The 288358-nt window shown below is 38.5% G+C and overlaps 4 protein-coding genes and 1 long non-coding RNA gene across 24 annotated transcripts; 3 read left to right on the top strand and 2 right to left on the bottom strand.

Moving 5' to 3' along the window:
- Positions 1-30602: 30602 nt before the first annotated feature.
- Positions 30603-71503, bottom strand: CUL2 (cullin 2). Of its 4 annotated transcripts, none has more exons than XM_033520517.1 (22): positions 71386-71503; positions 67950-68088; positions 61976-62078; positions 60100-60194; positions 57156-57261; positions 54133-54215; positions 51333-51419; positions 49180-49276; positions 48978-49088; positions 47567-47729; positions 46260-46384; positions 44617-44724; positions 42575-42634; positions 42067-42195; positions 41850-41936; positions 41188-41340; positions 40723-40800; positions 38915-38981; positions 37598-37800; positions 35147-35248; positions 34319-34435; positions 30603-31221 (listed from the first exon to the last, which is right to left on the bottom strand). In XM_033520517.1, exons 2-22 carry the CDS (start codon positions 68066-68068, stop codon positions 31090-31092), a joined length of 2325 nt encoding a protein of 774 aa, XP_033376408.1. In that variant the 5' UTR covers positions 68069-68088; positions 71386-71503; the 3' UTR covers positions 30603-31089. The 4 variants fall into 4 exon arrangements, with proteins under 4 accessions (XP_033376408.1, XP_033376404.1, XP_033376400.1 ...); XM_033520513.1 differs by lacking the exon at positions 71386-71503 and adding an exon at positions 71328-71351; XM_033520509.1 differs by lacking the exon at positions 71386-71503 and adding an exon at positions 70760-70864.
- A 5357-nt stretch (positions 71504-76860) lies between these two features.
- On the bottom strand, positions 76861-82206 carry LOC117245619. 2 transcript variants are annotated; one of them, XR_004500491.1, is made up of 3 exons: positions 81910-82205; positions 79079-79494; positions 76861-78445 (listed from the first exon to the last, which is right to left on the bottom strand). It is a non-coding gene; the product is annotated as an uncharacterized LOC117245619 (long non-coding RNA). The 2 variants fall into 2 exon arrangements; XR_004500490.1 differs by lacking the exon at positions 76861-78445 and having other exon boundaries at positions 78490-79494; positions 81910-82206.
- A 173-nt stretch (positions 82207-82379) lies between these two features.
- On the top strand, positions 82380-118221 carry CREM (cAMP responsive element modulator). Of its 12 annotated transcripts, none has more exons than XM_015617926.3 (9): positions 82413-82563; positions 87319-87428; positions 87995-88112; positions 95382-95528; positions 100396-100487; positions 100635-100780; positions 106966-107109; positions 114833-114989; positions 116265-116399. In XM_015617926.3, exons 2-9 carry the CDS (start codon positions 87391-87393, stop codon positions 116269-116271), a joined length of 849 nt encoding a protein of 282 aa, XP_015473412.1. In that variant the 5' UTR covers positions 82413-82563; positions 87319-87390; the 3' UTR covers positions 116272-116399. The 12 variants fall into 12 exon arrangements, with proteins under 12 accessions (XP_015473415.1, XP_015473412.1, XP_015473409.1 ...); XM_015617923.3 differs by lacking the exon at positions 116265-116399 and adding an exon at positions 117054-118221 and having other exon boundaries at positions 82417-82563; XM_015617925.3 differs by lacking the exon at positions 116265-116399 and adding an exon at positions 116653-118221 and having other exon boundaries at positions 82420-82563; positions 100635-100723.
- Positions 118222-142415: 24194 nt separating this feature from the next.
- On the top strand, positions 142416-261506 carry CCNY (cyclin Y). Of its 5 annotated transcripts, none has more exons than XM_015618278.2 (11): positions 142416-142662; positions 214341-214415; positions 218885-218893; positions 220052-220086; positions 230615-230715; positions 233784-233819; positions 237507-237564; positions 237666-237785; positions 248757-248923; positions 252226-252388; positions 258524-261506. In XM_015618278.2, exons 1-11 carry the CDS (start codon positions 142509-142511, stop codon positions 258638-258640), a joined length of 1035 nt encoding a protein of 344 aa, XP_015473764.1. In that variant the 5' UTR covers positions 142416-142508; the 3' UTR covers positions 258641-261506. The 5 variants fall into 5 exon arrangements, with proteins under 5 accessions (XP_015473764.1, XP_015473763.1, XP_015473765.1 ...); XM_015618277.2 differs by having other exon boundaries at positions 218882-218893; XM_015618279.2 differs by lacking the exon at positions 218885-218893.
- A 13034-nt stretch (positions 261507-274540) lies between these two features.
- Positions 274541-282842, top strand: GJD4 (gap junction protein delta 4). The gene is made up of 2 exons (XM_015651129.3): positions 274541-275427; positions 278166-282842. The coding sequence occupies exons 1-2, from the start codon at positions 275364-275366 to the stop codon at positions 279350-279352; spliced, it is 1251 nt and encodes a 416-aa protein (XP_015506615.1). The 5' UTR covers positions 274541-275363; the 3' UTR covers positions 279353-282842.
- The last annotated feature ends 5516 nt before the right edge of the window (positions 282843-288358 follow it).

Here is a 288358-nt window from a genome sequence, read left to right as displayed (position 1 = left end):
GATCACTGGCATGGAAGTTTTTCTCCTTTGATGATGTTTCTCTGTGATTTGTTATTCTAAATTCAAGGCAGCTCTCTGCTGGTACAGCTGTTGCCAGAGTCCTGCCAGAGGAGCCATAATTTCTTAATAGCCTCCACCAGTGAGCTGTCGTGTTAACAAAACAGAAGAGAAAACGTAGCTGTAGAGCAGGCAGATGTAACCTCAGGCTAAGGAGGCAGCCACTCATAGCACCTCCTCTAACGTGGCCTCAGAGGAAACCTGGAACTGGTGCATCCAGGAGCAGGTGGGATGTGACCCTCCTTCCTGAAACCACCAAGTTTCTGTCCACCTACTTAGACATGTAAAGCCAAGCTTCAGCTGTGCACCGAGGCAGGCAAACAAACCCAAGAGATTTCACGTGTCCCATTCACTTCTGAAGAGGAGCCTGACAGTAACACATTGACAAGCCAGGCTATCAGCTACTCAAGACAATCAAGAGCAGTGACATTTCCACATTTTCAGAGCTCTCAACAAACATAGCTAATTAAGTCTTGCATCATCTCTGCAGTTAAACACAAGTAAGTATTCATCTCCCCTATTGACAGAGGAAGAAGCTGAAGTCTGGGGGGCATTTAGGGCCATGGAGTGAGTCACTGGCAGAGACAGATATTTTAAGAGCTGTAAGCTCCATGATCACTGCCTTTTCTTATAAGTTATTAGACTCAGAAATGCCTCCTTCTCCATATGAATTATAAGGAAGATATTCTCCGATTATCAGTAAGAACTGGATGAACTCTTCCTCGCCGTGACACTAATCCTGTAAGTATTATGACTTATTTGTGGTACACAGAATATTTCTCATTGCGTGTACTATTCAGGTAGGAAAAACAAGAAGAGGTGATAGGAAGGCCCTGGTTCTCCTAGGCATGGCTGGCATACAAGACAGGGAGGGTTCATAAAGTGCCCTGCTTTCCTGCCAGCCCTTTCTTAGGCTGCCTCCTGCCCTGCAGACAGTAATGTCTGTGGCTCAAGATGAGCAGCTGCACTGGGTGCATTTTAAATTCTGTATAAATAATTCTTGCCACGTAAGTGTTACAAGAAGACAGAACAGGTGGATGAAAGAGGACTATAGAAGTTATCAGTGAAATCAGCCTCTCTCAGGCCTTTTTTCAACTTTAAAAAAAAAACAAACCCATTTCCAAATATAACATGGACACACAATTTCATTCAAATTTACTAAATGTATGTCATAATTAGTATTCAGAGTAATCTAATGTACATATAATTATTTACGGACAAAGCAGTAGGTGTGTGCATGGGCGTCTGAAGGCAGTGACTTCTCAAAGCAAGTGTTGCCTAAACTAACCTGCCCCAACTTGTAACCACGCTTTTTCCAAAGCAGAGCAATGGGCCAGCTTGCTGGGTGTAGCACAACGGGAGAGTACAAGTCAGAGATTGGATAGGTGACACGAGGATCACTTTTCTATCACTCTAATCTTGAGGTTATTTTCTCAATCTCCTTTTTCCCCTGGCTCTGGGAATGTCTCGATGCTATAAACTCAAAAGGTGCTCAGGAGCAGCATTCTGGGAAGGCGTCTCCCTGAGCAGTTCTGAGTATCTCTGCTCCATCTCCCTGACTTGGTCAAAAGCAGCAGGTAATGAAGAATCAACAGTTCTCAGGAACAAAATTCCTACAGGACATTCTTCCCAAAGAAGAGCTTTTCCAGGAACAAATAAATCAACTTTGTGGAGAAATAGAACAGCTGTTTTGCTCACTCCTCCTTGTTAACCCATAAGCACTTTGGAAACACACCACTGCCACAAGCCAGAGTAAGCCAACACATATGTATAAGGACATATGTATAAGGACATAAAATCTGCCATACTGTGTCAAGAACCATGATCCATCTAGCTCACCATCATAACCTCAGAACTAGGAGCAGATGTTTTTGGGAAGACTACAGAAGAGAGAGTATTTCTAGTGTGAATCTCCACATGGCATTTCTTCACAGCTTCCAGCACCACATTAAATATTTATATGACTGATGTAATATTACATCTTTCCATGTTTCCAGATCCCCCAGTGCTAGAGGATAAAAAGAAATTTCTAGTGCAGACTTAAAACCTCCAGGCTAATCAGAATTAGCTTATCTACTGTCATTCTCATCACCAAACTCTGCACTGTCACACTCATTTTCTTTAGTCTGTTAAAGCAATTTGATTAAGAGACTGGATAAGTGTCCATAAAACACTGGGGAAAACCCTAGTAAAGAAGGCATAGTCACAGTTACTGCATTATTTATACATACAAACCTTCCAGCTAACACTGCACATAGACATCTCTTTCCAAGTGTCAGCCCAGTGACCTTCTGCTCAAGGGCCCCAGAGGTGGAATCCTTGGCTGTTTTCTTATTCAGCCCTTTGTCAAAGTTTGTGTTTCTGTCTCAGGGCGCTGAAGTTTAGCCTGTGGGCATAAGGCTGTCTTGCATTCAAGAAAATACTGTCAACCCCATAGAGGAAAACAAAGGAATTGGGACAGTGTATAACAATGTATTTGTTTGCAATGCATTTGCTGGCTTACTGCAGCGCATTCCAAATCCCAGTAATAAAAAGTGCTACAGTGAAGGGGAATTGCAAATCACATTTTCCAAGCCCCCTGGTTTTCTTTGTGGGAGCAACACTTCCAGCTCCACCCAGCAGCAAAGTACAAGCACATGACACAGTGACAACCTCACTGCCACCAGATGCTGGGACAAAAGCTTGGTGCTACCAGAACAGCTCAGCTCCTCAGGATGAGGGGGACATCCCATGCCTCCCTATTCCATAAAAACAGATACTGAAATTATCTCTTAGACAAATGAAAGCATGAAAATAAGCAGCTCCTGTCTTCTGTCTAAAATTTTCTAACTCCACCCATTACTTTATAAAACCTCTGACAGATCCTGGTTAAGCATCAATGATTTGTTGTATATAAAAGTTTTAAAAGTTTTACAGGTTTTAAAATCAGACTGAAACAAATACTTTTCTGAAACTAATGGCAAGCCCTACCTTTCTGTGGGGATTAGTCTCTCAAAGAGGATGCCATGTGCACACTTCTCTTGGTACAGATGGTCAGATGGTTTCTTTACCCAACTGAGTTTTCTTTCTTAGTGTTTCTCATGTATCACCACTCTCTCTACTGCCTGTCTTCCATTTCAGAAAATGGGCTTTCTTAAAAAGCCCCATGGGCTTTCTCCTTTGCAGGTTTTGTTACCAGGAAAGATTTCCATCATGCTGCTAATATCCTATCTCACCCTGAGATCTTCTAAAAGAAAGTTTCCCCACTCTGTATCATACAGAAGGACCTAACGTCTCCTCTGTCACTATTACTTGTCACACCTTGCTGCACACTCTGCTGTGAATCATACTCTGATGGTTTTAAAGAAAAAAAAATATTGCTTCATCTCTAGATTTTCTATGCTCCTACTTTTTCTAACTAATTTTCTTATTTTTCCCATAAAGTTACATGTTTTCCCTTGTTTTGCTATGCAGACCTGCACTCCCAAGGCAGACCAGGACACATCAATTTCCCAGCTACAGAGCAAGGAGCTTCTGCTGGCACACAAACACATGGCAAGGGCCTTAGGGGTGATGAATGGCAACCTTTGACTGTTTTTCCACCAAAACCCCCTTTAAACTGGGCAGGATTGTGTCTCTATAATACTCTCATGTAGTCAGAAGCAGTAGGAGCAGCGAACACTCAGAGGAATCTGGAGTGGACTAACAAGCCCCAGCAGTACCAGTTCAAAAGCAGCAAGAACAGCTTGGATGGACACCGTGGCAGCCCAAGGGCAGGACAATACCCAGGAGCTGCCACAGCTGCTCCCCAGCCCCACTCTGCCCAGGGCTGACTTGGAACACTGGGAGCAGAGAAGATGAAGGGACCCAGCCCAGGAAGTTTGGGAATACACAGGTTCCTTGTATTCTCAGCTGTGTCTGTCCTGCCAAGCACAGAGTGTCTGATGATCATTGATAAAAAAATTATTAGGAACTTCTTAAAAAAAATTACAGCTTTTTGTTAATACTGTGGAGGTTTAAAAAAACCAGACAGAAGCAGAGCATGGCCATTACAGTAGTCTTCTTTCAGAATAAAAACAAGAAATTGCTAAGTGCCTTTTAGGAACAAACTAGCCAAAATGAGAAAAACTACTGCATCAGGCAATTGTTACACTTTCTAGAAATTTAACAATGTAGGTGGTGGTGAGGAACACTGTAGAAAGGAGATGAAGTCTATGGCTTTGTGGAAATGCTCTAGGAAAAGCAAAAAAGGCAGCAGAAAGGCCAAAATGAAACAAGATTGAAACCCGACTTAGAACATAAAAAAGGCAACAAAAGTCCATATTGACCAGAGGGCTGGGAGAACAAATGGTGAGGCTGTGAAAAGGAACCTCCTGTTGTTTCATCCCTTGTGTCTTCCAAATAACACAATTTAGGTATTATTTCCATAAACATAAAATAGTATCACAAATTTATGTAGTGTGTTTTACTGTAGTAAAAGTAATTAGACTAAGTAAATACAGTACATAGCATATAGATAAAATAAATTAAAATATAATGTATATACATAAATATATAAAAATATATATATAAAATACATAGATATAAAAAATAAAACAAAAGTAATAAAACTAAGGACCTGGGTATTGACTATGCACTTCATGGGCTGCTGAATAAATTAAGCTGATCTCCCCCTTGTACACTGGAAATAAACCCCAAATTCCATATAATATTAAAAAAATCACCAGTCAATACAATTTGAAATAAAATTCTTATTAGTTCATGTAATTTCAGACAGGTTTGCAGCCACACTGTGAGCATGACAACATTAGTGTATATATCTGGAGAGCCCCATTGGAGCTGACAGTTTTTTCAGTTTCACATCTCTAACACCCTGGTGGTTATTGTTTGTTGGATTTGGGGTTTTTTTCCCATAAAGCAGCAGCAGAGATAAATGAGTCCCCTAGGCCCTTTTTTTGGGGGGTAAAAGCTACCCTTCAAAGAACTTGCATTATTCTGAGAATGCTGCACTGTCCTTCTCCCATGCCCAGCCCCTGCAGCAGCCTGACCCTGCCCATCCTTGGCTGCTGGTGAAACCCTCTCCCCATCCACCCCCTCCGTACATCACCACCAGATGACACATTTATATATATCATAGAAACAAAAAAACAGTCACACAGACAAACATTTCTGCTTCTGAGATTTGATGCTTTCACTTAGCTCAGTTGAGCAATAATTTGTAGTCTTATGGTTTAATCTTTTATTTGTTTCCATTACCTTGAACTCTTTTCAACTCTAAACCAAATGTCTATATTTCCTTCTCTAATATCTCTTTTCTGATGAAGAAGCATTAAGTCATTTCACAGAGTCTTGGGACAGCCCATTGAGTGTATATGCTACATTAGGTATAAAATGGTAGCTACAGAGTGATAAATTTGTAAACAGCAAGTCCAGGAACTTCAAAGTAGGAAATTTATTTTGCCTTGCCCAATTAATAAATCTTCTTGAAAAGTCCTAAAATATATATTTACAAATTATGTGGTTTATATTCACAGCTTTAGGTTTTTCCTCAAAGTTACTTCAGCAGCTTGCAGATTTGGATGGAAGTGCTCACTGAGACAACATGAACTACCCACTCTAAGAATCACAGGAGCCTGCTCTCATGGCAACCCGTTGTGATTTGATACTGGAATCAAATCAATCACAGATACAGCAAGCACATATTTTGTCTGTTGGTTTGGGGTTTTGTGGGGTTTTCTGTGCATCTGTGTAGCCTCACAATTTTGCACTGAGCTGCCCAGCTCTTAGCAAATGCTTGCTTTGAAAACCTTCCTCTGAAGGATGGACCTAGCAATGTTCTTGGTAGCTCATTATGGCTTACAAAAGAGCCTGCATAGATGTGTCCAGAACCCACTCTTTTAAAAATAAAATAATTCAGTGCCAGGTAATTATTGTGCTGCATAATTACTTCCATGCTACGTCCTCACTACAGAGAACTTGCATCACTCCTGTTATAAGACACTAATGCTGACCAAATATGACCCATCCCAGTGACCAGGTGCCCCAGCTACACTGAGCATCTCTTGTAGCTTATACCCCAAGTCTGACATTGCAGTATGAAGACACACCTGGTCTGAAAGACACAGCTGAAGGAAGGACAGGGGCTGATCTGGTGCTGCTGCTAAGTGAACTCCACGTCACCCTTTCATGGCAGGATACTCAGTACTGATCCTCGTGTATCTCAGATATAATCCTTTTAATTAATCTCAGAGAACAATGCATTATATGGTTAAAATAAACCTATAGTAATTTGACATTATGAAAATTTTCTATATGGACACAAATATTTTCCTAAATATTTCTTTCTAAAGGAAATCTCACAGTCACCTATGGAGTCTCTGAAACAGTATTTCTGCATGAAACTTGCTTTTCACTGCTACTCCCTTGCCAATAAATTTTACAGGGATCACAGCAAGCACCAGCTGCTCCCTTCAACTATATTACAAATATCCTTTCCAGTGGTGAATAAGCACTGCTGTCATCCTGCATTCCAGAAACAGACCCCATGGAATGACCCTGGTGAACACAGCAACAGCAGGAAAACTGCTTGCAACGCCTCACCAGGCTGTTTTGCTGCTGCCTGCTGCTCTGACAGGCCAGCTGCTGCTTGGAGAGCAGCACAAGACCCCCATCAGAGTTTTAAAAAAACAAGAAGTAACTTCTAAATGCCTGAGTAGACATCGGTGAGATGCTAAAGCAAATTGCAGGTTAGTTTGTTACATGAGCCTCATGTCTTGATTAAACGAGGTGTTTTGGTTTGCCATGAAAATAAAAAAAGTAGATGTAGATCAAAAGAGCTTTCCTGCCTCTGTGATCCCAGGAGCTGTGCCCAAGGAGCTGGTGGAGCAAGGACAGCTGTACCACCTGTCCATGTTGAGACAGGTGCTGCTGCTGTCTCCTCTGGGCTCTGCTGGCTGGCTCCAGCCATCATTTCACAGTGAATTCAGCCAGGCACAGACTGGTGAAGTGGAGCATGACGGTTCACTGAGACAGACAAGCAGATCAATTATTTAGTGATTTTCTCCTGAAAGGCTTCACTCAGCCTAAAATACCATGTTGCGTTGGCAGGAAGACTGCCTCAGTCTCTGTAAGGTTTGACTATGTGAGCACTACATGTCCACATCTTTAGTAACCAACAAGTCAGAGAGAAGAAAATGTCAATAGTGTGGCACAATATGGAAATACTGATTTTAAATACATATATTAGTAAATACAAACTAGGGACACTGCCCAAAATATGGGACAACTATTAGAATGTAAAATTAAACTTAAATTTAAACTTAATAAATATTTTAATTATTATTAGTAACATCTTGTGCTAGTATTAATGAGACTACTAACTATAATTGTTATTAATGCTACCATCTTGTAACTACAATATTAAAAGACAATTTTTAATCTTGAGTTACTTATAGTATATGTCTAAATTCTTTAGGTTTTGCATTTTATTTTACTTAGCAATTAAAACTGACTCACTTTTGAATTTGGTCCACTCTTATCAAGCCAGTTTCACTCTGAATTCAGCAGCAGAAACAGCAGCAGTGTCTGAGATGAAAGTTTAAATTTAAAATGTTTTTGCCAAAGCTTCACCAAAAAATGTCAAGGAAACATTCTTACTGTGCAGTCAGTGAAATTCTTCCCCAACATAAATCCACCAACATTATCAGCAAAACATATGGAAGGAAATACAGAAAGCTAGCTGTCAATGCTTACAAGAAGCAAACGAAGAAAACATCATCACACACAACCATGTGGAATCAGACCTTCTCCCTCTCAAGCCTATATTTCCCCATCTCGTATGTACTTGATATTCCCTTCTTCTAACTTGCTATTTCCTAAAGTTTGAAAACTAGAGAGAGAGAATCATATTTATTTTTGCTACATGCTTTAAGAAGACATAAGGATTGAATCTAGTTAGGTAGTTTGCTTTAATATGTTTTCACAACAAGATGTGTTTCTTACTGCTCTACAGTGTTTTAACCACTTGCTTGAGCTGCTAGGGCTTTCTTTCCTGCTGCAAGACATACTTTTACCTGCAATATGCATCCCATATAAATAGATTTGACTTAATCAAGTTTAAAAATCCTTTTGAAAGGATACACATACCACATTTAATACAATGACCTTCTGTGCACCATGATTATTGTTTCAAATTGTTTCTCTTTGCCTTGGTTTTGCTCAGGTAGAGATAAGGGAGTTCTTTTCCCAAAGCAGACCCAGCACAGAGATGTGGCTATGGGGGGCAGGGATAGGCAGCCAGAGCTGGGCTGGAATTTTTAATGAAGCTCTCAATGCAGACAGGGTTGGAGCTCTGGAAATAAGTGTTGGGAGACAGCATTTTAGAAAAACAAAATTAAGGAAACCATGAAGGCAGAAAATTTTATAGACAAGGTGAGAGCTGGGGATGACATAAAGCTCAAGGGGGTGAAGAGGAATTAGGAAGTGTTCCCTCCACAAGGCACAATGGCTTAAAACTACTGCAAGAACTTTTCTTCCTGCAGTGGACAAAGGTTTTTCCTTCTAATCCTTCAGGCTCCCAGTCAGATGTGGTGACAGCTGCTCATGCTATGAGGCAGGGTCAGAAGAATTTTAAATATGTCTTTTTTTTAACTCTGAAAAAAAGCCCCTGCTCTTGAAGGAGCTTTACTTTCTAGACACCTGAAATGACTGGTTGTTGCACAATTTGCATAGCTGTGAAGGTCTCAATTTTAGATATGTTTTAGACAACTACCTGCTCTGAGGGGGCAGAAATAGAGGAAACAAAGAATTTTGAAGAAAACGTATTATGATAAACTTCAGCTTCTACTTTTCATGTTTTCTTACACCGGTACTTTGGCTTAAATACCACTAAATCTAATAGGCATAAATGCTACCTTCACATCAGATCATGAGAAATACAAGAAGCAATCGGGCTCATTCTCTAGCAATCACCACATACAATAAGAAAACTCCCGTTAACAAGACACTTCTGTTTGTCACATATTGCCTCAAGCTGGCAGTCACATGGGAGAGAAATACAGCCTATAGGGAAGAAAGTCATCCCTGACAGATCTTTCTCCAGAATCCAATCTCAGAGCTTTCAAGCAAACACTCAATCTTTCAGACTTTAAAGAAAAAAAAAAAAAAAAAAAAAAGGGAAGGATCAGAGGACTGAATACAACCACATCATGCAAAAGCTACCAGCCTCCCCCAGAAGCTCTATAAGAAGTACCCTTAATTCCTCAGCCATCAGACTTTACAGCCAGCATGTGATGTACATTGTGCAGCATACCTGAGGTCCCTGGAGAGCATACAGGGTCAACCAGTCAACCTCCACATACTAAAACAAACTCATGAGAATTATAAATAAAAAGCAGAGTTATCATTTACCCCTCCCCAAGACATATTATAAAACAGTAACTCCTTCTCACATCTGACTCTGAATTCTGAAGGGAGACTTACAAAACATTTAGGTTAAATTATGACTAAAGTATGACATAGTATTGAATAGTACAGAATAAATAGGGACACCAAGTTTATGTTGATTGCATTTTTCTCAGCATCTCATCTCCTACTGCCTTATTTCTGTGCTGCAAATGCTTTTCCTTCATTTCAATCTGTCAACTCTCCTGGTACTGAAACTCTGGTAACATCACTTCTACAAGGGATGAACTAATTCATTAACATAATTACAGATTACTTTTTGTTTGTTTACCTCAAAATGACTTGCAGAACTTCACTGGCTTTACAGTATAGTCCCATTCTGAGGGAGCAGTCAGTGCAGGGATGGAGTGATGAGTGAGACACTCTAGAAGGGTGAAGGACTCCTAGATCTGTTTTGCTGCTCCAACAGATATATCAGGAGCCTGGGAACAATGGTTTTCCAGTGTTATCTGCATCAGACTTGCTGAAATGCACACAAACTGGAAAGCTTGACCACATTTTATATTGCCTGATCTAATCACACATATATTCTTGCTGTTTCAAACCTTCCTTCTTTTACAAGCCTATCAGAGTTACAACACAAGGGGTATAAAATGGTGAAAAATAAAAGTACATTGCAGCAGTAAATCAATAGTGGGCTCCATCGGTGGGGTGTCAGGAAGAAGGGAACAGAGTGTCCCAGCTGGGCAGCTGCCTGCTGGTACTCTATTCCTACCTTGTTCAGGGAAGGAAGCTGATGGATATTCTCAAATATTTGACCCCACACACATTCAATTATCCAGTGAAAGTCATACAAAAGTCCCCCACTGCCAGATAGTGCAGGCTACAGTATACTGGGATATACAAAAGACAGCCATGGAATTTAGCCAGCCTATTAAGGTGACCCTGCTCAGAAGCTCTGACAGCCTCAGAGATGAGCACTATGAATGGAATCTTCCATATTTCAACTGCTGCCCCTATTTCTGCTGCTCTGCCCCTCATGAAGGCCAGGTCAAATCTGAATTTACCTGAATGCTCTCCATCTTTTCTTTTGCACCTGTACTGCTTCTTTTCAAAATTCTTTACAAAATTATTTTCGACAACCACCCATGCTTTGATCTGATACACACTGAAAAATATATTTTATATAACAAGTAATGGAACAAGGCATCAGTGAGGGGTTTCTCTGACAACCACCACCTCTCCTAAATGAGAAGCTGAAGATACTCTCCAGAGCATCGCCAACAAAGGCCACATGGCGAGTAGGGTGACAGCTGGAATTCCTGTGGCAGTTCTATTTTGAAAACTTGTCTGATGGGAACGCCTCCACTGCTGCCAGCCCAGGCTGCTGCTTAGATTAGGCAAAAAAAACCCCAGCCCAATGAAATGCAAAATAATTTTTCAGAAAAGTCAAACTTCAAAAAACACTTTCAATGATTCTCTGTTTTCAAGCACTGAAGACAGATGTAATTTTATTTGACTTCCTTCACTTATGTTGTTGTGGAGTATCTCTGCTTGGGTACAAGCATCAGAGTCAGGTCCCTACTGTGTAATGGGCCCCAAAATACATGCAATACATAATCTCTGTGGCACAAAATTGACTCTTTAAGATAAAAGAGATTTGAGGAGAGTACTTAAACTAAATAATCATTACTCTCCTTACCCATCTAAACCATAAAAAGTAGCTTCTTTCATTTGTTCTACATGATGGTTATTAATTATTTTCATTCCAAGATGCATGTTTTGGGGAGAGGGCTTTCATCTTGCTGATGAACTGGGGAAGGGATCTAAAAAAAAGTAAAGGCAAGTGGGTGGAAAATGGAAGTATCATTGGTAAAATGAAAGTTATGGGTTAGGACAGGAAAGGATAACAGAGAGAAGCAGAACTCTGATGGCATTCAAGGCGAAGACAAGAAGCTTAAACTTCATATACTGAAATGAGAAAGGAACATTAAGAAGGAATGTGCCCAAAGTGACAGGCAAGGAGACAAGCTTAGAAGCTATGCACCATGAGGACTGTGCAAGGCCTCATCAGTCAGTGGAGGTTGAAGTTCAACAGTGGAGTTTGATCTGGGTTCATAATCCTCAGCATGAAAACATTCTTCCAGTTTGCCACATTCTCATTCCTTGATATTGCTCCTTGCTTTGCCTTGGCTCAAGTGCTTGTTGGACCCCATGGTCAGAATATTCAACTCACTAAACAGGCAGAAAACAAATCCAGCCACAAGCAGTAGAGAACTTTCTGTCAGGCTGAACTCAGGGTCTGGCAGGTGGCAGAATGTGTCAAGGAAGGGGAGGAATCAGGTTGGGAGCAGGCAAGAAAAAACTTTCCCTTTTGGTGCTGAAGAGATACAAGATTAACTTAGCAGTCAGACATAACACCATCTTGAGGGCAGGAAGGTTACAGGACTTAAGAAAAGATGCTCAGATAAAGATTTTGGTAGTTTGGGCACAAAGAAAAGAAGGGAATTTGTACATGCTAACCAAATTAATTGATACATGATTGGTGTATACCTTCAAAAGGAACAAGGAGACAAAGATCACACCTAGTTTTAGACTCCTGAAACAAAGTTGACAGCAGAGATGCCAACATCAGCAGCTTAGTTTTGACTCTCAAATTTCAGTAAGAGATTACAAATAGAAACCAGAGGGAGAACTTGGGGTAACTGATAAAAAGATGGTTAGTGAAAGCAGTGATGACCACAGAGAAAAGAAAGATGATCATGAGACAACTGGAAACTGGTTCTTCTGACTGCTTTTACATTGTCTGTCATTTCAATACATCAGCTGGAAATCAGAGGAGGGCTGGGTCACGAAACCACAATAGACACGATTCCGACTTCCATGGGTTGCAGCACTACACAGAAGTGGGTAGGTTTTAAAATTACGAACCTTCAATTGAAGGTATTCCTATAACTGCAGATAACCTGGAGCAAAGGAGGTGTGCACCTGGATATTTGTTTACTGCTTGTTCTGAAGTGTGAGTGCACCAGTGTAGACCAGAATTATTAACTATGTTACCCTCGATCAATCAGAGCAGGTTGTGATGAACTCAAGCCCACAGCCAGCTGCCACCTGCAACACCACTTTGCACTGTAACACTGGTACTTTGTCTCTTAACTGCCAGGCAGCACCAAGTACCCAACACTGGGTGGCCCTTGGATTTAAACAGAAAACTTCAGCTATTTAGTGCAGCTTCAAGAGCCTCCCCTAGAGAAGTCCAGTTCCAAAAATGAGCTTCCCTTGATTTATACCCTGCACACAGCAACTGGTGAACCACAGCTCCCAGTTACCTACACATAGCATGTGGCAGACATCGAAAAAATTACATTAAAATAAATGATCTGGCTGGCAACATGCTTACCCCCTAACTAATCACAAATCTGTATTTGAATATTTTGAATAAATATTTTCAGCATATCAGGATCATCAGTTGAGCTAAATGGCAGCTTCAGGCTCTCTGCTGAGGAGTTCCAGACTATCTCAGGGAGTATGACTGCAGGGGCAGCAGGGGAATTACAGCACCCTCTGCTTTCCATTTGTATTTGATATAAGATCTTTTTATGGCTTCTGAGACTTCAGTGTTGCATAAGCAGAATGACACCCGCAGAGAGAATTCAAAAACCAAATATTTTTGAGTAATCACTGAACCTGTACTGCCTAACTGCAGACAGGTTTTATGGTTTGTTTATTTGTTTGTGTGACTATATCCAAAAGGTCTCATCTCCCACAATAGGGTTGCCCTACTATACCTTATCTGCTGTAAGTTTTTCTTGTTTGCTTGCTGTAGTGCTTTCAGGGCTTGTTTTTGTGTTCTTTTGTTTTTCAAACACAGAGAACATCTTGGTTTGCCTTTGAATACAGCTGACTTTCCTTTGCACAAAAACAGGCAACATTCACCTTTCTCAAAGAACGGAATATCAGATGCTGCTAATCTGAGTTTCCTCTGAAGGATCAGTCCCAGGTGCTCGTGGTGCCCAAATCGTGCTGGTGAGGAGTCTGTGCTTCCCTGTCAGTAAGCAAGATGCACACTAGACAGAAATACTCCTGGCAGCAAGATATGGACTGGAAAGGCTGATGTCCCTCCACCAGATTGCATCACTTCAGCCTAGAGTAAAACCCGATAGCTCAGTGATAATCCTACTGAGATTTTAGGCGCCTGCTTAAGCAGGTTTGTGAGGCTTTTTTAGGAATGTCCAACTCATGTTTTTTGGGGTTTCTTTTGAGTTATTTGGACTAAGCATGAACTTCAGCCTGTTGCTGTGCAGAAAAACAAGAAAATAAAGCAAAGAGTAGCAGGTGATTGGTGAGGAGGAATTAAAGCAATGGTTCAGTGGACCGAGCAGTCTCATTCCTTGGCCTTAAATCTGTTTTTGTTATGTCAAGTTGTCTGATATAATTGCATGAAGAATAACAAAGTCTGTAAGAAAGTAAGAGCTCTGCAGGATACACAAAGGTCTCACAAGGTGATTGATCATGGCATCTGTTAAATCTCTGGGTAGAAAGTCCATGTGCTTTCCATGAGCCTCAGAGGAAAAGAGTATGGAGTCTATACTACACATCACATCTACAACAGTCTCAGTGATTGCTGCTTCAAAACCAGGAAAAACAGCAGTCCAGAAACTATGAAGATGAATAGAAACTTTTAACCATATTGATTCAAACTGCTGCTGCTAGAGAATCAATTTGAAGGAAAGGGTAATTTTCTAACTCATCTTCAAAAATTTGGAATCATTCTAATCCTTTCAGTAATACATTCAGCTGACTTTAAAACTATGCATCATGTCTATTTTTGACAGCCAAAAAAGGCAGGGCAGATCTTTTCAAAAGTTATTTTCAGGAACTTATAGTTAATTGGCCTAATACTGGCAAACTAAATAATGTGCAAGAGCAAATAACACAAATGGGAGCCTTAAACATAGAGATTTGAAATTCAATTTGCATAAATATCTCCTGCATCACCCGGGGATTTGCATTCCTGCAGGGAGGACACTGGAGGAGCAGCAGTACTGGGAGCAGGCTCCTGCAACACACACCAGCATAGCACTGCAGGGACTAACATCAGTTTTCATCCTGGCTCTCTGCTGTCACACCAAAGGCATTTTACTCTGGAGATTAGTCAGCTCACCCTACACATTCCCTGCTAATTTTGGCATCTACTGACCAGGCAGAAAGCGTTCTCCACCAGGAAAGGAGAAATAAACATTTGCTTTCCAGGACAGCAGGTTGGTCTTTACTTCTTGCCTGATTTCCAGACTGAGTAATGCAACATTGCCTGTGGGAGTGAGGAGTGACAGCAGGTTGTGACAATAGGTCATTGCACACACTCTGCTGAAACCTTCCTTACACAGGGTAATTTTTCCAGGTATCAGTCACCACTGGTATGTTATTACCTGCTGCCACCAAGGACAAAAGCTCATTGCATTCTTTGAGGATAGCTTTTAACTCATGACAAGTATAGGTTTGGTTTGGCTTCTTGTGGTTTATTTCTTTCTGACTTGGGTATACTTACACTGCCTATGCATTTATACAGCTGCCCTTACTGCTAAAATAAATACCTTTCCATTGCAACAGTATGAGCACCATCACACCCATAAAAGAGGAATTTTAAATCCCTAAAGGCTTCACTGAGAAAAGCCCTCTGTGTACCCATGCACTTTTCTCAAGGTGCCATTTTCAAATGACTGTACAATCTTAATTTCTGAAAGGTAGCAGAATGAATAAAATGTAACTGTACTGTCACAAAAAAAGGACAAATGCAAATAGAACTGACTGAGATCGCACAACCACATGGTGATCTTGTCACAGAATTCCTGAGGCACCAAATGCTTATTACCTCACTCAAGAGACATTCACTGCAGTGTCCCAAGCCTTACTTACACTGCACTAGGTATCTTTGCATTAGGCTCAGTATTAGCCAATTATTTATAAAAACTTTGTGAATACTGGCTTTTCTTCTCAATAACCCTGAGCTGAGCAGATAACCTTACCCATTTCTCAGTGAGTCTGTGAAGCAGAGGATGATAAAGGCCAAAACTGTTGAGAATATGCTGATTTTAACATTTCCAACCAGAAATTCAAGCGTCTCACTGCCAGTGAATTTTGCGCTTCATAGAGGATTTTCCCATCCAAAACAGACATCCCAGGGACTGCAGTGCTTTGTGTGAGTACCCAGCATCTCTGCTACAAGAGTTCAAATATGGATATTCAGAAACAATTTCATTTTGAGACAATTGCCTGGGATTTTACAATTGTAGTTGCATAACAGCAAATACACACCATATTCAAAATATTAAAAACAGATCTTCTAACTCAACTCTTCCCCTTGTGAAAACAGATTAACGATACAGATTTGAAAGGTTTTCCTTCATACTGGGCAGTGTGCTCTAGCCATGCTATCAACCCTCACTTTCCATGAATTTATGTCCATCTCTACACTCTACCACCCTGTTTTCCCCATGGAGATAGCAACAGGAGTCCCAGTAGGCAGGACAGAAAGCTGAAGGCTGTCGATGCACACATTGTTTTATAACAATAATGTAAATAGCTCTTTGTAGCTTATTTTGGAAAACAAGATGAAAGTCTGACCTCAGCAAGTTAAATTTACTTTTGCATCTTCTAAAGTACAAAAACAGATCTCCCAGAAGTGCTTTGGCATGAATGAGGTTGTTTTTAATGAGTTTTGCTCCCCTGAGATGAATATCTCATTTTAAAAATAAATATAAGTAAAGCCAGAAAAACAAATCATTATTATAACATGACAGGAAAAGAAAACATGGCTCTATGGTATGAAGAACATGCGAAGTTGCACTGGAAAAAAAAAGTTACCAGCTCAAGGAAGATTAAATAGTTTTCTGGAGGTGAGAGAACACTTAAGAGTGGTTACATAAGTCAGCACTAAGGTCCCTCTATAACCCAGTACCTTCACTCCTTAGCACTAGCCCAGATCAGAGTGTGAGAACATATACTTCTGCCAATATTCTCCCTGTGTCCAGGCCTTTTCAGGGATTTCTTGGCCAGATGTGGCTTCTTCAGTATTAGTAGCCCTTCACAGAGTTCCATAAACTTGTCTGGTCTCCTCCTGAGCCACAAGAACTTCCAGCAGTCACTACATCCTTTAGGCGAAGTGTCTAACCACTCAATTACCCATCCTACAAAAATCCACTTTACTATTTATTGCTTTTAGCCTGGCTCTTGCTAGCTTCATTTGGCATTGCATAGTTTTTGTTGAAAAGAACTTAATCCCTGCTTATCATTTCCACACCATTCACATCTATAACCTTTATGAAGTTCTCCTCTGCTCCCACCTCTTCCCTAATTCCTGCCTACAAATCTGTCCTTCCCATTCCAGAGCCATGGGCAGGCACAACATGGTGTCTCTCCAGCACAGCAAGGCTTGGTCAGGCAGGTTCCATACCTGGCATGGCAGGTGTTTCTTTTTCATTATCAACTAGCCCTTTAAAGGATACAAGCATTTATGAGCAGTGCCTCGTCCTAATTGCATTATTCCATTAGCTCAAGGAACAGAGCTTTATCTCACAGTAATCGAGGCAGCAGCAGCAGCCTGAGCTTCGTGAAGGATTACTGCCTTGAGCCCTGGGAGGAGCAGGCTGTGTCTGTCAGCTCATGTCCTCTTCCACATGTCCAACCCCCACAGCCAAAGCCAATCACAGTAAGCCCCCTCTTCTTACAGCATCCTGATAATTGATTTCCTACAGCTGCTCCTGGGTCTTGTTCCAACCCTAAACATTCCCAAATGCTCTGAGGAATTTCAAGGTCTTTTCCAAGTTTTGGGCCCAGACTTGTTTTTGCCCTCATAGCATTCCTCATGGCCAAGCTTCCAGCACAGCATTCATCTACGTGAACGTAGTATCCGTGTGCATTCATTCAGCACTGCTCTCACTGTGGTAGACATCCACTCAGTAGCATCTCTGGAGCACTTCTTCACTGAAAGGAGCCAGAACAGCTGAGAGGAAACCACAAACCTACTTTTTCCTATTGACTATACAAGGGTGGAAGATGAGTAACTCAGGTGCAAACCTTTACGCTCTAGACTTCTGAAGTTAGACATCTCTTGACATCAAAAAAGGATTATACATGCTGCTAAAATAATGGAATTTTTTTTCCTAGATAAAAGGATATATTAATTTAACAAACACAAATTTTAACAATTCCTACACACTGAATTTCAAAGTTTGTTATTAAATGCAAAACTGTTTATGTTTATAAACAGTCTACTCAATAAAACAAAACCTAAATAATTAAAGGAAAGGCTTTTGCTTTCAATTGAGATTTAGAAAATAATTGAGTTCTCTAAAATAACTGCAACTATTCCGCAGCCCATTTAGAAAGACACAAACAAGGGTAATTTTATTTAAGACAACGAATCTAATTTCTTTTTGATCTTGCATGTAGTATCTGCAAAGGACAAAGAACAAAGGTCCTCAGAGCCCTTTGGTTGTGCTTCCACAGCATCTCACTTAAAAATATTAGAAATGGTAGAGGTCTAGTTCACTCAGCTCTGCCAAATGCCTCTCTTGAGTTGAATTCTTATTGTTTGTTACATTCTAGGTTTAAGTATCCAAAATGTTGGAATGCTGTTGTATAGCTAAAAATCATAGTAAGGTTTTCCTCATGTTCAGCTTGAATTATCTTTCAGTTCACCCAACCATCCCTTATTGTAGCTGTTTTATGTCCCCAGATTGTTTATATGTTGTTTATGCTCCCCCACCTCCTCCTTGTTCATATTTATTATTCAAATATTTTTAAATCAAATTATATCATTCAAAACCCTGAGGTGCTCAAGGAGACTCTACAGTCCTACAGCTCTTCTACCAAGTAGGTCAGGGCTCAGGGACCAGCCCCTCATGCTCTTGTAGCTGACAGTTACAGCAGCAGAGCTATGAGGAGCTCTTCCAGGCAAGGCTACACCGAAGGAGAAATCCAACCCACAGTTAAGCCAGGGAGTGAGCTTTGGTTCACATTAATGGTATGTTACCAGTGGTTCCAAAACCAGGATGGGCTCGGGTACTGCCATAGACTTTTCATCCACAGTAAGAACTAACATACTCATTGCCTGGGGCTTTTGCATGCTGGCAGCAGATCCAAGAGGCCAAGCCTGACTCATTGCCACCTTCTTCAGCTGGGCAGCCACCATGGCTTCCTTCTGCTCCTGGAAATATCCAGAGGAGTAAAGACACTCAGGGATTGTCACCATGCTCCAAGACACCAGCAGGTATGTGGCAGAGCAAGTTCATTCATTATTGCAGTACTTATGTACTTAGATGGTTCTTATCAAATCTTCATTATTTGCCTAACAAGTTTCATATTAAAGCCTGGAGTCCAAATTGTCTCCTCTACCTATCCATTTCCTTTTGGGAAAGAGAATGCATATGAACCTGGCCTGTCAAATCTAATGGCATTCATTCTGCCATTCAGCTTCATTCTCTCTATTTTCCCTTTAGCTTCTCTCACCTAGGATTTCATATTCTCGTGCAATTTTATGCATGTTTATTTCATTACATTATATTTCATCTTCTGTGTATAATCACTGGCCTCAGCCCCATAAACTAGATGCAATTTACACAAAATTAAAGTAATTCCTCACCTTTAAGGTTCCATAGAGCACAATGGAGAGCAACGTTAATGGGAACATCCTGAAATGTAAACTATGCCGTCCCATCCCACCATGTGCTCTCAGACAGCTTCATACAACTACAGCAATCCAGTCTCCCACTGTGGAACCTACAGTTACTAATGCTACCTGAGAAGGGATGCAGGTGCCTTTGAATTGCTGCTAAAGAAAGAAGCCAGAAAAGAAGGTTGTATTCCTAAGAACTTTTCAATCTATTTCTAAAACTTTGTAGTAATGCTAGTTAGACTCTGGTGAAAAAGCACATACTGATGTCTCTTGGTAGTGCTAAAAGCGTGTGTGCACAGGAGTACAGTGCAAGCAAGCAAGACACCCAAGAGAGAATGTTAATCCTGTGGAACCCATAGAGATTCCAGAGACACGGGTGCAATTGTAGATGACAAACGATATTTAGGTGGAAAGGCCGAGAAATTAATCTCATGAAGGTTAGAAAGAAATGAGCATGAGGTTTCATAATAACCTCACAGGCACAAAGACGGGACAGTGTGACTGGAGAGGGGTAGTGATGAGAGCTGGAAGTTAGCTGGGCTCAGCTGTGGAATGAGAAAGGGGCCAATAGACTCATGGTCAACTTCTCCACAGAGACCTGTAAGCAGTCCTGGGATATTTGCTTTGTTACAGCTTCCATCTAATATCAAAGCAAGCATCCAACTAGAACAGGCTGTTCTCTTGCCAGTTCCCTGTGGCACCCCAGTCTAAGACTTTGCTGGTTTCGTGTGTGTGTGTGTATTTTTGTTTTTATAATCATATAAGAGGATTTCAGACATTTTTCCCGTGGTGCTTTCACTCCATTTAGCATTGTGAAAATCTCCTCCGCTTTGTAGTTTAGCTCTGCCTAGGGTTTGTGTTTTGCACGCTCTGATTGAATGAGGGCTCTAATCCAACAATGAGGTTGCCCATTAAAATTTGTTCAACCTTTGCTTCAAGTTATAAAAGAAAAAAATCTCTGCTTCTCACAGAGATGGAGATTGACTTTATTAGGTCAAGGTTTACTCAAAATTAAAATATTGAACTGTATTATCAAGCTAAACCCAATAGTGACAAAAATTGTGATTCTGAAATTTCACACACAGAGGCACCTTACTTTTTTTGATTTCCAGACGTTCCAGATAGGTGATGTCTCACCTCTATGCATGCCCAGAACTGCCTCAGTCTCAGCAGGGCCAAACAGCTCAGCACTGCAGCCTGAGCAGGCTCCAGAACCTCGTGTCCCCTAAGGGGCTCTGTCTGAAGGGTGTTTTCAGAACACACAAGATTAGGCGCCCCATGAAGTGCACTGATGGCAGATACTTCCTTTTCAAATAGAGCCAAAGGAAGCCAGCAACCTTCTCACCTATCCCTTCTATTTAATAGCCTGGGGATGAGAACGCACAATGAGGAAGGAGAAGACCCAGGCTCAGTTCCCTACACTGAGCCTGAGGTAATCCAAAGCAGCCTCTTAGGGGCACCTTGCTAAAGGTTCACCTGACAGCGAGGCCTCTCTAACCCTGCTACTGAAGCTGCCAAACACAAGGGAATTCAGGATCCCACCAGGCCAGACTGAAAGCACACTCTCATGCCCTGGCTACCTGGGGCAAATTTTCGCTTCTGCTCCCAGATGAGTCCTCACATTTCTTCAGATCCACAGCACTGCCCACCACGCTGATGCATCTGTGAAGACAAGTATTCTGTAATATAAAAGGTTAAAATATCTAAATCTTCTTATTATTGGGTTGCCCTATATATTCCAACCAGATTACTATATCCAGGCATCTGAAAATCCTTTCTTATTATTTATTTCTGCCACAAAAAATAGAAAAACAACCACAAACCCATTAAGACTTTGGGGAAAAAAAAAGAACCAAACAGCTTTCAGACAGAAATCTCAAAACAGTAAGGAAGCACTAAGTGGTGCAGGAGCAGCCTTTAAATAACAGGATTTATTATACCTTTTTTCTACTGTCACACCTCCCCCCCTTCCCAATTAGCTGCAGCCCATCTCAAATGGTAAGACAAGTATAGATTTTTGGCTCCATTCCCAACCTGTTTCTCTGCTTCAGGGCTTCTTCCATTCTCTCCTGTTCACTTGGAACTCACATAACAGCATTGCTAAGCCATTTCAAAATCTTGGGTAAGAAAGTTTGGTATCTGCACCTGTAACTCTCATCGCTTTCACTATTTCCAGCTTCTTCCTTATGCCAAGTTTAGAACCCCTATTTAACTCACATGCGTCTTCAGATGAAGAGGCCTTTATTTTCAGTAAAGCTTCAAAAACTCACACCATCAGATAATCCACACAAAACTCAAAGGATGTTTGGGGATTGAAGAAGCAGCTAACAGGAACACAAGGAATGAGGACATTAAGACAGGAGTAAATAATGGGGAATCAGACATGAAGCTTCTCTTTGGTTACTATTTGTGCTTAAAAGCTGCCCAGCTGGTGAATTTTAGGTTAGAGATTTTTCCTGCCTGAGACAAAATTATGTATTTTGATTATGTACCATACCACAAAACACACAACATATTCCGGCACTGTTATCTCTTTATCTGCCTATTCCTCCATTTCATACATCCTCAAACTCCAAAACTGTATCTTTCCCCACCTTTCTAGGGCCCCTCTAACAGTGATTTGTCTGTGAACAGCTTTACACCCATCTTGTTTCTCAGCCCTTCTCTCTCTCCAGTCTTGGTAAGAGGATGATCAACACCTTTCAAAAGCTGCAGTGCTCCCCCAGCCTCCTCCTCCTCCTCCTACGACGACGACAACAAATGGTTATCTCTATCCAGGATTCCAGTGGAAAAGCAAAGTACATTTTCCTGCAAGATGTGCTGTCCTTGCATGGAGAAGGCACTTGATGGAGATGCAAAGTACCTCCCCCTTTTTCCCCTCCCTCCCAAATTTGCTAAAGGGTTGCAGCTGTCTCAGCAGAAATGAATCACAGCGGGTCCTAATACTCATTAGGAACATTGAAATCACAGAATATCCTGAGCTGGAAGGGTCCCACGAGGATCGTTGAAGTCCAGTTCCTGGCCCTGCAAAGGAAAATCACAAGAATACCAATCCTATTAACCAAAACCATAAGAGCATGGCAGCACTGGGACTCTGTCTTCCCAGCTTCTAACTGTGTATGCACAAGTTTCACTGTGTTCTTGTCCTGAGCCCTCCAAGCTCTCCTTGCTGCAGGAACTGCTAAATTCTGGGTCTGTAATGGAGAGTGTTTCCTGTCCTAGAGCACAGCTGGCTGCTGCTGTGGGAAGCTGCTGCTGGGATCCGCAGGACCGAGCGAGGCTCCCTGTGCCCAGCTCAGCTGCCGCAGCTACCTCTGCTGGCAGGAGGCTGCAGCGGGGCCTCTGCTCCCCCAACACGCTCAGGCACCTCGAACGCCTCAATCTGACCAGGGAGAAGCATTACAATTCCATTTTTCCATATTTGTCTTCCCGATATTCGACCTTTTCAGCAGAATGTATGGCCACACTGGTCCCCCACCCTTGTCACTAGGGTTAGAAAGTCTTTAAACCAGCAGAGATTCTGCTGTAACACTTTGAGGAAAGCACCTGCATTTCCCACAGTCGCAATCAATTCTGCTGCTCTGAGTTAGCAGGAGAGTCATATTGCAGTAGTGGCTTCAGGGAAGATGAGAACTGCTACAAGCAGGTTCGATAGCATTCTATCACCTTCCCCAAATTTTCCCAATCAGCCAATGTTCCTGGTGAGTAAAGAACAATCTCATTGTGCAAAACCAGAACAGTGGAAGGATATTTTCCCTCCATGCTGCAACACAACCTAAAAATATTGATTTTAGAGCAGTTGTCACTGAATGTAACTGCTCTAAAATTTCTGAGTCTTTGTAGCCTCCAGCAGAGTCTGAATACAGAGATGTTCTGTCACAGTTGCTTCCTCCGTTACTCAAGCAGGTGATAGCTTGAAAAGGAGTTTGCATTTATGTTGTCCATACTTTAACTAGCATGTAGCTAAGTGGAAGTTTTCACAGTCATTTTATATGCTCAAAAATGAACAATATATATCCCCCAAAGGACTACAAAAGTTAATTCAAAATACTACTCTAACACATGGATCACTAAATGCTGTTTTTCAGTGCTCTGTAGGAGTGGTATAAAAACTTTAGTCTGTGTGGACAGGGTTTAATGGGATTTTTAATTTCATAATTAAAAACCAGACACAACCATAGCAAACTCCTGAAGAAAACCTGGTTTAAGTATCCTAGTGCTCACATAATTATGACAGTAATAAAATCACATTCTAAGGGAGGCTAGGCAAAACCACTCGCTACAGAAGCAGAGAGAGGGGTAGAAATTTGTGACATACCTTTATATGCACAGATTTTTAAAAAAGAAAAAAAAGTTAAGGTGCTATGTACAAGTGTCATATGTCATATACAAAATGTACTATGTAGGCACTAGAGACTGTAAGGTATGGCATGAAAGGAGATGGTCACAGTGAGGAGGTGAATGCAGCAAGAACCACCCCTGCAAAGAGAAACAACTTTCCCTTGTCTGGAGCTCAGCCAGCCAACCACTGCTGCAGATGTGCAAGAGCACAATGGCCATTTTAGCCAGGGAGGAAGGGAATGCTGAAGGATGCAAAGCCCAGAGTGCACATCGACAGGAAATGTGGATTAAACATTCCATAAAAAAAAATCCTTTCAAAACAAACTTCTTGAAGATCTGCTTTTCAAAAGCCTGTATTTTATTTTATGAAAGGGTTTATAAACCAGCAACCAAAAAAAAAAAAAAGTCAAAAAGAAAAAGTCAAAGGCAAATCCAAGCATAAAACAGCAATTTTACCTGTCATATTTTTATCTTTGTCATTGTAAATGACACAAAACCTAGAGTTTCCTGAGCCACCTCAGCTAATACCTGATTAAGAAGTTTATCACATGCTTCCTGGCACAGGAATAATACACAGTTTCTGATTTTTGTCCCTATATTAAAATTAAGTCCATGCAGACCACAGCCTCCTTTGCCACCTGAAAATCCCCAGGGTCATGTCCCAGCCAGCCCTCCACCTTCCCCGATTGCTGAAAGAGTGACGGCACTACCGCTCTCTTTGGGCTCTGTTGGCAAAGCGAGGCTTGTCTCGACACGCGGTCCTAACACACACGGGAGCTGTACCAGGAAGGGAAGGAGCAGATATTCCAGCTCTGCCTGTCAAGTCTGCATTTCAAAGGTTGTGCCTGGGTGTGGGAAAGAATAAAGAGGGTCTGCCAGTCCACACACAAAGCTCTGCACTCTGCTGCCCCAACTGCCAGGCTGTCGCACAGGACCAGAGCACATCCCCACCCATCCCTCCCCTCTGAGGTAATACCAGTTGTGCTCAGTGGCACAAGCTCCATTTCTTCCCATCTATCTAACAAACTGCACACATCCTTTAAAATACATATTTTAAAAAACTGAATGCCAGTGCCCCAAGACAGAGAGCATCCAAAACAGGCAAGGCTACTGCCTTGAAGAAAGAGTGCTGAGGAACAGCTAGTGCAGCTTCTTAGTTACATCACTCAAAAATAATAAAATGCTTTTGGTTGAAAAAAACCTTTAAGATCACCTAGTTCCAATTCCACTGCCATGGGCAGGAACACCTTCCACTACACCAAGCTGCTAAGAGCCCCATCAAGTCTGGCCTTGAACTCTTCCAGGATGGATGACAGGTATTAATTTGTGGGGTCTTCTCCATGGACAGAGATTTAATGCTAGAGCCTATTTTCATGCAGATGGGTGGTTTCCCTAGCCCAAAATCACACTACACTGTTCCCAAGTGGAATGTTACATATTCCCAAACCTCCTTCACCAGCTGCAACGGGCACATCTCTGATTCACAGCCATGACTCAGGTTTTAAGCAGGGAAAGACTTGTGGGTGTATATCTCTTCAATTTGAGGCTGCAGTAAAGCTTAGATACACCATTACCAGTACACTAAATCATGTGCCAGCAGACACACACTTGGGGGAAGGCAGAATTTCACTTGGAATCCCTGAGACAAGGCTACAGATGAGGCTTTCCTTTTGAAGAAAAAGATGACTCCTTTTCATGCCTTCAGACAGCAGTCAGGCAGAACATATGGGCGAACCCATAAACATAGTTTTGAAAGCCCAGTTTCCAAGTCTTTTTAAGTTGCCAGATGGTGAAATGACCCCTAAACTTAAATGTTCAAATATTCATTACTGCTATCTAGATTACTAGCTCTCACTTAAGTCTATTATGAACATCAACCAGCACAAAGGAGGCAGATTGCATACAGAATTCTGGCCACTGCCACTTTCCTTCTGCACTGAGAAGCAGATGGCTCTTTAGTTACCAACCCACTGATGGGAACCCACTCTCCCAGCCCCAGCTCCCACAGGAATATATTAATGACTAAATGACAGGTCCCTTGTCTAAATTATTGTTTTCTAGTGCCTAGAATATTGGAATGAAAAACACACAAAAATCCATGGGAAGTAGATAAGAGCTCACTCTTTCTGATTTACCTTCATGCCAGTTTAAGTTTGTACATATTCGAGCAAGGTGACAGGCCTTGCTTGCTTTATTAAGACTAGGGCACACTTCTGGTCAAGGAAAGAATGAGAACAGACTCAAAAAGGCTGAGTCTCATATTTTTTGAATGCCCACTGGCATCACTGCTTGTGCCTCTCTTTAAAAGAGAACAAACCCTGAAGAGAGCATGTGATGTGCTGGATTCTGTGTACTATATCAAATTCTAAAGTGTCAGGATCAGCAGATCATTCATACCCTGCCACTGACAGCTTCCTCTTGATCAGCTCCAGGCAGCACCTCACTCATGTATCTCACTGCTCTGAAGGAACCAAATGCCTGGCATTTCTTAAAGCAAATCTCATGAAACATCACAAACTGGTTCAAATATACAGAGGAGTACACAGTATCATGAGTTTCAGACTTTTTTTTATTCTCTCAAACTCAGGTTTTGATAATCACAAATTCTATTAAGCTGGTGATTGGAAAGAAGAAATGAAAATGGACCCATGAATAGAGTTTTTAAGAAAACAGACCAAGTACATCTTATGAAACTCACCTGAAACTTCAATATAATGTGAAATACTATCAGAGAAGTACTGCACTTTTTATTATATATTCCTAGGTTATAGATTATATAACCAATATTAAAAGACAGGCAACAGCAATCTGCCAGGTTTCACGACTGCCTTCAAACCACTCCTCTTTACTAACTGTTGACAGCAACAGTGCTACTGTTCTCAGCTGCAGGAAAAAGCCAGTTTGACACACATCAGAACCACCAGTTTCCACCAAGAGGTGATAATTACAGTGTTTGCCGTTCAGTGGCTATGTTAAGAACAAGGCCTCTTTCCTCTCTTTCAGATGAGAAGATGCCAAACAATCTCCTAATGTACCCATTGCTCCTGTAAACACCAAAATATCAGATGTTTGGCTGGTTTTCAGTCAGACTGTAAATAACTGATGCCTTGGCTATACAGACATTGGCAAATATTTTGTCTTACAGTAATTTCAGTAGTCCTAAAATACATGATTTTCTGTTCATACAGAAGTATACAGTATACAACTTCATGAAAGATTTGGAGAGCAAATTTTACAGAGCAGCAGTGTGTTCTTTTATTTATCTCAGTGGAAGAGTGGAAGGAAGGACACACAAAGCTAGTATAGCCCTCCTCTGTAAAATGTCAGACTTCCAGCTAGTCCAGAAGCTCTGGAAAAGGGTTCACATCCACCAAGTCTGCCAGTGGTTCAGGTGTACTTTGTACCTGATACTGTAACAGACTAGTAATGCATGTATCCAGCACTGTCCCCAGCTGAGGAGGAAGAACTTATGATGGTGTTAATGCCAGCTGCTTGTTACTCCAGCCAAAACAACCAAACAGGTGAGTATTTCAGTTTTGCTTAAATCACCACTCAGCTTTAAATCACAGGGGTCCTAAAAGTAATTCCCTAAATTACTAGAACTGTTTTAGAAGTGACCAACAATATCTTTTGGCTTGCTCTGTATTTACTTCTGAGGCATAGTCCTTCACTTCCCAGATGCATATGCAAGGCTGGGCTTACTGGGGAGCCTAAGGCTCATGTCTTATGCTGTACTCCTGGGACAGCTGGTGGGAGCAGCACCAACAGGACTGCCAGATGCCAAACAGCCAGCCTCTCATCTACCTCTCTACTTTTGCTGCCTTTTATGTTCTTCCCTTATTGATGCAACTGTGAATTCCACAGAATGGAAACAATAACAAATGCACATCCAAGCATCCATCTGTATATGGATATGTTTGGTTACTTTTACCATCATATTTATTCACCCCCCATTTTAGAACCACACATGTGTTTATCAGTCTTGCACTGTTTTAAAATTATTATATTGAAATGCTTTTTTGACCCTTCCTCTTCTTGTCCATGATAAAACTGAAAAATGCTGCTTTCATACCAGCTCAGAAGTGCATCTTACCATAAACAAGTGAAGACAAATTCAGATTTGTAATAAGAGAAAATAATCAGTGAAAAACAATTGTTTCTGGAGAGTATTTTTTCATACATTGTGACATCTTAGATTAATTAACTCTAAGTACTTACCATATTTGTAAAGCATGGACAGTCCTAAAATATCTGTCCTAGGGTACAAAGAATTTACGCTCAATATCAATACTAGGCTGCAGCACTTGTTTTTAAAATTAACTTTTTTAAGGATAAGAAATATCTGTCTAAGCATAACTGAAAGATACCAGTTTATAAAATTTATTTCTCTGCTGACCCATTTCTGTACTCTGCTTATTTGGAAAGGTGATGTACTCATTGAAAGTAATGATTCTCACTGCTTTGCAAACAGTTTATGTTATGGTGATTAAGTATCCTTCATAGCTCTGTCTGTCTTATGTATATGAACACACTAAAAAGCAAGTACACAGTTTTCTTTCCTAGAACTAGACAATCAGTCTGAAGACAAATTCGAACATCACAGAAACACCTTTTCAGTTAGAGTAAGAATGATCAGTAGTACTCCATACCAGAGGTAAAATGCATTTTGATATGAGGCATGTATGAGGTGTATGAAACCATTTTGTTTCCACTCAGCTGTATGGCTTGCTGTACACTAGCAGGTCATACATGTCAGTAGGTGTATGACAAACAAACAAAAAAAGCAAGTAAAGTTATACCAGTTTCTTCTATTAAAAAATTTAAATGGTATGGAATTTTTGGCTATCTTCGCTTTTTTACAATTTGCCCCTCCTGTTAATACCTATTAGCACCTTATATTTTGAACCTACAGTTTCCAAAGGTATTGGCTGCCAGGCTGAAGCTCCAGACTACAAACAGCATCCCTGTGTGCCAGCAGTGATTTCAGTGACATAACCCAGCTACAGGGGTCTGAATTTTGCACTACTTTTTTCCTGAGGGGAAAGCTGTGATTTATAAAGTAGAATAAAAAATGTTTCCCAGCTATAACAACATTTCCTAAGAGGCACCATAAAGACTGAGTTTGTGTGTAATTATGAAAGACATCATCTGGGGATGCCAACTGCACTGAAGTAGATGAATGTTTTTAAATCACTAAACATGCCTCAACTCAGCAGCATGCTTATCTAAAACCCAAAATGATGGTTTAGGTATGCAAAAATTGAGAGATAAGGTAATGTTAAAACCTTGCAAGTTTGGGATAGAGCAGTGAAGTTTTGTGTTGCCTATGAAATGATTCTGAAAATAAATTGGTCAAACCTTCTTCAAAATCAGCCTTAAAATTTTGCTACTGGAATCTATATTTAATTAAAGCTTTTATTAACCCTTTTATGAACAAGCTTAAAATCTGTTGACTCGAATAGGAGTTACAAGATAAAACACATTTGTTTCCAGAAACTTTGGTGTCAGTTAGTTTGTTTTCTGGAGAAAGGATCTGCTAATTCAACATTGAAGAAATATTTCTTCCTTTTTTTTCTTTCTTTTTTTTTTTTTGTATAATGTAATAGAATATCGCCCCTATTTTTTGTCCTAAGATGTAATGCAATAATTTTTTTTTTATAAAGCACAGAAATTCTTCACACTGGAATAGATTAGAAGTCACTCCAGTCAAAATCTATGCTGATGTGTCTCCTGTTTACTATACCTGGTGACAGTATAAGTACCTGTGCTGTCTCCCACCACATAGAGACAACTCTAAACTAACACTTGAGACAATGATCTACAGCACCATATTACAATTAAAAACCTCACTTCTTGAAGACATAAATTCACATAAAAAAATCTAAATCTTAGCATAGTGGGATAAAACAACATAAATATGGAAGGAATGTTTGCTGCCTTTTATTGTTTATTGTCCTTTATTCATCCTGAGCAAAATCCGCATCAGAAAAACATAGCACCACTTCTTGATGCATTTCCTAGTTAACCACAGGAAGTTTCCTATACCCTCTAGAAAGTATATGAATGTAATACCACTTAAGAAATAAGAGACAGCAACAATCTGAGAGTTGGAGAGAAGCCTTACATACTGTGAAAAACTAGAAAAAGCAAAGAAAATAAAAAGCTCCCTCCAAAGGTTTTTTCTTTAAAATTTGTTCTTGATGTGTGCATTTTTTAGTAGGTGATAGTACACAATCTAAAAAAATACTGCAAATAGTATGTATCTACATATATATTTTTATATGCACACAAATCTGGCAAAAATAGAACATTTAAACTTAATATTTATCCTATCAATCATAATTGCAGGCATAGCCATGAGGAAACTCTTTTCTGCAGCAGGCATTTGGTGTGTTCAAATTCTCAATGCTCTTAAATTCCATTCACTTCCAGTGGGAGAGTTAGTACCTTTTAAAATTATAGTTTGCTTTTTTGAGAGTGAACAGTCACCATGCCAACCCTGACGAACAACACAGGACATGAAATAGCCTGTGGATTTCTTGTCTCACCCTAACAGCTGGAAATCTAATTGGGGCAGAGGAAAACAAAACATGATAAAAACAACCATAGGAGTCAGGAGGGAAAGTAAGAAACAAGCAGTATGAGTTATGTGGAAACAAACACAGATACCTATCCATGTAGTGTTTCTACCCAATATATTAGAGAAAAAACATTTTTCAGTTACCAGTCTGCTATATGCTTTCCCATTAAGGTGGTTTCACAAGCCACTGAACTCTATCTTTGATGTTCATGATAACTATTCCTAAGTGTTTGTGAACTACACCGCTTAAATCCCCTCAAACGTCAGTTTATTTTCTCTTGTAATGTATTCCTGCAGTGTGGGATTAACAGACACAGGGGAGGCCTTCAGGCATCAAGAATGTAAATTAGCCTAATCTCAAGAAAACAAGATGTGCACTTAACCATAAATATTTTTATAATCACATCAAACATGACATACCTGGTATTCAGTTTTATATAAATTAGTTGTTATGTCAGACCTACTTCTGAGGTTATCCAAAACCCAAACACATAACATTATTTCTACTCTTCAGGCCTGAATGATATTTACAGACATTAATGCTATATTCCAGCTCTACAATCATTCGAGACACATTATATAACTTTATTTTTTTATTTGACAAGCAGCAGTATCATGTTCGTCATTTTTTTTTACATTTTAATGTAGATACAATTATTAGGTTATCTGTCATATTACAATATTTAGGTTTTTCATGTGATTTTTTTTTTTTTTTACTTTGTCTTAAGATACATTAAAAAACATCAACTGCAAACGTGAAAGGGGAGGGGAAAAAAAAAGCATGGTATCCAACCAATTCTCCACATTTCAGCAATACTTCACTCATTCTTTTAGTAAAGTTTTAAGAAATGTCATAATGACATGAGCTTGAAATATCTATAGGCATTTTCATTGACGCTCATGACATGGCACTGGTGATGTTGTAAACAGCAGAAAAACAGGGGCTGCCAAGTGACCAATTATGGAGGCACAGGCCTGCCTCTTCCCACAGGAACACACCAAACAGTGACAGCAATGATCTCCTTACAATCATACCTGCAGGATAGCAACATCATGCTACATAACTGTATTCATCTGCAGAGGCCTGGCTTCGCTCTATGTACTGTTTGTCTATCAGGACTTCAATACACTTCTTAATCATGCTGATACTTGGGTTAAACCTAGCTCTTGATTGGCTAATTACCTGCAAAAGAAAGACACAGTTTTTGTGTTATTCTTATTTTTCACAGTGATAAATGTCATCTAAATATTTGCTAGAGGCTTTAAGGCAGATTCAGTATATTTTGCTTTTCAAGACAGGAATAAATAACCCTGGAATAGTTAACTTATAACAAAGAAAGTATGTATTAGTGTCAGGACACTGAAACTGACTGGTCAGCTCACTGGTTACTTTGGCCACATCTTCCCCAGATCTCTTCATTCTTTCTTGCTTACTTCATTTGTCACAGTACAAATGAAGACAAATATCCCCATTAACAATTAATCTAATATTAACACATTTCTTCACTTCTATTACAATGGAGTTCCCCCCTACCACTAATCTCTTTTCCTACTCAGTTGGAGAAAATCAGGATGAACTTCTCTTTCTTCAGTCACTGAAGAAAGACCTACAATTTAGTGAGTTCCATCTGGCTATGCTGAAACTTTTTAATATATGCAGTAGGAGGCTATTTATTTTAAAAACAAATCTATATTTGCATTACGGAAGAAATTGCCACTCCAGGCAAAATTTCAGATGTCTCTTACTAATTCTCAGTTTTGCCCATTCTCTTGTAGAGAAGGGAAAGAAATTGTATGTAATAACAGAATGTGCAAATTAATAAGTAGGAAAACTTTTCAAACTAAAGATCTTACTACTCAAGTGTCATAATATAATTTGCCTGTAGTTTCTTATTTCTTTTGTAAAGAAAATAATTTTTGTTTTAGCTGAATTTCCAGTTTTCTTTACAAACTCTCACAGCTGGCTTTGTCCCAGCTCTAGAGTTTGCTGGGGCCCTCTGAGCCAACAAAACTCACCAGGTGGAACTCACCCAGCAAAGCAAACAAAAAGCTCAAAAGAGTGAGTTTTGTTGGGCTAACAGCCAGGGGTCTGGTACATTCCACAGCAGTACAAGTGAGGAGAAAGTGGGTGCTAACAAGCTGATAGATCTGCTTGGATTTCACCAAACTTAGCCCTCCACTGAAGCTGATTGTCATCACCGAATTTCATCTATTTACATGAATGAATAAATATAAGACAAAGAGAACAGAAGAGAGAATTTTGTATTGGTATGGGTTTTCTTGTTATTGTTTTTTGTTCGTTTTTTTTTTTTTTTAATCAAAGATAGTACAAGAAAGAAGGATAGACAGAAATACCTGATGACCAGAATAAAAATTTTCTGTGAATGACTGCTCTGATGTCTCCCCTCCACTACTCTTCCAGACTTATTCATTTTATAGGAAAAGCTACCTTGTCCAGGTGACTGCAACACTGAGCTAGAACTGAGATTATCAGGGTGTATCCAACACAATTAACAATTCCACAAAAACCACATGCTGACATATACATGTATACCAAGGGCCTTGAGTATTTTCTTGGACACCTCACCCTAAAAGAAATGTGTGGTGCTGTAGTCTAAGTGTTAGAGCTAACTACATTAGGGTTAGGGGTCTCAAATATCTCTCTAATAGTATAATCCTACCCTTATAGCTAAGAAAAAAAATATTAACGAGGTGAGAAAATCTTAACTATTCACAGTAAATAGATTCCTTTCAGAAAGATTTGTTCTTACTCAAGAAGTCAAACAACATATTTTAATTGATACATTATATATAAAAATATAAACAGCATGATAAAAATAACAATGGCACCAGAATTAGTAACAATATCACAGCTATACTCTCTACTTAGTATTTAACTGAGTAGCCATGAAAATATCCACCTTCCTTGTAAAGCTGAAGAAACTATTCCGCAGGAGCCCTGCAAGAGCAAAACACAGCAGGGGCATATAAGCGGCCCTTCCCTTACACAAAGGAAGAAGCAACCAGAAAGGATTTGTTTCTAAAATATAAAAATTTGTAATCTATTTAACCCTTATAAGTGTCAAGCAAAGAAAGCAAATTTCAAGAAATTTTTCTAATAATTTGACAGTGGGCAGAAAAAAAAAAATTTAAAGATGAAAAGACTTGCCTATCATTTTCTGGTTTTAATTGCAAATTCTTACATGATTTCATCATAATTCCATGAATGATTTAAATAACAGGAAACCAAATAAACACAGATTTTGAGAAAAATCAGGACCTATGCTGCCACATCTTTTAGATATTTAAAATCAGATTTCTCAAATTAAGCTTGCTTTCAGACTATTTATATATAAACACTTATTCAATATCCAAAACCTTTAAGAAGTCTCACACTGCATCTTCTGGGCTTATAAACTCCCTGTTTCTGCTAGGTTATTTTTTAAGAAATAAAAATTAAGTAGTGGATGTGGTAGACTGTTTCTTCCATCACCACAAATTACTCAATGTCTTTCCACCTCTACTCAAAATGGTTGAATAAAGCAGGAATCTTTATTCCCCCTCCCACCAGTCTTCTCTGAGGCCATCCAGCAAGGCTAAGAGATGCAAGAATGAATTAAACTGAAGAAAGGGCTTTGGAAGGTTGAGAAAAGTAAAACTGGGAACTGGTTGGAAGGAGTAAATATTAGGCTGGAATGAGAAATACATTTAGGCAGGCAACCAACAGATGGGAAAGCGGGAGAAAAACTAAAGAAATAGCACTTCCTTCCAAGCCAGCCTGTGAGAGTTCACAGCTCATTAATCTGGAATCCAAAAAATCTAGAGAACTGTACCACTTTGTGGAAAAGGGAGATTAAAAAGTGCATGTCTCCATACTCAGACAACTTTTAAAATTTAAACCATGAGTTATAATAAAATAATGATTAGAGCACAAACTTGGCTAAGTGCTTCTGTGGAAATTCCATACTAGAATATCCCTATTCGGGTTTTCAGCTGAACCCATAGGTCTGGCAATGATTTTTATAGGGTACAACATCTCTTGGCATAGAACCAGCTGACAGGAAAGAGCAAGAACCTTAATGCTTTGGTGCTAAGACAAATTTACAAGATTGAGGGATCCCAGCTAGTGCTCCAGTACTGCAGTTCAAAACAGACCCCATGGAAATTCTCACTAATTTTGCTGGAGTACTGGTTTCCACATGGTTGAGTTCTGTAGTCCAATGTTCTACCCTACTATCCTGAAGATTTTAATGAAATCAAGCTCAAGGACTTTCTCTTACCTCCTGAATAAGAGCATTATGTCGCAGCACTTTACGTGCTTTCATGATACGGACTATAGCAGCTTGAAGATACATTTTCCTGTCTTCATCTACAGCACTTCGGGTCTGCTCCATCTCCTGTGACACAGGAAGAACAGTAATGCCCAAAATAAAATAAGACCAATAAAGACTGCATAAAAGTATCTTGAATCTATACTTTTTAATTTACTAAAAGTAGTGAATTAATTGAAAAATGCAGGTGTAGTTCAATTCCAGGAAAAGTATGTCCATAAATCAAGGATATCAAGTTCCATGGAAGTCAGTAGGAAAGTGGGAGAGAGTCACCTAAACCATCATTTTTGCTAGGGAAAAAAGCAAGCAGAATTGACCATAATGTACTGAGTTTGGCAGCACACACCTATCTTGTACAAAATCCCGTGTCTTAGGAGATACACTGAGAACATGTATTAACAACACAGGAGTTGATTTTAATTGCCAAAGGACACAAAACCACAGAAAACGGTTGATTGGTTCTGCTTTTCTTGCAGTGAGTTGCTTTTATAAACACCAGCAACAAAAAAAGTCTCATGAGATAGACTAAACATCAATACCATTTGGTATTACCATTTTGTTTATCTTTTTCTTCTACTTTTTTGTTCCTATTTAATCTTCTCTTGCCTGTATTTTAAGTACAAAAAATTGTGTTGCTTAAGTTTTAAACCTATAAAATTTCTTTTGTAAATGTTAGGGAATTTGATATCTGCTTACACCAAACTAACACAATAAATTCCATTTTAGAAAAATCAACTTTCTAAGCTATTCAGACTACAAACACCAAAGAATACTTGCCTGTGGCGTGTCTTTCTGCATTGATGTGGTAATTTTAAACTTTGTTCGTTTACTGCTGAAGTTCATATTTAATGAAAACGTAGACTCTGTCTCTATATCTTCCTGCAATAGAGAATACTTTTTAAAAGTCAGGAATAGAACCAGAAAATAGTAACAATTTACTTTTAAAAGTTGCAGTTAGGGTCTTAAGTACACAGAAAAAATTTCAGATTTGTGATTGGAAATTCTAAAACGCCACTTGAAACAGGTGAATTTTTAAAGCTAGTTTAACTCATCCAGAAATCAAGTTATTTCAGAAGACACTACGAAAAACTCTGCCATACAAGAATTTTGTTAACAAGCAAATTCTCTTTTAATACTTGGATAGCTTATCTTAGTTGCAAACACTCTCCACTTAAAGTCATTGTCTCCCTGCAAAGGAAGTAGGATTTACATTTATTTATGACAGGACCTCAAAGGGCAGCTGCTGCTTTCAAAATTTTTACAAAAGTTGTCTTCCAGAATTTAAGGAAAGGCATGTAAGCATTTTTTTTATGATATTGCAGAAACGGCTGACAAACTGCAACTTCTACAATGCACATCTATCTGCAGATTTTTTTTTTCCCCTGCAGAAAAAACACCTTTATATTCAACACAGCATGATTGGACACATCTCTGTGGTTTCCAGGCAGGAGTCTGAACAGGTATTACCAATTTCCAGCAGAATAAAGTCACTGAGTTACTGGGATTCTGAGACCTTGAAATCCTGCCAAACTGTCCAAAGCACAAGCATTTTAGTAAGCATAGAAAATATTTATGTAAATATGCACTCAAACCGATATTAATTCTAATTTTATATCTTGCTACAAATAGTTTGTGTTGCAATATATGCAAAAACCAGGATACCAGGCACAGTATAGAAAATATAACATGAAAGAGGAAAGACTAAGAGCTTTAAAAATAATAAGCTTGCAAAAAATAGGCTAACATTAAATTTTAGCATTATTCTGCTGGCATGGCTTGAATATAAACCAAAATAAATTGTGCATTGAGCATTAACTCATAAAGCATAATTCTAATGAACCAATGAAGATTTTGGCCAAAGCTTCTCATGCTCTTTCCCCCACACCTGTTCAAAAAATGAACAAACAAGCAAAAGCAAACTACATTTACTACACTGTACTTTTCTGTTTGGCTCAAATACAGGTAAAGGGAAGTTTGTGTATTGAATTTCACTGCTTAAGCCACTAAAGCTCACTTGTTTATTTAATAAGTAAGCTGATAGACTGTCTACAGATCTACTATCACATTGCTGTATGGAGTGCAAAGAAAACAGAAATAGTAAAGACACTTGAATACAATAATCTGGAAGGTAAAGAACTGGAAAATGCAGTGGTAAACATTAAAAAGTAAAAGGGTTGGAAAGCTGTATTATTACTTCTTCTATGACGTAAGCTTTAAGAAACTGGGTGAACCTTATACAACTGACATAAATAAATGTAAATCCTTTAAATAAGAGGCAATGTGCTAAGATTATTAAAGGTCTCACTGTTTCCTGTAATAGTTTCCAGTGTTTTATTTGACCCATGGTTTAACAGACATCTTCCCAGCAACTGTTCCAACCTGAGCTCATTTCTAGGTATTGGAAGCATGTCCTATGCTTCAGCCAAGCATCAGATCTTCCTTGTGATCTCACTTTCCATTTTCTAAAATTTTCCTGGTTAAAAACAAAAGCAGCTATCAGAGCAGCTTTGGATTTCTTCTTGTAAGTGAATTGAACAGCTTCTTCTGTCTGATACTGTCTGCATAGTGGGCTTTCTGGGCGAGCTGGAAGCACATGCTAATGTCTGTATGGGATGCACAGGCACTTCTGCAGTGTTTATTACTTAACAGAGTAAGGTCTGTGCCTTTTGCTGGATGGGAAAAAAAGGTCTCACATAGGCTATAAAGAAGGATGAGATGGAGTCAGAAAAAGAAGTATCAACCATTGCCTTAATTACAAAGCAAGCTCAGATATTACTGGAATTCCAAGAAATCCATAGTCTGGCAAATTGCAGCAAAAATCCTCTCACAGAAGTCCTCCCTGCTCTCTTTCTTGCTCCTGTAATCTGTCAGCAAGGAAGAACACGGTTGCTGGTGCTTTCAGCCCCTTAATCCCACAAATATTTTTTAGGATCACTATAAGACTCTGGTTTACTGAGTCAGGTTTCACAGGCTCCTTCCCGTGATTCAGTACAACTTTGAAAGCAAGGCAACAGAAACAATAAAGTCCCTGCATTATTACCTTCTGTTGCTATAGGCATAGAAAGCCTGTATGACAGGCACTCTACTTCCTCCTGTCTCTTTCCTTATATGTAGAGATTAACAATTTTTCACAAGGGTCAAAAATAAAAGCAAACAATGGATATTCAAAAAGTCCTCAACAAATATCAGAATGACAAGACTGAAAACATGAATATTGTTATGGCATACCTTGTCTGAGTCATGGTTGATCATTTTGACATCAAGCAAAGATTTGATGGTTTTTGTCAGTTCCTTCTCATTCATTTGTGTACTGTCCTGAAGCTCCTTGTAACTGACAGTCTCACTGTTGTTGAAGGCAAGCAACACTGCCATTTGGTATGTTGTGACCATGGCTACGTAAGGTTTGCACAAATAATTCATTTTTACTTCACCTGTAATGATACAAGAAGTATTTAATAAACTGATGAAAGGTGCTGAAAAGTCTTAATCTTAATCTGAAACTTAACTACAAGAGCTCCTCCTACATTTCCAGACATTCAACCCAAGTCTGCATTTAACACCTAAAATGGGACAATGACAACTGATGCTGTGAATTTACACATATATAATGTGGCCTATAACACCCCCCTCATCCTAGTTAACTATGAATGCTAGACAAATAGTGCAATATAATATATAATAATTTTAAAAAAGAAATTCCAAGTAGCCTTAACACATTGCAATTCATGAACTTCAATTAACACAGTTTACACTCAGAACAGTGATTAACAGGAAAGCTGTTTAAAGGAAAGATCTAAAAACAAAGTAAAATACGTGCCCATCAAAAATTTTTCATATTCTTAGATTTTTAAAATTCCCATGAGAAACAAAAAGCACTGAAGAAATCTACCTGAAAGCAGATTTAGATTTTCTGTGCAAAGGTGAGTGTGAACTCAATTACCAGAACTAGATTTTCATAACATTACATTATTGTGATTTTCACCTCCATGTTATACATTGCAGTATCCAATTGTTAAAGCATTATACTGAAAGCACTTAAAATAAAACATGATTGACTGACACTAAACTTTATGACTACACTGACTAAAATAAACTATAATTTAATATATATCTTCTAAGGTATTTTTAACATATATTCCTATACAGTAAAAATAAGTATGTATTTATGTAGATACTCACATACCTGAGTGAAAGAGGATAATATGCATTCTTAAAATTATTCAGTATTTATGTAAGGAATATCTAGACTACATAAACAACTCCAGGCCAATTATTATTAACTCAGCAGTTCTGCAGTGGTTTTTTGCAGTTAAGAATATACAGCTCTAGTTTTACTAGGATTTAATAAATCACAGGTATGCAGGTTTACAAAACATAGATTTTGGAAATTCCAGGTAGTAAATATTAAATTAATTTATAATACAAAATATGTCTGTTGACTTTATATGAAAGATAATGTTCCAACTCCGCAGTCTTTTGCCATTTGAAAAGAATGTTTAGCAAATAACTGTCAGATCATAAGTTGAACAAACCACTTATTTTTACCTGTACAAAGATAATGTAACCAAGTAAGCTTCCTTCCACTAAAATGCTGACTGTAAAATAATTCAAACTGCAAAACAAAATGAACATCAATTAGTCACACATATAACTACTCAAAACAGTTTATTATCACCCTACCACCCCATTGAAGAAATAATGATTTTATGTCCATCACACTGGATACAAACATTGCAGGTCAATTCATGACAGCATTTTCCTTTAAAAGATGAGTGATGACTGAATCCTAACTTAAGGTCTACCTCTGATAATGAGAAGAACTTCAGAAAATTCAAAGAACCCTTTCCTAAAATGAGATCAAACTCCCTAAACCCCACAATGGCAACATTGTGTACACACACATTTGGTTTATTCCGATTTAGTCTGGAAACTCTGATTATCACTGAAAGAAAACATAAAAACAGGGACTTTTGACCTCTTTAGGAATTAGGTGTTTTTCCACCCACAAGCTTGCACAGCATGAAAAACAGCATTTGTACACCACTCAGATATATATTTACAGGAAGCTTCAGCACGATGAGGTTGCTGAAGAGGTTGCCCAGTTACAGAGGTACTCACATACTTTGGAGTGCAATTACAATACTTTTTTTTCTTTCTCAGTTCTTCCCAGAATACTAAGAGAACTCTCTCCATGGGTCAAACGACCAAATTGGACAGTAAAAAAAACATTGTCAGACAATTTTCAGACTCCCCCCTCAAGGTCATGTTGTTTCTTTAGGGAATTCTAATTTAAAACACTGATCTAAAGCTAGATGACACACGAATAAGTTTGCTCATTTAAAACGGCAAAACAGTGAAATTAAGCAACACAAGCCAGACTCTGAGCTGGTTCTGATACACAATTCTGTACCAATTTTCCAACTGAGGCACAACTGACAATACTCCTATTTTAAACCCACAAAGACAGCAAAGTCTCATCAGTCACCTGGTGATCCTGTAGTCTGGGTCAGAAGCTATTATATTGCTAAAACCAAATGCCACTTAAGTGGAAATTAAAACTGAATATAAGTAGTCCTCATAGTCAGTAGTAATACAAGAAAAAGATCCTTCACCACAGAAAAAGACATTTGCCATTATAACTTACATCAAACAACAATTTAAGGTATAAAAACTGCTATAAAAATCTCTTATGATCAATAATACAAAATTTGTATTGCTCAAACTGTACTTAACCATTAAATATACCTTAGCAAGGATCAACAAAAATATTCTGTTTTTCAACAAACATTGTACAAGTAACACTTAGAACTATAATATAGTCAAAAGCAACAAAATACCTCTACAAAGTGGAAATAATCACATAAGAAGAAAATATTTGGCTGAAGCAAAACCTTTACTGCTATGAGAAATTCTAAAATGAGCTTTAGAGAAGTTTGCGTGAAGCTTGACTTTGAACAGCTTCTATGAAACGGAGCAAGAAACCTCTGTTTGCATCTTAATCTGCTAGTAAAACTTCAGATTTAATATTAGAAATAGAATCTTCTTTTATCTAAATATTAAGAGTTGGTTTTGATGTGAAGAACCAACCTAGTTCATTTGACTGCATTTATTAGCATCTCTCTGAGCAATCACAAAGAGTAGAAGAGAGATGTGAAAAAACTACATAAATATATACATAAATTCAGTAATGTATTTGGGTGACCCTTCCACATTGCATATGGACTGGAAACATGATAGCCATAATTTATAATCAAATGAAGCAGCTTTAGTTTTTCTCTGTTAGAGTGATGATTTTTCATTTGGAGTTATTTTACATTTTCCACATGTTTACAGGAAGCCTCCTACTAACCTACCATCTGTACACTTTTTTCCAGTTCCTGAGGAATTGCAAATGTAGAAGAAGGAGCCTGAGTTAGAGGCCATGCACCAGCCTGAAAGTATTGGGAAAAATAAAAGATTAACATTTTCATACAACATATATTTGAAGAAAAAACTAACACTCTTAAGTGGATGTAAAGTGTACATTATGTCATAAGACAATCAATTGACTCAGGAAGTTTTACTGATAATTTTTTACTGCACCTTCTGCACATCCCACTGAGGTGTTAATTGAGACTGAAATTTTATATCACTATTTTTTAGGGACCTAGTGGGTTGATTTTACAATGAAGCACTAGAAAAGTAAGTAATTCCACAATGATCACAAGCCATCAGTTTCCATACAAAGAAGTATACATAATTATAAAAATTGTATATTTGTTATCAGAACATAAAAAATAAGTACAAATAACTCAGCAGCAATAAACATACATTAGTACCTGTAGAACATATATCTGAAAACTAATTCCCAAATCAATGACTGTGTCCTGGTTTTTGATAAAGTTGTTGAATTTATTGTTGAGATCAGCACTAACACTCATGTCTGTATACATTCGATGGAGCTTGCTGGTAAATTCATAACCACAGGCTTGCTGTGAAGAAATATTGGTAAAGGTTTCAAAGTGAAAACAGTACTCATCATATAAATTATGTTCCCTCACTAATACAATATAAAAATCTAGTCAGCAGAAGTGTTGTTGTATTTATAGAAAACACAGTTACAATATAAAGCAAACATTGTAAAATAAAATTATCACATTTATCTTAGTTTCACCTTATATACATTAGTCTATATGAAAAATATTGTTAAATAAAATCAAAAGATAGACATGTTTATGAAAGCCCTTGGTACTTTTTAAATGTTAACATGAACGACTTGAACAAGCTAATAAAATTATCCAAAACCTCATAAGAACCTCAAATGCTTAGGTTCACTCAGCCTTTTATCTTTCATAAGGCTACAAAAAAACTAGCTTTTGCTTTCAGCTACTGGAAACAGATTTATGGACTGCTAAATTACCTCTGGCACCCTCTGCTGCTCCCTCTCAACGCTACATACTCCTACATTTGTTTATTCTATGTTAGAAGAATATTACCTTACCTTTAGTTTATTTATCATCGCCTCTTCAGAATCCATAGACATAGACAAACCATGAATTAATCTTTTTGCCAACATTCTGGCATAGAACTGCATTAAAAAAAAAACAGAGATGAGGATTGTAAGACACATAACCATGTTCTTCAAGTATGCTTTAAATGTGACATTTTAACCATTATTGAATGGTGTGCATTAAACCATGACAAATAGGAAAAGTTACCTTTTGGAATACATCTTTGTCATCAATGTATTTGAAAACAGTAATGAAACTTGTAAGCTTGTCTTCTACTTCATTCTCTGTCATTCCTTTTGCTGATTTCTTTAACAAGTTGTCACAGTATTTGGCCAGCTCAAATTAAAAAAAGAAAAATCAAACCCAAACCTACTTGTCAAGCTTGAGAACAAACATACGCCAAGGTATTTCCAAATTTCTACAATAGCTCAAACATGAAATAAGCCACAGTCTACAGTCTCACATTCTATACAAGGGCTGTATTCATGGGCAAACAATACATTCTACATCCACAGAAAATACAGTTTATATCAAAAATTACAACCATAGCAATTTTGCACACTCACAAAACACGCGTGCAGCTTAAGCTGTTAGTACTGAAATACACACCTGAGTGTGACCCAGTGTGAGAACTGGACATGCATGTGAAGGACACTATGGCAATTCATTGGATGGTTATATACAAGAATTATTACTTTCTGTGCGCATCACTTACCAACTCAGGTGCTTTGCAGATCGACTTGGGCTCCCGATAGTTAACTACTGATGTCAAAGCCTACATAAAAACATGGAGCAAAGAGAAAAATTGTCATGACTTAAACATTTTTCTTTTATGAAATCTGAAGAAATCAAAAAAGGACAGGACAAAGACCATCTGAGAGCCTATAAAACTGAACTAGAGAAAAGGGGATGAAAAAAGAAACAACTAATAAAAAGGTTTAAATTACTGCTTTATGAGAATTTGGTTGTTAAACCAAATTTTTAAGTTGAGAATTAAGTAAATGCAGAAAGAGGAAGAAAAATAATTACAGAAGAACAAATTAAGTTGTGATTAGAAACTTCACAAAAGTATGACGATTTTGTTATACAGCAATATTATGGTCCAAAAGAATGGATGGAAAGAAACTTAGGAATAAATACAGATAGAGTAGATTTGAGCAGCAGCACATTAAGAGCATGTATGTTGAGCTAAAAAACTTATGTATTCACAACAGTAAGAAAGGAAATTGCTTTTGGTTGTTGGATTTTTTCATACACTGAGAGGAGAAAAATATATTGTTGAAAGTGGAAATTAGAAGCAGTAGAGTACAAACAATATAGTGGCTGAAGAAAACCTGAATATGATGAAAAACAGAAGAGATAATGGCAGTTTAGAAAGTTAAAAACATTATCAGAATAATGGAGTTTCTAAACTACATGTCACATTTAAATTAGTGTTGTAAACTAACAGTGAACCAAAAATACTGTGTGACCATAGTTCCTAGGAATTATAGTTCCTCTGTAGAAGGAAAATATTATTATTATAAAGACAAACTGACAAGGAACTCTTCTGTACAATAACTCAACATTCCAAAATTTGCCAATCTGAGAAAAGAATGCACAACTTGACAAGAAATAGGAAACTTTTTAAGCTTGGAGCCCTCTTTTAAAGTAATACTGGAGACAGCAATAACAATTTTGTTATCCACCATCAAAAAATTAACAGCAAATTAATATTTTAAGTATTTATTGTAAGAAAGATCAATGAAGTGAAGAATTGATGTATTTAAGAAAAAGTACATTGCCTATGTGCCAGCAAATGAAGCCGTCATTCTCGTGTTACTCCACCTTCTGGTACATGACATTAATTGCAATGGAGAGAGAAAAGTATTTGGTATTGAAGTATTTGTTTTAAAATGATAATTATTTTATCAATGTCACAAATAAAGATGGGTAACTACTATTGGTACTATCACTGGTATCTTCTCCATTGTGCCTTTTCAAGTTAAACTTGACTGAAAATCATCAAAGCTTAGACTCTGACATTAACTATGAACAGCAACTACTGCACATACCACAAAAGAGCAATGAACTGTATGTGTGCATCCTGTAACAGGAAATTAAAGAAAGTAAAGATATTTATTAGTTATAATTAATAATTATTAATATGAAAACTTATGATAATTAGAACTGCTATCTTGGATAGCTGCATGGCTATGCATTTCAAATAAAAGAGCAGCAAGCCTCTTTCCCTATATTTATTATTTCAATTCAAGTGCAGCTTGCTCCTAGAAAAAGTTACCTATTGTGGCAGTGACTGAAGTAATGTAAGCTTCCAGATATTCTTTGTAGTCAGCTTGAAAAATATAAGCAAAGATTATGTGGAATTAACACTAAGAGCATTCAGAGATAAACATTATCTCAGCAAGCAAATTCAAGGTCAAATGCATGTAAGAATTATCAAACCTCCCAAGCCCCACCAGTTGCTTATTTGTTATCTGCACTTATATTTACACTGGATGGATCAGCACCATTTTTGTGTTTTTAAATATCATGAAAAGAAAGGTCCTTCTTTCAGAAAACAAGTATTAAAACGGTGTCCTTTAATATCTTTTCCCTTACAATGGATTGTCTTTTGCTCCATTGCATTTCTAAACTAGAAAGACTGCATATGAACTACCATTGAACATGTGTCGATGCCATGAAGAGTTTTGGTGAGCCTGAATCAGGGTCCTGGATTTTGTTTTCCAATGCTTTATTTACTTAAGTAAAAATTACCTTGTCAAGGGCACTCATAAAGTGTTGATCACCATTCAAAACAGTGTTGATCAGTTGAACAAATTTACTATGTACTTCCAAAACTGACTCCACAAACTGAGTTGGCATCTAAAGAGGGTAGATAAAACAGAAAGCAAGTTAGTGAGAAAAGCAATAGTATCTAACACAAACATATCTACATTAGTTGCAGATTTTTTACTAATTACTCTTTTTTGAGAAAGTTAATATTACAGTGATTTTTGAGAGGATGGATTCTGCATTCCTGTACTCTCACACTATGGTGCTAGAGCATGTTTTGGAAATAGAAAGTCTGGGCTATAGGCTTTCCAGCCTAGATTTGAGGCTGTACTGCTATCATGGCATCTAATTTTTCCCTAAAATCCTTTATTAGCCTTTTCAAAAATTATTAATACTAACATAAATACAACAATCAAGCAACTGATATAATAAACTGCTGCTTGTCCTACAGAGTGACTTCAGAGACAGAAAATCTGAATGATCCCTTTACATTTTCCTACACAGGACATTTACCAACTGAATTTCATGAACTGCATTCCAGCATCCCATTCTGCACAGAAATGACTGACAAGAGCTAGAGAAGTCCCTACACAGACAAGCTGGCAGGCACAAGTGCAACAGTGCACAAGGCACAGGCTCTGTAGCATAACTCCCTAAGTACATTCTCAGGTCACACATCAAAAATGTTCCAAAGTACATCATTTATACAATAGAACAAGTGTTTCACACTTTGAAATTATCTACATAAGGTTGTGAATTGTCACCACCCTCATGGGTCTGTATTTATTTATCTGTGTAGACACTATTAGTTTGAAAGACTAAGTTCAATAAACCTAAAAATAAATTTGAAAGCCAACCATACTGCTAAAGACTTCAGTCCCTTTTCAGTATGCACATGGGAGTCACAGAATAGTAAGCATCCCTGTGCAGTCAGTAACAGAGTGAATATACAACAGCTTGTGTTTATATATTACTATAGACAGAAACACTGGATAACTGAAGTCACCATCCTAAAGTGAGCACAGATCTAGACAGCAAGATGTACACATGCACAAATACAATATCAAATGAAAGCTTTGTCTCTGAATAACAATGCTGGAGAAACAAAAATAGAATCAAGTAATTTAAATAGACCTGAATGGAAAAAAAGTTTAACACACTTTAGTAAACTAAGTAAGATAAAATATTTTCAGAAATTAAATGACAATATGAGATTACAAAGCTATTATGACAACCACAAAATTGAAATCAGGACAGGATGTCAAGTCTTTACAAAATGGAATCACTAGCTCCTAATATACAAGAACATCAAATACTACTGACTTAAGAGAAATTGAGGAAAAAAATGCATACATGGAACAAAAGAACCTGCTTGCTCTGATAGTATTAAGCAAACAACAATTTGTTTCTGGTTTGATCACAACCATTACAACAATCCGCTCTCAGAAGAGCTAACTGTGGCACAGCTAACCATGCTGATGAGAAGTTACAGCTTACCCATCACATTCCAAACCGATTTTACATAGGCAAAATTAAAAAACCCAAACAGGATAAACAGAAAAAAGGCAAACACTTAATCAAGAATGTTAATCAAATAGTCATTTCAGCTGCCTGAGGAAACTCACATTTTCCTGAGAAAGATTGCTGGTTGCTCTAAGGCCCTCATCATGGATATGGTTTTGTAGTTCCTGAATCATATGAGGTAAACCACTTGACACAGCACGAAGTAGAGTATACATATTTGCCATGTCTGCAACAGAGATACATTTTTATAGAGTACACTTAGAAACATTAAAAAACAACCACTTAATATAGTATCATAATTTCACACACAACTTTTTAAAGATTAAAACAATACCAACTGCTCTGAAAGAAAAAAAATTAACACACTGGATCACTGATAAAAGATAAAAAGGGTAGGCCTATTATCAGTATTTACTGAGTCCTGCCATTGTGACTACCTCACTCTTCCAATACAACTTCTTTAGGAGAGACTCTAAGAAGAGAGGTGGGCTAGTGTGGAGAAACAGTGTGCCAGCTTATTTTAAACCTTGGTCTCCCTAAATCTCCCTTAGCAGCAGTTGACTAAAATCAGTTTAGGTATCTTCTTGACTTTTTATTTGCCTCCAGTGGTAGCTTGAAATTTTTCTCAGGTGAGAAAAGCTCTAAACAAGCAACTGCTATTTTCATTATATTTTGCCTCCCCCCACGCCCAAAAAAGAAACCAAACAAAACAGATCCAAACCCTGAACAAATCTGAAAAATTCCCTGGAAACTGAACACACCACTATTAGATACAATTTGGGTTTGACTTTGAAAAAATAATTTGTTTCACATAAGAGATACCATCTTCCATGCAAGAACAAGCATTCTGTCAAAAGGTAAGAGGCATGTAGTCATAGGGAAGCATGTTTTCTGTAGTCAGGCAGGGAATATAACTACAAGAGCATCTCTTTCTGTAAAAAGGATTTGGGATGAGAAGTCACAAAAGATTCAGGACAATAAAAAGTGGCTATGAAAAGAAGCCAAAATGTTTTATAAGCCTGACCTGTTAAGTGATGATGAAGAAATCTGTTAAGACACAGCCATTGGTTTACAAATGAAAACACAAGCATAAAATACAATCAATTCTATAAGACACAGGACTTCAGTGTTTTTAAGATGATTAAGACAAGGAAAGAGAAAGAGCATTAGCTGAAAGAAGCGTTGTTAACAGTAAAAAAGAAGTTTTGACTACATACTTGGAAGAATAAAAATCAGTTACACACTAAAAGAAAAATATCATTCAGGGTTTAATGGGGATTTCTGCATAAGTAACATTAGCTGAAAGTGCTTATGTGCACAGAAGGTCACTGAAAAAAGACAGGAAATTGCAATGCTAAGTGAATAAAACAAAAACCATTTCAGTCTTTTTGTGACCAGTGAGACTTACCACTTCTTTTCTCTTGTCTGATAATATTGTGACATTCTGCATGTAGAAACTGCAAGTGATCAGCTACCATCCTCTGTTGGCATTCATGAGTCACTTTGCCATATGAGCTGGGATGCAAGTACTTCCGACATCGCATTTCTTCATCTTTTAATCTACCTAAAACCTGCAGACGAGAGTTTAAACTGCGAGCTGAAGAAATACTGAGAACCAGTATAGTACCAGAATATACAACAGTGTATGTTATGTAGAATGAGAAATGAGAATAAATAACAAAGTTACAAAAGAACTTGTGCAGGATGCTGAAAAATCAAATTTGTTCTTCTGAATCAGGCTATTACTGAATTCATATAATCTAGACTGAGTACTAACTAGGCTTGGTCACTACTACATGTCCACCAGCATTCCACAGTTTTCATCTTGAGATTTTTTGTTCTCTTTAACCTTGTGACCAGTCTTCCCCAATTTCTCTTAGCATAATTCTTATTCCTTCCGATAAAGTAATACCACAATACCTAATAAAAAGAGAACCCTAAGAATCACTCTACTATTCCAAGTCCATCTGCTTGTATGTAAACATCTTCTCAACTGGTAAAGGAGTACATCTGAGCTCTTAATAAAAGCTCCTTTTATAGCTCAATGAGGAAAAAAGGCTTTATCATAAGATAAGTCATATGAATACTGCCATAATAGCACTTATGGCCTGTGAATATGAGGGGAGTCTAGGGAGAGTAGTGCAGCTGCAGACTGCTAATGAGAGGCAAAACTGCTTTTGGTTTAGTTGAAGTCTTAGCCTGTCCCTGAATTTCACTACAGGTGTGTAACCATTAGATTAAAACCAATTTCACAGCCCTCTTCTCAACTTTTCTATCTTGGTAGTATGGGCAGTATGGGACCAAGAACTGACTCCTACTGTTGTATTAATCTTTGTTTTATCAAACAAAGTACAAGAACTGCAAGTAATTTAACCACAACATAAATTCATACACAAAGCAAAATGAAAGAAAATCCACCTCAGAGTATATCACTTCTAATAATGTTTTCTAACAACTTAAGAGTCTTCTTGAACCACATATTGCTAAAACTCTAATGTTACCCTACTCAAAACTGAAAGAAAATAAGGAAATGAGAAAGTAATACTGATCAACACGATATGTTTTCATTTTTGTCTCTTTCCCTTTTCATGCCATTGAGTCATAATTTATTATGAAATATTTTGATACTAACTGTCCATCCAGAGCAAAGTTTGTTGTTTATGTTCAGATTAACCACGTCACTATAAAGTTTCATTTCAATTGCATGAAAACATGCATGAAAGCATAACAGAAAGAGCAGTTTTGAGAACTGTAGAGGACAATATGTAACATCAGTAAAATTATTTTGATTATTGCATATGGATTGAAGAATCTCTTACCTTCTCCATGTACTGTGAACAATTTGACTCTTGCAATAAGTTCGAAGCTTCTTGTTTATAATACTCCCCTGTTTCATTCAGAAATGGACACTCAAAAATTTCCTGATAAAACTAAAAGAGAGAATTTTTTTAGAGGACAAAAAATGTACATACTAGATTGACATTACAAATTAAAAATACATAATCAGAAATGTGTATCTACCTTTAGGGGGAATTTTTTCTTATACTGTTCAACATGAACAAAGGAGTTAATAACCCCATGGATTACTTTCTGGTTCGGGTCTTCTCCACAGCGATCACTGAAATAGAGTAAACATTTATGAGAATGCAGGTATCTGGTGTAACTCATCTATAGCCAAATGAAATAAAATTGGATTAAAGCATTTTCCAGTAAACTCCTCCGCTCAAATTGGCAAAATTGAAGAAGATTAATCTTAAAATTAGAAATGCGCTTCTTTCTCTCATATACATTTAAATTGTTGAGATATATGTTGATTCATAAACCGTCCAAAAGCATTTAAAGGTCATGAAATTTCCAAGTATTTGCTAAGGATACAAGTATTCCAAATTACATATTCTAAACAAGTAGTTTAAAAGCTACAGTAATTTCCATCTTGTATTTGTAGCCTTCACACTCTTGCCCCTTCCAAAAAATTCATCATTTTTACCAGTATAACAACAAGAAGCATGGTGTTTTCTTTTCTGAGTTTCTACTATTCAACATGTAGATTTCAAGTGGAATAAATAACACCTGGCCCATTGTCACAATATTTAATCATACATCAGAAAAGGAAAACCATACATCTTCTAGTCAAGTTCTTAGCTTCAAATGAAGGAGTTGAAGTGAAGAAAATGTTGTCTTTAGTTCCATTCAGGTAAAAATAGAAATACTTAAAATGAATGTTTTGCATGCTGAAAACATTAGTATTTAGTCCTTTGCAAAGAACAGAATTAACAGACCCAGACTCAAAACAGAAGAGATTTTCTCTTAAGACATGAAAGGTCCTAAAAAAAGACCATTTTTCATACATTTATGCACATTTTAAAGTACATTTATGTACTTTACATATGAAAATACTTTTACAGTAATAAACATGTAAATATATTATAAATAAAAAATAAAAGTAAAAATACTTTTTAAGTAAAAAAATACTCCCTAACTCCTAAAGTGTTAAATAGGACTAGAATATGATTTACAAAAAATTATTTATTTATGATTAAGCATCAAAGACAAACATTACCATATGCCCATACACATGTGGGAGGGGAGGGGGTAGCAATGGCCAGACCCAGGAGACTCAAGGGACAATGTGCATTAGGAAAAAGCTGTCTAAGTACAGGAGATATGCTCCATGGAAGAGCTGGAAGGAAGATAACAAGCTTTTGAAGCAGATGTCAGATGGCACAAAAGTAATAAATGAAAACAAACCCAGCACAGAACAGGCCTTGCTTGATCTGGCAGCCACTTCAGGTTTTTATTTACACCAATAGCACTCTGCTCCCAGGAATATTCAGTGCAAATGTCAACAAAATTTGACAGAATTTTTAAGGATGACTTTTATGAAAGTTGTAGTAGTAAGAACAATTTCAACACTACAATGGAATTGGTGACCCCACAAAGGTAGAAGTCTATGAAATGTTTATTTTTCCCTCTTGGCAGCAGTCAGCAAGCAATACAGATGCATAAAGCTACAGAGCAGCTGCAACACAGGTTGAAGTAGGGATGTCATAGGATATCTTGGGTATAAGAGTATGGTGATGTTTGAAAAGGAATCTGGATAAAAAGATAAAGTGCTGGAAACACAAGTTCCAATAACTCAGGTGGTGACAAGTTATTTTTTTTCAAAAGAAATGGAGAAAGCTACAAAACACATGCACAAGAAAGTTGTGCTGGTTTATATTAACTTCATCTTGTTCCTGTCTTCACACTCAAGCTAACAGTGGACGTTCATCGTGTATTGTACAGTGTATTACTACAGACCCAAAGAACATTTCTAAAACTTCAGGTACAGTAATTAAATATCAGATTCATTAAAAGAAGATTCCATCACTCAAAAGAAGTGCTCTGCTGTGTCACACCAAGGGTGTTTCAAACACTATTACCTACAGAATTCATTGTGAACTGGATGAGCATGTTCCAAACACTTTTTAAAAAGTTGAGTTCCAATAGCTTTAATATCAAACAAATGGTACAGATAATATATCAGTTTAGACAGTAATAGGTCCAGTTAGTTAGAAAGTGTTAGTTATCTTTAGCCTCTCTCAGTCTGTACTAATCACACTGTCATTTGAGATACCACCTAAGTAATTTCCAAATTTTTTCTGTCTAAGAATTTCATAGATTAATTTTCTCACAATTCAGGATCTTGTTGGCCTCCTGTTGTGTTGAAACAAAAATGCTTAAGTTGATATTCAGCTTGTCTTGTAGAAGGAGTGCTTGGGCTAGAGGGAGGGGGAAGAAAGTGTTATACTCAGAACTCTATATTAGGAGTGCAGTCAGACAAGACAGGCTTAAGTGATTTAAGAATTCTCTGCTGTTTGAGGGGGCTAATCCTGCTCCCTTTTGCTCAGTCACAGTCCTCCATTTCTCTTCCTTTGCTTTGGCACTCATCTAATGCTTTGCTGAATTGACTTGTGCCAATCTGGTGAAACATTAGCCAAGATGGTTTTGTGTCACATTAGCAGTTGAGCTGTGTCACTAAGGGACTAGGTGAACACCAAATTCAGCACATGAAAGGTAGCAGAGCACAGACTACTCCTTTTCAGTGTCAGCAAATGCTTAGATCAGTTTAGATATCTTGTTCAGCTGAGCCACAGGTCACTACTTGTATTTCTTTATTTTCATTTACCAAAAAAAGTTTATTGTCAGTTTTAATGTATAATGTATTGCACAAGCTTTTAGCTTTTAAAAAGTCAGTTTGCTGCAGGCTGTAGTCAGAAGCCTTTTTAAAAATCCAGTTAAATACATTGATAAAGGAACATTTGAAAGAAGAATTTATGGCTCTGCTTCCCTACCTCTTCCAGTGCAGTAAGAAAGCTACTTTTATATGTAACAATTGATGACTACAGTGTTATCAACTGCACATACTGTTGTATGCAACACGAACTTCCTGCCTAGAAGTAGTTCAACAGTCCCATCTACATTAATTTAATTTTTTTAAGCATTGTAATAAATTGAACCATGCACATACAAGTACTATGAGGAAGGCGTAGAATAGAGGAATTTTTAAGCATATACATGTGTTAGTAATTTTATTAAAATTTTTAATTATATTATTCCAATGCATATTACATCTGAAAGATATAATTTATGGATATTCACCTTGCTTAATCCCTGAATTACTGAACTCAGTGCTAAAGACATTTAAGTCACTTGCAGCAGCATCTTTAAAACTGTTTCTTAAAAGCTGTATTGACCACTGAAATTACAGCAAAGAACAGCAACAAGCCTATTGTCACATACAAAGGCCATACTCAGAATCCCCACAGGAAGCATTGCATTCCATGATAGCAGGAATAAACCAGCTACAAGACGTAGTTCTCTCCTACGTAACTCATTCAATGATATGCAGACCACAAAGTGGTTACCAGAAACTTATTATGAATTGTTGGATTTTGAGAAGCAGAACTGAATTAACTTCTCTCAGATCCCACAAAAGACTCATCAATAAAGGAGAAAAAAATCCAAATCCAACCATTTGAGACAATGACCAATGTTTCATTTCAAAGTTTCCAAATAGTTTAGTAACAAATAGTGTCAACTAGTTACAGTCTCAAGATCTCATGCCTCCCAAAGCCAGTGACAGCCTTGATCTGGGCAGGTCTGCAATCAGCCTCAAGCTAAACATGGACCATTATTTTAAGGGGCACCAGATGTCTGTAGAAGAAGGTTTTCACATACATTACTACTCCCACCCACCAGTGAAATATATACATTAGCTAAGACAAGTCTTCAGCATCACTATGCTTGATGTAACAAAGGAGAATGTTCTTCACCATGAATTAGGGAATCTCCATTTAGTAAAAATAAATTGTTAGAGTAAAAATGGATAAAGCACTATTAGTCCTGGTTACAAAGGAATCATGATTCAGTGACTAGAAGCAAATAAATACTTCCTGGCTTCAGAAATGCCATCCAAAAGACACATCATATCTGTCACTTTGTTGTCAAATATTTAATTCAGAAATGAAAAAGACAAATAAACTATTAAAATTAGGTTTTCAATGCCTTACATTTTTTTTTCTGACCAAATGCATGTTCAAGGAACCTCAATTGGCCAAATTACCTCTCTCCCTCAGTTTACCTACACCAGTCTGGTCACCTGAGCAATCACTTAAACTCCCCAGTGATTAGGCAACTCCAGAGCTATCCTAAACAGCGTTAGGAGTGCAGAAACTGATGAAACTTACAACTACACACAAGATATGTAGATCTCAACATTTCTGTTTATTCATAAATTAGAATATCTTTTAGAAGTTAAATAAATGTTTTAAAATAAAGCTTTAAAAGTCTCAAGCTCTTTGCCCATGTTTAAAATTAAAAAAAGAACAAAAACAAAAAAACAAAAAAAAACCACAACGATATTCAGAAAAAAAAAAACCAACTTTCCCTTAAACTGCAAAAAATAATTATCTTCCTTTCATTCAAATCAAGCACCAAAAATGTTAAGTGAAGGTACTGATCTGAAAAACAGAAGCTTTGTCTTTCTGGCAGATAAGCAAGAATTGTTCTAGGTTCCATGCAAAGCAACACAGCTTCTCTGGCTTTGGCAAATCTTTGCCCAAGGCCTGGTCCTTAACTTTACTGACAGCACAGAAGCTAAAGGCAGTCAGCATCAGGTGGAGAAAAAGGCAAAAGTTATTCTACAGGACCTGGACAATTATTCTAAGTCCACTCCTATTCCATTGGTAAGAATGGTTGCTGAAACAGAAAGATCACTACTCTATTGTTACAAGGAATTCATTACCTTCTTCTACACATGAAAGCCACAAACACATGACTACAATGAGAAAAGCTGATACAACATCATCAGATAAGAAGTTACCTTAAAAAAATCAAACATGAAAGAACTCTGTCAAAGTCCACAATTTCAAAGTTAAAAAAAGGTGCAATAATTCCACATTGTGTTAATGCAAGAAACAATCAAGCACTCACTTTTTTATTTCTCGGAGGAGCATCCGAATAAGGATGGCCTGCAGTGGCTCAATCATTAATTTTCTCCACATATCAAGAGCTAGCTGTCAAGACACAACACAATTTTACATCAATAAAAAGTACATTTAAAAAAAAAAACCCTAAAAACTACCACACCAAATCCAGAACAGTACCAAAACTGACACAATTCCCCATTCAGGATTTTAAAAATGAAGTTGTTACATAAAATCCTGTTTCTCTAGTCAGGCAGTAGGTAAATGCTGGCTTCTCAGCCTGCATTCTTCCTACACATCTAATAGGACTGATTCATTCCTTGGTTCCACTCCATCCAAGTATTCTCAAATGCATATAGGGACCCTAAGCAAGTTGGCTACAAGGGCAGATTTTGAGACTACATGTAAGCACAACATCTGCACAGTAACAGGTAAATAACATACCTTTCATACCCAAAGTGTCTGAATGTGTACAAACACCAGCATTTCTAACAACAATTGCAAAATAAGCCTGAGCTGACAAAAGGAAATTTCTCTTGGCCAATTTGTTAGAGGTCACAGTCAAAGATACAGAATCCTTTCATCCAACACACAAAATCATCTCCAAACTAAGATGCTTACATCTTAAGCAAAGTCACTGGTAAGTTAACATTTGGCTTCAAATGGAATTCAAATCAATTCACATTAGAGACAGGCCACCCTATTTTTAATATAACATTGGAGGAATCAGTCAAGTGTACTCAAATATTTCAAATTCTTACAAGTGAAGCAGTTGCTCCCAAGATATGCCATTTTAAAAAAACACAATTGCAATAGTTCAAATGAGCTTTTATGCTTGAATCAAAGTCAAATTTAAAACCCAAAAGGGATAATGTGATGCCTTATATACAGAGAATAAATGCATATAGAAGACCTCCAAAACACCTGCCAGGAAGTAGAGACTGGGAAAAAGTCTACAAAATTCAGTAAGGACAGAGGGAATATTGCTTCTAAGAAAGCTTTGACACAACTAACAGGTCATTAGATTTAAAAATTAAACTATCAATCAAGTATGTATTAACAGAAAGCATGCACATAGCTATCAATTGCCAATCTGACTCACTCTGAAATAATCTCCTTTTTAAAGAGCAGACAAATGAACTTGCTCCAGCTGCCACACCTATTCTGCACCCATGCTGCAATACAGGGTTAAGAAAGTAAACCTGGCACAACTGCATCATAAGCAGGCTAAAGGACAGGTAAAAGTTTGCTTATAAATCCAAAGACAGATAACGTTTTGAAACCAAAGTCGTCTTAGGAGTGATTTTCACTGTCTCGCCTTGTGGAGAGTAGTTGGAGAACAGTTAATTTTCTGTAAGACAACAGGAACTCATCCATAACAGAATGAAAGAAGCCAGCTGAAAGAAGCCAGCTCTGGAGAGAGAGAAGAAAGGGAGGGGAAAAAAAAAAAGGAAAAGAACTGATACATTTGGTGACTATGAAGTGAAGAGAAACAACCTCAGGTAGATCTGTTCTGCAATGTGGTCTCTAGCATGGTCCTTCTCACATGTGAGCTACCAGTGGAAAGCAAAGTCAAGTTGCCTACTGGAATTTTCTTGTCAAATAAACTATAGACAGACCAATCCAGCAACTTGATGTATCAGTAAAAGACAATTTCTCCCCCTTGAGGACAGGGACTGATCTTACTTCCCCAACTAGACTGGCAATACTGAATGTGGCAGTTTTCTCCATTTTCCAGAGTCTATTTGTGGGGGGAAGAAACCCAGAAGGCACATGTTAAATACCTTCTAGCTCAGGGCTCCCACAGAGCCATTGAAAACTCAGGAGTTTGAAATCAGCGATAGGAGCTCAACTCAGAAAAGCACTCTCCTTCACCATGCGTTTGTAACACACAGAGGGGAAAAAAGTAACCTCTCGCAAGACTGGCAGACTATTTTCATTAACTTATCCAGTATTTTTCCTATTACAACAATTACTGAATGTCTGCAACATTGTGGGGATGAAAGTTTGCTGTTCCAAAGTGAACTGTTGGAAGCTGTGCCTGCACATCTCACGCATGCATCTCTGCTCTCATGTACAGACCTACTGCGGCACAACATGGAAGAAATGAGTGAGAATGGACTTGTTTAAGATTACTGAAAAGCTCCCAAAGTTTTGTTACCACACAAGAGTGATGTTGAGACAGAAACTTCAGAACAGAGAGTGCAGTTCTGCTTCTAAAAATATTGGGCATTATTTCTGTAACTTCATGCTGAGACTGAAGAGAGCTATATATAAAATAAACATGTTTGCCCTTGGGTGGATAAAGGCCCTATCATTTTGGTCATCTAAAATAGCAAAAACGGTAATTCCTTCCATTCTAAAGTGATAAACAACAAATAATTTGACTTCTGCCAGAGTCCTTGTTCAATCCAAAGAATAAAAGATAGAATCCTACAGGAACCATAATGAAAGAGAAAATGCTTTCAAAACAAAGACTTGATAAACTTGCCAAGTGCCTTGTAGGTCAAGATATGGAGCAATGAATTCACCAAAATAGTGCTGCAATTTAAAACAGGACTTTTCAGGACAAAAGAGTGATTGCCATAAACTTAATCCTACACCAGCCGTGAACAGATACTTTACTGCCTTAAGATTCTACAGGAAAGGTTTTATACTTTGTCACATCAAGAAATAGAAACCTAAAAACTAATGTTTCAAGGGCTTCCAAAAACAAAAGTATACTGCTTCTTCAACATGTTTTCTAGATAGCAGTATGACTTAAGAATCTAAAGTTTGAAAAGTGGTTCTACTATCACATTTTAAACCCAAGTTTTCCAACAGTTTTCATATTTGCTTTGGTTTTTTTTTCCCTTGTCAGGTCACTCTTATTTTTCTTAACCAAAACTGTGATCTCATTTTACAAAGGGAACAGTGCTTACATCTGCAATACTTCTGTGACATAAAAATGTGGACATTTCAAAGGACAAAGCAGAACTCATAGCATTCTGAATACCATTTATATTCAACCTCACTTTCAGAGCTACCTACCTCTCCAATTTCCATCAGAGGTTCATTCATATCCACTCCTCCATAACCGTACTGAAGATCAGCTTCAGTCAATTTGTTCTTCTTAATAAACTGTGTGTTGAGGTACCTATAGAAACAAAGATACACTAATCAAAACAGGCAAAAAGTTAAGGCTTTTTAAATTAAGTCCAGAATTGTGGAATGCTCTTAACCATTTCCATTGCTATTTGTAAAAAAATGTTACAATACAAATGACACTGAAAGAATTTACATCACATTAAAACAGTAGTATTGGTAACAGAGATCAAACAGGAACCTGAAATATCACTGACAGCATTTTCTTTGTCAGCAATATACCTGTGCGTTGGTGCTGAAGATGAATAGATCACACGGACAGAGGTCAAGGTGTGGTAAAAGAAGAGAGAGTTTATTTTTCCTCCCATAATTTATAGGTTTCTGACCACGGCCAGGGATTGGATGGTCAGGATAACACTTTCTCACTGCACTGGCCATGAGAGATGTCCATCACAAGACGTGTAACAGAAAGAATGTACACATATCTATGTTTACAGTTACTCTCCTGGGAAAGTCTTTAGAAAACTATGTCAGAAAGCTCAGAAGTGAGTTTTCAGGGCGACACTTGTGTAAGAATCTAACTTTTCAACATGCACTGCTGTGTTACTCACACATACATGTATGTACAAAATAACCCCTAAACTCACAGATTAGTATTACAGTGACAGTAGTTTATTTCAATGATAGAAAAACACTCCTACTATCAGATATTTTTAAGTTAAAAGTATTTTCTTTTACCTGCACTATTTATTCTTTTGTGTTTCTCCCAGACTGAAACACAGAAGTACTGCTAAATTTAACAGGGCAAAGTTTTGTCAGTTATAATCCTTTGACTCATGTCATGGTAACTAGCTAACATCCACATTACAAATTTTAAAGAGAAGGATTTTCAGAAATTATTTTAAGTAACAGTTATAAAGAAGAAATGCTATAAATCCTATTTTAAAATTCAGTATTTACTACCGTATGCACAGTTTTTATAAAGAACACAAAATGGATTCTGTGCAAGACCTGCTAAAACATCCTCTTGACTCTCAGTATTCCTATAAAACAAATACTGTAACATTTTAAAACTGAACCACTTTTCTTTCCCAAGTAACTGAGAAAAAAAAATCTAATATATTTCACAACTACACTTATAATATTTCTTATATTAGAAATGTTTAAATGAGGCAGCTGAGAAGGTTTTCTAAATTTCTGAGCTAACCAGAAGTTTTGAGATGCTCAGTTTCAGACACTGAAAAGAGCCAGATTACTGAAGCAAGAGATTCAGGCTTCAGAGACTTCAGAGACTGCACCAGACCAGAGATGTCTGAACTCTCTCAGCATGAAGGCAAAAGCCAAGCAAAGGAGAAAAGGAGGAACACACTGTGAAATCCTGTAAACTTCAAAGAATTTAGGACACCACAGAGTCCAAAGAAGGAAGACTTGTCATAGTGCAGTGATGACAAACCAGAGCACAGCAGCCTGAGCTACTTTCAGACTCTTACGGAGTACTGTAACCCTGTGCTACCATCAATACCAACCATGAACTGCAAATGCACGTCTAGAAGGCTACAGGCCCTCCATGTCATATAAAACCTGTGAGGACATCAGGAACAGATGGAACACCAGCCTTAAGCAGGCTCCTTGGTGGCTCCTTTTCACCTTCCCCTATGTGAACAAAGCCAACAGCTGCCAATCTGTTTTTTCTTGTTAAACTTGATAAAAAGGAAAGCCCTACACTCCCCTCACTTACCCCTTCTCTTTTCCAACAGTATATACAGAAAGAGAACTAAGAGTAGCATGTAAAACTACAAATTGCTATACTTTGATATGCTGGCATTATTACAAATATTTTAAAGACAAAATGGAACAAAGCAAAAGCTGCACCATATTTAGTTTTCAGGATTTTATTATGAACAATTGCAATACTTCTTTTTTATCACTTGAAATTAAACTGCGTGGACCAGATTTTTTAGAACTACCTATGAAACCAGTTGCAGCACCTAGACACTGGAAGGCCTAATATCCATCTTTTTATCTATTATTTTACCAAATAATAAACATAATAAAAATAATAAGCAAAAACAACAACTCAAGAGGTTTCTTTCAGTGTTGCCTATTGCATCAGTTTTGTCACCTTGTTTTCATCAAGCACATGTGTGATTTTACCTTTCAAACTGAATCCAGATTTGTTTTCCTAGCAAAATGCATTGAGGAGGATTGGTGAAAAAAAACCCAAACAAACCAAAATCAACACTGAAGAAAGAAAATATTTAATTCATTTGCCAATTACATGACTGATCTCACATTTTATGAATTTTGCTCAGAAGTGTCCCACATTTGAGTAGCATTTCAAATATTGCCTATCAGGTTAGAAGCAGAGATGTAAGCCTAATTAAATTTTATGGGAATCTATTTTAAAATAACTTTCAGATTACCACCTGTAGACATGAATCAGTTTTCATTGCTGGAAGAATTATACAGATTAGAACCTGGATACAACAAGTTCTTTATTATGGTACTTTTTTCAGAGCAGGCATGCAATAGGCAAAGAACTCTAACTGATTCATAAAAAGCAGAATATCTTAAAATTTTGACTCAAACCATTCTGTTTCAACTATATACTGCAGTATAGTGCCATCCTTGTAGAACTGCTAGGATTATAAGCTTATACACTGTAGGGTTGATTAGCACCAACACATTTGGCACTGCAACAGCAAGTAGAATATATTAGTAATGAAAGAACTTGAGGAACAATCTTGGATACTTACCGGTTGAGGCACTATTCCTTTTTTCTCATATTCTGCTACCATAACTATATTCTCTCCTAAACTGACCTGAGGCATATTCACCTGCAGATCATTTTAATAATTTCAAAGGTTTAACAATCTATTGCAAAGCTTACCTGTATAAACAGTCCATATAGTCTGCCCCTTTGCTATACTCCTCCCAGTATCTGTGATACATAACCAGTACTTGTTCTTCAGCTTCCAGAACTCTCTGTGAAGGCACACACCCACCACATACCAGAATTAGTATGAAAATAGCATACATACTTAGAAAGTTATCATGGGATTATCGTTTTGGAATAGCATTTGCATATTAAGAATTGTGGTAATGACCAAAAAGCTAACACATCTCAATACTACCAAGTTTTGGTAAGCCAGCTAGAACACCTGGACTTGCTTTAATTTGATCTTTTCAGAAGTATTTGAAATACTTAAATAAGCCTGGTTCATATTCTCTGAAACTGGTGGGATAACCCACAGAACCCTTCCCTCACTGACACAGATCAGTTTTATATTCACACAGCCACATGCACTGCACCCCAAAAGAATTGGCTCAACATAACCATTTAAAACCACTATGCCTCACTGGATAGTATAAGTCCTTGTACTTAGCAAGAATCACAGAATAAAACAAGTTTAACAAAACACAGATACATAAAACATAAAACACATTAAAGTTTTTCAAATCTAGGCCCAAATCTTTTGAAATTTAAGCAAATCGTCATCTAAAAAAGCTACTGAACTCCTCAAAATAGATTCATACTTCAGAAAAGTAAGTTCAACAATTTAAACTAATTATCATTTGTAAGGGGGGACAAGATCCCAGGAATTCTACTTTCATTCTCTCTAGAGTTTGTAATTTTAAAATCTGGCTTAAGCAGCAAAGAAGCCCATGCAAAAAATGAAAAAAAAGGTAAAAAAATTATGAAAGAGGAAAGCTGATGGACAAAACAGAATTGAGAATGCTTTCCTCTGCTGTATGCATTTTGCAAAGGTTTTCCAACATTATTTCCAAGACAATTAGTGGATAGTCAATTTAAAAACTGCATGTCTGCTTTCCGCTACTTCCCACAGCTTCCACTGTGCTGGCACCTGCCTGATTATCCTAAGTGAGCTCAGTCTGCACATTAAATAAATGAGCAAGAACTTATTTGACAGAGTTCTCTGCTAGTTTAGTGAACTGAATTAGTCTATCAGAGTGCCAGAATTATCCTCTTTGTAACCAGTGGAACTGCCCATTAAGAAACCCAGGCCATCTTGTCAAATATTCAGGTACCTATGCATGAAGCCATTCAGCAGCACTATCCAGAATCTGCAAAACTTTACTCCCTATAAAGACACTGATAAGCATCTTATTTAAATCTATTTCTCTTTTTACTGATATAGATGGAGGCACCATTCATTTATCTTTTAAATACGATGAAACATAATTCTAATGAAATTTGCTGTCTTAGCTGATGAAACAGAAGTTGACTCACAGCTATATAGACATACAAATATTACTGTCACAATAAATAATTTGCCATTATTTCCTCTCCTCCCAAGAATTTGTGTTATTTCCCACATATTTCAGAAGGTTTTTATTTATTTTTTCAACAGAGTATATACAGTTTCCAAGACACTAGAGTAAATACTTTTCTGTTGAAACAGAAGGCTAATGGCAAATTACATTTGCAAAATGAAGGTGTTTCTCTAACTTGTTTGATCATAAGCATTCAACATAAAAGAAAGAACTTTCTTCTCAAGCCAATGAATACATGCATAGACCATAACTGTTGGCTTAGAAAGAAAAATTAGTTCTTTTGTGTTGCATCTCAACAGGTATCTATAATACCTGCCTACATTTGTGTACGTGTTGTGTGACACATTGCATATTTCATATGTACAAGTATTGTGTCTCTGCAACTCTGTGATTTAGTCTCATAAAGACCTACAAAAATTTTAAAAAAAGAATGAAGAACACCTACATGGACATAAGTAACTACAGGTTACCTTGTGCAAATGGCGTACATGATTCTCCAAAAAAATTTTAGTCTCAGTATAAAGTCTCTCTCCAAGAGGCTCAGGATAGGCCACACACAAAGCATAAATGTCTCTGGGCTCAAAGTCAAGGTTTATATTAAAGTGTGAAAACATATCAAAAAAGTTTATGATTTACAAAATCCTTTCTTCTCTATACATGCAGTTTAGGTTTTGGGGTTTTCTTTACATTCAAGCAAAAAAGATAAAATGGATAATTTTCTGAAATTAATATAAGTATTGGCTTGTGCAGAATCCAAGTTTATAGCATCAATATTAAATTTTAAATAGTGAACGCTGAGACAATGTTAGAGCTAAGATTTGAAACTTCTGATAGCCCCATACTGATGTGGCTTCTACCCTCTATTTGCCATGTATAATATACAATAACTTCAAGGTGAAAAAGCAGCTTTCATGCACCATTCTTGTGTATTTGCAGCCAACATGAACTGAAACTCTTAAAATGGAAAGAAGCATTAATCAGGTTAAGAACATAATTAGTCAAGTACAAAGCAGAGCAAACGTGGTAAAGACGACTTCAAGTTGTCCTTCCTGGAGTTGAAAACAACTTACTGTCCCTGCATTTTGCCCTCACCTCCACAAGTAAAACAATTTCAGGGGACACTGAAAATTAAAAAAACACAATGGTGGTGTGGATAAAAAAAAAAGTTTGTATTCTTTTTAGCCATTATTTTAATTCTAGTAGTCCTGTTTAGATCACAGCCACAATAAACAGTTTTACTTGTTAACTTCAATGGGCAGTAGCAAACTGCTAAGCCACACTTATGGTGTCCCTAAACTACCTTGCAATGCTACCCTTTTGGTTTGTATCAAGTTTTAAGAGTAACTTGAGGAAAAGAAGTTACTGAGAACTTCATTTTCAGAAAAGTCAAGCAAGGATTAGGTCAAGCTTCACATGAACAACTAAAATAATAAATATTTATTATATATTTATATATTTACAAATATAAATATATATGGGAGATAAATTAATTCTGCTAAAATTACTTTAAAATATTGTTTAACCGCTAAGCCTAGGCACTTTATAAAGCCAGCTATGATAGAAATCAATGATTTCACTTTAATTAAGCGAAAACACAAGATCTGTTTTCCTCTAGTCTACCCTATAAAAGCACATGACTGTGTAAAAGGAGGTAGAAGACATACAGTTGAAGTCACTGCTTAATCTACAGAACAGTGTCAAGCAGTCATCACACAGTTCGTCCAAATGCATGTTTGATTTTTTTTACAGAATTACTACTCAAAACAAAGAAGATTCTGATGCAGGAGAACTAATTAGGAAAAAACTCTTTATCTGGACACTGGAATCTCAGAGACCCAAACCAGAATCTAATCGTGAGTACAGATATTTTATTCATATAGATCTTTATTAGAATTCTTCTCAGAACCACAAAAATGGAAACACCAAGAAACAGGCAACATTCACTGCTTTGTAACAGTAGCTACCATGGCACTACACCAGCTTGTAAGCAATGCCAAATAAAATATCAAAACAAACTTAAATAGTGAAGAATGAAATCTTCTATTAAAGAGATTGCAAAGAATAATTGGTTTTTACACTTTCCTCTCCCCAGCAAATTTTCTCATTCTAAGGATGGTGAGTAGTCAAATGCATCCTCAGTGTAATTCAAGCCACAAAACTCTTTACTATGCAAAGATATTTCTGAGAAATTAAACTCAGAATTAGAAATCTTCATCATTTACTCACAAGCAAAGGGGACATGACTTTTTTCTCTTTAGATCCACAACTACATTACCTGAAATACCAAAACCTACAGATCTCTACTACAAGAAAAATTTACCACAAATCTAGAGGAGAGGCAGTCTTCACCACAGCAGCACAAGAAAATAGCAATGGCAGTTTATTTGATGTGAGCAGCAAACAATTATCTCTGAATTTATCTTGGAAACAAGTTTCTTAATTTTAATAATCCTATTTAATAATGAATATGGTATCTCTGCTTTCATGAAAATGCACATCTTCCAAACATACCTTTCTTTATTCTAGAGAACAAATTTTCTTATAAATGATTAAAGCTGAATGTAGTATTATTCCTTGACATTTGCCACTGTGTTTATTACCAGCAGATACACAAATTAAGAGCTTAATCACAGAAGCACTTAAACCAGTACCTCATCCTCCTGTATCAAACAAATACTACTTGTTGGATATCAAGTTTCTCTGGAATTCTACCAAAAAAAAAAAGAAAAAAAAAAAAAAAAGCTATCATAAGACTGAAATATCTTACTGTAGCAAAACTATTATTTCTTGCATAATTGGTACTTGTTTCTTTATCCATTTTTATCTTTGAGTCCAGAATCCAAATTTAAGTGTCATATTCAAAAGGTTGTTTCAACTCTCTTAACAAAAACAACAACAACAAAAAAATCTAAGGCGAAATTAATCACTGGTATTTTACTCCATAAACTTAAAGCACATTTTTCCTGTGCTGTTGTCCCTTAGAACAACAGGAAGAAGCCTTTACTGTTAAATAATTTATCTTTAATGGTGAAAGCCATCTGTTCTTCCAGTTAAGCATGCAGTTTAGCAGGGTGAGAAAGGCCAGAGGAAGCTGCAGCCAATCTGCTGCCTAGGGGCCTTCACTCTGTATTGAGAACAAGAACATCCAAAACTTTCTGTGACTTAAGTGCTTTAGTAGTTGCTATTTGAGGGGCATTACCCAGCAATGGGAAACTTCCAAACTAAGAAGGAACAACAAAATTACTATGAACCAGAAAATACTATATCCAAGGCTATAAAAGCTCACAAGTATTATCCTTGGGGTTAAAAAAACATCTAGTTAAGACTTCTCTAGAGCAATGTAGGGCTTTGGAAAAATTTCTATTAATCATTCTGTAACAAAACAAAAATTTGTAGAGGATTTCAGTTAGAAAGAACCATGACCATATGAACTTTATTTACGCTTCCTTCTCAGCCAGTTGTTTTTAAAGATACATGTTTAAGTTTCTGGTTCATCATAGGGTCCTCGCAGAACAGTTCATTAGATTGAAGAGCACAAACTTGGAGAAAAAATAGTGAAAAAAAGCAGGTGGCCATGCTGCAAACTTTTAAAATAATTCTGCTTGAAGTACAGCTGCCCCTGGGTACTCTTCAACTTATTTGTAACCTCTTGGGTGGAAAACCCAAGAGAACAACAGGAAGATCTTGACGTTCTACCTGTTAAAAAAAGTTCTACATAAAAGGCAGTTATCAAAGTACAGATGAACTACCTATCCCACTCTCTAACCAAGCCTTAAGTAAAAAAGCACTCCCATGCCTACAGAACAGTTAACAGCAGTCTTGAAAGTGATACAATGTATTCACAATAACACCTCAAATAGAGACATAACTGTCACTCATTTACCAGATAATGAAACAAGTTCATACACATTTTTTTCTGCAGAGAATCTTAAAAGGAAATCTGAAGGTCAAAGGTGGCTCAGGATGACTCACATTTTAAATAAAGTGACATATGGTCTTTCAGTTGATCTTTTCCAGAACTCTTACACCATTGTGGTTCCCAGCTCATTGCCATTCTAGCATGTCAAGTATGAGGTAAAATGTTTCTTTAAAGATAAACTATGTTTAACAATAAAATTACATTAAGTTACAAATGAAACACTATATTCAAGATAAACAAGTTCTGGAGAACTAGTGGGGCAAAAATTAGTTCTAGAAGTGGAATACATGCAGTACATAATACTGTCAGCTTCCATACTCCACTGGATCTCAGCTGCCTCAAACAGCACAAGGGAAAGCTAACACTTCTTAGAATACACTGATGCCAACTGAAACAGTGATTGTTTGCTGTTTCTTATCCTTTGCACCACTGCGTTGACTATACAGTACAAAAATCAACTGATACTATAATCAATGAAATAACCTGTATGAGTTTTATTGAAACAGTCCAAATAATTTGCCATCTTTCTATTGTGCTGATTAAGCAATAAGAAAAGTAAGAGTAAATAGAACATTTCCTTTAAGAGAGAATAAAAAGTTAACAAAGTACAAGATGACACATTTTTTAAATACCAAATTTTTTTTTTAAAAATATTTTTAATAGTTTAGTCTTCTTTATGTATAAAACCTAGAAAAAGTTTTTATTCCAGCTGTGCAGAACTACCAGTTCCACCAAGTTGTTGAATACTCATTGAGCAGCTTGTGTTAAAACACAGTTTGGTTACAGGAACCAGAAGTACTAAACAACCAACATTCTAGCTGGAAGTTACACAAACTCCTTGGGCCATTCAGCCACAGACAAATCAAAAGGCTCACACCTGTGCCAAATCAGGCACTAATAGTACCACTTTCCAAGGAATGTAATTAAAAGATGATAGTAAGTAAGGTCTTAAGAATTACATGCCAAATGATTATTCCAAGATTGCTTCCTGAGTCTACTATTCAAAAGCAATCCTTTTCTGATGTTCAATCAACTGGACTAAATCCTGAAAGAGGATCAACAGCAGACTTGTGTGCAAGGTCTCCACATAAGAAGTTGTAAGCAAAACAGTGTGACAAGAGGAATCAATGCAATATCTCATGCAACAATTATTATTTTATATTTAAATCTATTTTATATGCCCTTGATTAAATGTTTAAAGTTTTAAGCTACAGAATTTAACCACTTGATAAAGACTGAGTTATGTAATCCTCAAAAACTGCTTAGAACAACTGCAGAACAACTTCTTAGCATTTAAAGACCCACCTAACTGATTCAAACATTTTTTAAATTCTAGAATAACTTGAACTTGACTTCAGTAAAATGTGGCAAGTCATGCCCCTAGGAATTAAATAAAAAAATTTAAAATGAAAGAGCTCTTAAAGATTATTATACCACAAGAAGTCTCCACAAGAACTACAAGTTATGTACATATACACATGCACACACTCAAAACACAGGCACTTGGGAAAGCAATTCTGAGAAACAGTTAACAGGTTCAGAATGATATGAGACTTTAGAGTCAAGCTCCTGCACACAGAATAAGCTTATGTAAAAACTGATGCATAAGGATCTTCTCAGGTGCTTCTATTTTCACCCGCAAGGATTAACGAATCAATAAATAAGTCTAAACAATTTTTCCTCCTCATAATTAAACCAAACTGTGTCTCATCCCTGCAGAACAGGCACAAAGCTTCCTAAAATTCTCCAATTACTCACCACGATGTAATGGCTAATGAATATATAGACACAGGGTACAGTATAACTAGTTAGAAATGCTACACTTCTTTTAAAAGAAATTCACTGAAACTTAAATCTTGTGAAATATTACAGGTCAATTTTACATGTAAAATTTAAAACTTTCCACTACACTGTATGTACAGTTGTGACTTGAACAGCAAGACCATATGAATGCAGAAAGAGCAGATATTTTTAAACATAGCTTAACTGTCACAAGTAATGAGGCAGTAACAGTGGAGGGAAAGGAAGAAGGATTTTTAATAAATCCTTGCTGTAGAAATGTCTACTATGGTAGTTATCCGTACAGTTAGAAATACAAAGAAGGGGGAGAAATCTTTACACAGAACAACCTCATCATCCCCCACATCCCAAATTTAAAGATGTGTACTCTGTCTTGGGTATTTCCCCTGCTACACACAAAGACTTAAACACAGAGGACAACCTCACTGTCAGAATAGGGGACATGCAATACAATACCTGTAAGAACAGCTTTAGTATAAGCTAAGCATTAGAGCTACCAAAAGTGACTAAAACTGAGACCAATTTACTTTTTATCAGCATGGTGATTTTTCACATAGAATACTTCCCAAATATGTAGAATTTCCATCCCTTTCAACTTATTCAAAGTCCTAATAACAGGTACAGTCTAACAAGCTGCTCAAGATCACTGTTACATAACACAGGTTTACTCTGTCCTAAACACATCACACAAACACATCAAGTCAAATTTTTCATTTAAAGGATACGAGAAGCGATCATTCCACGTTGCTCTTTCAACATAATCCAACATAACAACAGCTTTAATCGTTGTTAGAAGTTTGTTCCATGTTTCATCGAAGTCAACTACTCGTGGTTTCAAGGACATTGTGGGGCTTTAGTGTTAATCTGTAGAACAATTAAACATATCAGACAACAGGGCATAATCATTAAAAAAAATTCACTTCCTTCAAATTTTTCAATTTAAACTTTGTACAGTGTCGCAACACTATGATAAAGCAATACAAAGAACACCACCCCCTCCAACAGGAAGCTCACAATTCCTCAGTTTTAATGGTTTGGAATGGAACATTAATGATGCACGAGTAGACTACAATATAACACAAATTAATCTAACAGCATCATGCTTTGTGAAATTCATTATCTCACCAACTACTCATATAACAGTGCCACATGAAAAAACCAACTTTTCTGGAAATTTTGATTTCCTTTTTTATTCAAAGACTTATTTAACTGTATCTAAGGAAATTTGGGGTAAGAACAAACTAAATAGTTACCAAGTATCTGAAATTCCTACTGCCAGTTTGTAGCCAATGCTCACCTCGGGCTTTCATGAGACATTTTCAGTATTGTATTTGTAAAGCCACAAAACGCTAGAGCTTTGATCAGGATGTGAAAAAGAAAACACAGAGCAACATGCAGAGCTTTTGCAGCTTACTGCACTATGCAATACCATGAACAGTAAGATCTTTCAAGTAAGACATGACTTGAAAATACAGAAGCTGTGTTAGTAATTTAATATCAAAAATACCAAAAGAGATTTATTGCAAAAAAAACCCCACTCAACATTAAATTATCTAAATAAAACTAGGGAAAAAGTAAGGTGATTTTAAAACGAGACAGCTGTGAAGGCCTCTTGTTTCCACTAGTCTCTGTCCTATGCACCTAATCTGGAAAGGACCTGATGTGTGACATTCAATGCACAAAGCAGGTCTGGTTCCTGCTCAGAAACACGACATTGTAAGACTACAATAGAAAGCAGAAAGAATACTTCTATTTCCATTTCAAACAGATGGACAAGTGACTCTTTCCAAATTTTCAAGGTCAGAAGGGAAAGTAGAAAGCTAGTGACAGACTTTGAGCACAAGAGGCAGACCTCTGCAAGGGAAAGAATCAGATATCATGCTAAAAACCTATTTAGCAACCAGCTTACTACCTTAAGCACTACTGGCTCTTACAGGATATATCACATCTCAGCTTAAGAAAAAAAGCAATAAAATCAGATGCAACTTTTAGCATGCATGCTTACAACCCACCCCCCTAACTAACCAAGGCCCTCAACTGCTATAAATGTTGTCGTATTTGTAACATGGTTATTAATTCAATCCATATGTCAGCCGGAGCTTACACAGAAAAATCAGTGAAAAGTGACAAAACAAAGACCCATCAAAGAAAGTAAGCAGAAGAACACACTGATGTGTGTTTCACAGAAACATGAACCTCAGCAGAGGCAGACAACAGCTCGCTTCCAGGGGGACAGAGGGGTAAGTGGTAATCTTCAAAAAGCCCTAATATATCCCTCTTCTGGAAAACATAAGAGCATTTCCAGCTGACCCCAAGAAAAAATAATCATGGTCCACAGAAGACAATAAGAATCACAGTAAGTGCTTGTGGTAATGAAGCTGTACTTGTGCTATATTAGATGTCGCTCACACAGCAACCAAGGTAAAAGAGCCCTTTCTTCAAAGACAAGCAAAACCGAGGTGAAGAAGGAAGGGCAAAGAAAAAGTCCTCCCCACTTCAATGGGGACATTTAATTAATGACATCCCAATGTCATTAATCAGTACCATTGTGTTCAGGATTATTAAAACCTATACTATGTAAAGCATCCACATGGTCATCCAAGTATAGATTAAGATAACTATTATTTGGCATTCTCTTACAACTTCCATGGAAATATGAATATAAATGTGTTTTACAGACATTTTAACAAATATGGTGTAACTTTGACTGTAAGACACTGGGCTTTTTGGGGTATGCTGTGCTGTGCGGTGTCACAAGCTCACCAACTTCGATTGTTAAATATATTATATTGATCACGGTAAGAACTATAGCAGGGCAGAATATCTATCCTAGGGTTTAGACTATTCAGGGGGTGGGAAGCCATACCTGTTTGATAAGCCCTAAGGCAAACAGATGTTACTGAAACATATTTACTCTGCAGGATAATAAAACGATGCCGCTTGCATCGCCTCATTCTTTAAAACATACTGTTGTCATACTGCATATATTTGTTCATTTAATAAATGATAAATAACATTAATAAACATAGCATTCTGTCCAGCATCAAAGGATGCCCCAAATTTCCAAGCTTATTTCCAAGCTATTCAACCACTTCGATATGCAGCATTACAAACCCATGGTGGGTGCGCAGCAACAGGCAGCACTCGCGTCAAACAGGTGATCAGTGCTGCCCGCCCCCGCCCCGCTCTCCACCTTCTCCCTCCACCAAAACAAAAGCGAAACTGGCTGAGGATGCAGCCAGCGGATAATGAGCGGCCCCGCCGGAGAGGCCGCACCGCGCCCTCCCCGCGGGGCAAGGGCAGGAGCCGGGGCAGGACGCAGCGGGCGGGCGCTGCCGCGCAGACACCGCCGGGGGATGGGGGCCCGGGCCGGGGGCAGCGGCGGGGCCGGACGGAAGGCAGGGCCCGATCGCCCTCGCGCACACCCGGCGGGGTCGGGGACCGCCACCTCCCCGCGAGCACGGCGCTCCCTCCCCTCAGCGCGGCGGGCGGACCGGGCCGGACCGGGCCGAGCTGGACCGGGCGAGGGCGTTACCTGGCGGCCCGGGGCCCGAGTCAGCGACCCCCGCCCGGCCTCCCTCGCTCCTGCCCTCGGCCGCGGTCGCTGCCCCGCTCCGTCCTCACAGCGCTGCCATTACCCAAAGCCGCTCGCGCCCCGCCCCTCCGCTGGCGCCGCCACTGCCGGGGTCGGGGCGCGGCCCGCGGCTCCGCTCGGTGCTGCTACCGCCTCGCCGCCGGCTCAACCGCGGCGCCGCCGCCCCCGGGTTCTCTCCGTCGGCCTCTGCCCGATGACCGCAGGATGAGCTGGGGCCGACGAGCCCCGGCGCTCCTTCACTTTCCGATCGCACTCACCCCCGCCGGAGCAGCGGGGTTTGGTACAGCCCGTACTGTACGGCGAGCGCGGGCGGCCGCACTTCCCAGCGGCGGGTCGTCGCCGCGCACGCGTCACTCCACCTCCATGGCGGGACCGTTCCCGTCCCGCGCCTTCACGACATGGAGTCGCGGAGGGCGGGTGAGACTTGTCCGGACATGGACTTCAACTGGAACCACTCTCTACCCCGGGCGCAGCGTTCCCGGGGCTCGTGTGAGGAGGTCGCCGTTACCTCAGAAAGTGGAAGTGTCCCCGTCCCGCCGCCGGCCCCCAACAGTGAATTTCCCCACCTTCCAGCAGTCCGCTCCAGTGCGGGACGCTCCGGGCAGTGCCCCGGCCCCGGCTGCCTCGACAGAGCGCCCTCCGTCCCCTTGGGGACCTTGGCGGAAAGGGGCAACACAAAGTTGTTGGGTGGAAGTAACAAAGTAGAGTCGCTGTGGAGACCAAGTAGCCGGGCGTGCTCACGTGTCCCGGGCGCACGTGCGCGCTGTGGGAGCCCCTGGGCATCCATCCCCTGCGGACACCGCGCCTGGGCTCACCGCGCTCGCAGCTCAACGTACGAGTTCTTTTTAAAAAAGGCTAAAAAATAGGGATTCATTTAGAGCACATGGTGCAGCGCTCGGTAGGAGACAATAGTCTTCTGGAAAACAGACATTTCTTTCTGAAAAATCTCTACTGTTCAAACTACTCAAAAACTCATGCCAAAATAATTGCCCTGTTTTCAAATTAAGCCCTTGCCCATTTTATTTCCAGTGCTTGTAGCTTTATCATTAAGACTTAATGCTTTCCTTTGTGTTCTCTTTCAAAATTATTTTTATTGGCTCCTTCTAGGCATTTTAAACACCACTTCAACTTTCTCTGTTTTCACCCTAAACCCTCTTATTTTTCTATTCTGCTAGTTTAAAGCTCTTCTGTTTGCTGGGGGGGAGGTAGGTTGTAACTTCAAACTCTTGGGTGCTTGTTATTTTCTGGAAGTGTTGGATTATATATGTGGCACTTTCTCCTTTTTTTAAGGGCTGAAGGATCTTTTTAAGTGGTAGTGTTAGTCACAGGTTTATGACTTAAACTCTTAGAAGTTATAATATATGCTGGCACAATTCAATTATGCTGTTTAACCAAGCTATGTGAATGTATTAATTGTACAAGATCAGATATCACAAGTTATACGGCAAATAATGAAAAACAACCTTATCTGTACACTACCCAAACATTACACAGTACATATTTTCTAAGTTTTTATTATATGAGGAAGTTTAGTCCTGAGTTCACTGTTAAAAACTAGAAACACAGATACAGGATGGCAGGTATTTTCAAAACTAATAATTTGGGGTGTTCAGCATGGGAAAATCATGTATTAATTTTCTAAAATTATGAATATTCACAGTTAGCACAGACTTAATTACATACCAAATCCTCAACTATTCTGCACACTGTTCTAGAAGGCTGCAGTTAATGAAGCAAATTAGGGAGTCACAATTCAGAGGAGAACATGAGCATTTGTTACTGCTTTTATGTAAGGTATTTAAAAATTGTTCTTGGATTTAAATGTATTTAAAAAATAACAATTCCTACTTAAGTCACAACTTTAAAATCTGGATATCCTTTTCATCAAGTTTCTTTGTCAATGGTGTCCAGAGAATTACCACCTGAAAACACAGAATGGGGTATTGTAGGAGTCTGAAATGAGCAAGCTGTGAGCATTACTCTGTGTGTTGCTGAGGTCATCTCACCAAAACTTCCAAAAGAACTTCCAGAAGAACAAAGGTTCTCATGCAGTCTAATAAGAAATAATTATATCTGCCAAGAGCAAGACTAAAATTTGTGCGTATGCACCAATGCTTTATGTGAGTGGGTACAAGATTTATGCATCAGTGAGTTCAGTTCAGTGTTAGCTGTGTGGTGGGGCTGCTCCTACCTGCTGAAACCCAGATGTTGATCATCTGTATTAACCTGCTGTGCAGACATGCCCAAGACAGCCAGAAATGCAAGTTGCCATTTGGCAAAGTGTGACAAAGAAATGGTGTCCTCAGCTACCTCAGTCATGTCTTGATGCATTTCTTGATAAAAGCAGATGTGCAGACCTACTTTAAATCCTAATCGACCAATGCTTAGTGTTGTCTTTCAGCAGGTGTGGATAGCAGAGACACAGATGGGGGACAGATAGAAATTCTGCAAGTTTTTGTAGGATAGTCCTATGGAGAAGTCAGCTTCTTCCCAGTAAATTCTTACCAGTTCTTTATGTATTGTTGATTACAGTAGTGAGTGGCACAGCTTATTTTCTACTAAATGCATATGCCACCTTAAAATTTTGACAACACATCCACAAATTTATGTTTCTTTGATTACATCTGCTACAAGTCTGCTCACTGTCCCAAACAGTATTGCAGTATTTCCTGAGTTCCCCCATTGTTTACATGCATTTGTTTTCTCTCATCTGCTATTTGTTTCTGTCTGTTTGCATTTACTTGTTTTCTTTTCTCTTATGTAATTATTTTCAAAGGAGCTGTCTATTTTTTTTTATGCTTATGCTACATCTAACACTATATTATTCTGTTACAGAACTAGGAATCCCATGGCCCTATGGTAATAAAAACACTATATTAAATGTGCCACTATACCACTAGCTGCTTTATTTAAAAGCTGGTTTAGACTGGAGTCTGAACTGACAGTGAGTATCCACATTCGCCCACCACCACCATTTCATTTGCAAATGCTTACTATCTGCAAATGTTACTATCTGCTCTTCTTGTCTTTGATTTAAAACCCTATTTTTTGAGTAACATATTCCTTAGACTTTTTCATGGAGAAAATGAGAATATTGAATGGATTATTTATGTTATATTCAATTTATACTAGATGAGTTAGTCTACATTATAGATGCAGGTAATAATACTAAATTTTTTATAAAATACTATTTTGCTTCTGAAAACAAGATAAATTATAGATGTAGGAATGGACTTTTATTTCATTATAGCTATTTTTAATCTAGACTTTTATTGTGGGTATGTGTCTTTCACGTGGTAATGTGCAAAATATATGCGTAAACTGAACAAATCTTTTGTGATTATAAAAATACACAGTAATTAAGTAGTATTCTTGTAGATTATTTTAAGTTTATGAAAAATTTAAAATGTGTGATTATTTAATCTTCTTTAACCCCTTTAATTTTCATTAAGAAGCAGACACTCACTGCACTCCTGGCCACAAGATGGCAGCATTGAATAGATAAAAAATAGTTCAAAAGTTCCAACTTGCATAACCTCCAATAAAACTAGCAAAACCCACGGCTCTTTGTCCATGAAACAGGAAAAATAACGAAAGTTGAACTCCACCAAACAACATTTATTATTTAGCCATAAATTGTTTAGTTCAACTCCCGGATTTATTTTATCCTTCCCCAGGGCTGCTTGGAAAAAAATTTGCAAATGTCATTTCTCCCCATTTATTATTAAAAAGGGGCACCAATTTATTTTTGTGTCATTGTAGCTAAAAAGTTAAATTATCTGTCGGAGCAATATTAGTTAGTTTTTCTTTCCTATTTTATTGCCAAAAAAATTGCTAAAATATTCTGCAACATTACTGACAAGCAAAATTGTGTATTTAGAACTTGTATTTAGAGATCAGTGAGCTGTCAAGACTTTATGATGCAGTAAATGAGCCTACTTACAGGAATTTTCAGATATTAAGCAGCTTTATATATGAGGTTATATATGTGAGGTATATACCTCATATATATATGTAAATGGTTATAAATACTGTGAAGTACATGTTGTGAGGAAGGTGTTATATAAGTAAAAGATTTTGGAGCTTTTCTGTGTTCAGTTTACAAGGTTGTAAATCCTTCCTGTTCACTAAGCGAAACAGATGCCGATGGCTCAGGTACTTGCTATGGGCTGGGTGAAGCAGATATAACAATTTACCAACAGGCAAGCAACCTGGCATATAAGAGGCTTCAGTGTTCCTATTTATCAAATTGTTTATCTAAGCATTTGGAAAAAGAATACAAAAAGCTTCTAAAGAAGCTATTAGATGGCTTTATTTTCTGAATTGTTAAAAATGAAGGAGTCCTGTCTGAGTCATCATGTGGTTGGGTTTGAGTTAATTACTGTGATTTTGCTTTCAGGTTTAATTTGAATATGAAACTACCCCTGAAATTTACTCTAGTAAATAACCTAGTTTGTAGTTTTCATGCTTTAGCTTATATGTATAAAATTCCAAAGCTGGTATGAGTTAGGGAAGCGTGGTGACAGAGCAGAAGACATGGAACTGTTCAAACATCATCACTTTATCCCTGCTGGTGGAAATGCGAGAGAGGGAGGGACAGAGCCATGAGACGATGCTGTACACAAGGGAAGGGAAGCTGCAGTTCCAAGAAAGTTCAGTTGCTTCTACCAGGTCATGAGCAAGGAATATATTTGTTTATAGTACCAGCAATGAACCAAACAATATTATTCTAAATGTATCTTCTTCCCTTTCGATTCAGAAATTATGCAATTGTTTTCGGAAAGTGGTTCGAGTCTTTTTTTAGCAGTGCCTTTTAATAAAAGGCTCATAGATCATGTGCACCATTGTACTATTGCTTTCAAAAATCATAGTGAAATAATTCTTTCATGGAGATGCCGTAACACAGTGAGAAGACATTGCTCAATATTTCAAGTCCTGTGCCCAGTTCTGGGCCTATCACTTCAAAAAAGACACTGAGGTGCTGGAACATATCTGGAGAAGAGGAATGAAGCTGGTGAAATGTACAGAAAATAAGTTATATGAGGATGCAGCTGGAGGAGCAGGGGGTGTTTAGCCTTGAGGAGTCTCAGGAGAGACCTTATTTCTCTCTGCAACTCCTTGAAAGGAGATTGTAGCAAGGTGGGAGTTAACCTCTTCCCCAAGGCAATCTGAGACAGGATGAGAGGAAGTGACCTCAAGCTGCGATTGGAGATGTTCAGGCTGGACATCTGGAAGAATTTCTTCACTCAAAGGGTTGTCAGCCATTGGAACAGGCTGCCCAGGGAGGTGGTGCAGTCATCATCCTGGGAGGGGCTCAAGAAACAACTGGATGTGGTACTTAGTGCTATGGTTTATTTCACAAGGTGGTGTTCAGCCAAAGGTTTGACTCCGTTTCCTTGGAGGTCTTTTCCAACCTCAATGATTTTACAATCCTATAATTTTATGAGCAGATACTGTGAGAGGAAGGCAGCTGCTGCTTTTTGTTTGCTAGGCACAATGTTTTGGAGAAAATAGTCATGTAAATCTTGAGTTGTTCTACCACTATACTAAAAATGTAAGCCCCAGCATACAGCTCTATGACATCTGTGTGTGCAGTACGTATAAGTATACATACAGATGGAACAAAAACACTTGAACTTGGTGACTGCAGAACCCCTAGCGATGATGACTCTTAGGCAGCACAACTTAATTTTGATGCAGGGTTGAATTTGCAGACCTGTTGTTTCCGGAAAAAAATAGAAAAAAAAAAAAGGAAAAAGAGCAAATACTATCTGTCTCCACTAAAGTATGATAAATGGGAAATGTCTAGTGCCGATTTCTAAAATGTCATTTTCTAAATTAAACTAGGCATCATTCCATTTCCTTGGGTTTTCTTGAGAAATTATTTTATAAAAGTATATATATTTTTCTCTCAGATAATCCAGTAAAACACATATTTCATACTTAATGGAGGTGGAAAACTCCTGTAATGTGCAAAAGTGCTAGACAAATAGAATGAGAAAAAACAGCTCATAAATAAACCAGCTGGCAAAACAGAATCATCAAAGAGATAAATTCATTGAGCTAGCAATTGATGAAGATATATCCTTTTCAGAAAAATATGTTTCTTTAGCCATTTATCTGTATCCCTGGTAGATTAAGAACTAACAATTCTTGACATGAAAGAAATACAGAAGGTCTCTCACATAAACACATTGCAAATTCTCTCACATAAGCACATTGCAAATAGCCTGATAATCTTGTGTTATACAGAATACTCTTCCATTTAGTTATTTTTCAGTCGTACCTCATCCTTCTTTTTATAGCTCCCAGACACCTTTACCTTGCTCCATTTAATCGGCAGCTCTTGCTTTTCATTTTATATTCTGTATTCTTGGTCTTCACTGTCATTTACAACCATTTACCACCAACAAAACAATCTTCCTCCCCATCAAAAACAGCCTACAGCTGCTAGAAAATCTAGTCTACAGCAACAGTGTTAACCAAATGCAGATTTATTAAAAAAATATATTTTCATTGAATATTATTAATAAATATGAACTCTTTGTATGAGTTTGCCTTTTACTGCATTATTTGAATGTTTGATGTCATTCACCTTTCTGTGAGGTAGTTCCTCGACATCCTATTAGTGCTGGCCACATTCCTGCACTGGCTCACTGTGCCTTACAGGATACATCTTTTTCAATGCACAAGTATATGTCAACTGTTTAGAACACCCATACTCCTGTAGCACAGTGTATTCACATTCAACTACAAACTCTTTTCTGTGTGCTTCTTTTAACACAGCCTATTCAGAAAACTTTTAATAGTAAAGTCTTATGTATTTAAATTGTAAATACAACTTAAGCAGTTGTTTGAAAATTTAATATTCATACTATAGGTATAAAATAATACTTTATACAAACCTTGTACTTTCTACCTGAAAAGTTCAAAAATCTCTAAAAACAGCAATAAATTGTAAATGGTTATAAATACTGTGAAGTACATGTTATGAGGAAGGTGTTATATAAGTTCATTGTTCAGCAGAGGAAAAGAAAATTTCATGGAGTGGATCTAAGTTACCATTCTTTTTTTCTGCTGTAACAGAAATATCATGATGTATATATCTTGAAGTCACCAGTCAATTCTTTAAGCATTTCAGATGCCTTACATTGTTCCCAAGTCAGAATATTATTTTCAGATTATAATAATTTCTCTCATGAAATGAATATGCAACAAATGAGTATGCAGCAATTTATATAAATGTCAAGTTATTTGTCAGACTTGACAGGTTTCTCCACTGTTTTGTTTGTTCTGGCTCCAGTGTGTGGGGAGACAACAGTGCTGGAGACCTAACCTAGGACTGGTAAATTAGGAAATAGAGTCTGAATTCCATCAATTCTCCTCATTACTTACGAACACCATACCAGGTATCTAATAACACATTCAGAAATCATTTCAGCCATTTGTGTTGTTCAAGCAGTGATTAATAAAGTGATCACAGTTTTGGTGCTAGTGTACTCTGATTTGCTGTGTTTTGATGCATCAGTAAGTACCTCCTTTCAAACTGCAGGACATACCAGACAGTAGCATATGAATTGGGATACCTGTTTTGTATTTATAAACTTCAATTTCTTATTACAAATCCTAAAAAAGTAAAAAAAAAAAATCAGCAAACAATACACAAACAAACCACATTAAAATTTTGTATTTCATCTTTGGAGTATAAAGTATTATAACATTACTGCAAGTTATCCAAAACCAGATCATTACAAACCCAAGAAAATAAAAACAACAATATTTTTAAAAATGCACCTAGAATAGTGCTTGATATCCCCTCTACCAATAATAACATCTAACCCTTCCAAATAAAGAAATCCTATTGTTTACATGACACAAGGCAAAGTAGAGCTAGCTGAGGTACTGCAAAGCCTCACAGCTGTTAGGCCAGGCTTCTCACTAAGCCAGACCTAGGACTCCTCAAGGCTATTCCTTCCTGTGCTTCTGGATTACGCAAGCCGCAGAAGTCAAGGTGGTGCCTTAGCAGAGCACTAATTTAGACAGTATCAATTTCCACAAGTTCCAGTGACAGGCAGCAGCAAATAATAAGAATCAAAAGATCATCAATTTGCTCTTGTACTGCTTGTACTGTCACTCAGTGTTCACCTTAACACAGTTTAGGGAAGAAGACATTACAAAATATTTATAATTATACAGATGTGTAACTTTTTTTAAAAAAATCTATATACATTTGAAAAAAGATATTTACAAAGCTTTTACCTTTTACAATACATGTCCAATGTTTATCTTTCTAAGGGTGTGCCATTTCTTTTTCTATTTGTGAGACAATGGAAATCAATATTTTTCTTGCATTGCTAGGAGTTTATAAAAGAAAAGAATAGGTAAAATAAATTATTAGTCTTATATTTTACACTCATTGAAGTGTACTTCTTGCCTAATCTGTTCTCTGTTTCAGACTGATCAGGATTCTGTTGCAGCATGCAGATATTGGCTACGTCCGACTTTCATCACATTTACAAAATAAATTGTGAAATCAGTGGCTGTGCGTTGACAGCACTTTCCTGTGACCACTCTGCAAGATCTGCACTTGTCCCTCTATTTCCTTGCAGGCAGTGAATGAGCAGAGGTAGGGTTATTCAATGATCAGCTAAAATTGGAGTGGTCCATGAGGAGACCTGTGGTGAAATTATTGATCAGCAAGTATCAGTATTATTTCAAATAAGATAATACCAGTCTATTTTTTCTGTCAGTTTTACCTGTATTGTCTTCAGATGTCGGGATTCTAGTTAAAGGTAAATTGACAACTAAGCTAGGTAGCATATACATTTTGCTGTTAGTGTTTATTCCAAGACAATCCATGAACTTTTTTACAAGAAAACTAAACAGGTGTTTCATAATATTAGAACTGAAAAGCATGAGATTCTTTCAATTCCCTTTAAAAAAAAAAATCTATTTAAAAGATAGCAGCTGTGAGACCCATATGTAGAATCAGTTATCTGAAAATTACACAGATAGCATTCCTACTGATGTAATGTGCATTGGTGAAGTATTTGCGAAAAGAGGACTATGTTTCTTTTGGTGCCAAATGAAGTAGCTCCAACCCCCTGCTCATCTATTACCCTCCCTGGTTAACGCAGTAGTTTTCTGTGATGGTGCAGTGGATCAGACTTAAGAATTGATCCATATTTAAAGAAACATACTGGCTCTGCCCACCAAAGTTAAAAAAAAAAAGAAAAAAAAAGAAAAAAAAAGAAAAAAAAAGAAAAAAAAAAGACTTTTTGAGTTAGAAAGGCTGACTCAGGCAGTCATTCTTGATAGCAGCAAAGAGTCTGGATTTCAAGTTTACGTTCTTACATAAATTATGAAAATCAAGACAAATCCTTACTTGTGTGGCCTTATGGATTGCTTTTGGTCTCAGTGTTTGAGATTAAATGGGTTCTCATCCAGGAATTGATCCCAATTTAAAGAGAACTGTTTTTAGTTGAAGTGAGCACTTTTGTGGCACACGTCAGTCAGGCCTCAGGCGAGAAACAGTACCCCAGCCCTGCTGCAGTAAGAATGTAACAGTTGCTTTTCATTCCCTTCCTCTTCCAGCCCACCAACTTCAGTGAGCTGCATCAAGAGCCAGACCTGGTTAGGTATCTTTGTATCACCAAGGGCTAAGTCCTTCCGGCAGCTCACTTGCTCCTCTGATACACACCATTATGAGAAAAACAGTATAAATAGTAATAAATTCTTAGTTAAACATTTCAAAGCTGTTTATGACTTACTTGAAAGCTTAAAAAAAACCCCTGCTTGTCCAAATCCAGGCCCTAAGAGTTCATGGAAATTCTCAGTTTGTTTACAGGTAATTCACTCCAGTGGTTTCCATTATTTAACACCCTCATTTGAAATTTCTTCCTGTTTGTAATAAGACTTCTACCTTCAAAAATATTTTTGAGGTGCTGCTAATGTCCTAAGTGACATTTTTGGCTTTTTGAGTATACAAGGCAAAACTGGAATTTCTCCCAAAGGTTTCAGCAGAGTAATTCTCAGTAGTTTAACACTTTCCTGTTCATTTGGTTATCTTACTATTTTAACAAATATTTTTAATTGACACAACATATCTTCTAATGAATGAGCATAACAATAGTGTATGTAATGAGTGAGTTCTTCATTAATTATGGGAAGAGAATCTCCTATTTAAAAACCCAGAACAGACACAAAATATATATGTAACAAAGGGAGGGAAACAGAACTCAAAACAGGAAGGGGGTGTTCGATATCTCAAGAAAGGAAATGTACGATGAAAACAAAATCTTGCACAAGCAATAGTGATAATTGAAGAATCTGTATTTTTTCCACTGGATTATGAATTTGATAGCTATGATAAATAACTCATGTGAAGCAAATTAAAGAACTAAATGCTTAAAGGCAAAACCTTTGCAAATAAATATGATTCATCTCTTATGAAGTCAGAGATAAGAGTTATTTGTTTTTTAAAAAAAACCACAGGAAATCCATACGCAGGTTCTCTCCATGCCATGAATAAGACTGAGTGTTTGACCTGTGTGGACCTATCACCAATCCTGACACACACATCCTCCAATTCTTCAATCACAATGAGTTATGTGCAATTAACTTAGGTTTTTCATGTTTATTTACCACACGGAGTAGTTTCTCACAGTAATAAAAAAAACCCCAAAAACAAACCAAAATATAAAAATGTGTAAATACATTATGTAACTTCAGAATATACGTGCAGTGATGTATAGACATCCAAGTTAAAATATATTTCAGTAGAATCCCTTTTTACACTACTTTGTAAAATACTGAGCAGCAGTAACACATATGATGTTCAAACACCGCTAGTAACAAAGTTTATGGCTTACTCATGTATTTCATTGTAGTGTTACTAGCCCTGAGTTGACGGGCCCTGTGCTCCCGGCAAAGGACGTGCTAACACCTACAGCACAAACCCAACGTGACTCAGGATATTTGGACGTAATCCCGCGGCAGCGAGCGGGGAAACACGCACGTCGCTCCCTCTTGTTGCCTCTTGGCAACTTCAGATTTCTTTAGCCAAATAAATGTAAAGTACTATGTCATACCATGAATGACTGATGTAAGGAACGTGCTTTTACTGAACAGAGTCACACAACAACCTGCGGGCAACACCTCGGCGTGGCGACCTCTGGGCAGGTTTCTGCGTCCCTCAGGGCTCCGGCACCGCCCAGGGGACAACCGGGGGTTGTGTCGCGTCCCTTCCCTAGGTCACAGCGCTGGGACAGCTGGGGCTGGACCCTGCGGGGGGCCCCAGCCAACCGCCCTTATCGGCGGGGCCCGGCCGGCGCGGCGAGCGCTGGGCACCGCCCCGCTATCGCACGCCCGGAGCGCGGCCCAGGGAGCGCGGCGGCCCCGCGGCTGCCCCGGCTGTTACCGGCCGCCCCCGCCCCCGGCAGCGCGGGGCCGCCCCGCCCGCACCGCGTCCCGCCCCGGCCAATGGGCGGCGCCGGCGGGGCCCCCGCGGCGGCGGTTGGTCAGCGCCGCGGCCGCTTATCCCCGCGGCCGCTCGGCGCCGCCGCCCGCGCGCGGCTCCGCCTCCTGCCGCGGCCGCTGGCGCTGGGAGGCCCCACAGACGCCATTTCCTCGGCGCCCCCGCGGCGGCGCGGCTGCATCAGCGCTGACGTGAGGCCGACGTGCGGCTCCGCCCGGCTCGATCCCCCCCACCCCCTGTGACGGGGGCAGCACGTACAGGGCGGCGGGTGAGTGCGGGAGGGGCGGGGACACGTGTGCGCGCAGCCCGACCCCCCGCGGGCCGGGAGCGGGGCAGCGCGGAGGGCAGCGGGCGGCGCGGCGGGCAGGGCAGGGCAGGGACGGGCAGGGCAGGCGGGGGGCGCTGTGTCGCGCTTGGCTCAGCCCCGCCGCGGGAGCGCGCAGGAGGCGGCGGCGGCGCGTCCCCGTCGGCAGCCGGGAGCGCGCTGTGCTCAGGGACGGCCGCGCAGAGCCCGCACGGCGCTGTGGGGCGGCCCCGCATCCCGGGAATTCCGGAAGGACTGCGCGGACCGCCGGCTCCGTGCAGCCCGGGAGCCGCGGCTATCGCCGGGCTCCGGCAGGCGGTGGCACCAGCCCTTGCTCGGTGCACCGGCTCGGCTCGCCCGGCGTTGCGGCTCGGAGCGGGGATAGAGCCTGCCCGCTGCGGGCAGAGCGCCCCGGACGGCCCGTCCTGGGGCCCCCGCGGGGCTGCCCCAGCCAGGGGGAGCGGGGGTGCCCGGTCGCCTTTACCCCTTAATCCGTTACTCCCGGTTATACCCTTGCCCACAGGGCTTTCGGAGCTATGTCAGAACAAGTGGGGAGGGATCACAGTGGTCTTCATGAGTCCGAAGTCTTGCTTAAAACTTTGAGCATTTTGTCTGCATCCCCCACTGCTGCGATAGCATCGTTATTGGTGCTGAGTGCAGCCGCATGTTGAGCAATTCCACGGGAGCTGATGATTGATCCTCTGGCCTACCCAGGGGCTGGTTGGGCCCGTGTAAAGGAGAGCCGTGTGTCCTCTCACAGCCGGCTCTGCACCGTCAGGATGCTTGAGGCGGCAGGTGCCGAGTGGCCAGATAGCGTTGCCTATGCTCAGAGTAATGCCACGTTGGTGTTTTAAGATTTTGGGGTTTAGTGTTCAGGGAAGAAAACAGGGAAATATTGAGAGTGTAGGAGACACAAGAAGCTTAGTGATGAAGCTCTGGTGATACTGAAAACTGAAAGTTTGCACTTTCAAAATCAAGTCTGTTGTGCTGTTGCACATTTTACTTGACTGAATTCTGTGACCACCTTATCAGCTGGTGTCCTTCATGCCACCAGGGCGGTAAAAGAGTTATTACAGAGTTTATACTCGAAAACACAACGGTCTTCTGAAACGAGTGCATTCTGACAGTTTCCACACTCACTCTGGGGCCATCAATAAATGCAAAACAGGTGTTTGTAAATTCACATTCTTGCTTTTTAGCAACTCTCCTGTGAATAAAAGTCGTCAAAGAGGTTTGAAACAAGGGCTGAAACATATTTTTCAGCCCCTTACCATTGATTTCCTTTGTATCAAACCACCTTTGTAAGCAGTCCCTGATGTATAAAGGATGGTTGAAATAAAAAAGTTGGTTTTTAAAATGTCTCTGGGTATTTATTTAGATAGTCACACACTTCCAGTTATGTAAAATACTGTAGCAATCTGCTTTTGCACTATAATTTCACCAATTATATTATTAATTAATTATATTAATTAGTTATTTAATAGGGATGCTATCCTCCATCTCTTACCTATGGGCAAAAATATAAAAATTTCACACCTTTAGCTGTAAATTGCTTTGACTTTTCTAGGAAAAGAATCCTGGTTTCCTCTAGCTGATTCCATCTGTCAGATTTCTCCTGTTAGGGGTGGTTCATCTGATTGCAGTTGAAGAAGCTTTTGATTTCCACTGTATGCGTTATCTTGATCAGTGTTTATCTGCTACTGGCCTGCTTTCCATTAGTCTCAGTGACTACAGTAAACATGCGCTTAGATATGTTGAAATGTTGCTAGTTGGGTAACAGTTAAACTTCCTGCCAGATCCTGAAGATCTCTTTGCAATGTTGTAGGAAGAAGCAGGTATCTTTGTTTACATTATGGAAAGCCATTTTTATCCCCTTTTTATGTGAGTGTAGAGGTATAACTTGTTTATTAATTTGAAAATCCAGACTAGTATTTAAAGTTATCGTTCAGTCATTGTAAGCAGCAAAGATAAAAAATATAAGAAAAAAAACGTATTAGTACTGATTATTAGACTAAAACGTGTATATAATTAGTCATACAATGAAGAAAAACATTATATGATTCTAAATAGGACCCAAGACCACCTACTTTAGACTATTTGCTTAGTTTTCCTTTAAAAATAGAAGGAAGGTAATGTAAACTTTTAAGTGTGATGTGTACTGCTACTGATAGACTTTTATAAAGGATTTTAAAGGCTTGATGGAAAATTCTGTTTTTCTTTCTTGAAAACTTAAAAGCAATGAATGTGTTAGAATTTGCTTGCAATGCAGACTGATGAGTGTGATATGAGTGGAAACTTTTCTGAATTGGATTAGTAATGGTTTCATGCCACAGTCTGCATTACTGATGTTTCAGAAAAAGCACAGTTATTATATTGCTCACTATTTTTTCTGTGTATTTATTAAAAAGTTTGATGCATTCATGTTGACATGATACATAGTACAGGAAATAAAAACCCTGTATAATTCAGGTTATGAGAGTGCTCTGAAGACTGTGACAACAGAGTCTGAAATTCAGGAGTTCCTTGGCATGCCTGGTCTTGAGCTGTGTACGAGCCCACATGACCTGGCACAGCTCAGTGTGACTGTGCCACCGCTGACCCTGTCGGCTCAAATGACTGCAGCTGACCTGCTCCTGCCAGTTCAGTGATCCCATGGTTATGTCTATCGAAGATTCCTAATCTTGTAACATGTCTGAATTGTGATACTAATGTGCTACAGTTTGTCTTAAGTCATCTTTCTCACTGAAATTTTATACCAAGATAGCTCGTGAACCTTTTAAAATTACTCAAATACTTTTTCTTTTTTCTTTTCCTTTTTTTTTTTTTTTTTTTTAGGCTGTGATTGAATCTTTATATTTGGATGTGGTTTTAAGTCAAGTCACTATTTGGTCACAGAGGTTGTCAAAAAGAAGCAGGTTTGAGCTTATTTAGGAAAGGTATTTTGCTATGTTTCAGAGAAGTGATTGCATTTTATGGCAAATTTTCAGACTTTACTCCACCCTGCAAAAGTTTTCAATTAAGCAATAATTTGTATTACAAATCAGAATATACACAATTCTAGATGGAAAATATATATAAATTCTAGAGTTTTCCATTTATATCATAAATCTTAACTATGTTTGTCAGTCCTCTGACATGTATAGTTCATGCTGTTGTTTTTCTAATTAAAGATAAAGAATCAAAAAATACACCCGTTTCTCTGTATTGTATTTTGCAAAATAGGAGGAGTAACATTGTTTGATTTTCTGCTGCACTGATGTTTTTTTTGTAGCTTTTTGTTAACTTAGTGCAGCATTGCAGATGAAGAGTCTCGGGGAGAAAAATCCTGATAAATTAGTAGAAATAAGTACATTTTTATGCTGTTCTACAATCAGTGAGAAATTAAGCTGAAAATTAGTAACAAAGTCTTTTCCATGATGAAAAATGGCTCTTTCTGGGTAAAAATTCTATGAAATGCATTCAGTGGGAAGAAAAGTACTTGTGTTGTTTGTTTTTGGTGTTTTTTTCAACAGTAGGTTTTCTGTGACGGATGGCTCTGAATGCAAAAATACTTCAGGGCCTTTATAAAGTGAATTATTTCTGACTATATTCCTATCTTCAGGAAGAGATTACAATGAATATGTTGCCAGTACCTATGCATTAATCTTTCGTGGTGTGTGAGCTATTCTGAAGCTTATTCTTCATGAACCATATAGACCTTTCATGTTTGAGACTTCATGGGTGGTCCTTGTTTACAAAGGAAGAACTTTCTTTCCTACTTTATTATTGTTATTATATTGTACATATATAAAACAAGAATAGTTTAATTAGATAACATCTTCTTATAGAAACTTATGGTGAAAAGTGTGGTGACAATATTTTCCTCAGAGTTGTTAGACTTTGGTGAATTTCAGTCGATATTTAATAAAATTGTAGCTAAAGAGAAAGATAATTAGTCGTAACTAACAAGACAAAAATGTAGAAAAATTTTAGGTGTAAAATAGCTCCCTATGATTCTAATCTGAATTAATACTGGCATAGGGTACATAACTTCTCTGAGCAGAAATACTCATGTTAACTCATAAAATATTGAATTGTTTTGCAGCTTGGCTACCTTTAGCTGTAGTACTGTTAAATCTTGTCAGTACAGTACCATTGAAGGCATATGAGCTCGAAATATGCTTCTCTGCATCTTTTCATATTTTCATGCCTTTATTTTGGGCAAAAATTTGATTTTTAAAGAAACAATAAAATTTATTCTCTTCAAAGACTGTGGAATGTTCTGTAAAATAGTGCCGCAAAAGGAGTTTTGTTTACATTTAATTTGATTCAATGTAGTTAACTTACAGCTTGCAGGACTAAATTCCAGAGACTCAGAGTCAGGTGGGTAGCAGTTCTTGACTGCCTCTTGCAGCTCTCAGTGTAAGTCCTGAGAAGAAACCAAAGTAACTATCAGCCAGTTGAAAGAATTGAACTTTGACTTCAGTCAGGCCTGGCGTCCCCTGGTTACAGAAACTGAACCTGGGGAACCGAGATTTGCTGCCTCTTAAATACCTCAACTAATATAATGTCTTCCTTTTGCGGCTGTCAATTGGTTGTGTAAGTAGGGTGTAGGTGGGAGCGTGCCTGCAGGGCATCCTGCCTGCCTCTGCCTGACACTATCCTGTCTGTGTTCTGTTTGTAAACTGACCTGTTACCATGGCAATGTTTGACATCACCTGTTCAATGTTGCACCTTCAGTGCAGGGTTTGGTAGGAGAGAAAGGGAGCCGAAGAGATCCAAGGTCTTGTTTTAAAACTCACACCTTCCATTATGACTAAGTGTGCCAAGAAATATCGAAAAGGAGTCAGGTAATTGCATTTTTATATAGCAGATATTTAGCAGATATGGAAGTTATCTCTATGAAGTTTAAACTCTTAGTTTAAATTGAGGGTCAGCAAGTTGCTTATTTTTCAATGAAATCTACCCTACTTTTAAACCTTTAAAGTGAGAAGAATTGTGACTCTTGAGCCGTGAATAATTTACAGACAATTCAAGTGTAGATGCTTGCAGGGAATAGGTATCTTGGAAGGTTGAAGAGGGCTGTAGCAGCCCATGGCTGCTGGACAGCTTGGGGCTGAAGGGACCTTCTGTGGGCAGCACTGCCAGCACTGCATGTGACCCTGGGACTCTGCTTGTCCCTCCCTGAGAACAATCTCCAGAACTCCCTGCAGCTTTCCAAAATACTTGTTTTAGAGCTTATAGCTATATGAGTGAATATTTTAATACAAGGGAATGAAGAAAGGACTTCAGTTTGACAGAAACATATTTATTTTATGTCTGTTTGAAGTATAAAATGGTTTGGAATTATTCTCCCTAGCTGCCTGATATATCTGCCTGTACTGAGTTATTTAAATGTGTATGTACTTACTTTTAGACTGATGACCATGGAAATGGTTGAACAGGATGACAATGCAGTGGATTCTATTACAGAGAGAAGTGCTGGTCACCTTCCGAATCAGCCAGGCCAAAGTCAGATTTCCTCAGGATCTGAGGTAAGTTGAAATGTGGAAAGATGAGAAGAATCAGGGAAGTGATATTCAGAGTTGCTATGATTTTTAAACTGTCAGTTTGTATGGCATTCTCATGTTTTATAAATCTTGGTATTAAGTAGGAAAAATATAGCAAAGGTATACTGGAAACTGCATTCAGTAGTTAACAAAAGACTAATATAACATCAGGTCTGTTAACAGGTAACATTTTTAGGAGCCCTTTTGGACAAGGGTGATCAGTAGATACACGGGTTTTTTCCTTTTACGTTCACAAGATGGTTGTTAGAGAGATGGGATACAGTCTTAAAGAATTGTGGTGGCTACAAGATCAAACATATCTAAACCATTTGTGTATCTTGAAGATGTGTTGTATAACGAAAATGAAAATATGAATAAAAATAACCATGGTTCTCTCCTAGTTCCAGTTTTTGTACAGAATATATTTCATCTAACTGCAAGTACATTTTTTAATGTGTGCTTGTTTTGTTTCATCCCTGTGTATCCAATGACAATGTTTGGGCTTCTAAAAGCATATTTTACATGTTTTCTACGGTTGCTCTACCTGGATTATTCTTTGGTAGTTCATAGATAAAAGATTATATAGTACTAATTCTCAAACATTAAAAATATGTACTGAAACATTCGGTACTTGAGAGAAATAGTATTGTTGATAGTACCAAGATTAATAGCTTCAGAAAAGTGTATGGACCACTTAAAAGTTAGTTAAATAAACAGTTTGTTAAATAAAAGAACTGATTTTAAAAAACGTCTTACAGAATTTTTTCATCATTGGAAGTTAGTTACTTGCTAAGATCTGATGCCATGTATTTGGTATGTTAGATACTTTATTCACATTATAGATATATTTTTAAAACTGAAAGCAGCTGCTCTTTTTGTCAGATCTTTAGACACAAAGTAGACTGCAAAATATTTATCAACCTTTTTTTGTTGGTTTTGATACATACAGCATTAGGAATATTGCTTCTTCAGCTTTTTTTTTTTTTTTCTTTTTTTTCTTTAAGAATTTTATTTGGTTTGCTCTGTTGATGTCATCCCCTCATTTCTTTTTTAGTAGTTCTGTTCAAATTTTCTGTTTTAACTTCATAGGATGATTGATGTGTAAAATCTATAGGCTTGTGTAATAGTCTCTGGAGAAGACAGCTGTGATTTCTGTCACTTGGGATTTTTAATGTTGACTCAGAGACAAAGATGTCACTAATGCTGTAGGAGAGTTTTGCACTCCTATATTATGCAGTGTATAACACTTTTCATGTTTGACTGCATTTGATGCTTGAGTACTGTGTGTGAGGGTTCAGCTAGCTATATAGTCTCATATCTTCCAGTTAAAGTGAGTAACTGAGGTATTGATGAATCTCCTTCAATTAATGCTAAACCAAAACACATACCTCAGTTTGAAGGCTGAGTGTACCAGTCCGGAGTTGGCATCTGGAGCCCCTTTTTTTTGGCTCAGAGAGCTGTCCTGGACATGTCAGAGCTGCTTGGTGCAGGTAGCTGGAGCTGACCTCCCTCTCCTGGGCTCCCAGACAAGCAGGGTTGGTGCTCCTGTCCCACTCCGAGGCCTCCGGGAGCTGCGAGGGCTCTGGGCCTGTGCCCATCTCCTCAGCCTCTGGCTCCTGGGGCCTGCAGCCCTCACATGCCCTCAGTGCCTTCAGGCTGCTCTGCCACAGCATTTGGTGTGCTAAAACTGCCCAGACAGAGCACTGATCGCTGGCAGGCCTTGTTGAGACGCTCCTTTGGTTTAAGATGAGTAGGATTTTCTTGGTCTGTGGTCCTACCTGGCTGGCTTGGAAGGTGAGGTGCTTTCTCATGGAGACTTGGGCGTGGGTGTTGAGGGGTTAAAGCCCACTGGAGGCCCCTGTATGGGACACCTGACTGGTTTTGTGGTGGTCCAGATGGGAAGTTCTTGTGTTTCTGAGGAATTCATGGCTGTGCCACTGGTCCAGTGCCTGTGTATTTTGACTGTTAGAGAGGAGTACAGACCTCTCTCCTTCTTTGGCCTGTGGAGGAGTGCAGTTAAGAGAAGATAACACTACAAGTGACTGAAATATCTTGTGCCAACTTCCAGTCATCCCTCTTACTGACTTTGTGGCAAATGTACAGAAATAAGAGAGAAGAATGACTTGATTCTTACTGAGAGCTAAAATGCCTGGTCACTGAAACTGAGGGCTCCTTTTCAGATGTCTCCAAGGGAGTGGGGGGGATGGCAGCTTTGTGTTTTTTCTAGCAAAATATTTGTTCAACCTTGGTTTTTGTCAGTCAGTAAAACATTTTAATATACTGTCTTTTAATTTGGGGTTTTCTGTGTATTATCAAAGAAATAATTGAAGAAAGGTCAAGCTTAAGAGAAACCTTTTACGATTATCTAGTCTGACCTGCTTGTGTAAGCAGAGTCAGTCTGAACTGTGTTGGGTTGTAAATATCTCCAAGGATGTAGTCTCTAGAACCTCTCTGGGCATCTGTACCAGCAGGTGATTACCCTTCCAGTAAAACAGGTGGAGTTTTTATGTCCAGATGGAATGTAATGGTTTTTAATGTGCTTGATATTTAATTGAATTATGACTTTGGCCAGGGAGTGACTAGCAAAATGCTGAGGGATTCAACTACATAGGAGGTGAGCACCTTTTATTTTCTTCTTTGGCAGGGGGCGGGGAAGAAGCTGACTTATTTTCCCCTCCGCTCTAGGCTTTTAAAAGAAATACCTGCTATTTAGTTTTAAAGGATGGATCAGGTACTCCATAAGATGATAATCTCTAGAGAGCAGAGTTTGTTTTGTGCTGAAGCATTTTTAATGTCTCCCTTGTTAGGAGAGAGAGGAGACATTAAGAATGTGTGGGCTAGAGCTTTATGGCCTGATGAGGATAACCTCCAAAGCGAAGAAGGGCCTATTATAAATCATTTGTAGAGAAAAAATAGTGTTTGCATTATTTTCTTAGCTTGTGTATAGATACTTCTATATTCTCTGGCACTTTTTCGGTGCTGAAAGTAAAATTACTATTTATACTAAGGCAAAAATGAGAAAATTTGAAACTAGCAAAAACTGGATGTACTTTTTGTCCATTAAATTGTTATTTTTAAAATAAAATGTTCTCCTATAGAATCAGTTTATAGCATTTCTATGGATGGATTTTTCATCATTTTCAGACGGATGTTATGTCTTGTATCCATCACTTTTAGCCAGTTGATGAATTGACATGGTAATGTTTTTTTGTGATCCAGGCACCATAATAAATAGGTAAGAAAGTAAAATTATTGCTGGCTGTCTTTAGAAGTGGTTGAAAATGTGCAGAACACCAGTACAAAAGCTTGATGGCCTTGAGGGAAGAGCAGAGGTGCGAGATGGAAAATTTCTCAGCCTGTTTTGAGATGAGCTCCATGGGTTGTCTTGCATGCACAGATCATTTGTTGCTACACATAGAGCTATACTTAAAAGGAAGTTAATTTGTGTTGGAATATCCTGATAGTGTTGATGATAGTCAAACTTACATCTTGAAACATTTATATCTGCAATGGTATTCAAAGAGAAATTAGACATTCCTTTTGCAGGATTTCTGGAAGCCATACTGCATTCTGCATTGCTCTGTGCTCAGCTACACTAAATATAACAATGTACTTTAGACTTTCTCAGATTTGATAAAAACACTTTCAGTAGTGTTTTCTTTTTTCTTTAATCCTGCATCTTGATTCACTCTACCTCTTTGATTCACTTTTTGTTAACTTTACTGTCTGTCAGTAGGGCTGTCTGCTGACCTTGTCTGAGATACCATTTGTTGACCTCTTGGTGCTGGCCCTGAATTAGCCATATGTCAGGGTTTGCAATGTGAGAACTGCTGTCAGAGCATAGGGAGATTTTCAGGGATATTTTCAGAGCCTGGAGTGCATAGCTTATTGTAACCTGGGACTGTTCAAGTTTAGCACTTTGCGGGGGATTGTCCTTGTGGGCTCTTGACATCAAACAGTGTTAAATCTTGCTCCCTAGGGATTGAGACTGATAGTTTGCTAGGCTGTTGTAAGCAAGGCTCTAAAACCAACCTGCCAAATGCAAATGTTGGCCATTTTGCAAAATTGATGCTAGAGAATTATAAATGTGCAGCTATGTCACCATTTTGTGCTTTCTTGGAGCGCATGGTGGCACCAAAATGTCTGGACTCAGCCTAACCTTATTTTCCTTAAAAGTAGGTGCTTCTGTTTTGGCAGTAGCTTTGGAACTGATTGAAACATCTGTCTCCAGCTTTTCCTCATAGAGGCTACTCAGTGCCCAAGCGTGGCAGGTCCTTTGTTCTTTTGTTAGGTGAATCCAGTGTGGATTTGCCTTGACTTTTCTAGAATTACTTTTCACTTTACTTTTAGAGTCCTCGTAGTATTTAGAGTCTACAGCTGGGGCAGAAATCAGATGGGCCTGTGTCCTGTGTTCTTCATTTGAAGGTGTGAGGGGTTGAATGTGAAGGTAATAGTACTTATCCTATCCTTAGGGAAAGGATATCTGACATTCACAGGGTCCCCAGGATAACTGTTCAGATAGACCATGTATCTTGAAGTTAGATAAATGATGGGCAGCCTCTTTCTCTGCATGGGTGTGTGCCTCATTAGGAAGGTAGTACCTGATCATTCTTGCTGGCTACTCTTCTCTCCCCACATAGAAGAGGGAGCACTTACATTTCCAAATATCTGAAATATGGGACCATACTGCTATTATGGGTTGATATTTGTTGAAGCTGTTGGACATGACGGTTGCATGCCTAGGAGCATTGAACCCATAGAACGTGTTAAGCTTCCCTTCAGCCTCTGTGTTCCTGAGTTGCTTTTGTGGTTTGTTTTCAGTTGCTGTGCCAGACAGTCCTTGAAGTAATGATGTTAAAGGTAGCATTGCTCATCACTGATGTCAGAAAGAAATTTCTTTGCCAAGTCTGTTTCAGTCAGGATTTATGCATGATAGCGTGAAAATGTTCTCGTATTTCCGTTGACACAGGAATATTCAGCTTGAAAACTGTAAAGAGAAATATGAATCAAAATTGTAATAATAATTTCCAATATCTATAAAACTGATGCAGAATATGAACCTTGAAAATTATATAATACTACCATCTCCTCTTCCCTTAGCCCCCTTCATTTATTTTTATACCTGAATTAATGGTAATATAAAAATTTCTTGCCAAATTGTAAACTTTAGTCCAAAGGAGTATTAGTTGAGTGAGGTTTTCTTTTCTCTTTTTTTTGAATCTTTTTTTTTTTTTTTTTTTTTTTCCCCTGTGGGATTGTACTGAATAGCAAGCTTTAAAATGAATGTAGCTTCTTAATCTCAAGTACTGGATTATTTCCTGATTATGTGTGACTGACCCATTGTGTACCAACAACAAACTTTTAAACTGTTCACCTTTTACTGTTTCATGGCTGTTTTACTCAGTTAATTTCTGACTCACAGAGTACTGTACCAAATTGCAATTCTCACAAAAAGAGCAGTAAATGGAAAGATTTGGTGAAATTGCTTTTTATAACGTTTTGAAAAGTTAGCATGCTTTGTAAACACTTTGTCTGCTCTGTGATGGTTCCTTGAAGCTTTGGTTTAGGATGTAAGCTTTGCCACATAGTAAATTATACTCTTCAGATATTTGCGACTAATCTCATAAAATCTCAAATCTCTAATTTGAGATTTTAGAGCTTAATATCAAATATCTATTTCTGACAAATTTCTCATAGTATTAGTATTTGTTGAATAGGTTGGGAAGAAGGTTTGTATGTCCTATTTCCCTGTTACCATTTCATACCATTTAAGGAATGATTTAAGAAACTCAATTCAGGGTTAAAAATGCCCTCAGTTGTTCTGTTTTTTGGAACGGTTCAGTTTCCTATAACATTAAATAGTTGTATAGTGAATGTTGACAAGATCTTGTCTTTGTTTCCTAGAAACATTTTTTCTTTGAGGTAATTTGAACCAATATCAGAACTTTTTGGTAGCAGTGCAACTTAATAGTAGTTAAAATTTTTCACTTGCTTCAAGGAATTATTTTCTAGGCAAGCAGTATCTTATGGATCAGGAATGAAAACTACTTTTATATTTGGATTAAAAAAGACCACTTCAGTGTAAATACATAAAAATTACAAAAGTTTCTTTAACTGTTCATTTTTTTTTCTTTTTGAATATTCAGCATTCTTCTTGTTTTTCTTCTTACTCTCATCTTATTTTACATTTACTGCTCTTACCAGATACCTTTGGAGCTGAGAACAAAGCTAAGAAGGGAATAATGATAGAATTTTATATTTGAGTCCAAGTTCATTGTTAAATGTGCAGAATATAGAAATAAGGCTTTTGAATGCAGTATTTGTTTTTATGATATGGTTTATATTTGTCATTCCTTTTCTGAGTTTAGAGATGTTTCATCACACAAGTTGAGATCAATTGTAGTGTTTTCCATTTGCATCGCTACTTGTTTCTGCTAATAGATTTAACAGTAATAGCAGAAATATTGAACCATTTCTTAGCCCATAGGTGTTAAGCTGTTTCTCAATGCATTTGTCCTCAGCACTGAGGGTTGAGAGCCACAGGCTGGGGAAAGCTGTTCTATGGCTGTGCTAGGCTCAAGGAAGATTCAGCTATTCTTTATTTTTGTTGTTGTTTTGAAGCACTGACATATTCCAGCTCTCTTTTTCTTGATATATATAATTATATACAAACTAAATCAATTTACAAAACCTTGTATGGCTGTATTTAACAGGGTGATTTTTTGCTATCTGAAGAATAGCTGTCTTGAGACATCTATCTGAAAAGCATAACTTCTTACCTATTCAGCAAAGCAAAAACTAAAGCAGTTCTAGGGTTTTTTTTCCTAAGAACATTCTGCCCTTTATGTTGTTGCAGACATTCCACACCAGTGAATATGCATGAATTTTGTTATGGTTCTGGAGGTTCTTCCTAACCTTCGTGCTAGCAACTGCAGATTTGGTGTGTGATGGCCGAGGGTTGGGGTTTTTTTTTGATTGAAAAGAAAATACAAAGTCTCTGGAGGAAAAAACTAATAATTGTAGTTTGTTTTTTAGGGTTTTTAGGGTACAGTTTTGAAATTTACAGACCATTTGGAGAGTTACATGCCAAACTTCTACTAGTAAAACTAATTTATTTTTGTGTGTGATAATTATATACATCTAAGCTATTTTAGATGTGGCAACAAAATCAGTTTATTTTAGTTATCACTTGTAAAAGCATTTGCTGAAGTCTTAAGGCGTCTTATTTAAACATGATGATTGTAATTTTTGCAGGTTTCTGTAGCTGCTTCCAGTGCTGGAAGAGGATCTCCAGCTGTAACTCTAGTGCAGTTGCCTTCTGGTCAAACTGTTCATGTCCAGGGTGTTATTCAAGCCACACAGCCCTCAGTCATTCAGTCACCACACATGCAAGCTATTCAGGTTAGCTTTTTTATTGTTACATTTTCATGAATATTTGGTACCTCATAATCCAACCGATTGTCAGTTTCTCTCCATTACAACCAGTGCTGCAAGATTTACTCAGATGGTACAGGAAACAGCAGGGGGAAAGGTGGCAAACATCCAACCAGCAGCAGCACTACAAGCATTGTGAAGCAATTCCTTAATGCTTCCTGTTTATCTTACAAGAAATTGTCTTGGAACTTGAGTCTGAACTTACGCAATAGCAAATTTGTGTCATAACATGGCCTTACTTCAGTGTATCCTGCAGTTTTTGTATTTCGTTAAATTCTATGAACGTAATTTCTAATATTTCTAATGAGACTATGAACTCATAAATTTTCACATATCTCCTATTGTATTGTTGGAGAGGGTCTAGATGTAGTAGAAGTAAGCATATTATATCAAGTGGTTCCTTGTTTTTAAGCCCTATCAGACTCTGTTAGAGCATCTGTTATTGCTTTTTGTGGTTGTAGGTACCAAAAATACTGGCAGCCTCAAAACAAACATTTATGTGGCAAATGTTCACATGTTTGAACTTGATGGAACTAGAAAACAGGAATTGGTGCAAAATGTGTAAGACTCTTCAGAGTTTTTAAAAAGTAGAAAAGACAAGAGAGAATGAATTTGTAGTGTCTTGAAAATTCCTAGGCCTCTCATTGGTGTTTATTTTCTTGTAGCAAGGGGGCCTCTGCTGTAGTTTTATTAAAATCTGTTTGGGAAATGTCAACTGAATTGATTTTTGCTGATACAATTGATGTTTCTGGTAAGAGAGGTGATATGCCTCTCCCTGTTATGAGGGAAGGGGTTTACCTGTGGCCATTGCAACATGTTAAGGAAAAGCCATGCATTGTCAGTCAGGAGAAGCCTTTCATGTTAGAGGCTTCTAGTAACTTTCTAGTATAATAGATAAAAAGACATATATATGATTTATATCTGAGAAAAAGAATAAAACCATGATCAGATAGTGAAAATTTAATTGTTGAGCAGCATCACGTAGATGATGACACCTCAGGGTTTTGAAATCCTAGATCACCATTGGAAGAAGTGCAGTAGATGTCAGTACTTGATCAAACTTGGAGTCAGAACAGAATATTCAAAGTAAATACCCTTTTTCATTGGAATTCTTTCTAACTGTAAATTTCCTGAGTAACCTTTATTCAATAGGCACATTAGTAATTCTGTTTCTGTCACTGCTTTTCTTTAAGTCAGTGTAGTCAGGGCATGCATGCAAAGATAGAGGACTTTTTTCAAAGCTCAGAGGGAGAAGTTTCTCAGGAATCTATTGCCAGCTGCTGCTGTGTCATCTTAGGAGAGTGGAAGTCAACTGTTTGTTGTATTGAGTGAACTCTGGCTGTCCGCCCTTTCCCAAAGGAGTAGAAACAGGAAAGTTTTGTCCCAATTAATACTGACTAGTTAGTTCCAGGATTTTGCTTTGGTTTCATCTGGATAGGAAAGGGATTGAAGATGCTATAGTAGACTCCATTACACAGGGTGTTCAGCCCTTCTGTGATCCATTTCAGTACACTATCCTTCCATCTGTCATTTCCTCCAGATCATTTGGCTTCAACTTGCTGCCTTCCCTCTGCCAGACAGTGGGGAACTTGGGGAATTAAATCAGTTTAAAAAAGAAATAAAAAAGTATGCTGGAGGTTGGTGTTGAACCTTGCATGACCTCTCCCTCACACATCTGCCATTTTCAACTGGAAGGTGCTCAGAAGTTTTTCTCATAATGCTGTTGCTTTTTAGATGAAAAAATACATTTATAGCATTCCTTATTGCTTTGTTAAATGTTGTTTTATTGTAGGAAGATATAAATTTGACTTATTGCTTGCTCCCCCCCTGTAGTGTATCAGGTCTTGGAAAGTCTTAATATGAAGTTGTGTTTGAAGTTAAATTTGTTCAAATGCAGATGAAGTTGAAACAGGTAAAGTTGAAATCTGATTGAAGTCCATGAAAAAATGGTTTGCTTGTTAACATTATGGACATGGTTGTTTACCAGTAGAGTGATCTGAAGTCTTCATTTCTCTCTTTGTCGTGATGAAAATTAAAGCTTTTGAAATTTCTTGCAGAGAATGTCCTCTTCCATATTGTGGTGGTTTGACACCACACTGCCAAATGCCAGGCACCCACCAAAGCTGTTCACTCACCCTTCCCAGCTACAGCTGGGCAGTGGAGAGAAGGTTTAACAAAGGGTTCGTGAGTTGAGATACGGACTGTGAGAAAACACTCCAAGGGCAAAAGAGGCTCAACTTGAAGCTATAAAGTGAATTTATTACTAACAAAATCAGAGCAGGATAATGAGAAGTAAAATAAGCCCTTAAAAACACCTTTTTTTCCCCAGCCTCTCCCTCCTTCCCACTGACAGTGCAGGGAGACAAAGTGTGGGGGTTTTGGTCAGTTCATCACCCAGGGTTTTCCCCAGCTGCGTGGGGACAGAAGCTGTTCCTCAGTGAGACTGAGCAGTCCCTCCCACAGGAGACAGTTCTCCATTAACTTCTTCAGCATGGCTACAATCTCTTGAGCAGCAATCCTCCCAAAACTACTGCAGTGTGAGTCACTCCCATGGGCAAAACATGCTCCCAAAACTGCTGTGGCATGGATTATTCTTCTACGGGGTGCAATCCTCCAAGGACAGGCTGTTCCAACTTGGAACCAATACCTGTCTCTCTCTGGGTCTCCCGCTGGACTACTGCTTCCTGCAGGCATCCATCCACTCTGGCTTGAGCACGTCCCCCACGGGCTGTGGGTGGATCTCTGCATCCATCGTGGATCCCTGGGCTGCAGGGGCACAGCTGCTTCACCATGGTCCTCATCATGGCCAGCAGAGGAATCTCGGCTCCAGCGCATGGAGCATTTCCTCCTTCTCCACTGACCTCGGTGTCTCTGTGTTGTTTCCATAATATGTTTTCACCTCCTACGCTTTCCTGGCTTGAATTGAAACTGTGCCCCCAACCTTTGTTTTTGATTTTTTCCTGGGTATGTTAACACAGAAGCATTACAACCATCTCTAATTGGCCCAGGCTTGGCCAGTGGCACATCCATCTGCAGAGCCATCATAGATTGGCTCTAATGGATATCATGGGAGCTTCTAGCAGTTTCTTAGAGAAGTCACCTTTGTGGCCCCTCTGCTACTAAAAACCAGGCTGTACAAAACCAATACAGACATTAAAGTGCTTGTGATTTCCTTACCTTTTTGCTAAAGTATCACTGTTCCAAACTTCTTCAGCCGTCTCCACGAACTAGGTCGTCTGTTGGTAGCTGTTAGGAGAATATGACTATTTAAAGACAACTGAGGTCTTGTTTTTGAGCTATTTATTCTGGGACAAATAGATAATTTATTAACCTCCATGCCCTGTCAGAATGAAAATTTTGTTTTGAGTTAGGATGTCCAGGCTCTTTCTTGGCTGTGCAATATTATCTTATTTTAGAAGGACTATGCCAGAGCTTGAAGGTCAATCTATAAGTAGATTGCTGAAGGCATATTGAGAGGGAAATGTCCTTCAGGATTTCTCTCTGCTGCTCAGCATTGATCTGTCCTGCAAAAGGAGGAATACAAACTTCTTAAAGCACCTGTATCTCTGCAGTCAGTTCTGATGTCTGGTTTGGAGTTATCCATCTGTACACATGCAGAAGTAACTCTTATCCCCTAGGTGTCAGACACAGAGTTCTAACGTTTGTTGCATATTACCCAGCAAAATGAGGCTACATTAAATATTTTTACACAGAAGTGTAATGTAATAAAATTAATAAGTGAAGAAACAATTTTGTTCTGCAATAAGCAGCAGTTCCTTCAAGGTGTAGTTCTACAGGTTTGAGTTGTGTTGACCCAGGCCTATAAATTTCCAGAACCTTCCAGACAGTCATTTTCTATTGAGGACAGCAGGTTTTATTTCTAGTACCAAACACTGAGGTCTGGCAGATGGATTGATTCTAGAATTCTTCCTTGTATTTCCTGAGCTTCCACTGAGGCTGGTTCAAACACCTGAAGTCTTCCGGTCTCTCATATGATGTTTGTTCAGTGTTAGTTTAACAAAGTGCTTAATCTGAAACTGCAGTCTGGTCTATCGTCATGTGAAAATGTTTTCACATTGTTTAAATTTGAAAATCCCAATACAGCAAAAGTTCTGAGTGGTTAAAAGAATCCAAGAAAATAATGCCTTTTCCTTGTTCAATAAGGACTTTCAGTTCTGTGTAGTAAGATAGGTGCTGGTCAAAAGTGTGATTCAGCTCTAGGCCTTAATGTTGTCTGGGGTAATTTTAAGAGAAGAAGAATATATGAAAATACTACAAGTCTGAGAAGATGATGTGCTGTGGACTTCTCAGGCATTTCCAAAAATCATACAACATCACTAAGCAATGTCTTTGTATTTATGAATGTGTTAGTAAGTCTAAGAAATGTGTATATTTAAATAAAGTTATTTTTTTAAATAGCTTTGGTGTGGTGTGAAGAAACTGTTATATTCTGTACTATTACTTAAGGCATATTAGCACAGTATTCTGTATTTTAGATGTTTGAGATCACTTTTAAGAGCTAATTAAATTGTATATTTCTATATTTAAAGAAATCCATTTCTATTTGTTTTTCAAAATATCATTCACAAAAAAAGTAACCTGGATTATATTGACTTTTCATTTTTCAAATGGTAGATGTTTTCTGAGTGGCTATGTCTGGTAATCTCAGAATTTGCCATTTGTATTGGAAAAAGTAGTCCAAAATCACATGATTAGTGATAAATAAGTCAACAAACTTCCCATATGTAAACATGGAAGGAATTTTTAAAAATATTTTACTCTGCTGCTTTTTTTTTTAATGGAGTTATGAATTTCAGGAACTTTGCCATTACAGGTAGCATCGATTGCAGATGAAGCTGCACATTCAGAAGTGATAATTGATTCTCAAAAACGTAGGGAAATACTTTCAAGAAGGCCTTCATACCGGTAAGGACTTTTAATCCTTAGCTGTATAAATAAGATGTAAAGGCAGCTTATTTATTACAGCAGAACTGTCTGATAAAAGTAATTTATTTCATTTTCTTATGGGTATAGATTTTTAAGTACATAAAATTACTTACATTCTTTTTTTAGAAAAATTTTGAATGAGCTCTCTTCAGATGCTCCTGCAGTATCGAAGATTGAAGAAGAAGAGAAGTCAGAAGATGAAGGAACTCCTTCTGGTATTTCTGCAATGGCCATGCCAACCAGCCTGTATCATACTAACACAGGGCAATACCGTATGTTTGAAAAGTACTTTGTGATAATGCAGAATATACATAGCACAGTTTTGTTTCTAGGAGTTATATAATGCAGTAGGGTTGTTTGATTTTGATGAAGAAGAATAAGAGATTCTGTATTTCTAAGTAATTACTATTAATTTTTTCTAACATGGGGATTATAGACTTGTAGTCTCTTTCTTGTTGTATTTGTTGGCTTCTATATTTAGTCTTTCTAGAGCTTCTATGCATTAAAATGTGGAGGTGAGGCTCAGCTGAAATGAAAAATGTTGACACTTTTATGTAAATGGTTTATAATACAAATCATTGCAGTTTCAAATTCTTGTGATTTGCTATGTATTAGTGGTATTAATTATATGAAATGGCAAGTAGAGTATTTTGAAATACTTTTGAAAACTTAAGTTCCAATTTTCTTTCTTAAAAGGACTGTGTCTTTTTGTCACTAGTTTTTAAGTTTCCAACATTTGATACCTCATCCAAATGCAAGTTAAAAGTTACATTCACAGTTCTGTTCTACAGATTTGCTTTTGGATATTTTTATTCCTGCATTTATAGTAGAAGTGTTGCGTAACTTGCATTCTGTGTCTTCTTTGGACATAATCAAATAATCAGTTATCAGTTTGGATAACTTTTTAATAGCAACTCTTTTTAAAATGATGTATTTTATAAAGCTTCACTCCTACAGTTCGAAGGGGTTTTTAATGTCTTTTCATAAGCAGACACACTAAAGTGCAGGTGTTTTTCCTTTGATATAATGACAGGAAGATTACATAAGAAATGTTGTGGAGTTTTTTTCCTGAAATGAGAAAGCAGAGGAAGTTTATTAAAATACTGCAGTGGCAAATAAAAGAGGATAGAATGGCTCTAGTTGTGTTCTATTCACCCTTAGAAATCTTCAGTTATTTTTAATTTATGCAACTAAACTAATTATTAATGGTAAGAAGACAGAATTTGCCCCTGGTATTTATCCTTTCAGCATAGAAAGTAATTTTGCTTGTGCCCCTAGGCTGCTTTTCTTACCCTTTCTGTAAGCTATAGACATAAATAAATGTTTGCTGTGTGATGTCCAGCATCTGAGGTGTTCTTTTCTGTGGAAAAGAATATGGTCATCCTAAATTACAGCTGTCCAGTACAGAGTCTGGCATGTGTTCATGTATTCTTGTATTCTAAGAAAAAAATACATGTTTTTCTTCAATTTTTGAATTTTTTTTAAATTTTGCTTAGGTTTAATTAAGAATATATATGCTTGCCATTTCAAGGTTTTAAGTGTTAGAATGCCTGTGTATTACCTAGTGAGTCTGTAAACCTGTAGGATTTCTAAGAAATTTTAGAGCTTAGGTTTAATCGTAGCTTCCTCTGGGAAGCCAGAGATGTACTTTGACTGCAGTGTCTTGCAGGATAATTCTTAGGGGAATATATTTTCATTTGAAACACCTATAAACAATCATGACAGGGAAGTGTTTAAGTGAATAAAAAAATTAAGGGGTTTTGCTTTCTTATTCAATCAGACATTTACTTCTGAAAACCAAGGAACAGAGAATATCATTGACAATATGAGAACAGTCCACAAAAAATTAATTAAATCTCATGTGTCTTAATTTAATCTTGGCTATAAGCCAAGCTTGGAAGATTTCTGTTCTTTGCTGCTTTTTCTTTAAGTTATAGTTGTAGCCTAAAATGTGTGCTGTATAATTAACGTTCTCATCATAATGGGGCATTGCTTCAAAACGCAATGTCAGCCTTCAGGGACTCTGTTGGTTTTGGCTCAAAAACTTTGTCTTGAGAGCTTTTTCTTCTTGGAAGTAGTTTTTCTTGCTGAATTTATTAGTTGATTAATTTGATTTTTTTTTAAGTTCATTTTCATAAGTTAAAATATTTTTTGCCTCAGCAAAATCTGCGTATTTTAATTCTGGTTAGGCCAGATGGCAGCAAGGATGGTAATTTCCTTGTAATAGAGGGGGTCTTAATTCAGAACTTACTGAAGAGAGCTTGGCTGTTGACCCCTAGTCTTTACATGTATGAAGCACAGTTCTGAAGCATTTCTGAGCCATCCTGTTGGTTGCCTGTGATCCTCAGGAACTGCTGTTAGCTAAAACCAGGAGCACTGGGTGAGCAATGTAGCTACTCCAGTGTTGCTTTGAGACTGTGTATGATGCGGAGGGTCACTCCTTGTACCTCCTTCATCTTTACGCCTCCTGTCAGTTGCTCTGTGCTTCTGCCTGTGCCTGAGGACCCTTCTCTCCCTGGCCAGAATGGGCTGCCCAGGTTCTCCTGTGACCACACCCAGTAGTTTATGCATTAACCTTGTCCAGTGTTCATGGAAGAACTGGCCTTGTGGTATCACTGTGGCCATCTGTACTATGCCCTGGTTTAAAAGAAGTGTTTGTTACTACATTTGCTGGTTCCTTTTTTTCTTTACTTTTCTCTCTCTTTCCTGCAAAGGAAAGGCAGTTTAGTTGAGAAGATTATTTTGACTGTGTGTCTGGATGTCTGGGATGACTCTTTATGGAAGAACTTGATAAGTAAATTTTTCTGGAAAACAAATGTATTTTTGTCTATTAGCAGCATTGATGGCTGTTCTCTACTTTCTTTTCACCAGCCAAAATGGTATGTTGCCATGGTTTCCAAATATCTTTTTCCTTGGAACTTCTTGGCTTATGGAAGCAGACAGACTGACATGACCAGATAAAATGTCTTTGCCAGCTACCTCCATCAACATATGTGTGATTTTTCTGTCAGGGAAATGGGTAGTTTTGCACAAGGTGCTGTCTTGTGTAGGAGCCTTGTATTCTCATCTGACTACACACCTACTCTGTTGGCTGTAGTTCTGTCATGTTGGTTTAATTTAATACTGAACAAAATTATTAGTTCCTCACCTGTGTTAGTGGTCTAATGTGCAAGAGTTGTTCATTCAGTTGGAGTGTGTGAATCAGCTTTCCCATCCCTCTGCTTCCTTGTGCATATCATGATGATCTGCATGAAAAAAATGCAGGGGGAATGAAAATTATTAGATCTTTCACTATTTTTTGGGTTAATTGCTGTCTTAGAACAGACTTTTAACAATTGGAGAATTAAGAAATCTTTTGGGATAGACTAACTTTAGTTCCATATCCAGTTTTGGAAGGGAAAAAGACCTGGTTTTGGTTTTTTTTTTCTGGATTAGAGCTGATGATCATACTCAGAGAGTGGTATTAGTACTGTCTTCTAGCTGGAAGAGAAGATGCCACTTGCATCCATCCACTTACATGACATTCAGCTACAGGGACTGTCCAGGAAAGTCCTGTATTCATCATAAAAGACCCAGATTTCAGCAGAGCTCCAGCACAACAAAGTGTGTGCAGTGCTTAAGATCAGGACGGTGAATCAGGGGATGGGCAGAGAATTGTTCTGGGAATATGGCAGGAATCACTCCTGTAAGGGAAGCAGTTACTGGAGTTAATTCACTTTTGTTTATAAAGCACTGGATTGGAATCTGAATGAATAATTGCAGGGCAGCTGTGACATAATTGTTTACCCAGGTTCACTGTGGAGCCAAGAGCTTTTTATCAGTTTGTGCTGATATTTTACTTCTTAGGAAGCCAAACTGACTGGGGTTTATGTGGTGTGGTTCTGTGATGTTGTAGATCTACCATTCCTGGTGCTAACTCTGAGAGGCAGAATTTGGCTCTTTGTAGCTTCTCTGGGAGGTAGAGTTGACAAACCTTGTTACTCTTGTCCTGGACTTTGTGAAGAGTAGAGGATACAATGCTTTACTTTTCTTCTTCTCTCTCTTTTGTCCTGCCCTAAAATGGGCACTTTGTGCTTTGGAGGCTAGACTGAAACATCTTGCAGTCTACACCCTGCCACACTCTTCCCCTTCTCAATGCCTTATGGAGCCTATGTGCAGCACCCAACTAATTCCTGTTTCTTTGTTCCAAAGGCAGGACTGGAGGTCCATGCTGAACCCTGTTTCAGTATTGCAGATAAGGCTCTGAACTTAATTAGCATGAGAGAAATTCCATGTTTTCCCCAAAAGAAGCTAATTCAGCTATAAGGATTTGGCAGCCTCAGTTTCTTTCAAGTGTTTATATCTGAAATTGAACTTTTGAGATAACCTACTTTTGTCAAAACAGAACATTAGAAATCAGCAATCTCTAAAATTCACATAGGTATCTAACAAATCCTGTATTGAGATAAGCAGAGCTGAATCTTCAAGAATGGCATCAAATACTGTAATCTGACAATGAATTCAGAGGAGTTGGCAAGCCTGAATCTTTTTTTATGTCTGACTTTTGTAATCTCAGATCACTTTAAGTACACTCATAGTTCATTGTTTAAATATCTTTTGGGGGAGAAAGGAGTTTTTACTTCTTGGAAATGGGGCTCTCAGCTAAAAGTTTCAAGATTGTTTTAATTAACATAGGATATATGGATTGGGCTGGTGAATCACTTGATAGATAAGGAATTGGCTCAAAGAGCTCCTGGTGGAGGCCAGTGATGAGTAGTGTCCTTCAGAGATCTGGTTTGGGACCAGTATTTACTGGAGATGTTGAAGGTGGGGTTGAATGCGCCTTCAGAAAGTTTGCAGGTGACACCAGGCTTAATGACACAGTTGATACTCAAAGCTCAATAGAGAGAAGGGATCCCATCCAAAGGGAGTCTGACAGAGTAGAGAGGTGGACCCATGCAAATTTCATGATAAGACCAAGTGCAAGGTCCTGTGTATGGGTTGTGGCAATCCTAAACGTGGATACAGGCTGAGCAATGAGTGGACTGAGAAGATTTGGATGTGCTGGTAGCTGAAACACTGTATGAGCTGGCAATGTGTGCTTGCAGCCCAGAAAGCCAGCCAGATCTTAGGCTGCATCTAGAGCAGTGTCGGCAGCAGATCGAGGGGTGGGATTCTGCCCCTCTGCTCTGGTGAGACCCCACCTGGAGTGCTGCATCCAGGTCTTGAGTTTCCAGCATCCAGGTCTTGAGTTTCCAGCACAAGACAGACATGGACATCCTTGAAAAGATCCAGAGGGGGGCCATGATGATTATCAGAGGCTGGAGGCCTTTCCTATGAAGACAGATTGACAGGTTTGGGATTAATTAGCCTGGAAAAAAGAAGGCTCTTGAGAGACCTTGCAGTAGCCCTCCAGTACTTCCAGGGGGCCTACAGAAAAGATAGGGAGATAAAGATATGCTCCTTATCAGGGAGCATAATGATAGGATGAGGAGCAGCAGCTTTAGGGAGGATAGATGTATCTTAGTTTAGATATTAGGATGAAATCTTCACTTTGAGGGTGGCAAGGCACTGAAGCAGGTTGCCCAGAAAAGCTGTGGATGCCCCATCCCAGGAAGTGTTCAAGGCAAGGTTGGGTGGGGAAGCTCTGAGCAACTTGATCTAGTGGAAGGTGCCTCTGCCCATGGCAGGGGAATTAGAGGTACATAATCTTGAAGGTTCCTTCCAACTCGAGCCATTCTACGACTGAAGGTATTTCTGTGTTTAACAAAGGCAATGCTAACTTCAAAAGGAATATACAATTAATAACGTCTCTAGGGAATTGCATTTTTATAAATACTTGATTATAGCAAGAATCCCGTATGATTTTTTTAATGGGGAAAGTATATTTGTTTTTTTCATATTGCTACTACTTTGAAGGAAGAACCCCATTTTGTTCTGTTTCTCTTTTTATGTGAGGATTGGACTCCATACAGCTGTGTACAACCTGGTTAAATGTGCTAAAATTCTTCTTACACTAAGGAAAGGGTTGTTACTGTGAGCCAACTTTGTCTTCCTTTGTCTTGGTGTCCTGATTTTTGTTTTGTGAAAGTCAATAAACAGCTTTTTAAAATATTTTAAAAAAAAATAACTTCTGTATTAATATTTTAAACAACACTTTTATATGGCAAGGAGCTATTATTTTTTTCCCCCGATCTTTAAACTATTTTAGTAGAGTTAATATTTCTGGAAACAGAGGTAAAATGTGTTGAACCCTGCTTTTTATCTGTTATATGCATGGCATATACTACACAACAGGCTTTATATTTGTGGAAGTCAGTATTATTATTACCTAGGTTTTATCATACAATTGATCCTTAAGCAAGGAGAGGACTAGCAGTCCTGTAAGACAATGTTTATTTCATATTTTTTAGAATGTGTTACGTGTTTCTATTGCCTAACTATTTTTTTCTTTTTTTCTTTTTTTTTTTCTATTTAGTTACCATATCTCAAGGTGGTACAATTCAGACTCTGGCAAATTCAGGAGCTCCTCAGCCAGGCGCTACCATTGTGCAATATGCAGCACAGTCATCTGATGGCACACAACAGTTTTTTGTTCCTGGAAGCCAAGTTGTTGTTCAAGGTATATTTTATTTGTCTACTCCATTTTTGGTTTTTTCATATTAAACAATTTTTCTTAAAAGATTTCTTATTTTGTTTGTAGTATTGCACTATTTGTAATAGTATTGCATTATTAATAAAAATACTCATAGCAAGATGAAAGAGGCTTAGGGAGGGATTCATGTTCTCTGCTTAGTAAGACAGCTACTATGTTTGGTGAAAAAGAATGAAATAGCAGTATAACATCACTTTTCTGATTTGGATTCTCTTGTCCAGATTTTGAGCCAAGTTTAATTGGAATAAAGATACTCTTACAGATTGAAGTGAGAAGCATCTCACTTCAGGTGTGAAGGTGCACATCATTTAATATATTAAAGTAATTTGTTTTTTTCAGCAGCTAATGTTAATACAACACAAATACTGAAGATTTTGGGATATGTTTAGGGCAGAATTTCCTTGCAACTTACAGCTCTTGCAGTTACTAGAAGGCAGATCTTTTACTGAAGCTAGTTTTCTCGCAGAGGAACACTGTTGGTCCTACAAAGTGCACACATGATGTGATGAAAACCTTTGAAAATGGGAGAGAGATTTCTCTATGGAGACACTAAATTAATAGCTGTGGAGGATATACAGAATATAAAAAGAAATTATTTTATTGACACAGAGAAGTATGGAGGGAAGGCTGTATGGATACTTTCTTTACCCAAAACAGCTATATGAAATAAGCCATGAGAAATGCTAGAAAGGATTTAGATATGTGTTCATGGAGTGGATGAGGGTCATCAAATAAATGCTGAAATGCATTATCATCCCAAGACTTCCCAGAAGCATTTCAAGTGCTTTAAGACTGTAAAATGAAAACACCTTTGCCAAATGATAGTTTTTATTGTTTAGAGTATTGTTACAAATTCCCTAAATGTCATTATGAATACATTCTTAACAAAACCTTAAGACCCAAATTTGGCTGTCCCCCAAACCAATTTCCCACTCTAGTACTGCATGTTTTTCTGAGTATGAGTCTAATGCGTTTTCTCTGTGTGTGCCTACACATCCCTTCAATCAGAGGCCGCCTCCATCTCTCCAGGTTGACTGTAGTATTTTATAGGTATTGCTTTGATTATTCAGAGCTTTGGCATCAGGGGCAGAAAGAATAACTCCTCAACTGCTTCCTAAAACTTCCCAAGTCTGTGAAGAAGCACAGCATTTGAGGATTTTATCTGGCATCATTTCTATCCTTGGGAATTCCATTTGACTGACTTTCCTTTACAGACTCTCCATTACAGAACTGTTCTCTGGCCAGGCTACTCAGTCCCAGCAATAAGGCTCCACAGGATGGAATTGCCCATTAAGTGTTTCGCCTGGGATGGAAACTTTGTAAATGGATTCAGAGGCAGTTACTGAATACCTTTTTTATCATGTTTCTGGAAGCATCTACATATTTTTAACTAATTGATTTGTTCTCTGCCCATGCTTAGAGAAGTTTATTTCCTGGAATTCTCTATTCCTTTGGTTCAATTTCCACTGCTTTAGTGAGCCTCATAGCTGTTAAACCAGAAGAAAAATGCAGCATAACATAAACGGGGAAAAGTACAAAGCAAACAGTAAGTGAGCATGAACTTGGAGATGATAAGATAAAAGGCTTCAACTTATTCTACATGCTATTGATATTAGAAAATCTGTAGAAAAAACAAAACCTATGTAGTAAAAAAGAAATGTATAAAAATAGTATGAAAGCATTTGAAGATGTTTATAGTAATACAACTGTATGTAGGCAGCAAACATGAGTTAATCATGATGGAGTGAGGCAATGGAATAAGTTGAATATTCAAGTGCCTGAAATGTCCTTACAACAGGTCATCTTGTCTGTGCTATAAAGTCTGTTGGAATACAGGTTATAAACATTTGTCATTTATGTATGCTTTGTAGTTGACTGTTCGCATAATATTCTGATAGCATATATTATAATAGAAATTTTTTTCTGCTTAGTAATCTTAACACTTTTATATGTATTTTTATATGATTAGTCAGCATATATATATATATATATGTATTTTAATCACAGAAGAATGAAAGAATGTAACAAATACCTGGAAACAGAAAAGATCTGTTTCATATACTGTTTCAGCATCTTTCAGATAGCATATGTATTGATATTTTTTTCTAAAGTATTTCTTAATGAATCTCATGTAATAATGGATAAGATCACATAAATAAACCCTGTGCTTAGTATTTTCTGATAACCTGTGGTGTGGAAAAGTGTTAGGATAAAAGTGCCAAATGTGTTGATCCAATTGAGTGACATTATATTTGCTACAAGTTTACATTTGTTGGCAAAATAAGAGGCAGTTCTAGTGTTTGGGCAGTTTCCTAGTACATTAAAGGTTAAGGATTTTTTTGATAGCTGAAGAAGGAAGTGTTGGACTGTTAGTCAAAGTGAATGTAGAAAAGTTATTTAAAAAAACCATTCTGTTGGGATCTGTGTGTGGTTTCATTATATTGTTAGTGATATTTGAAATCTGTGGCTTTAATTTCTTGTGCTTTAGTTCTGATCTTATGTACGTATCATCCTGAAGTGGTCTAGTAATCACAGGACACTCCTGTAAACACAGGATGTAAAACACAGAATATCAGTGCAAACATTGAAGATTCCACTGCTGCCATCTAGCACAATTTCACAGTTTGTAAATTACCAGGCTGAATTTGTTTATTACAAAGACCTTAGAAGTTTGCTGTGCCCTACATACAAACCAGACTCTTAGTCTGAAACTAATTTCATTTGCATTGATGCAAAGGAGGAGTAACTCTCTTACAGCTCTTACAGAGTTGCTTTTTTTTTTTGCTTTTTTTTTTTTGCTTTTTTTTTTTTAATTTATATTTTAAAACTAAGTCAACTAGATCTCTTGGACATATTTTGAAAAATGAGGGAAGGGGGAAGAGGTAGCCTTTACCCAGAGTTACTGTTCTGCTTGTTACAGAATCTGAAATCACTGGTATTAGGTTGACTTACTTTGTTGGAGTGTTCCTTAAGAGTTTCTGAAGCTTTTAACTGAAATTAAATGAGTGGGTTGTGGGTTTTCCTGCAACACAAGGAGCTCTAGCCTTTCATTTACCTATTTGTTACAGCTTATTAAGCTTTCCTGCTTTGCATGTCTGTCCAACACAGTTCTCTGCCTTTTAGTGGAATTGTTCCAGTGAAAACAACTGCATGTCTATTTTAAATTGCCTTATTTTCTATCCAATCATGACTTTATCATTTGGATTCATTCATGAATGCTAGAGCCACGTTTTAATTTCTGTCAGTCAGTGCTGGGATTTTCCAGGTCTTTCTTAACAGCCTGCTTTGTGGTGAGTGCTTTCTTTAGCTTTATGAATAATTCAGGGGAAAAGAACAAAGCTAGGATTATAGCAATATGGAAGAGGAAATAAAAAAGCAGGTTTACTGGAAAAGGAATTCTTTGGACTGCAGTTTTAGTGAGCTGTTCCAGTGATGGAGCATGTTAATGACAGTGGTAAGCAAGTGAGGTCATTGTGATGTCAGTGCTCTTGCTTGTAATCCCGCACATGCTTGGTAGTTTGGAACAGTTCATGCTGAGCTCTGGTAGAGGAACAGCAGAATCGTGTGTGCAGAAGTTGATCATGGCTGTAACAGGAGATGAAACAGGTAAAAATTTTGTTAGCCTTTGACATGGTATTTTTGTATATCTGTGCAGTGTTTAGTTAGTATTTCTGACATTTTCTTTTGAACCTGTTGCTGTAATTCTTTCATCTCTCTAACAGCATACAGATAGTTTCTAATTCTATCTACTTAGTGTAGTATTCCAGGGGAATTTTAACAGTTTCATTTGAGGGGAAAAAAAAAAATAAATCACTGTTAGTGCATGAGTTCTTGCACAGATTGATTCAGTAACTGTTCTTTATTATTTCATGCAGGATTTTGCTGAAAACAATCCACCACTCTACTTTTGCGTTTTTCTTTATTGTAGCGATAGTCATATGTTACTGTGTTTATCATTGCTTTTTGTTTTGTAAAAATGACAACTGCCCTTTTTATTAAGCAGTAGACGCTACAAATTTGATAGCCGTGGGCTTAAGCCTAGCTGTATAGAAATTGTTTCAGCAGTGCAATTCAACCCTATGCTTCCATTATTAAAAAAACACTGAATGGAAACAAATTTGAGGGTAATAATTGAAGTATTGTAATGCCTGCTTGTTTTCTCCTCCACTGTTAAAATGGTCTGTTCCTCGGCTAATTGAGTTCAAAAGGCTGACGTCATTAGATTTCCTGGAATCGTGTTGCAGTAGGGAACTGGAAAAGTTAAACTCCAAACAAGATACACATTGACGTCAGCTCCAAGTCATGCTGCGAATTTAGTCAGTTCCTTTCTGCCTCGTCAATTGCCTCCGGCAGCTTGGTAACATTAACTACTTCCCTGCCGGCTCCTACGTGCTGCTGCTCAGTGCTGGAGCACGTCGTTTCATTAATCCGAAGATAAATATCTTCTCCAGGTCGATGTTTTTAATGCTCAAAGGGATAATGATTCATGCGTTGTGTAGCCAGTTTAGTGGTGAAATTAAAAACCCTTTGATAATCAAGTCCCACTGTTATGACTCATAGAGGGGGAGAATAGGCATCCAAATACATCGGGCATTTTTTCTCCTGGGTAGTCACTGAAAGGGTGCAGGGATGCTCTCTAGTGTTCAGCAAGTTACTTCTTTTAGTTGGTTGCTTTTTTGTTTAAAACGAAGGTTTTTGGTTTTTTTTTTTCACTAGCTGTCTTTTGGCTTTCTTCATTTTCTTTTTGTAAGTCTCAACTAAAAGCTTCAGGTTTTCAGTGACTTTTTATTCCCTTGCATTTTAAGGAGTCAAAAAAAGAAAAATAATTACCTGGGGCAGTGTGTTAGGGAAATGCACCAACTCCTGGTTTGTTGCTTTGTTAATATTCTCAGTTTTACTTCTGGTACCTTAGGAATTACATTAAACCTTTGTGAAGTGTTGTTAGAAACAGCCACAGAAGTTTATCAGTCTGGATGAAGTATGTGTGACATTTGTCTCAGATGCTGAAATGGAAGATATGCTTCACTGTAATATAGATACATAGCTAGGCTTAAAATAACTTTGAAATAAAGTAAGTCTGTCCCACTCTGTTTAAAGCCTGTTTCATCTTTCCAAAGGTCTTTTTCTGGGGAAATCGGTTACGCTGTAATTTCTTCAGATAATATACAAAACATTTTTCAGTCTTTGAAATATTTTTTGCAATGGTAGATCATTAAGCATGTATTATTGCACAGGTAAAAGATACTTTGTCAGTGCTATTTGCTTTTTTCTTGTTTCTAAACAGTGGTGTATGGATTTGCAAGGTCTGTACCACCAGAATAGTTATTTATCTGTGTTTCTATGCTGGCAGGTTTATAAGTAAGACAACAGTCAGACAGAGACTGCCACCACTGGGACCTGCTCAGACTAGAATACTTACCAATGGTGTTTGCTGATCCCTGCTGAGATAGGGACTGGATTTTGTTTAGTCTTGCTGGAGGTACATGATCACATTGAGTCTTCTGCATAAAAGCTGCAGTAAGTCCTGTTTGCTGCCGTCTGAACATAATTCAGACACAAACAGCAAAGCAGTTGGTCTTGCCATCTGAGGTGATCTGGGCTATGGAGCTTTCCCCATGATCTGATCTACAAAATGGTTTTGCTTGGATTTCTAGTTCTTTGTAGATAAGGCAAACAAAGATAACATCTCTTTAATACCTAGTGATGAGATAGAAAAAGGTAGTTCTTACCATGGAGTCTGTAAAATGTATGTAATGTGGCCAGCTTAAAGGTGAGCCTGAAGAGCTGCTAAAATTCTATTTATATAGTTAGTGAGCTGAGGTATCATTCTATTGATGTGATTGGGACTGCTAAGAAATGTGGAGGACTTAAAGGGTTAAGCAATTCCTCTGTAGATGTACAAGATGACCAAGCCCTGTGTTCATGGCAGCTGCCTGTCAGTGCTCACAGGATTGTTCTGGGCTGATTTCTCCCTCCCTCCCCAACCCCGGGGGATTATCCAGGTCAGTTCACTGGTCCAGTTCATCTTGTAATTCCACAAACACTTTTACCCACAGGACTGAGGCAGGGGGAGGTGCATGGGATTTAAGCTGATAATGATTTCAGGACATGGCTGTGGAATTGTAGTCTAAACACAACTTGATTCTATTTCTTTGTTTTGAATTAATGAAGCACTTGCATTAATATAGTAAGAACAATAGTATATTTTTATTGTTTAATTTTCTCCCCCCTGTAGTTAACTGATGTTTCTTAACAGCTCAACCTGTCAGCCTGCCCAAGATGGTTTTGTCTACATTTTATTTTTCCAGGTTGTCCTAGTGTCAGTTGGAATAGAGTTAATTTTCTTCCTATTAGCTGGTATATTATTAGTGCTGTGTTTTGGTTTTAGGTGGAGAGAGATGTTGACTGTTGTCAGTTATTTTTCTTGGTTTTATTTATCTTTCTTTTTGTTATTTTCCTTTTCATTACATTTATTATTTTATTTTATTTTCATTAAACTGTTCCCATCTCAGCCTGTGAATTCTTACCTCATCCTACATTGGGAGCTGTGTGGGTGGAGTGAACAAGTGACTGTGTGATGCTTAGTTGCAGGCTGGGGTTAAACTGTGAGACATGTTTTTCCATTATTTGTATAATGCTTTAAAGAATTAAAGTATAAACTAAGTGTAACAAAATAGCCTCTGAAACATCACCTGTATACTTTAGCTATATACTTTTAGCTTTAATGACAAAATTTGAAGTTTTGTTCTATCATAATACATATTATTTATGGAAAGGAATAGGTAAATACTTGCTTATAATGTAAAGAGGAATATATTTTTTGTTTGCTTTTGTTTTCTGTCAGACAAGACACAAGTACTTTGGATTTCCCCAGTGTTTTTAAGCTGAGGTATATCACATAGGGGATGAGTACGTCTGAAACAAAGAAATGACGTGAGACTGCCAGAAAGGTGTTGGTTTCAAGTCACATCAGATCAGCATTTAGCTTGGGGAGAGCACAAAACTGCTAAGCTCAGGAGCTGGATCTGAACTTTTGCTCTCTGATTTACTGTGTAGCTACACCCCTTCCTGTGTAACAGCCACTGTCTTCTGTTGCTTGCTAATGTTGCAGCATCCCATGTGTGTTCCTCTTGCCCAGGGAACAAATGCATGTACATCCTGAGCCTTTTATATTGCAGCTACAGCAGCTCTCACTCCTTATCCAAGAGTTGCCAAATGGGTATTGTGAGAGGAGGAGAGGCTGTAAGCTGGTACTGCTGCTATCACAAGGAAGAAGGAAAGAGTTGTCTTCTGAAGCAAATTAAGTCCTGTACAGGTTACATGCTACTGAGGGTAGCATGTAACCCTCGGTGGCTGCAACAGCATGGACCCTCTTTTTTGGGATTGTGCAAACAGGAAATAAGTGTGACTGCTGGAAATGTTTCTCAAACTGCTTTCCCCATGTTACCTGAAGAGAGTCATGTGGAAGCTTTCAGTCTGGCTGGCTAGTGGGGTCATATGCTAGAGCAATTCAGATACTTTACAGTCTGGAAATAAACTTAATTAAGATTTAAAATATAGTTGTGTCATTACAGACCTGTGAAATAATTTACATATCTGTGATCCTGGATAAATCATTCTCAGAAATCTGTTATTTTCAGATATACCTCTTTTTTTGCCATCCATTTTAAAATATGTTTCTTTTATACAGCTGCCACTGGAGACATGCCAGCTTACCAGATTCGAACTCCTACTACTACCTTGCCTCAGGGAGTGGTTATGGCAGCCTCACCAGGGACTTTGCATAGCCCTCAGCAAATGGCGGAAGAGGCAACACGCAAGAGAGAGCTGAGACTTTTGAAAAATAGGTAAGACTATATAATAATTCATAGTCAGTGTTGCAAACCACCCCCCCATGAACATTAGAGTGAAGTTTTCTTCCTAAGGTCATGAGCACTGCCTGTAATTGATGAAGGGAAGGCAGGAAATTGTCTGTCATCCCATGTCCTCTAGAATAGAGTATTGGCTGTTAACTCTGGAAGATTAGAGTTGACCTTATATCCATGGATTTTTAATTAGAAAATATTAGGCGATTCAGAAATCAGTATCAGGTAATTTTTGTGATGACCTAGAGTTATACTTTTTGTTGAATTTTACTTCCTGTCCTCTCCCACTACTGACAGTAAAATGACCAGTAGGGTCATCAGTAGGGATTTTTTAATTTTAAAATATCCCAGCAATGAATTGGTTAGGAAAATAGCTGAGGATCTCATTAGCAGCTGTCCATTAATGATGCTGTGAAGAGGACTTATTCAAAGATGGAATGATAATTATAGACTTTCTTAAATACTTGGCTGCTGGGATGAGATACTTTGCAGTGCCCGGTCATTTTGTGAGTCATATTGTGCATTTTTTAATTAGTTGTCATGGACTTGACTGACTGTTGTAAATGTCAGTCTTTCTCTGTGCATTCTTCTTGCTATTCTTAGGGGAGTCTGTCTTTTTTAAATGTGTAGCCACCTCTGTCATTGGCAGATTAATAGTAGAAGTAGTTTGCTCTGCAGATCTCTAATCCACTGCTTAACCACTTGTCTTATGATTGAATTATTAGTATTGCTTTGCTCTCATGCCTGTCCTTTATTTTAAATCACTTACGAGGATCACTGCATTGTTGTGCCTCTTTTGTTTCTTCTCTCTTCAGTTTTAAAACTAGTGCTTATGCTATAGCTCATAATTTGCTGGAATTCACAATTTGATAGTTTATCATGTTCCAAGGTGGTAAAGGAGGACTCCCAAAACTTCTAATATTTCCTCTGGAATTGAATGCTTGTTTAGTCACACTAAACTTCTGAACACACTAGCCAAAGTGTTTAACTCCAAAATAAGAGACTTATAGCAGAACTACAAGAGTGGCTTCAGGCTGTCATTTGCCAGCACAGGCTTATGTGGCTGACATGTGCTTAGGCAGCCAGTTCTGAAATGCTAATAAATTGTATTTGTTTGGGCTTAAATTGTACTGTACATTGTTACAACATGCTGTAAATTTTTATCTTCATGTAAGCTTGGTATCTAGTTTTTTATCTGAAGAGAGTAGGGTTATGTTTGTGTTTTCTGAAAGTATATTCTCTGGGTTTGGTTTTAAGATTTTGATGGCAGAAGACAATGCTCCTGATAAACACACGAAGTAGAATGTGACTGGAAGAAGAAATGCTGCTTTCCATCCTAATGTTTAGTACAATTCAAGTCAATACATTATAATTTACTCCCTGTTTTTCTCAGTTCTTCTGTGTATTGGTTCCATCTTTGTATTTGGTGATGCTGGATGCGTTTCAAGTTCTAGATGTTTTGGATTATATTTTAACTTATGTTACTGCTTTTGGCTGTTATCCGATGTTCTGTTTGTGCAATCCAGCTGGTGGTGGTGGTGGTTGTTGTTATTGTGGAACCACAGGGATTGCAGGTAATTGCATTTATCCAGTCTTTGCCATATTGTGGCTGTTCCTGTAGTCATTTGCCTTGTATTGGTTCCAGGGAAGCTGCCAGAGAATGTCGCAGAAAGAAGAAAGAATATGTCAAATGTCTTGAAAATCGTGTGGCTGTGCTTGAAAACCAAAACAAGACTCTCATTGAGGAACTCAAGGCCCTCAAAGATCTTTATTGTCATAAAGCAGAATAACTGTCTTTCATTTGGACCTCCTTTATTATGAACTTTAATCAAGGCATGAGAGGAAGCAATTCTACAGATTGCCATATGAACTTGAGAAAGAGACACTTGAGGCCCTTGTGGAACCCAGTTTTGCTTAGTGTTTTCAGACTGATTTGGGAGATATTCCAAAATTTGGAATTCTGTCATAGTCTCCATACTCTGCTGAGCTTTCTAATGGCATGCAAATGGCTTTTTTGTTTGCACTTTTTACTTCTGCTTTTTGCAGGGAAGCTGCTAAAGAATGTCGACGTCGGAAGAAAGAATACATAAAATGTCTGGAGAGTCGTGTTGCAGTGCTAGAAGTTCAGAACAAGAAACTTATACAGGAGCTTGAAACCCTAAAAGACATTTGTTCTTCCAAAACAGATTAGTAAAAATATTTATTATACTGTGAACTAAGATATGTCCAGTTGCTTTGTAAGACAATACATAGCCAACATGACTTATGGCTTTCTCTTTGTGTCATTTATAATATATTCCAACTCCTAACATTCCTGAATGCTTTCCTGCTTTTTGTCAGTTCATAGCTCTAATTTCAGGTTTTTCATGCACCATCTTTCTGTCTCCCAAGGAGCCAAATGTTAAAAAATATAACGAAGTAAAAAAGTGCATAATTTCTAAGAGCTGTTTCTTTGCCATATATTTACATACTACTTTCTACATGTTATTGAGTGTCCTGCACATTCAAAATATTTTGCAATTGTTTTAGATGAATCATAAAGATAATGCATCCAGTAATACAAGAAAATCAAACAACCCAAGGTATCTCAGGAAAGAGTTTATAAAAGAATGTTATGATTATATGTATGTACTAGCATACTAGTCTACAGATGATTTTATGGCATATTTTTATATTAGTTGCTTTGTGGAAAAAAGTATTGTATTGCTGTCACTGAGTGCCATGGTTAAAGATAGTTTTTAATAGAACCATGTTGTTTAACCTGTGTAGTGTCTGATTTCCTTTAAAAATCTGGTTGAGATGCTTTAAAATCCATGAGTATCTGAAAGAAGACAAAGGGAAAAAAGCACACCTAAGCTCATGACATGATGCTAAGTGAATTGTAAGTACCTGTAAAAAGCTCTCTGTTATACGGCTGCTATTTACTTAAATTTTCTGTAATCTGCAGAATATTTGATTCATTGGAGGTCTGTATATCAAAATTTAAAAGTTTGTCCTGAATACTTCACATTTCTGATCCTGTACACCTGTGGATAATTACCTGTGGTGAAGATTGATGGTTCAGTTCTTTTCACAATTTCAGCAAACTACTGAGTGGTGGTTAAGGTGTCCTAAAGAAGGAAGTAACTATATTAACTATATAATTCACTGGGTTCTGGAGTAGCCTACAGATGAGAGCTGAAGATTTTTAAAATAAACTCATGTTTAAACCAGATTGCAGCTCTTGTAAATGCAGTATGTGCCAACTTTCCATTGTGCTTTGAAAAAACTAGTGCATATGCAAAGTTGCTTCTGGGTACTTGTAAATTACGGAGTGACTTAATTGTTTGGCTAGTACAGTCTATGAGTAGAGTATTTGCTGGAACTAATAGCACCATTGCCTTACTGATGTGGTGGGAAGGAAGGCCTGGTTCCTACCTAATTGGCTTTACTGAGGGGTGTGTGTGAGAATGTGAGTGTGTGGAAGGGGAGGAGGGATGGAATCATATTGATGTCACTGAGACTTCCTAATTTAATTTAAGCTCAATTTGCATTTAACTCTCTTCACTCTGACCATGTTGGGGTGGGTTGGTTTATGTATGTGTTGTTTTCTTTTTTCCTAAATTACTTGAAATACACAGGATAATTTTCTCTATTTTGATAATCTCACTAGATACCTAAGTGAGACCATTTGTAAGAAGAGATGTTGTCTCTCACTTTCTGCAGCCACATCAAGTGATTTAAGGTGGTAACAAGATGCCTCTGGCCTCTAAGTCTCTAGAACAAAAGTACAGTAAACTTTGAAATGCCTTCTTCACTGTGAAAATACATCTGAAGTGCTAAGGTCTGCAGAAGTCAAAGGTTCTGTTCAGGTTGGACAGGATGAATGCAATCTTCAGGTGCACGTTGCAGCCTCCGTAGTGCAACAAATAAGTTTGTTGTGGCTCTGTCACCAACGTCTGCTTTCTGTTACAGGTAGGCATTGCTCCTGACTCGCAAGGGATTTGGAAACAAATAGAGAGAAATTTGTGTGTGTGTGTGATATAGTATCTGGTTCTAACTGTGGTTAGAAATTTGGTAAGAGGAATCCTTGTCTATTCCACATCTGTGTAATTTATACTCATTTCTTTACTAGAAGAGTCATAGAATGGTTTGGGTTGGAGGGAACCTTAAAGATCATCTAGTTGCAAACTGTTGTGCCATGGGCAGGGTTGCCACTGACTACTAAATCATGTAGCTTAGAGCTCCATCCAGCCTGGCCTTGCATGCTTCCAGAGATGGGGCAACCACATCTTTACTGGTCACTTTGTTGAGTGCCAACCTCCAAGTAAAGAATTCATTCCTAATATCTAATGTGAATCTCTCCTCTTTTCTTTATAACCATTGCCCCTTGTCCTGTCATTGTCTACCTGTGTAAAAAGTTCTCTCGTTCTTTCCTGTAAGCCTCCTGTAAGTACTGAAAGGCTCAGTGAGGTCTCCCTGGAGTTTTTTTTTTCTCCAGGATGAAAAAAAAAAAGCCCAGTCATCTCAGGCTGTTTTCATAGGAGAGGTGCTCCTGCCCTGTGATTATGTTTGTGGCTCTCCATCAAAGCTGCTCGAACAGGTCCATGACTTTCCCTTGCTGGAGCCCCCAGAGCTGGATGCAGCACTGCAGGTGGGGTCCTACCAGAGCAGAGTAAAGGGGCAGAATCCTCTCCCTCACACCTGCTGCCCACCCTGCTTTGGATGCAGCCAGGATGCACTCAGCCTTTGGGGCAGCAGGCACACTGAAGCAGAGTAAGGGGTGTGGTGTAGGAAAAAGGCCATTTCAATAGAGTAGTATTTTTTATATAGAAACATCAAGTGAATCTGAGTTGGTTTATTACAAGAGCATTTGAACACTGCCCAAGCTTTGATTTGGCAGAGCCAGGAATTTTGTTTTTTCATTATCAGGAATAAAGGCCAAAATAATTGTGTTTTTTTTTCCTTCCTGTTAGAAAACTGCATTCCTATGGTATGAAACTCCTTTCTTGCTGAAACCACACAACTGCAAATTTCTTTAAGATAGACAGCTAGAGGATTGGCCTTTGAGGGGAAGTGTACACACAGGCCTGCATGGATTAAATTATTTTTTTTTTACAAAACAGATTTTCATGTAGCTCGGGTAAAATAGTCTCTTGTAAAATGTCTTCAGCTTCCTAGAGTTGTGGGCGATGAGGAATATAATAGTCAGCTTCCTCTTAAGGTACAGCTTTGAGTCATAGCTGTTTCCTTCTTAAGCAGATGTGCAAAGAGAAACGTCTGTATATCCAGACAGATCTCTCTTGACCCTCTGAAACAGTCTCAGCTGTTTTGGCCAGTAAAGAAAGGGATTAAAATAAATATATTGTGTGAGTAGGTGTGGATTTAGTTTCTTTGTGAGGACTTTTTGATTGTTAGTCCCATTGATTTTGCTGTTTGCAAGAATAATTGCAGATTATTTTTTTTTGGCTGCACTGATACAGTTCTGAGGAGTGCAAGTTGTCTCCTGCTTGGTTTTCCTTCTTCTCTTGTCACACATAATTGCTAATCTGTACTGGTACCCTGCAGACATCAGTGTAATAGCTAAATTCAGCATGATCTTTTTCTGAATTAAGTACCACTTCAAAGAAAACTAAGGGGTCTGCTCAGCTTCTGGTTTGGATTGACTCATTTTGCCCACAGTTTTTTTTCTGTTTCATCCCCTTGGTGTTTAATGTGTGGGTGTGTACATGGCAAGACTGTAGTGAATGCTGAGCTGTTAAGCAGCTGACAGAAGTAACTACCTTTTGGTTGTCAGACTTTCTGTAGAAAATCTTGTGTGGGGAGGGGGTCTAGTTTTTTTGGAGATTTTTTTTAAGGCACTAAGAAGCCTTTCTGGATGAGAATAACAGCGATCTCATTTTCAGCAAAATTTTTCTAGTATTTGTTGGATTTAATAACGGAAGAAAATAATTTTGGTAAATTCTAGAGCAATTTGATAGTCTCTTATGCCAACTGGAAATGGCAGGTAGCAAGAATCAGTTTATTCTTCTGTGTCTAATGAGTCTTTAGTCTATTTTCTCAGGTTTCTGTTTTTTTCTTAATTTTGAGTTAGAACTTCCTTCTTTCAACGGGCTAATTCAATACAGTATAAAGCAGAAGCTGTGTATATGCACAAAGTCTGAGAGAGAGCCTAGTGTATGAGTTGAGTGCTGCATATAGACTAAGGAAAAAAATAACTTCATTGTATTCTGTGTGATTTGAATGGAAAAAACAGTGAAGGAAGTGTCTTTGTTATGGTAACTGTTGTTTTTCCTCTCCTTTAATAGCCTTTGTCAGTGGAATTGGGTGTGATTAATACATCTTGTGAATGGAATTATGGCTATAAAAATGGCACAATTCAGAATCTGGTTATCTAGCCAAGTCATTGTTTTTGTTTTGTGGCTTCAAAAATACGATTTCCAAACAACCTTGAATGAGGCTCTTAATATTCTCACTTTCATGATTCTCCCCTCCTCCCCTTCTCAATGTGGTTGTACTCACACCAGGTAAAAGCTGCTGCAGAGTTGCTTAACAAGCTTGGTCTGGACCAAGGGAGTTGTTTTTTCTAGAATAGTTCCCTTAAAGATTTTTTTTTCTCCCTAAGCAAAGTATTTATCACATTTCTAGCTTTTGTTAATTCTTACAGAAGTGAGAGAACTGCAAACACATTTTTAAATTTAATGCATACTGAGGTGTTTTGCTTTATGAATTTGATTTTGAAGAACTAGGTTCTCCAAGATCCTGGTTATGTGAACTAAAAGCTTTCTGAAGTTGGTAGTCAGCATACAAACAAACAAACAAACAAACAGCGTAAATCCTTGACACCCCTGCATTTTTGCCAGTAAAGTTGTCAGTTACTTCAAAGATACAGACATGGGCCTGGAGCTGCAGCTTTCATAACAAGTGAGCACCCAAATCTGTTGAGATCTTTGAAGCAGACATTGTTCTTTTTCTCTCATTTGAGGCCTGATCAAATTAGCTTTTGTGAAGTGTGGCTGTTGGAAATGGTCCTAACATGAAATACAGCCACAGAAAAACAGGAAAAGTCGGGACAGATTGAACAAAATGTTTGAAAGCAGTGCTGTTATAGAGTACAGTACAAGCAAGTATGGTAAGTTTGGATGTGGGATTGTTTATTTTTAAATTTATGTATTTTTTGTGCAAGAGGCCCACTGGTCTACACAGGTGTCAGAGCTCAGCAGTGTTGAGCACAGGATGAAAAGTGTTAATATTTCAAAATCAGTTCCACTTCCTTTTGTTGTATCTTGTGTAAATTGTTACCTACAGCTCTTATGCTATCAGACCTGTTCCATACATTCTTTGTTCTTATTAATGATTTCAATTTTTCTGAAATACTAATATTGTTTCGTGTGAAATGACAAGTGCTCATGTTTGCATCACATTTCTTCTAGTATGTTTTGAACCTGGTGGTCAACAGCAATTAAAGTTCATGTATGTGACAAAGATCTCTGCAAAGTTCATGAAAATAGCTAGTTAGCAATGAAGGCATGGACTTACTGCAGAAAAAGTTGGAGTGTAAGTTTTTTTAGCTTCAAGAAGGCTTACTGGGAATTCTCTCCTCTTAGATTCCAGAGAATTAATTCACTGAATGCCCGTGAACCATAGAAAGTGAGGTTTTGTTACTGACGACTGTTTGTATTTTTGGAGAATATTTGAATGTCTCAAGATTATACCATATTTGTTTAAAAGGACAATTTGTTTATAGACAAAATGTATTTTATTAAAAAGCTTGAAAACCTTGCAGACCTAAACTGTTGGGTCTGATGTTTTTTGTCTCTTCAATGAGCCAGTGGTTGTTGAGTAAAGGACGGTGTAATGTATCCCGTTAAAATACTTTCTGGATACTCCCCCAAATTGAAACAGTAACTGGCACTCTTTTTTTATAATTTTTTTTTTATTTTCCCCACACTTCAGCTAGGCAAATAAGTTAAAAATAGACTGGTTTTGAAATTCACTGTTTACAAGAAAAAATACCCACTGCCTATACTGTTACATTGTAGCAGCTCTGAGTAGAATCTGGTAATTCAGTCTTAAATTTGAAATGAGGGTAGTTTCTGACCTTCTGGGTAAAGTTCAAAGCAAAAAAGACGATTTTTTCCCCAGCTGTTTTAGAGTGACACCTTGTGGAGTATAAATGTCTGCACTTTATTTTCAAACTGATAAAGAAGCCAAAGGTTGTTCCAGAAGTAGGGAATTTCTTGTATCCAGTGGGGGAGATGTGGGGAGAGGGGTGTTCTGTGGCTTTTGAGGACACAAACTCATTTTTTCTGCTGTTCCTGTGTTGATGTGTAGTTAGAAATAAGTGACTTAAAATTTGATAGCCTTTCAAGAGGAAAACAAAAATCAAACGGACAGTTTTTCAATTTATAGTCTTTCTGATCAATAGTCACATTTAATGAAAGACAAAATGAGAATTATTTAGTTTTTATTTATAATAATAATAATAAATTTTCCTAAATGCTCTTACAAATTCTGCTATTGAAGCGCAATAATTATTAGTTCTAGGTCACAGAAATGAAATGCAATAAAAAACCTAAGTATCTTTGAAATGTAATGATGTGAAGGAAAATGAAATAATGTGGTTTTAATCCTGGCATATGGAAATATCATTCTGGAAATAGAAGTGGGAGGTAAAAAGGGGGAATGCAGAGCACAAGAAAAGATAATGGCAAAGTCATAAAGAAAATAATTCTTCAGGCTAGATAGATTTCACTTTTCTAATAAATAAGTTCTGCATTACAGCCATGACTGTATAGCATTCTGTCCCCCACAGACGTGTCTGCAAGTGACCATGTGGATAGTTCATGTGTGTGTTTCCACAGCACCTGTGAAGTGGGTGAACCGGGCACCTAAACAGAATTTTTTTTTTACTCTTTCAAGAGAATTAGCCAAATACATGAGATGTGATGTCAAGATCCAGAACAACAAATGCATTTGCATATGGTAAGTTTATAGGCCTATTCAATTAAAAATATATGTGGTTTGGGAATTGTTGTTATTAAGAGATTAAATTAAATATATAATTTGATAATTAAACCAGTTACTAATGCCATGCCAATTTTTTTCCCAGCTGAAAATACTAACTTGGTCACAGTTAAGTTCGTGTTGTGGCAGAGACAATCTGAAGTGGGTCAGTACCCACTGTCACTGTGGTTTATGACTGCAAAGCTTATAAAACTGATTTGCGGTGCCAGCTGTTTTTAGTGTAGCTGCTTCGGCCAGTGTTAGATCTGATTGTGTATCTCTTCCCCAGACCAGAGCATTCCTGAGGTGACAAACATTACACTCAAGCAGCATCTAATATTAGCTCTTCCTGTTTGAGTAGATCAGTTGGTTTCACCAAGTCTTTCTCTTTCCAATTCACACACACCCCCACACCACCCCACTTCCAAGAATAAAAGAAAGAAATGTTACATTTCTTTTGCCAGTATTTTAGCCCTGGAAATCCTTAAGCCTTCTGTTTGGTATCCCACTTTGCCATTAGCTCCCTAAGGATCAGAAATGGATTTGCTCTCATAACCTAGCTGCGTGCTTTTACGAACAGCAGAGGTCTCATTGCACAACTTGGAAAGGTATGAGTGGAGAACAGAAACATCTCATGCAAATATGCACAGCAGCATCTGCAGGCCCCAGGTCGAGAGCCATCTCTAGAGACACATTTCTACCAGATCTCCTTTGTAAGTGACTGACAGCAGAACCTCTGCTTTCTACTGCTCATTTGCCCAAAATCACATATAAGAGAACTTGCTCAAGTTATTAATATTTCTGGAAGTATCACTTTGTATTGGCACCTTTTAGTTTGTTTTCTAAGTTTTTTTTCTCAGAGTGATAACTCTTCTAGCAGAGCCTAGCTGCCTTGAGGTAACAAAGCTCAAGTTTGAATTCTTCTCTAGCAAGGTGGTCAGCTTCCAGTTGTGGCAAGGGAACTTGTTATTCTTTTTAATGCTCAGTTAACGCTAAGGGAACAGCTATGGAAATGTCCAAGAGCTTTTTCAAGTGTACCAAGGTAAAATAAAAGCATGGGAATAGCTTCCTTCAAGCAAGAAGAGGGCACTCCTGTAATAAAATTACCAAAGCTCTACATGGAGTTTCATAACAAACTGAATCTGGCCAAAGCATTTCCTCATGTACTTCTCTGCCCTCTGCAAAGGTTTTGAAAATACAAAATTTCAACTGCCCAGCCAGTCTAAAGAATCTGAAAGAATCCATTTACAGCAGATTATGTAAAAAATCTGATTCTGATGCCTGCTTCTGCTGAGATTGTAAGTGAATAAACCTAGTGATTTCATGGTTTTATTATGCACAGCAGAAAGACTATATTTAGGACAAAGGAAAGAACGATTAACAGTGTCCATATAAATATGGCTTAAGATATGGGATAGTCTTGTCTGTCTGAATTACTCTTGGAAAAATCTTCATAAACAAGAAAAATAATTAAAGCATTTATGCAATTGCATGAAAGAAATTGTATATTGATCAAACAGAAAATATGAGTCAATTAGTATCACTTATGAACAGGACAGTGGTTAAGTATGTAGGTCACTTTTTAGAGATTAGTTATCTGGGATCTTGGACGGATGCCCAGCAAAATGAAACACAGTAAACGGAATTTCTTATAGAATTCTATATAGAATCCTAAGGACAGTAGCTAAATACATTTTAAATGTGGTTAAAGATTTTATTCCTAATGAATTTATCTACTTTGAATCTTTAGCAACATAAACTAGGATGAAAGATATTCAAAAATACAGGGCATGTAGCTGATATGTCATCAGTTATGACATTTAGGCCAGATCAGCAGGCTTTGTTTGCTCAAGTCAGTCAATAATTGTAGCAGAAAGCATAGCTAGACCTTGTAGCGTATAAGCTACAAAACCTCCCCCTCAACTCAGTAGATAACTGAGGCAGAGTGAAGAAATACACTGCAACAAAGGGGTTGGAGAAATAGTTGTGCCTACTGTCTTAGCTCAGTGTTCAGTAGCAGTGGTACAAAATGAGTCTGGAGTGCTACCCCTGGTACCCCTGGTAGCTACCCCTGGTACCTCCTTCAGCATTTGTGGAGCTGAGCATATCCAGCAATGAGAGGAGCAGACATGCATGAAGAACAGAGTTGCTGCACAACCAGAATTTGACCTGCAGATTTACTTGTGCCTTATCACTGCAGAAGCTCTAGAGGTGATGATACCTTAAAGAGCATCCCACATTGATGGTAGTCAGGAGAATTGCAATAGCATTTGTGAACCTGCTATAGGACATATCTCTATCTCAAGGGCCAGATACCATATGATCCAGTAAATTTTTGCGTGTTTAAACTTAAATACCTGGTCCTAAATTTGGTAATTGGATATTTCGGTATGTACGAGCTCTCTACACAATGCATGACTACTTACATTAAAATTCAGAGAAGTTTATAGAAGTAGGTGTAGAAAGTCCATCTCCTTTCTCCTGATTCCTGGATAAGTTAACTGTTAATTGCTTGAATTGATACTCATTTTATCTAACAATGGTAATCTAAATTCCAGGTATTTCTCCATAATCTAGTAGTGTATTTCAGTGGGATGGAAGGCAGCGTTTCCATAATGCAGTCCATAACTCTGAGGATGGAGTTACTTGCCCTTTCTGACGTCCCTTTCCTTCCACTAAACAAACAAACAGTTCAAAGAGGAGCTAGGAACAGAGGGCTGATGTTTTCAATTGAAGTTAATCAAGATACACTCAACCCAATGTTATAAATTCCCGATCCTTCCCAAGACGGATCAACTTTTATCTTAGAGTCCTGAGAGGAACAGCTGTGGTAAGGAAGGGGAGATGGTATTATCAGAATAATGGTGTACAGACAGTAGACTGACCAGCATGGTAGCTGAAGACTTCCCAGGAGAGGTGAGATTGACTGTTCTTTGGCAGAGGAGGAATTGGATACATCTGGGACAGTGATCCTGATCTTGTGCCATAGAAGATGTGCCATAAACATCACAGGCATGGATTCTTAAAGAGTAGTAATAGTTTTGTTTGCTTTATAATGTCAAGCTTGATCTGAGTGTATGAAGTGGGTTTTGCAACTTTGAAGCTAACTGAAAACCCTAATGGTGTCAGGTTGCATTTGGAATTCAGGTTAGGTTGAATGTAAGCAGCAGATCTGTGAGAACTGAAAAAATTGTAGCTGTTAACAGGAGCAAGACTGTAGCCATGTCAGGAGCTCTTAAGACTGAGATATCCAAGTTCATTCACATCCCATTTTAAACAGCAAAACCTTGACTTTAGGTCTGGCCTTGTTTGCAGTATGCTTAGTCAAATATCATGTTCTCATTAATATTTCTGCTTTGGTGAATGTGGATATAATTAAGTTTGAAGTACAGAGTATCCATGACCATTAAATACTAGATAATGATTATTTTGTTTCTCTTTACTCTTCCTTATAAGCTAGTGTATGTTAACTTAGCATAAAGTAAAAAATTATTTCTGAGTAGTTCATAACCTTTTGAATGTATTCTAGAAATATTTTAGAGCTATTTAGAGAGCTGAACAATTGCATAAGAATACAATAAGGGCTTAAGCTAATGTGTGACTCTTGGGAATGAGTCAGCTCTTCATTTGGAATTGAAAATACATAATCCCAGGAGGATATTGTAAAGTGTTGTGGAGCTATTTTGTTAAAATTTGTTGGATTTTTGTCAATAGTTAATTTTCAGCATTGTTCTGTAAATGAGAATTCACTGCTACCTGCGAAACAGTCTCAGAATAAAAACCTGAAATTCATCAGAAGATTCATTTTTTCTTTTTCTTTGTTAGAGAGGAAGGTTTAAATTTGAACATTGTACAAATTGGATATGGCAATAAAGTTCCCCGACCCAAATTTCTAGTCTAACCTAGATAGCTATTTAGTTTATGTGTGTTCCTGATGTCAACTTCAAAAGTTATGTTATTCAGATGAGCAACATAAATTAATAATCAGTGCATATCTGAAAATGTTTGAAGATATTTTTGTCTTCATTTGCAGTACCATGTGCTACTGATGCTGACAGCTTTAGGACATGTGTGATTAGTTCTCTGTGCAAACAGAAACCTATTTGTTGTCCTGTATATATGCTTTCAGACTTGCCAGTATCTCACAAAAAATCCTGATTTACAGAGCTGTTATGGATCTTGTTTCTCCAGTTCTCTGTACCTGTTCTCCAGTGCTCAGTACCTGTTCGATCCCATCTGGAAACCAGTGGTTGCCTTAAGCTCTTCCAGTTTCTGTGCACCTCACCATTCTCTTTATGTAAATTGATTTGCATTAGGAGGTAGGATAGCAAAGGCTTTTAATTCCAGTTCAACAGATCAGCTTGTTGAAATAACACTGTTAAAATAGTTGTCCCTAAAAATGTGGGGTTTTGGTCCATATAGTTAAATTGCATACATAATAGAGTTCCAACACGTACATGCAGTAACTATGTACTTCAGGATACTCAGATCTGTGGTGAAAATAACAGTGGTATAGGGAGTTGCAAAACCGAGATCCTTATTCCTTTCTCAGAAAATCCCACAGATACTGCACTAGTCTCTTCTGGAAACCCATCAGCACCTCAGTACTTTCTTCAGCAGTGTTTTTCCCTTTATTATATAAAAGGAAATTGATTAGTGATGAAGGCACTTGCCTCCTGCTATGACTGTCTAAAAATACTTGTTTTGCAATGGAGTTTCATCTCTTTTCTTATAGTAAAAAACACCCCATAAAATCAAACAAAACATCAGTGAAGGCTTCTTTCTTGGCAGCTCAGGGGTGTGAAACTCCAGAAGAACAACATTGAAGTTCCCTGTCATATGTTCCATTGGTCTCTTCTGATCTGAAAAGACCAGTGGGTGTGATGAAGATGCCATTTGTTCATGGCTTTTAAATGTGATTTAACTTATATTCATTTAACGAGAAGAGAAGAAGGTTAGAGTGCCTGCTCCAGTATGGTAATTCCTATATTCCCCATGGATATGTGATGAAGGAACAGGACTAAGAAATTAAAATGCTTTTCAAAATAAGAGAATGGGCAGAAGAGAATATCTCACATGCACTTCTCTGTACAACATACATTAAATGTGCTTGATAATGCTTTGTTAATGGCATTATGCATCTCTCATTGTGACGGTTACTTCTGTGACTTCAGAACCTCAGTTCTTTGAACATGTAACCTAATTCCTATTTCTGCTATAGCCAACCCAACAAGGAATAAGGATAAGGAATAAGGTTTAAATACTACACCGGTAGTAAAATCCTGCTACTTCAATCTGTTACCTAAATGCTTGGGGATGATTGTTTTGAAAAGGAAATTCTGTAAATCACATTGGAGTTCTGCTGAGTTGAGTGATTAGTGAAGATAGCACAGCTTTATTGTGTAGATGTTTTAGCTGAAAACAGCATTAGTCCCAGATCTTGTGTATCAATACAATCTGAAAGATGGAATCCCAGTTGTGCAACATTTCTCTGTTTCAGGCCTCTTTTGAGAATTATGTTTTGTGTTTATTCAGGCCTAGTGTTCGAATCAAGTTGTTCTACAGTCAGATAAGGTCTTGTACCACTGCAGTCTGATGGTTTGCATTCTATTTGTTATTTGTAAAAAATGTGGTTTTACTTTGTAGGAGTGACTTAATCTTGCCTTCTTTGACTTTGTGCTGGTTTTGGCTGGGGTAGAGTTAATTTTCTTCATAACTGGTATGTGTCTGTGCCTCAGGCTTGTGCTGAGAGCAGTGCTGATAACACAGAGATATTTCAGCTATTGCTGAGCAGTGCTGATGCAGCCTTGAGGCGTTTTTTGCTTCTTGTGAGGAGGCTGGGGTGGCACAAGAAGCTGACCCCAGCTGAATGGAATATCCACAGCTGATACCATGACTCCACAGGGTGCCATTCTCTGCATATAAAGCTGGGGAAATAATGAAGGGGTGGACATTCAGAGCAATGGTGTTTGTCTTTCCAAGTCACTGTCATGTGTGATAGAGCCCTGCTGTCCTGGGGATGGCTGAAAAGCTGCCTCCCCATGGAAAGTGATGAATTAATTCCTTGTCTTGCTTTGTTTGCATGCACAGCTTTGGCTTTACCTGTTAAACTGTACTTATCTCAACCCATGAGGTTTTTTTGCTTTTATTCTTCCAACTTGTCCTGTATCCCAGCTTCAGGAGAGAGAGGCTGCATGGAGCTGAGCTGCTTAAACCATGACAGACTTGTTAGTTAAGTACAGAAATGGGACAAGGTTCGCTTTAAATGTGTATTCTTCAGAGAGCTTCCCTAAAATAGGATGAAGACTGGAGGTGGTGGACTCCCATGCATACAAAAGGATTGGGATATGCCTGAGCTGGGATTTCTGTCCCAAAGCTCTTGGCAAACCTGTACCTTATGCAGATCCCAATTTCTGCAGCAGAAGCTTGACAGTGGAGGTAGGAATTGTTTCTCTGTTAAGTTACATTTATAGATATTCCAAATTACACTTGCAAATGGACAATATTTTTCTTGAGTATACAGGGTACAATAATCAAGACAGCCACTACTCATCACTCTAAGTATTGTGGGTGAGAGAAGATTCAAAGATGTAAATGATGCTCAAGTGCATAAAATAGAAGTATTAAAAAGGGTCTTTCCTTTGAAAATGAGATGTCCCTGGAATGCCTTGACAGGAGAAAGTAAGTAGGATTTCCCAGATTTCAGGGGCAAGGAAAAGCAAGAATACTTGGTATACATAGCTGTGAATATAGAATGCTGTAAGCTTTTCAGGAAATATGAAAAATCAGTGTACATAGAAATGACAGGCAGATGATATGGCTAATGCATTAGCCCAGTATGAACATATCTGGGTCTAGAAATCGTGAGCACAATCTGAAAAATATTGACCTCTGCCCATAAAAATATTTCCAGGTGAAGTCCCAGATGTGTACAGTGAAAGGTAAAAGAAAGATTTCTGTAAATAAAAGTATTCATGAGATAAATGGAACAATACACAAGTACCTTTATCTCAAAAATGCTCAGAACTAAAACTGCCCATTCTTAACCTGGAATTCAAGAAATGAAAGAATGATTTTCCTCTTATTTCAGGTGGAATTCAGTAAACTTTGAGATAGCTCCAAGGAAGCTAAGAAGTCATTTTTCCAGGCTATGCTTGTTCTCCAAATGTCTGGAAATTAGTTTTCTAGGACTCTCATGCCAGTGCTTCACATAAAACTAATACTGTATAATCTCAAAAGTGTTAGGAAGAACTGAGAAAGTTTGCACCTAAAGTTTTTTAGACACCTCCTCAAAGGGTAAATCAAATTCATTATAATTTGTTATATCTTGATACAGCATTCTTTGGTTGATTTTGTAAAGATAACAGCCAGATAAAATCCTTCCAATCTTCTCTGTTAAGCCCTCTTATGTTCAAGTAGATTGCTAGAAGTCAAGATTAGCATGACATCACAACTTTGAAGGTAGAATCAGGTACCTCGCAGTTTTCACATGTCTAACTAATAGTAAGTTGGAGTGGGAGAGTGATTGTGCAACAGCTGTTAATATTTTCTTTTTGAGAAGTGGCATGAAAAGAGATTAAATTTCACTTGGCTATATAGCCTCTTATTTCCATGAACATTTTTATTTTGTCAAAAAATAGGTAACTCCTTCTTTGACAGAACATTACAATTCTAATTTTCCTTTGACTTGGCAGAAAACTTTGCATCTTTTACTTAAAAAATGTGTTTCAAGTATTGCACCAGCAGAGATCCAGCAACTGTGTTGTGAAATAAGGTAATTCAAAATGGTTATTTCCAGCACGATAGGTAAATGTAACAGATTAATAAAAAGCCAATGCTGGTTTCAGCATCTGTATTACATATTTCTGATTCTTGGTCTGTGCTCAGCAATGCTGTCTGATGTTCTAGGTTCTTGAAGTGGAAGTAAATGATATAACCAAAACAAAGAGAACAGTACAGTGGAAGATTTCAGATAAACTGCTGAAGCTACAGTTGTCTGGCATTAGTCAAATTCACATGATTAAAAATCCTCTCCTGCTTTTATTTCAGCATCTTAGAAAAAACACTGAAATGTCCTGCAAAAGCAACTGGCAATATAGAAGTAGTGATAGGGAGGATTCATGAGAATACATTTGCTCTCAGAGATGATTCCCAAATTTAGGCTGCTGTCTCAGTCACTTAAGCCCCTTGAGTGAGACCGTGACCCAGAAAAACAATCCTATCCTTCCCCAGTCACGTATTTCCACTGCTTCTCCTGTGTTGTATTCCTTTTCCCCCTAAGCCAGTAATGATGTTAGCACAATTACGTGATAAGCTGGGTTACAGACTAGCTGAAAACTTTTGCCTGATTTATCTTCAAGCAGAGCAGGCTGATAGAGCTTCCTGTATGTCCATACAAATAATAATGTGGGCAGGGGGGAACAGATATGATCCTGCATGTGGGAGGTCAGGACAGCTGGTTTTATAACAGTGAACACATGATTCAGAGTGAGTGTCAGTATATCTTGTGTTTTTGAGGAGATGAATGTGAAAACTGGGAAACTATCATTAGGGGCAGCAAAAGTTCCCAACTCGTGCACAGAGAATTACAGGCAAGGATTTTGCTTCCTCTGCTTATGTGCTGGTCCTGGGGAAATGAAAGGGGGACAGTTTAGTGTCTTTCACTGTTGGCCGTTTTGAAATACTTAGTAGGATCTGGAAGAAGTTCTGCATATTGGATGCATCTGTGGTAAACTGAGATTTTTCAGTGATGCAAGTGAAAATTAAGCTGTTGGATCTTGTTTACTTTCTCTGGAAAGAGGGGATTAAGCTCCGAAGCTCAGAGTGACACGAATCCCTTCTGAAATGATCCTTGTACATTTGTTCAAGTGTTGCAGTCAGTGGGCCAGAATGATTTGACTCTCCTTGGGACAGACTCTATTATGCAGTTTTTAGTGATCCTCTATTCTGCAGGGGCCTCTGACACATTTTCTGCTTTGATGGCACCTTTAAATTTGTACATTAAGTTTAAGCACATGTAAAAGCAGGATATTTTGAAGAGTGAGCACTTGCAGTGAGACAGTTAAGCCAGTGGTTGCATTTCTGCTTCTCACAGTGGTTATTCTGGGAAGTTTTGTTCTACAACACTGGTTTAGGTTTTTTGTTTTGGTTTTGGCACTTTTAAAAACTCATATCAATGGAATTGTACATGATTAAAAGTATAGATCAAACTATGAGAGTCTAGGAGCCCTAATGCTCTAGATGAATGATAGAAAATTTATTTTCCATTATATAAGGTGTATTTTTTTCTCCTTTTGTTTGCTACACTGTGGTCAGCAGCATGACTTATTCCGAACCTAAACACTTTGCCAACACATGTTTGGTTAGAAATATTAGCCATTACCAAGACACATATTTTAGCTATGTAGGCAATCCCATACCAGCTGTGAATTCTTAAGATAACTCAGTCTGAACAACTGGGAAAATTAAGAAACCAGTTAACAGACTCAGACAAAATACTTTATTATTCTTATCCATCATACTAAACAGTGAGATGTATCTTTGGCGATTTTATTTTGGACAAAGACAATTAAGGTTGAGGTTAGAGACTTTCTAAGCTTGAATACTTAGAGTCCTAAGATTGCATTTCATGGGTCTTCAGTCTTTAAGGGGAAACTGCAAATATCTGTCCTGAATTGCCTAAGCACTCCAGAGAAGGAAGTTTGCTTAGTAATCTTGTACCAAATTTTATAATTTATGTAAGTCACCCAGTACTAAAAATTATTTTAACTCAGATTATAGAAACAAACAAGTATTTGTTGATGTGTTTTTGCCACTTATTGGAAAGGTCTTGCTGCAATTTTAGAACTTTTACTGCAAACTTGAAGAAAACGGGCATATTCTTATAGATAGATATTATATCCTATGTTACACATGATATTTTTCTGGTTTTCAAAATGAATTTGAGAAGGCTTGTCTTTTCTGTTTGTAGCCAAGCTTATCTAGAAGGGCTATAATTTATAGTCATGTCTTGTTATATGCTTTTATGTGTTCTTTAGACCTTAATTGTCAAATTATGTGACAGTTCAAAGTTCCTGGAATGTAAAAATCTGGTATCTCTAAATAGTTTCTAGTTAAGTAGCTTTATAGGAAAGGGATACTCATCACTGAATTAATCGGTGTTACAGAAGTTTCACATGCATGAGGACAACAGAAATATGCTGCAAGAAACCTGGTGATGCAGTGGGCTGGACCTAAGAAAATACCTGTTTTGATACACACATTTTATTTCCTGAAGCACTCCCAAAAGGGTATTTTTTTTAGTGACAGCAGAGGACACTTGGGTGAAGTGTTAGCTGAAGAATCCCTGCAGTAAAGGGTAGCATTAAATTTGAATGAAAAACAGCAAACTAGTTCCTTATTTGAAATAGAAATGTCTTCATTTATTATATTCTCTTTAATTTGAAGTATAATTCAAATTGACTAGATTCTTCCCAATGTTAGTCAGCAGTTTCCTACAGAAATGTGCTGAGTTCCTTTAACCACACATTGCCAGATGCAACTGCAGGTCATGGGGCCTGCTGGCTGGTCAGCTGCTGAAATTCCAGAGCTCCTGCAAGGACTGCTGGATGCTGAAAATATATAATAATTTCATCATTAAGAGTTTAAAAAGTATGGATCATTTTGCCTTTTGATTATTTAGAATACTTGCACAATAATATAATTGGCACAATAGTATAATAAGTGCAATTAGTTGCACTTGGTTTTATTTTCATGTTTGCTAGGACACTTTATTCTTTATTTCACCATAAAGTCCTGCTTCTTTAGCTGCTTTCACTCTTGTCACTTTTAACTGTGTGAAATGGATTCCCAGACAGCCCACAGGAAGTGTTTTTAGGTCAGCAGCTAATTTTCCCAGGCCCATTTTGCAGACTCTTGTGATTTATACCAGCTCTATTTATAGAGGAAAGATGACTTTTTTAACCTATGAACTTGCTATCTTTATGTTGGCATTTTTTCTATCAAGTGATGTATCTGGTTGTTGATGGTGACAGCAAAGTTAATAGGCTACACAAGTGGCAAAACGTATTACAACAGACAAGAATTTAATAATTTAATGATGGTCCAGTCACTGCCTGCATCATGCAGTGTTGGTGTGCATATCAGAAGCACCACAGGAGGACAGCACATCTGTGATTACAGAGTAATCACTCTAACTTTTTTTTTTTTTCAATAATCTCTCTAAATTTTATTTACTTAGTCCCTTTTCTTGTAACACATGAACAACTTGCTGTTTTGAAGATTTTAATCTTAAAAAATCCCCTTTCATATAGTGAGATTCTATGATTGCCATTCACAAAGGTATATGAGATATGGGGATTAAGTGGTTTTCAAAAGCCTTGCATGGTCTGCAGTTTAGCAGAAAAATGAACTTGGGTTCCTTGACTGTGGGCAAATCTCTGGGTGGTTATTCTTAAAAATAAAACAATCATTAGTCCTGTCTCTGTGGTTTGGTAGTTTAAAAAGTGGTAACAAAAACCCATGAATGTCACCTGATTAAAGGAGAAAACTTTCTTCCCAAAGTAGTTTTTCTTCCAAAACTGTTCTTTCCCAAAAACTTAACCCCAAGTAACGGAAACTCAATCTAAGGATTGTGCCAGGTTTTGCTGTATTTGAGGGGAAATTTTTAAATGTTTGTACGGAAGCCTCAGTTTTAGGTCTGTAGGCTTGCTTATGTCCTGGATACTTTTTCATTGAGAGGGGAAGAACTCTGGAATACAAAGAGGTAATGTTTTTATTACTTTTATTGATTTTGTAGCCTTTCTACTCAATGGACATTGATATCAATGACCACTGATAGTGGACAGAATTTACAAGAAAAGCTTTTGGCCTGTTTTCATGTGTAGTTTTCAATCTGGCATTATTTTTCAAAGGAAAACGTCCTGCCTAATCCTATATAGGACCTGAGGAAGTAGAACAAAATCTATAAGAAGTACACACTTCTTTAAAATTACATATCTGTTGATCATTTGTTAAGTACATTAATTAATTTTTGTTTCTTTACCTTTAAGAGCCGTATTTCCATTTTCTGTATTTTTCAGACATATGCATGAGGGTTTTGTCTGGAGAAGTGTGATTTTTGGCCTCTCTACGGTTCCAAATAAGTTCCTACAAATATTCACTATTGTAGAACCCTGCTAAAAATCAAAAAGGCTCATGCCTGGACACTTTTCTATTGTATGCTTGAATGCTTCAATTTAATTTTCATATTGAGGATTTTCTCACTTTTTAATTTCACCTCTTGATTTGAAAATTAACTGAGGTAAGTCTTTTTTCACTCAATACAGATGTTAATACTTAGGGGAACTTAGCTTGAGAATGTTTTTCACAGGAATAATTATTGAGATGCATCTGTACATCTCACCATATTTAGCTTGATTCCCTGTCTCTGAAACCTATAACTTTTCTTCAGATCTATCCTACAAACAAAACCCTATTTTTCATTTTACTTTAAAAGGCTGGTATTCCAGGGAGCTGTAAGATAAAATAAACTTCCCTCATACTCTTCTTCATACAGAGAGCTCAGCCTGAGCAAAGGTATGTATAGACACATGATCTTCTGGTTAGCCATGTTTTGAAAGACTTCAATCACTTGCATATTAGCCTATATTAACTCATATTACAGGACTCGTAAGTTCACACTACACATAAATGTTTTTAACTGTGAGCTGCCATGACTGATACTCAAAATTACTAGGTATTACAGTTGGTAAAAGTAGATGTTATTTTCTCAAGATGGATTTGAGAGATGTGTTTGTATGAACATGCTATCCCAAATTGCTGGGCCTCATTCAGTTCTCATTCTTAGTGGAAATTAGGCACAGCTTCATTGAAACTAAAGAAGTTGTATTTGCCTAGACTTGTATGAATTAAGAAGAGGCTAACACATACCCCTTTATAGAATGGGATCTTTCATGGGCAGGACGGACTAAAGCACAGTAGGCTCTTATTCATACTCCATATAGACTCTAGCTAGCAAAGTACTTTGTGGCAGCACTGCCTGGTTTTACACATTTTGTTTTGTTTAGTTAGGCTTTTCTCTACAAGGGATTTTATTGTTCTAGAGGGGGCACTCCCACCCTTGCTCATAGTCACCGAGTCATACCATGGAGTAATTACTGCTCTTTACATGCCAAGATCTCAGAACAAGAAAAGGCAGCCAATCCTGATGCAGGAAGACACACACTGGCACAAAAAAACTAACTAGGGAGACAATGAAGAGAGGAAAACACAGAGCGAGCCTGTATGGGATTGTGCTCTATCTGCCTGTGACAGTAGCATCAGGGGCAATGTTGTTTTTGCCCAGTAGCTTTCCAATATAGTTACTCCATTCACTGATGAATTGAGAGTATGTGAAACGGTGCCAAAGCTAATCAAATCAAATTCCACCCAGCTGGTTAAATCCAATTGCCTGTGCCTTCCTCCACAATGCAAGGGCATCCATGGTACACTGCTGAATTGCCTTCTCCCTCCCAAAGCTCACTGCAGATCTGTGCAGAGTGGGTGATCTTCCCTCATAAGTGTAATGTGTGGGTTTCTGGCTGCCTGTGAGTGCAGATCTTATCTCGTTCAGTCCATGAAGAAACAACAAAACCAAAAAGAACAGTTACATATATATATAAATATAAATATATATATATATAAATATAAATATTCCAGCACAGTTGCTCTTCAAATCCCCTAAAGCAATGAACAATCTTACCCAACTTGTGGGGAAACTGCCTCTTTCTGCAGTGATTTCAAGCTGGTGGGAAACATGACACTAATAAAAGATTGTAATATAAGATAATATGTACTTATCTGGGCTATGTATGTTTTAGGAAGTATTCCAACACCTCCTCTCTGGTGAATCACCTTTCTTCTTGGAGCAACTGTTTCCTTCTGTATAGTAAGTGGCAATAGGCAGAGTCCTTGGGTTGCCACACACTTCAGAGTTGGAGCGTGACTTAGCATTGCATTGTTGCCTAGAATTGTATCTCTTCATGGGCTAGCATGAGACTAATATCCCAATTGATGCACTAAAGTTGAATAAATTAATCAAATATCCCAAATTTCTGCCTTGATCTTCAAAATAAATCTTTATTACTCTTCCTCCATTTCTCACTGGCTCCAGCAAGGCACTTGATTCTTGTGAAACAAGTGTGCCATTCACCAGAGGAATAACTTCACTGATACCATTTGCATATTTTTAAACCAGGTCGCATCTCTTACATACTTCTTTTGTTAGGTCTGGGTGTCTGTCCTGTGATCAGTAGCTGCAGCTATCTGCTATGCAGAGAAACCTCCACCTATCTCTGGTGATGGCTCAGTGTTTGGGGCTGGCAGATAACTTGTGTTGAGGCTGAAAGGATGTTTCCTGGCAAGCACTGGATTTCTATCTCCAAGAAAGAAAATACTGTCTTAACCCTGGACTAATCAACACCTTCAGCAAAGGGGAAATCTGCCATAGGAGTAGTCTATGCAAATCCGTGTGGGAGGGGGATCTAAGACGTGATCCATTAATGCATTCCCTTGAGGAGCAGCACAGTAAAAGGCTTTGCCATACAGCCTGGGTCAGAATCATGTGTGGTGCATTCTGAACTTGCCTTCAGGAAGGAAGTCTGCTACTGAATTCAGGCTTGTAAAAATAAATGCAAATATTAACAGTAAGAATTGTCAGAGGGATAATAACTGTCCACAGGTGTATTCATGACTGGTTTTAACTGATTTGGAATTTGTTGCTATCATCAAAAGAAATGTAGCTGTTACATCAACAAAGTCTAGGATATGATTCAGTTAACCAGACTGAACACTTTGTACATGGAAATGTTAATTTTAAGCTTTAGCTTAAACTGTGGACAATGATTAGCTCTGTGAGAAAACTGACATGGCATTTTAGAGTGTAAACTCAAACTGAGAGGACTCCTACTAAACATCAGATGGCGGTGTGGGGAAGGTATTGTGTGGCACAAATTTCTCAGGCTGGATTTGAAAGATGAGCAGAATCAAAAGATCTGTTTATCATCACTCATCTATCTATCTTAAGGATTGTTTTTTTTGAGGTTTTTTTTGTGTTTTTTCTTTTATTTTTAAATGTGCTTCCCAAATAATATGCTTTGCGAGCAGGAAATACTTTTGGATTAAATAATAGTTGTAATTTTTATCTGCTCAAAATAGATAAAAAGCTTATATAAGCAAAACACTGACCTATATCTACTGGTTTGAAACAAATTTTTTGACAACATTCCAGAAAATTTCAAACAGGAAATTTAATGGGTCACATCATTAATTTTAGCCTATTAAAATCCATTGTCTTGTGTATAGTGGAGTGTCTTCTGTACAGTGGAGATGCTACAGATTTAAAATATTTTTGTGCAGGAATAGGCATTTTTTAAACAGAGGTATGTCAGTGCTGACCAGTTGTGAAAGCCTTGGCCTTAGTTTAGGGAGCTTTATGGTGTTCCTCAGCTGATGCAGCTGTACAGGAGGGGAAACTCATTAAAATACATAAATGCTAAATCTCAAGAACAGAATAGTGTCTAATCAAAGAAGGACATACATTGATATCTAAGCATTTCGGTAAGCTACAGTGAGCTGTTCTTGCTTTACTGTATGAATATTTATCAAATGATACATTTGCATCATGCACTTCAGATAGCTGAAATAAAATAATCATAAACCCCAAATATGTTTTCATGGTATATATTTCACCTTTTCTCAGCTCTTACATACCAGCAGGACACCATTACCCTAAAGCAGCATCCCTTTCCTTTGATTTAAAATATGTATTGTAGAACCTTTGTCATTATAATGTACTTCAGCTGGCTCTTAGAGAGAAAAGAGGAGGAATAAAGGTAAAAATTTAGAATGAAAGACTGCAAGTAAGAAAATAGGTAGCTGTACAGAATAATAGAATTATGGATAGAATATAGAATGGTTTGGGTTGGAAGGGACCTTAAAGAGCATCCATCTAGTGATCACATAGTCACATCTAGTGATTACATCTAGTGATTACATGATCACAGCCAGTGATCACAAATTTTAAAAGCATTTAAACAATTACAATGCCTAGTTTTAGAATATTAGTTTTAAATAAAACCCAAAGTTTAAATCGATCCTTTCTAATAAAGAAAACATGTCTTTTTAAGCTCTACTTATACATTTAGAGAAGCAAAGTTTGAAATTAACCCATCTTCATCATTATGTGGTCTGTTTTGTTTCAAAGCTTATGAAAAGTGCGGAGCAAGTATAAGCTGCAAGTTTTGTCTAAGATTTTATTACAATAGATTTACACCTGTTACAAGTTTCTAAATAATTAGGTGTTTTCAAATGCTTATGTAAAAATATAGTGGGATCGATACAGAAAGGCAACAGTTTCCCAGTTAGCATTACCCAAAAAGTACTTAAAAGACAACGGCAGTGGTGCCCTTACAGGAGTCATGCCAGGAGGCTGCAGGCTGGAAAGGCCACAAATGAGCACATGTCCCTGATTCCCACAGGAGGGTGGAATTTAACAAGGCAGGTCAGGGAAGTCTTCCACAGAGATGTTACTGCCTTGAGGTTCTCTTGTAAGATGTGGTAAGCCAGGCATTTCAGTAACATCTTACTGTTCTGTAGTGTATATATACTGAGATGATTGATTCTTTAAAAACTGTGTTGAGATTTTCTGATTGTTGCTTATGCCCATTTGAGATTAAACCTACCCTGCTGCCAGGCTAAGGTCAGGCCTGGTCTGAGCAAGCTCAGGCTCAGCTGGAGAGCAGGTGAGCTCCAGTGGAGGAGCTGAGGCCTCCTCAGCAAGTGATGACATGGTGGTGGAAGGCATTAGCTAGCATGACATCCTCCTAGGCAGCATTTCTAAACCAGAGCTCAGCAAAGATTTTCCTTTTGTCTGGATGCAAACAACTGAATACACTAATAGAAAAAAATATGCTAAAACTACCCTTAATTTATCTTGAGTTACTCAGACACAAAGGGACAATGTAACTCCAAATCTACTGGCCATCCATGTTTGGGGAGGAGAGTGTCACAAAACTAGTTACAGAAGACATCCCCAAAACAGTTTTATTTTGAAAAAATCTGACATTCTTTTTTTTTCTTCTTGATTCTTGATACTCCACTAGAATACATTTGCATCAAAAAACATTCAAAAGGCAGTTAAAAATTAAAAATTAGTTCTTTGCAATGTGTGACCTGAAAAAAAAGAAATAGGATAAGAACAAGTCTTTCATGTAATCATCTGACTTGAGCAGATCTTGTGAAAGTATCAGATGTCATGAGATGCCTGATATAATAAGTAATGGCTCCCTGGACGCAGGGCTATAAGTCAAAGCATCTTTTATAAACACAGGAAAGTACTTTTCTGTTAGCAAATTATCAGTGTACCCATTCAACTACCATGACTCAGATCTCCAGCAGTCGAGAGACGTAGATTACAAAGATTTAAAGGAAAAAAAACAAACCCAAACCAAAGCCAAAAAGACTAAAGAAAGCTATGCACAATCCCCATCTTTAACATTACTTTGAATCTGGCAAAAGTGGATTTTGACTGGGAAAGCCCTAAACATAGTGAAGGGGCACTTTACACCCTCTCATTTCTCTGTGCCCTGTTATCTTTGGGATACAGGAGAGCTGAACAAGTTCTCAAAGAATTCGTGCAGTCCCTACAAAGCTCTGAGACACCAGTGACTATCTCCTGTTGGATGCGGGTCCCCACGGCGGGGGCAGGTGAGGGGCCGGGCCGGGCTCGGGCTCCGGCCTAGATCCGGGCCGCCCGCAGGAGTCCCGAGGAGCCCCCGGGCCAGCGGTGCGGCCTCAGCCCGGCCGGGCCCCGCGGGGAGGGCAGCGCCCGGCGCCGGCCGGACAGCGCCTGCCGCGCCCGCTCCGTCCGGCACCGGCTCCCGGGCTGTGGGGCAGCGTCCGTGGCCGCGGGCGGGACGCTCGAGTGAGGAGGCCCCGGGCCTCGGGGGCCGGCGTGCCGGGAGTCCCGCGGCTCAGGGGGGGCCCTCGGCGAGCCGGGCTCCGCCGCCGCTCTCGCAGCCCGCCCGGCGGGAGGCGTCACCGCCCGCTTGAACCGGAACCGGTTGGCGGGGGCCGCCCGGGGCGGCTGCTGCTGCTGCTGCTGCTGCTGCGGTGTCGCTGCCGCGGAGGCTGCGACGCTGCCGCGTGGGTGCGTGCGCGGAGCGGGCCCGGCGGCTGCGCGGGGGCGGGGGAGGATGGGGCTGTGCCCCGGCGGGCCCCGCGCTGCCCGCCCGCGGAGGAGGGCGGCTTAGCTGCCGCAGCCCACGCCGGCGGGCCGCGCTGCGGGGCCGCATCCGCGGATGAGCCGCCGGGGGGATCCGCCGGCGAGTGCAGCCGCAGGGCGCCGCAGCCACCGCCTCCTCCCCCGCCGCCGCTCCCTCTCGTCGCCGCTGCCGCCCATGGCTTCCCGCCGCCTCCGCTGACCGGCCGCCCCTCGCCTCCTCCCGAGCCGGGCCGGGCCGGGGCCGGGCAGAGAAGATGGGGAACACCACGTCCTGCTGCGTCTCCTCCAGCCCCAAGCTGCGCCGGAATGCCCACTCTCGGCTGGAGTCCTACCGCCCCGAGGCCGAGCTGAGCCGGGAGGACACGGGCTGCAACCTGCAGCACATCAGCGACCGGGAGAACATCGACGGTGAGCGCGGGCGGCCGCCCCGGGGAGCTCCCGCATCCTTTCCCCTCCCCTCCGCTCCCTGCGGCGGGCACGGCTCTGCCCCGGCTCTGCCCCGGCGGGCACGGCTCTGCCCCGGCGGGCACGGCTCTGCCCCGGCGGGCACGGCTCTGCCCCGGCGGGCACGGCTCTGCCCCGGCGGGCACGGCTCTCCCCCGCGGGTGGGGCCGGGCCGGCCGGTCCCGCTGCCCCGGCACCGTGTCCCTCCGGACCGCTGTGGACAGTGCTGGTCCCCGTGCCCGTGCCCGCCCCCGCGGGGCTCTCGGGGATGCCGCGGTACATTCCGCCTCCAGAGCTGCTCCTGTCCCTGGGGAGAGCTGTGCGGGACCCTTCTAGCGGGGGCTGGGAGCATCCTGGCGCCGCGCCGCATTCTCTGGCAGGGTGCAGTTTTCCGGCCCCCGGGTCTGAGATGCCGAGACCCTTCGCGTTTCAGAGTGTTATGAGATGACATTACGGGCAGTCCCGGGCACGGACGCCCGGGGCTCAGCCGTGGCCCAGGGGAGCGTCCCTCGCCCTTGGCAGGGCTCGCTGTGCCGAGCTCACGTCACCTGCCGGGATGTCACCTGCCAGGCCTCTGCAGGGGTGAGCGTTTAAAGGACAAACCCTGCTAGCGATAAAAGTGGGAGAAATGTTTCCCATGACAACCTTCTCTTCCAGAGACTTTTTCTTCCGTTACTGTCATGATGAGGCACAGTGCTCATCATGAGTACTGCCTTGCCCTCTCTGTCTCTGCAGTGATATTAAAAAAGCCATGTTCCTGTTGGTTTAGTCGTGACTGAATGTGATGCCATTCACGCTTTATTTTAACAGAACACAGCTTTATTTTAAAGACGTGGGTTGAGTTAATCTACACATGTAATTTAGTTTTTGATTAGCTGAAGTATTTAGTCCTAAAACTTTACTTGCTAAAAGGTCAGCTATCTCATGGGTTTGTTCACATGAACTGGTTTGGTAGAAAGCCAAAAAGAAGGACTTTGGTGCCCTTCAGTTTGCCTTGCATGTTTTTTTCACTGTTTATTAGATTGTGATTTTAGTGCAGAATTCAATGTTCAGTCACTTCTTGACACTGGTAAAGTTATGAAGCCCATGGAAGCATATAAGTACCCTCAATGATTTCCTTTAGTGAGGTGCATTCTAGAAATAGGAATGTTTTTCAGATATCTTTGCTACATGCAGCTGAAAATTTGAGTGTAACAGGATCAGTAGGTGGAAAAAAATACATAATGGTCTGATTTGAGAAAGCCAGAGAGATGAAAGAACCAATTGTTGATCTGTGAATGATTAATTCTCCCAGCATCAGTGGTGTACAGTTTAGCAGGATGCAGCTCTCAATGATGGTACGGATTTCTCCATCTATAACAACATAGGCTGCAGTAAAGTTTTTGGTCAGAGATGTGTGGGTTTTGTGCCTTGTTCTCAGTATGCTTTTTTTTTTTTTTTTTCCTATGGATGGGAAGAAAGGCTTTGATGGAAGTAGTAAGTGCATGTGTACTTGTTAAAATGTGCATACAATGCAGATAAGTTCTTGCATCTTAGTAGTTATTTGCAAAAAAACCCCAGAAGATCTTTATTGGTTGGTTGTTTAATTTGTTGGGTCAAGGTACATGTGTATTCTGTCTCTGTTCTCCTTTTAACCGTGGCATGTGTCAAGTGTAGAGTTGTAACCTGTTGTTAGAACACAGAAAATACGTCATGCATTATTTATTTTTACCTTCTATTGGTTTTCATCTGGGGCCATTGTCAGTGCAATGCCACAGTTTCAAATGGGCAAGTTGTCCTCAAATTTGAAAACAGCTATGGGTTTCCTTTTTATGCTTTACTCTTGACCCTTTTTATGGATAGAGTCTGACAAGTTTTCACTGGGGAGACTGATGGGTGATAGATGTCCGTACATTCAAAACAACTGGACAGACTTGGGTAAAATAACTTTCTGAAGTGTGCTTTGTTGCAGGTCTGTTACCCTGGAGTCATGCTCACTGACGGTCTCTTGGTTAAAGATGATGACTGAGTATTAAATGTGATAGCATGATTATTTCTGAAATTTTATTTTGTATTAGACTAGCTATTATGTTTCTGTTGTTGGATTCTTTGAAGTTATATGGCATGAAGATGTTTATGGATGAGACATTGGGGTGCAAAAAACCCTTCACCGTAGAGAACTCTGAGTTTTACCATTTTAGAACGAAAGAACAATAGTCTGGTTATCTGTGTTGTGAAGAGAGAATGCTGGATGTTTATTCCTTAGTGTTCCTGCAAGTCATAAGGTCTCTCAAACTGGTAGTGTTTCCAAATGTGCTTTTTTTTTCTTTTTTTTTTCTTTTTTTTTAATTAAATAAATTATGACAAAGACTAATGCAGTGAAAGGAAACTTTTTTGACACTTCAAATTTATTTCTCACTGTTCTTCAAGAGAGAACCTTTCCATCCTGCTGGGGTATATGTGTCAGTGACTGGTCTCAAAGTGCAAGTTCGTGTCTCTAACAGGCGTTTACTTTGTCACTGGTACTTTCAGGAACTGTAAAAATCATGTCATGCAGTGTCTTAGTTACTGTGTTTTGTGTGGAAGTTGTTTTCATGCTCGTATTGATGGAAATTCAGGAAACATTTTCTTTTTTGAAGTGGGTAAAACTGCTTGAATAAATCAAGAACTTTTAGAACCTTTAAATCAGCTGTGGGATATTTTTAAATATTTTAAGCTTTTAAGAGATGCATGGTTTTCACTGTTGCAGGTCCTGTGTCTGGTAGTATGAGAGGGAGAAAAATAGGGAAGGATGTCAAATCTCAAAGAGTGATTTAACTGTAAATTTTAGTACTAGTGGAACTATTTGACTTTTGCCTGTCTTATGTACTTCATAAGAAAATTCTTGCCAAATCTGCCTTCAAAATCATGCTTTTGGATTCTCTAATTCAGGTTCCATGTCCAATCAACTAGTAGTTTTTCAGATAACAGGTGGAGAAATTATTTTCCAGTAGGAATTGATTTTATAACAAAATGCCTCTACATCACTGGTACTTTGCCAGGAAAATCTCAATTTCTGTAATATTTTACAACTGTTTATAAATTGGTATCTGAAAGAGAAGGGGAAAGTTGAATTTACTTCTCTTCCTCTTTTTTATTCCCCTAAAATTTCTAAGAAGGTAGTGGACTTCTACAAAAATCCACACATGCAAAATTGCTTCTCTGAATATCGTGCAGTCACCAGAATGCTTTGTTTATGTTTGTTTCTGAATTCTTTTTTTTGGTTATTTTATTGTTAGTTTGTACAGGCCCATGATAACAAAGAACACCTAACAGATATTTAATATTTTTGTCTTTTGAGGAAGAGTAAGAGGGTAACTGTAACATATAAAACCTTCTGGTTTTGATAATTTATTGCTTAGGGTGAGCTTCCACAGTTTTCAGAGCTTGATATTTAGAAATTTATGAAAATTGTGGCAGTGAATTCAAAACTTGTAGATTCCTATATCTATCTGCCATCAAGACCTTCCTTTGCAGCAGTCAATGGTAGCCAAAAATAGAAATAGTTGAGTCCTCTATGTGCCAGATTCTGCATCTCTTTGGATGCAAACTTTTGCCTGTGCAAGCCGTGTAAGCACCTTGGTGTTGGCACTGTGTAAGTCCTCACTGGCTGGGCTGGCCATGGCCTGGACTCTGTCACTCTTTACATCAGCAAGTCACAACCACAGCCACTGGTGGCTTAACTTGGGAAAAGGCAAGGTGCTCAGGTGTGGTTCCTCTGTTTGAAGCATGATTTCTACAGTCAGCTTTTCAAGTATGGAGCTGTAGTGAGGCGGTGAAAGGGAATGTCTCACCACAAATATGGTGATGTGAAGCAAAGCTGATACCGTACAAAGAAATTGGCCAAAAGGCTGTACTTGAAACAGAGAATAGATGGAGAGCTCCTAGGCTATTTCAAGACAAGGCGGTTCTTAACCATCAGCCTCTCCCCTTTTTTCCCCTTCACCCCACAAAAATCAGACTTATTTTTTTCCCCACTTTGTAATCTTCTGCTAATGTCACTAGGTCATGCATTGATAGCTCAGATAATGTCCTGTGCAACTGTGCATCACTGAAAAACCTTTTCAGCCCTTTTCATGATGGGTCAATCATGTTAATTTTTTTGCTACATAATGCACAGGCTCCTAAGAATGGACTGCTTTTTAAAAAGCCATTTATTTGTTCATTTATGTATTTTTTTTTTCCTCCATCTTCTTGGATCCCTCATAAAAAGTGTCTCTGACATGGGATTAGTTAGTATTTGTATATTTGTTGTCTGCTGGGTTTTGTAAGAATTACAAGATTTTAGCAAAAAAGAAGGAAGTTTTAAAATGTCTGCCCCATATACCTAATGGAATTTTGCTGAAAGGAAATGCCAGTGTTTGCAAGAGCTAGGGCATGATGGGTTGCACATTGTGAAGGAACTGACCTACTTCACAAAGTCAAGACATAAGCATTTCAGAAGCAAATTAAACATCTAGTGTACTGCACACAGACATTCCTGCTAAAAAAAGGGATTGTAAAAGGATAGTCCTTCTTTAAAAACAAAGTTTATTTGGTTTACAGAAAATTCTCTTTCAAAAGCTGTTCTTGTTCCCTTAGCCAGAACTCCAGCACAGAGGTGATCTATGTGATCGTTTTCAGTACTACTGTTTAGGTATTTGGCATTATTTACCTAAGCATTTGTCAAGGGTCATGTATCAAGGTACCCCTGTATTCTGATGCATCAAAAAATGAAAAATGTAGTCTGCTGTGGCCTACATTGGTGAACCTAGGCCTATATTGCCCCTTGCTAATGATACCTCCTGCACAGATTTCTTTTCCCTTCTGTTATCAGCCGAGGCTGGTTATTCTGTCTGTGCCCTGCTTCTCCTAAGAGACACTATTGTGTTGTACAAGGCCTTCCTAAAATCTCATTTTTACATTGTTCATACCAAAACAATAAATTTACACACTGTATGAAGTTGGTATTTTCATATTTAACTGCAGAAGCTTTCAGAGGCACACATAGTAAGACTAGTCATATTTGAACTTGCCTCTAAGAAATTTTATTAGTGCACCACCATGTGATTAATATTTTCTTTGAAAGTTAGTTACACAATCTTGTCTGGGTAAATACTTGAAACAGAAGGACAAAACTTAAAGTTAGAGGTCTCAGAAAATGGAAGGACCACTGTATTTTGAGTTGTTTTGGGTATTTTTTGATTTATATTTGGATTTATTTTCCTTGGATTTGTAATAAGAATAATGTATTTAAAAGGAATGAAAACCTCTTCACTGCGTGGTCATAGCTGGTTTACCTAATTTTATGTGCTTGCTGAAGGTTTTTCAGACTTCCAGGGTATGTTTAGTGCATCTTCAGGCCTTTCTCAGGTCATGATACAAAACCAGTCGTGGTGGGACACCATCCAACAGCTTACTGACATTGTGAATGCCTTTTTCTAGCTGCTCTGTGCTGTGTATCCTGGGGCTGGAAGGGGAATGAGCAAGCAGTGTCTAGCACTACCTGATGGCTGTCCTTGTCCTTGTCCTGCCATCTTTCCTTCTTTAACATCTTTGTAAGAACATGAAATACACTTTATATATATAAAGCTTTTCATGTAGAAATGAATCAACATTACTTTTGCTTCTTTTCCATTCCTTGTAAGTTGGATAAATAGAATTTTTAAAATTTAGTAATTTTCTATGTGCATTCTGACATATGGAGTAATTTTTTTCACCTCATTCTGCAGAATATTTAATATATGTGCCATACCTCTATGAAATGTATGTGAAGACCTAGTAAGCATTAATAAATCTTGTAAGTCTAGAACTATGGATGGACTAGATGGACTATTCCAAGCAGTATGCAGAGATGGTGCCTTCACTGGAGTAGTTACTATTTCCTCTGTTATCTTCTGTAAGAAGAGCCAGCAGTTTGTAAGGAGTTTTATCTCCTCACAAACCAAATTTAAAAGCAAATATTCCAGAACTGCTGAAATGGATTGTTGGGATGTTCATTTCCTGAGCTGAAACTTTTTGCAGAAGTTGACCCAAGTTCAGAGAGCTCAACCTAAAATAAACTAGCTTTTGTTGCTGATTTGTATGCCCCATATGCCACTGTAACCCATCCCCTCAGCTGGTGCAGTAGGAGCATCACCAGCTCTTGTGGCTCTTCTGGGAGGACTGGTTTTAAATTTGGAGTGTTCATTAGCCTGAACTGGCTAGAGAAAGAACTTAGTCTTCAGGCTAAAGCTCCTACTTCTAATCCTTAACTAATATAGAAGCTGGCTAAAGAGATTGGCATTATTGGAAAATTACTAATGAAAACTGATTGGAGAATTTTCACTAAATCCTGGTTTTAATTTGTTTGTTTCCCTTTCTCATCATGCCTATAACATTTTGGGCCTGCAGATTGGAATGGTTTTTTTAGATCATTCAGTTAAGACAAGATTCTCAGATTGTCAAGATTCATAATTTCCATGAAACTGGTGTTAGAATCATATAATACTCTGAGTTGGAAGGGACCCACAAGGATCACTGAAGTCCAACTCCTATTTATTCAGTTCTCTCTTTATTTCTTTGGAAATGAATACTGTTTCTTTTAAGTCAAGTTAATGCTGTAACCATGTTGCTGAAATACCTTTGCTATGCCATCAATAGGTGGTTTGCACTGCAAAGCTTGTGCCCTCCTCCTGTAGTTTATGGTAGTTTGAACAAAATGTATCAATAAAATACATATTTTTTGTGCTGTGAGTGGGATTTTATTACTGTCTTTGTTAGTGTGAAAACATTGTAGGAAAAACTGCAATAATTGAATGCTCAGATGAGGTTATGGAATAGAGCTAATCCCAAGATTAAAAGCGAATTTTCATCCACCTTGTGTAATATTTCCTATGCTCTTTTCTACCGTGATTCTTAGTGTGAGAGTCTGCACTGTGCTATCATTTTCACTGCAATAGGAAGAGTCAGCCTTCAACTACTGACTCGTAATTGTTTCTTAAATAAAACTCCACCCAGCCTTAGCTGAAAAAATTGTATCTCAGACATTTTGCTTGCTTACTTTTTTTTTTTCCCCCTGTAAAATGATTCTTATACAGCTGTGGCTGGTATCCAGAAGATATCAGATGGGAAGTGAAAGTATTTACTTTCAACAGTATTGAAACCAATATGAGAGTGTGTTGAAATTTTAAAATATTATTTTCTTTGCTGTGTTGGTATTTCATTAAGAGTGAGAATTGATGAGTTATTCCTGCATCTGAAAGTTGGATTGTAAGGAGACAAAAGTTACAGAAGACAGAGAGTACTCCAGGGCTTTGTAAAGTCTGGCTACACAAAGTGATGTGATAAAGGTGCAGTGCTACTAAATGAAGAAGCAAGACTTGATGTTACAGGGATTCTTTTCTAGATTCAGAATTGGATCCAGAATTTAGAGCTACTGGCATGCTTAAAATTGTTTCTGTTTTGCATTTTATCCCCACACATCAGTATTCTGGGAAGCTTCTTGTTGCCGTGTTGTTATTTGTTTTATGACATCTCAAGGGACGCTTCCAACTGAAAAAGAAACTTATTACCATCTTTGTTCCTGAAAAAATACATTCATTTCAGATATTGAAAGTAGTACTGCATGGGAAAGAAACCATGCTTGGTCAGCAAAGATGTTTTGCATTACTATCCTACACTTTTTCACTTCTATGCAAGCTGTCTATGCAGGGGATTATTTAGGAATTGCCAGTAGATGAGGCTGTGTATGTGAAATAACTGGCAGTAGTTATGCTTCTGTGCTATTTATCAATAGTTCCATTTTACAGTTAAGTATATGGTGGTTTCTTTATCCTCCTTCCTGACCTTCTTATGGAAGAACATTGCATTAGACTAGAAGATCCAAAGTTTGGGAATTGTAGCTGATCCTGAGCACAGCAGGCCATGCTTCCCTGCTTTTACTAAAAAGCTTGAAAACTTTCAGGCTGTGGTCAGTGGGGTTTTCAAGCAGTAATTACATCTCTGAAGTACTTGGTGAGCTGTGTTGTGCTGTAAAGTGATGCAAATGATCTGAAGACCTTGAAGAAGGTCTTTCAACATTTGAAATGAATTAGATCTCTTCATTCCTAGGCTCATACTAGGAGTTACAGATCTCATCTGTCTTTCTAGCTTGAAAAAAGTTGTCTCCATGTTATATATGCAGTTTTCATTCAGTAAACTGTAGTCTCACACGAATTTGGTGTGGGTCTTCCCCTACTTCCTCCTCTTCAAAGAATGCTGTTAGAATAACCAGTGTGAAGTACAGGTTGGAAAAAGAAGTAGTTACAATTGAGAACATGCAGATAATCCTAAAAGAAATTTTGATTTCCAGGCGGTTGGTTTGCTTATTATAGAACTGCAGTCTCCTTATACAGAACACAGTCTGTGTGTTTGGGGGATAGAACCACAGCTATTCGGAACTGAGATCTTTAAAATCTCTTTTTATTCATGTTTGTTTTGTTTTTCTCTTTGTTTTGGAGAACTTTGAAGGAATCGCTTTGTTTTTATTAATTAAGTTTATGAAACATACAACTGAAATCAACATAATTAAAATTCCTAAGTCCAGTGGCAGAATATTTTGCCTAACAATTTATAGCATTATTCTGCTTTGTTTGTAATTAGGGAAAAAACAGTTTCAGATTTTATTGGAAAGAATTTTATTTCTAGTTGCTGGCAAAGTTTCAACTGCTGCTATAGTCAGAATCTTAAATATATTGGATCTCCAAACTCAGTAAAATCTGTTGAGGATGATCTTGAATGTGAAATTCTCTGCACTATTCACTGTCACTTTTAAAATAAAGATTGTAATTAACCACTTGACACAGTTGTTCATACATGTGGTTTGAAATCCCAGTGTTTCCATTTTTAAATAGTAATCAATGATTGATTTATTTGCATTTGGAGTGAACAGTTCCTGAGAAGAGATTCTGAAATTAAGATACATGAGCTTTTTTCTGGTTAGTATTATGATACTTCTTGTTAAAATCATATGCAGGAGATTTCAAAGTTCAGATGGTAAAATAAACATCAAGGTAAAATCCAGTTTCACAAGTGAACAACAAGATCTTTTGCATGTGCCTCTGCTCTGAGCTGTCAGTCCCACCTGATGCTCCCTGGGAATGCACAGCTCTCAGTGGCACTTCCCTCTTGGAGCTGGTTGTTGTGACAATTCCTAGCTGGCAGGAATCCATATGCATTTATTCAGTCAGTCAGTGGAGGCTGAAAGTGTGTGAAGAGTTTGGAAGTGCAATTGTGTTTTAAGCTTTCAAGCAGCTAAATGTCCTTTCTTCTATGATGATTCACTTGGGATAAGTGTCTAGAATGCTGCTTTGTCAATATACATATTACTCAATATATATATATATTCTCAATATATATACTATTCTCTCTGTGTCAGACAAATTGGAATTATTATTTTCTGGGGGGTTTTCTGTACTTTTTCATGGGATTAGGTACAAGAAGGATTCCTGTAACAGATGGTCCTGGAGATCAAATCTGTGATAAAAAGAGTAAGAAGTAAGAGAGATTTAACTGGTTGCTTCATGGAGAATAAGAAACCAGTACTCCATTTGAAAGCTAAAGGAAACAAGAAAATAATTTAAAATTCCATATATAAGCTGTGCTGCAAATTTTAAGTCTAGAAACTGGTTTCCCCTGGGCAAAAATGGATATTTAAGTGAAGGGGACGGTGCCAAGTTAAATTGGACTGGAAATTAATGTTTTATGAAAAGTAAGCTCTTGACATTAAGTTACATTTCTTTAAAAAATATTATGGTAAAGAATTATTTTCGTAGCAAGTATTTGAGTTACAGTTCATGCAATCCAAATAATGAGGTTTTATATTACTACATGAGTACTTGAACTTATATTGTACAAGTGCTCTCATATTTTCACATATCTGGTTGTGGGGTTTTTTGTTGCTTTTGTTTTTCTCCTTACTGCATGTTGTAGTTTTTAAATATAAATTTGCAGTTCAACAGCAGTGAAATTATGTATGATTGTGTGTAGAAAAGAGAGGAGAATTTAAGGAAGCGCTTCCGTAGTTCTTTTGTCTCTGATTTTGTGTTTATCTCAAAATGGGCTCCCATGGATATACCAAAGTATTTGTTAGTGTAGGGGAAAAGCAAGTGTGTGCATACTGCCTCTGAGGGTGGTTATTGAGGTGAGGAGGGGCGCTGGCACTGTGACTGCTGCCGGCTGTTTGTGCTGCAGGGAAGGTGCTGGCACTGGGTGATCCCTGCACCGAGGAAGGGTCCCTGTGTCCGAGTGTCCTCCTGCCCCTGCTGCCCGAGGTCAGCTCAGCGCCCGCTCTGCTGCTGGGATCATGGATAGCTGATGCAAACCCAGCGTGGTGTTTGTCCTTGGGATATCTGGGGGCTTCAGGAAGCTCTGGAAGCCAAGGCTAGGCCTCCAGGCTTTGGCAGAAGAGCAGGCTACAGTTAGGTAGCAGATTCTGCCCCCTATTATTTTATTTTTGTGTGTGTGTGGTCTTGAATGAAAACTTTGTTCTTAAGGTCTTAGGTTTAACAAACATATTGGAATAATATTTTCAAAGTAAGAATTTAGTTTATTGTTTTTGGCGTGTTGCTAGTACAGTGGTAAAAGCAGCTTTGAGCTGAAAGATAAATATATTTCTTTTCTGACCATTCTTCAATTTTGATTCTCCATTTTTATGATTCCTCTATCCTTGTTGCTTTACCAAGACTGTCTGATTTTTTATCTCCTTTCCCCTCTTCCCCTTTGTTCTGTATCACTTTGTCATAATCTGCCTTAGTTGCCTGCTGCCTGTGCTCAGCCCAGCCTTCTTCTGCCCACAACACACAGACATCCTGTCTCATCTCTTCTTACTTGACCCCTTCTGTTTCATAGCTCTTTTTGAGTGATGAGGAGTGTACAATTACAGTTTGTTCTAGAGCAGGGTCAGTGAAGATTCCAGGGTGGCACCATAACTGTCAACATTATTTTCAAAGCTCTGTATTATCTTACATCGTGTTTTCATTTCAACATTTGCTGCACATTCCTACTTTCATCCCTCTTCCACATGTTTTACATGCAAGCAAATTGTCCTTGTTCTCATGGATCTGTGTGATGGTTATCCACAAATTGGTAAGATTTCTGTATTTCTGCACTGTGTCTTTGGACTTCCAAGTGCATTTCAATCTCTATAATTTTCGTCATATCTTTTAGAGATGTGTGTTTTATGATGAATATATGTCTTGGATTACAGTTTGGGATTACAAATAAACCATCATGCATGAGTTGTAATTCTTAAAACAGGCTGTGAAGCTGTGTAGGTTTTTTCTTTTTAAAGAGTGGAATGCATATATACACTACTTTCTTCTGAATAAAAAGCTGAAAAGAGAATTAGTTGGTAGGAGTCTTAAGATCTGCATTTCACGAAAGAAGTTTTCTGGTAATTACCATCTCTGTAATTGATACTCTGCCCATTATTCAGTGTGTCCAGCTGTATGTAAATCTTCTCTAACCATGTGTTTTTGCATTTCTTTCCTCATGCAAATGAAGAGCCTTCTTGGTTTGTATTAGGGGACGCAAATTTGACTGATTGGCGCGTCCTAATTGAAAGACGATCTCTTGCTGGAAAAATTTTTCTTCCTATTGAAGGAGTGGAAATGTGCTTGAGCTCAGCATTGCCCAGTGGGATTGGTGGCTGGCCTCTTCTGGCCAGGATTATCTGGCAGACCAGGTGGCACCCTGAGGGGCTGGCAGGGCAGGAAGGGCAGTTGTGCTGTCGTGTTGGGTTCCTGGAGTCCAGCCCAGTCCTGTCCTGCTGGGTAGTGGTGGAACCTAGAGGTCCCACTCGTGGGACCGTGTCTGGTACTCTTCCTACTCTTGGTTTTGTTAGTTTGGGCTCTTGGCCACATGAAGGTTTTACTTTGTAGGTCAGAAGAGCTCTCTATCCCTATTTTGTGGAAGTGTTTTGTAGAAGGCTGCTGAAATGGTCATGAGTGCTTGCTGTGCTTCCCTTGCTGGCCATGCCGTCATCTGCACCAGCAGTTCCTTCACACTGGCCATGCTGTGCAATCAAAGCTGGGGGAATGTCACATGCTAAGTCAGCAACTGTCAAATGTGGCTGTAGCTGTATAACTTGTCTCATTTATGCAATATTATATTTTATTGCAACTAGATTTCATAAAAATGTGCTGACTTGCTCGAGCCACTGCTATTTCTTACATGGAGATTTTAATCCTGGTTTTCACTGAGGTAAAATAGCTTTGATGCAGGTATATCAGAAATAAGCTGTTACAGATAACTATCAAATGGGGGGTGGGATAAACCATGATGAAAATGCTTTGGCAAGGTTGCAGCAGTATACAATTAAGTGTGAAGCTTCAGTTCAGCAGCGCATGTAAACTGTATACTCAAGTGCATTGCTGGATGTAAAACACTTATATTTGCAATGATACTAAAGCATCTAAGCTTGTTGTTATCACACAGTTAATTCTATGATAAATTTTCTAACTAGGGCTCATGTGAGAATAACTCTTGTTGAAATAATTCAGAATATGGAACTTGCTCTTGCAAGACTCTTAGTGTTCAGCAAGGCACTTGTTGAAAGAGGATATTGCATATTCTAAATAGTCCTATTAGCTTCCTATTGCTTGCTGCAATTCTCTTTCCTCAAGTAACTAAGTTACTTTTTTCTTCATATCTGATAGAAAATAATAGGGCAAGTATGCCCTGATAAAACTGTATTATTGATGTCTTCTAGAGAGTTGGTAATATCGACTTGGAACCTGGAAAATAAATTTTACCCAGGAACCTGTTTGATCTCTGGAAAGAGCTCTGTGGCATCTTTCAAATAAGATTTGTCAATATTTACTTATTAATAGTTATTATATATATTTACTTATTAATATATTATATATATTATTTTGAACCAAGACTTGGTTCAAAAAAGCAGTTTATGTTGCTGCTAAGTGGCATTACCTGTCTATCTTGCTGTTTGAGTCTGATGGTCTTTTTTCATGCTGTAAGTTTTTCTTCTATCCTTCTCTTTTGTCTTCTGTTTATCCCTTTTTGCAGGGTTTATTATTTTGCCACAAGTAAGCTTTCTTATCATAGCAAGCTGAAGTTAGTATCCAGGACTCGGTCATGATAGCATTTTTTAGTGCCATAACTAAGGGGTGAGTGTATCTTCTCAATGGAATTTAAAATAGATGAGAGGAAAAAGTCAGTTTCCTTCTGATAATATATAGCAGCTATCTCCAGGCACATGCCTTTGTGTTTTAAATAAATAGCCAGTATATTGGTAGTTAGCATTAATTATTTCCATTAGCTTCATTCCTTTGATTAAAAGGGATCATTGTCATCTCCGTGGTGGTACATTGACCTAGTAAACAGTGGAGAATCAGAAATTACTTGAAAATGAAGGTTATTGTGATGAACAACACTTTATGTGTTTATGCTTGTGCTGATTAGTACAATATATTAATAATGGGTAACTAATGTGTTTTCAAGCTCAGACAGCAGTAAGAAATGTCCTTGGCTCTCTATTTATCAGAAATATGAAACATCCAAAAGGATTGGTGATATGAACAAAGAAAACTGAAAACTATTTGAATGTTAAATAATTTGAAAATACTATGACTGACTCTTGGGAACATAATTTATTTTTAAGTTAATATATGTCCTCTTAATGGAAATTATTTTATTTCCCTGATATTTAAGATATTTATTTTTTAAAGACAATATATTGATGCTGCAAGCTAGAATTAAAAATATCAGTTGGCATCTTTCAAGCAAAGCAATCTCCATGTCAATAAGTAATATTTGTGAGAGAATGAAAAGCCCTTAAAACATGCTAGAAGACTTACAGTGGGTGGGGAAATAATTGTTTTATTCACTGGAACTGCAGACTGTAGTAGAAGTTGCAGCATCCCTGATTTGCTTGTTCCAATACCCTTCTCAGGAAATTTAGTAGAATTACATGATAGAAAATTTATCTCTTTATTTTCCAAGGTCATGTATCAAGGCAGCTCTTGAAGTTAGAGCCAAGGTTTGGCAGTCCCTTCAGGGTGTGGAATTTTTCAGAAGCCTGCAGGAAAAGAAATGGAAAGGTTTTCTGCCAGTTTAGACCAAAGAAAAGGTTAATCTAGTTCTTGTAATAAAATTGTTTCCTTGAAAATAATGCTGTAAGATTTAGACTAGATTTTGTTTTAGTTACGGGGTTATTTTTTTAAAATTTTTCTTTGTGTACATTTACATATGTATACATATATTTATGTACATTTATATAAAACCTCTCCCAACTAAAACCTTTTGGTAAAGAAAATTCAGGGTTCTGTGTGAATGTAGAAGCTCTTGGGACATAGATTCCCGCCAGGAATGTGTAAATTAAATAGAACTGATAACAGCCCTGCCAGGAACATGTAAATTAAATAGAGCTGATAACAGCCAAAGACTTACTTTGCTAATTCCTTTATGACTCTGTACACTGTATGATAGCTCTTCTTGGTGTCTATTGTTCGTTCCCAAGGAAAAAAAAAAAAGAAAAAAGAGTGTGTGTGGGAAACATATATTAAAAAAAACCCTTCCTGTTTGCAGTCAAAACCAAGGTGGCCTTTTGGGGTTTGGTCCTGAGTTCCTGGCTCATATAGGTGTTTGTCATTCTCACCAGTCCTGGCTGAAAATACCTTCTTCTGTGCTGGCTGTTAAGATGTGAAGGACACACACTGAGAGGTGCCTTATGGGACCTGCAAGGTGAACAGCATGTGGTGGGCTCACTTGGCTGGGATGTATCCAAGACAAGATCAGCAACTTTGGTTTTCCTTTGAAGATTAAGGTGGCATTAAATGATACATTTGACTTGCTGTTTTCTTTTAGAGTGAAGTTCAGCAGTGTCTCTACTTGGAGTTTAATTTATAGCTGTTTTGATAATGGTTACAACCTTGAGCTGTGTAAAAAATCCTTTCTACCTTTTCAACCACCTGGGTTTTAGCACAGGACGGATTTTTTACTATCTCAAATATCTTCTCTGTGAAAGTGTATTTAAAACATAGCTGACCAACTGGTCTCCTGTCTTCAGAGTAAGGGTCCATTCCTGCCTCTGTTGTTTTCTGATGAGTGTTTGCTATGTGTATATTATGCTAAGATACTCACTAAATAAGACTGAATTTTAGAAAGCCAAACCACTTGAATACTCAGTTAAGTTAAAAAACAAATGCAGAATAAGCTTTCACTAAATTTTATTCCTTCCAAAAAGTGCCTTACTTACTTGTCTTCAAGTATTGTATTAGCCTGTGGCACAGAATTTGAGAAATCTCACAGTTGGCCAAGACAGTGTCTCTGACAGCAGCAGCTGCTCAGAGAAGGTGCACAGGAACATCTGCACTGTCCTGTATTAGAAGAGCTTTACAGACCTGGAGAATACTTGCAAACATGTAAGACAGAGGCAAGAATTACAACTGTCTTTGGATGTGACTTTTTTAAAGGGAAGATACTACTAGCTTTAAAAAACAATAATTCCTTCCTTGTTTATAAACCTCTGGATTAGATTTTGATTGCTTCTGGTACAGGAAAGTAAGTTTGTCTGTGGGATTGTTTTGGAGTATTTCCCAGGCAGAAGGGCACGTGCTGGAGTCCTACAAAACTGTGAGCAGCAGACATCCTTACATTAATTTTATAAGGCCTAGACTACATTGATGGTCTATGAGCACACAGTGACAAGTTTTCACAGTTGACTAGAATGCTAAAATGTACTAGTAATTTTTTGTTTTCTTAATTTTGTTCTTAAAGAAAAAAAGTATATTTTATAAGGACATCCAAATCGAGATGAATTTTCAGTGTGAAATATGATTTTAGTGCTTGTGCTGCACAGTAGCATGCCCATAAAGACTGATATTTGATTTGGACTTAAAGGGAGGAGCAAGGGGCCATCTTTCTCAGTCAGCTGTGGAAATAGGGTAGGCTTTGTAAAACTCAGGAATTAGTATATTTCAGCCCTGGCCTCCTGATTTTTGAAGGAGCTGTGCACAGCCTTACGGTTTCTTTAGGTCTCAAATTTTTTGCATAGAGTGCTGAGGGTGATTTGAGTATTGCGTGTCCTACAATTACACTTTGGTAGGAACCTAGTGGAGTCATGAGCTGTGCTTCACAGTCTGGGTTTTCCCTGCCTAAGCAGTGTGTGAAGGGGAAAAGAAAGTGGAAATATGAAACTTCTTTTAACAGTTACAGTTTTGCTGCTCCGTGTATTGGGGAGCATTGATAGCATACACTGAAAAGAAAACTGGATTTATATTAGGAAATACATTGCTACTGGATAAAAGGAAGTATTTTCTTCTAGAAAAGGTATCTTCCAGAATATACTGCACTTGATTATATAGGCATCTTTAGTAATTGCAAGAATTACATACTTGAAAGGTAAGTCAGAGGCTAAACTAAAATTGAGGACTAGCCACTGAGTTGTGTATATAAGTCTCTTGATGCCTTAAACAATAGATTAAGAGGAAAGAAATTCTGTGGCCTCTGCTCCCACTGAATTCTGTACTGCAATTTTTCACTAGACAGATATTCAAGGAGGAAGCAATATTGCCATTTTAAACCACAGTCAAGTGTTTGTGCGTTTGTGGTGTTACTCTTGGTTCCCCTTCATTTCCAAAGAAAGAAAAAACTCCTGAAAGGTTGTATTTCACAGAAGATTCAGAATATTCAGTGTACTATAGTCAACAGGTCACATTCTACACCATATTTTTTATAGATTTTATCTAAAAACACTGATGAAGGAAATACTTTTACCTTGGTAGTTTTGGTTCAGTTAAATAGAAAATATTCAATTTTTGTACATGTCTGTTTGCATATCTTGATTTGAAGCCTAATGAGGACCCTGTCAGATAAAATCTATAAAATGCAAGTATCAGTATACTCAAAACTGCCCTGTACCCAATTCATTTTCTGAGGTTTGAAATCTTGTCCATTTTTAATCTCTTCTGGCATCATTTTAAAGCTGTTTCCAGTCATTACTGAAATTGCAAGAAAGTCCTTACTTTGTCTGAGGCTTGAAAAGTCTGGATATAAAACTAAATAGACAGAAGGTGATATTATTCTGTGATCTCTGTTACTGCTTGCTGTTATCTATTTGTAGTCACTGCCTGTGATTTCACTGATGTCTCTGATGCTCACTTCTGTTTGTTTCCTAAAAGTAAATGTTTCTTAAACATGTAATAACGAACCGTTTGGCTTTTTGCCATTTCTTGCATCTAAAGATAAGAGAGAACCAGCTGATCAGTACCTCCAGTGCAGGTGTACAGTGTGACATGGGGCATTATATGGAAAATGGGCATTTCAGCAGTGTCCCTGCGCAGTGCTGTTCTCTGGAGTGGATTCTCTATCTTGCTTTCATTAGATGTGTGCAGCAGTGGCAGCTGTGTTGGGGACAAGGTACAGCAGCACAAGTTGTGTTTCTGCCTGGAAGTGGCTTTATTTAATTGGTGGATGAACAGTCAGAGTCCACTATTGGCAGTAGTCCTATTATTGTTTTTTTTAACTAGAAATACTTCAGTGATGGGCACTGAAATTCCAATGAGGCAGATGGAACAGCAGCAGAAAGCTTTTAGATTTAACAAAATTAAAGTCTTTGCTTTGGCAAGACTCTCAGTTCTTTTTTCTGTTTTAACTTTGTTGTTAGGGAGGAGAAGAATGTTGCTCTAATTAAAGAAATTAATTGCAAACAGGTGTAAATATTGTTAATTCTAGTTTGTGTTTATCCTTTCAGCTGCATCTGCTAACAAAGCTATATAAGCATTTCCTTTGTGAGGCTGATCTTCTGTAATTTTGATGAGATTAAGTTAGCTCTTTGACTATTAGTATGTAATTCCAGTTTTAATTGTATTGCCCTTGAAATATTATTGATGTATTCATTGTAGATTTTCATGCTTAAAATAAAATGTCCTGTTACTCATGAACACTGCTTGTTTTCTGTTTCAGCTGAACTGCCTTACCTCATTCTGGGTTCTGTGCAGAAAGCCCTATCCACTATTAAAGAATTGTCAGCTTTCTGGATGACTGTTCTTGTATCTACCTTGTTCTGAATAGTTAAAATATTCTGGCTTTGAAATGAATATATTTTCAGAAGCTTCTTCTTGCAGTTAAAATCCTATCAATTTATTTCCAATGTTTTCCATTTCAAGTGTTCCTTTATAGTTATCTTGATTATGTATTTTCTGTTTCTCTTTTCTCTGTTGCTGTGAGAAAAATGCCCTTTTGCATAGGGTAATTTCACTTTGTGATACTGTGCTAATTCTTACCTTTTTACAAAAATTGCATTATCTTTCTGGTAACAAAGACAATTCCTACATATTCCTGCTTGTGTATAAATGTGTCTGTTCTTAAAATAATGGAGAATGGTTTGGGAGTTTTGGTCATTTGCACACTGCAGGATATTGAGAACTAAAGAATACTTGCAAATACAGCAAGCAACCAAAAATATTATTGTAGGGATTCTAAGCAGATACAGTGTCTCTGTTCCTCCCTCTCTGTTTCTATAGTACCATTGCTTATTGAATGGTTGATACAGAAAGCTAACATGGATGAATATTTAGAGAATAGATGCATCATCTTGAAATGTGAATGTGCTAGGAAGTGAGACCAACAATATTTAATTAATGTTTTAACATTTCTTAAACTGATCCAAACTAAGAAATAGATATTTTATTGTAATTTTGATTTAGGAATTAATGCCTAATCATGCAAATTAACTTTTTTTTTTTCACAAATGTGCATCTGCTGGTTTTCTCTACCATAAATGTGACGTGATTAGTTATCTGAGACTAAAAGTTCTATAAATAATTTAATTATATTCCCAAAATCCCCCTGGAAGGAGTGCAACTCAGATTGCCAGCAAAAGCAATGCTAGCTTGGATCGTGTACAGAAGTCGGAGAGGACCTGCCGTGCTTATTATTCAGTTTAAGTAACTTCCTGGTACAGCGCTATGAAATCAAGATACAGGAACCCAAACTTTAAAACCTCTGTTACAGCATTTAAGTGTGTGAAAGATTTGATGGGTTATTTTCTTGTCCCCTTTGAAGAAATCAAATGATTCACTAGGCTTCAAGCATATGATTGAATGGCCTTTTTTTTTCGCCAGGGAATTTGAAATGTGTTATTTTTAGGGAAGCACCAAATCACATCTGTATGCCTTAGTATTTAAATGTTTAAAATACTAGCTTTGTATTAGTTAACAAAATTGCTGGAAACTGCTTTTTTAACCACATAGAAGTGGAGCTTCTCTTTCTGAGGTAGCTTTAGCCTGTTGCTGGATGCTGTAGTGCAGATGTTGTTCCTTCTCTAGCTAAACTGAAGTCAGAACAGAATTGCAGTATGCTGAGAGCAAAAAAGCTTCAGGGTTAACCCTGGTCTCAGTGGGCACATTGATCCCTTGGAAGAGAGTGTCTGTGTGTGTTTTGTCTAGCTCTAGTCTTTGCTTCTTCAGTGGAGAAACATAACTGCCAGGTAATTAACTTCTTTTTTGACAGATCGTTTTCCTTCACTTAATTAATTTATGTACAGATTTTAAACATTCTAAATTCTCAAAAGTCCCAAATTCTGATGCTAATTCCAGCTAAACCTGTGACACCTGTGCTCATTTATCTCAACCATGCAATCTCTTTTAAGGGCTTGAATTTTCCTTTTTAATCTGCCAGCTCACATCACAGTGTCTCCTTTCAAAGTCACTCATGTGTGCTCTGAACACTGATATCATCTGGGGCTGTGGCAGGCTGGAGCCCCATGGGTTTTATCTCTGTCTGCCATAATGTGCCTATAGTAGGCAAAATTTCTGGTATAATCATATATTCTTTGCATTCTGAAAAAACTGTCAGTTGGTTTATTTCTATGGCACAGTTAACCAACAGGCAACCAATACAAAACTGTAATTTTAAAACAATGTTTCTTGTGCAGTTGGTACAAAGCTACCATGTAAATACTGGACTTTAGAAATGTGTGAAGGAATGCAAATTTTATAGCATTTGTGAAATGACTGTGCTGTTTATCAAGCAGTGGTACTGGGGGACAAGAAATGTACAGCATGCTTTCGTTTTACCTTGAGGGGGGGGCTGCTTGCAAGTTGTATATTTGTTTCCAGGGTTTTACGATATGAATGAGGCAGTGGGACTGAAGTCTGCTGCTCCATGAAGAATTCCCTGCCCCAAAGCTAGTAGGATAGAAATGCAGCAAATTTGCATCCTCTGTGTTAGTCCTGCTTCTTGGAGATTTAATTTAATTTAAGGGTCATCCAATCTCTAGAAATATTAATTATCAGAGCTGGCTTTGAGACCTTGGCAAAATGATATGAGGATTCTGAAATGCTTTAAGAGAGAAATTGGATAGTCTTTCCTTACTTTGCAGTTGAAAGCTCCTTTATGTTTTGTCTGAGAAGTCACTATTGCAGGAAAAGAGCAATTAGGCTGGGTTTTTTACAACTATGAACTGAGTTATTGCTTCTTCCCTCTGGGAATCAGTTGGGGATGAACTTGAAATGGAGATAACTATGAAGCCCCAACTTTAGGGCTTCCCGTATCTGAAACTTTATCATAGGAGAATTGTGTAGGTTCTGAAGTTCCTGTAATGCAAGAATAAATCCTAACCCAGTCATGTCTTGTCAGAAAGGTGACTGGATAACTACTAGAGGCTGTATTTTATGGAGGCTGTATTTAATTTTGTAAAACATGTCTTGGCAACCAGAGGTTTGTTTGAATAAGTTATTTGAAACAAACATACAGCTTTCAGATAGCAAGGAATTGCAGTGTCCTGTCTAGAGGCAAAAGAAGATATTAACCATTAAAATATACAGCAGATATAATAACCAATGTATTAAAAATTCTTAAAACATTATATTGGGTTTGAGTCTCTTAAACATTTTTTGTTTGGTTGTTTTGTTTGGGTTTTTTTTTTTTGTGGGAGTTCTGAAAACAGAAGGATTCCAAAACCTTAGTATGTACCTGGCCTATGAATCATCAGCAGAATATGCCTTTTTTAAAGAGGAAATTTAGTTTGCATGTTTTTATATATTTTTGTCTTCCATGTGTTAGAAATATTTTCAGAGGCCTTTCCCAAATCTATATAACACCTGCAATTTTTTTACCCAGAACAAACAATACTGTTAAGCATAAGTAGCTAGCTGAGTTCGTGGTTCCTGTACTTTTCAATCTGATTTGTGGGGTTAGCTTGTTTCATACATACTTGTTTAGTTCTGAGATATTTCAGACACAGGTCCCCATTAGTATTTCCATTTTAACATTAATAAAGCTTTTAATGGTTTGATTGACCATTCATATTTTATGGTATGTCACACACTGAGAGGGCTGAACTACTAAATATTAATAATAATTATTTTCCCCATTCTGTCCTCTGAAAACAGGAGTGCTCTGTAACTGGACTTCAGGAGTCATCTGGTGCAGGACTGCGTAACTCATGCTTTAAATTTGACAAGGTTGTTGTAATTTTTAAGAATGAGCAATTTTCTGCTAGGATCTGTTTCCCATAGGACCAGAGGAAAGGGATCCAAATTCCCTTGCTCCAGAAAATTTGTTCAGATGTCTGACGGTTTTTGCTTGGAAATGGTCACCCTTCCCACTGTTTGCACTTCCTTGTGTGGAAGTTTGTTTTTCTTTTGGGTTGAAATAAACAAAGTGTTGATTTGGCTCTGGCTGTCTTTTCATTACAAGGTTTTTTGAGTTTGTTCTCTCCTCTGTTTTCTGTATACAATTTCAGCAATAGTGTGATATTGGAGGAAAAAGACAAAAATAAAATAAAACATTGCTTGAATTTTTTGTCTATTTTCATTTAGTTCTCTGGTTGAACTCACTGTTGACGATGGATCGAGGAATTTTTCCTTCTTTCTCAGGATAACTTGTTAAAAAACATGAATAGAAATGAATGAATGAAGATTTACCATTTTCTAGTATGGTAAAGTTGAAAACAAAGGAGGAATGCATTTGTATTAGGAGGTGGAAGTGAAGGACTTAACCTTACATCATCTCTAAGGATGTATTTTGTTAATAAGCAATGAGGTATACCTGTAGCTCGAGGGCTGTATATAATATAATTCAACATATATATATATATATATATACAGTGGATGCCAATTAGTGGAAACCTCTGTCAGCCAACATCAGAAGTACAATGCTGAATGTACTGTTTAATACATTAAGCAGAGTCTTCTGTTTCTTCTTGGTCATAGGTAAAGCAGTCTTAGGTATAGTTTTGGTTCAAGCATGGCCCCACTGCATACAGACATTCTCCCAGGAGCCAACTACGCTTTTGTGGTTAAACCACAAAGTGTGTGGTAAACTGAACTACTGTCTTGGTTTCCTTCATGCTTATGGAAGTGAACTATGAGGATTTTACTATGTAAAAAGGAGGGTGCAAATTAAGGGGTGTGTGATACCCCAAACATTTCCCATTCCTCTGAAATGGGAAGTATTTTGTAGGGTTATGTTTAAATTCCATCTGAAAAGTAAAGATTTCTGTGACTCCATGCAAATGTCAGTGTCTCTTGCCCCATCTTAAGTGGGAAGACTAAGTAAATTTGAAGTCCTGTTGTTTATCATCTGTCTGAGACCGAATGAAGGACTGTTAAGAGGGAGTCAAAGCCCAGTAAATACAGTCACAGAGATAATGACAAGGTTTCATAGCTGGTTGAAAATAATTTTCCATTTGACAGGAGTTTTGGTATTTACTCTTAATTCCTGCTGCTTTCCCGTATGCAGTTTAACTGAAATGGTGTTAATTATGATGCCAGATAATGAACATCCTGCAGGCAATGGAGTGGTTCTCTCTTTAAACCAGCACAAATGGAGACCTCTTCAGCTTTTAGCTGTGCTGTGAAGTTGCCAATGCTTTGATTTTCCTGCTGCCAATCTTGTTCAGAGAACCAGAGCTTTTTCTCACGTGTCCTACCAGGAAGTCAGCTGGTCCAGATTAAATGAGATGAGTTTTGGTCTTGTGTGGACTTGGGCTTTTGACTTGTGCTGAAACCATGCTTATTTTATTTTAGACTTCAAAGTAAACTCTCAAATATCTTTCAACCCACACAGCTCCCACCATATGGATCAATATCATTGTGATTTTTGATTATTAGGTTAATTTAGAGGTGCTAGTTCCAGTTATTTTTCTCTTTCAAATGATTGATCTGCTGTATTTCTGTGTTTAGGGTTGCAAACTGTGTACTAACATACTTTAATATCACAAACTGTTCTTCAAGCTTGAAGGTACTTTTCTAACATTTACTTCTGTAAACTTAGTATTTGGGGTTAGTAACTTGAGGTTACAGCAGGGGGTAGGTGCTCCTTAGTGATATTCTTTTTATTCCTCAGTGGCAAATATGGCAGGTACAGAGTGCTAGTATCCTACAAGAAAGTAGAAAACATGTTACACATATACTATGAGTGGTTTGATTTAGTTTTTCCAACAGTCTTCCATCTCTTCCTCCTGGTTTCCTTCCTTCTTCTCTGCAGCTTCTGTTCTTGTCAGATCCTGTATTTGCTTTTAGTATTGCTTTTGCTTGTGTATGAGGGAAGCCTGTTTGGTGCTTTTTAATAAAAACAGCAATTCATGCTTTCAAGGCCAGGTGCTTGAAATTAATCTCTTAAATTAAAGGATTCCAGTTCTTAATGTGTGTGCCGAGTGCACATAATTTCTGTGGAAATTGTGTATGACCAGCATTCTATCCCTCTGTGATTTAGGATGCTAATCTTAGGGAAGTGTTCAACTTTGAAGCAACTTGTTATGTTTATATTTTAATAATATTAATGGCAAACACATTTTTGTTCTGATTTTTAAAAGGCCTAAATACTACAAAAGCTAAGCTTTTATGCAATTTAAAATTCTCTCTCTGTGATGAGGCTTTCAGTCATTTCCCTTACTTTACCTATATTTGATAACTAATCTCTTGGTTGTTTGGTAGAATTTGCTTAAATGTTAGTGTGAAGCAGGAGCAATATGTGTAAACTGTTAAAAATTACAATTTGCAGGCTAAGTCAGGAAAGCACAGACCAGCTTCTGCTGAATGGGACTAGGATGTCACCTTCTGTTCTTAGTCTGCTCTTTTTGTGTGTCAGGCAGGTGGCTGGCAATGTCTTTGGTAAGTGGCCTGCCCTCAGGATTGCAACATAAATAACTCCATTAAGACAAAAGGAGGAATAGAATTACAGTATCTTCCGTCTATTCAGAGTAACATAATTTGGCTGTTACAGTTCTTTCTTAATGTACAATCAGCTAGGAAAGTCTCCTAATACCCTCTTCAGCCTGGGAATTTTATCTCCTGTCCTTTCTCATAGATTAATGGAAATGGGCTTTCGAAGAGCTGTGAAACAGATGTCAAAATTGCAGCAGAGAGCAGTGACAAACTCTGCCTTCTGTGTTTCTTGTTATTGTTGGATCTCAGCATGGTTTCAAATCAGGATGAAAGGAACCACATCAATATAGCAATTTCTTTTGTTTGTGGTGGATGTTTATTTTAAATGTTGGCTTCAGAATATTTTTGGTACATTCAGTAATCTGTTAGGAGAACAGGAGGGATTTGGTTTGGGTGCTGTAGCTGTGGTGTGCTGCGGAGTCTTGTGCCTTATAGTCACTAATGTGCGTGGTAGTCTGTAAGAAATGGAAATGCTGCCTGCAGTTCTCCAGCTTTTCTTTCTCCTTGGCTCTGGAAATGAAAAAACCCCAAATTTGGGAACTTTAAAAAGAACTTTGTTCTTCATTAGCTTACATTTTTAGTGTTTATTAAAAGCTGTCATATAATTCTTCCCCGCCCGCAAAGGTGTAGAGCTCAGATCTTAAGGGATTTGTTAGTCTGGGAGTTTGCAGTTTGGAAACTGTGCAAAGGTAAAGTACACTGCTAGTTTTCTTACTGTTAGAGAATGCTTTTTCTGTACAACTTCTGCAGTCTAGTCTGTTCTTTACATATTATTCTGAAGTTAAAGTTTTTTAGGGTTTGGGAAAGAGGAAGATATCACTATAGAAAAAACAAAATAAAACCAGAGAGTATTCATGAAGTGTATTCTGTTGTGAATATCCTGAATTTGTGTAGTGCCTTTATTCATAGAACATCTACACATATGGTGCAATTATGGACTAGATTAATGAAAGGTATTTTTATCCTCAGCATCAATATTCAGTGTTTTGTTTCTCTTAGTAGTATCAGAATGGGTAAGTTGTTGCACTGAAGGTGTAGCTAATTAGAGAATTCCTCCAGCAGCTCATTTGTTTCCTTATGTTCTAATTAAAGGCAATTCCATTGAAGTTTCATTTCTTTGTCATGACTTTGTTCATACTTGCAATTTTTTCCATTATTTTAAATTAAGATGCAAGATTTTCTGAGCCAATATGACTTATTATTTTTTCAATTTCTGTCAGTCGGAGCAGGCATGGGCTCTTAAGGAGCGTTATGTTCAACGGAGATTAGATTGACATTAATTTACCAAGAAGAAGAAAAAAATTCCAAGAAGGATTTACCACCCATGCTTGCTCTTTCAGCCTTTAACTGAAACAGAACCATGCTACTAATATGTTTCCAATAGTTTTCAGACAGCCTGCAGGTAAATATTGGATGATTAAACCAGTTGTTACTTGGGTCATGGAAGTCAGTGGCTGTGTCCCTGTATTGGCAGTGAGGCACGTGCTCTGTTTCTCCAAATAAAATAAAACATCAGTTTGAATTTACAGTATAAAGGATTGCTTATATCCATTACTTGAAATACGTTTTGTTTTTTTTTTTAATTAGTTTCTAAATTCCTGCCTTAAGAAGTAAGGTTTTGAACCTGTGTGGCACAGTGAAATAGGTCAGTGGAAATGCATAGGAAGAAAGCTAAAAATGTCTCATCGCTGTCTTGCTGTTGTATTTCTAAAATCTTGAAGCCACCCCTGCTTAGTCTTTCCTCTAAGGGATTTGACATAGAGATGCTTCAGTGATTCACCATTGCTATGCAAATGGTTCAGGTATTTTGAGGCACTTTTCCTTCAGGCATCCCATGATGTGTAGCAGGTTCAGATGTTTTGAGACCGTAGGAAATCTCCCCATCAGCTGAGAGGTCAAAAAAATCTATGTTGTCCCCAGGTATACTTCTCCAGTCTGCAGTTACAGTTCTAATACAGGAAAGTACTTCTGAATTCACACTATTGGATGGAGAAAGATTTTGTAAAAACATTGTTTATAGGTGAGTCCAGAGAATTTTGTCTTGCTCAGATAAAATGATTTATGTCAGTACTGGGCAAATCCAGGCACATACTCTTATATATTCAATGTTTTGTGGTTTTTTTTTTTGTTGTTATTCTTGTAGCCAGCTGAAACTGATTGAAGTGTTTACTCTTAAAGTATAAAGACATTCAGCTTCAATTTGAAGACTGTAGTGAGTTGACCCTGGCTGGATGCCAGACACCCACCAAAGCCTCTCTATCACTCCCCTCTGCAGCTGGACTGGGGAGAGAAAATATAACAAAGGGTTCATTGGCTGAGATAAGGGACAGAGAAAGATTATTTGCCAAATACTGTCATGGGCAAAACAGGCTAGAATTTAAGGTATTAATTTAAATTATTTATTATCAATTATTGCGGCAGGATAATGAGAAGCAAAACCAGACCTTAAGAACACTTTCCCCCCACCCCTTCCTCTTTCCCAGCTCTACTGTCTCCCCCAGTGGTGCAGGGAGATGGGAATGGGGGCTATGGTCAGTTCATCACACGTTTCTCAGGCTGCTCAGGGAGAGGAGCCCATCCCCTGCTCCAGCTTGGGGTTCCTCCCAGAGGAGACAGTTCCCCATGAACTTCTCCAACATGAGTCCATCTCACAGGCAGCAGCTCTCTACAAACCGCTGCAAGGTGGGTCACTCTTCTGCAGGGTGCAGTCCTTCAAGGACAGGCTGCTCCAGCATGGGTCCCCATGGGGTCACAAGCCCTACCAGGAAACCTGGTCCAGCATGGGCTGTGCTCCCCATGGTTCTACAGGTCCCTGCCAGGAGCCTGTTCCAGCAAGGGTCTCTCGGGGGTTATAGTCTCCTCTCAGGCATCCACCTGCACTGGCATGGGTCTCCTCTATGCTGCAGGTGGATCTTTGCATCCCTGTGGCCTTGTCTCACAGCACATCCATCTTGGAGCCAGCTGGGATTTGCTCTGTTGGACATGGAGGAAGCTTCTAGCAGCTTCCCACAGAAGCTACCCCCATAGCCACTCCTGCTACCAAAACCCAGCCATACAAACCCAACACAAACACTTAGGAGAATCACCACAATAAATAAACTGTTGAAGATTAATGATCCTCACAGGTAAATATAAGTTTTATCTAAATGTATTTATCACTGCTTCCAACTATTAGATGTTGTTATGGCTTTAAGAATACATTCTATTGCATCTACTATGTAATAATGTATCTGGGCAATTTTCACCTAAATTTTTTTCCTTAAGAATTTAATGCTCATCAAAATACTGCTGTTAGTGGTTCATGTGGACTCTGTGCTTTCTCACATACTCTTCTGACTGGTAGACTTAATGATTGCCAGAGTGGTAAATTATATTTTTATTTATAGTCTTTTATTTCATTAAATAATCAATAATCAGTTTGAAACCAAATCAGTAGTCTTCTCCATCTATCCCTTTTATTCAACCACTGCTTTTCGCCACTCATCCAGAGGAGCTGACTGTGTTCTGCTCTTTATCTCTCTTGTTTGTTGCTGCTGTGATAATAATAGATGGGAAGTTGTCTGTCATACAGCCTCTGGGACTAATTTAGCCATGGTAAGGCTTGTCTGTACTATAGCTCGTGACAGCCTGCACTTCTTAGTGCACTTCATGTTTGTGCATTATATCTGCCAGGTGTCCCAGCAGAACCTGGGGGAGCCATGACACCAATAAACCACTCTGTTACTTTCCCGTTTGTAAAATAAAGGGAGCTGAAGAGAGTTTTCTAGAAGTGGCCTATAAATGGCTTTGGAGGGTTTGTGGGGGTTGCATGTGTGGCACAGATGTGAGCAGATGGCTGCAGTGAGCAGCCTGTGGGCCACCCCCTGGGCATGGCTCCTGCCCAGCCTGGCTGGAAGGGCTGGCACTGTGCTTCTGACTCCTGTTTGTCACATTCAGAACTCCTGTCTCCCAGGAACTGCCTGATCATGGGCAGGCATTGCACACCTGGTGAGCCCCCAGCAGCAGGGCCCTGCCCAGGGCACAGTGGGGAAGTGAAGAGTTGTGGCTCTGCCCCTTGGGGAGCCGTCAGCTCTGTTCAGGCCATAAACACCAACATTTCACTTGACTTGGCAGGGCGAGCTGTGGCAAGCCATGCCAGTTACACCCCTCAAGGGGCTGAAGCCACCCACGATCTGTCCTGTTCTCTCCATTTGCAGCATTAGGTGTGGAGGTGGGCAGGGATGCTGCCCAGTGTGTTCCAGCTGCTGTGTGCGTGTGCCGGGGCTCCGCCGTCCTGCGAGGGAAACACAGCCAGCGGGCTCTTCCAATGGGGTTAGGCACTCTCACAGTTAGGAAGAAATCCAAACATCGGGATCTGTTTTCTGGCAAATTGCCCTGCAGGAAAGTTTAGTATTTTAATGGTGTTTCTGCCTTAATTTGGAGGGAGGTTATATTTTTGTCTGCTTTACTGATCAGATGGGAATTATTGTGCAATTAAATGCGGCAATATTGAGATTACACAGCTTTTTTTAAAAAGAAAAGTAAAAAAGATAGAAGACATGCAATGCTAATGTAACTTCTGTTTTCTTGGGTGTGAGGTTTCTTTCCTTGTTAGGCTTTCATTCCTTTTTTTTTTTTTTTCCTAATGGAGTTTGGTATATGAAGAATATGCAGCATAGACAAGCTCAAAGCTTCTTTCTTTTTCTAACCCTGTACAAGCTTCTGCTATGCCATGACAGACCTTTGGGATTAATTAGTTTTCTTAAAAGAAAAATTAGCCGCACTTATTACACTACGTTTGAATTTAGCACTGAGATTTCATTTTAGTAAGGTGACTAGGTGTAGGAGGAAAACATCTGTGATGTCTGTCCCAGCTATGTTATCTGTAAATACATTTTTTATAGGGCTAAGCTGTAGATCAATGCAATATGAAAGTTGAATCTGCTGTATCACCTATATTGTTTTTAAAAAAAGAATTTAAGCATAAGCTATGCTTTTCTTAAAATTTGACGCAAGCTTTTGCATTCTGAACGTGCTTTTATTTTTCTGTTTAATTTTGATATTTTAAAAATGTCTTTGTTGGTTGTATATTGATTTTGGAAGATCATGATATATAAACAAACTTTAATTAACTTTACTGTTATGTGACTCTGTGATCTCTAATATGCTGCTAATTTGGGCCTGTGATATTGATGTTTTTATCATGTGCATTAACTGCAAATGGTGGTTGGTAATCGTGGTTTCTCTTACTTGCCTTGCAAATGTCACCTGGATTGGGATTCTTTCTTGTGATTTCTTAGTGACACTGCTGTTGCACTGCAGGTGAGAGGAGTGAGGAGTGCTACTTCTCTAGCACAGCAAATTTCTGTCCTACTTTGTTGACAGCATGCCTGAGACTAAGGAAGTACCTAAATTTTAGAAAACATTTGTCTCCTTTTCTGAAAATATTAAGACTCTAGTACATAATGTTCTCGCAGCAGTTGCCTTTCTGATAGATAAAAATAAAAAGTGATTCCTGAGGAGGACAAAAGCTATCATAAATTCCATTAAGATCTGAACAAATGCTTCTAAGTGTTCTTGGAAATAATAATGCAGAAAAAAATATCTCCTGTTAGTTACCATATGGCACTGCTTTAGATCTTGCTGGGAGGTCTTGACTGTTTTATTTTAATGATTGCATAACCTCTCACTTCAGAAGCTTGTTCACATTAATAGCTGGCTAAGAGAAGCCTGGACCTTTGTCTTCTTTAGAATGTATGGACTTCAGGTTTTAGCTTTAATGTGATTCACTGCAGGAATTCAAACTAGCTTTCCTTCTCAGCTTCATTGCTGGAAGCAGGAGTCTTCATCTGACTAAGCAATAGTTGATTTCTGGTTTTTTTTTTCCTTTTTTATTTTTCTTTCTCCTCCCTAATCAACTGTGGATTAATTTAAAAAAATTCAGGGTCTGAGACTGCAATTTGTGGGGGTTTTTTAAGTGGGATGATTTACATGGAGAACAGTTGACATAAGGAACAGTTGACAGCCTCTAGGAGCTGAAGTTTATCTAGAAGGATGAGAGATCAGAATGACATTTATAGAAAATATTATTACCTGCTAATTGTCTACTTTGCATGTTTTTGGATTGTATGATATACAGCGTAATTACTAGTATTTTAACAAGAACTGCTAATAAATGGGGTTTAGGTGCTGGATTTTTCTTCCCAAACTTCTCTTCTGGTTTAGGTTTTTAAATCTCTCAGGCAGTGGTATGCTCCCTTTTCCTTGAGAGCTTTTCGTAATTTTGAAGCATAATCAGTATTAAGTTTTTTTAAAAATTTCCCTCAACATCTTTTCTCCAGCTTTTCCTCTACATACATCTTCTCTAATTTAAATAGTGTTAGCAGTTGCCTTCAAGACTTTTTTTGTGCATAGTGTAGGAGGAAATGGACTCCAGCAAATTATTGCATTGCTGTATGCTCTTAATCGTGCTGGAAGATGTGAGATGTGGCTTCAAAGACTGAGAAGACACCACACTAATTCTATTTTTTGCTTTTAGACTGATTGATCCAGTGAAATGCAGACAAGGTGATTGGGAGTGGGGCATTATGGGCTGGTATCTGTGTGATTTGTTCTTGGGTGACATTAGGATTGTTTCTTTTTGTTCAGACATGAATCCTTTGCTTCCATAACACAGATGCACATCAAAGCAGTGCTTTCATTGGAAGTGCACTTACTGTATCCTTGATTTTCTTCAGATTTTTTGTTGTTGAATTTTTTTTTGGTGTAAAATATATGGCAGTATAGATATATAATACATTTTTACTTTGCAAGGTTGGTAAATCTGCCCCTCTGACTCTTGTTGAATAATTCACTTTCTCACTAACTTTTTTATTTACCTTATACAGTTTATTTGGTAGAAATACTTGCACTGTAAAATACTTTTTGACATGATTAAACTTGCAAAAAATAAATCCAATAAGCTATTAGATGCACTCTTTTTTATATGGGGAAGATATTTCCTACAGTTCCTCTCCTACTGTCACACCTGCTTTTATTATTGTAATTTATCCATTTCTGTAATGCAGTTTCATGATTGAAATTGTTGTGGAATTACACGCTGTGTCAGTAGGGATCTCTTCACCTCAATTACTGCCAGCTACTACAAGCCTTTTCCCAGATGAAAAGCACTAGCCATGGCACAAACAACAATAACAAAGCAGTTTAAAGATTTGGGTGGCTGTACCATGGGCTTCTAAGATTGCGTGACTGGAATTTTTAGCCCAGTGCTATTCTTCCTTTTCTGTCTAGTAACAAAATTATGTCTAGTAACAAATTACATTATAGTCTTCATTGGCCACCGTCTTAGACCTAGATTTAATGCAGGAACATGTATAGACGGAAGATGGATTTTGAAATTAATGACTTGAGCTTCTGCACTACAAAGTGAGACCAAGTAAATGTGTAGAACTTGCTCATTGCTGTTTTTTAGCCCTGGAACTAAAATCATGCCTTACTTCCCCAGGAAGCTTCATGTTTCCTGATCTTCAGGCCTGAGTTATTTGAACTTCTGGTGTACACATGATTTATGTGTCATCTCTTGTATCTTATGTCTCAAGAAACTATTTGCCCAGCCTGCTGTGTGGAAGGAGCTGTAGCCTTGTACAGCAGCTTTGTGTTGGACCTTGACATCTGCTGGCAAAGTCTCAGTCTGTGAATATTGCCATTGTATTTGTCTTAGGTCTCCAAGTATATTAAGTCACCTAAGTATTCCTGATGTGGAGATATATCTGTTTTACCTGAGTTACACAAAATCTTCAGTAAGTCTTCAATCTAAGTAAGATGATTTTCTTTTAAAATACTGGATTGTGAAGAAAACTCAACATGAGGCAAGCAGTGTGCCAGCATCCCATCTTGTAGACCAGGGGCATTCTTCAAAATATTCAGTATTCTTCTTTGAATATCCAAATACCTTTAATGATACCTTGTGGCTTCCTGTGCCTCAGCATAAAATGCAGGTAAGTATATAAACATTATACTTGTTTTGTAAGACAGACCTTAATTCTGTATTTTGCAATCCAGTTATTTTCCCCTTCCGTAAGGCTTATTCAGGTAATTAATCCTCCTTTCCTCCTCTGTGTTCAAAAATGAATTTAATGCTGGGTGAAACAGACATCCTGAGGCTTACTTGAACTCACTTTTCTCATCAGGTACTAATTACTATTTTAAAGAAAGGACAAGGATTGGAAGATTACAAATATATACCATATTCGGGTATGGAATCTACTACTCTGAAGAAAATGGACTTAATAGCAAAATAATGATATTAAATTCTTGATATTTAGAAATAATAAATTGCAGTACAAACAATCAAAACAATCAAAATAATCCTAATCTTTTCTCTCTCTCGTATACCTTTTTGGACAGTTAAGTTCAAAGCTGTTCATTTATTACTAGCTATGTTCTAATTTTGTGTTTAGTTTAGTTTTTTCCGACTAAGTCACTTTGTGAAGTACTGCTTTCCCCCAATAAATGTTTTTTCCTGACATCTATAAATAAATATTTTATATATTAAATAGGAGTCTGAGTAGATAGCTTCTGTGCATTAGTGGTAATTGGGCTGTAGTGTTGCTGGGTAGTGTCAGTGCACTGCCAAAGGACCACTGCCAAATTGGACCTAAGGGGGTCCTGAACTTACCTGAACTTGTGTAAGTTTTCCTGTGAATTTTTGTTTTCTGTCCTTTAATAGAAGTATTTATGTTACATAGAATGTATAGGAAAAAAAAGAAGTGTGAGGACTCGAAAGGCTTCTAAAATATTTACTTCTGTCATTTAGTTTTCAAAAAAAGGTCTTGTTAATGAACAAGAAGCCAGCTGCAGCAAATGTGTTGTGTGTCCCTGTGAACCCGTGTGCTCAGGTGTGTTAGAGCCAGTGTGGGCTGGCACAAACTGCTTTCTGCATCTGGCCTTGGCAGCAGTGAGGAAGGAGTGGTGTTTATTCTCCAGTCATGCACTTTGGGGTTTTGGGTGTGGGGTTTTGGTTTTTTTATAGTCTCCAGCTCCTTCCTGGATAGAGGTGTGCCTGTTGTGGATTTCTAGCAATTGTTTCCTATAAATACTTTAAAAATGTTGTGTGCAAGCAGTGCCCTTTTTATAGCTACTCTTCATTCTTTGTCTGTGACAAAATCCTCCTAATCTGTTTTGCCTTTGGTTTATTATTTGTCCTCATGTCTTCTGAATCATCTTGAAAAATTAATTAAGTGGTGTTGACAGAACTGGGTAGGCTGTGCCATGGAGCTATGAATTTGGGGTGCTAGAGAAGGTATCTATATTTCTCTTCAGCATGGATTCCTTGCAGAAGTGTTTCTGGGTAGTTGTCCTCCCAAAGGGGCCGTGTTTGGGCACTGCTGCAGAAAGCACTTGCCTTCAGGGAGAGGCTACACAGTTTGGGAGCTGACCATTCTGCTGGAATGACATAAAGCACTCAGGTTCCTTACTGTTACTTGAACATTTTTAAACAAACAACAAAAAACCCAGACCAACTAAACCACCCACAGTGTTCTTGCCATCATTGTTTTGAAGTCTTTGAGTATGTTTGTGGTCAATTCCAGCAGCAGAAGACCACAGATGGAAGTGTTCCTTCAGGGCAGCAAAAAGTCTCTGTAACAAGTCTCTGTGCAGGCACCTCCCAGCAGCTTCAAAAGGGGCATCTATGTTCCAGTCTTTCTTTTTTTTTTCCTGACTGCATTTTCCTTATATCTCTGTATGGCTGGGCAGTTCTTTTTGTCCCCCATCTCTGTTTTCCCAGGGTGCTCCCTGCTCTGTGGAGGGAAGGTTCAGCAGAGCTGGCTGGAGAGAGCAGTGTGGGTGTTGGCTCTCTGCAGCTTATTGCCACAATCACTTTTTGAAACGTTTGCTTTCCTCTGCATTCTGGGTTTGCTTCCCTTGGGCATTTTTCCATTATTAGAATGGTAATGGAAAACAGTTTCTGTTCTCTCCTGGTGAAATTAGTGTATCTTGAAGCAGCTATTCACGTCTTTCCTTCTTCAGGTTTTAGTGATAAAAGATTTAAAGTCTCTTACATTGTGCTGCTCAACGAAATTTTTTGTGCGGCCTTTCTCTGATTTTCTTTAGATTTCCTTTGATACCATTTGCTCCTTTGTTTTGGTGATGTGCCTCCATTTTAGCTGGAAAGTGATCTTTTCTACCAATAGCCCCACATGTTTTCATCTACATTTATTTTTTTGAGAAGGGAGCCTTGGTTCTTGTGTGAACGTTATTTTGGATGGATTTGTTTGATTTCATGCTTTCAGCAGTAATGCAAGGCTCAATATTTTACTTCAAAAACCTATCTGACAAACATTGTGAATTTCATCTGTCGTATATTTATATTCAAGAATGCTTCTTATTCTGAGTCTTTTAGCTACAGAAAAATTACCTTACATATATATTTGTGACAAAGATCTGTTTGGTTTATGCCAAGTGTGGTGTCTATGGAATGGGCCATGGTGCTTTTCAGGTGTCAGAGACACATAGAGGTTAGTGGTTCTTAAGATGGAATATATTAAAAATATATTAAAATACATTAAATATTTAAAAAAATAAATGCTTCTGCTTCTAGAAAGGAAGATGATAGAACTAGAACAAGGGGAATTGCTGGTGGGGATAATAGCTCTTTTTTCTTAGCCTGCCTTATTTAAACAAGGGCTAGTCCCTGGAGTATGTGCCTGGTGTATGAACTGCGTGGAATGTGCACATTAGGTCTTGATTTGATTTTTGCCTTTTCTTTGGTCAGTGTAGATCTGATCTAAGTCATTGCACCCTACTGAAGTACTGCAGAGAGACAAGCTGGGTTGATCTAGGTATTCAAAATTTGTCATCTACTTTTTTTATCTGGTACGAAATGTTTACTTCCTGTCGTTTAAATTTAGTATCTTATTTCTATACAAGTATGTTCCATTTTCATCTGAAAAACTTTCAAAGTCCTTTTGGACAGCATGAAACAACTGAGCTAATTAAATTTGCTTTCATTGAACTTCAGAGGCACTCTTGGCTAATCAGGGATTTTTTCAAGGGTTTCACACAGTGATTAATTTTGTTGTCTTGCTCTGTTTTAAGCAGCCAGTATACAATGTGCATTTAGAGTAACATTGGTTCTTACCTTCTAGAAGATCATGTTTTGTGGTTCAATAGTTCATCTCCACAGAATGGAAAATTTGCCATTTCTAAGATAAGTGAAGCTTAGTTTAAGGACGAAGTTAAAGGAATAGATTAAAAGAGATAAAACCAGGTTATTTTCTTTTGTTCAATGAGGCAATAGAAGTGATTTTTAAAAAATGCTTCAAAAAGGACGTGGCTGAACTTCAGTATACTGAAAGCTTGAGTCTCTAAAGATAGCTCTCTGAAGTAGTAAATTTGTCCTCTTTCCATGCATGTCACTACTTGGTCAATCCTGAAAGCAGGCAGCATGGCTTTTGTAAAGAAAACTAAAGATTAAAAATTGGTGACATGTGCAAAGTAGTAACAGATGATGGAAAGAATTAAGTCAGAATAGTTCAAACAAGGTATTAATAGAAACTTTTTTTTTTTCAAAATATTGTCTGCAAAATGCCTACTTTCAAGGCTTCCGTTTTTCTGTTTTTATTATAACTGTCTTCTTGAAGTGTTTTTTGAGATGAAGTTTTTAGCTCAGTTTATGGGACACAGCTGTCACTAAAGTGTTCTGCCCACCCCCAGTGGAGAGGCAACATTATTTAATCTTAGCATGTTGAATTGCTGCTCGAAAAGGTAAAAAGTTCCATTGAAATTGCTGAAAAATGTATTTGATGCTACAAAGTAGTATTCTGTGTCAGGTGGAAATCCTTGCACAACCAGGTAACATTTGATCAATTTATTAAAATGTCATTGGCTGCTGTTCAAGGCAAACTACAATAACTGAGCTTACTACAGTAGTGATACTGGCTTACAGCACTGCTTTTCATTTTCTTAAGGTACACTGCTGCCTTTATCTAGCATTTCCTCTCATATTATGACCTTCATCTGCCCTTCATCTGGGGAACGTTTTCTTGCTTTTTTCCCCTTTAATTTCTTTTTTGTGCAAATTCCCATCTGTGGATAGGCACCCCTACTTGCCCATCTGCAGTGTGTGGGGTGGTGGAGTGCCCTTACTTGCTCTCCTTGGTTTGTGTATGGGCTGTGTTTGTAGGGATGCCAGTTTCTGGTTTATAGACCCTGACTGTTCTGTGATTCTGTGGAATGCCTGAATTGATTTCACTGCCAGCAGGACCAGCCCTCGTGGCTGGGTGGCAGAGCCGTGTCTGAACCTGGTGGCTTCAGTCTTCTGCTGAACTTCCTCACTGTTGTAGTGAGTGTTTACTGCAGGCCAGGTCTGCATGTGTACTGCCCCCTATTTAAGTGAAATACAATTTGAAATTTCCTTGAGTCTTTTTTGCTGGACTATGGCTCCCTCCAGAAGCAGAGACTAAGAGTGTCTCTGGGAAGGGTCTCCTGGTGCTGTTAAAGGGAACAGTTAAAACCACATTGTTAAGCATGAGGAGAAGGACATGGACATTTTCTTTTTCCTTAAGATAACATGTTATTCCATTTAATTTGTTTGCCAACAAGCTGTTACACAGTGATATTTCCAGTTTTCTTAATTTCTTGAGCCGTATGTGTTATGGATAAACTTGGTCCAGGTTTACAGTGCCTTGAACTGCTGTGGGCCATTTAGGTCTGAAGTTTCCAACTAGTCTTTTCTTTTTGCAGTTTTCCACCAGTACTCTGTCCAGGTGAGGTCAAGTGGTGAAGGCTGGTTTGGGAAGGCATCATGTGTCCTGACACGCTGTTCATGTGCCTGTCAAGGGCAGTTATATAAAACCCCTAAATAAGCTGGCATGACTTCTGACGCAGCCTTTTTGCAGCCCAGGAGGAAGAATGTAGAATAAAGCTGATCTTAGGCTTCTGGATGTAAGTTATAAACTGCATGAATATATCTCTAGCAAAAAAAATAAACAAACAAACAAACAAACAAACCCAGCAGAGGGGCTCTGAAGCTGTCAGCTCTTCATCACAGCCTCAGGGTCACTCAGGGTTTGCTCTGCATTTTCCCCACTGACCCATGGTGGATTCTGCTTCTCTGTGTAGGAGAATACCTGTGGGACAGCACTGTCTCTCACTTGCCACCTCTGTCAGTAAACTGGTAACAGGGAAGCCATTTGGAGATTTTCAATTGGTGATTTTTTCCATAGGGACACTTCATTCCTGAAATTCCTTGTGCTGCTTCATTTTAACCCTCTGGCTGAATAAACAGCCTCCTTTGCAGTATATATGGCATAATGGAGAAGTGGTCCTGTTGCTGTGGTTGCTTTAGTTTTATTCATCAGAGCTGCTGATCAGCTGCAACACAGTTTATAATTGGAATTGAATGGGAATAAAAGCCGCAAAATTCTTTATTTCTCTCATAATTGGGTAAGACAAAAAAAAAAGTTTTATTTTAGAAGATCTGTAAAAGCTGGATGTTTTTAGTGGTTGGTTTGTTTTCTTTGTAGCTGAAGTTTTGCCCTATTTTGTGCAAAAGTGCAGTTGACATTAATGTGCTTGTAAATATATTTTTTAAACATCTTATTTTGAAATGAATGACAAGTAAATCTTCAGCTTTTAAGCCTTTATTTACCCTGCATAATGTGAAACTTTTCTATTCCATGGTCAGCAGCTTGAGTCATAGGCTAAAAATGGTGCAGAACAGTAATTCCTTTTGCAGGTCTTAAGCATACCTCTTTTAACACAGTGTTAAACATTCTAAGAGAGCTCTCATTATATTGCATTGAGATAAAAATTCATTACTGTCTGCTTAAAATAAATTGTGAAAAATATCCTTGCATAGATCATAAGTCCTGAATTCATCTACCCTGTTGAGGTTGCACAAGGGCCTCTGTCATCTACAGCATTATTTATTTTTAAATGCACATCTGTCTTACTCAGAGTCTTTCTCACCTCCCTTTATTATGGTGAGCAGCTGTTTCAGTCTGCAGAACCTTTGCAGTTTTTATAAGTAACAAACAATTACGTAGCTTCTCCATACATCTCTTAAAAATTTAACTACTGATTTAATAATTAATATTGCCTTATGAAGATATGTACCTTTTCTGATAAAGGTATTTTGACCCATTTAAGTCATTTGGAAGAGTGTCAGTGAGAAAATAAAATTTGAACTACATATTTCTGTATTGCAGTAGTTATTTTCTTGGGGATAGTGGGGTCAATCCCCAGTACAACTTTAAACCTCACTAAGGTGCTTGTTCTCCTCTCTTTAAAGTGATGTTTAATAAGCTCCTGTAAATGTTCATTTATTTTTTTTCCACTAGCAAACACATTACAGAGTAGTTGCAAGTTCATAGGTGGCACATGTGATATTTAATCTCATGTAAAGCCTGGATAATACATGTGTAGCATGCAGAAGTGATAGCAAAAGGCTTATCCCCAACACTTGGGTTTCTTAACTTGTTCTTCTGATTAAAGATTTTGGCCTGAAATATCCAGCCTGAGCTTAAATTTTCATTCTGCTTATGTTTTGTGGTACAGAACAGGAGACAGTTTCTGGAGCTTTTCAATAAACCTAGGCCTGTTGTAAATCAGGGCTGAGTGTTTCTTGCCCTACAATTAGTTTAGAATCCTTGTAGGTGCAAACCTCTGTTCTGTTTTCTTTCCCAAAGCAATTAGTTGTTGAGTGCATGCCTTTTGAATGTGCCCCTGATGAGTTCACAGGCTCCTGTGATTCTGTCTTGTTTGTACCAGTCATTTGAGCCCAGAGCAAAGAAGACATCAGTAACATAATGTAGGACTTGAAGGATTTTTCTATGCCTACATTTATGTGGCAATTTGTTTTTTTCCACCTTCTGTTCAGTGTGTTCTAGCACTGAAAAGAGGAGTCTTTGGAGACTTTAATAGAACGAAGCTTTTTTTGTCAGAAGATCCTGCAATGATAAATGCCTTAGAAATGTTGATAGGTATTCTGAAAAACTGCCTATCACTCAAAAAACCATTTAGTCTGCTCATTCAGTGGTGTGTAAACACTCTTAATTTAGCCTGATATTTACACACACACTTTGAATATTGAATGCTGGGAAATACTATTTCTTCAACTTTGTGTGGAAAAAATTGGTGAGGTAAGATTCTAATGAGATGACCAAGTTGCAGTGAGTTGAAGATGGACAGAATTTTGGACAGGAATATGATCTAGTGTTTTGCTGTTTGACATAATTTTTGACTTCAGTGATGCCTGTGGAGGTAAAAAACTACCTTTGCCTAATCTTTTATTTATTTATTTCTTCTCTCTTTTGTCTGCCTGTTTTCAGCTTCCTCTGAAATTTTTGTGCTAGTATCTGCAAGATCAAAGTCTTGGTGTAAGTGGGAGTGTATCTGATGATATATAGCAGCTTCCATTCTTAGGTTCAAATATGTAGGGAGGAGACAACCACCTGAAGTGTTTCCTAAACCATCTGTGTGAAGTGTTTGCCAAGACAGGAGACAGATAATAAAATGTATATCATCAGTTTATAGTAATTTTGATGCCTGTCTCCATTTGTATGAGATATATGAATTATATAAAGAATATATGTGTAACAGATGCACTGTTAAATCAAATATGCAGTGTGCTATCATAATGAAATACCCTTCTGTCTCTTTTTTACATCTGCTTTCATTTGAGGTGCCATGCAGAACGTGTGAAAGAGATAGACATGTTTGGTGGGTGTGTTCTGGCTTACCAGGTATCCATGGCAAGAGTGCAGGCAGTGTGGGAGGACTGGGGGCTTGCTAGAGAAATCAGAGATGGACGAGGCAAGGATCGGTCAGATCTGCTGGGAAGAAGAATGAAGCTGCTGCCAACTGTCCAGGAGGAATTTGGCCATTTGAAGGGGAGTGAGCATGAGGAGGTCAGAGGAGGTGCAGACCATGTGTGAGAGGGAACAGGATGCTCAGAAGTGTTGGAGAACAAATCCCATTTCCATCCTGTAGCTGGAACCCTTTTTCTCCTCACCAAAAATTCAGTTAAGGCAAACCTAGGACACAGCCACATGCTATCACAGTTCTCAATGTGCTTTTGCAAATTTACTCACCATCTTTCTGCTGTTTGTTCTACAAACACATCAAAATAATGTAGTGGTTTAATTCCATGTTAGTGATTTTTTTTGTGTTAGTTTGTTATTTTTTTTTTGAGGTAATTCTTCTCAAAATTGAGTTGATTTTCCTATTCCATGTTGAAATATCCCCAGAATAACACATAGGAAATAAATTAATCTCTGTCAACTGTGACAGAAGCCTTTATTTGGCTTTAGCTAAGTAAGACTTTATATAGCTTTATTTAGCAAGATGGGTTGACTATGAGCCTAGCAAAATGATTTTGTTCTTTTTTGGGGGGGAAAATTAGTAATACTTAAATGCAATTTAATATTAAATTAATTAAATCTGTTCTCTGGTCTCATGTAAATTCTTACTGTTCTCATGCAAACCTCTTGAATCCTCCATTTTTCTAGGCCATATCCCTCCTTTAAGCTGCTTTATTCTACAGCACACACCCTACATAGCAGTTTTCTATTTAACAACTGAATTTCTTGTATTGAAGACATAAACATAGTGTGTCCTTTCCATGTGAGACTGTTAATAACGCTTCCCTTCTCCCAGCTGCAGCATCTGTATGGTTCTCCAAAGTTCCAAATGCTCTTTTTTTCAGTCACTCATGGTATCCTGGCTCATCATCTCTCCTTCACACTGAACCTTTTTGGCTGCCTGAAGCCACGTGGGTCCTGCACTGAAGCACTGCCTGGGGACTGAATGAGCACATGGGTGCCTCAGAAGTAATTTCCACCTCACTTCTTGCACACTGTAACTGTTCCTCTGTTTTCCACTGCGCTGGAGCCCTCGAGTGAGCCCTGCCTGTTTATTTCAGACTGTGATTTTGATATTGGAGTTCCAGGTAGCTCAGCTACTGCAGAGTGGGCAGCCACTGATGCAGCTGCTTTGACTTTGTTTGCTGCATGTGTTTCTGGATGGATAGAAGTGGGTAGAGAAAATGTAGGAAGTAAGTGAACCTAGTGAAAAAATAACTGAGTGCTCAGTGTTGAAGTCGGGGAGTAGAGAGAAGTAAATTTATTTTCTGCTAAGGGAGAGAAAAGAAAATGTAGTAAATATAAAAAAACCAAAGCCCAGGGGCAAGAAAAATAAATCCAAAAGAGGGAGAAGATAAATTACATAACTTCAAAAAAGATATGCCTCAGGAGGAAAAAATTGAACTCTGGGTCCATGGAGTGGAAAACCTAGGTTCAGAAAAAGAGATGTAGAAATAGATAATGCTGTATGTTACTGTGGCATTACAGCTTCTTGTAGAGAAATAATAGCTGGAAAGTGTAGGAAAATTCACTTTCCCAATTCACAGCACCAAGAACAGGTTAATGGAATAGACATGTGGTGGTGTGATGTCCTGGTTGGGGATACAAAAGTAATTTATGTTGCTTACCAGCAACAGGGCACTGACATAGAGGAAAACCAGATACCATTAGTTAAGATCTCCTCCCATGTCTTTGCTTCTTATTGCATCTGGAGATTTTGTTAAACACAGATCACCTCTTGTTCCTACAGGATATGAGAATAAACATGAAATTGCTGTTCAGAATGAACATTTGTATTAAATAGCCTAATGCAATTTGCCTCAATTTTTCTAATTTGATCAGAACATAACTTAGCCTTCATCATAACATTGTTAGTGCCAGGGGACATATTTTAAAGATTGTGGGGAGCACTTAGGATCATTTTAATCTGATATGGATAAGTCCCATTAAACAATTGAGCTAATCTTCCTGCCAAGACAGCATAGTATGCTATATGCAGATGTATGAAGTTTCATGAGTAGCAAGTCCAGTGAAGTTTCTCTGTTAAATTTAATTTCTTTTTTCTTAATAGTTGCTTGTTACTTGCATGCTGTGCTGCTCTACCCCATCTTCCCCCATTTTCCTGTCTTTGAATGGACACAAGTGCTATCTCTGGGCTGGAAATGGCAAGTTGCTGGCCAGCCACCACTTCTTGGGATGAACCACCACTACCTCCTTCCTTTTAACAAGGTCTTTGATACACTGCCTTTCCTCCACCAGCCTGCCAGCTTTCCCAAAATATGCAGGCAGGTTGTTTGTACTTAGCTTTTTACAAAATTTGTCAAAGTAGGTTTTGTGCTCAGAAAATTTCAGGGCAGAGGGCTGAGTGTTAGCACAGCTACATATGCCTGATTTCCTTAGGAAGTTAGCTAAAAATAGTGTTATGCTTGAATATTTATCTACAAGCCAAGACACTGACATCATCTATTGTCTGTGAGCCCTGTTTGTGAACAGCAGAAATAAGCAAGTGTGCCACTTCTGTAGGTGTCACTTTAGAAAAGAGCTGAAATTCCCTAACCTAGCTAGTAAGATTCTCAGTACTTTCCTACTTAGTTTTTTTAGCAACATGCATCCTACATTTTCCTTTTTTGGTTCTTTTTGTTTTACATTTTCCCTTTTTCCTCTTCTTTTTCCCCCTTTCATTTTTTTATTTTTTTTATTTTTTTTTTTTTACATGACAACTGTTTTGATGCAGTCAAATGCATAGACAAACCATTGCATATGTAAATACCCTGTAATCATTATTTCATTTTTTGATAAACTTCTTGGGCCTCTGGGCTAGGTAGTGTGCTCTGTGTGCCAAGAAATACTTTGTCAAGTGACCTGAGTTTCACAGAGTTTTGATGAAACTTTGGAAGTAATAATAATAATAATGATAATAATAATAATTAATGAAAACTGTCTGCAGACAGTTCATACCTCTCCCTACTTGCTTTGCCCAAATCCAGAGCCACTTTGTGTGTGTACATTCTCTATTGCCATGATGGATAGAGACAGTTGCTGTTTGAGCAGCAGTCCTTGAACAAATGCTTAGATTTCCATAGAATTAGACTTTTTGTCCAGTATCTTCTATGAAATACCTGCTAGTTAACAAACAACTGAATTTTTTTTCTCTTCAAGGGCAGTTTATTTGTGTGAAATGTAGCACTTAGTGGAACAAGCACTAATGAAATACTGTGTCAGAGACAGATGATTTGGGTGGTTATTTTTATGCCCTGAATATTACCTTCATTTGTTGTTACAATTTTCCTGATTTTTCTTCTTTCTTTTCTGTGTGTAAGCATGGTTTTTAATGAAAAAAACCTCACAGGGAAATGAGTGCTGATTGCTATTTAATGAGGAATTAGAGATTAACAAGACTAACAGCTAAGCTACTTTATTTACTTGGTAAATACACAGTAGTATAAGAGAGCATACATTAATGAATTTTAAGATATAGCATAAAAAAGCTGCTCTGACAGCATCATGTGTTTTGTTCTCCATGCAGACCAAATGACACTGGTCAGACATTTCCCTATCTCAGTTCATGCTAAGACTTGACTTGAATAGTGTTTATTCATGATCAGTCTCTAAGAGCTAATTACTAGCATAGTATATTTTCCCATTTACAAACAATTTGCAACTGTTTTAAAGGACTATGTCATTGATTTTATTTTAGGGAAGCTGACAGCCAAGTAACTTTTGCTGTCATATGTTCACACTTGAATTGTAAAGCAGGAACCACTCGTTCACTTGAACATCTTAGTGCCCCGACAATAAAAAAAATAGATATTTATTAATTCTTGCTTTCTGGAGGCAATTAATAGATAGAAATAAAGAAATAAAAATAAGAAATAAATAGAAATGAATAAAATTTATAGAAGTGAATAAAATAAAAGAAATAAAATTTTAGAAGCGATGACAGGGTTGTACTTGTAATGAAAAATTCCGAATTCTGAGTAGTTATTTAAAAAGTTATTTAATTTGTTAATAATATATGCTCAATTTTTCTCCATAGTGCAGTGGAGATTTATTTATTTGTTTGTTTGTTTGTTTTAATTTTTTGGCTAAAAGTCTTTTACTTTAGATGACTACTTCAATAGAAGCAGTTTGCTAAGGTAAAACTGGAAGAGAGGAGCTTGGTTTTAAAATGCCATAGTGGTCAGCTGTGAAGCACAGTTCCTGTTCCTTTAAGTTTTTTCTGTAAAGGAAGTCCAGTATAACATTCCTTGAACATGTTATGGGGCAGATGGGCAATTCTGTATGAACTGTATTATAAATAATATATTCAAAAATACTAAGAGCCAAGAATCAAACACTTGAAAAATAGGAAATATCAACACTTAACATTGCCTTTCAAGCTTAATTAATCTTGTTATTCCCCTCCTGTTATGCACAATCCAGTCTGGACACTTTCTTGCCTTATTCAGTAGCATTCCTCACCTAATGGACTGCTTTTCAGCATCTTTCTCATTTGTTTGTCACAGACCCAGGTCTCCTACTCATCAAATCTTGTTCCAAGGTAAGTTACATAGTAGTGCTGGTGGACACTAGCATTTTTACTTGTCTTCCAGGAGTTTTATCAGATTTATCCTTATACTGCAGATGGTGAGCTGATATACAGATTAATTTTGGAAAGGCCTGCTAATTTAGTCTTGTTTCTAAGCACCCAGGAGCTCAGTTTACAGTTCTGTGCATTATGTAGCGGTTCATGTTCTTAGTAAAGCTGCTGTTGTTGGTTGAGAGCTGCAACTCTTGATTATTTTGGCTGTTTTTTAATGAGGCCTTAGGAAGAGCTGGACATAGAATCAGGGAATCCTTTAGGTTGCAATAGACCTGTAATATATTGAGCCCAACCATTAACCTCATGTTAAATGAGGTTAACATGCCAAGTCCAGACATGCAGCGCATGAGGAGCCATGGATTGATTACCTCTGTGAAGTTTGGGGTTTGCCTGGCAGCAAACAAGCTCTGTCTGGAGGCAGAGGAGCCTTTTTCCTGTCATCACTAGAGACTGGTTTCTCTTTACACAGTCCACTGCACACCTTGTTTTCTGTGACGACAGGGAGAAATCCTTCAGCTAACTGATATCTTCATTTGGTGCCGCAGGTTTGTCCCTGCAGCTGCCTCTGTAACCATGGGGGAGGGGGAAGTGTGCACTTGGGGTAAGGAAAAGCTCTCAAAATGAAGGAAGCCTGATGAAGGCTGCACCCAGACCAGAATACTTTTGCTGAACTTCCCAAAGTCTCGGAACTATGCTGAAAGGTTTCTGGTCACTTTTTTCAAAGTTTTCCAAAGTAATAGGGTGAAGTCTGCACATTGGAGACATAAGCTTATCAGCTGAGAGTGTTGGGAAGCCTTTATTATTAGCCTTGCCAAATACAATTTTTTTTCAGAGTGCGGTGCAATAAAATACTCATACATTAACATTACCTTGTGTGTTTATTTCAATTGTGGAACTGTACCTTGAACAAGTGATGAGAGTTTGCCTATTCTGACAAATAGGAGATGCCCAGATATCTTAGGATATTTAGGGGAATAATTAGGGTAATGATTCAAGTTATTTCAGAATAATAGGCTACACTTTGAATCCTCTGTCCAGTTCTGGGCTCCTCAGTTCAGGAAGAACATTGACATAAAGGAGCAAGACCAGAGAAAGGCAACAGAGCTGGTGAAGGGTCTGGAGAGCAAATCATATGAGGAGCTGGGAATGTTTACTCTGGAGAAGAGAAGGCTCATGGATAATCTATCACTCTCTATAATGCCCTGAGAGGAGGTTTGTAGCCTGCAGGTGAGGGTTTAGCCTCTTCTCCATGGCAACCAGTGACAGCATGAGAGGACGTAGTCTTAAGCTGCACTGGGGCAGGTTTAGGATGGAAGTTAGGAGGAATTTATTTGCAGGAGGGGATGACTGTCTGGATGAATGGACTGTCTGGAGAGGTGGTGGAGTCATTGTTCATGGAGGTGCTTAGGGAAAGACTGGATGTGGCTCTCCACATGTGGATGATATAGTGGTGCTCATGCCAAGGTTGCACTCAGTCACAGAAGTCTTTCCCAACCTGTTTGATTCTGTGATTCTTTTATGTGTACTTAACACCTTGTCATTTTAGTTTCACATGCAGATCATCTCTAATGCCATTACTTTAGGTTTTCTTGTCTCCTTTCAGAGAGAGGAGACTGTTGTGCCATGTGTTTTGATATGCAAGCACAGAAGAACCACATGAGGACCACCTCAAAGAGGTTCCTATGGAAGGGGCGGGCATGGATCTCCTCTCTCTCTGGTGACCAGTGATAGGACCCAAGGGAATGGCATGCAGCTGTGTCAGGGAAGGTTTAAGACTGTTACTAGGAAAAGGTTCTTCATCCCATTGAGGAGGGTGGTTAGACACTGGAACAGGCTCCCCAGGGAAAGTGATCAGAGCACTGAGGCAGCCAGAGTTCCAGAAGTGTTTGGGCAATGTTCTCAGACACACAGTTTGACTCTTGGGATTGTCATGTGACTTCATTAGTGTATCACTGGCACCCTGATTCCCACATTTGTGAGCAAAATTTGCTGTACTTCATCATGTCATCAGTCTGACAGCTTGGGAACTCTTCTGTTGCAGTGTCCACTTGGTACTTTAGGGTTCAGAGCAGAATAACTAGATGGTCTCAGTGGTAGAGTATCAAGGGAAGTCGAGTCAAGTAGTATCAAGGTAGGGTCAAGGGAAGCACTCTTCTGGATTAATGTCCTGTACTGAGGTGCTGACATTTCCAGCATAACATTCCTAACCATAAATGTTACTAGTGTTCAAGGTATTAAATCTGCCTGAGTTGTATACTGCATTCATTTAATTTAACTAGAAAATACATCCATGCAGTGACAATGTCATACTTTAGGAGGATAAATGGTGTTAGAAGTTTTCTTACAGAAACAGATATTGAACATGATTGTGAAATGACCCTTGCGGGCTGTATAGGATGACAGACAAGCTTGCTTCTTTGTTTTCTTTACAAGGGAATTTGAAATTGGTTTAATATACTTAGAAAAATCACAAAATCTATCTGGAGAACTCTCAGATAATACTGTAAGTGTTTATGCTTCTAAATGCAAAAAGGATACAGGTTCTCTCTCTATAAAAGTGTAGAAAAAATGGAATAATTTCCTTCAACCTATCAACAGTATCTCTCAGAACAGAACTTTATTTTGTATTACACAATTCTGGGAGAAATGCAGATGGTCTGGTTGAGTGTGGCATGCTCTACTAGTAACATTTTTTTTGTTTTACTATGGAATACAAAAACATGCAGTTTGCCCTGCTTCATGCTAAGCATCTCAAGGTATTAAAATTATTCTTAGTAAACAATTTACATTGCATTACCATTTTAGCAGTAAGGAAAACAAAAAAATGTAAAAAATGGTGAGTTGTTATTCAAAATAATAAGTCAAACTGTTAAACTTCTATGTCTCTTATGGAGTTAAAAATTGTTGAGACAATAGTGAGGTACTGTATCTCTCTGTAATCTAGAAAGTTGTTTCAGCCTATTTATTTAAGTATTTTCCTGGTTTGGCAGGAAGGAAAAATTGATGCTGTCTGCTCAAGGTTGAAAGTAAGAGGGTAGCAGCTAAAAGGAACAAAAGAACCAAGCTGCTTTTAAAGGAGCCAAACCAGCTGACTGTTTATTAATTATTCATGAAGAATATGTTCATGTGAAGTCCTTCATTGTCTGAAGTGTCAGGCTTCCTGATGAAATATAATAAAGCTCTTGGTGAAAGGTTTCTATTTATACACCTTCAAGCTCCAGAAGGGATGATTATAGTAAATAAGACCCTGCATATTTTTGAATGCCTGATTTGTTGTTTTTCTGAAATCTGTTTTGTAGCTGTTTTCCCTGATGTACTTTTAGGCTTTTGATCTTCCAGCTAATCAACTAAATCTATATAAATGTAGAAGGAGTGATAAAATTCTTAAGTAAAATTTCTTCCCAATGAATGAAAGTTTTTTGTTTTCTCTTTTTCCTAAAAACTAACAACCCCACCATAAGAAAGTGGAATCGTATTGCAGGTTTTTTCTGCAATGTCCATTAGAGTGTTAATTTTTAGTATTTTTTCCTCTCACTTTTGTCATACTTTATTTATTAGCATCTTCAACACTTTGCTTCTTTTAACGTTAAAAATAATTAGGTCGAATCAGCTCTGTTAAAGCTATCTATCACCATGTCACATAAAAAAATATCAATTAAAAAATAAATAAGAATGACAGGGAATGATTATGGACTTTTAAGTTTACTCCTTTCCTGAGTGGCTTACTGCCCCAATTGCTGAGTTACCTCAAATTTCTACCTCCTTTTTCCCTTTTCCTTCACATGCATCAGTCAGTCTCTGCTCCCTGTTGATTTTATACCTCCTGCTGTTTCTCTACATTGCAGGCAATTTTCCTCTTCAGCTGTGTGTGGGGAGAGCTAGACTTGTGGGAATTCAAGCAAGATGAAAAAGAGAACACCTACAGGAGGACTATGTTGTTTTTAATTAAAAATCCTCCTGAATTAACTCTAAGGTCTAAGGACAATCCCATTTAAATAAAAAAAGAAACATCTTTCACAAGCACCTATAGTGTCTAAAACATTTTGGCAAGGGAAAAAATGGTAACAGATCAAGCTATCAAAGCTGGAAATGGAGAAAGCCTGATATTTGTATTCCCTTTCACTAATGGTTGGTGACATCTCCCTTTGAAATAATAAGCATAAATTTGCTTGTGAAATAAGCAGCATATGTGGTTTAAATCTAGATCTGTTTGCCAGTCTGCTGACATAGTCATTTGTGCCACTGATCATTGTAGCTTAGAACAAGCAGTCTTCTCCAGCCAGTGTAGTGTGGCAGGATGATGGTAGAATATCCATTCGTTTGATGCAGACCAGGGAATTTAACTGTGTAGTAGCAGCTGTAGTGCATGATAAATTCAAAACTGCAGTACAAGATATGTGATCCTAAATGGAAAGTTTTACTTTGCATTTTCAACTCTTTATTAATAGAAACCTGATTTTGGAGCAGTTTGGCAGCAAGATGTCCATTCCAGCAGCAGCTGTAGAATAGGCTGAATTTGTTTTATATTGGAATGTGTTTTTAGATGGGTTTTTATGGGTTAGATAAGCAACTATATTCAATTAAACTGCACATAGGTGAATCTATTTTTGTTAGAAGATGCTAAATGATACCATTTTATTTACATGAAGATGAGGGTCCCCAAATATATGTCACCACTAACAATATGCAAACTGCTTCAGAATGATAGGCTGTCTGATATATAGCAAGGGTAACTTGTAGTGATATTTTTTGCTGCCTTTCAAAGGTGTTAGCAGTGATAGTTGTACTTGATAAAAGTATACACTTGAAACTGTGCTAACACATAGCTCACTTTAAATGTGATGTATGTCAGGCTCTATTTGCTGGGATGTAGCTGCTAGTGTAAAGTACACTGAATTTCTTCCAAATACAGTCATCTACTGTTGTTTGGTACCCTATGGCTATCTTGGAAATGTATTTTAAACCAGCTTGATAACTGGTTTATTTTTCTCAAGATTTTCCCCTACACATTGATGCCTGAAGTGGAGGCCTGGGGACTTCTAAAATGCACATAATTCCACTTTTCAGAGAGTGGTAACTTCTGGCTAAGATTTTGTAGCCTATTGTGGTCTAGGGAGTATTTAGAGAGACATTATCCAAACATTTTATTAGCCAGTAAGATGTGATCAGATGATTATTAAAAGGCTGGCAGCATTGGAAATCGTCAGGAAAGGCTGTACTAGAGCACATGCTTAGATGGAATGGGACATGCATAAGAGGGGAGAACAGTCAAATAAGTGATGGATGATCATCACCTGCTACTAATTAGACAAACTTAGTTATACTTGGAGATGGGGAAATTGTCATATCTATTGTAGAAGGGGTTACTTTTGATGACCTGGCTAAGATCATCCTATTTAAATTTTTTGTTTGGTTTACTGAAGATCAAGGAAGTAATGAAATCCAGTTTGGAGGGTAGTTTACCCAAAATCTGTTGCAAAGTTCAATTCTATGCTTCTGAGAGCAGAAGAGTTAATTTTCCAACACTGTAATAATATTTTTAGTTCCCAAAATAATGTTTATATACAAATGTCTCAAGAGACTAATAATCTCATCAAGAGAACAGAGCAGACCCTCAGATGGAAGATAACAGCTGGGTGGACACTAGGCTGCACCTGTAGTGTTGAGAATGTAAATATTTGCAGGAGATATTGGAGTGAACTAGAGAGAAAGTATTCCATAACAAGATATTTCTTTAACTTCTGCTTTAGGTCTGAGTAGAAATCAAATAATAATGGAACCATAGGCTCCTCTTTTAATTTATATTTAATCAAGGACCTTTAACAATAAACTGTATGAATCTTCATCTGCCTACAAATAACAAAGTCTTGAGATAACTGACCATTGTGGAATTACATTCTCTGTGCCCATGTCTATTGTTTCTTAGGCCTTTCCTACTCTTCCTTTCATGAACAGAAGATAAATGAAGCTCAGGAGTTGCCAATGTGGAAATGAGAAAGTTAGAAATTAAGTGAGCCAATGAGATACAGGGGGTGGATTCTCTCAGTACAGGGCAGCCTGGATTATTGTGAAATGTCATATACATAAATTGACAGTATTAACTGCCTTATGGCCTCTGCACTTCACTTGCTCGTGTGTTCATTTGTAAGTTTTTAAAACTTCTGTTGAGAGTTTTGTTCAACAGAAAAGCATATGTCATAAGGAAAATTAACATTGAACCAACCATCTGTCTGTAAATGGTGAAATCTGTGATAATGCAGAGGTTTTACATAGTTGCCAAAAACTTGGAGTTCATGTGTTTTTTTTTCATTTTAGGCAATATGAAGGTGGCTTTAAAAATGCTCTTGGTGGTTAATTTTCTTTTCTTTCTTTTTTTTTTTTTTTTAAGAAATCCAGTAAGGAAAAAATGATGTTGGTAAAAGAAAGGGAGGCAAATAAACATATTTTGAAAGGTTCTGTTCTAGTGATTTTATTTTTTTATTGCTTATTGGTTTCAGTGGGGGATTGAAGGGAACAATTTTCCACTTGATTGTATGTGTGTTTTTTATGACAGTTGCAGACATACTAATTCATTAGAGAATGGCTATGAAATTTTTCTAGTGATGAGAAGTGGGAGAGATGGCAGAGAGAAAGATTTTCTTATGACAGTTAAAAATAAGAAAAATTTACTTGTGCAAAAAAACATTTTAACAAAAATTCCTTACAGTTATTTGGAGACCAATTTCTCTTTGTTTTGGTCACCCTGGAGTCAGAAGTGAACAAAGCTATGTTTTTTGAAAAAATACCCTCTGTAAAAATATGATTCTTCTGATACCAATGTGACCAACTTGGAACGAAAAGTGAGAAAACGAGCTTATGGCTTACCAGAAGAAAAAGATGTAATTCTGTCCAATTTTCTGGAAAATATATAACAATTTTCTGATGTTTTCTGGTTTTGCAGGTTTAAAAAATAGGTGTAGGCCAATATGGATTGCTTATATAGTTTCCTGAAACTCAGGAGTATCTCTTTGCATGCTTGCTCTTTGCAGTGTCAGTAAGTGGAAACTTACTCACAAATGATGGATTTGCCCAATGGCAGAAATGTAGGAATTTTGATTTGTGTGTTTTGATAGTGTGCTGTCTTTTCCAGAGTTGATCTGACTGGTCAGATTGGTGGAATTTACACTAATCAATTTGAACACTCCTCAGTCTCAGGATTTCAGCAGTGCTGGGACATGTGCTATGCTTTCTGTATCTCAGGAAGCCTTTGTATTCTTTCTTTCTTGGCACATCTGAAAGATTTCCTGGCTTTAGGCCTATTGTTACCCTGTCACAAAATAGACAGGGTAACAGCCCAGCTGCCTTCAGCTCTCAGATCTTTGCTAACTTCCAAGGTATTTGGAACCTAAATATGACAGTGTCCCGGATGCCCATCCATACTGGTTTTCTGAGACACCCAGTGCATGTATAGGATGTTATGTGCCAACCTAAACTTTTCAACTATTTTAAGATTTCATTGCTTTTTACTTACTAGTGTAAATTACATACAGATTAGGCAAAAGTCTCTACCCTCTGGTGTTTCCTATTCTGAAACTCAGCTTTGGCTGAGGAAGAAGATCCACAATTCTTTCATAAGTGCACCCATTTTCACCCCTTCTCCATCTCAAACTTGTCCACAGCCTGCCTGTGCCAGCTCTGTCCTCTTGGCTCATTTGGTATTGTCCAGTCCCCAGACTGATTTTTTTAGCTAAGTTTTTCAACCAGTCTCATTAGTTCTTCAAATAGTTGGTTCAAGTTTGGATGTTTTAGTCAGTCCTTTTAGTTTGGTGGGTACATACTAAAGTCTGCTCTAGAAGGGAGAGAGCAGAGCAAGCCAGGATATGGCAGCTTAGTAGCAACTTCTGAAAATCTGAAAGTTGTCATAAGCTCTATGTAAGCTCTTCCTCTGAATCATTACACATGGCTATTGATTTGAAATTAGCTTGTTTTGCTTCAGTCCCTTGCTGACTGCTTCACGAGCCTTGAGAGGCAAAATGGCATTCTTAGATCAAGAAACAGCTGCTCTTCTGAAAGGTTTGAAAGTGTCAGTGGTCAAACCATTAGGAGTTCATGGCAGAGTTGAATGCTTGCCCTAAATCTCAGCTCTCACAGCCTTTTGCCTCAACTGCAGCGACAACCTTGCATTTACTGAGCTGAAGAAATGACAGTGCTGGAAATGCTGGCAGCTGATGGCCTGGAACATGGTGTGTGTGCCTAAAACATGAGGCACATGGCAGACTTTTGTGACGGTGACTCAAAAATTGCTCCTGTCTCTTCAGTCATCCTGGTATTTTGAAGAACTGAGATATTGTGAACTTTCAGAATATATTATCATATTCAGTTGATCAGAATAATTTACGGTATCTGTTGTCATTGTTGGTGACAAGTGACTAAGATCTCAAAAAGATTTCAGGAATATCAGCTCTTTTCCACTTATTTATGTGGGAGCAAATTGGTGTCCAGTTGTGGAAGTTTCATTTTCATATCTTAAAGAAGAAATGTAAGGTAAAAAAAGGTCAAAATGAAAACATTCATAAAGTGTTTTTCAGTATGCAGATATGATCATATTGAGGACAAATAGTTTTCTGCTTTTGAAGTCAGACAGATTGGAGACAACATCAAGTTTTAAAGCCTGAGAAAGAGAAAACAAAGATGATGCTAATGATTTTTCAAAGGCTGATACATTTCAGCTGGATTCATCTTGCTGGTGTTTGTGCTGTAAAAATATGTTGAGTTGAACCTTGTCTCTCTTCTATGCTTTTCTTCAGTTCTGTGAGTCTTCAAACAGAATAATTGGGACTTTTCTTAAGACTGCAAAAGTGAATGTTAAAACTTCCGTGGTGTTTTTGAAAATCTTAGCCTATCAATGAAAACAGACTGATTCATTGAAAACAGAAAAATTGCCATTTGCATCAGTGCACATGGAAGAGTGATGGATAAAGGGAACAGGAAGACCTAACACTTCTGTCACTGGAGCTACTGGTGTGTTACGTGCCTGAGTGTTTATTGAAAAAAGGCCAAAGTTCAGCCGTCCACAGATTTCAGAAAAAGCTGCCAGCAACAGTGACGTCAGTGTCAATTCTGGTGACTGTATTTTACAGTGACTGATCTGCTGGTATTTGGACTGAAATCACTGAAGATATTGGATAGTATAAATCGGTGTAAATCCATTAATTTTTTTTTTTTTTCTGATTTGTTCTTATTTATGGCAGGACAAAGCTCAGGCTGTTGTATAGATGTCATGTGTGTTGTAATTGTTTTTTAATTTTACCCTCTTGCCTTTGTGGCTTTTGGTTTTTTGGTAGCTTTTTTGATGATATAGAGTATATAGGAGCTCAATTGTGATTTGAGCTACATGGATGTGTACTTTGGAGAAACGTGCTGTCAAGCTTTTGAATGCAAAAGAAGTGGCAAGTTTTCAGGCAAGCCTCCAAATCCCTCCCACATATCTGGAGATTATATAATCAAATTGTGTGTGTGTTTCATGTTGCTAGGACAAAGTAGAAACAGCAAATTGAAATTAATTCTCATTTTGTATAAGGAGGCTGTGAGGTGCCAAATTCTGCAGCATTATTACAGCAAAAGTAGTAGGGAATTTTTTGAGGGGGATGACGAGGATGAAGTACAGATTGGATCCAGACTGGTCACAGACAGTAGGTAAAGCCGGTCAGTCAAACCATTTTTCTTCACAACTCTCATGTGAATGAAGGGCAGGCAGAGAATGACAACTCTGTTGCCTTCTAGACAAGAGAGTTTTCTTTTGTAGGTTCTCAAGAGTCCAGTTGTGCCATTCAAATCATAATACAGCACTGTAAGGTAGTGAGTGAACATTTAAACATCATGGTTTGAGGACTTTTTGTTTACTTGTTGTGTTCCAGTTCTAATTTGCCTCTCTAGCTGGCAACGATCAAGATTTACAAAATGTGGGAAATCTGTTTTAAATAATGTTTGTCAGAATGCAAACCTTACATTGAACATTTTTCTGTATCTAATTTTTAGAAATATGAACTTGTGGTATTTTGAAAAACATTGACAAAAATTGTTTCACCAGGGTCTTGGGATGTTTAAAAAACAGTAGCAGTTTTGATCTGCATTTACTGAAGTGTTATCTGTGTCTCACTGAGCAGTGCTATGCTTTAGGTGTGTCAGGCAGCCTGGTGTCGGTACCTGGTGAAGTCAGGATTCAGTCCTTCCATACAGCCAGAGCTTTGTTGAAACTTCACTTTTTTGTATAGATGCATTATAACCTGTACATTGAATAACATGTGGAACAAATACCAGGAAAAATGTTCAGCAGGAGTTTTTAGATACTAACTCGAGTTAGCCTGTAGTTTGGCACCTCCCCTGCCCATTGCTGGCTGGGCTTTTGTATGATAATAACCCAGATGGAAATTGAAATCTTGTGTTCCTTTCATAGGTAGGGAGGGCCTACAAAATGCTCTGCATTTAATCCATTTTCAAGAAGAAAGAAGAAAACAACTCAAAATATAAAACACAAAGCCTAAAGAATATATTTTTTTCTGCAGAACTCGAAAATCTAGTCATTGTTTTACAAATGTTTAATCTATGGCTTCAGGGTAGATCTCTACCAGTAGGAAAAGGAAGGTTCATGATGAATTCCTCTTGGGCTTGTCCAGGTCCTTAGGCAATTTCCAGTGGATCAGCCTGTATTTAGTAAGAGATGGTACATGAGCATTGTTCCAACCAGAAAAATTATAACATGGCAGTGCACTGACCTCAGAGTCAACTGGGGCAGTAACAGGGCCTGTAGCAGATCAATAATTGAGCCCTTACTGAACATTTGGTTTGGACTTGTTTCACTTCTGACTACTGTGTTTTGATTCTTGCAGCTGCTGTACAAGACATGCAGTACTTCCCTTTTCCAGAACAAGCAGAAGGACAAATTCTTCTGAGGATGAAGAGCACAAAGGTGCTCTCTGAGGATGAAAGTCCATATACTGCCATAAATTTGATTCTGGCTGGACAAGCAATCTGATTCAGTGGAGACAAGTTAATGTTAAACTGTGAGGCAGTGACAGCTTTGCTCCTTGCTTAAAAATTACATGCTTGCCTAGCAATTTCCCAGCTTCGGGTTTAGGTAATTCAGATATTTTGGTAGCTCTCAATAATAAAGGACCTATTTGGTTTAATTTAAGATGTTTATTTTACTGGTTTGTCAGATTGCAGTGTAACAGCATTTTAATGTGACTGGTGCTGGTTATACTGAATTTCTGCCTGGCCTTCTCTCCTGTCTCTTCTGTGAGCCAGTGGCAGAATAATAAAACAGGAACGTAACAATATTTACCCTAAGACTGCACCCTGGGAATTCCCTGAGGTGTTACTATGTGCTTTCTAATTATTAATGAATTTGTCTTCTAGGAACCTCTCTAATCTCTTTTGAACTTATTGATATTGTAAGAACTTCACTGGTGTGCGGAAAGTAGTTACACAGCATTAATGTTGCTGAGGAGCCTCCTCCTTTTGTGTGATTTGAGGATGCCCATATCTAACTGCATTTCTTCTGAATTCCTATAACATACTTCCTGAGAAGGAATATTCAAAGCTCATAATATTGAAGAGGAATTTTGAATGCTTTTTCCCGTGTGCCCCAATTTTTGCATTTATTTACAATTACCATTTTGTCAACCACTAACCAAGGTATTTTTTGCAGTTGATGCCATTTGTGACTTTCTGTCCTGTTACCTACAGACTTTGCCATCTTAATAAAATCACTTCATGGTTTTGAATGTATTGAAAAATGACAGAGAAAGTCACTTGTAAAAGTGACCATTTCATCCTGTGCTTCCTTTCCAATCTTTTTTGTAATTTGTGCCTGGCCTTTCTGAGCACTCAGTGTTTGCTTAGTTTTAGAAGCAAGTGACCTTGTTAGAGCCTTTTGATAGCCTTAAGCTGCACCAGAGGAGGTTTAGGTTGGACATTAGAAGGAATTTTTTTTCAGAAAGGATGATTAGACATTGTAATGGGCTGCCTAGGGAGCTGGTGGAGTATTTAAGGAAAGAACAGACATAGCTCTCAGTGCCATGATCTAGATGTGGTAGTGTTCCATCATAGGTTGGACTTGATGACCTCAGAGGTCTTTTCCAGCCAAGCTGGTTCTGTGATTCTGTGTATCTGCCAGATCTCCCTTATGCAAATGTTTTTTATCTTGCTAAGGATAGGACTTAAGGAAGTCTGAGAGATGTAACCTTCCATTACAAAAGCCTGCTCAATTTTCCCACTCTGTATCTGGATACTTTCAGTATCAGGACACCATTGTTACAAATACGTTCTTCAGAAGAGTAGGACCTTCAGGTAAATATCACATGTCAATTTTCCAGGTAACTCCTGAATATATGAAATTGGTTTGGGGTTTTTTTTTCACATTTAAAGGGAAGTCAGAGTTGGATTTGGTACCTGATTCTGTACATACAACACATGCCAGTAAAACCTCTCCTATGATATCAACTGACATGTTTTAACAAAAAAACCTCTGATAATATTTGAGGTGAGGAACTGCTGTCCAGATTAAAATGACTCACTGTATTTAATTTTTTTTATTGCCAGATTAGACATAGGCCTTTGAATTGGAAAAAAATCATGTCTGCTTAGCAATTCTTTAAACATTTAATCTATGGTATGACTAAATGCATTCCTGACAGCTGTACAAATTGCTAATGATGTGGTTTTTTTTCCCTGTCAGTAGATTCCCTCAGTAGATTGTCTTGGAGGAGACTTGATGAAATCAGTCTGATTAGCATGCTGCATTAGGTATTCTCTTTTCTGGTTTAATCCATTGTCTTTCTGATTCTCTTTTTTCATAGCAACTCTTAAAGCAGTGTTCTAGGCTCACGTGTGATGGTTTTAGCTGTTTCTGTGGTAGCAATTCACTGTTGCTGCTTTCTGTGTGTGTGTCTAGTGGGTTGAGCACAGGTCTGAATTTGGCACATTGAGCTATTTAAAGCAAAAAAAAAAAGGCTCAGAAGAATTGAACTTGGTGAATTAAATTAGCATTTCCCTGGCAGGAAATAATAGGGAGTGTTTGTTCAAAAATGTTACATTACATATGGCCTGACATTTGGATGTATCTTTCCAGTAGCCTTTGTACCTGGAACAGTTCCCATAATCTGGAAATAAGACACTGCTTAATAAGTAAGCAACACATAGTGTCAATGTGAATAGTTAGAAGCATGGCTGGGTTAGTGTAGTGCATTATTTTATATATTTTTAAAATTAGTTTCCTGGTATGTTTGTCAATAAATGTATCAGGAAAGATAAATGAGATCTATGTCCATCTCTGTGCCTGAGGAAGAAGAGAGACCAAATTGTTTGATGACATTACTTGACATTTTAGTAGATCCTCCCCTGAATCTGGAAGGCTTCTTGGGGCTACACGTTTCTCTGAAAAAAGGATCAAGTGTTCAAACAAGTTTAATGTATATGCATGGTTTTGAGAAAAGACTTAAAGACCAATGAAGATAAACTGATTCTGGAACTTTCTAGATTAGATACAATCAAAGAAACTTATTCTGTCTTTCCCAGATTTCTTATATGCCCGTATGCTGTTTTTCAACAGGACTCCTGTCCTGCCTCATCCTGTGCTGAGAATGGACTGGTCCAAGTAATGCATCAGTCAATGCAGTGAAGGAGAGCTTGTCTGTAGGAATCCAGTGTGATTTGTTGGTGAAATAAAGATTGTATATGGAGGACATCAAGACAGAGTGGGATGTGAGGACAAAGAGTCCAGGTTCATTCACGATGCATAGTGACCAGTCAGCAGCCTGTGCTGAGTGACACAGTCAAATCAGAAACTTTACAACCAGGAGAAGAGTAATTTGTTTTAGCCTTTGGTGACTGCATCTTGGTTTAGACTGAGTTTGTCATCACTGGTTCCATGTATAGACAATGGGAAAGGGTCAGTGTGTCCAGACTATGATGTATCTATCTGTTCTATCCCAAACATTTATTTTAGGATTTTGTGAAATAGCTGCTAAACACATGCACTTCTAGAAGTGTATACTTTGTTTATTGAGGGGCAACTGGATGACTAGCTCTGAGTTAGACATCTAAAAAGTAACTGTAAAGTTTGGACAAGATAGTCCTGTGACCCCCTAAGTATGTGATCATCTTTTTCTGGCTGCCTAGATTGATGCTTGGAGTCTGATCTACAGAGGTATGGACTAAGTGCAGAATGGCACTGGGCTTTTAATGGGGCATTGGCTTTATTCCTTTTCCTCAGTTCCTCATCTGTAACAGAAATAGCAGTACCCCCTTCAACTTTTTTGCCCATGCTGCACATAATTTAACCTTGCTCTGTGACTTATCTTTGGCGTTCTGTTTCACAGTGCCTCTCCCCCGCTTCTTACCAATGGCACAGGCATCCCTGTTCTGGGTTTAATCTGTAAGGCTTTATCTGCCTGGATTTAGAATGGCTGCATTATTTGATCAGGTCAACCTCAAGACTTGAGTATTACATGTGATGACACCTGACTTGGGAAAAAAACCAAATAGGAAATTGCTTTTATCCTTTTTTCAATTGTCTAGGGCTTTTATCAAGAGCTGGGGAGGTGCAAGATACTGAATCTGAAACTAGTTGCTTCACTGGGACTGGGCATTACTAGTCCTAGGCATTGAGCCAGTGTAATCTTGGAAGTAATTTCATCTTTGGGACAAGAACAGAACATTTCTGTAGGATTTTGACTTAAAAGTAAATTTAAGACTTTTTGACTAAGGTAGTGTTCGAGATGACGATAAATTCATGGCAAATAACAAAATACCACTGGAATCTCACTGGAAATGGTAGCTCCTATAGTGACAATTCATAACATATTCAACTTTTGTAAGGTTCTTCCTCAAGATCAGCACTTAATGACTCTGAGCTGACTCTTCTGAGAAGAGATGTTGATTAAACAACTGAGAGACTTAAATGTCAATTAAAGATCTGTATCTCTTTTCTTCAGAGATTTTCATTCTTCCTCTTTTTTGTGTGCCTGGTATGTGGGCTGCATGAGTGTGGAAGTCACAGGGGTTTAGGTTTTAGAAGGTGTAGTGTCTGGAGCAGGGGTAATGATGATGTGGCTGCATCTGAAGCGGATGCGTGCTCAGGAAGCAGTGTGCTACCTGTTCTGCCATCAGACTTTAATGACACTGAGCCTTCGGGGCACGGGGGCAGCACAACAGCTGAGCAAGGCAGGTGTGTGCATATACAAACTGTGTATGTTTATGGGCCTTTGCATACACTGACAGATGTAGAGATTCACTGATAAGAGGTTTGGAATATAAGGTGACTCGCAGTTTTAGGTGTCAATTTGTATGTATGATTTTGACACTGTATCTTGGTAGCTTGGTAATTTGGTTGCCATGTGAATACAAATCTGCAGGGGAAAAATTGAAAGCCTGTTATTGTAGTTTGCCAGATGTCCCGGGGTCCTCTGCAGCAAAGATTACAAGTTAAATTTTTGCATAATAAAAAGGCAGCTACTGTCCTTGAGGTCAGACATGTACCTTTGAAAGTGTTGTATAATACACTTGCACTGAATTTTCTGAGAAACCAGGGTCGATGTTTTTCTCTTTGTATTTCACAGATTACCAACTTACTTTAACTTTGGGTCACACAGCTCAGTAGGGAAGCAAAAGAAAAGAAGAGAGTCTGGAAAGATGCCATTTTCACTGGTACTTCTAAAAATCATTTCTGTAAGGGAATGAGGAAGGGTAAACTCATCCTACCCTGCTGGGCTGGTGTGAGAGCTCCTCAGAGCTTCAATCAGTATCATAAGATGCCTTTTTCCAGATGTAGAGTTGAGCTGCAGCTCAGGCTTGTGCCCTGGTTTGCAGAATATAATGAATCTTTAAAGTCATGCAGTTTCTTGCTGATTTGTGTGGCAATAATGTCTGTGTTTTGAGGAATGGTGAAATGCATGCACCTTGGTGCAAAGCTGCAGATAGTGTTTCAGTCTGAGATTCAGGCTCATAATGTCAGCTCAGCTGTGAAATGATGATGATTATGCTGCTAACTTTGTATTGATCTGTGTCTTCAAGTAAAATTGCCTCACTTTGCTGTTGGTTAACCCAACACTTCTGCTAACTGGTATTATGTGTTTGGCTCAGTGACAATAATCCCCTGCCAGCTGCTAACCTCTAGGTTAAATCTGTGGCAAGAGCAGCTGGGTTCACAGGCAGCCTTTCTTGGGGCAAGGATGGCTTGATGTCTCTTGCTGGGAGAGCATGGTAATACTGTTGGAAACAAGTGAAATAATTTGGTATGGCATCAGCTGGTGTAATTTGTTTAGATCTGTAATGGTACTGTGTTTAAAAGATTTTACATATGTCATGTAAAGTAGGTATCATAATGAGTGGTAAGTGAATCACAATGTAATTTTTTTTCTGATACATTTATGTGAAGAAAAATAACTTGGTATTTTTTTTAATTATTAACTCTTTTAAAAAGTCTTTCACAATGCTTTATCTTCCCTTCTGTTCTGTTTGCCTTTGAACCTAGTAGGGCAGAATAAATTAACTTTAAAGTGGTGTATAAGCTAAGTAAAAGTGTGCTAGGGAGAAAGCATTTGTGGTGCTCAGTGTCACAGGGGCATTAGTGAAATGCATGTATTTTGGTTTGAGATTAATAGGATAGAGGCTTAGTTCCTTTTGTTGTTACATGTACTGTTAAGTGGGGCATGAGTGATGTTTACAAAGCAGGTAGTAGCTAAGGAGTTAATAAATTCTGCTGGAAACGGGTGATGGAGCAGTTCAGGTGGTGACATTGTGTTGCTTTATGTAGAAGTGCACTTGGAGTGGTGAGACACCAGCCAGTATTCCTGAAGGTGGGTGCAGTGATGGGATCACATCCAGTGCGCTCTAGCTGGCTCCATGGCATTTAACCAAGGAGGGTTAATAAGAGTGAAGGTTAACTGGGAACATTAGAACTGTGTTCTCAAGTGCCCACAAGTGTGGTCTAGTAACAAAATGAAAAGGTTATCAGTGAGAAAATGAGCAGGCAATGCGCAGCAAAGCCCAGGAGTGCAAAACAAGGTGCTGTTAAAATAGGCACTGTAGTTTCTCTCCCCAGCCTACATTACTTAAGGCAACCATATCATATATGATTATTGAGGGGAAAAAAAGGTTTTGTGGAAGTGTTATTGTTTACATCACTTATAATATTTAGAGCTGACCATGCTTTTGAAAAAATGAGAGCAAGCCTTACTCCGTGTTTGTATTCGAACAGCAGAACTGAAATGCCACATGCATTCCTTGGCTTTTGCTGAGGAGCATTTAGAGCAGTTTTGCTTGGCTTCAGCTGTGTGTCCCTGACAATGTGCTCACCCAGATGAGCTGAGGCAGGTGGCTGTTTGCAGTTCTGAGACCTTTGAGGGGAGGCTGCTGCACCTGCTGGGTCTGGCTCAGGCCACCCGTGTCTGCTGGGCTGAAACCTGCTCTGTCCTCAGCACCAAGGAGTCAGAAGTAAAGGGAGGTCTTGTGTGTGATGGACTTGCAGGGCTCCACTTGCTGTCCCAATGTAAGCTTTTCATTCCAAAAGTCATGTTACACTCTCAGTATAATGAAAATAGTGTTTCAGAGTGAATTTTTGTCCATGAAAACCTGTAATGTCCTAGGTAATGTTTTTCCTCAGCTCTTGAGTCAGTTTATGTGTATTCCAGCATGCCTGCTTGATGTCCCTGGATATCCTGCATATGAACAAGTTTTGAGCCCACTTGTGATTCTTGGGCTAGGCTCTTTCGAACTCTTCATTTAATTAAAAAAAAAATAAAAATTTACAAGACTGGTGGGAGGCTTTCTGTGAGGACAGTTTTCAATTAAAGTTATTGGTGTCCTTTATCCTGTAGCATGCCTTGGGCATGCTGTCAGGAAGGAAGGCAGGCATATTCACCCATGTGCACGTCACCATTCTTGCTAACTTTAACAGGAAACTGAAAATCCTAAAAGCACTATATTTTAGAAGTTGTTTCATTTTGCTGGCCTTAGATTTTCAGATCAGTGAAGTCAGATAAGTGAAGGGAAAGTCATATTCTTGTATATCAAGATATTTTGATCTAAAGAAGTGGCTTTTAGAGTAGACAGTGTTCTATATTCCATTATTTTATTTTATTTTATTTTTCTTACACTTCAAATGTTTCCAGTAAAATGAATCATGTTTCATGACCTTGAGTGAGTGTGTCCAAAGGACAGTGAAGCCTCTGAAAGGACTAGAGCACAAATGTTAGGGGAGGGGGCTGAGGGAGCTGGAGGTCTTTGTCCTGGGGGAAAGGAGGCTCGGGGAAGACCTTATTCCTCTCAAGAACTCCCTGAAAGGAGGCTGTAGTCAGGTGGGCATTGGCCTCTTCTCCCAGGCAATCAGTGATAGTACAAGAAGAAATGGTCTCAAGTTGTGTTGGGGGAGGTTTAGATTGGGTATTAGAAAACAATTCTTTACTGAAAGGGTTGTCAGGCATTGGCACAGGCTGCCCAGGGAAGTGGTGGAGTCACCATAGAATCAGAATGTTGAGAGTTGGAGGGGACCCTGAAGATCATCCAGTCCCAGTCCCCTGCCATGGGCAGGAACAGCTTCCACTAGACCAGTTTACTCAAATCCTTATCTGGCCTGGCCTTCAACACTGCCAGAGCTGGGGCATGCACAACCTCCCTGGGAAGTCACAGTTAAGTGCTCCTTTGAGCTGTAGACTTGAAGAAAGGGTCAAGCTGTTAGCCTGACTCCAGCCTACATTATGTCCTCAGTTATCTTCATGTGTAGGTCCTCGAAGGAAATGACCCTCACTGGAATAGGTCTTTAATTTCTGCTTTGTGCACACTTTGAAACACGTTCCAAAGGCTTGGAAGTGTGCAAATTTTTTTAAAGCATACTTAAAATCTTACAAAGCAGGAACATATATTCTTCCAGCTGATATTTGTGTTCACATTAGTATTAATCTCAGAATACTTTGTACTTAGATTTTCTCTATGAGTTTAACTCCTACAAGAAACAGTATTTAGTGTCTCCATCTGAAGATGTTAATATTCAAGAACTGTTTTCATTCTCTTGGGTGTTTGCTATGCAACTTAGGTTGCCTGAAGGTCATGCTGCTGTTTTTGAAACGTGGTCGTTGTAGGCTTCATTGAGCTGTGTAGCCTGTCAGTGACAGGACCGTCCCTGGAGGTCTCTTAGAAACTGTGGGTGTGGTGCTTAGGGACATACTTGGACATCCAAGGGGTGGACTTGGCAATGCTGGACTAATAATCTTACAGGTCTTTCCCAACCTAAGTAACTCTATGATTCAATGTCTCTATATATTTTGTTATACTCAAAAGCCAAAGGAGCAGTATTTGAGAGTGATGGAAATTCCTGTATGCACAGTCTTGTATGTTGTGTTAGGCACTTTTTACAGTGGATAGTTGCATTTAAATAAGGGCAATGCTCCTGATTTAATAATAGTGCAGAACTGTTGCTCTCTTCAGTCCATATTGAATTCTGCATGTAATAGAGAGAAATGGTCTTTTCATCTCTATTTTCCTGTAGGGAAGGGAGAAGTGTTTGCATTAATTTTTATTTTTTTTCTTGTCTTCTTCTGTCTTACATGTTAAAAAAACTTTTAAAATTAATCTTGGTTACAGTTAAAGCAAAAACTAATAAGTACAGTACTGGAATGTCTGAAAAACTTCCATGAGATGAGCTTGAGAGGGGAAGGACTTAATTATTGGTATCTTTCATGTTCTAAATGTAAGGAGACATTAAACAAGAAACTCATGTATCACATAATGTCAGATCATTTAATTTGCTCTTGAAATGTGTCTAGTTAGTTGGGAGAGACTGCTGTGTAAGGGAAAGCAAATTCTGAAAAGTGATGCAAAACTAAAAATCCTGCATACAAACCTTGTTCACCCTGTGGAAAATTACATCTGTGATTTACTTCTAGAAGAGAAAATAAATATAGCTGTGACCATAACAACTGCTCTGGGCTGTAACTTGGCTGACAGGTCAGGCATAACTACAGAAACAAACATTATTTGCCACAGAGGGTTTCTTTTATTGATGAACTATCTCTGCCTCCCTCGAAAACTGAGATCAGAGCAGAGCCTGGATAGAGTCACCATGTAATTGGAACTTGCTGAGAAATGTCGTGCCTGTTGTTTGCTTGGAATGGTAGGCAGAGAACACCATAGCTCCAGGGGAGCAAAGATCACATCCAAGTTTTTCCAGCAAACTAGCCAAACCTGAAGGAGTTTACCCTTCCAGGCAATTGGCTCTTGAAAGCCTTCCTATTTCCAACTTCCTTTACTTTTAATAATTCGTGTTAAAGTGTACTGGAACATGATCACAAACATTTGTTCTTGCAAGAATACTGTATGCAGCTGAGAGGCATTTTCATTTGTGGTAGGTTAGTTGCTGCTTAGATTAGACATGAAGTATTGTAAAAAGTTACAGCTTGATCTTGTGTTCTGATACTGGTAAATCTTTATGGTGTGATTATGTGGTGTTTGAATGACACTGAAACTTCTAGTAGTAGATCTCACATCTTGGAAGTTTTAGTGTAAAAGCAGGTGCAGTCACTATTACTAGCCAGTGAAATCAGCCTGTGCAATTCAGTCTTGTTTTGGCTTGAAGGTTTTGAAAACCTCTGAACAGAAAGCACCTCACTGCTTTATTTTTTTATCCCAGTGAATTATTTTAGTCCCGGTGTTTGATGCATCCCATGTTTTGGAGACATTGATGTATGGAAATCTCAAATGGAAACTTTACTGCTAGATTTAGTCATAGGGCTTTCCAAATGTAAGGTTTTATCATGCCTCTTTTGCATAAATTATGATGCTTTAAAATAAAATCTAAGAAAATGGATAATTATGGTGAGGGAGCCTTTTCCAATCTTGTTTCTTTGCTCTCTGTTCTATTTTAGTCTTTGTTTTTATCTTCATTTGACTAGAGACAGATAAGGGAGATCCTCTTAGCTGAGGTGTCCTTTTAACTCTTACCAGCTCCTCAGGGAATGCTAATAACATAGTGATGTTTAAGGGAGTATTTTCATTACCGTACATGTGGCTAATTGCTGTTAATAGAGGGGAACAGCCCACCAGAGTAAGAAAGAAGCAAAAAGGCATAAGGTGTAATGAGACTTTTTGGAATTTTTTTCTAGGTTCACTGTTGGGGATGCTTATCTCCCTGTCTGTGCCTGGAGAATACTGTTTCTGTTTCTCTTCCCACAGATGACATCAGCTCATTCCTGTGGGCTGGTACAGTGAGAGCAGGAGCAACAACTTCGCTCTTTCTGCCAGTTGGACTAATTACAGCTGTGGTGCTGCTGGGGCACAGAGGTGGCACAGGCTGGGAGTCAGAGCTGTGCTGGTTCCCACCCGTGCTGGGGCACAGGGAAACCCAGCCTGGGACATCTCAGTGAACGCTGTCCCCTTAGCTCAGGTCACCTGTGCTTCCCTTTCCCTTTGCTCCTGTGGTGATTGTCTTCCCTTCCGTTTTGACACACTTCCTGGAAGTGTGTAGGGCTTAGATATTACTCGTGGCTTGCATTCTTGTAATTGCTCAGTAAGAATCTTTGTGGTCTTTTTGTTGTTTTCCACCCACTACAGGCAGTTTCTCTGTAGTGCCAGGCTGTGGGTGGAGAAAAGATGTCAAAGAAGTAAAGTAATTTGTGTAGTGCCTTGTCAACTCAGTTTCCTCTGCAGCATGCCCTGAATAGGTCAGTTCTTAACCTCAAGTCACTTTAAAGAATTCAATAAAATAATCTTACAGGATGAAGAAATATGGATTAATTTAATTTTGAAGCATATTATAAGTCATTAATATGGGACACTATCTCTTTCCTAAATGATAATGGTGGCTGTGCAGTGGCAGTGATAGCCTGTGGTCCCAGGGTAAAAGGAGTGAATTTCACCAGGTTATTTCAGAACTGAGTAAGACTAAAACCAATGCTTTACTCAGTTTAGATTTTATTCTGTTATCAAATCAACATCAGAGATTTGGTGTTGCAAACTTACCTGACTTTCATTGTTCAAAAGGAAGGAAATAACATCTTGTTTTTGTAACAGAATAAACACGTTTTCAGACCTGCTCCCTGTGCTGCAGCCCACGTGCACTGTTAGAAAAGCAGCGACTGTGTTGGTTTTTCCTGTTTGTATCACACAGAAGCTTTGATGTGTATTGCTCAGAAATTAGTTGCTACAGCACCCATCCTTCATTCTGTTGTCATGCCCTTTCCTATCACAGTAAGATTCATGAGTTGAAGAAACAATTGGGTTTTTGTTTAAGTTTTGCCACAAAAGATTTAGTCTCATCCTTTACTGTTGTTACCTTGTCTAATGTGTTCTAACCACAAGTTTGATAATGTACCTCTTTCTGAAGAATTGCAGCAGAGCTTGGTGCAGTTTTAGAAAGTTTACAGATGTGCTACTGGGATTTGCTGAGCTTTTGTTCTCAATAATTTAAATATTGCTATTTCTGAAGATTTTATAAACCTTAGGCTTGAGGCCCCTGGGATCATCTGATCTGACCTGCATATGAATCATAAACAAGTAACTTGCATAAGTTATTCTTAAATTGGACCCAAATACTCATGATGGACGAAAGCCCAAAGATGTTTGGCTGAAGCAATCTTCTCGAAAATGAAAACATCAGAATAAGCTGAATGCATGTTCCTTGGGTGTGGAGCTTCACTTCCTAATTGTCCTCCCTCTTTTATCATCCAAGGTCATAATTAAGATCTTTCTGCTTTCATTTTCCACCATTTTTGTTATATTGTGTGCTAGATTAGAGAGAGTTTTCAGTACTTATGAAGTTGTATGTGAAGAGCAGACACCTCCTAGTTTTCCTTTTTCTTCGGCTACAGTATCAAGACTCTCAATTGAAGTCATTTTCAGCAGTCTGTCCCTCTTGTAGCTCACCTCTACAGTCATCTAAACTTTATTCTTACTGTTTGCTCTTTAAAAAGGGCAAACTGAGGCTGTGTTCAGTTTTTTTTTCAGTCATGCTTTTTAAGATCTTGTTTTGAGATTTAAAATCTTGCTGGGCTTTAGCCCAAGTCTGAAGCCAAACTGTTTTACAGTTTGCTTCTTTTTATGGTCAGATTTGAATGCAGTTGCTGTAGTTTTAGGAATTAAATTGCTTATACTGTACAGGGTGAATCTTGTTGGGGTCTTCTGGTGGTTGTCTTTAACTTCAGCACAGTTATGTACCAAATTAAGCTATATGTACAAACTACTCTTTTTTTTTTTTTTTCTCTCAGACAGCATTTGATGTGATGCATCAAAATGGCCATTATAATAACTGTTATTTTGGCTGTTGCTAAGCAAATAAGAGAATGCAATCTTAAGTGTATTTGCATGTATTTGTAACTATTCTTGTCCAAATGCTCCAAAATTGTGTGAATTCTGTTAGACATATGAGCTCTTATTTGATGTGTGTGTGAGTCTGACTTAGCCTTGGCTAATGAAAAATTAGGTTTCATTTAAATATGCAACTATAAGTGACTCTATAAATATAGATATATGCATGTGTACATGTATTTATAGACAGAGACCTTTGGTTCCTAATCTTTAGAAAACAAAAGCCCTGAAACTTTCATGGGGTACCAGACTGTTGAGGTGTTTACAGGATGTGGATTATATTTTGCATAACTTAACAGTCCTTTGGTAATGGAAAAAAGAAAACCCAAAACAAACTTGATCTTTGAACTAGGAAAAGATATAGAAAAATATTCCAATTCTGTTTAATGGGAAAGAAAACTACAGTGAAAGATTTGGGCTATCTACTTTGGACTATCTACAAGGCGATGGCTTTTTCTATTTTGGAGTGCTGGATAACTGTTGGAAGAAGTATCCACTGTTATTCTTTAATTTGAAATCTGTGATGAGTTGCAGAGAAGGCTACTAGTAATGGAGAATATTTTTCTGCAGGTTTTGAGACTTAAAATTCTGGCTCTCATTTTCTTCTCCTTTGAATAACAGACTACTGCTTGTGTGAGTTTGAATCTCTTTATCTTTGTTTCATAACAAAAGGGGTATACCTTTCCTATTATGGCTGCTTTTCATGGTACTTTTCAAATACTAGAAAGAACTAGTAATAACACAAAAGCAGTATGAATATACTACTTTCTTTAGGGTGGAGTTAACCTTTTTATGGGTAATGTTCCCTTTGGTGATGAGTTACTAGCTTTAGATATTTGTGTATCATTTGATCTCTTTCACGTTGTTTCATGTTTTCTAGTGACAGATGTGTCAGGATTTGTTGCCATATTCAAAAAGACATTTGTTTTAAATTTGCACAATGAATTAAGACATCTAAGAACCACCAGAGGCTGAAATCTAACATGTTGTGAATCATCCGTTCTAGTACTTCAGTGTGCCAGCAGGGGTGTTCTGGAGTGATGTGGTGCCACAAGTGTCCTGTGGGATACTGGGCTTTGCCTTTTCCCTGGAGGAGCTGGGAGGAGTCGAGTTGCAGGTGCACACCAAACAATGCTTCTGCCTGCCAGACCTGTGCTGTTCATCAGAGGGGCGTGGGGGACCAGCCCCTCTCAGCAGCATCTGTCCCCTTCTGGCCAAGTTGTGCTGGGTAAAACAGGCTTTGCCTTTCCCCATACCTATGCTCTGCTCCTCTTTGTTCTGTGCAGGCAGCTGGAGAAGGACAGATGGATGTGTTTGGTCGTTGCAGTTGCTGGGGAGGATGTGAAAGAAGGGACGTGGAGAGAGGAGGATGTGTGCTGCTCTGTAGGGTTCAGTGGTGGGAATGAGCCATGGTTACTCCCTGGCTGTGGACTGTTTGCTCTGCCAAGATGATTAAAAATCCCTGGACTGTCCACTGCAGCTGCTGAGATGGGGTTTTGCTGGCCTTCTTTCAGCTCCTGTCAGAAGAATAACAGTTTATCTGAGAGCCAGTGCTTTTTGGTAGTTCATGCTTTTTTCAGACAGACTTTTCAGTCCTCTGTTGGTTTACTGCTTCTGCAAAATACCACCTTGTAACTCAGGCATCTTGTCTGTAAGATGTGGCAATTGGTTTTCCTTTCTTTACAGCCCTGCAAACAAACTGTGAGCCTGTACCAGGTTCTTATTATTCTCCAAGCAGATAATTTCCTAGTCTTGAAGGAAATAAGTGCTTTTCTTGTTTTCTCTGTTTCGCAAGCTGGATTTGGTTTTGTATTCCTGATCCTATTTTATTGACTGAATTTGCACTGCTGTACTTTGAAATGTTTGTAGAAAAACTATCTGTAGTGTTATAAAAACAAAAAAGTTATCTTTTATTTTTTATTTCTGGTGATGTATTGTGCTGATAAAAGATGAAGAGGTTGATAAAAGATAATGTATTTTGCATTTTTAAGTGCTGATTACTTTTCATGTTAGGAAAACATCTTGAATTCAGCTTAACAGAAAAGCCATCCTGAAATAGACAGTCTATACCAGCATTGTCTATCTCAGTGGGTGATTATTTTTTCTTCTGTATGTCTAACTAAGATGCATAGAATAACATGAAAACACTCTAGTTCATAGTCCTTTAAAGTCAGAACTCATAGCATAAGATGACATTCTTAGGATCTTCTCCAAACTTGTCTGTGATTTATGGGAAAATCAAAATAGCTTTCCCTTGAAATCCCTAGATTCCCTGTCCTTCGTGGCATTGATGGTGATGATAATAGTAATAAGAAGACCATTTGCAACTGAGAAGTTGCACTTCTGCATTTCTCGGTTCTTCCTTGTAGAAAGAAGAACAAGTTTTTTCCAGAAGTTATGCCTAGGTTTCCAGCTGCATGTCAGGCTGCTCATCTTAAGGGCTACAGAATGCAGGGAGGTGAAAAGGAAACCAAGAGGGCATAAAAGGGAAAAATACCAAGTACATTTGTAAATGGGTGTGATTTGTGTGGTGAGGAGAAAAATGAAGGCAAGTGGAAGACGTAGTAAATTATTAAATAAAATAATTTAATAATTTAATAATAATTTAAGAAGAGCAGACTATGGGCATGGATGCTGAAGGAACAGGGAAAGCTCTAGATAGAAGATCTTGACCCTGGGGCAAAAGGACTTTGTTTTCTTTTCCTAAGACAAGACCTGGGGCTTAATTTCCACTTTTACTGAGCTTTCACAAGGATATGAAGAGGGGATGGAGAGAATAATAGAAATGCTGGGATAATCACAGAAGATGAACATCAGTGCTCCTATATAGTCTCACATAAATGCCTGCTTAAAATGCAAGAGAATGTGCATTTGGAGATAATGTAAGAGAACTAAGAGAAAGCCACACTGGCAGAGCAAGGAAATGCTAAAAAGTTATGTGCTATTTTAGTTGCATGTTTTCCAGTGGATTCAGGCCTGTAAACTTTAGCAAATTGGTAGTGAAGTGGAATTTGGGAACAAGTAAATTCAATGGATTTTAACCTTGGTAAGGAAAATCATTCATAGAAGTTTGTATAATGCATGATAAATTTCAATTTGTAACTGGTAATTATATTTTAGAACTAGTTTTGGTTTTTTGGGTTTTTTTTTGTAGTTGTGGGGATTTTTTGGTTTTTTTTTTTTTAAGTTGTTACAGCAAACAGAGTGTTAATCTGTGAAAGTGCCATGTTTTTCTAATCTTGACCATATAAAACACTGGCCTAGATTTTACTTGTTTACATTCAGTTGCAATAACTTTTTTTTTTTTTTAAATTGTGTCTAATCTTGGAAACTTGTCTATCTGTAGAGGGTTATGCATTTGTTTGTAATACTTAATTCTTCAGTAATTACATATAACAAAGTGTGTTCCTGTGCCAAGCTGTGGCTTTGGGGCATGGTGGGAAGAAAGTGATGGTAAATGGGAAATTCCTTCTTGTGTACCAGCTTCTCAAGCTGCTTTATCTGTTTTAATCCAAAAGCAGTCCTTAGAACTGAAGTCTAATCCCAAAGCTGTATTGATGCAAATGATTGCATGCCAAAAAGAACCATTTGTGCAAAGAAGGATAAAAAAGTGGGCCTCTAGATAGATTCTGTTTTACAATATCTGAACTTGGTGTTATTAAAAAGAATGAGAAAATCTGTGTCTGCCATTGAATAGTCATAAATGGGTTTTGTGCTGTTCTTTCTTTCCAGATTTGAACATGGAATTTAACCCATCGGATCATCCACGGGCCAGTACGATATTTCTCAGTAAATCACAAACAGATGGTAGGTTACTGAATTTATTACAGTAGTTATCTCTAAACCCTTTGTTAAAATGCATGTGGTAGTCCTTTAATATGTAATTGCCCCCTCTCCCCCAAAAAGAGGCATTTAGAGGCATCATGTTAGAGTTTTAAGTAGTCACGTCTTTAGCTAATTGTCTTGTCAGACCAGTAGTAAAAATATGGGTGAAACTTAATATAATTGTATTTTAAAAATATTTACTCTAAATCCAAAATTTTTTGTGTAACTGTTTCTTAATTCTTTTTAAAACTGAAAATTAGGCTTCTGAAAAAATGTGTAGAAAGTATTTTTTTGGAAAATGCGAGTTTATATGAGCTAAGAAGACATTCCAGGGTTTCTGTGATCTAGATGATACTGTAAATGAGTTCAGTACTAGATTTTCTTAAAATAACTCCCATCCTACCCAAACATTCTCTCTTCCTCTCTTGTTGTTACGGATTTGATATAATCATGTTTGTCTGGAGTTCAGTTGGGTTTTTTTTTATACATAGACAAATTGATCTCTAATACTAACATTGGTTAAACAAGCCTTCTAATAGAGTTAGTAGAATAGAAGCCATTTACTGTGGCTCTTTTGTTGCCTGTTGGACATGTATGACATGTTAGTTTAGAAATAAATGAATAATGGTTACAAAACACATTATTTTCTAGCAGGACTTTCAAACCAGTTCCTGCATTGTAATTCTGACTGTTCAGTATGAATTCTTTGTCTTCCTTTCTGCTGCCTATAAATGCTGCTTTTGATTTACATAGTAAATTGCAGTGTCAAACACATCACTTGAAAAATAATGTAGTTTTCACTTACTGTATATTTTTTGCTAGCTTTTGAGCATGACTAGAAAAAAGAGGATATACATTTAATCCCTAATTGAAGAGTTGATTATGTGAGTACCTCCTTTGACCTTGAGATTGTCTTTCTGAATTCAGCCCTGGCTCTGTCAGTGCCTCATTATATGGGTTTGGATGCTATTTACCATACTAATCTGGTTTGGTAGTCTGAAAAATGAATATGATAATATTTCCATAGTTGTATTATGAGGATTGATGTCTATTTTATAGTGAATTTGCTGTTTTGAAACTGTCTAATCCCATATGGATGCTACTTATTTCTTGTTACAGCTTGTTGGAAGAAAAGACAAAAATAGGCCCAAGTTAAAACAACTAAAATTTTGACCAGACTGGATGATTACTCTTGTAATATGAGCAGTTAATTTATTGCATTATGGAGTTAATTTTAAGCATTTTATAAAAATTTTTATACCCATGCTAGAGTTGGTCTATGAAACTTTGTTCTAGTTTAAGTAATGTGAAGAACATATTTTTGAGTAAGAACAATGAATTTAGTGAAACATAGAAATGTTATCAATGGGAGTGCAAGATCTGTTCAACTGTCCTTGATACATTGGAAAAAATACAAAGGCTATTTTGTTTGTACAAAAATAAAAAGATTCTGCAAACATTTATCTACTGATGTATTGCCAAGAACCATCGTGTTCTGGTGGGACAGCTCCCAGTACCAAGCATTTTGCTTGGCTGTACTTTGGGCCCCTTGTTGATCCAAGAGAGCTGTAGGAGTTACCACACTGTTCAAGGATGTTGCCTAACCAAAATGCTATAAAGTGCTTGTTAAGAGGAAAATAGAGGGATTTTTTTAGGGCATGTAGGGTTGTAATCTGACAGGTTGCTGTGGAATCTGGGGGACCCCCAAGACTTCCTCAGATATAGAAGAGGACAGCTGAGCTGGCTATGTTGAAAAAACACCCGACTTGGGCAAATAACTGCTCCATTATTTGAATAGTATTGGGCTGGTAAACCTTCCTGTTGACTGTAAGTGAAAATGTTTCTATACATAAGACCTGTGGTCATTTAAAATATACATTATACAATACACAGAGAGTTGAGTAGCATCAGGATTCAGGGTTTCCTCCAGGATCTGGCTCTGGCTGTGAGCATAAATCTCATGGTTTTACAGTGGGTAATGGCCAAGTCCATCACTAGAGTGACTTGGCAATTTTACCTCCAGACAGTTCCATGTTTGGCTTTCTATTAGCTCTGTGCTCTTTGAGCCTCATTGGTAGTCTTATAGCATTCTCCTGGAATAGGAGCTGTGCTTGACCTGCTCGTGATCAACATGTGAGCGAATAGCAACAAATAAAATGAGACAGGATGTGGCATCTCTGTTTATTACGTGGTTTCTAATTGTCTTTGTTCTGTGAAGCCTGGATGCCATGCTAAGTATATAAATAGTCCTGCCCCTCGTAGTCATTAGTCTGAATGACTCTTTAATTACCTGTGCATTCAGTGAATCTGTATAAAAGTTATAGTCATGATAAATATTAATTTGCTTCCTAGCTGGGGGAGCTTTTCTAAATGTTTCCATTTCCTTTGGGGATTTTCATGTGTGTGGAATTCTTCTTATTTGGGGAGCTGGTTCAGAATATTGCCTGTTATGTTTTTAACTTTTGTGAGCGCTTTATGCAGGTTCTTCCTTGTTTGCTGAGCTTGGCCAGTGAGCTGTGGGTGACTGGAAACCCGTGCACTATTTAGCGTGTGGCTGTGATTAACCCAGGGTTTCCAAACAGCACTCCAGCAATGTAACTGCCTTCCCTTTATTTATTGCAAGAAGGCAATATTTGCTCCTCCAGGGTGCTGATAATGGTGTTTCCTGTCAATGGGTTCCATCTGTGTGCCCCTCTCCTAACTTAGATTGGGCTTTACACATTCAGTGTACTGGCTAAATTTTGCTATATCAGTGCAACAGTGGGCTTCACACAAAAAAGATTTTCAAACTGTATTTATATAGGCAGATAGAAGTGGAGTAAGCTGCTTGTAGACTTTAATGTTAGCTGGGACCAGTCTTCTCAATTAAAACAAAAATAAATGAGTTACCAACAATGTTGGTAATTCCAGCTTCCAAAACACAAGACGTTCTTATAGTTGTAATCCTCAAGGATTTTGTTTTTGACCCTGATATGATTAGCATTAAAATTAGTCTATAGAAATGGTACAGTGAAAGTTTTTATTACACCTCAATGAAAAATACATATATCTATACATATACTCACAGGTGCCTCTGTGTGTATTTCCTCACTTTTAATTTCAGGATCCTTTCCTCCTATTGCAAAAGCTCAGCAATAACAGTTGAAAGTGCCTGCAGCAATAGGAATAGGTCATTGACTGGAGAATGAGGAAAACTGAGACAATTTGGCAGCATCTCAGGCTCCACTTGAAGTTTATGTTGCTTAAAAAAAAGTAGAAGTTTAATTGTTTATACTGACTCCAAATCTGTTCGGCTTCATGTCGTCAAAATGCCATGCCTGAAACCTAAAATCCTGGAGTTGCAGTTAGGAGTTTATGCTGCAAAACACTGGCTAATTCTAACAGGATGGTCTGGCCTGCTGCAGACCATACTGAGTTGTGTGAGCAGTGAAGCATTTTTAAACTGACTGAAGGCAAGTCATGGAATTACCTCTTTACAGTCATTTTGCCTTTTTGTGCAATAATTGACTTCCCATTGTTTGAAGTGGGGGTTGTGATTACAAAAGAGAGTGGTTGTGACAGAATGGGTTTCTGCTCTGCCCAGCTCTTCACTGGCATGTGTGAGAGTTGAGCATTACACTACGGCAGAGTGAACCAGAAGCACAGAAAGAAGCAGCTGCCTTCCTGTAGTGCCTCACCTGAGCGGCCAAACTGACTGAATTTCTGTTATATGGGGAGTCAGGGAAAGGAGGTCAGCATGGTGCTTGCAAAGATGTGCACAAGAAGTGCTTGAGCAGGAAGAAGGGAGGGGTGTGTATAAATACTTTAAAATATTCTTCTGGAGACTGGAAATAGCAAATGGGATTGAGCTGTGAGTGATATTCTTGCTTTGGATAGGAAAGGATTGTACCTTCCTAGGGAATTGAATAAAGGATACAAATACAGAAGAAAAAAACTAAGGGGAATAAAGGTCATTAAAATGGAATTTGGAGTATATGTGCAGGCTGTATTTGTAGGATTTCAATAACTTCAAATATGGTATAACTATTTGTGATTAAAATTGTTAATATTTAACTTGAAAATTTCACAGCTAATAGGTGTTAACTTTGAGTTAAGTATTATATTAGGTTTCCACACAGCTTATCGGAATTGTTTACTGCCTGTACATTGCAATATGTGGTACTAGACAAGTACTTCAACTGCTCATAGAAGTATCTGACATCATTTTGTTGTTCCCCTGTAGATGTCTTGTGTGTTTTGCTGGTGATAAATGCAGTGTGTGGAACTTAAGTATAGTGCAGTGTTTTAGCAGGATTTCAAGAGTTGAACAATTTACTAGGTCATCAGAATTTTTCCACTGTTCCTGTTTAATTCTGTTTCTTATACAATGTCCATAATTGTGGATTTGAGCATATTCTAAGTGACATGGCTAACATCTGTCATGTGTGATTCTCCTTTCTGCTCCCTGGGAGGAAAATTATGTAAGGATTTTTCAAAGTTTTTTCTTATTTCTTTATTTTCATTTTATGTCTGCATTAAACACAATTATTTCACAGTATTCACACATACAGGCTTGTTTATGTGAGATTGCTTGCTTATAATAAATCACAAATAATGGCTTCTCATCCAACAGGGAACGGACAGTTCTCCCACCATTGTGAACACTCTTATTTTGCTAAGTGCATTGGGTTGCATAGCTTCCGAATCACGATGCACCAAAGTGCATTTTATCACCTACAGCATGAAACCATTATTATTTTAATCCTGCAGTTTGATTTATGTGTTAGTTGCCTCCAGAGTTGTATCCTAAATGCTGTGGTATTTTCACTGGAACAGAGCTCCGCAGGCTCTCTACGGGGTGAGTTAATTGGGTTAAAGAAGTGCTTTAAAAAAATTAAATAGAATATATTTAATCAGCTGTAATAAGCATTTGCCTGACAATTGAGACTTTATACATCTATCTCTCTTTTTGTTGCTATTTACTTTTTGAGTGTTTTGGCTAATTGTGGCTTTGACTTGCAACCATTGCTTGTGGTGACTGGTTCATACTCACCAATGAAACATATTTTCATTGTTACATCCAACATGAGTAATAGTTTCAGGCTTGTGCCTGATCATTACAGAAGACAGTGGTGTAATCCATATGGTTTCAAGGCTCCTTTGTGGGAGTTAGTGCACAGTAAGCTGTGATGAGAATTTGCTAACTCCGTGGTGTAGCTGTTTAGGTGCTTTCATACCTGCAAAGTAGAGTAGGCCACTTTGCAGCAAGGTACCTTGCATGAAGGCACTGGTGGCTCAGGAGTACCCACACAGAGAACTGGGGAAGAATGGCCAAGCCACTGCTGCCTTGGACTGCAGCTTGCTGCATTTTAGCTTGCCCATGTGGACCAGCACCTGGTGAAGTACCCAAATGGATGAGAATTTTAACCCATCACCACACTAGTGAGCATAAATGCCTTTCTGCATACAGATATATGTTCCTTCTGTGTTTGCTATATATATATTCTTGGTTAGTGCAAAAGCAATTATAATGTTGCACGTAGATAGTGTCCTGTTCTTTTTATTATAAATGGTGTATAAGAAGCTTAATCGGGAAAAATAGTCATGTAATATTTCTATCATATTTTGTGTTTTTGCAGTGAGAGAAAAACGCAAGAGTCTCTATATAAACCACGTAAGTGCAAATGCCTCGCTATGCAGCTTTCTCCTTGTTGTCTATATTATACAGTAAATGAGAGTTATCACACATGATTTCCACATCGCTGAGGGGTGCTGATGCTTCACATGTCTGTTCTGCATCAGGATCCCAGAGTATAGGCCTTGACTATTAGTGGAACAAATGTGTTGGTTTGAAGACAGTGTTATGCTCACAACCAGTGTACGTAGATAATTGGTATCTGGGAAAAAGCGCTGCGCACATTGGTCTGATTTTTAAAATTACTACAGAAACTCATGGAGCTTTAGATTATATTTGTGTGCAAGTTTGCATTGGCAGGGAGCTACAGCATTGGATATTTACACAGTTGTTCTGAAGTGCTGATGCAAGGTAAATGTGGATTGACATGTGCTACATGCTGAGTATGAAGACGGGAGTTTGATGTGCTTATATACTCTGGGCATTTTTCAATTCAGTTCCCTTCTGTTTGAATCCAATTCTCAGTGAAGCTGACAGCAAATACCCTGTAGCCTGCTTTAGGTACAGGACCAGGCTCTTCACCTCAGTTAGTGTTGTTTGTACTGCTGAAGCACCTGGAACTAGTGTGGTTCCAAGCATGTGAAGCCTTGTGCTGAAATACATGGAGTCATGGCTCAGTAAAACTGAGAAGGAAAAGAACTAGTTGTCTACCAAATGCTATTTGCCTTAAGGTGAATGGGGAGAAGCTCTCAGTCTGGAAATTCAAGCTGTCATTTCATTTTTATGACTACTATAGCTGCTGAAACAAACAGATGTAGTTTATACCCACTTCATCTCTTTGTGCTGAGGTGAACTGTTGTGTAGCTCCAGATAAACTGGATTGGGGCACAGATGTAGGTGGACTCAGCTGAATGCTGAAGTGGGGCTTCTAATTGTGATTGACTCCAGGGCTCACACCTGCAGAAAGGGAGGGAGCCAGGAGGGCAGGAATGAACTGCTGTGTGGGGTGAGAGGGCAGGACTGCTTCATTTGTTGATAGAATTGGTCGGTTTTAAGTATTTCTAAAACTCCTGCATGACCTCCAAAGCAAGCTGAGATTTTCAGTTTTCCACGAGTTAAGATTCTGAGAAGTCATGAGATACTGTGGGACTTACAAAACCCTTAAAGTAGTCCTCTCTAGGTTAGCAGATGTTCTTGGTCCTCATCTTCTATTCCCCGGCAAAACATTCCCATTGTTTATAGTGCATGGGAGGGTAGTTTGTGGAGCAGTTGTCTTGTTATAAAATTACTTGGAAAGCCAATGTACTGGGTTCCTGTAAACCTAATAATGTGTACTCAGTACAAACCATTTAATATGTAAAAATTATGTTGTGAGTTCTGATTCTTCCATCAGATTAACAAAGATGACTGTTACAGATGCTGCTGGAAGCACACTATTGCATATCCTGGTATAAAGAGGTTTTAGGTTAGGCTGGACATATGGCAGAAAAGGGATGGGTGATCACATTACTGAGGAATTGTGTTGTTGGGAGCTCGGTGTACCAGCATATGCAGTTGATGTGCTAAGTGCTCTACCTCTTCTTAATTTATCTTTACCCCCCCCAAGTACCATTCAAAGTATTGGCTGAGGTTGCAGTAGTGTAAACTTCCCTCTGTGGTTTACTGCTGCCTTAAGTCTAACTTCTTTGTACTCATAAAGCTAAAAATAACCTTTATGAAGCTGAAGTCCTTATCATCTCTGTGTTTTTACAGGTCAGTTAAGTTTTTTTATGCAGTACTCATAGATAAACTGTATTTTCAAACATGTCCTGTAATATTTAAGTTGTTCCTTCAGCACACCTGTGAGTATTCATTCAGCACCTTCTAAATTTTCAGTGTGCTAAACCTGATGTACAAACTGGTGATCATTTTTGAAGGGGAAGCCATGGCTTGTAACTGGAAACTGTTTAGGTTTTCAGACTGCAGGGAACCATCATGGTTTTCCTAGACCACTTTGCTGGAAGAAATTTAAGGAATTAGTTATATTTAACAGTTGTATGTGACAAATGATGAGTTTTATTTACATGGTACAATGGTTTATGATATACCCTAGTGACTGATTAGTTCTTTTCCACTGTTTCTCAGTGTGTGCTAATGGGAGCTATTGCTACTCATCTGTTTCCCTGTTGATGTGAAGTGCTGGGTCCCCACATCTGCTCTGGAGGGAACATTCCAGAGGACATAAATTCTGTAGTGTTATTTTGTCTTTTTTTTAAAAGAACTCTTCACCATAATGTAACATCTTTTTCTTTTGTGGTTTTTCCATGATGGCATCTTTTTTGTTGTTGTTGTTTTTCATGCTTATTCTCCTTTTGTGGTAAATAACCAAGATGAGCAACAAAATATTTTTATCTTTTTGTGCAGTATCTGAATAAGTGGTTATTTTGCAGGCAGAATTGAATTTCTCCCAAGTGATATGGGGGGCTGGTAAGAAAGAGAAGTGTCAAAAAAAGCTGTGGATTTTTTTTTAACTGCTTGCTAAATTCTGTGTAGTAACAAATGAAGATAATAATTTCCACAAAGGCAGTTTTGAATTATTACTTATGAAAAAAAATAATATTGACTCTTCCTCATTTAAAAATGCACTTTCTTAGCATGATCACACCTCTGTACTTTTCCTTTCTTTCTTGCTTTTGTTTGTAGAATATTTTATTTGGCTGAATAGTTTCTTGCGATCCCCAAACACAAGTGGTGGGTTCCTGCTTTGATTTGTTGCGCTTTGTCAAGGGCTGACAATTGCCATGTTTCAGATTCACCTTGTCAGTAGGTGTGATGGAAGAAGCCAGCAGCTGTTCTTTTTTTTGGGGTGGGGAAAGAACGAAAGGAGGGAGTGACAGAGTGTTATGGAGGAGCTGTCATCTCTCAGTCTTCCCACAGAGCCCAAGGAGAGATGACAGGTTGGGAATGGTGCTGGAAGTTCCCTACCTGCAGTGTCCCTGACCTGTTTGCTTTCTTCCAGCCTGTTTTAATTCCTAAGCAGTTGCAGCAGACTCTGCTTCTCTTTCCCATTGCACTGGCAGTTGCTGTTTTTTGTTATTTTATGTTGGGTTTTTTTATGCTGCCTTGGTGTGCACATCTTTTAATCTGCTTAGTCAAGCTGCTCAGAGGGATAAAGATGCAGACTGAGATAGGGGCGTTTCCTTTCTCAGAGAAGAGAGGTTGCATCAGTATCTCTGCCTGTACAAGGAAAGCAAACAGGAAGACAGACACATCTTGTGTTTTTAGAGGAGGTGGTGGAGAAAGAGTGAATCTTTTATTATTGTTCCTGTAAGTTGTTCTTTTTACTGGGTTTTTTTGTAGAGGAAAGGAGCAGGGTGGGGGGAGAAAAAAGGTTTTTTCTCTTTCAAGTTTTTCTAGAAATTTTCCCTTTCAGACAAGGAGAAAATGTTGTTAGCCCAAATAATCTCTTCTAGGCAAGATACACTCTCAAAATGAATCTGTGTTTATGAGCAGCAATACCCCTTAAAAATAAAAGGGGTATTTTTCACATGCTGGTGTATTTCTGAAGGAAGGTAAAGGATAGCAAAAGGAAAAGCAAATAAATGGAAGTAATGTCTCATTTTTGCATATTTTTTATTCTGGAGACTCTGCCAGCCTTGTAGCAACAGCATCCTTTCATCATTGTCTTTTTTAGGGGTCTGGACATGGCTTCCACTGTCTGCTACCTGGCAACTGGATGTTCAAATGCAAGCAAACTAATACTGTTTTTATCATTCCAAGTAGAAAAGTTAATGTCTGTGTATAGACCAGAATTATTTTTTTTCATCATCCTGGGGAAAAGTTACTGAGCAACACTCATGTTACAACCCTGGGCAATGTAAGTGACCCTGTGGTGATCCACATCAGGGTAAGTTTCTTCCCAGACACAGTACTGGGGACTTGCAGAGGGGTCTTCTGCTGTATGTGGTGCAGCAGGACCAATTTCTGTGAGCCCTTTTGCATGCTTGGAATGATGTACGACACTTAGTCCTATGTAGCCCCCAAACTTTCCTGTCAAATTGAATAAAGAGGCTGCTCTGCTTCCCTGTTGTAAAACTACTGGACACATGACTGATAATCAAACACTTTCAATTAGTGATTAATGAGTGAATAAGATACATGCTGAAATGGGAACATAGTCTGAAAAGTAGTTTAATCTGTGAAAGTAAAGCACAACATAAAAGTGAAATGTTTACAAGTGGATTGCCTGAGGCTGGCTATTGTAAAGCTTATAACTGCTGTCCAAGTTCCTTAAGATATTTTAATTGATATTCCTTACTTGAAGAGAAGAACAAGATAAACTGGAAGATAGATTAGAGGCTCCTCAGGTACTCTTGAAGTTCTCCTAGAGATTGCTTAAGGTGATCTTTGCTCCACTCCATTGCTAAATCACAAAAAAAGATGGTCTAGAGGGGGCCTTTGTAGGCCACCTGGTCCATTTAGCAGATTCCCTATGCTGATGCCATTCCTCATAGATGCAACTTAAGATTCTTGCCATGCATCTACTAAGTTAAAATTAACAGGATTTCTTTAATGGCTTACTTAAACTTACTGTTGGAAATGTGTTTTTCTTAGCTTTTCTTGTCCTCTAGGATGAAGAATTTTACCTCTTCTGTCAGCAACAAGGCACTAGGTTATATGAAGTGATAAACTTTTTTATGGGGAGAAACAAAAGCTAACTTTTAAGTTAGAGTGAGAACATGCAGGAGAGTTCTTTTACAAGGGGCTATGTAATACTTGCTTTACTGGGAATGTAATAAAGTCCCTCTGGTGAAATTGCACAACAGTAGTAATTACATGCTTTGTAAATATAAGCCTTTGAGCTGATTTTAACATTCAAAGAAATAGATAGTCTTTCATGTTTGTAAAGCAGGGTGCTTTATCAGTGGTTAAATAGGGCCTGCATATGCTGCAGAGGAGTTTCCTGGTGATTGCTGAGCCCCTCAGGAGCTCAGTGGTTTGCTGACATAATTTTCTATAGCTGACATGAGTAAGGACAAACTTTGACAGCCAAAAACTTGCACATACAGATCTAGTCTAAGCTAGGCTAGTTTTGGACATTATCAAACATTGGTGAACTGAGGACAAAGTTGAATCATGAGGATTAAAGAGTATTACTTAAGAGTAGTTGGACTGGTTTTTTTTTAAATTTTAACTGTTGGCAGAAGAAGATGAACGTACAGTGGTACAGTTTTCTATTACTTTTGTTCTGGTGAATATATCTACACCAAAGGTAGACAATTTTGCTGTATTGACATTGACATTATGCAAGATGCAAGTAAGTGCAGAGCTTTGCAGAGCCATGCAGAGAATTGTGTTGCATGGTTTGCTTGATTTTGGAAGCACTTTGTTGACCTGTAAAATCATGTTTCTTCTGTGAAAAATGTTGCCAAAACTAAATCATGTCCTGAAGGAACAGAAGATCCTCAAGATAGGAACATCTCTTTTCCATGTCAGAAGCAGTCCTGGTATTTTTGCTTACTGTTGAAATTTGGCTTCGCGTGCACTTTTACGTGCCAGTTTTTCCTTTTAACATCTTGGCCCGCCTTTGCTGCCTGGAAGCTAATGGGCATGTCTGCACAGACAGGTGCAAGCAAGCCACAGTTTTTCCATGGGGGAAAATATTATTTAATAGGAGCTTTTATAATCATGCACTAACTTACACCTGGTTTGCAGGAAGAAGAGACACTACTGTTGTTATTTAGTACAGAAGCTCCAATTATCTTTTGATGGACAAGTGCAAAAGAACCCTGGAAAAGGCTGAAGCTGCTTTGCCAAACTGGAAGCTGACTGGCTGAGGGCCAGTGCTCATACAAAAGCTGTATAGCTTCATTAGGGGAGGGTTATGCCCAAACAAACAAGTCCTGCTGAGCATCAGGGCAGAAAGCCACCCTAGTGCTGCTGAAGAGGCCAGAGCTGGCCCTTCTGGTCAGCTCTGAGTGTGGGTTTTGGGCAATGTGCACCATCCATTAGATGTTTCTACAAAACCCCTCTGAAGTGCCTACTTTAATAAAAGAAATAGGCACATTCCTTCTTTCCCCACAAATTTACATTTAATTTCTAGGTGATGCTTCCTGAGAGAAATTAACTCTTTTGTACATTCTCATTGTGAAAAAGTTAGCAATTCATTGTTATTCCTTATAAAGCAGGTACCTATAAGCAGTTCTGCAGTGTTTATATGATTTTGATGGCAAACCAAGCCATTGGATTTCTGATAAAATGTTTTTATGTAAACTTCAAGTAAAAACCTGTAGTTCAAACATCTTAAAACACACAGGATTTGGAAAATTGGAAAGCATCAGGATGAAGCTGGAAGAAAATAAAGCAGTGATATTTGCTTAGTACTTGCTGTGCAAGGGAAAAAAACTGCTAGTCTTAAAAGCTAGGAGCACCTGCATTATTGGAAATTGAAGCCTGATCTCTTAGGGCTTTCTCTGTAACACATTCAAAAACTTAGTAAGTTATAAAACAGAGTTTTCTGTTCTCCATCTTTTCCTGTTAAGAAAGAAATTCCACAAAACTCCTATTTTGTATTCATTGTCACTTATAATGTCAGCATTTCTTAGTGAATGTCTTTGCTTGAAATGAGAAAAATAGCAACTGTTTCTGGAGTAAAAATCCTCTCCACCAAATGATAGAAGATTGGTCCAGAATTCATCTCAAGAGCTTGTTCAGTCTGGTATCTTGTCCAGGAGAAGAAGCCTGCATCTAAGCTATTCCTGAAATATCTTTTTATCTTGTCTTTGCAATTTCCAGTGATGGAGATTCTATCACTACTCAAGTCATTGAAGCTATGCCTGCTATTAGAAAAAGGTGGTGGCTTGGGTTTTTTTTGCCATTGCCTCTTCTCACACTTTCATGCCCAGTCTTAATTTTCCATAGCTTAATATAAGCCTGTTCTTTCTTATCCCATCCACAAGGGTTATGGAGAACAACGTCCTCTTTTTAGGAACTCCCCTCAGAATGACTTTAAGGCCATTATTTTTGCATTGTTCCTGGAGAAAACCTTTCCAGCCTGCCAGATTTCCCTTGTAACTCAGGTTTTTCAAATCTCTGATTGACGTTGATTCTCTGTCCTCCAGCCTCTCTGAAATAAATTCATCATTCTTGAAATACCAAGTATCCAAAACTGGACATAAAATTCCAGCTGAGCGGAGTGGATGGGTGCTCTACTCTGTTCCATATATGGTAACTTTATAAATTCTATTGATATATTGCATTTTTTTAAAGAAAAATGCCCTCTGCAAGTTAATGCCAGCTGGAAATTAAAAAAAAAATACTTTGACACTGTGATCAAAGTTGTTGCTTAGTATTTTATGTGGAGTACACCGGATCTTTGTGGAATGTCCCTTACTTCAACCCTCCAATTTGAAACTGATTGATGCCTGACCAGAATATAATTTTCCAAGTAGTTTTTACCTGCCATGTTTTCCTTGGTTTGCCCTTTGGGAATTTTATGTGAGATGAAGTTGGAAGTCTTGCTGAAGTTGAGAGGCGTGACTTCTATGGAATCTCAGTTTGGGTACAGATACAGTACTGAAGCTATTCAAAATACATGTAAAGTGAATCCCTCTTATATCAATGAGGTGCTTTGAATTAGTGAATATTTGTAATAGCAGAGGTTGTCAAAGTTTCACATGTGTCCTATGTTCACTTTTGCATATGAAGATTTACAAAAGGAGGTGTACCAGTCTGTCCTTTTCCCCATGCCAGCCTTATGGTGGAATAGAACCTTAGAAGGATCTCATTAGAGAGTTTGGCTAATTTCTCCAAAAGCTCTAGAGTAATTCTCAGCCCTTCTGTTTTTTTCCTTAATTAGAGCCTCTTTGACTTATCTAAATGGGAGCATTTTTGTGGTCAGCTGTGATGAATTTGAAATACAAAGGCGTTAAGCTCCTGTACCATTTTGGTCAGGACATACCCCATTGAAATGGACCCAGAAGAGTTTGTCTATAGGACAGTGCTGAATACTGAGCTGATGGTCAGTAACCTCTTTTGTCCTTTGCAAGGATGGAGAAGGTTCTCATGCAGCATTTTGTGGGGGCTCAGAAAAATCTGTTTGACTGAACTGTGGGACTTCATATGTCTCCCAGCTTAATCAAGATAAAATATGAAACTAAGGGTGTTTTCCAGCAATTGGAAAAGGCAGAGGATCTGTTACCTAAAGTGTCATATGGCTGCAGTTAGACATCAGAGTAGAAGCTGGGAATGTTGATCTCCTGACAGGTCAGTTATTCACATGGCCCAGGTGTGTATATTTACCCAAGGGTGTGGGTTTATACTTGGCACCATTCTTCTGACTGGGAGAGGTGCTCCTTCCTGCTGAGCTGTGAACAGAAAGTGAGGCTTGAGACACCACATATTTTCCTGAGGTGTGAAAAGTTCCAAGCCTAACCGAGTGTGATGTGGGCTGAAAATCCAAGGAGAGTTCTGTGATGTGGTAGTTTCAGAAATAAGGTGCGTTGCTCTAATTATTGATGTGTGTCAAATGGTAGCATGCTGTTTACATAAGACAGTTTAAATCTGATAGTGGTTGCTACAGAGTTATTTTCTGTTTTTTAATTGTGCTTCCCTTGAATGAATCCAGTATATTTATCTTAAATTTTATCTAAATCTTTAAAGCATGTTGACTCTTATTATGCAGAAAGAAAACTTTCCACGTGTTGTTTTTTTTTTAATAACAATGCTGAGATGTATGTACATCCCCCTTTTTCCCCCCAGCCACTAGAGTCTAATTTTTGTTGTTTTTAAGTTGTTTTGCCTTTATCATGCCTATGAAAGGTACTCAACAGACCAATGCAGATATTTAAATTAAACTGTGGTAGAAAAAGAGCAATGAATCACCAGTCCCCTAGTAATTCTCTCTGTATGCATCAATGCTAAATAATAAATTTTATGGCATTAATATTCACAGTGCTTCTAGTTTTTCTCTTTCTTGCCTAACATACAATAGCTTGGAAGGTAGATGGATTGTCAGCTTCCAAAGCATTACAAAGTGCCTTTTCAAAGTCCTGAAGGATTTTTGAAAAGGAGTATTTTTCATTTTCTTGGTAAACCTTTTTACTTCCAAGAAAAGCAGTTCAGCCAACAATTTTATTGGTCAAGTAAAGGACTGTAATAGAATTTGTTGGTAAGCTTTCAGATAATTTTTTTACAGATAATGTTTTTACAGTCGTGGCAGCTTCAGAAAATGTTGGGTTTTTTTTTTTTTTTTTCAATTAACAGGAGACTTTGTGTGTTTTTTCACTCATAGCTGTGAAATACAGAAAGATGACTTAGATGTGTGTAGGTTTTACCAGGAGTCTGTCTGTCTGTGTAGTGAATGCTGTTAAGAAGTCAGCTGCCTATGGAAAGTGGAGCATTGGTGAGCTGATGGGTGCTGGCACTTGTAATAATATCTGTTTTGGAAACTGGGCAGGGAAAGATGTACTGAGGTAGGAGTCACAGGACTGTATCCTGGATACTCAGTTGCTCTGAGCTGGTAAATACCTGTGAATTCTGCTGATGGTATTGGCATTGGTCTCTCCACTGAAACACTGGAAACAACATTAATTGTAAGATGAACTAAAATTTCCATGTTGATGTGCCAACTAAATTTTAAACCCATTCTTTTGTGAGTTAAACATGTAATTTGACTGATCTTAACTTTCCTGACATAGGTTCTTGGTCAAGTTATTTGCTAGTGTAGATGGAATAAGCAAAGATAGAATCAAAGAGGATTAAGGACTGTGATAGCTATTAGCTGATGTGATTGAAACTGGCCTCTTTAGCCTGGTGGAGTGCTGGTTACTCTAAACAGCTGATGAAGAAGCTCTCTCAGCAAAAAATATTTAAAAATAAATAGTGTTCTCAAATGCCAGTTTTTTGGCTGAATTGTCCAGTGTTTTTCTATGGCAGTGCAGAAATAGGATTGAAATATATCGAAAACCTTTTCTATTAAGAGATTTTTTTATTTCCTTATACTCTTTTCTTCTGTCCTTGGATCAGTTTTCTTCCTTTCTGATAATCTATTATTGATTAATTTTTTTTTCTGAATTCTTCTTATTAATTTAGTAATTCTAATGTAAAGACCTCTTTCCCCTCCTTCATTCTGTTAGGAGCTTTTTTGCGGATTTCAAATCTTTTTTTCTGCAAGCATGGTTTTATATCTGTTGCTAAACCAATCTTCATTGCTCACATGATTTCTTTTTCACTCTTCCATTTACTCTTTTGGAATGAGGACAGAAATATAGGTCTTATTCATCTTTGCTTTCCAAGTGTATTGTATGTATTTGACTAAGCCTGCAGAAGAATTTTTGCATGATTTTGGGGAAGGAGGGACTCAGAGGATTTGGGACTCGAAAGCATTAGCAAGACTCAGGCAGGAATTTCTGTGACTTTTGCACTGTTAATTATTTCTGAACTTTCTGAACTGCTTCCAAATGTGATCACATTACTGTGTGCGTCATTGTGAGAGACAGAAATTTGTCTTTTAAAAATTCTTACGTCTCCCCCCAAAAATGCTTTGGCATTACATAATTGCCATTGTTCTTTTGCATGTTTTTCATAGCATCCTCCTGGGCAGTTGAGAAGGAAGTACAGTTCCTGCTCCACTATTTTCCTGGATGACAGCACAGTCAGTCAACCAAACCTCAAGTATACCATCAAATGGTGGGTTTTACAATTTATTTATTGTTGTTACCACTTACATTTTATGTGTGAATTTATGTATATGTATTTCTGAACCATTACAAAGCAAACTTCAAAGGTCTTAGTTTTTGAAGTAATACATTTATTTAATCAGTCATGCTCCAGAGTTACTAGGTGATGTCTCAGATGAGCATTTTAAGTTTCACTGGTGCCTTTTTATTTTTGGAGAAAATGAAAATGATATTTGTAGAGTATTGTACTTTACATTTTGTACTATAAGGGGAAAATAGAGACCAAATGCTCAGGCATTTTGTGCTCTTTGTTAATGGTTGCTGATAGCCTCTCTTGAGTTGTCTGTAGTTGTCTGTTGGTTACCTCAGTGTATGCAAATGCAAAAAATTATTAAGCCATTATCTCTGCTGCAGAGGTGTTTACATGAGAGACAAATCTATTCAGACTAACACATCCAAAGGAGTTTGTGATGTTGATCACTAAGACAGTCCGTAATTTTTCGGTTAAAGGCAAAAGATGGGAGAGGAGAAAGGTTTTGTAGTTAAACTGATACCTGATTCCTCAGCTCTTTCTTTCTGAAATACAGTCTTGCTTTTCTTCAGGTTTCTGTCACTAGTAAATTAAAAATAGTTCTGATTAGCACTTGAGAAAGGTTTTGCATTTCTGAGGTGTTTGGGTTTTTTTCCTCATTGACTCTCAAACTCTTCTGCTCTAAAATCCTCTGTATGCAGAATAAGTGCAGCTTTTTGGGTGGGTTTTTTGGTCTCTTTTTGCATCAGAACTGCCACAGCTCATGAGAAGAAGAAATGGGTTCAGCTGCAGCAGCCAAGAAGCATTTTCAGGAGGTCCACAGGGCTGGCAGAAGCCTTGTGAAGGAGGACACAGAAGGATGAGCTGGTAGTGGGGAGAAGGGTGGTGTTTGGGTGATCCTCGGGTGCGTGGTGGGGGGCAGAGTTGTGGGGAGCAGAAGAGCTGGGAGAGCCAGTGCAGGGATCAGGTGGGAATTGTGCAGGGCTGAGGGCAGGCTGCCAGCCTGGGAAGGGTTGGAAGCTGCAGGGGTTCAGAGGGCTTGAAAAGACACTCCAGAGGGTGAGAAACTGAACTCTGGCACACCAAGTCTCTGCATCTTCTGTCTGGCTGCACGTTTAACAGGTTGAAGGGTGAGGAGATTGTAGATTATTGCTTTTGTAGTACAACTTCATTTCTTTCTTCCCACCTTGCAGTCTCTGCAGGAAAATTACTATTACACATAGGTAAATCTAAGAGGGAGGCATTTTGCTCAGCTCAGTTATCTCTTCTAGGTCATGTTATGCACTCATGTGTTTAAAATATTACTGCATCCACTGCAGCATCTGCTGCAGGAGGGGTGGCTGGGGTAGGGTAATGGAAAGCTCCATAATCGTCATTTCTGCACTCTTAGTGCCAGCTGAACCAGCCTATGAAAGGTAAAAGGAAACTTGGATGAGTAGTCTATTACAGCCCTGAGAGACTTTCAGATTCTGATACAGAATTAATACTTTCTAAATAGTAAATACTTCCTAAACTTAATTTGACATTTTGTTACAAAGGCAACCATATGGGCACCAAGAAGGGCTGTGCACATACACTCTTGCATCTGCTTTCATAAAGTGAACTGGAGCTTCAAATGTGTTCCTAGGGACATAATTTAAAATTAAATTTTAGGATTAATTCATTTTGTGAATAGCTTTCTGTCAAATCAAATTCATTCATAAATGTGAGTTTTTATTCTGTTCAGTAACAGCTGTGGAGTTTAAATGTCCATGGTACACACTATGTCTTGATTCCTTAAATATATGTTTGTAGAAAAAAGTCAAATTTTAAAAGAATTTACAATCTAAGAACTTCTAATGCAGACAGGTAAAAGTTCATAAAAGTTTAGTAAAATGTATTTACTTGTAACAGAGAAAAATATTTTCTACAGTATGGCTGTTCAAAAAAATCACTAATCAAACCTGAAATAATTTAAAATTCTACTAAAGTTTTAGCTCAAACATATTCTTTTCCTGACATGCAGTATCTCAGTTTTCATTTAAAAATTCTGAAATAAAACCAGAGAGCAAACAGTTGACTCTTTAAAGGTCTTTTAGGGAAAAGAAAAGGGGGAATTTTGGATCAATATAAGACATAAGCATCTTACAGTGAATCACTGGTGAAACAAACTGTCTACAAAGAGAATCAGTGAATTCCCTCCTTCATCCTCTTTCCCCTTTATCTTATATTGGTTTTATGCTACTGCAATAAGTGCTGGCTCAGCTTCGTTCTTCAATAAAAATGTATTGTGAGTAAAGCATGAGCTGGGACTTGGAAACTGTAAGATAATCATAAGAATCCATGCTTTAATTTTGTTCTATCTCACATGTCAATGAGATCAGTTAGTCGTGTATGTAATCAAAGTCTTAACTTTCTGTGAATATTAAGGACACTTTTTGTCTATATGCAGAATATAAACAGGGGTGCTTTGGTGTGTGGCTGAGAGTAGGGGAAATGCATAATGCACTAAGTTATTCAGGGAGTCGTCTTTCCTGAGTTAAAATAAGTAACTTGATGCCATAAAACTGTGGGAGCGTGGTATTTGAGTCTGCTGTTTGAGCAGCTACATAAAGACAGACACAAGCAATGGATTTAAATATACAGTCGTAAACCAAAGGCGATTAAAACATTTCATGTTAACCTGGCAGCAAAACTAAAGAGAATGTCCAGTGCTTGTGATGCTTTGTCTTCAACCTTGGAAATCATTAGGAGTTTAATCACTGAGTTTAGTGGAATAGGGCAATAAATGGAAAATATGTGCAACTTGATACATGAAATCTGAAGATTATTGTAAAGTTCTTAATTACTTGTAAAAAGGATGTAGTTGGAGTGTACAAAAAAAAATTATAAAATTTTCTGTTTACAGCAGTTTTCCTGATATCTAAGAGTGAACAAAAGAAATATACTTTTTTTTATTACCATATACTGTTTGTCATGCTTTGTGCTAGGGCTTAAATTTGCACGTAATATGACAGAAAATGTAATATGGCAGTCCTGAGATATTAACTCTGTATTTTTCTTTACAGTGTAGCTCTTGCAATATATTACCACATCAAAAACAGGTATGTGAATAATGGAATCTTGTACTGAAAATATATTTCACTGAAACAAGTGAACTGCTCAAACCCTAAAAATCCATCCTTAATTTCTTTCAAAATGTTTTTGGGTAGTAGTTTTCTTAACTCCCAGGCTAGCTAACATTTTCTATATATATTGTTTTACATAGAAAAATTAGAATTGGAGGATTAAATATCATAAAAAATAGAAGTACAGCTCAACATTGAAAAGCTCTGATGATTCAGTGTTTGGTTTTATATGCATTGGGCACTTCTGTATTGTTGCATGTGTTGCAATTACATGTGGAATAATCTGAAGAGCGTCTTTAAGTTTTATATTTTTAGCTAGGCCTTTGAACTGCACATATCAGTGATCAGTTAGGATTTTGAAATAAAACTCATGAATTATACAGTAAGAGTGGCATTGTGAACAGATGTAATGCAGTATGCCTCAGAAAGAGAGCAGGTCCTGGCCTGCCTCTCCTGGTGTAGTATGTTTTAGATCTCTGCTCAGTCAAGTTGATTGAAATTGAATAGAAAAAAAGGTTCTCTCAAAAGTAACTTGGCACATACATGAGTTTTCTTCATGTTGAATTGTGCTTTTGTATCTTAAATTTCCTGTCCTCATGATACGTCACAGAAGCCTAAAATAATGTCTCCTGACATTTCTAAGGAGAGGTTGTACAAATAATTTAAGTGACTTCTGTGTCCATGGTTTTTCAATTGGCCTGTTCAGAGAACTTGGCTTAGATCTTGATTTACCAAGCCACTTAGACATTTTTTCTTCTGGAGTATAAGAAGTCCAACTAGAACAAAATTAATTACTCATGAGTTTAAAGTTCAGCTCGTACGTCATTCAGGACCATGGTTCAGGTCACTGGAACCCATCACACTTCATGAAACAAGGCTGACATCTCCAGAGAAACCTTTAAATGTGCACAGGGGCAGAAAGGCTTAGGGCTTGGTTCCCACTGAAAGTTCTTAGAGGACTTTCCAAGGCATCAGTGGGCCTTGGACTGAAACATGGCAATATATAGAGCAAAAGCTGGACTGAAATCTTCTCTTGAACTTTTAATCTCATTTACCAGGAAATAAGGCATGAGTGGTCATGCTTGGATTACTTGTTTATCCATCTGTGGTTCCTTGTCCCCCCTTTTTTCCATGGTCCCCAGATTAGTTTGGTTAACTAGTCGGTTTTTGCTATGCCTGACTAAATAACAGAGATCTCAAAGATAATCAGACTCCAAAGTTTTTTGGAAATAAATTATTAAGTGCTCTTCTAAGTATCATGGCAGCTGAGTAAAAGGCTTGAGAGAATTGGGCACATTAGAGACTACAGAGGGTAAGAAACCTCAGTAAGAGCTCACAAGTGAGCAAGAAGGATCCAGAGCCAGAGGTATCCAGAGCCACAATGTACCAGACTTGCTTTATGCTGTTTGCTATGAAGCTGATTCCTGTCTGCAGTAAATTATGCCCATTCATAGGCTTGCAGAGCCTGATGCAAATTTGATGTACAACTGGTAGACAGAGAGACCAAACCTTTATAAAACAAAGAATAGTGTGTCAGCATCTTCAAAACAAATGCATTCTGACTGTTACTTTCTTGGGCAAGTTGCTAAATCCTTTTATTTTCAGGATGGAGAGGTAATTTATTCAGGAAACTGGCTGCTGCTGCTTTCCCTGGAATGTGCCTGGGGTGGGGAAGTGCTGTGCCTGCACTTGGGACTGACAGTCCCAGCAGTGATGCTGGAGCGAGGCTCATGTGTGTCAATTACAATTCTGAAATGAGGAGGGATGTGAAACAACTGTTTGCTCTTGGGTCGTCTCTGATTTGGGAACGGAGGGACAATGTGATAACAGCACTCAGTTGTGCTTGCTGCTGAAACAGCAAGAGTAAAACATATGTTCTGTTTCCTGCTATTATAGGCAAAAAGGAAGTTGTTGACGTATGTGTGAGATTTTGGTTCTTTATGGGGGATGGGGAGTATGAAACTGCTGTGGCCCTTTGACTCTTGGTTCGTTTGGACAGAAAATGAATCAAGCATCTGCTTTTTCCAGAGAAGAACTTGTTTAGACAGTATTTAGTTGGTCCTATTCTCCTGTATAGGAGACTTAAACCAAAATTACTTGATAATATTTCAAAATCTCACAAATCGAATTTTTTTGAGAAGCTATGCATGAAATATAATATTTTGTCACATGTTTCTCACATTTCATTTGATTGTAACATTCTAGTTATCACTCCTCCCTTTCACAGTGTCTCCTATCATGGTTATACTGACCAGTTTTCTTCATGTTTTTTTTGTCTTAGCTATTCAACAAGTGATAAAAAACTACACCCATCTTGTTTTTGAAGGAATGTATAAGCATTGGTGAATTTGCTAAAGAAACAAACCCCAGCAAACTAACCACAAAGGATGCTTGGGTAATCAGTAGATGATCCATTTTTGAAAGAGTACAATGTGAATTGTAGTGAAGACAAAAAACTCTCAAGTTTGTTTTTTTTTAAGTAGATTTTTGAGGGCAGTCAGGTGTGATTTCATAGCATACAGCAGCTACAACCTGAAGAAATAGGAAATTATTTCCATTTGCATTGTGAAGTGGCATACTTTACTGTAGCACACCAATCATTTCGGGGAGACTACTTCTGCATTAAGAAACTGGTTTTTTAGGTAGGGGTAAAAGAGTCTGGCCTAGAATCCTTGCTGATAGGAATTATATAGTAATTTCCCCAGTCACCCCAGGCCAGGTGTTTGTTTTGTTTTTTGCTTTGGTTGTTTTAATTTAGGTGCTCTTTTTTATATTAAAATGTGTTTATTTCCAGTGTTAGCCCCATTGGAAAAAAATGGCACCTTCAGTTTGAGTTAACAAATGCATTTTGCAGACACGAGTCCACTGTAAAACTTGTGGTGTGCATGCTCTGAGAGACATGTGCTCCTGAGTAAAGATAGAAGATCTATTGAGTGGTTTGTTTCTTAAAGATGGGATTGTAATAAGTAGGTCACATGGATGCATCTGTCCAGAAAGTGCCAGTTCTGGTACAGTTATACTTCTTGCTTTTGTGTTTGCTACTGTCCTTGCCAAAGTTACCTACAGCAAAAATCTTATGTTGCATCCTGGATGTTAGGCTTGTGAAGTTGCATCAACGTGCATGCTGATATTGAGCTACAGGGATTTCAGAGAAACATCTAATAAAACAAATGAATAGGAGTATTAATTTGTCTGATTTTTTTTTTGAATGTGCTTCTTTTGGTTTTCAGAAATCATTAGTACAATGGAGTTTTTCAAATAAATTAAAAGTGAAGTATGTATGTATTAACTAAAAGATTAGTGTAAAAACAGCATTGCATATTAGTAAGTGTTTAAAATGTTGGTAATAAAGGAGGAAAAGGAGTTGAGAGATTGCAAGGGTGGACATGACTAAGTTAAAAAAAGGAGAGAAGGGGGATAGCTGGACTGATTTTACCAAGTTTGTAGTGCTTCTTAAGCCTCACGATAAAGAGCACAACATATTACACAATGGCCTTACGGCAGAGTAGGTCCAACCTCTCTTTGAAAGTCACATTTCATCAGTATTTCTAAGCACCCTACAGCATGGGGAGTATTGGAGTTTAAATGGTGCACTTGTGTCTATGAGGGTTGTGTGCTGTTGTGCTCAGATAATGACAGTACTTTGGTTTTAATACTTTTTAGGGACACAGACGGAAGAATGCTCTTAGATATTTTTGATGAAAACCTTCATCCCCTTTCGGTAAGTTCATCTGCCTCTCCTTCCCTTTCATGTGAACTGTCTTTTTTTTCTGTCTGCTTCGTTTTGTTTCAGTCACCTATTTGGAAGTATTTCTTCCTTAGAAATCCGAAGTGCCACCAGACTATGACAAACATGACCCGGAGCAGAAACAGATTTATCGCTTTGTCCGGACGTTGTTCAGTGCTGCTCAACTGACTGCTGAATGTGCCATTGTCACCCTGGTGAGTGTCTGAGAGATGACATCAGCCATCTGACAGACCCACTTTTGTTCTCAGAAGTTGTGTTTGTATGATTTAATAGATGTAGATACTGCTGGGGAATTTTTTCTCACTATGGAGACTGAGGTAATTTCTTGATGGGAAGAGATGCCACAGTTCATTTTCATGGGTTAGAGTAAGGGAGGAAGAAGAGATTGGGTAACATGTGACACAAAACCTGGGCTCCTGCCTTCACAGAGTGAGTGTTACAGGCCACCAAGGTGACTCATAGAAAATGTAGGTGGCATAGGTGGTCTGAACACGAGGGAATGTTAAAAGCAGAAAGGCTTCAACTGTTGGGGTTTGCTGTGTCTCACTGTAGCTCCCAGGAGAGACTTGGGAACAGCTGTAGGAGATTTGATAGCAGTAATAAGAATTGATGGAGTATGAAGGATTCAGTGAGTGACTGGGACATGTTGGCTCTCTTCTACTTCCACGATTCTTGTCATGAGATTGAACAATTGTACTCAAGTCTGAACTTTAGCTACTTTAAAATAGCACAGCACAAAAGAAGGTTCAAATTTTCAGCTGGTGTGGATCAGCATAGCAATGTGGATTAAAAGAGCTAAAGTGATCTCCACCAGCTGGGAATTTCTTAATTTTTTTGAAATTTATATCCTGCCAATTCTGACAAGTCTCTTCAGCTTTCAGTCACAATTTTGGCCATGTTCTTCACTCAGAGATTTTAAAATAACAAAATGGTTTTTTACCACTACAACATGTGGTTTCATAACAGCTTAGTTATGCATTTTAGATGGAAGAAGGGGAAATTGGAGAAGGTGAATTTTGAAGCCCAGGCCTACTCATTTCCTCTGTTAATCTCTTTCCCTTGGCTTCTAGGATTAGTTGGCAGGCTTTTCTCCTTCAGACGGTCAGAATGAATTGTACTAGCCAGTAAAGAAAAGGAGTACCAGTCAAATAGTGCAAGAAACACCCTACAGTGGTCCACCCTTCCATTTTGTAGTATTACTCGACATAGTTGCTTGACACAGCCAATATTTTTTTATTTGCCTCTTTTTACATAGTTATACTAAGTGCTTGCCCTTCTTCCTTTTCTTCCTAAGTGCTGTCTGCTGGAGACAAGAAATGTTGTGTGAATCATTATGTTCTGTAATTTAATTAACCCACTGTCAAACACCTTGTTGTATTTATCTGTTATTCAATCTTAAGTTATCTGATCAGTGAGTGCACTGTTCAGTAGAAAGACAGGGGGCTTTTTTTTAAACTTTTTTTAGTAGCATTACCTTTCTGTTACTGCAAAGCATGGGAAGTTCTTTCCCACAGGTCTTATATAACTACTTCCTTACCTCTTCTGGTTCTTGTGTGGTTTCCTTGCAAGTAACTCTTTCAGTGTCATCTCCAACAAAGTATAAATGTTTTTGGTTAATTCATTATATTGCAGAAACAGTTTTCATAGCTGTTAGGGCTTGAAGACTTAACTGACTTGTTTTGTTGTTTTTTTGACCCAATACAGTGGTAACAGGAAAATGTACTATAGCCTAGCTCTCAAAGGAAAATGTATTATAGCCCAATTCTCAGAGTAGCCATGCAGTTATTTATGGATAGATTTGGTGCAGGTGACCATTGTTTACCATTCTGCTATCCTTGCCTGTGTTGTCAGGTTAACAGCACCTGCCTGACCCCCCTTTGCAGAAACCTTCAGAATTTATACATAGTGTTTTACAATTGTGAAATTCTGCTCTCAGTTTCCTCTGTACTTCTAGATCCCATTTCTTTATTTGCTTGTGTCTTCAGGAGGGGCCCCAGACACAGATTGTGTTGTTTCTGAAATTCTCATATGTGGAAACTAATCTGTGAAAAAGCAATCAACCCTTTCCCCCTTCCCACACTCCTGAAATCTTAATAATGTTGATACTGCTGTTTATAAGCCTTGCAAGTGCTTTCAGTTTTGATATCCTGTCTGGAGAAGGAGAGATCAGCATGCCCTGCTGGAGCTTGTGTTTTGCCATAGTCTGGCTGTCCATCAGAAAGCAATCTGATAGCCCTGTCTGCCACTTGTTCCTCCTGGAGGGCTGCCAGGAGGCAGGAAGTGTGGGGATCAGAGACATTTTGAACACGATGCTACAGTTTTATCTTTCTTTCACTCACTCGAATTATTTTTAAACCGTTCTAAGCACCCTTTTTTACTGCCCACATTATTAACATGGTCTGAAGTGTGTGGTTGAATGCACCCACTGTTTGTCTTGGTACATGCATTAACCAGGTAAAAGCAGCAGTAACTATTAGTTCTGCAGCAGTTTGTGTTCAGCACAGGAGCTGAGTAAATGTGAAACTCCGGACTCCAAGATAAGCTATTCTGTAGCAAAAAGCTGGCATTGTGGGGCTTCAAGCACTTAATTAAAACATTTCAATTAAAGCCTCAACTATTACAGCAAAACCAATTTATAATTAAACAAAAAATTTAATTTTCACATAGCCTCCAGAGCTGCCAAGAGATTTCCCATACTGATAAGTGAAAAATTAAAATATCAGGTTGAAACAATTAAATACTAATTCACATTATTTATTTTTAAAATAATACCATAAGAATAAAATTAATTTTAAGACTTGTTTTGCCAATTTAAATCTTGTGACTAGTGGTTCTAACCCCGGTGAATAGCATAACTGTGACTTGACTTATTGAAAAAAGTCACTCTTGGCCCCAGACTATTCCCACCTTTGCTAAAACTGAGAAATGCCTGTCTCCTCTGTAGCATCTCCTCTGGTGCAGAGGTGGGAAGTTGTACTTGTGTTAATCTATTAATTAATGGCAAATAAAAATGTGAACAGGAGTGTTACCCATACGAACAGGAAAACAATACGGTGTTTGCATGTCAGGAGAATTAAATATTTATGCTTTGTTCTTTTGTTCTGTGAAAACAATCCTATGAACTAGACCTGAAGAGCAGAATGGTCCAAGTTTTCTGCTTTGTCTTGCCACGACTTTGAGTTTTATGCAAATAGGCAAAATTTAAGGCTCTTTTAATATACTTCTGTGTCCATAGTGGTTTCAGAGAGGACACATTTTGCATTTGCAAACATGCTGGGTCTGTATGCTGTAGACAGATCAGATACAGTGATATGTAAATGCATACATTACACGAGCTGAATTATTCTGAGAAGTTCAGAGGAGCATGCTTTTGCAATTCCTTACAGAATTCATACTGTGACTAAGGGGATTTGATATTAGTGAATTTGAAATTTGAAGTATGTAAGAATAAATTCTCCTTATGAAAAATAAGGATTTAATTAATCCAGCCAGATGTTCCTGAGTTCTTACTGTATTCTTTGGTCACATTTTCGGCAACTAGGTAAAGAGAGAATACTGCTGAGCTGTATTGTGAAAATTACTGTATTTGTGAAGAATTTTCTTCTGTTTTCCATGTATTTGGAAGAACAGAGAAAGTTTTTTTATTGGTTTCCTTTCACTAGAATATTTTTACTTTTGAATGCTGATCAAATGCTTTATTTAAAAAGTGTATTTGAGTTGGTGTATAAAGTCTGATACTTGTTTAAAAGGGAAGGAAAACACAAAAGGGTTTCCAGAGTCCATGGTGACTCTTGATCTGCAGAGGTCCTTTTCTGCTGGCGCAGTGTAACCTCCAGCCTGTACACAGCTGATGGAAGATGCAGGCTTCCCTGAAGACCTTGGAGAGCAAACCAAAGCAGTGCTTGTTGCCTGGTGTGACCATGAGGCAGCCTGAGTGTGGCTGGGTGTGAGCAAGGCCAGGCAGTGAAGCCAGGAAGGAGCCTGTGAGGAGGGTTGTGTGTATCCACTGTTGGTGGTGTCCACCTTTGTCCTGATCTTCAAGCATTCCTGGGGAGGTGCCAAAGCCCAGCATTTGGCCACAACAGAAGGTCTCCGAGGTGTAGAGAGAAGGTCTCTCAACCTGTGCTGTCCATCCTGAGTCCCTTGGCAGCTGGACATAGCTCAGGGTGCACTGTGGACAATGCCAGGAGGAGCCTCTACTCTGGATACTGCCAGAATAAGGGGACTCTGATCTCTGGTTTTAGGACTATTCTTATCTTTTGACTGCAGTATAATGTATAAACACATGAGTGATTATCAGTTAATATTTACACATCTATTTAGTAAAGTTTTGCCGTAGAGTTGCTAGGATTTGCACTTAATGAAAGGAGACTAATTAAGGTGGGCATTAGAGGGAAGTCTTTTCAAATTGCAAGAGAAGAGGACATTCAAAGAGTGTGTATCTGCTGATGCCTCTTGGGCTTCTGTGTGGGCAAAGAATGAATATTGACCCCAGTTTTAGACTGGAAAGTCAGTGTTGCCTAACAGTTGGAGTCCATTTGACATGGATTATAGATAATGGTCTTAAAAAGAGTAAATTAAGGGGAAACCTGGAGATGTGTGACTTTTCTCCCAGTTCCATTCATGCTTTCTATAAATATCTGTAATGGTACTTTGCAGTTGTTCACCTTTTTTCATAGTTCTGTGACTGCTTTGTTACTTCTGTGTGGTCTCAGAAATAAAAAAATGGGATGAATTTGCAAGGACCCAAATGATGTGATATCCTTTTCCACCAAATGGGTGGCACCAGACCTTTGTAGAATATTTTAAATGCCCAGCTGGGCAATTGCAAGCCGCAGTTATTTCTGGAGAGTCGTGGTAGGGAACTGGCTGATTGCTTAGAACAGAGCATATGGCAGATTAGTGATTGGATTAGAGCCGTGATTTGGCTGTGTGAGACCCGCTACCAATTATAATCTTTTCCATAAAGATATCATTTCAATTTCAAGGCATTTTGACACACTGAAGTTTTCTCATTAGAAAGAGATGACTCTGTATTTCTCCATAATATGTTGGGATGGAAATATCTTTGTTAGTTACTCTGTGCTCCTGCAGTTTACAGTGAGGGTTACCTCACTGAGTGAGTGAGGGAATGAGGTGTTTGCAAATGAAGGTTAGTTTGTAGATTCTCAATTATAGTAATTAAAATAGCAAAGTCATTGTCTCCTTTTTGTCAATGTAAATCAAGTGAGAAATAATTTAACCCACTAGAGTTTTTTTAGTAAAATAGAGATAGAATTTGACATAAAGCCATATAAAAACCACATGGGAGAAGATAATGCTGTGCTCTTGCTGCTGCTTCAAAATTCAGAATTATTCTAGTAATTTCAGTGACCTTCCTCTGTGATTGGCCATTGTTTGAGTGTGCTGAGACTCTGAGTCAGCTTCCTTGGAGGCAACACACAACTGACCTCTTAGTGTGGCACCACAGGGAATTCTAGTACTGCATACAAATATAACTGTGTAATAATTTTGGTTGGAAGAGACTTGTAGACTTCATGTCTGGTTTGGCCTTTTCTCAAAGCACAACCTGATCAGGCTGATCAGGGCCTGACCAGTTGAGTTCTGAGTTTCTCTGAAAATTTCATAACTTCCACAGAAAACCTTCTCCATTGCTTTAGGGAAGCCTAAAAAAAGAACTGCTGTATTTTTAGCGCTTAGACCAGAGCTCCAATGTGATAAGATGTATCAGTGAAGTATTGGAAGTTAATGCTGAGCAGCTTCAAGATGAAGTAACAAAAAAAATCAAAACTTCTGTAAGAACTCCACAGTTTTTAAAAAAATATGTATGATTTTTGTGATTGTGAAATACTGAAATGAAATTATTTGACACTTTCATATTTGGTATATATCCTCCTGAAGAGGGGAAAAAAGAGAAAGAAATCTTCTCCAATATTTTAACTTTTCTTTCTACTTGAATGTATTATATAATGTCCAAAGTCTGCTATAGTATCCTCTGAGATGGGAAACATGAGATGCTGTTTCAGGCTAATTAAAACTGAACTCTTCAGTGCTATCTTTAGTTTTCAGTTTCTTCAAAAGATTTATGTTCTGTTGATTGGAATGTTGTGTAACCAACAGTGCTATCCAGGATCATGGGAAGCCTGACATCTTAGATAAGTGGCACAACACTGGAGACTGTGGTTAGTTGCTTTTAAACACTTGGGAAGAGCAGGATGGATTCACCCATCTGCAAATAACCACGCTGGGGATTAGCTCAAGCTCAGCAGTGGCCCTGCTGGTGCAGCACTGCTGGGCCTTGGATGCTGTTGCTGATCCAGATTATGCCATGTTACAGTTCTGTGTTTGGATAAAAGAAGCCCCCCAGGACTAGTGGCTATAACGGGTGGCCTAATGCTATTTAAGTCCAGGTCCTGGGTGTCAAGATCAGAGGCATCCAAACTAGGTCAGCATGGAGTTCTTTCAGGTCTGGCAGATTTAAAAGCTGAAGAATGTGCTGAAACAAATTGGTTCTGTACTTTTGCTGGACCTGAAATGGCTTTGGAAGCCATTTAAGTACATTCCTGTGGTGCTGCATCTAAGCTAATGAACCTCTCCAGAGTTCATTGAACATCCAGCCAATTTGGGATTATCTATACCCATGGAGTGGTAATTTTATTTAATTAGTATAAATAAAGTCTTTTCTATTCAGATAAATGAATTTTTAACAGAGGCAAATCACCAAATTGGTTTCACTTATGATTAAATAATAATTTGATAATACTCCAAGTATAAAGGTCAGTCATTGTGAAATCTTGGTGTTAGCATGTGGGAAAAGATGGGAAATAATGATGCAATATTGCTCCTTTGAAATCTTAACTCTGTGCAGTGTGCCTTCTGACCTGTGCTTAGTTACTAAAATGTCTCCAGTCAGGTGCAGCTGTTGTCCATTACAGCTTGTTAGACTGACAAACATGTATAACCATGTGGTTCATTCCCAAATGAAGAATGTAGACTAATAATGGAGGTGCCAGACTCTGAGGTATTGAGTTTGTAAATAAAAATGTTTTGACAGACCAATGGCCATTGGCATTTTCCCAATCAGAATTGTATTTTCATTTCAGCCAGGATTTGAATTATGGTACAAATGAGTTTTGAATTACAAATTGAATTTTGAATAGTGTTGTTGTTACTGAGTTGTATCTGTTCTTTGCAAGTTGGAAAGAATTCAGAACTATGTGTTATTTGACTGAAACCACTGAAAGTTTTTGCTCATATCACATCAGTAGCTTTCATCTGTATAAGCAATCTTGTTATCCTTCTGTAAAAAATATCTATACATACAGTCATAGAACTAAGTGGGCAATGATAAATGTGATGAAGATGGCTTTTGGATGCTATGAGAGTGGTTGAGCAGAACTAGTTGTTAAATAAAGGCAGAATAAATCTGAGTCTTTTGGGAATTCAGCTTATGAATGTTTAATAGAGAAGTACTGAAAAGTTCTGCCTCAAAAACCCGCTTTCAGGCACTGCAAAAGATGAAGCAAATTGGAAAAAAGTAGCAATGGTGCAACAGCTTCAATTTGTTTTAAGCTTTAGTTCCATTCTTGAGCATGGATACAGCTGTTAAAAGTTGGTGGAGGCAAATAATATTTTAACCTCTAGACACTAAAAGCTCTTTAGCTCTAGTCCATAAAGGAACACCTGCCAAAATAATCAAAAAGAGAGATAGTTCTTAGACTTACATTTAAATAAAAGAAAGACAAATAGTCTTTCTCACATTGTTTCTTCTGAATTTTTTGTCTTTTGCCATATAAGCCAATTTATTCCAGCATTCTGGGATGCAAATTGCAATATTCTTTTCTATTGTGACCTTTTAAAATTCAGCTTTATTATATTACTTCATAGCACCTACTGCTAAAGAAGATGTAGAAAGTGTTTTGCTGTTGAAAATTAGGGTAGTGAAATTCAATACAAGAGACAAATACTCTGAACCCCATAGTACACTCAAACTCCCAGTCTGTTTGATACAAAACCTGTATTTAAGAAAATGACCCTTGTATTTAAGACACTGTTCAATGTGTAGACATAATTGCATACAAATGGTATTTCCATATCTCACATTTACCATTACTGGGCCAACATTTTCAGTGATTTTTTTAATTTTTATTTTTTAATGAGGTGGAGCCTGCCTCCCTGTGTGTGTGGGAAGACTCACTGTTTTTTGCCAGCAGAAGCAGTTGGTGTTCTCCCACCAGCCATGAGTTTGTTTGGGATGAGTAGTGTAGTGATTAACCACCCCACCAGCCTTCCTCTTCAAACAGGCCGAGAGCCACCTGGCCCTTCTCCAAAAGCCTCTCCTGATTCAGCACATCTTCGCAGCAGCCAGAAGCACCCCCTGCAGTAATGAGTTCATGGCAGATTCTACCTGTCCTGTTCTGATGTCCCATCATGGGACATCATGGGCTGGTACTGTGTCCCACTAAGGCATTGTATATTGAAATGCTCTGAAATGAAACCAGCTCCATTTATGAGGAATAATGAACTAAAATTGGAGACAGTTCACTTGGCTCTGTTGTGCTGCTGTTATGAGGTTGCTCTACATCAGCAGGACGAGAGCTCAAGTATGTACCAGCTTAAATTTCCCCATCTGCAGGCGGTGGGTTCTCTCTGGGAGAGAGAGACAGGAGGAGCTAGAAGGACTGCATGTGTAGCTGGGTTAGCTTGATTAAAAGTTGAATACCTACACTAATGTCACCCTGAGATACACGGATGATGTCACAAATCCTAGATTACAGTGAGTTCTCACGCTGTCTAAGGACCTTATCAAACTTTTACAAGTGTTTGCTGCAAGTAGTCTTGCTCTTTTTCTGTTCTCTCTAAGTTGAACATATACTTAAAACCCAAGACTGAGTAAAGGAGGCCACAGCAAGTGAACAAAATAAAATGCTCATTTAAGGCATGTTCAAGAAAGGAGTTGAAAGCTACACTAAGTGCCTTTCTCATGGAGAGCTGTTTATCATCCTCAGTTTTATTGAAGGATGATAAAGGGCCTTGTTCCAGCAAACAGTGCATCTGGAGTCAAGCCCAAGTTATCACCAAGGAAGCAAGAGGGATTTTTCACAACCCTCAACATGCTATTGGAATATGCATCAATATGGTAATGAAGTAGGTGTAGGAATAGAGTCTTATCAAAGCCCTATTTAATTTTTAATTCTGATTTCTCAAGTGTGTGCTGGTGGGAAAATAATGGCAAGTTTATGCTGCCTTTTTACCAAGGTGTCATTTCATCTGCCATGCAGATGGACCTGGACAGGCTTGAGAGGCTGGCCTGTGCGGTACTCATGAAGTTCAAGGCTGACTGAAAGGTCCTGCATGTGGGTCAGGGCAATAATACAAATACAGACTAAACAGAGGATGGCTTGGGAGCAGCCCTGCCAAGAAGAACTTGGAGATGTTAGCTGGGATGTGGCTGATGTGGCAGAATGTGGCCTGGAGTGTGCTCTTGCAGCCCAGAAAGCCAAAGGTGTCCTGAGCTGAATCCGAAGCACCGTATGCAGCAGGTGGAGGGAGTCTGTCCCTCTGCTCTGTTCACCTGAGTTCTGCATCCAGCTCTGGGGTCTCCAGCGTAAGAAGGGCGTGGATCAGCTGGAGAAAGTCCAGAGGATGATGATGAAGCTGATCAGACAGCTGGAGCACCTCTCCCATGACAGGCTGAGAGTTCAGCCTGAAGAAGAGAAGGCTCTGGGGATGCCTTGCAGCAGCCTTCCAGTACTTAAAGAAGGCTTACAGGAAAGTTGGAGAGGAACATTTTATTGATAGGGCTGTAAATGGCTTTAACCTGAAAGAGGTTAGAGTACATGTTAAGAAAAAATTCTTTACTGTAAAGGTGGTGAGACACTGGAACAGGTTGCCCAGGAAGTGGGTGCCCCATCCCTTGAAATGTTCAAGGCCAGGCTGGATGGGACTCTGAGCAACCTGTCTAGTAAAAGATGTTCGTGCTCATGACAGGAGGGTTGAAACTAGATGGCTTTTAAAGGTTCTTCCAAGCCAAGCTATTCTATGATTCTGTGTCTTTCCTTGCAATATAATTATCTGTTTACATATCCTTCTCTATGTGCCTTTGATTTCAGCCCCCACAAAATCCTTACTTAGTTGTTTTTCTTTCCTCTCTCTTTCTAAGCTAGAGCTGTACATAAGCTCTAGCTTTTTTTATTATTATTTTTTGATGCTTTATATATCTATAAATGTGGAGTACTCATTCTAAAGCTACTAAAACTGGATGTGAAAAGTTGAGATTTTAAAGGTTTGCATTGAAGTAGAGAGTCAAATTCTGCACTGATGTGAAGTAAATTAAGTTCATCTGCTAATTTGACTGGCATAATATTACAGCTTCCATATGCTCTCTGCTTATGAAGCTCCCAGTGTTAGTGTATTGCTTTAAAGAAGTTTTTTGCTTCCCAGGGATAACTCCAGGGAATGCTGTGTTTTCATCATTTGAGGAGCAGTTTTGCTTGTGAGGTTGACAGATTGCCTTGTGCAATATAGAGTGTAAGGAGCTTGTTTACACAGACTGTCTGGAAAGCAAAAGACAGTGTTTTGCAGAGAACCCCCAGGTAGTGCAGACACCTGGGAGATCCATGTGGCACCTTCTTACTGAGCTTTGTGCTTCTGCAGCCTCTCAATACAAGATTTTGTACATCACAGTCTTTTCAGAATGATCCGCTAAGTAAAAAGTCAAACTTCCATCTTCAGTAATGGGCTTGATGCATAATTTGGAATTTCTTGCTTAAATAACAGTTTGCCTTCCTTAAGAAGGAGAACAAATTTTTTAGTGATTTGTGATATTTTGTTTTACAGCATTATAAGATAATGTTAATATTTTCTTCAGCTTTAGGTCGGCAGGCAGGGGGAAAGCTAAAGAAGGAATGGTGTATTTAGGAGTCTGGTGTCTGACCTCTTGATATGGGTAATAGGATCAGAAGGCAAAGGCCAACTAAAGTGGATTTATCACATCCAGTTTTGAGCCTGGCATTAACATATGTATTTGAAACTACAACTTTAGTAATAAAAGAATCTTGAAAGCAGATTACTGTTTTAGAATTGCTGGAATGGGAATAATTTTCTTTTTCATTTCTACTTAATAGCAAAATAGATCAAGTTTTGATTTTGATGCGTTTCCACAGGTATATCTTGAACGACTCTTAACTTATGCAGAGATAGATATTTGTCCAGCAAACTGGAAGCGAATAGTGCTGGGGGCAATTCTGCTGGCATCTAAAGTTTGGGACGACCAGGCAGTGTGGAACGTGGATTACTGCCAGATCCTGAAGGATATCACGGTTGAAGACATGTGAGTGCAGTTTGTTTATCTTTGTTGATGAATGCCACGATCTGTGTCTGTGAGGGTGATGGGAAGTTCTTTTATAAATGATCTGAAGTTTGTATATTTGTGTTGTATCTAAACATGGTGAATGCTGATAGATGGCATGAGGTTGGCTTGACAGCTGCTTACATAGAAGACATTAATTTTTGTTTTCTGGTTGAAGTGTATTTTACCACTGGATATTCATGCACAATAATGAAAATAGATCTACAGAATATTTAAATGTATGGTTTGATAAAAATCCCCATATCCAGGGAGCCTGATGTATTCACTTCAGCATCATTTACTGTCATGCTAATTCTCCACATGGACACAGATGGACAGGTAAGGCAGGAAAGGAAGTTAACGACCTTTAGATGATCACCCAGTTATTTATTGCCATTATTTAAAATGGATGCTTTTGGGCTTTGATATTTTTTCCCCAATATCCTGCTGAATTAGTTTTCAAGATGTTAAAAATCCAGACGGAGTGAGGTTTCCAAAATGAAAGAGAGAGATAAGATGGACAAGAACCAAAATCAGGCCCTTCACATTTCTGTGTGCAATATTATTTCATGCAGAATAATTTGCTAATGGTTCCTTACCTGACTGTGTGGAATCAAAGTGATTTTGCAAAGTTACTTCTCCTCTTGTTCCTTTTCTCATGCTTTTTGAGTATTCAGTAGAAGTAGGGGTCTCCTTCCATTGACTTCTTCTCTAAGGCAAATCTGGGTGATTTTAGTGTTCCTGAAGCTGGGACATGAGCTGAAGTGCTGAACAGCTTGAAGCAGAGTCACAGGTTTAACTGTGCCATATGACAGTATTAATCAGAAATGGTTATAAATGTGAGGTTTGAAATTTCTAATTCTCAGGGCTTTTCTTGAAGGTGGTGTGAAAGGAAACAAAAAAAAGAGGTTATTGTTTCTGACAAACACGTGATGGTGCTACTGTTAGAAGCTGCACTTGAGCTGTATAACACCAGTACTCACATGGCAGACCTGTGCTAACATCGCCCCTTTCTGCACTGTGCATTCCCAAAGACAAACTCTGATGAATCCTTGTCCTCAAGGTTTCTTTCCTTAAAAGATTTTAGGGTTCTCACAAGCTGCAAACCCAGAAGCCTGTGGGGTGCCTGAGGCTCTCTGTATGTAGTTGGTGAGCTAGTTCATGGGCTTCATGTTTAGGGCTCCATGTGAATCCCCCAGCAAAGATTCTGGCACTTATATTCTTGCTATCAGTTTTTCCAAATTTTGTTTTACTCTTATCTGCAATGTGGTGGATTTTTTTCCTTTCTTATTTTTTAGTTAACTGGGACAATACAGTTATGATGATTTTGAAGTGTCTGGCTCTAAGCAAGACACAGCCTTTCATTGTATAAGTAAGGCAGAAGAAGAGCTCTAGGTCAAAATCTTGTATTTGTTTGAATCATTCAGCATAAGAGTATCTTGCAAAACATCAAGCACGCCTTTCAGGGTCGTAAGTCAGCATCAGTGCAGTGAACTGTGCCTGAAAGTGAGCAGGAAACTTGGGAGGACTGAAGTGCAGTGGGGACCTGTAGTCATGTGTGTGGCATTACATTGAATTTCTGAGGAGCAGCCCAAGAAAGCACATGCTAAAGCAGTCTGAAGGAGGTGTATGGGGTAAGAAGGGTATGGTGGTCAGTTAAATTGCATAAGTTCAGTAAGAAATACTTGCATGTTTTTGTCCTTTCTGTAGCTAATCTACTGATCCAAATTTGAGATCTTGGAAGTATGGGATAAAAATCTGAGGCTGTCTATTTGAGATTTTTGAGGATGCTCTTCAAAAAGGGTACAGCCAATCTCTTCTGCTAGTAAAATAAGCTTTATATTATGAATTCTCATAGAACTTTAGGCTTAGCTTGCAAAATGTACAATCTTGGCAGTATAAAAGTAGATGCAAAGGTAATATTTGTTTTTCTATTTATAGGCATCTTAAGGTGTAACTTTTTTACTTGGATTTTTAACTTGGAAACATCAACAATGTGAATTTTAGCCAAAGACTCCATATCCAGACTTCAGTCAGTCTTTTAGTATTAATTAGTATTTATCATTATGTAAACATAGAATTTTGGCACAGAGAGTGAGGATAAGGAAGGACAGTGATTATGATGTAAGAATTATATAAGGGTAAAGAGTGAGAAGGAGAAAAATAATTCAGTGTTGAAAAGCTACTGTACCAGTACTTTTTATCTTCAGATCCTTCTTCTTCTATTGCCAACTGTGCGACTTCTATTTCATATTCCTTGCACACTTGCACAGCAGTCAAAATGTAACTTAAAGACAATATAATCATCAGTCAGTGCCCACTGGTAGTACAGCAGTGCAGTCACTGGGCTCTTCAGCAAACATTGATAGCTTTCACCACCCATTTATTTTTATTTTTTTTTTATTTCCCATATCTTAAAATCACAGTTTTGGATGTATCGCAGGTCCCTGCGTAAGTATTAAATAGTATATCCGATTACTGTGCAATTTATGAAAATTTCCAGTCCTTAATTTTGTTTTTTGGCTTATTTCTCAATGTGGTTTTAAATGTATTGGTGTAGGTAATAATGTATCTGTATACCAAAGCTTTTCAGGGTGGGAGCTCAAACAGGAGCTCTGTTCTGATCAGGTATTTTGATGAACACATTTGGTTCAGCTGCTGGAAAACACGTGATCACCACTGTGAATTTTGGTTGCACATCTGAGGGAAAAATTGCTTTATTCTGTTCATAAAGAGAGTATGATGAAAAATTCAGATTTCCCATGACTAATTCTAAGTGATTGATTATGAAGAGCTGCAGGGAGTAAATAAGTTCTTCAGTAATTTTTTGTGTTGGAGTAATTTGCAGCGTTTATAAGAGGAGCCTGACAAATTTAGGGCAGGGGTGTGTGTGTGTGTGTTGCTGTGGCATAGCTGTGTGTGCAGACCCACCTAGTGGAGGTAAAGTGGAAACTACAATTTTTTTTTCCCCCTGCTATAAGTTTTCTTTCCAAAAAGAAATTATGTTAGCTGAACTGATAAAGGTGCCCTTTCACTAGCAAAACTTTGTGTCTGGATTTGATTGGCATTGCAGTAGCTGCTGCAAGGTGCAGCATCTCTCATATTCCTTATTGGTGTGAGAACACTGATAGAACTTGGTAGGGAAGGTCAAACCTTGGGCTTGGATAATTGCATCTGGCAAGAATAAAAAATGACCTTGGTTTATACCATTTGCAATTTAAAGTAAAATTACATTCAGAATGCACAGTCTGAAATACGTTTCCATGTTTATCTTCTTTCCACAGGAATGAGCTAGAACGCCAGTTTCTTGAGCTGTTACAGTTCAATATTAATGTTCCCTCCAGTGTTTATGCCAAGTATTATTTTGATTTGCGTTCCCTGGCAGAAGCAAATAACCTGAGTTTTCCCTTGGAGCCCCTCAGCAGGGACAGGGCATATAAACTTGAGGTAAGACTCTTTTCAGATTGCTCAGTGTTAAATACATAGGGGGATTGGGAATTTCTGTGCTGTTTCTCCCTTCTCCCATGTCTTCCCAGATACTCCCATGAGATCTTAGAATATCATAAGCCTGATTTTCATAATGGTTTTGTTTATGCTTTAAGTATTCATGGCCGTGGGGACAGCTTTTTGACCCGGTTTGCTTCATACCTTGCCCTGCTTTGGATTTCTTTTCAGTTGCAGTTGTCTGTATTGGCCTTTTGAAAGTGCCCACAAGTTTTATTATTATTGCATTCACAGTCTAGTGTTGTTCATTTGGTTTCTTAAAATTGATTATCCATCTTAAATGAAAGAATATTAATTAACAGGTGTTGCTGAAAATAGCTATTCCATGTTCTTCTGCAAGTATTCAGTTTCATGTGGATCCAAGTTTTTTATCTCCCATGGTGTTTATCTCAGTAAAGGGAGAACAGAAATGAGCATTCATGCCTTCAGTGAATAAGTCATGAATGCTTATGAGATATCTACAGATATACCATGTGCCAGAAGCACTGTTGGATGGTCTGGACCTGTGAAATGCTGGGCACTGTGAATACCATGGACACAGGAGGAATTTAAATTATCAGCTAATTGTGGGCCCTTTGCAAGACTGTAACATATTTTTCCTGATTTTTCAGATCAGTTTTTCAAATATGGGCATTATTGCACTGAGTATGCATTTTGTTACTAATTTTGAAAATTTTCATTAGATGCTGGCTGCTTTTAACAGCACACATCTTTAATTACATAAGATTTCTATACAGGAGGTTGTTTGCCTGTGGGTTAGATTGAGCTTTGCATGTTCTGAAATTCCTGTGCTCCTGTAGAACAGGCAGGCAGTTCTGTGCACGTTTTTGTGGGGAGAAATGGTGCGTGGGAAGGTTAATTGACTTGTTTGTGACTCTAATGGGAACTAAAAGTGGAAGAGCAAGAATCAAAGCAAATTTCATTTAAGTTGTATTTCCCATTCTTTCTAAATATTCTTCCTAAATTTCACAGGCAGCTCCAATAAGAATTTCATTCTCTGAAATGGAGTGTGGTCTAAATTTGCATCAGATTTTGCTTCTATTAAGGAGAATATTTTTTAAAAAAATTGATTGTAATCTTACTTGAAAAGAGGTGCTTTACTGAGTTATGGGATTCTTGATAATAAGTAGTATTACATATATCAAAATTAAGTGAATTACCTTTTGATTTAGCCCACAGTTTCTTAAAACTGTCAGTCTATATCACACACTATGTATAACAGCAGGTTACAAATGAGTTTAACAATGATAGGTCCTAAAACCTTAGAAGAAAAGAAAAATAGGAAATGACTGTCAATAGCCAGAGAATACTGGTAATTCTTCTGTACTAGCTAAAGAAAAGGCATATTTAAAAAGAACTAATGGAATATTTTTTCAATAAATCTGTATAATTAAAAATTTTCCCATTGGGCATGCTTTGAGCTGCCAGCAGAAATTGTCTGTAAATAACCCTGCTAGCCAGAGGATGTCTTCAGGGTAGAGGAAGAGTATCTGCTGTGCAACCAGCTTGGTCTGCCACCTCGTTGCCTCTATATTCTGTGACCAGAAGGAAGGGAACTGCTTTGTTCCCTGGCAGTATGTGGTTGTCATTAGTGTGCCCTTGAAACTACTTGACAGCATAATTTATAGCCCAGTTCCCTGAGCACAGTAAAGCATTTAGCTTGCCAAGAGTCATCAAAATGCATTTGCAGCACTTCTGTAGTCTCTCGTGTGCTGTTCAGACCAGAGTTCCCTGTTTTAAAACAGTTGCCTGGATTGTCAAGTGGAGTAGATGTAGTACCACACAGGCTGTGATTTTTTTGATACCGAGAGAAAAGCTGCAGTCTGTGATGAAAGACAACAGCCTCACAGCAAATGTATTCATGCAGTGGAAGGATTTGCCTTGTGTGATATAAAGACCTTGCTCAGTTCTAAGATTAAAGCAACTTACTGGAATTTGAGATCACAAAAGGTGTTGCGTAGAGAAATGGCTATATTATATTTTTGCTACTTTTGCATTTTAAAGCTATTTTTTTATATCTAAAGCAGAAGCATTAGATCTGACATGGCAGAATCTGCACTGCGATTTCTGCAAACATCATGAAGTTGACATACACATGATGATGAAAAAAAACCCCTAAAAAGACCAAGGACAAGGCTAGCAAGAAATGTACCTCATCTAGAGGAAATGCTGGACAAGATCCATTAGCTTAGCAGTGTTATGAGAGATTGCAGTACATGTTGAAAATTATATCACTTTCTCAAGCATCTGCAGTGCTTGTTTTCTCTTATTTAATGTTCTCACAATTGACACTTAAAAAGCATCTTTGTCTTTTAAATGACAAAATGAAAGTAATTTTTTTTTACCTTTTAAGTATATGTGGACTAAAGCATGGTGTATTTTTTATACTAGTCCACCTAATAGTCAGAAACCATTTTTATGAGCCCTCTTGTTTTTTTCTCCTGCTCTATGGATTCAGACAAGTTAAAAATGGCAAATAAACTTTCATTAGATCACCCAGTCTGTCCACCTGCCAATGATGTTTGTTCAAAACAGCATATGTTATAGTGTGTTTTGTTCTTCTTTTAATTATGTCAAATGTCAAGCCTTCCTTTGCTTTTCCTGAGATCTGTTATCTAATATGGGAGATTTTTTTCTGCCAAGAAGGTTGTTGGGTGTCCAGCCTTAATCCACTATTTTGTAATTTCCTACTCTTGCACCTGGTTTTTCTCCCATGTACTGAGCTAAATATGAGTCAGATTCTCCTCTTTGGGTTATGTAGACAAAACGTGTCTGTCCTTTTGCTGCTTGTGATCTTAGCACTGTGCTTGTTTCAAGGTTAGATTTTCTAAGAGCATTCATTAGTGCACTCCCAGTTTAACTGACTGCATGTTTTCTGAGATCTTTATTGTTAGGATGGTACTTGAGCACATAGTTCAAACCCTTGGAAATCTGTGCTGTTTTCTTGACCCTAAAGATGCAATCCCAGCATCAAACTGACAAAACCAGGAGTAAAGAAGCAGAGAAGTCTCTTTATATCTCTTCAGCCTTCCAGTGTCACAGTGACTTAATTACAGTTCTGTGTTTGTGTGTTCAGAACCCTCAAAGCCAGGAAGAAAAGGAAGATAAAAACAGCAAAATTTGCCTTTTTTGGGTTTTAGGAGTAACTAGTTGTGCTTTATAAATTAAGGAGAACCACCTGCTGTTTGTTCCTGCTAAGTTTCCTCTGGTTTGTCAGTTTTTGGAGGGTGTGCAGCAGTCACAGTCTGTGCCTTTGTGCATTGCTGGTACTGAGCTCATAATCAGTTTGTGCTGCCTTCCTGCCCTGCACAAACATGCATGCAGCCAAAATTTGTACTACTGTTTCTACTATTACTACTACTACTGCTACTGCCTTTCTCCAGCCTTCTTTCTTCTTACTTGTCCCCTCCTCCAGTGATGGAATCTCTGGAGGAGTCATATAACTCAGCAGAGGAACTAACTTTAGTTCTGTATGCATGGATGTAAGAATATATATGTGTATGCATTCTAGCTGAATACATACATTTCAGCCAAGTCCAACAAAATTCCACATGATGGATTAGTGTTGCTGGTTTTTCAGAATATTTTGATTTGACATGAGAAATGGTCCCTTGCAACTGTCAAAAATTGGTTTATCTTTCTAGCAATAAAAGCAAAAGAATTATTAGATAGATGGTACAAAGGTGATTATAGCTATTTTGATTTATTTTAACTGAAGGACAGTAATAAATATTTCCAATTTTCTGCTTTTGTCTTGGGTCCCCATATGTTATACTAAAGTTCACTAACTACCTTGCCAAGTATACTCTAGATGTTGATTTATAACATGCAAATGAAAAGGCATCTTTAGATACAGAGCTGCTTTAAATGGCAGCGTGTTTCTGATCCATATGATTCATCACCATAGCCTAGGGATGCCAAATATTGAGTGCCACTTCCAAGCAACATTTCATTTTGTCTGACCAAGTGCCAGAACAGAAATTTTCCTGTGTCACACAGGCGATTTTGAGGTGATTACCTTCTCTGACTGTTCGATGCCTGAGGTAATCAGTCTGATTTGGCAGCTGAAAGAAGCTGAGCTCCACCTCAGTACAGCCCTTTGTCATGCCATGCCTTGGCACATTATTTCATGGATAAACATTTTTAACCTATTGGATTTTAAATCTGATTGAATTGTGTAAACTCTCTTAGTCTACCAAGTTCCTGGTTAAGTGAAATAAAATGTTATTAAGTGGTTTTAAGTGCATGAAGTTACGATCTAAATGGTCTGAAAAGCAATATGAATACTTAGTTGTGTTATTGTATTCTGTTGTTCTCTTCATGTGCACCATGAAGAAAAACTGTGTTCAAGAGTAGTCCTAACAAAAATATGCATTTTCCAACAGAAAAGTAGCAAGTGTTTTCTTACTAGTGGTAGGTTTTATGTTGTTTTGGGATTTACGTTTGTTTTGTTTTGATTTGTTTTCGAATTTAGTGATGTTTTATGGCTGGCTTGACCAGAGCATTAGGTGAATATGCTCTCAGATGTATGAGTTGTGTGCTTCTGCTGTACGTGCCTCTGTCTTTGCAGGACTATTGAAATTAAAGAACTCTTCACTCCTGCAACTTGGTGTGCTATAGAAGTAAAGATAAGAGAGAAAATGATAATCCATGGAGTCAGGATGTTTAATTATTTGTAATGCCTTGTGTTATAATCAAGCACTTCCACTGGGTTTGTTTGTACAGTACTCTTTATTAAACATCTTATGTTAAGGCACAACTTGAAAGCATTCCTGAGTAAATAAAAAATGCTGCTTTAGTTTGTCATATTTTTGAATTTGACCTTGAGTATTCCTTGAAGAGAGCTTTCTCTGCAGTTCTGCAGTTTGATTGCCAGAGTTAACATCTCTTCTGATGCCAACCACAGCTTGTCTCAACCATATGAACTCTAATACAAAAGCTATTTTAGGGAACAGTAAATTCATGCATGTGAGGTCCGTAATAATTACTATTTTTAAACTTTGCTAAAAACAGTAGAAGAAATATCAAACATTAACATCCAGTATAGCATAAAAGGAGTTGACGCTTGAATGTTTGTCTCTCTCTTCAAAAGGTTTAAAAATGACTATGTATTTATAATGTGAATTAAATTATTCTGAATATGAGTTTCATTTCTCTCTGGCACTATATAAGATAGCCTGGCCACAAAGAAATGCTCATCTGCTTCTGAAAGGTGAGTTAACATCATCTCAGGAGGCAAAGCAGGGTGAGTGATCTGCAAGATCATTTCTCAACAGAGAAAAATATAATTACTACAAGATTTTTAGGGAAAAAATATTTAAGAGCCACCCAAAATTTAGATTTTCCAAATATGGTAAAATTACTAGGTCCCCTGCCCCTCTTCTACCACTGTCCACCCCGCAGCGGCCAGGGAGACAGGGGAGTTAGATTAGCTTGCCAAGAAGACCCTAAAAATGAGGCTCTTTCCCTCTGCTGAGATGGCAGTTGCAGCTTTATTTCTTGGGATCCTTCAGGGTGAGATGGCAGGAGGGAAAGAGAGAAGAGGTATTGATAAGCAGTCCTTTTTCAAGACAGGGGAAAGGGGTGTGGGGGATTTACACAACCAGTAAGGGGACCTGGGGAGAACAAGATAAGGGAAAGCACTTACAAGTCTACATTTTCAGGGGTGCATTTTTACATTTTTGGGTCATACCATTTTTCCTAACTGCTTTACAACACAAATACACTTACAGTTTCTACAGTTATTTTATTAAGTTTTCCATGATTCTTCCCTTATGAAGGATGATGCATCAGTTAAAATGGGTCAGCTCCCTCAGTGAGGTTTGTGATGGTTCACCTGCAAAGAAAAGGCTTGGGGTACGCTGAGTCTTTCTGAAGCTGCCATGTGGGGCAATGCAAATCTTCCTTCCAAGACTAATGAAATGAAAACTAGGATTTGAGGAGAATGTCTTCATGTATTTTGCTTAATGAAGTGACTTTTGTAATTTCACCTGTATGTAGAAATCTGCATTTAGTCTTGCTTTGCCTGTACAGCTGTGGGCAATGTGATCAGGGGTGTTTTCATCTTTTCTCTTTCAGGCCATTTCTCGCCTATGTGAAGATAAATACAAGGACTTCAGGAAAGCTGCAAAGAAACGCTCGGTCAGTGCTGACAATCTGACTGTGGTTAGATGGTCCCCTGCAATTATCTCCTAACAGAGGAGACTGGAATATTCCTACGGACGAACTGTTTCATCCATCCATTTTTTTCAGAGTGGGCTGGGGGCGGGGGGATAAAGAAAAAAAAGACTTTTGTTTTTTTTTATTTTTAAATCTGTCAAGCTGCCTTTACAGTGCCTCCCCATTGTGTAGCACACGAGTGAAATACCTAACGAAGGAGAAATGGAGAAATCGGTGATCAGGAGAGAAGATTGGCAACAATTATTTTCTCACTTCCACCAACAGCTTTACACTATTATGAGGAAACAGAAAATCAGGTGCTTGGAAGAAGAAACAAAAAAAAAATAAAGTAGAGGCAGAAAAATATTTAAGAACTGTGCCATTTTCTATTATTCTGTACTCATGAAGGGAAATGGCAGCATGAAAAAAAAACATGTAGTCAGATGACTGTGCACTAGAGGAATGACATTGGGAGAGTTCCATCTTAAAGGTTTCTCTTAATACCCTTTTTTGTTGTTGCTGTTGTTGGTTTATTTTGCATTCCTCATTGCTGCTTCCCAGGATAAATTCTTCCCCTTGCACAGCAGGAAATACAAAGTCTGTATTTACAGTAGCACAAGCCCCTGAATAAATAGCGTTGGGTTTTTTCGCTGCACTTTTCTCTGTAACCTGTCTTATTAACATTATTCTTCTTAATTATTATGCATATGTTACATTTCTTGTATGCCTTTTATTGTATTTTGAAAGAGAGAACTTGACCATAGTGCTGAACCAAAAGTGTGTACAGGGATCAGAAAATCTTCGTAATTTCATGATGTGTTTTATTTATAGTATACTTGGGTGAGTGTGCCTTCCTGAGTTCTTGGAATAGTTTATTTTTCCATAGTATAAAGATACAGTTGTTAAAGTCTTGAGATGATGATGATAAGACTTGGGCCAAATCTCTGAAATTTGCAACAGATCTTGTGATCCTTCTTGCAGATTTTCATAGCATTAGAAGTTTAGCAGAATTCATCCATTTTGAAGGAGATTTTTTTTTTTTTGTATGGCCTGACAAGTTCATTCCTTCACTCCCAGGTCCATTGTTGCAAGCAATATTCGCAATTTTTATATGTTTACTTTAAATCAAAGTGAGTCTGTTTGTATAAAATAAAAAATAATAAAAAAAATTGTTCCAATGAGAAGGCCTGTAGAAGAGCAGAATGGAAATCTTAACAAGGTATCTGTCACAAGGAGATTTGATTTGGAAGCTAAGATATAAACCCTCATGTTTTTCAGTGTAGGTGCTTATAGAAATTAAAAGTAACTGAACTGTGAATATGATTTCCAACTCGGACTATTAAACTCCTCTGTTGTTATTTTTTCTCTCTTACTGCGGCTGTTGCCCCCTTGGCATTGTAAGAACCTTTTATACAAAATAACTTGTCAGTATAAGCATATTTGCTTCATAACACCGCAGGGTGATTTTTTTTTTCCCCTACAGTTGTTTGTTTTGGTTTTTTTTTGCACAGTTTAGAAAGATCCAGCTGAAAATTCTCAGTTCCCTGAAATCTGTCCTTGCAGCTATCACTGAAGGGAATGGCAGCAGATGTCCCTGATTTGTGCACTACTGTTGTAACCCACAAAGATTCTGTGTTTGTTTGGTTAAGCCCTATGGGCTTTTAGCAGCCTGGGGGCCCAGGGATGCACACTTGACTCCCAGAGTGATTCCAGGGCCTCCAGGCAGGGAGGCACCGACAGGATTGAAGCAGTGAAACCAAACAGTTTCCTGTTAACTTTCCAGTGTGATTTGTTTAGTTTGAGACATGAAGGCTTTGTCCATAAATTCTCCTGATGTTCTTTGGGCCTTTAAAATTATTCTCATCACTTCTTGTTGTGCCAATGCATCAGAACTGTGAGTATCCAAGTCCATTTTTCCCTTGAACATGGAATGTAAGGCAAGTGTTTATAACAAATTACAGCATTTGAAACCTCTTTGCAGATAGTATCAAAAGGAACATTTTCAGAGCATTTGAAATTCATCCTTTATAAGCATAAATTTAGGCTTTAAAATATGTAAAATATTTTGATTTATCAACACTTTGCTAAACTATTTTCCATTTAACTTGATATCAGGAATATTTGTTTTATCCATTTCTGGGTGATAGAGATATGAACTTTGGATTATGTAAAGATATCAATGCATCTACTATAATTTTTGTGAAGTTTATTAAACTACTTTAAAGATTGTATAGTCTATTTATTGTATGTATGTACATACAGTCTGATACTTTAAAAAGTGGATTCCGTAAAACCTGGCTCAGTCTTGTTTAGACTATTGAATATCGTTTTAGCCTTGTGCACTGGACTCTACCTCTGTATAGGAGAATTTTCCATATTCTTAATTAGTACTGATTCTGTGATTAACTTGGTTATGTTTCTTGCACTAAGAATTAAAAAAAAAATCTGCTGTAAGTGTGGATTTTTTCTTTAGTTTTACCATATGAATCCTCTACATTTGGATGGATATTTCTTTCCCTCATGGTTATAGAATAATTCTTTGCTTTTTCTTCTGGTCTGTTCCAGGGTTGCCAAAAAATACAGTATCTGTCAGTAAACCTGAAAAGTGTCTTTTGTTTGCAAGGTATTCTATACCTGGTAATTAAAAATGAATTATTATTTAGGATTATGTTGTGTTTACTGTAGTTTTTTCAGCATTACTGTATGGAAAATACCATTGCAAAGTTAGAGAATCACCGGAGATGTAAGAAGGGAGGAGAACCATATAACATTTTAATTAACAGCACAAAGACATTGTGTTTTGCTGTAAATGTTTTTTGGATTAAGGTTTTCATTATTGCTTTGGTCACCGGCTCAGAACTGAAAAGGTGTAGGAGATATAATAAACCTGTCCCTTCAAGTATCATTGTCTTAATGAATTATTTTTGTATGTTGAGCCAGTGGGCCACTTGTTTGGTCATTTATGCATTGATAATTGGATCAATATTTGAAAAAGGCTTTACTTTACAAAGTAAAGTTTCTAATCGTTCATCTGTATGCAGCCCAGAGTTGTTTCCGTAATTCCTCTTTCCACCTGCAGACCTCTTTATATTTGATTTGCTGTTTGTAGTTCATTATTTGACATATTTCATTCTTATAGACACTGTCATGTGGGACTGAGTTCACTGGAGTTATGGGATAAAGTGCAAAAACAAATTGCTCAAATCACCTTTTTTCACCTTCCACAAACTCAGTTAGCTCTTCAAATGATGCATGTTTTCTATTGCTAAAAATATACAAAGTCCTGTCCTACAGCAGGGTAATGATTTTGTTTTGTTAAGGATTTTGGGATTTTTCTTAGAGAGAGAGAAAAATTAACATATATTGCATAATTGCTGTTTACATTTATGGAGTCTGAACTAAGACTCTGTGTTTTAACACCTTTCTCCCCAGCTCCCCTAATGCCAGAAACCTTAGCTATAGTATAAAGATTAGAAGTAACAAAAGCCTCATCAGAAAAGGGCAATGGTGTAATGGTGGCAGATGACAAAATGACATCTGGTGGTGTTGGCTATATATAAAAATAGCAATATGTGGGAGAGGATAGAGGAACTGAAAGAGCAGAAAAAAACCCCAAAATCTTAACACCTGAAGCAACAAATTATTTACAGTTGTCCTTAGTTGGTAATGAGCATTTCATTTCCCAGTGATGTGTTTAAACTCCCAACCAAAGTGCTGCACATCCACTCCAGACTCATTCTGCTCTCTGCTTCTTCTTGCTCTTCATGTGGAGTCCACTCAGCCTAGCTTTTAGCACTTTTCTCACTTCTGTGTAAAACACATTTTCTGTAATCAGAACTTTTTTTTTACTTGAATTGGCAGTTGTTGACAACATTTGCCTACTCTGCAGTGAAGCTCCCACTTAGTGTCTCTAATGGGTTCTGAGAAATCAGCTTAACTATAAACACAAACATACCTATGAGTGTCCCTAGATGTACCTGGAAATGTATCTACACACAAAATGCAGTAAGTGTCTTTCTGCTGTTTTCATCTTCTTGTCAATTGAGCTCCATCTTGAGGAAAATACAGAACTGGTGAAACTGAGCTGCATAAACTGAGGTAATGATGGCAAATATGTAGTGACCACTGTTCTGTGGAAGTGCTTTAGAAAAGGAAACAAGATTTAGAAGAAAAGCTCATAAGGAAAACAATAGTGGTAGCAGATGTAGATTATGATGCTGAAAAGGGTCTTTTCATACTGTGTATAAACCTGCTTTTCTGAATCTTAAAAGAATCCATGAAAAGTAACTGGTGAGTTGCAGGACCACAGCTTGAAAAGGACTGAATGCATTGAGAGCATTGAGGCACTGGAACAGGCTGCTGAGACAAGCTGGGGTTCCCCACCTCTGGAAGTGTTCATGGCAGGAGAATTGGAACTAAATTATCTTTAAGGCCCCTTCCAAATCAAGCTTTTCTATGATTGTAGCCAAAAAAACCCCAGGCTCAAGTTTGTTGCGTGGCCTGTATAACTGGGCTCTTCCCACTAAAGAGAGAAGCAACAAGATGGCAGATTGGAGAAATGCAGGTGATAGAGCCAGACAAATAGACTGTATTTCTTGTGTTCTTTCTAGAATAGCTGGTCTGATGCAATTTGGTGTGAAAAAAGTTGTTTTTTCATGCCCTTTACACCATGTGTAATGTGTTTCAGTATTATCAGTCGAGATTTCAGCTGTTACACCTGGATATATTGTTTGGTGAAGATATGCTAAGCAAGCTTCTTGGTGTGGTGAAATGTGGCTGTATACCTGTGAGTTGTCCAGAATCTCTGTTAAGAGTTTGTAAAGCTCAAGATGTCAATGGTCTCTGCAGATGGAGAGCAGCAAATAACAAAATATCAGAAATTGTATTTTGTAAAATACCATTTCCCGACGTACTTACATGATTTACTAAATGTACCTGATTTAATTTCAGATTTTTTTTCCTTGCACCTCTGACAGATGGGGGTGCTGTGGTAATTATGCAGTGAAACTAACTAATGCAGTAAAACTAAATAATGCAGTAAAACTTAGATGCTGGAGAATCTCTGGAACTAGCACTGCCACCCCCTTGAATTCACTGCCAGTGAAGTGAATCCTCAAAAAGCAGATGAAGACTTACTCATGTGACATGAAGGCTTCTCTAAACAGGCATTAGAATAAGACATCACCTTCATGTTAGAGTTTCCACATCACACTTAAGTATAGAGCTAATTCTTCTCTTAGCTGTAGGTTTTCTTGCTTCACTTGTTCTGCGTTTTCATGACCCTGTATTTTAGATGTTAATATAAATTATTCTCCGTGGAAACAGTATCTTGGGAACTGCAGCTGTGATACCCTTGCTACCTTATATTTAAACAATTCAGATCATCCTGCAGTCACGTATTTCAGGCAAGTGAGGCATTTTGCTGTAGAAAAAGGAGAGTCCAAAAAGATGGGGATTGGTGTGCTAGAAAAGCTATGAGGCACAATTAAGTGTGTATATTTTAAAAATAATCCAGGAAATAAAGATAGGGAAATGTATTTGTACCTTCTATGCTGTCAGTACCAAAAGGCATTGATGATACTTCGAGAAGAGTGATGGTGTTAAATCTCTTGGGCAGAGTCTAAGGGATTATTCAGTGGGACAGGATACATAGATTATTTTGTCATAGATCTGGGGAGAAGGAAGAACAGGCTGTACTGAGCAACATGGTACAGAAGAGCATGTAAAATACATACACCAAATAATCTTGAACATCAAGCATTAGAATAGCAGAACTATCTTGGTATTGGTACACAGTTTCAGTGTTTGGAAATATTGTTGGTCACCTTACTTCCATAACAACATCCTTTTGCTTTTGTGGCCTTCCAGTAAAAATCATCCTGTGTAGGCAAGAGCTTAGTACACATTGTTAAGTATTAGAATATAATCAGTAATACTTGAAGGGACTTTACAAAAAAAAAAGTTTAAAAAGTAGTAAGAGTTCCTGTTAAGTACAAAAGTTGCAGGAGTTAACCTGGTGCTGCTGTGGGGCCTCATCAGTATGAGCATTAAGTAGAGTCTCCTGCTTGTGACAACTCTCAGAACGTGTCAGTCCCACTTCTGAAGTCACAGATTGGGAAGCTGAGAAGAATTGCAGAGAACAATCTCCCACCCCCCATCCCCCAGTGAAACCAGCCCAACCCCAAGTCCTTTGTAGTTACAGTAGTTTTGAACAGCAGAGTTTTGAAAAGAGATGGAAAATTATCTTCCAACTTACATTGTTACATTGCACATAAGTAAGAATGGTTCAAATGTGTAAATTCACCAACATTTTTAACATTAAATATGTAACTTATTAGTGCCAATAGGTAAATACCTTACACTCTGCCATAGGAATGAGTCCACAGTCTGAGTGTGTTCTCTATCAGTGCTTTATGGGGCACCTATTCTGTCCTCTGAAACTAGAGGAATGATTCTTGTAACCTAGGAAAATAGTTGGGTGTATCTTGATCATTTTGAATGCTGTTGGGTAAGGTGATCTTCCAGATCTGCCTGATTTAAGGCTTTGGATCAATGGTTCCTTCAGCTGAACAGAAATAAATACTACAAAGCATAGAGCAACAGTAGTGACTTCATCTAGAGAAATTGTGGTCATGTCACCCTGGCACCAAGCCTCAGTGATCAAAGGACTGGCCTGATTCTCCTGCTTCCCCATCTAATCATGAATCTCAGTGAGAACATTGTCAGTGTTTCTGACCTGGGAGAAGTCTAGACTATGAAATCGTTGCTTTTTTGTGGTGGCCTGTCATTGTGGTGCATCAGAAAGGCTTTTTTTGTTCTGCTCTGTTTTGCTGGCATGTGGCAGAACAAAGTTGTTCTGCCCCTTAAAGTGTGCAAATAGCTGAACCATGTGTTAGCTGAAACTGTGTGCTCAGATATCTGATTCCCAGCTGTGACATTTTCCCTTAACCTTTTCTAAAATAGTTTTCTCTTAGAAAAAGGAACCAGGACAAGCAGTTTTAAGTTTTCTCTGAAATGTATAGCAAATCAGCATCTTGATTTTTCCATTTCAGATTTTTTTTTATATTTTCAGACTTGAGCTTTTCCTTGACAACTCAATATGAGTATGCATGTGAGCATTTATTTTTGGTTTTAATTGCATTAGATAAGGAATTTCTATGGCAGTTGCTAATAGAAAAAGCAATTATTTAAAATGTCATTTGAACCTGTTGTTTGCCCCCTGAGGAATGCATTTATCTGTGACTTACTAAGAATAGGTAAATTCAGTGATACTGGATTGCAGTTTTTTTCCCTGTCCCTGTCATCCTGTTGCATGAACAATGAACTTTTACCCATTTTCCAAAATTTGTAAGAAATGTTATGAATTTCTAATACTTTCAGTATAAACTGAGAGCTTCAGAGGATTGGGGGTACAGAGAACAAAAGAAAACTGTAGCTTTGATTTCTAGCAATTAGAGAAAAAAATTAGAGAAGACTCTAGTGTCTATTTCCCTCAGCTTTTCTTGATAAAGTGTCCCCAGAAACGGTTTCAGCATCTGTTGCTGAATGTCCTGTATTCTCCTGAATGCAGGATTTCTCAGGATTTGAACAGAAAGCCCCAGCCCCATCAACCCTGAGGTTGCATTCCCAGGGAAATCAGGCTGAAATGCAATATGAAATGGTGGGTGATACAGGAGGGTGGGGGAAGAGGATCTCTTGGGGCAGTGGAAGAGTGCCCTTAAGCCAAGTTAGCACAAGACTGAGGATGTAGGTGAGGAACTCAGGCTTCCCACCCCACAAGTTCCTTACCCTCAGCCTTGGGGCCACAAGCCTGAGCAGCCACTCTGGGCATTGAAAAGATCAGATTCAGTAGTGGGTCTGCACTGATTTGTGTTATCAAGTGTATATGTATGGGACACAGTTAAGTGAAATTGGTTCTGTATGAATGGGCAGCCCCAGTGCATCTCTCTCCTAACACAGATTTGCAGCTCTTTTTCCCTGCATGGATCTCCATGCATCAGTGTCTGCATCTTGCCTGGCCTCCTCCTGTGCTGCACACTGTGGGCAGTGCCGGTGTCTCAGGATCTGCCTGCTGGACAGAGCTCCTGGCACTTTTAAGCACACCTAGCTGGGCCTGCTCCCTGCTCCAATGCATGGCATTTGCATTAGCAGCAACACCTCTGTTGGTGTTAGACTACACAGATAATTGCTAGGCATCACAGAATGGTTTGGGTCAGAAGGAAACCTTAAAGATCATCTCGCTCCAACCCCCTGCCACAGGCAGGGACACCTTCCACTAGACCAGGCTGCTCAGGGTCCCTTCCAGCCTCACCTTTGGTTTATCTGGACATACTTTAGCTGTGTATTTAGTGAGGTTTGTGCATTAAATGAGTGGCCAGGCAAGATGAAAGTCTCATCATTTACACTTGTGTAACAGCTGCCCTGAGAGTGGAGGCAGAGCTGAAACACTGAGCTCACCTGAGGGACTTTGGATTACTTTATCAACATTAAATGAGTTGAACCCTCTAAACCTGAGGGATGAATCACAGAATTGCTGAAGGCAGGAAGGAATGGTAGGGGGCCACATTACTTGAACTGAAAATTACTTTTGCCTATCTGAGCATCACAACCTGGGACAGGAATCCCTGCAGATCAGAAACAGGGGTTTGAGGGATTCTGCCACAAAGCTCTAGAGGGAGAATTAGTCCATACATGAGTAGCTGTAACATTAAAGTGAAAAACTTTGTCCTCCTGACTCTTTCTATGTGAGAAACCACATTATTACTGTGGGGGAATGAAGTTTAAAAATGTCCTGAAACACTAAATTGCAAAGATGTAAGACCTTCTAAGGTCTGTATTTTTGCATATAAACGAATGTGGCCATTGAAAGAAAGGTCAGTCATCTTATACACACATAAATACGACATAACTTCCTTTGTTGTGTACATAAAAGAATACGATTTTTTCAGGAATGCAGGTATATCATATACCATGATTCTGTTTGGTGATCCATTGGATTGATTCCCCAGAAATGAAAACATCATTGGCAAATTTTGTGGGTTAATGCACTAAAACAACTGTTCTTTGAGGTGTTTCCTAAGAGTTCTTGGATGGCCTGTATATATTTTTTTCCCTGGGAAGGGAAGTGAAGGCAGTCAAAAGAGAAAGCAGCAAAATGTAAAAAATGTGGGGGAAAAAAGAGGAGAAACTGAAATAGTAACAGCAGTTAGAGGCACAGTACAGGTCACAAGGGAATATATCCATAAATATCTGTGGCCAGTTGTCGGGTTTGCCAGCTCTCAACCCACCACACCAGTTAAAAGAACTAATGCAATTTTTAATAGTGTCAGGAACACAGTAATTGGTAACAATTTTGTAGATTAGATTGAAATGGCAAAGTATCTGTCATAATGCAGAGGAGGCAGAAAGGTTGAGCTAATGGCCCTGTTTTGACTTTTTGTGCTGTGTTTGTGCCTTGCCATAGTAATAAAATTTAATTTCTGTTACTGGTACTGAAAGAATTTTCAGAGGAGGCTATGCAATGTCTTGGAGTGACAAAATCGCTTCATCTAGGTAAAAGGTTTTGCTGAGGCAAAGCTTGGAGATATTTCTCAGTTCTGAGGGGGAACTACCTTTGGAAGAAAGCTTGAGGAGAGCAAGTGTAGAAATGGGAGATGGTTTATTCTGTGTTTGTGCTGGGCACAGTGAACAGAGAGGCTGAATTGCTGTGCAAGGGATGGGTAAGTAAATGGAGCATAATCAGTAATTCCTGTTCTTTCATGGAAAATAGACTGTCAAACTATCATTTTAAAACAAACAGGACCTGAATTGGTGTTCCTCCCCATTTCTGCTGTGGGTTACCTTCCTAGCAGAATCTTAGTGCTCTCTGCTTTGACCCCAGTAGGACGTTTCCAGTGCATTTATCCATTGTGGGGATTTCTTTGCCTCTGGACAGCACTGGGAGCTGCTCCAGGGTAGGGAGCAGAGCTGTGTGTTCCCAGCTTGCCTTGGGGATGGGTCCTGTGGGGAAATCCACTCTCGATCATTCCTGTTTTCCTTTGCTCTCTAAAACATCAGAATAAATCCTTCAGGATCCATGTTACCCTTTTGACGCAGTGGTAAAAATTTTCAAAGGAATGAATGAGAGTTGTGTATTGAACTATTAATTCCACTAAGAACTGAGATTTTATGATGCTTTTCTCTTTAAAACAAAAAATCCTGGTTGATAAGAATACATAGAATGTGAATACTATTGCAGTTTAATGAGGGAATTCCTTGTGTACTGCCCAGTATGTGTTGAGTTCATTAGCAATGATTATTAAAAATGGCTCCTGGAAGAAAGCAAAGCAGAAACCATGGAAACTGTAGGCAACTGGCATGGTAGGACTGTATTGTAAAGCAAAGTTTGGGGTGGAGGGCAAATTCAAATACTGAAATAAAAATTTGGGGTAATTTTTCCTAATGTTGTGGAGGTTAACCTATCTGAATTTTGTTTAAATGACTTTTTACAAGGCCACACAAAACTTAAGTACACAGACTATAAGCAGTTTAAGGTCAAAATAAATCTTATAAAACCGTAAGGTGATGTGCATCTCATAAAGGTGAGGTGCAAAAACTCAATTTTGTGTTATCTTTAAATGGCCAGATGTACATACTTAAGTTGTACATCCTGATATCGATGCAAGAAATCAAATAATTCTTTTGTCTAGTAAGCTGGGAGTAGCAACTATGAGGAATATTAGATTTTCCCCTTCATTGTTCATTAAACACAGCTGAAGATCAAAATTTCTCATTATAAAACAGTATGATAGATGTACACATTCTTTTTAGATAGAAGTACTCTTCTGAATAAGGATTTTGTTATGCACAGGATACAGCTTTTATTTATTTAAAGCCATATTTTCCAGACACAGATGAGATTTAATAGAATGTACTTTCTGTCTTCTGCATAGGAATGAATTTGACTTGAAAATTACATTTCTTCACATGTGAGAAGAAATCCACACTTGATGCTGTCTGCAGTGGTTCCTGAAGTTAAAGTTGTATGTGAATTAGAGGGGGGAAAATACCATTTCTCTTTTCAGCTTCCTTCTTTCATTCAGCCTTTTCCCCTGTGCTTGGTTTAATGACCACATCGTTACAGTGCATCTGTCCAAGGTGAAAGAAAAAGCAGTGTCAATGTTCAATAACAGAGACAACAGTATAGGGTTTGTTTCTTAAAATGATCAGCCATGAAATACAAGAAGGTGTAAAGAATTCTTATTTTAAATCCACAGTGGCTGGCTGTATGTTAAATCTAAGATGACAGATTTATTTACTGAAATCCAGAACCAACACAGTAACCTCTTTTGTTGTGCATGTTTGTTGTGCAAACAGGGATATTTGTCCTCCACAGCTCTAGCAATATTCATATGTAGAAACAAAGTATTAAATTTAAAACACGGTGACCCAAAGATTTTCTTGCCGTCTTCTGTTTATTATGAAATCTCTTTTCCAATTACCTAAGGCCTTTTTCATATTGAAACAATTTCCATTATATCAGGTCACCATGCTTTTTGCCTTCCTGACCATTGCTAGGTGTGGACATGCTTGAGGGAAGAGCTCCTTGGTTGAGCACTAATGAAACACGAAATCACCTGGTTCAGCATAAAATACATGATCCTTAAGCATTCCAAACCTTCAGTTTTGTATTTGGTACGGTAAAGAAAGCTAAGTGTAAAATTCAGCGTCAAATGTTATGTGCAAAATTTTGAAAAGAGCTGGAATCTCACTTATACAAGATTTTTTTCTTGAGATACAGCAGAGCAAATTTCAGTAATGATGTCATGTGCTCATGTAGCTACCTATTTCAGTGGGAGTTAAGCAGATACTAATAATATGCTTTTGAAAATCCAGTAGACTCACTTTGTATTTTTACTACTTAGTAAGTTAAATACTTTTGCAGAAATTGGCCCTGAGCTCCTGAATGAGAATATATTTTCCATTACTTCATTTTCCTTCATATCTGTCTTGAAGTGTTCAAAATTCTTGGTTGAGCAGCTGTGAAGCTGCTGAACCAGTCTGAAGAAGGGCTTTTTCCATTTGTCACCCTCTTAGAAGCAGGTTCCCTTTAGAAATTTGACTTTTCTGAATATTCAAACTTTTAGAATAAAGAGCCCTGTTTGAAACAATGTGGGAGAATGGTCTAAATCCTTAAGAGTATGCAGTAAAACACAGTCTTTTTTTAGGTTTACTAAATTAGGAGAGGAACAGTGAGACAACACAACACGTGCGAGGCACTGAGGCACCAGGCTGGGGCATCCAAGAGGACCGAGCTGGTGTGGAAGTCAGTCAGTATGAGCAGTTAAAAATGAGCTGAACTTCACTGCTCTGGGTGTCCTTCTGGGCTGTTTTAGACACACATGCATTGGCATTTATGTACATTTGAGCATGTGTGCATGCAGCTCCTCCCTGAGAATGGAAGGCAGGAAGAGATGGGGAGAGTGAGGCACGTTTGCTGAAAGTTTCCTTTCCTTGCACTCAACTCTGCTGCTGCTGGGGACTGATGAGTTAGAGGCTGAGCAGTGGGGAACAGGAGCACATTGTTTAAGCTCCCCACAGAACAGTTCATGATGGAAAACATTCACTGCACCCTTACCTCAGTGTGTGTAGGCTCTGTAGCCCAAAAGCTGGAGCTGTGATTGCCTTGCCCTCTCCTGTCAGAATAGCTGTGATGGCTGTTCTGGGCACAGGCTGCTTTCAAATGTATTTCCCTGCAGCAACACCAGAGTGACAGCTGGACAGGGGTCCCAGGGAATGCCAAGTGTGCAGTGCTGCATGTGCCTGTGTAAAGCAAAGGGTTTCTATGCTGTGCTGACTCCTTGGCTGTGTGTGTGCTGTGAAGATTCACATATGTGTGTGTGTGTGTGTGTGTGTGTGTGTAGCACATATGTCTTAAAAATAGAGTTTGTTCTGGACAACTTCTCCTACTACTTTGCTATTGCCCTTCATACCCAGCTTGTTACTTTCTCTCCCCCTTCTGCTGTATTTCACAAATTTTAAAATAAGGCCATCAAGATAAATTGCCTTTTAATGCTTACTGTCCCTTCTAAATAGATTCTCCTGACCATCCATTTACAAATCACCTTCAGAAGAGATAGATTTACTGCAAGATTTGTCACTAATACATAACTTTTGCTAACTAGAAAAATTCTAAATAGATTTTTAAATTAGACTTTAAAATATTAGATATGCATCTGTGTTTTTTCTTAAATTATGATATGCCAAAGGACCTGGACTGAAATCACAGATCCTTTTGTCTATTAGGGAAGATGCTTTGCTGACCTATTTTGCCTTAACTTTAATTAAATTGGTAGAAGGATTCATTGGCAGGTACTGTGTAGGGTGCAGTCTCCCTTAGTGTCTCTCACTTCACTTTGGTGTCATTAGTGTAGGTCTTGGCTGGTTAAGGCAGATGGGTTTGGGATTTGCTACGCCAGAGGAATACCTTTATTTTCTGAGAGCTTTTTTGATGTGTGATGTAGATTGTGGCACCATTCAGGTGACAGATTTGATCCTGAAGTGGCTCCAAGCTAACACTGCCTTACCTCTGGATGTCATTCTGAGCCAAGGACTAGCTGAAGTGTCTTTGCTCTGTGTGAAGTAACCCAGCTCTAAGCCTGGGGACGTGGCAGAGGCTCACACTGCAGTGAGATGCAGTTCCACTAGCTCAGAATGTTTCAGTGGGTCTCTCACAGTGCTGGAGTCACATCTGTGAATTTTTACAGGATCAAGCCCTAGACCTTTGGTAAGGGGTTATAAATGTGGACAGCAGTTGTGAATTTTAAAATAGATTTAATTGTGTCTTCTTATGTTTCATTGTTTATCTCTGAAAGGTTTCCAGTGTCTTTTAGGGCCCTTCCTAAAATCAGTCTTGAGGTACTGCTGAGTTTCAAAGTTTAACTTTACCCAGGTTTTTCTACCTGTCTCTCTTTTTCACTAGAATGCAGTGCAAGTTCACAGATTTAGGTTGGGAAGAGTTGTTTGTGGGATTCTAGAGCTGGAGCGTGTGTGGAGTGGTGGGGCTGTGGTGCCCATCCTGTGGTGTGGGGAATGGTGCCAAACCAGCTGGTGGCCCTGCAGAGCTGGCTCCTGCTGCTGCTACACCCTTGTCTGCCATACTGCTGTCCCTATTTCTTTACAGCCCTTACAGCCCAACAGGGAATACAAGGAACAGCTAAAGATAAATAATAAACGAGGGCGATTGTATGGTGAATATCTTCAGCTATGATGTGGAAAATCTTCAGATGGGAACCGTGGTCTGAGAGATGGTGCTGAGCCAAGGGGTGAGGGAACTAAAGCCAGTGGTTCTGTGGAGACCAAACACTTTATAACAACCAGCACAGACTGAAGCCCAACCTGGATCAATGACAGAGGCTTGGGAAGAAGACACACTACAGAAAGGAGAAGCTCTGGATTCAAGTGAGATATGAGCTGTCTAGAAAAGCTAAAATTAAAAAAAGCTAAAGTTGTCTGAAAAAGATAAAATATAATTCAAGCTAAGATGCACCATGACTCTGGGGGTGACTGCTTTCTTTTAGAAAAAAATGGTCCATCCTATCTCAGTGCATCCATGCTGTGGGATCAGATGTTGTTGCCTGGTATAGTTCCTCAGGCAACAGTCTGGGGGCTTAAATTCCTAGCTGTTATCCCTCTTACACAAATGGTAGAGGTCTCACAGCAATGACAAACAAGGATATTTTAACTGACAATATTGACAGAGACAATTTATAGCCTATTGTGTGGATGCAGCTGCTGAGCATTCATGTCCTGCCACCATCTTGGCATTCCTGACTTTATTTTTGACAAAGGGTGTTTAACCAGGAATATCTCCATATCTCAGCATAATTAATATCTTGGCCACTTGGATCTTTTTTCTATTGACTTTCTCCAGCTTTCCTCCCTTCCCTTACTTCTCACACGCACACATGTCTGTGGTTGAAAAAAAAAAAAAGAAAAAAAAAATATTTGTGTGTGTGTGTGTGTGTAAGTGAAGTTAAAACCATCATGACAAATCATAAATAAAAATTGGTACCAGAAGAAATGAAAGTTTGGCAAATATTTTACATAAATAAATTCTGAAACCAATAACATTTCCACATTTACTACTGCAATTAAAAATCTTTTTAAACAGATTTTGAAGGGCCATCTTTTCAAAGCCCACTTTTAAGCTTTCCTTACGATGGTGATTACTACAGAGAGGACTCTCAGTGTGTTCTGCCAGGGCATTGCAAAGCCTGTGAGCAGAGAGCTGGGGAGAAAGTCTTTGTGCAGGTATATTTTACTTTATGAAACTATTAGTTTTACCTTTTACCCAGGTCAGATGTGATCAGTCATAAAGCTCAGCCCAGCTGCAGTGCCCCCAGTTCATGGAGTATCTCCCTGCAGCTCCTTCTGAGCAGTCATGGGTTGAAGCACACAAGCAGGGCTGCAGTGCCCAGCCTATGCCTGGGCTGTTGGCACCACACAGGTGTCAGGAAATCACTTTTCTCCCTTACTGTATCACACACAGACTCCTTCACCTGCTTTTCTAGTGATTGTTACTATTTTCTGACTAAGTTTTCACAGTATGTTTGTCCTTGCCACAGCACAGATTAAAAGGGACAGAGCAGCATCCCAGAACTGGCTGGACAGTGGGTGGAAGATGCTGGAAGACTATTTTCCCTGAGGTAACCTGGGTGAAAAATGAGGCAAGGAATGAAAAGCTCAGTGTTATTTTCACCCTGCTTTTTCCTGGGGTACAACAGAGTAACATGATGTTCAGGACAAGGAGCACTGACCCCACAGGCATTCTGCTCCAAGTGGGAGCTCCCTCCACCACTGCTGAGGGGCTGCTGGGTGTCAGATTGCTGGTCAATCACCCTTAAGATCTTTTTAGTCATCTCCAAGCAGTTTGAGTGAAGTACCAAGTGGTTTCAGCCGAGAGGACTGACATAAATTAAAAATAAGCAACCTGTGGCATCTTGAAAACCAGCCTCACCCTTAGGATTTTTATTTTTTAAGCTTCCCTGTTTTTCATCTTGCCTGCAGGGAGGCTCAGCCTGCTGGCTGGCTCAGCACACAGAGGAGAGTTTGGTCTGGCTGTGATTGACAGGGCCATGGTGTTCTGTCAAGGAGATTTTGATTTAGAAACCAAGTGGTTTTGGGAAATTTCAATGGGATAGCTTCCAGTGACCTGAACTGAAGTTGCCTTTCAAACACAGGGATGATCATCCTTTTCTATCCCCTTTCCTTCTCCATCTGCAATTCTTGTGGGGAGACAGAGAGGTCTGTTATTTCCCAGTCTAAGCTATTTTTTCTCCTCTCCCTGTCTTTCACCACTGAAGTATCTCAGCAATGCCAGGAGGCTGCTATGGCCCAGGAGGGTAAGAATAGTCTACAATGGCAGAGATCCCTCCTGTTGTTGTTTGTCCACTTGCAGTTGCCTGGACAGAGGATCCACACTGAGGTAGGAGCAATTGGATCTGACAAGCTAGAGCTTCTGCAAGACAACGTGTTAAAGCCTGAAGAAGATCTACATTCAAAACTAATAGTCCTGTTCAAATCATCAAAATAATTCTTCAACACATTGTTTTGGCTGAGTTCCTGATTTCTGTCCATGACTGTTAGCAAAAATTCCTTCCTCTTTTTTTTTTCTTCCCTTGTTTTACCCCCTTTTTTCCCTGTCTAGGTCTAATCTCCTTTGGAAATGACAAAACTGTTAGGACATCAGGAGCTGGAACTGTTTTGAGCCTGTTCGAACATGGAGCACTGGGACTCACTGGGATTTCTGATAGTCACACTCAACTATAATGTGACTATTGTAGGTAAGTACTTTAAAAGAGCTCTCTTCTTTCTTTTGCTGCTTCATATCCTGAAGCCACCCAAGTGCCCTACTGATAACCAACTTTCATTTCAGGCTATGGCTCTGGGATCTGTACAGTAAGTTGTTTTCGTGATCCCTGATAGAAGAGGTTAATGTATTTATTTTCTTGTTAAACAGATTACTTCTCTCTCTGTGATAGGTTTTTCCTGAACATTGAGTAAAATATTCTGGCAAGGTTTTCAGATTTGGGTCTTCTTGATCACAGGGCTTCCTGTCAGCTGGAGGAAGGGATCATGGCAAAAACACACAGAAGTAATGCTGAACTTATACCACATAAAGTGAATGGTAGAATGTATGCAATAGCTTTAGTAACAAATTAAAAAGTTAAAGAAGAGGACAGAAGACCCACTGTCTTTTACAGGAAAAAGTTTGTGGTTACTACCGTTGTGGTTAATTATTGCTTTTCATTCCTTATTTTTGTAAACAAATATGCATCACTTGCATTAAAAAAAAAAAAAAACAAAAAAAACCCAAATAAACCAAAGCAAAATGCCAATATCTTTTCCTTAAGTAACTGCTGTTTACTTTTCTCCCACCTATTATTTAAATAAGATTCTGTTCCTCTTTCATGGGCTACTTTGAACAAAGTGTGAGCCAGAGAAAAACTTTCAAGGGCCCTTTAAAGACTCTTTGCCTGCAGCAGTTGCTGTAGTTTATGCTGTGCACTGCAGGGAGCATCCAGCTGAGCCCCAGCAGGGTTGCTGGAGAGGCTTGTTCTTGTATGTTTAATCAAGATTGGGTCTTTAGGGATGGGGATGCATGCAGGGGTTATCTCTCAAATGTATGTCACACTAAACTACTTCCTAAGGAGCCATTGATTTTTCTTAAGCAGTGCTCCCTGTTGTACATGTTCTAATTAAAAATTAATAGTGAAATAGCATGTAGTATTTTGAACCTAATTAACTAATGAGCGTCAAAGACTTTGAGGTCCTCACAGGGAAAAAAACTGCTGCCTAAGGATGAAACATGGTTTGCTAAAGATGATAGATTCTGTAGAGCTGGTGTTTCCTATTAACCCACACTATCAAAAAGTGAGTAAGCCTGCAAACACAGGAAGCTGGAAACACAGCAAAACCACCACTACAGCTCAGGTGATTAAAGATAAAATGAAAGGCCTGAATTTTTATGGCTGGATAATATATTATTTTGCCAGGAGCAGCAGTTTGTCTGATGCTCTCTCATAAACCTTACATATTCTTCACGTTTTTCCACTACAGAGTGCAGTTTTACTGTTCTAGCCCATAATCAGTCTACTGGCCACAAATGTTTAGAGGGCACTTGAACTGTATGTTTAGTACAATATTAGGTATCACATGATGCTGTGGAAATATTTGGATATTTTAAATTCACACCAACTACTGGGAAACAGCTTTATGGAAAATACAGAAGAAAATTCTCCAAGGAAACACCCATAAATAATTGTATAGTTTATAGAAAAATGCTTTGAATCTGGATTTTTTAAAAGCCTTTATTGGTGCTATTTCACAGATTGCACACAAAACTTTGTGTGCATGTGAGATGTGCATTCACTATTAATGGCTTGAGCTTTCAGTACATTTCTCAGCCATTAATTCTGTATAATATACTTCTCTTCAGTCACTGTGTCTTGCTGTTTCTCTGCCTGTGTTTACAATTCCTGTCTTAACTATTCTTTAAAACAGAATTAATCTTCTAATTATTTTATGTTGTTTTTTTCCCCGTCTTTTTTTTTAAGCAGTTTTTTTCCTCTTTTCTTGTAAGGGATTATTAAATTAAATTACTTTTTCAAAACTTTATAGGGAATTACTGACAGGATTAAAAAAAAAAAAAAACATGAGAAATTCAAATGCTAAACTTAACTTCAGATGTTGAATGTGTGTTTGTACAGAATGCATTTTTAACTTTTGACAGCAGAATAGTGTATCTTTAAGCCTTTCCATCCTGCCCAGAAAAAGATTTTAGACTTTCATGGAATCATAGAATGGTTTGATAGAAGAGAACTTTAGGTCTGAGTGGAGAAAAGCTTCTCACTGGGATGAATGAAGGTTGGAAATCATGGCCAAGATGGGGCAACCAAAGAAGCAACAGAGAGAAATGGGGTGCACATTTGCACATACAAATGTGTATTTGTAGAACACTTGGAATAAATTTACTACTAATAAAAATAATAACTAATTAATGGCTTGCTAGTAAATAGCATTCTAGACACACCTGAAGAGATTTAGTTGGCCAAAGTGAACTTTTCATACAGTGTCACGACAAAGACCAAGAACAAATACTATGTCATGGAGCAATCTTTTCTGTCTAGATGAGTCTCATACTGTGTTACCTGATCTGTATTATTGAAATAAGACAAAGTTCAGGTGCAGGAATCCAATAACAAGGAAAAAATGTAAGTGAAACAGGATTCTTCAGTCAGTTTTGTTCTCTTTTTATCAGAGTGTTTTTATTATGTTTCAGTTGGCATGGCTTATAGTGTGTTTAACTCCTACATTGTCAAGTTTAGATGAAGATTATGGAATATGTCAACTACACATTTTCACTGAATTTTCAGTCCCAGTTCCAAAAAAAAAACCCCAACAAATGAAGCTAATAAGAAGGGAGACTATTTCTTCAAATGCCTCATGTATAGAATCACTGCTTGACCTACCTTCCTTCTCAGGCTCTGACTCTTTTTTCTTACCTTTCCTTCTCTTGTAGGGAAGATCTGGCTGATGTTGATAATTCTGCTGAGAATGGCAGTGGTGGTGTTGGCAGGCTACCCCCTCTACCAAGATGAGCAGGAGCGCTTTGTCTGCAACACCCTGCAACCAGGATGCTCCAACGTTTGCTATGACTTGTTCTCCCCCGTATCTCACTTTAGGTTCTGGCTCATTCAGACTGTGTCTATCCTGCTGCCTTATGCTGCATTCAGCATTTATGTTTTGCACAAGGTAGCTATGCACATGGTGAGAATGCACTGTCTGGTGAATGAGTGCAAGGGGAACAAGGGTTTATCAAGCCACAAAGACGTGAAGGAGATCTGTAGAAGTGCAGCCATCAGTAGAGTAGATTGTGGTGCAGACAACCTAAGTGTCCTTAATTTTTCAGGGGCATATACCATTCATCTTTTTATTAGGACCTTACTTGAGGTTGCCTTTGCAGCTGTGCAATACTTTCTTTTTGGATTTTTTGTTCCTGACCGCTTTTCATGCTACCACTCACCTTGCACAAGCACTGTTGATTGTTATATCTCCCGGCCCACCGAGAAATCCATCATGATGATTTTCATCTGGGGGGTCAGCAGTCTGTCCTTCCTGCTCAGCCTTGCAGATCTCATCTGTGCTCTCCGGAGAATGACAGCAAGAAACCAAAAGAACAAACTGCTGGCAAAGCTCTGCACAGAGAAGGAGTGCATGCTACATCCTCCCCCAGTCCAGCACAGCAGCTCTTCTCCACCTCAAAATGGGGATGGCCCAGTAGCAAATATCTGTCAGACCAGTGATGGCTCCTGCTCACTTCTCTCTGAAGAGGAAGAAGAGGCTGTTCTTCGTCCTGAAGGTGTCCCTCAGCAAAGTGCCAGCACTAACCTCAGCAGCAGCAGCAATAAGTGCTGTGTATCAGGGGACCTTGCTGTTAAGCAACAGAGCACTGAAGAACTCTCGTATGCCAGTGACCACCAAGGAACTCCCTGCAGCCAAGTGAGACCCAGAGCTCAGCAAGACTTCATTACAGATACTTCCCTGGTGTTGAGACCTCAGATCCAGTCTCCCCTTGGAGTTTCTTCCTCTGCTGTTCAGAGCAAGCTTTTAGGATTCTACCCTTCAGCTGAGCTAAAAAGCCCTGATGCACAATCAAATTACAGCAGCACTAGCTGCCTGAGGTCAAAAAAGTCAGAATGGGTATAGAAGCCAGAGTGAGCACTACGCTGTGACCTTGACAGGAAAAATCATTGCAGCACTGAAGAGGCTTCAGGGAGTTCCAGCTGCATCCCTTGGCTGTGGCTATGCTGCAGAGACACTCTACTGTGCTATGCACCTCCATTAGAAAAGAAGAAAATATTTGGATAAGTGGGTGAAGGGTATTACATTAAGGGACATGTTCTTTAGAAGATGTGACATCTTTATGTTTTTCTGCATGTAGATGGTTTTAAAAGGCTGTGGACTGTCACTGATGTGACTGACCTGGTTTTCCAGAGTATGTGTGAACACTTCTTTACTCTAACCTAGTTTTATTGCAAAAGATTGAGTTTAGCAAAGATTTGTTGTCTACTGTCAGAAGCCTCATTTGTCTCTTCATACTAAATTCTCAAAGCCCACTCTAAGACAGGATATTCAAGAAGACTAGACAGTGAATAGAATAAAAAAAAACTTGTTTTGTGGCAAAGTGTTAATGTGTTAAAACCCCTGGATCTTATTGCTTGAAGGCAATACCTCTCCCAGCTTGCAGTGCCAGGGCACTTTCTCTGACGCTGATGCCAGGTGCAGTCTGACCACACCCGATATATTCAACTGTAATGACTTCCAGTACCTAGAGGGGCCTAAAGGAAAGCCAGAGAGGGACTTCTTACAAGGGCATGTAGTGATAGGACAAGGAGGAATTTCTTCAAACTGAAGTAGGGTAGGTTTAGATTAGATGCAAGGAAATTTTTTTTTTACTTGATGGTGGTGAGGCAGTGGAAGCGTTTGCCTAGAGGAACTGTGGATGTCCTGAATGTCTCTTCCCTGGGTGTTCAAGGTCAGGTTGGATGGAGCTTTGAGCAATCTGGTTTCATGAAAAGTGCCTCTGCCTATGGCAGAGGCTTTGGGACTAAATGATCTTTAATGTTTCTTCCAGCCTAAACCATTCTATGAACTACAATAACCTCCAAAACAGAGTGGCTGCATCCACATTAGCTGTTGGGCATGATCCTCTGCTTGAGAATTTCTCAGGAGACAACAAGGAGGTGTGAGCCAGAAGGGTGTCAGGGAGTGCTCCAGCAGCTTGACAGGGACTGAGCAGCAATGCCCATGCTCTGGCTGCACTGACACATCTACAGGGTGTTACTTCTCAGCCTTAAAAAGTCACACTGGACTCTCATTTCAGGAGGTGGGAATGAGTAACTTGACCTGTTTTAGGGGTCTCTAAAGGTGAGTCACTTTCTAGATATACCTATTTCTCCCACAATATGATTATCTCAGACCTGGGTTTAGGGAAAATGGATTCCACCCTGAAAGAAGGATATAGTGGCAATGTCTATATCAAAGTGCTTGCCCTATTTGTCTGACAGACTTATAATGATACTAATTTGAAAACATGTCTAGATTGAGTGAATCACAGAAGATTTTATTACAGTTATACTTTGTGCTTTCCTTCAGTGTTAATTCTGTTGCATTTGCATAAGCGTGGTCCAGCGCTACAGCACGGCAGTGCGTGAGATAAATTATCTTTTAGCTGCAAGTCAGTGGGGGTTGAAGGTTACACATACCTGCAGATCATCAGTGGGAGTGGATGTGGAGGAGCATGTACCCAGAGAAATGTGCTGGTGGTAGTGTCTTATAAAACAAATTATTCAGAGGGTGTCAAGAACTGGTATTTGCAGATACTGCTTGGTGCTAGAGCAGCTACGATGCTGTTTAGACCAGACACAGATCTTGCTCCTGGGCTGCCATGTAACAAGTTTCTGTAATAACTCAAGGGCTGGCTCCCATGTGCAGGACATGAAGGGACAACAGATTTCACATTCTTCCTTTTCTCTCCTGTGGGTGAAGAAGTCTTCAAGACTGTTAGGCTCATCACTCCTGTGTATTATTTCTCACATGTGTAAGGTAAAGGCTAGCAATTATCCCTTCTCTTCTGCATTCCCCCAAAATTCGGTGGCTTAATAGAGAGACAGAACTGCTCTTGAGGTCAGGAGCAAAGTACTTTGGGATCCTGAGGTAGGCTACAGGCATTTTTAATTACTCCCTTCTAAGCAAGGTTCTCCTCTCTATTACCCCTGTTTGTTTCTTTTATTGTGCATGCTTGTTGTGTGATTTGTCATTTCCAGGGTAGAAGCAGCATTAATTATTAAACTTATCATAGGCAGAAAAGCATTAAATATTTAAACTTCTCATCCTCCAAAACCTCTTTAATGGGGTCTGTGCTGATTACACATGCCATGACAAAACATTGCAACAATGAAACCTTTTATGATTCATTGCATCTTCTCAGATATGAGAAGGAATGCAAGGCACAAATGTGGATTCAGTCAATTGCATACATCCCACAGCATGAGATATAAATAGGGTAGGAAAAATAACAAATGCATTTTGGCTGGACACAGTTTGGGTTTTTTTGTCCCTGGTTAGACATCTTTTAATGACTGAAGAGTCTCATTTCAAGTTGGAAAGATCCTGTTTGTGTTTGAAATGGAAAGTGAAATTAGTGGATGTCTTCCTTAGTCTGCAGAGACTTTGAACTATTGTGAACTTCCAGAGCTCAAAGAAATTAAAAGTGATGGTTGGGAGGGACATCCACAGTGGGGAGGAGAAAATAAAAGAAAGATCTGCTTGAAAAAAACAAAGAGGATCACCTCTGATTTCTCCTTGTATTCAATATCACTGCATGTGGAGATGCTCTAGACTTGTCCAGATGTCTCGGAGTGAGAAAGGAGCTGATAGATGTGAAGCAAAGAAGCAGCAAGGCTTTCTGCTGTTAAAACAAAAATTTAGCCTTTTAAACTCATGTATTGGTTTTGTAAGTCCTCCCAGAAATTATTACATACTCAGAAAAATGTTCCGAAGGTTCTTATTATGTTTATCTATGTGTCTTTAAACAATTTCTTAACCCATCTGCTTCAGAAAAGCATTTCAAAGATGGGTTGAAAGCACAGTACTCCTAAAACTGCCCTCAGGGAGCTTCATCTTATGCTCAAAGTGTGGGTGTCACTTGCATCCTGACATGGCTTTATGGAACAATACAAAAGATAAATATAGATATAGATAGATATATATATATATATATTTCATTCATTCTCATGTGGTACTGAGACTATACAGGAAGGAATTGAGCTCCCTGGAAATAAGAGTTGGAACTGATCAGAAAAATCTATGATCAAATAGTTTTCATGTAAGAAAAAAAAATTTATTGGAAAATTAAAAAATGTCATAAAAATGTTGTTTTCAATTGCACTTCTACAGCACTTCTCTTGCTAAACAAGTATCTAGTAGACTGTTGGAGACACAGAATTTTCATGTTTTCTATGCAGCAACATCAAGCATCACTGGAAGTTTCTGCAGCATGAACATGATTAAAAGAAAAAAAAACAATTTTGTTATCTCTAACTAAAGTAGATTAAAATTTTTCTCTAAACAAATTTTGAATGTCTTTTTTTTTGTTTGTTTGTTTTGTTTTGTAATATATTTTTAAATACCAAAATAAAAGCCAAACTAGTTTAGAAGCCAAGTTTCAGTCTGTTATAATCACTTTATTCTCTTGTTGCACTTTTTAGGTTGGGTCACTGACTTCCTCTCAGCAACATAACAGAAAGCTGTGACTCTCTTCTCTTGTGAAAGACACTGTAGACAGGTGTCTAGGGAATGCATAATTTCCTGTCAGCAGCAGTTGTTCTCCACGAATATCCCAGTTCAGCCCAGAATAAGTATTAAATCTGAGGTTAGAAATGTACTCTTTCAAGTTGTTATCTGCCCTTACATGATACATCATTATTTCAATTATTAGCTTTCTAATAGAAATCCTTAAAGAGCACATTAATTGGACATTATATTATTGTAATTTCATGGTTACAATGGAGAACAGATAAACTGTTACTGCTTGTAGTATTTTAGGACAATAAAGAAATACATCTCAAAATATAGGACAGTAGAGTAGTTCAAAAGTCTGTTCTTTAACTTCTGTCTTTTGATCTACTTTTAATAGCCCGAAGTTCTCAACTGACAGAGATGTAATTTTACAGCGTAATGGCTTACATTGTAATTGAGTTGATAAAATGTTCTGCAGATTAGATGGTCTCTGCTCACTCATAGCAAGAACTCTTGGCCTGTGATACCCAGCAATGCCAGCTCTGAAAAATGAGTTCACTAAGGCAGAAATCTGATCAGAATGTATCAACTGCACCTCTATATTGAAATTATCCAGCATCCATGTAGACAGATTACAATCACAGTTTGCTTCACTGACTTCTGATTTCTCCCACTTTACTGTCTGTTTCCTTCCATTTGGCTTGACTGGCAGGAGGTCCCAGGTCATCTCCACAAGTGTAATTTATTCATGGGAGGGCACACACAGTGCTCAGTCTGAGAACAGTTTTATAAGCTTGTGCTGTTCACACTCTGGAAGTGCCAGGAGGTAGAGAGCTGTCTCTAATTCAGTGTCTGCAGGTAACACTTTGAGTACTGGATTAGCTTTGAAAAGCTTTCACTGATAAACAATTTACTGAGTGAGAATGATGGCAGATTTTGAGCTTGTTGTTAGAAACTGAGGTCTATATATGCTGCTCTCAAGAACGATGGGGGATTTGGGCTCGACAATCAGAAGTAATTTCCTTCATTTCTGGATTTCCTATCTGAGTATCATCTATTTTGCCAGTGAGACTTTAGGCACCACAGCATTTTCTGTCACTGAAAATGTTACTTTTAGCAAAGAAAGAACAATAATGGAAATAAACAGGAGATTTTGACCTAGCAGAATAAAATTTTGCATTTTCCCCTGTGATGACTTGCCTTTTCCTTGCATTGAAGATAGGCAATTTTTTTTAAGAGAAACCATGATGCTTTCAGAGCCCCACTTGTCCTGACAAATTAAACACCCACATAGACACCCACTCCTTCTACTCATTTCTCTATGAGTCAGTGTGAGTGATTCTTACTTCTGACAGACAATATACAGTGCAATGAGCTCCTTCGTTCTGGCACAAACTTTAAAGCTCTGTGCTATCTTTGGAGGTCTAGTGGAGATATTCAGAGGTAGGCAGATGAACAACTTGTACACATTGGCTAACAAATCCCAGTTTTTTTCTCCTTCAGCAAGCCTCTTTCTAAAGCATTTCTCTGAAACATAGATACGAACTATCTGTAACACAGTTTACAGTTGTGATGCATTGACAGACACCTGTTTGTGCAGGTTCACCACAGACTTTCATGTCCAACCTGATGACTTGATGGGACCTCACCTTTGAATGACTGGAAAGCACCACAGGATTTGCATTGCAGCCCGACTTCAGCCTCCCATCAGTGACTCAGAACTGATCCCACGGGCTATCAACCTTTATGAAGTTCACAAGGTGAGCCAATATTAAGGAATGGTCCATAGATATTTTTTGTAATATAGACAGACAGACAGATGTGGTAACAATCCACCTCACAGCCTGGAGTTACTTGGAACACAGAGCTACTTCAATTTAGAATCAATCAGTCAGTCATAATTTTCAGAGTTTATAGAAATAGACTTTGAATTGTGCAGATAAATGGGAAATATTTTCTTCAAATTAACAATATCTGAGAAATATATTCCATGACTTTTAGATAGAAATATTGACAACCCCTTAGGACAGCAGTCTTATGCTCCCTATTTACTTAGCCCTCTGTACTTCAGCAAAAATCCTTAAAGAAGTATAGGGGAAAAAAAAGAAAAAAAAGGTCAGGAGTTGATTAAAAAATCCAAACAGTTGCTTTATTTGTACATGAGGTTCCTGAAATATTTCTACAAGGCTCATTTCCAGAAACAACTTGGCTCAGCATACTTTATTTTTTGAGAAGTTTTTGCTACAAATTAAAAACAAAGGCTTAAGCAAAACATTTAGGCTTTTTATTTTAGTTGACATGTTCATTGGTATCCATCAGTAATATTTTTGTTTTGTAGAACCTGGGATTCAGCCCACTCTAGAACCTGGGCACCAAGTCAGCTGAAATAGAATCCCACATTGCTTCTGACACCAATTTCTATACAAATTCTGCCCTAATTTTGGAGTATCATAAGAGTAGTTCATCTGGGGCACCAAAATACAACTTTCATGTCTCTCTAGTTCCTACAGAGCTGCCCTCTGCATCCCTCAGGCAGCCTGCAGGCCGTGCCAATACAGACTGAACACCTCCAACACCGAGGACTTCTGCTGATAAATGAGAATTTAGTGGATGTCTAAAAACTAATCCCATGCTATAGGGTTACATTGAGAAACTGTTGCAAAGCTAAGGCCAGACAGGGCAACTGTTTAATACAATTGTGAGCACAAGTCTGTGGCTGCAAAGTTAACCATAGATAAATTTATTTGGACTAGAGAATCACCAGGATCTTCCTCAAAAATGGGCTATACAAAGTGTATAATGAGGTTATGGGTGCCTCAGTCAGCACCTGACAAGAGCTCACCCACCATCTCAGTGAGCACTGAGCTCTGTTGGAGTGTTCCTGGGAATTTCCACGTTAGTGTCCATGCTAGTGTTTGCAGGATTTAGTTTGTAAAGAGGAAGTGCTGGTAAGTGCCAGCTACTTCCCATTTTGCCAGTGCCTTTATATTCTCTCTGTCTCGATGCCAGGTGGGCTCTCATGGTGCAGAAGGCTGTGCTTTTCCAGTGCACCCTGTGTGAGGCTGTCCCAGCTGCCAGCACACACCTCAAAAAGCAGTGAGGGACAGCCTCCACTATCCATCCAGGAGAACCACTTCCATAGTTTCCAGGATCTTTGCCACTGCGTTTCCAAAAAATGAGGTGGAACTTGGTTAGCAGATTGTCTGCTTTGCTGTATTTGACTGATCCAGCCCACCAGCAGAAGCCATGCAGCTACTGAAGAGGCAGGATCCTGGTATGAAGGGTGACATAGGGAAGGGTAAAATGTGATAAACATCATCTTCAGCTGCATACAATTCATTCCTTGCTTTTTTTCCCTCTTTGCCTGACTTGATCCATCTCCTCCTCCATGTTATGCTGGGATGAGGTGAGCAGCCTTGAGGCAATGGAAGATGCCTCATGGTAAGTCCATTTTCTAGAAAGGATTCCCTTGCTTTGTCGTGGCCTTGGCAGTCACTCTTACACTGGTGATATTTTCTGTCCATCCAGAAATGTCTCCCAGTGTTCTTTATGTCTAACAGAGGTCAGGTAGTGACTTTGGGGAAGGTGATTCCCATTTGTACCTCAGTGCCTGGCAATTTGAAGGGAACGCCACCAGCACAGGTGTTAGTGGTGATGACATGTAATGTAGGTCACAGGAAGCTGAGGAAAAGCTGCTCTGCCTGCAGCCATGTGCCTTTTGCAGCTCTGGGATTGACTTAATCGACCAGGCTTTTAACTGAGAGGAAAACCTTTGCAAAAGCTACTTTAGACTGTCAATACAGACCAAGAAGTTTTATTGGCAGAAAACCTTACCAGAGACAGGTCTGTGAATGTGAGCACGTTTCTGGAAGCTCTGTTTTATGGGTTTTCCCATCAGAATGAGTCTGCCTTGTTAGGAGTGTGCCAGCTGTGTGAGCTCTCAGGCAGGCAGCTGTGAGTTGTGCATGGAGACTGGTCTCAAAGAACAGAGGGACTTTTGTCCTTCTCTTGAAGATTTATGTAGCATTTAGGTCCAAACACATGGTGACATTAGTCTGAAGAGGTCTGTAGCTAGAAAGACTTTACATTATCTTTGCTATTTTTCTTAAGAAATAGAAGAATTGTAGCTCAATGCTGTCAGGTGCCAAGTTCCCTTAAGCCCTAGTTAGTGCACACCAGGAACCAGAGTCCCATCTGTCAAACGCCCACTGATGGACATGAGCATGGAGAACTTGTGGGTGTTTTTCTGAGAGTGAGTGCTTCCTCCTGGCTGCCAGTGCTGTGTAAAGATGGAAGCTTTACAGCCCACGGATCTGGTGGGCATCCAAGTCCAGTCCCTGGCCCAGGCTGAACCCCTGCTGCCTTCCCTCTCTTCTCTGCCGTAAGATATTGGTGAGCTGGTGTTGGGCTTTTGGAGAGGGTAGGAGGCTTCCACACTAAATACCAGGGCTAAGACAGTTCTCAGACAATGTCTGAAAATGCCAGGTTCAGGTATAAGACCTTCATTCCTCATAGTTTTTTGATCTTTAGCAGTACTTAGCAAGCTGAGTTACCAAAGATTTTGTTTCAGGAAACATTAGATTGAAGCATGCTACTATTTTATTTGAACATATTTGCTGCTCTCTAGAGGAGCTGGTGGAACTTGCATGATTTAAGGGTATGTGTTTATGTACTTTAAGTGGTTCTAAAATTTGGATAAATGAAGAAAACTTCAAATAGGAGGTAAACCAAAGGAAGCAATAGACTTTCTAAAATTTTATCAGGAAATGAGGCAACAGAAAAATAAAACTTAAAGTAAAGAACAGAGAAGTTAATATACCACAAAGAGGTAGAAGAAAGCATGTGAAGAGACTGCTAAAAGAGGTGATACTAAAATAACACCTTTTCAATAAATTAAGATTATACTGAGTAAGTTATTACTATACCAATCAAAGGCCTTATCAAGAATAACACTCCCCACACCAAATCCTTAGCAGATAATGTGGAGAGTGGTTTTAAGGGGTCAAAGAGGTCAGAGCAGTGGCTAAGAAGAAATCTCTCTACAGAAAATCAAGACTATACATTGTGCCAGCTTGTAAAAAGACATGAGAGAGCCCAGCAAAAAATGTAAGTCTTGAGGAAACAGCAATTAAAGAACTCATCAGCAAGAAAATACTGAAATCTTGTAACAGAGATGATAAAAATAATCACCAGCCTCTCCTGGGACGGTTCAGCTCAAGGTTAAGACACCTACACTTTGTCACACAGCTTTGATGCCCGTGTCCATAGTCCCCCTACTCTTTGAGGAGATCTGGTCAAATCCAGAGCTGGACTGCAATAAATTGCCCTCAAAGTATCCCATGTTATTAGAGTTGCCAGAGGGTAGCTGTGATATTCACCTGTGTCTTTCAGACATGACAGAGAATTACAGGA

The sequence above is a fragment of the Parus major genome, chromosome 2 (genome assembly GCF_001522545.3).
Source record: "Parus major isolate Abel chromosome 2, Parus_major1.1, whole genome shotgun sequence".
Classification (NCBI taxonomy): Eukaryota; Metazoa; Chordata; class Aves; order Passeriformes; family Paridae; genus Parus; species Parus major.
The sequence above is the reverse complement of the archived record's forward strand: the minus strand, read 5'-3'. Positions and strand labels throughout refer to the sequence as shown.

Coding starts and splice junctions, on each gene's coding strand:
- CUL2 (XM_033520517.1), bottom strand. CDS start 68,068: ATGTCCTTGAAACCACGAGTAGTTGACTTCGATGAAACATGGAACAAA. Junction 51,420..54,132: donor CTCCTCCGAGAAATAAAAAA/GTGAGTGCTTGA, acceptor CCCTCCCTCTAG/CCCAAGCACTCCTTCTACAA. Junction 44,725..46,259: donor GCAATCTTTCTCAGGAAAAT/GTGAGTTTCCTC, acceptor TACCCTCTTTAG/ATGCCAACTCAGTTTGTGGA.
- CREM (XM_015617923.3), top strand. CDS start 87,391: ATGACTAAGTGTGCCAAGAAATATCGAAAAGGAGTCAG. Junction 95,529..100,395: donor CACACATGCAAGCTATTCAG/GTTAGCTTTTTT, acceptor TTGCCATTACAG/GTAGCATCGATTGCAGATGA. Junction 107,110..114,832: donor AAGCCAAGTTGTTGTTCAAG/GTATATTTTATT, acceptor TCTTTTATACAG/CTGCCACTGGAGACATGCCA.
- CCNY (XM_015618276.3), top strand. CDS start 219,027: ATGGCTTCTCATCCAACAGGGAACGGACAGTTCTCCCACCATTGTGAA. Junction 248,924..252,225: donor GATATCACGGTTGAAGACAT/GTGAGTGCAGTT, acceptor TTCTTTCCACAG/GAATGAGCTAGAACGCCAGT. Junction 252,389..258,523: donor ACAGGGCATATAAACTTGAG/GTAAGACTCTTT, acceptor TTTCTCTTTCAG/GCCATTTCTCGCCTATGTGA.
- GJD4 (XM_015651129.3), top strand. CDS start 275,364: ATGGAGCACTGGGACTCACTGGGATTTCTGATAGTCACACTCAACTAT. Junction 275,428..278,165: donor CTATAATGTGACTATTGTAG/GTAAGTACTTTA, acceptor CTTCTCTTGTAG/GGAAGATCTGGCTGATGTTG.